General features: G+C 40.1%; 7 protein-coding genes and 3 non-coding genes across 22 annotated transcripts; 5 read left to right on the top strand and 5 right to left on the bottom strand.

Annotated features, from left to right (window-relative positions):
- Positions 1-1,342: 1,342 nt before the first annotated feature.
- Positions 1,343-68,258, top strand: Cdk7 (cyclin dependent kinase 7). 6 transcript variants are annotated; one of them, XM_020162669.2, is made up of 13 exons: positions 1,451-1,533; positions 1,853-1,912; positions 5,917-6,002; positions 8,469-8,502; positions 9,374-9,441; positions 10,641-10,709; positions 13,211-13,321; positions 15,044-15,162; positions 16,528-16,627; positions 30,466-30,552; positions 33,722-33,871; positions 36,036-36,183; positions 36,536-36,898. In XM_020162669.2, the coding sequence occupies exons 3-13, from the start codon at positions 5,928-5,930 to the stop codon at positions 36,562-36,564; spliced, it is 990 nt and encodes a 329-aa protein (XP_020018258.2). In that variant the 5' UTR covers positions 1,451-1,533; positions 1,853-1,912; positions 5,917-5,927; the 3' UTR covers positions 36,565-36,898. The 6 variants fall into 6 exon arrangements, with proteins under 6 accessions (XP_073933454.1, XP_073933455.1, XP_073933453.1 ...); XM_074077353.1 differs by lacking the exons at positions 5,917-6,002; positions 36,536-36,898 and adding an exon at positions 62,804-68,258 and having other exon boundaries at positions 1,343-1,533; XM_074077354.1 differs by lacking the exons at positions 5,917-6,002; positions 36,536-36,898 and adding an exon at positions 50,185-50,244 and having other exon boundaries at positions 1,343-1,533.
- Positions 9,750-9,895, top strand: LOC141424379 (U4 spliceosomal RNA). The gene has a single exon (XR_012449317.1). It is a non-coding gene; the product is annotated as a U4 spliceosomal RNA (small nuclear RNA).
- On the bottom strand, positions 40,427-61,583 carry Ccdc125 (coiled-coil domain containing 125). Of its 2 annotated transcripts, none has more exons than XM_074077349.1 (11): positions 61,274-61,583; positions 58,075-58,133; positions 57,098-57,184; positions 55,716-55,793; positions 54,582-54,667; positions 50,926-51,008; positions 49,173-49,288; positions 47,215-47,421; positions 45,804-45,978; positions 42,874-43,004; positions 40,427-42,239 (listed from the first exon to the last, which is right to left on the bottom strand). In XM_074077349.1, the coding sequence occupies exons 1-11, from the start codon at positions 61,581-61,583 to the stop codon at positions 41,931-41,933; spliced, it is 1,641 nt and encodes a 546-aa protein (XP_073933450.1). In that variant the 3' UTR covers positions 40,427-41,930. The 2 variants fall into 2 exon arrangements, with proteins under 2 accessions (XP_073933450.1, XP_073933451.1); XM_074077350.1 differs by having other exon boundaries at positions 47,215-47,322.
- On the bottom strand, positions 50,628-50,734 carry LOC141424392 (U6 spliceosomal RNA). The gene has a single exon (XR_012449329.1). It is a non-coding gene; the product is annotated as a U6 spliceosomal RNA (small nuclear RNA).
- Positions 68,259-73,540: 5,282 nt separating the features above from the next.
- On the bottom strand, positions 73,541-87,845 carry Ak6 (adenylate kinase 6). Its single transcript, XM_020162661.2, has 5 exons — positions 87,719-87,845; positions 85,603-85,695; positions 75,767-75,825; positions 75,521-75,666; positions 73,541-74,840 (listed from the first exon to the last, which is right to left on the bottom strand). Exons 1-5 carry the CDS (start codon positions 87,744-87,746, stop codon positions 74,648-74,650), a joined length of 519 nt encoding a protein of 172 aa, XP_020018250.1. The 5' UTR covers positions 87,747-87,845; the 3' UTR covers positions 73,541-74,647.
- On the bottom strand, positions 83,874-85,695 carry Taf9 (TATA-box binding protein associated factor 9). The gene is made up of 2 exons (XM_074077348.1): positions 85,603-85,695; positions 83,874-84,900 (listed from the first exon to the last, which is right to left on the bottom strand). The coding sequence occupies exon 2, from the start codon at positions 84,881-84,883 to the stop codon at positions 84,095-84,097; it is 789 nt and encodes a 262-aa protein (XP_073933449.1). The 5' UTR covers positions 84,884-84,900; positions 85,603-85,695; the 3' UTR covers positions 83,874-84,094.
- Positions 87,846-88,070: 225 nt separating the features above from the next.
- On the top strand, positions 88,071-124,005 carry Rad17 (RAD17 checkpoint clamp loader component). Its single transcript, XM_020162649.2, has 17 exons — positions 88,071-88,207; positions 89,457-89,560; positions 93,197-93,451; positions 94,044-94,127; positions 97,009-97,165; positions 98,135-98,271; positions 98,763-98,815; positions 99,111-99,236; positions 99,319-99,388; positions 102,400-102,511; positions 105,084-105,266; positions 108,277-108,362; positions 108,461-108,607; positions 110,745-110,894; positions 112,095-112,215; positions 120,753-120,810; positions 123,256-124,005. The coding sequence occupies exons 1-17, from the start codon at positions 88,192-88,194 to the stop codon at positions 123,500-123,502; spliced, it is 2,106 nt and encodes a 701-aa protein (XP_020018238.1). The 5' UTR covers positions 88,071-88,191; the 3' UTR covers positions 123,503-124,005.
- Positions 124,006-124,177: 172 nt separating this feature from the next.
- On the top strand, positions 124,178-146,125 carry Marveld2 (MARVEL domain containing 2). Of its 3 annotated transcripts, XR_012449155.1 has the most exons (8): positions 124,178-124,304; positions 127,743-128,882; positions 131,753-131,788; positions 139,488-139,633; positions 139,860-140,031; positions 141,500-141,635; positions 142,686-142,736; positions 143,786-143,870. XR_012449155.1 is itself a non-coding variant. In XM_074077346.1 (7 exons), the coding sequence occupies exons 2-7, from the start codon at positions 127,758-127,760 to the stop codon at positions 143,906-143,908; spliced, it is 1,653 nt and encodes a 550-aa protein (XP_073933447.1). In that variant the 5' UTR covers positions 124,178-124,304; positions 127,743-127,757; the 3' UTR covers positions 143,909-146,125. The 3 variants fall into 3 exon arrangements, 2 of the variants coding, with proteins under 2 accessions (XP_073933447.1, XP_073933448.1); XM_074077346.1 differs by lacking the exon at positions 141,500-141,635 and having other exon boundaries at positions 143,786-146,125; XM_074077347.1 differs by lacking the exons at positions 124,178-124,304; positions 141,500-141,635 and adding an exon at positions 124,562-124,945 and having other exon boundaries at positions 143,786-146,125.
- Positions 146,126-174,024: 27,899 nt separating this feature from the next.
- On the top strand, positions 174,025-224,983 carry Ocln (occludin). Of its 5 annotated transcripts, none has more exons than XM_074077342.1 (9): positions 174,025-174,218; positions 182,698-182,811; positions 187,489-188,161; positions 191,849-192,010; positions 209,642-209,802; positions 214,095-214,310; positions 216,622-216,793; positions 219,938-219,979; positions 222,222-224,983. In XM_074077342.1, the coding sequence occupies exons 2-9, from the start codon at positions 182,762-182,764 to the stop codon at positions 222,321-222,323; spliced, it is 1,578 nt and encodes a 525-aa protein (XP_073933443.1). In that variant the 5' UTR covers positions 174,025-174,218; positions 182,698-182,761; the 3' UTR covers positions 222,324-224,983. The 5 variants fall into 5 exon arrangements, with proteins under 5 accessions (XP_073933443.1, XP_073933444.1, XP_073933440.1 ...); XM_074077343.1 differs by lacking the exon at positions 174,025-174,218 and adding an exon at positions 174,520-174,540; XM_074077339.1 differs by lacking the exon at positions 174,025-174,218 and adding an exon at positions 174,547-174,683.
- LOC141424452 (U6 spliceosomal RNA) lies at positions 205,878-205,979 on the bottom strand. Its single transcript, XR_012449377.1, has one exon. It is a non-coding gene; the product is annotated as a U6 spliceosomal RNA (small nuclear RNA).
- Positions 224,984-229,772: the final 4,789 nt, after the last annotated feature.

Raw genomic sequence — 229,772 nt, 5'->3', positions numbered from 1 at the left:
AGCTGGCCTGGAACTTACTATGTCTTTATGCTTGCCATGAGCAAGTGGTTATCCTGCCTCAGCCTCCTGAGTGCTGAGTTATATTTGTGTGTCACTGTGCAGGATGAACTGCAGGATTTTAAGAATGGAGTAAGAACACAGAACAACAGAAAAAATTCAGCTCCATTAATTCAGGCTTAAAGCAAAGGGGAGTTCCTTATCATGCCTGCTAAACTTACCTGTTTTGGGGATTTGACTATTGCCTTTCTCTCTCCTGATTTCTTGGAAGGCCAGATAAACAACTTCGTTTCTTGTTGTGGAACTTCTGTATGAAATGACTTCATTTTGATTAGGTCTATTGGGCCTAGGTAGATAGCCACACCCCCAGTGAAGTCCGTTGGGCCTACTACAGGAGCTCAGTCCAAACCAATATTCTCCTCTACAATTTTTTTTTTTTGGTAATAAAACTTCCAGTTCCAGCCTGAGAAGTAAGTAATTTGGGCGTCACATTTCTTCATACGAAAAAAGCTGAACCATCTGAAAAATCAACAGTTCTTAAATCCATCAGGGAATTGCAGTCTTAGGGCAACTCCATGACCCCCCCCCTCTAAACTGGAGAGAAATGTGAATGCAGAGAATCAAGACTTAAGCAGGCGCCATTGCATCCAGCCACTGGCAGAAACCTTTAAAGCATAATTACTAACGACACAGCGAACGCTTAATGGAGTACATTATGTAAACGTTCTGCATGCTTCATTTAATCCTCACAACCACCTACCATACAGTCTTTTTGTTTCCATTTTTTACAGAACAGAGAACCAGAAAGAAGCCTATTTTACAGCACTTATTTCAGTAGGGTTGAATTCTGTCAACCTGGCCCCGTTTTTTTCTTTTTTTCCGGTGGTACTGAGGTTTGAACTCAGAGCCTCACCCTTGCTAGGCAGGCGCTCTGCCAGCCCTGTTTCTTCTTAAAGGCACTGGCTTTGATCTTGAGCAGTCCATAAGAACTTGGCTGAGACTGCGGGGTTTGCGTGCATAGGACCCGCTGCGACAGGACCGCAGAGCAAGGATTAGAAAGCGAGATCAGATAGAAGGCTAAGACTTCCACCGTCTTACACCACTACCAAATGGCGAACTCAGAACATCATGTCAGAACGCTAAACCGTCCTTGTTAGTGGAAAAAAAATATCCAAGATAAAAAGGTACCAGAGTGACACCGCGGCACCGGGAACGCTCCGCTTCCGGAACCAGCTCGTCTCACGTGACAGAGCAAGTAAGCAAGCGGCCACAGTCTCGCTCAGCTTCTGTACAGTCGACTCCGCCCGGACCCTTTTAGTGGCAACCCCGCCCACACCGGAAGTGAGGGCGGAGCTATTAAGCTCTCGGCGTCTAATGAACGGAAGTAGCTGCTGGAGGCTCTCTGGTAGCTTTAAATTCCTCCTGTCTCCGCACTTGCTTTTTCTGCTGGAGTTGGGCTTCGTGCTCCGCATGGCTTTGGACGTGAAGTCTCGAGCAAAGCGCTATGAGAAGCTGGACTTCCTCGGGGAGGGACAGGTGAGGCTGGGGACTGCACCGAGAGGGCCCTGAGCGGTGAGCACCGCGCTACTCATCTTTGCAGGTTTTCTCGTGGCGGCCTTCGCACTGGCCTGGCCGCTCTTTTTCCTCGGGGGAGGACGCCCAGATGCACCCCCTGCCCTCTTCCCATTCCAGAAGTGACTCCCCCCCCACCAGAGCGCCCTCCTGAAGAACTAGCCGGCGCGGGCCGCCCACTACGTTCCACGTCGCCAGCCCTGGGTTCTCTTCTTCCCCAAATGTTTATAAAAAGCAAAAAGGCAGACGTCCACAAACGTGTTATTCCTGTTTTTCTTTCTAGTTTGCCACGGTGTATAAGGCCAGAGATAAGAACACCAACCAAATCGTCGCCATTAAGAAAGTGAGTTACCTTTTACGTTGAAGATGTCCGTGTTAGAGGCCGATTTTCTACTGTTTTTTGTACTCTTGGACTCACGCCGATCATGGGAATTACTCATATCAATTCCAGAGACGATATCATTAATTAGTGCCTTGGGTTCCAAGATGGACCTCTGGGGTTGAACCAGTTTTGTTCCATTAATGTGAGTTAGGACGAAGAGGAAGCTGTGTGTCGTTTTTGCTGCATAAACTCGGGTGTTGGCCAAGGGGACAATGACTGCCCACCTGTTCAATCTGCGGAACTATTTGATGTCGTCGTCTTCCCTGGTCTTAGGTTCTGTCCACCTACGTGCACTCTGTCTTATCTGTATTTTCAGCGTACAGATAGACCATGAAAAGCTTTCACCAGCATTAACACTAATGCGCCTTATTTATTTATTGTTTTGTTTTCTTTCTCTTTTCTTTTTCTTTTGGCAGTATTGGGGTTTGATCACAGGGCTTCGCATTTGCTAGGCAGGAGCTCTACATCCCCAGTCCTCTTTGCTTTCGTTATTTTAAGGATAGGGTCTCTCTCTCTCTTTTTTTCTTCTGCCTGGACAGCCCGAAATCCTCCATGTATGCCTCCCTCCCTCCTGCATGGTTTAGATCACAGGCTTGTGCCGCCCCCACCCTCCTTGCATTTTGCTGAAGCAGTGCTGACTTCTAACTTTGATCCTCCTGATCTCACCTCCCAAGTAGCTGGGATTACAGATGTGAGCCACCCCCTTCTTCCACCCTCCAGCACCCCTGGCTTGTTTTTTTGTTTGGTTTGGTTTGGTTTGGTTTGGTTTTTTTTTTGAGACAGAGTCTCATTGTCTCTAGACAGTGAGGGACAATAGATCCTTCTGCCTCTCCCTTTCTGAGTGTTGAGTTCTCAGGTGTGCACCCCTTTGTGGGGCTTCTGCTGTGCATTTTCTAAAATGGCTTAGGTTGCCTTTAAGCTTATATTCTTTGAACATTTAGGTCATAATTGGTTAATTTTCTGTGTGCCAGGCACTTTGACCTACATATTTTCACTTAACCTTCCAAACAGCCTGAGAAGTAGATATCAGTATCCCTATTTTACACATCTCGTACCTGAGGCTGACAATAGTAGTTAGATGACTTGTCAAGACCACACAGCTAGTAATTGTTGAAGCTAGGATTTGAATACAGATATCCTGATGCCAGCCAGCTAGCCAGATTCATTGCTGTTTCCCATACTAATGAAATTTAAAACCATCTCAAGGAGAGGCAGTTTTTCTTACTTAGGGCCTGTTGGTGGAATAGGTGACCTCCATGTTTTTGTGTGCCTGTGTCTACTCTGAATCTGTTTCTCTTCCACAAATCCTAACAGCTTTGAAGTGCCATTGTTAGACTTTGCATCTTCCAGCCTGCCAGGTACTTCCTCTCATTCACTTAATACCTGGCTTGCTGTCTTTCTCTCAGTTATTCTTGCCATAAGTATCTTTGTTTTATTTTACTTCTCTCATATCTTTGTTTTTCAGCTTATGGTTTATGATCCAACACTAAACCCACTCTTAATTCTCTTGACCCCTTCATCATCTTTCAGTATATCCTAGCCACTGACCTTCCTCCTTGGACACCTTAAGGTCATTCCAGTCCCAGGATCAGTGCATTTGCTCTGCTCTTTGGTTGGTATTTTTTCTCTCTAGAACTTGGCATTACTGATTCCTTATTATTCAGGTTTCTCTCAGATGTCTCCTCAACATAGAGGTGCCTTCTCTGTCTTCTCCAGCTAAAACAGGTATGCCTTCCTTATTCTTTGCTTGTCATATTCATGGCACTTATCAAAATCTGAAATCCTCTTATTTGAGTTTATTGTCTGTGTAATTCCATTCACATTATATGTAAGACTATGGGTGAGCACACTTGTACAGATTCTTTTGAAATGAGTTGACTTAGCACAGTGGTACATGCACTCAGGAGGCTGAGCCAGGCCTCCAGCCCGTTTTGCTCTGGTTACTTTTGGAGATAGGGTCTCCTATTTTTTTTCCCCCTTAGGCTGGCCTAGATCTCTTTCCTCCTATTTTAGGCCTCACTGGGATTACAGGAGTGTACCACCATGCTCAGCTTTTTTCCATTAAGAATGGGATCGCCTGGAACTGCGATACTCCCGAGTAGTGTGGAATAGCAGATACTATGCCCAGTTTTTGGTTGAGATGGAGGCTTGTGAACTTTTTGCCTACACTGGGCTTAAACCATGATCCTCTGAATCTTAGCCTTCCAGTAGCTAGGATTACAGATGTGAGCCACCAGCACCTGGCCAAATGTATGTTCTTGTTGCCTGCCCTTTTTTTTTTTTTTTTTAACCTACTCTTTAACGTTAGTTAGGACTTAGAATTCATCCTGTTTCTTTGTAATAGACTTTTTTTTATTAAAAAAAAATCCGTGATATGTTTTTATGGATTTCAAAGTCATTTATTAGGTAAAGGTATATATTAAATTGTACACAATAAAAAGTTTCATCGTGACATTTCCATACATGCATATAATGTACTTTTCATCACATTCACCCATTCTATTACTTTTTTTGGGGATGGTATTGGGGTTTGAATTTATGACCTGACAGTACTGGTGAGTACTGTACCACTTTGAGCCATACCTCCTGACCTTTTTGCTTTAGGTTATTTTTCAGTTAGGGTTGCACTTTTTGCCTGGTCGGCCTTCTCCCACAGTCTTACCTACAACTCCCAAGTAGCTTGGATTAAAGGCATGAACCACCAAGTCCAGTGTATGTGTTGAGATGGGCTCTCATGCTCTTTACCTCCTGAGTAGCTGGGATTACAGGAGTGAACCTGGCCTGCATATACCGTTTTTAGAGTAGTTCATGAGTTTTTTTCTCCTGCCTCTCCCATTTTAGGCATACTCTGTACTGTCTACTGTGAACATTGCAGATTTGGTGTTTCCACCTCAACACTCAAATTTCTGTTCCCACTCATTTGCTAACATGCGTGTTTAACTTTATAAAAAGGGAGCCATTAAATAAGTTGCTCTCTGATCTTTCACCTGTTGTGTTTTAGGCTTTTTGAATATCATTGATCTACCTCATTCTTTTAAAAAAGATCATATTGAATTTATGCCTCTCAAGTTACTTAGCCAATCCCCTATTGATGGTCTTTTGGGTAATTTCCCATTTTTCAGTATTTGTCTCAAATCTTAAAACTATATAGCATTGTATACTTTTTTTTTTTTGGTGACACTGGGATTTGAACTCAGGGCCTCACACCTGCTAGGCAGGTGCTGTACCACTTGAGCCACCTTGCCAGCTCTTTTGTGTGTGTGTGTGTGTATATGTATGTATGTATGTTGGGTACTCTCAAGTTAGGGTCTCTCGAATTATTTGCCTGGACTGGCTTTGAATTGTGATCTAATCTCTGTCTCCTAAATAGCTAGGATTATAGGCATGAGCCACTGGTGCTCAACTAGTATTGTATACTTTTAAGCTGTGTATATATAAATATATACACACACACATATACAGAGTCTGCAATTTTTTTTTTTTGTGGGACTGGGATTTGAACTCGGCTTCATGCTTACAAAGCAGGCACTATACCACTTGAGCCATTCTGCCAGCCCTGACTTAATTGACTTAGATTTTTGTCCTGTTTTTTCTATATGTTGCTTAGGTTTTTTTTACAGTGCTGGGGATGTAAACCAGGGCCTGCATGGTAGGCAAATGTTCTGCCACTGAGCCAGTTGCTTACATTTTTTTCTTTCTGTTCACTAGTTGTAATTCTTTGTATATTCTGAATACTGATCCTTTGTCAGAAATACACATTGCAAATATCTTACTTTGCCCAGTCTTTAGCTGGGCTTTTTGTTTACTTATGGCATCTTTTGAGGCACTAAAAGATAAATTTTAATATGGTTAAGTTAGCCATTTTGTGGGACTAGTGTTTGAACTCAGAGCTTCAGGCTTGCAAAGCAGGCACTCTACTACGTGAGCCATATACCTTCAGACCATTTTGCTCTGGTTCTTTTCAGATCGGGATCTCATGAACTATTTGCCTGGGCTGGTCCTGAACAGGATCTTTCTGATCTCAGCATTCCAAGAAGCTAGGATATTAAATGTGAGCTGCCAGCACCTGACTAATTTTTTCTCTTGATAAGTTCACAATTGTGTGCTTTCATATTTCCAGATTATAAGGAATTTTCCTTAGAAGTATTAATTTTAATATTTAGGCCTTATTCCATGTACAGTTCTTTTTCTGTACTGTTATGGGGCTCTAATATTTTTTCCCCAACTGTCTCTTTTCTTCTTTTGTTTTTTTCACAGTACTGGGGTTTAAACTCAGGGCTTATACCTTGAACCACTCCACCAACTCTGTTTTTTTGTGTTGGGTTTTTTGGAAATAGGATCTTGCAAACTATTTTCCAGGCTTGCTTTGAACCACAGTCCTCCTGATCTCTGCCTTCTGAGTAACTGGGATTACTGGTGTGAGCCACAATCTTGGCTCTTCTTTTTTTTTTTTAAATAGGAATTCAACATGCAAGACGATATCCTGTTCTTTCCTCCATATTTTTGTAAGGCTAATTTCCAGTATATGCTTGGGATTATTTCTTGGCATGTTATTTTGTACTAGTGAGTGATTTTTTTTCAATCCTTTGAAAAGATACTATTGCTTATAATGAATTGTGAAATCTGTTAAATCCTACATATATGTTTCTCTTCTTTAAATTTTCTTTGCTAAGCTGGGCGTAGGTAGTGGTGCATGTCTATAATTCCATCAAGAGTTCAGGCCAGTTCAGGCAAAATTAGTGTCTGACTCTAAAACATAATAAAACTAAAAGGGTTGGTAGGGTAGCGCAAGTGGTAGAAACCCTAGGTTTAATCCCCAGTACCCCCCCACCCCCCAAAAAAAAGTGCCTTTGGCTACTCTATGAGCCAAATGGGAAAGTATCAGGAAAAATAAAATAGGAAGTTATTAAGTGCATCATTGTTAATTATGTTGAATTTGAAAATGGCCTCATGGTTATATAAGAATGTCCATGTTTTAGAGGTATACACTTAAGCGTATAGGAAAGAAATGACATGAAGTCTGAAATTTACTTTAAAATATTTTAGCTAACAAAAGGGAAAAGATGAATAAAGTAGCAAAATATTGGTCACTGTTGAATCTGGCTGATGAAGTAAGGGGTTTCATGAGATTATCCTGTTTTTAAAATATTTGGGAAATACAGTGATTTAAAAACTGTCTATTTATAACTCTTTACTTTTCCATGTAAATTTCCTTATTTGTCAGTGTCCTAAGTGTGACCTAATTTTAAATAGGAAGTTATGTTTTTAGTACTTAGGTGGGAGAATTTTTTTTTTTTTCCTGCACTACTGGGGTTTGAACTCAGGGCCTTATGCTTGCTAAGCTCTGCCACTTGAGCCATTCCACCAGCAGTTTTTTTGTGTTGAGTATTTTCCAGATAGGGTCTTGAACTATTTGCTGGGACTGGCTTTGATCTGAAATCCTCCTGATCTCTGCTTCCTAAGTAGCTAGGATTATAGACATGAGCCACTGGTACCTAGCAGGTAGGAGATTTTTCAAAGGTGGAATAGCTGTGGTTTCCAGAGGTAATCTTCCTCATAATAACAGTCCTTGTTTAAAATAACAAGTAAAAGAACAAAATAAAGTACTAAATAAGAAAATGCTTTTTAGCTGGGCGCCAGTGGCTCATTCCTGTTTATTTTGTATTTATCACATTTTGTAATTTTGCTTTGTGAAAAATGGGAGCTTATTGGCATATTACCAACTATATAACTTGGTATTTTCTATTTACATCACATATTTTCTCCCAAGTAAATTAACTTGAAGTAATTTATTTTTAATTTACCCATATGTCCTTAGTTATCTGACCCACATTTAACTTGAAAAGATAAAGGACACAGTCATTTTTTAAATTTGAATTTGTAATTCAATATTTAAGACCAGTAGCTCAGGCCTGTAATCCTAACTACTCAGCTGTGGTTCAAAGCCAGCTCAAGTAAATAGTTTTTGATAGCCTATCTCGAAAATACACAACAAAAAAGGGCCAGCAGAGTGGCTCATGGTATGCCTAGCAAGCATAAGGTCCTGGGTTCAAACCCCAGTACTGAAAAGAAAAAAAAAAAAAAAAAAGACTAAAAACTGAAGGGACAAAAGTAGATACTTGATTCTTCCTTCCTTCTTCCCCACTCCCCCGAAGTGCTAAAGATGGAAATCAGAGCCTTCACCTGCTAAGCACACATTGTACCACTGAGCAATACCTCCAACACCTTGCCTTTCTACTACATGATTCCCACTACCTTTTTGCCATGAATACTAGCCACATCTGAGTTGCTGCATATATTTGTATAACCAAGTTTTTTGTTTTGATTTTTGAGACAGGACCTCACTATGTAGCCCAAGCTGTCCTCAAATCATGATCCTCCTGCCTCAACTGCCCCAACCCCCAGTACTGGGATAAATAGCATGCACCACTACTAAGTTTTTGAAGCATGTAGATTATGCAGAATCTAACAAATTTTTAATGTGTGTGTGTGTGTTTTGTTTTTCCTTCTCTACCAGATCAAACTTGGACACAGATCAGAAGCTAAAGATGGTAAGTGTGTCAAGTAATCTGATAGAACAGGAAATTTTTTTTTCTGACTGAGGAAATGAGCAAAGTATTAATGAGAGGTAGCAAGGGTTCTGATAGTTATTGCAGCATCCAGAAGAGTAAAGATAAACCCAGGGTAGAGAGAGGACATTGGATGATTTTCACTATTTGAGTGTTCAGAGGAACATTCAGATCACCTAAGTAAATGGAAGGCAGTAAGGCTGTAGGAGCATTTCTTACTGTCCCCATCACTGTTTAAGGTATTAGAAGCCTATTTAATTTCTGAGTTTCTAATTACTTTGAAAATTCACAATGCTCCTTCATGAGAAGTTCGCTATGGAGTAGACATATGGAGAAAAGATGTATTTCTTATTCTGAAACCTCATTAGAGTGTCAAGTCCTGTTTAGTCATCAAAATATAATTCATTTAAAAAAGAACCATCATCTGTGTAAGTGCCAGCCCCAGTTCTTACTTTGGATTCTGTCTTTTGTTTTGGAAAAATACTGCCTTACCACTAATTCACTTTTAGCACAAATAATCTACCGCTAGCAGTTGTGGAGCAAGGGAAGAGTGCTTATTACTGCCTGCCTTTATAGATCTGTGTTCTTAGTGTAACGGTCTCCATGTCGAATGTGCTACAGACGATGTAAGTTTTTCATCTCACCATTTATCAAAGCCTGGATTAGACCATTTTAAACATAAAGCAACCTAATCTAAAAGAATAACAAACTTGTTGTAAAAATTGTCAAAATTGACCTAATTTTTCCGTGGAATATTGTTTATTATTTCCTAAGATTTCCTAAAAAATGTATTTGGAAGAGGGTTTGAGATTTCAGAATTATTACTCACTTCTCACTTTGCCTTTTTACATAGGTATAAATAGGACAGCCTTAAGAGAGATAAAATTATTACAAGAGCTAAGTCATCCAAATATAATTGGTGTGAGTATGATCTAAATTGTATATTTGGGACCATGCCTTTTCTGAATATCGTGGATATTGGTTGAAGGCTCAGCAAGATGACTTACTTTAAGTGAGCCTTGCAGAGGAAGCTTGAAAATTTATCAGCCTGTAATGTACTTTCTATCCTAATTCTTGCTGTACACAGTGTCTTTAAAACTTACATTTAAATGATCAAATGAATCAAATGTTAACATTCAGGCTAGTTTTGTCATTTTGAATTCTAGAAACCTGGTTCATAGTGTCAGCCTGCTTTCAAAACCCTTTTTGCCAGTGTAAGACCTTGAGCAATCTTTGCACAGTGTCAGTATCATAACCAATGCAATGAGGTTTATCCAAGATATGATTATTGCTAATAGAAAACTTTTCCCAATATCCTGTTGTGACGACTTGGAATATAGTCAGCATTAGCAATTTTTGACAGTCTCTAAGGAAACTGATTAAGAAGAAAAAAATGAAGATAAGTGTGGAGAAAAAAAAGAAAAAGACCTTGAGCAAGTTCTTTCTCAACTATGTACACAGTCCTTACCTTCTAAGGTTGTTATGAGACTAGTTAATCGAACACATGTGAAGTATCTGGAATAGTGCCTGCTATGGAGAATTTACTTATCCAGTGGATGGTAGCTGTTGCTACTTAGATTTTCTTTTTGTTTTGGTATGTTGCCCATGTTAACCTTGAGCCTGTGGGTTCCAGTGATCCCTTAGCATCCCAAGTAGCTTGATTATGTACCACTACCCCTGACAAGGGTACTTATGTACTTTGCTTAGGAAGTTTTTTGAATTGGAGCCTAGGCTGAAGTTTTCATTAACTCATTTCTTTTCTTTGTTTGTTTGTGTTGGGTTTTGGCAGTACTGGGGCTTCAACTCAAAGCCTCACACTTGCTAAGCAGGTGGTCTACCCTTTGAGCCACTCCCCTAGCCCTCATCAATTCATTTAATTATAACTCAAAGTTTTGGCAAGGAGTGTAATTATTTGGTGGCTTTAAAAAATAATTTAGTACTTTCATGTTCCTAAGTCCTTTAGTGCTAATTCCTTTAGTGCTGTCCAAAAAAAAAGGACAAATACCAAATTTGAGGAAGTTGTTTCAGTTACCAGCAGTCCAAATGCTTGTTTAAATTTTTAAAAATTGCCTTGGTATGATACCAATAGTATTAACTTTTCAAAAATTTTTGCTTTGCAGCTCCTTGATGCTTTTGGACATAAATCTAATATTAGCCTTGTTTTTGATTTTATGGAAACTGATCTAGAGGTAAGATTAAGATTCCTAGAGAATTTTTTTCCCTCTAATTTATCAAAGGAAAACCTAAATGTTTATTTTCTACCTAAGAAAATACTAGTATTCAAAAAAAAAAACCAGGAGTTAACTTTGTTGAAGTCTGGATGGACTCTAAAGTTAAAGGGATCGCTGACTTTTTATTTATTTATTTATTTTGGTGGGACTGGGGTTTGAACTCAGGGCTTCAAACTTGCAAAGCAGTCACTCTGCTGTCACACCTCCAGTCCGTTTTGCTCTTCAAGATGGGGTCTTGCCAACTATTTGCCCAGGCTGGCCTCGAACCACATTCCTCCCAATCTCAGCTTCCCAAGTAGCTAGGATTATAGGTGTGAGCCATCAATCTCTGACTTCTTTACTTACAGTCACTTAGCTATATTTCTAGAGATTTAGATTTTGTTACCATTTTTGTCTACCAAGTTTGCTTTAACTTACATTTTTAGAGAAATAAGCATTTTAATATTATCACAAATTAATGACAGACCCCATTTCCCTTTTTCTTGGCAGCACAAGAGTTTGATCTCAGGACCCTGCACTTGCTAATTAGGCAGTCTTCTACTTGAGCCACATCTCCATCCTCTCAAGTTTTTTTTTTTTTAAATAGAAGTATCATGGTTTTCATTAATTGGATCTCAGAAAACTGACAGTCTAAGGATTTAAAGCAACTAGATTTCTCACATGTTGCTGGTGAAAATGCAAATGGTAGCAATTTGCCAGTTAAAACTTTTTTTAAATTTTTTTTTTTTTTTTTTGGTGTAGGGTTTTATTGTGTACCCCATGTTAGTCTCTAACTCAAGATCCTCCTGGTGTCCACCTTCCAAGTGCTGAGATTATAGGCCTGCATTACCAGGCCTAACCCTGTTATTATAATCAATACACATTTACCAACCAAATTAAAGGTAAAAGGGATTTCAAAAACATAGTATCGGATATTAAATGGAATGCGCTAAACATACAAAGTGGTGGCAATTAAGTCTATAGCTTTTTTTTTTTTTTTTTGTGGTACTGGAGTTTGAACTCAGGGCCTACACCTTGAGCCACTCCACCTGCCCTTTTTCATGATGGATTTTTTTTTTTTTTTAAACTTTTGGATTGTTTGAGATTTTCCATTTGATATATATTTTTTTTATCTCTTTGTATGTCTTCACTTTATTTATTTTTTAATTTTTATTTTATTCATATGTGCATACAATGTTTGAGTCACTTCTCCCCCCTTTCCTCCCCCCTTACTCCCCCTTACCCCTCGCTACTGGAAACAGCTGAAATGTCCTTCATCTAGTGAATTATCAACAAACTGTGGTAACCCATATAGTGGAATGCTACTTAGGAAGAAAAAGGAACTGATAAGTCTTAAGAATAAGCTGGCTTATGGCACAGGTCACAAATACTACCATCAGAACTGAGTCTTAACTCAGTCCTGTTTTCTGTTGCCTTTACTTGTGAGCAACACTTTCTCAATATGATGGCCTAGGCAATTCTAGGCTTATATCCTTAGAGTCTAGTTGCCTGGGGGAAAAAAAAAAGTGCTTTGTTACCTTCTAGCATTAGTACTTGGCTTGATTGATTTATTAATCTGGGGTGATTTGTCCACTCCTGAGGCAATCAGTCTCCTGGCCAGGAGACTACATTGTGGTAATGGCCATGCCTGGATCAGGTGCCCAACTCTGGAGGCCTCAGATGTGTGGTTGAGGTAGTCTTTTTTTTTTTTTTTTCTAATACTGGGATTTGAACTCAGTGCCTCACACTTGCTAGGCAGGTACACTACTACTTGAGCCACTCCACCAGCCCTGTTTTTTGTGTTAGGTTTTTTCAAGATAGGGTCTTGTGAACTGTTTACCTGGTGCTGGCTTTGAACCTCGATCCTCCTGATCTCTGCCTCCCTACTAGCTAGAATTACAGGCGTGAGCCACCAGCACCCAGCAACTGTAGTTTTTCTTCCCATTAGTACTGGGGTTTGAACTCAGGGTGTCACACTTGCTAGGGAGGCACTCTTACTGCTTGAGCTACTGTGCCAGCCCACAGTCTTAATCATGTGAACCATGCTGGGATACGGTGGTTTCCCAAAGAAGTACTGAATGTAAATGTCAGAAGGGACAAACAGAAATATCTGCTATTTTTATGCCAAAGTTGTAGGATACAAAACATAGCTTTCTTCCTTCCTTCCTCCTTTCCTCCCTTCCTCCCTCATTCCTTGTTTTTTTTTGTGGTACTTGGGATTGAGTTTATGGTCTGTACCACTTGAGCCATGCTCTCGGTCCCAAAGCATTGCTTGCTTCCCAAATTAGAGATTTTCTTTTACCACTTAACTGTGGAAATTCTAAGAATTGGGTAATGTCTCTGGGAGATTTTTCTGTATGGATGCACTCATTTTAAGTGTATTTTTTGGATATGGTAGGCTTCATTTGGAATAATGAAGTATTCTTTTTTTTTTTTTCATTTAATGAAGTATTCTTGTAAGTTGTTTGTTTGCTTTACAGGTTATAATAAAGGATAATAGTCTTGTGCTGACACCATCCCACATTAAAGCCTACATGTTGATGACTCTGCAAGGGTTAGAATATTTACATCAGCATTGGATTCTACATAGGGTAACGTTTTCAATATTTCTTCTTTCAATATTTCTTCTTCTTTGAGACAAGGAACTTGATATGTAGGCTTAGCTCGCCTTGAACTGGAGAACCTCTTACCTGAGCTTCCTGAGTGCTGAGAGCTTTCGACCTGTGTAATCATGGCTGGTTTAATAGTCTTTCTTTTTTTATTTTATTCTTTATTAGCATATACTAATTATACAAAGGGGTTTCATTGTGGTATTTCCAATCATGCATATAATGTACTTCGATCAAATTCACCTCCTCCATTACTTTTTCTTACTTTCCCTCCTTTTTTATACAGTTTTTAATGGTTTTCATTATTATACCTTTAATTTAGTCAAGCTTTATGTGGCAGTATAGTATATAATGCTCTGAATATGTAAGTCTGGACCATTTTATCCCAGTTTCCTCCTCTGTGCCTTCCTTCAATTGCAGCAGATGGTGCTGTGACGATTCCAAATTACTGGGCAAAACTTATAACCAGAAGAGATCCAGTTCTCCATTTTTTTCATAGATGAAGAGCTAAGTTGCCATGTGTCTTGACTAAGGTTATATACCTTTTTTCAGGGTGAGCAGTTGTTAAAACTGACAGGCTGATGAACCTAGGTCTTATGTCTTTTAAATCCAGAATTCTTTGTGTTATCCTCTTGTTACAGGAAAAAAAATACAGTGAGATCCAGGATTAATGTATAGTGCTAAAATACCTTTAAAATTATATTTCTAGTAGCTCTAAAATTCTGTAAAGTTAGGAAATAAAATTTATAAAATAGTTGGATCATTTTCAGGAACATTTAGCTATTGGAACAAAGCTGATAATTTAACTAAGATAGATATCCTCATATACTTTCATTTGTTGCGGGGGAGAGAGGGGAGGTGAGTTGTAAGTATATGTGTCACCATGCCTGGCTCCTGAGAATTTTTAGTTCATAGTTCTCATATGTTAGATTTGGTACCCCTTTTAGGTTATTGCTAATAACTCTTTAGCATAGTTCTTTTTTTTTCTTTTTTTCAGGAGATGTGTTGGATCAAGCATAGTTATTTTTGTTTTGTTGTTGTTGTACTGGGTTTTGAACTTGGGACCTCACGCTTGCTAGGCAGGTGCTCTATTACTGGAGCCATTCCACCAGCCCAAGCTTAGATTTTTGAAAAATGTTCTTTATCCATTCTAAATGCATACTTCTTTTATTTACTAAAGTTTACATTTATTATCACTGTTAAATTAATAATGACAGTAGTTTATTGGGTGCTTACTATGAGTTAGTCATTATATTAGGCTCTTTTAGAAAATATCAAATTTAATCTTCACATCAATTGCAATGAGGTAGGGAAATTGGAGCTCAGTGAAGCAAAGTAGCTTCTCCAAAGTCTCATTGTATAGTATAAACAATTTTATTTTGCTTTGGTAGGATTTTATGTCTGTGGAAAAAAATATTGACTGTTGTTTAAATTTTGAGTGTTTGTGCTGTTTTCTATTGTTTGTGGTTTTTGGTTTGTTTGTTTTTTTGTTTTTGTTGTTGGTTTGAGACAGGGTCTCATATAGCCTAGGGTGACATCAAACTCGTGATCCTCCTGCCTCAGCCTCCCAAGTAGTGGGTGGGATTATAGTTATGTACCTACATGTCTTGTTACTAAATTTAAAGTTGAGCCAACTAAATGTATCTCTATGATAGTCTCCTCTAGCTTTGCTAATTTGTTTTCTTTGAAATCACCATGATACAGGATCTCAAACCAAACAACTTGTTGCTAGATGAAAACGGAGTTCTAAAACTGGCAGATTTTGGCCTGGCCAAATCATTTGGGAGCCCCAATAGAGCTTATACACATCAGGTTGTGACCAGGTAAGAATCCCTTAAGTAACTTAAAAGTTTATTATATGCAGGTTTTTGTTCCAAGTGAGCATTAACTATGAAATACCTTGGTAGAGTTCAGGAATCATTGGTATATATTACAATTATAACCCTTTTTATATTATGCATGTTTTATCACAATGAAAAACCCATATAACTCTTTCTAGTGGAATGTGAATTAACAAAATCCTCTTTTTTTTTTTTTTTTTAACCTAGTAGCTTTTTTATTGTTATTGTGCTATGTATTGACTGCGCTACATACCTAGCCCCTTGAAACTTTTCAGAATAATTTGCACATCTTTTACATTTTAATTGGATGAGCTGGAACTTCTGTCTAATCACCTAATCTTTTAGCTCCATATTTATTATATTGGTCAGTCCTCATTATATAACTTTCCGTGTGAATGAAAATTCTCTACACAAAGCATTGATACTTTATTTTTATATTATTAATAATCATGGTTTGTTTATACTTTCAATGAATAAGATCAGAAAATTCATTAGAGAGGGACAATGTCATCTTGTGAAGATGACATTTGTTAATTTTTAAGACTGTTTTAGAGTCTGAGAAGATTTTTCTGGTTCTCTGTTCTTTCACTTATTTTGTCATCTTCTTCCAAATAAATCTTACTGAGGATCAGTTACTTGACCCTGAGTAAGAAGTAGGAGTGGGAGTGGTTGATGTGAGTGCTTCGAAGAATAACACCATTATTTAGGAACTCATAGGAACAGGGCCCACATACATGCACATATATGCTGATGCTTTCTCATTTACCAGTTTCTTGTATTTTGTCTTCCTGAAAAATCAATGCTGCTAATGTCATTAAGATGAAGACTGAGAATTCAATATTGGATTTAGCAGAGTGGAATCATCTATGACTTTAACATAAGCAGATTTGATGGAATGGTAGGAATGAAACCTGATTAAAAGAGTTTAAAAGAGGATGAGACAAAAGGAATTGGACATAGTGAGAACTGAGAGCTTTTTTTGGAAAAAAAACCAAACTATTACCGTATATAAAGTGGTCTCATTGTGATGTTTCCATAAGTGCATATAATATACTATGATCATTTTCATCCCTTCTTAGGAACAGACTAGAGAATGAAGAGGTAGCTATTAGGGGAAGTTGAGTCCAGAGAAGCTGGAGAAATGATGGCATATTTGCACATTGATTGGAAAGATCTAGTGGGAAACAAAAAATGACATAGAAAAAGGAGTTGAGAATTGCAAGAGCAATATTCTTGAATATTCTAGCTCATAGCAAGGGATTGGCTTTATAAATATACAAGGATAGTGTATCTTAAAAAATACTTTATTAATTCTATTATCAAATGACATTTCTTTTTGTTCTTCAGATGGTATCGGGCCCCTGAGTTGCTATTTGGAGCTAGAATGTATGGTGTGGGTGTGGACATGTGGGCTGTTGGCTGTATATTAGCAGAGTTGCTTCTACGGGTAAGTCCTAAGTTAATGTACACATGTACACCCTTGAGGCATGACTCAAGGCCCTAGGTTCAATCATCACTATCTCCCTCCCCACAAAAAAGAATAGATTTGACTAAATGCACATTCTTCAATATTGTTATCGTTACTTGGTTTCTTACTTTGTATAGGAATTATCCTCCATCATTATCCTTGCAACAGAAATTTACAAACAGTTCAGTTTGTAAAAACAGCAGCAACAACAACAAAAAAATCTCAGCCAGACTCAGTGGCATGTACCTGTTTTACTAGCTACTCTAGAAGACCTAAGGCAGGAGTATTGGGAGTTTGAGACCAACCTGGGCAGCATAGCAAGATCCTGTCATTAAAAAAAAAAAAAAGTCCTAAATAGCTGAAGAATTATACTTTCTGTTGTACTTTTTGTCCTGCAAAACAAAAAAAAAATTTTTTTTTTTTTTTTTTTACCTTTTTAAACTGTCCCTGTACACAGTTAAAATGTTGCAAACAAAGCTGGTATGCTAGGGCACACCTGTAATCCATAAGGCTGAAGTGGAGAATCATGAGTTCAGTGGCATCCTAGGTTACATAATGAAACCTTGTCTCAACAAAACAATGGGCTGGGGGTGTGGCTCAAGGGGTAGAGCATCTGTCTAGCAAATGCCAGGCACTGAGTTCAAACCCCAGTACCAACAAAAATAAACAAGTAAACAAAACAAATCAAAAAGGTGATAAGTGGAAATGTCCATATGAATGGTTACCAGGGATCATCAGATATGGATCAAGATCTGTGGAAGCTGAAAGCTTCCAACAGGAAAAATAGACTGAAACAAACTATAAAGGAACTTGGAAAAAAACAGATAAAACCAATAGCAGAAGTTCACACACATACACATGCTACAGATTTCAGAGAGATTCGTGAGCTTTCTTGAGCTCTGTTCCTACAGACCTAACTGGGGGTAACTGAGATGCAGAAAGGACAAAGGATAGAAGACAAACATGCACAAAGCTGGGATCAGGTGTTCTGTGTGCTCTGCTGGAGATGCACAACAGCCTTGTTACTTTTCTCTATTAACTGTTCTTTTACTTTGCTTCTTTTCTCTGTTCTTTAAAGACTTTAAAGAATAAGTCTTTTTACTTAGACTCGCACCATCCCATGTTTTCTTTAATCTCTCTCAAAGTCTTGGCCCTCAGACTTGCACTGTCCCATGTTCTCTCTTAAAATCTTGGTCCTCAGACTCCCAGACACACAAACAGCCAGCAGCAGCAGCAGCAGCAACAGCAGCATTTGCAAGCTGTCCCAGCAGTAGCTTCCAACCCTTGCAAGCAAGCAAGCAACCAACCAACCAATCAAAAATCTTCAACCAATCTCCTGTGTCCTCCTTAAGTCTTTTACATACAGTGGTAAAGAAGAAGGTGGAGCCACAGTTCTCAGGGAGGGGCAGGACATTGTAACAAAAGAAACTTGTGATCCTGCTTCTTTGAACATAAACATCTTAGGAAAAGCATCTGTGCTGTATTTTGCCTTCACCCCCTTCTGTGGCTGGGGCCATGTCAAACTCAGCCTGCCAATTTGACACAGCAGTGCTTATGTCAGGTTCTCATAATCCGCTCCCCACAAGAAACCTAGGAGATTATACTGCATCTATACATCAAGTACACAGGACTCTTTTTTTTTTTTTTGGTACTGTGGATCAAACCCAGAGCCTCAGGCATGCTAGGGAAGTACTCTACCACTGAGCAACATTCCAGACCCACAGTGCTCTTTTTAAAAGACCAAAGAATAAGAGATACTTGAAATTCAGCTGGGTGCTGGTGGCTCATGACTGTAATCCTAGCTACTCGGGAGCTGAGATTGGGAGGGTTTTGATGCAAGGCAAGCCCAGGGAAATAGTTGGAAGACCCCATTGCTAAAATAACCAGAGCAAAATGGACCAAAGGTGTGGCTCAGATGGTAGAATGCTTGCTCTCTAAGCATGAAACCCTGAGTTCAAACCCCAGTCCCACCCACCTCCCCCTACTCCCAAAAAAGATGCTTGAAATTTAAAAATCAGGATGGCTAAAAAGAAACCAGAACAGTGGGAGGATTGCAAGAATAAGCTGGAGAACTCTTATATTAGGTAATGTTGAGCCATGTGCCCAGCCCAAACTCTTGTATTAAGTAGGACCAAAAAATAAAGAGATGAACTGTGGGAAAGATAAGAAAATCACCAGATTAATCCAGGATTGATCCTAGAATGTATCAAGAGAGAACAAAAGCAACAAAAAAATGGGGTAGGAAATCTCGGGAAAATAGCCCAGAAATGATGGGTGTGAACCTTCAGGTTCAAAATGCCATAAAGACCCTACAAAAATGAGTGAAAAAACACACATGCTAGTGGACATTGTTGTGAAATTTCAGAGTACCAACCCAGATGGCAAAGATTTGACAGATGTTTATTAAATCACAGCGAATTTTTGTGTTGGAAAACACTGTAAATTGAGAATATTGTAAATCAAAACATTTAATTACACCTAGCATAGGAAACGTGATAGCAACATAGTACACTGTAGCGTATCAGTTGTTTACCCTTATGATTGACTGGCAGACTAGCAACTGCTGCTTGTGGCCACCAGTCTTAGTCTGTCTTCTGGTGCTACACTTAACACCACAAACTGAGTGATTTGCAAGGAATAGAGGAACTCCCAAGATCCTGGGAGGGGTGAAGGCCTTGCTGTGTCTTGACATGGCAGGAGATACCACATGTCAAGACAGAGCAAGCATATGTCAGCTTATGTCTCTCTGTCTTACAAAGACACCCCTCCTCTCATGGGGTACTGCCTTTATAATCTGCTTATTTCCCAAAGACCTTAATTCCAAGTAGCCATCAAAATATTGTTGCAGAAAACATTACAGACAGGATGACTGACCAGCGAGAATAAGACTCAAACCCAGGCGGTTGGAGGAAAGGAAGGTTTGTTAGGCTAGCGGCCCAGCACCTGCATATCTCCAAAATGGCACAGGCTCCGAGCTCAGAGTGGTTGAGGTTTTTATCCTGAGAAAAGCAGCAGCAGGCAAGCAGGGAGTACAGAAGCAGACATGGCAGTTAGCTGTTCAAAGATACAATGTATCATGTCAGCACAGCTGTGGATGAAGGGCATCCACAGTTTCTAAGAGATAGCTGGGTGCAGGGGCCCCGGCTAAGGGAAAGGGCTTTACCTGTCTTTTGATTCTTTTCCCAGCTTTGATCTTTCTCCCGGTTTCCTTATCAATATGACTTGGGATTGATTAACTTTCAATATGAGTTTTAGAGAGGACATTGAAGGCACGGCACTGCCGCTGCCCAGGATCTCAAGAGCATATCATACCACTAGTCTGGGAAAAGATCAAAATTCAAAGCACAGTTTCTGCTGAATGCACACTGGTCTTGCACCACTGTAAATTAAAAAAATTCACTGAGTTGGATTACTGTAAGTCAAGGACTTAAAACATCTTCAAAGAAAAGAAAATAAAGGATTAGAGAAAAGAATGTGATCAACCTTTTCAACAGCAGCATTAGAATCTAGAAGGTTAACTTTACATTGTGGGGGAAAATGATTTTTATCCTAGAATTCTCTCATTTAACTTCAGGTTGTTGGGAGTGGATTATGAGAAGCCTAGGCAAGATGCAACATAGCTGTTTTTCCTAAATTGTTTACATTCAGAGAAGTAGGAAACGCAGGATTCTCTTGTTACAAATGTCACTCCCCTCCTCAAGAACTGCCCCTCCCCTAGAACTGTTGTTCTACCTACCTCTTTGTTTACTGCTGGATATAAAAGACTCTTTGAAGGAGGACACAAGGCTTCTTTGATGGGGGATTGTGATTGGCTGATGCAGACACTGGCTGTTGCATGTTTCCACTGGAGCAGAACTTTATACATAGGCTTTAGAAAAGCTAAGCTAAAGAAAAGCTAAAGAGAACAAGGGACAGTGCACGTCTGAGCACTGAGGCTTTAAGAAAGCTAAAGAGAGAACATGGGACAGTGCAAGTCTAAGGACCAAGACTTTTAAGAGTTATGCATATGCAGTTTTTAGACCAGCTGTTGTTGTTTACAAGTATGAACACCGAAACTTTAAGAAAGCTAAAGAGAAAACATGGGACAGAGCCAGTCTAAGGAAAGAGACTTTAAAGAATACAAAAGAATTAACAACCTATACGCACCCAATGTCAACGCACCCAGTTTCATCAAACATACCCTGAAGGACCAAAAAGCATATATTAACTCAAACGCAGTGGTGGTGGGAGACTTTAACACCCCATTATCATCAATAGATAGGTCATCCAAACAAAGAATCAATAAAGAAATCCTAGATCTAAAATATACAATAGATCAAATGGACCTACTTGATGTCTACAGAACATTTCATCCAACTTCTCCACAATATACATTCTTCTCAGCAACCCATGGAACCTTCTCCAAAATAGATCGTATCTAGGGCACAAAGCAAGTGTCAGCAAATATAAGAAAATAGAAATTATACCATGCATTCTATCTGATCACAATGCAATAAAATTAGAACTCAACAACAAAAGTAAAGACAAAAAACATGCGAACAGCTGGAAACTGAATAACTCATTGCTTAATGAAGAATGGGTCATTGATGAAATAAAAGAGGAAATTAAAAAGTTCCTGGAAGTCAATGAAAATGAAAACACAACCTACCGGAACCTATGGGACACAGCAAAGGCAGTCCTGAGAGGAAAGTTTATAGCCATGAGTGCATATATTAAAAAGACTGAAAGATCCCAAATCAATGACCTAATGATACATCTCAAGCTCCTAGAAAAACAAGAACAAGCAAATCCCAAAACAAATAGAAGGAGAAAAATAATAAAAATAAGAGCTGAAATCAATGAAATAGAAACCAAAAAAACCATACAAAGAATTAATGAAACAAAAAGTTGGTTCTTTGAAAAAATAAGATCAACAGACCCCTGGCACACCTGACTAAAATGAGGTGAGAAAAAACCCGAATTAGTAGAATCAGGAATGCAAAAGGGGAGATAACAACAAACACCATGGAAGTCCAGGAAATCATCAGAGACTACTTCGAGAACCTATATTCAAATAAATTGGAAAATCTTAAAGAAATGGACAGATTTCTAGATACATATGATCATCCAAAACCAAACCAAGAGGATATTAATCACCTGAACAGATCTATAGCACAAAATGAAATTGAAGCAGCAATCAAGAGTCTCCCCAAAAAGAAAAGTCCAGGACCTGATGGATTCTCTGCTGAATTCTGTCAGACCTTTAAAGAAGAACTGATACCAACCCTCTTAAACTGTTCCACGAAATAGAAAGGGAAGGAAAACTGCCTAACACATTTTACGAAGCCAGTATTACACTTACCCCAAAACCAGGTAAAGACACCTCCTAAAAGGAGAACTATAGACCAATCTCCTTAATGAAGATTGATGCAAACATCCTCGATAAAATAATGGCAAACTGAATTCGTGATCATGGTATCTCCCCTGCCAGGTAAGTATGGCAAACTGAATTCAACAACACATCAAAAAGATCATTCATCATGACAAGTAGGCTTCATCGCAGGAGTGCAGGGGTGGTACAACATTCGAAAATCAATAAACATAATAAACCACATTAACAGAAGCAAAGACAAAAACCACTCGATCATCTCAATAGAAGCAGAAAAAGCCTTTGATAAGATCCAACACCATTTCATGATAAAAGCTCTAAGAAAACTAGGAATAGAAGGAAAGTACCTCAACATTATAAAAGCTATAAATGACAAACCTACAGCCATACTTAACGGAGAAAAACTGAAACCATTCCCTCTAAAATCAGGAACTAGACAAATATGCCCACTATCTCCACTCCTATTCAACATAGTACTGGAATTCCTAGCGAGAGCAATTAGGCAAGAAGAATGAATAAAAGGAATACAAATAGGTAAAGAAATTGTCAAAATATCCCTATTTGCAGACAATATGATCCTATACCTAAAAGACCCAAGAAACTCTACTCAAAAGCTCCTAGACACCATCAATACCTATAGCAAGGTAGCAGGATATAAAATCAACATAGAAAAGTCATTAGCATTTCTATACACTAATAATGAACAAACTGAGAAAGAATGTATGAAAACAATTCCATTTACAATAGCCTCAAAAAAAATCAAATACCTAGGTGTAAAGCTAACAAAGTATGTGAACGACCTCTATAAGAAAAACTATACACTTCTGAAGAAAGAGATTGAGGAAGACTATAGAAAGTGGAGAGATCTCCCATGCTCATGGAATTGGTAGAATCAACATAGTAAAAATGTCTATACTCCCTAAAGTAATCTACATGTTTAATGCAATTCCCATCAAAATTCCAATGACATTCATTAAAGACATTGCAAAATCTATCCTTAAATTTGTATGGAAACACAAGAGGCCACGAATAGCCAAGGCAATACTCAACAACGCTGGAGGTATCACAATACCTGACTTCAAACTATATTACAAAGCAATAACAATAAAAACAGCATGGTACTGGCACAAAAACAGACATGAAGACCAGTGGAACAGAATAGAGGATCCAGATATGAAGCCACACAACTATAAGCAACTTATCTTTGACAAAGGAGCTAAAAATATACGATGGAGAAATAGCAGCCTCTTCAACAAAAACTGCTGGGAAAACTGGTGAGCAGTCTGCAAAAAACTGAAACTAGATCCATGTATATCACCCTATACCAAGATTAACTCAAAATGGATCAAGGATCTTAATATCAGACCCCAAACTCTTAAGTTGATACAAGAAAGAGTAGGAAATACTCTGGAGTTAGTAGGTATAGGTAAGAACTTTCTCAGTGAAACCCCAGCAGCACAGCAACTAAGAGATAGCATAGATAAATGGGACCTCATAAAACTACAAAGCTTCTGTTCATCAAAAGAAATGGTCTCTAAACTGAAGAGAACACCCACAGAGTGGGAGAAAATATTTGCCAACTATACATCAGACAAAGGACTGATAACCAGAATATACAGGGAACTTAAAAAACTAAATTCTCCCAAAACTAATGAGCCAATAAAGAAATGGGCAAGTGAACTAAACAGAACTTTCTCAAAAGAAGAAATTCAAATGGCCAGAAAACACATGAAAAAATGCTCACCATCTCTAGCAATAAAGGAAATGCAAATTAAAACTACGCTAAGATTCCACCTCACCCCTGTTAGAATAGCCATCAGCAACAAGACCAACAACAGGTGTTGGCGAGGATGCGGGGAAAAAGGAACCCTCTTACACTGTTGGTGGGAATGTAGACTAGTACAACCACTCTGGAAAAAAATTTGGAGGCTACTTAAAAAGCTGGACATCGATCTACCATTTGATCCAGCAATACCACTCTTGGGGATATACCCAAAAGACTGTTACTCCAGAGGCACCTGCACATCCATGTTTATTGCGGCACTATTCACAATAGCCAAGTTATGGAAACAGCCAAGATGCCCCACCACTGCAAATGGATCAAGAAAATGTGGTATTTATATACAATGGAATTTTATGCAGCCATGAAGAAGAACAAAGTGTTACCATTGGTTGGTAAATGGATGGAATTGGAGAACATCATTCTGAGTGAGGTTAGCCTGGCCCAAAAGACCAAAAATCGTATGTTCTCCCTCATATGTGGACATTAGATCAAGGGCAAGCACAACAAGGGGATTGGACTATGAGCACATGATAAAAGCGAGAGCACACAAGGGAGGGGTGAGGATAGGTAAGACACCTAAAAAACTAGCTAGCATTTGTTGCCCTTAACGCAAAGAAACTAAAGCAGATACCTTAAAGCAACTGAGGCCAATAGGAAAAGGGGAACAGGTACTAGAGAAAAGGTTAGATCAAAAAGAATTAACCTAGAAGGTAACACATACGCACAGGAAATTAATGTGAGTCAATGCCCTGTATAGCTATCCTTATCTCAACCAGCAAAAACCCTTGTTCCTTCCTATTATTGCTTATACTCTCTCTACAACAAAATTAGAAATAAGGGCAAAATAGTTTCTGCTGGGTATTGGGGGGGTGAGAGGGAGGGGGCGGAGTGGGTGGTAAGGGAGGGGGTGGGGGCAGGGGGGAGAAATGACCCAAGCCTTGTATGCACATATGAATAATAAAAGAAAAATGAAAAAAAAAAAAAAACACTGGAGGTATCACAATACCTGACTTCAAACTATATTACAAAGCAATAACGATAAAAACAGCATGGTACTGGCACAAAAACAGACATGTAGACCAGTGGAACAGAATAGAGGACCCAGATATGAAGCCACACAACTATAACCAACTTGTCTTTGACAAAGGCTCTAAAAATATACAATGGAGAAAAGACAGCCTCTTCAACAAAAACTGCTGGGAAAACTGGTTAGCAGTCTGCAAAAAACTGAAACTAGATCCATGTATATCACCCTGTACCAATAGTAACTCAAAATGGATTAAGGATCTTAATATCAGACCCCAAACTCTAAAGTTGGTACAGGAAAGAGTAGGAAATACTCTGGAATTAATAGGTATAGGCAAGAACTTTCTCAGTGGAACCCCAGCAGCACAGCAACTAGGAGATAGCATAGATAAATGGGACATCATAAAACTAAAAAGCTTCTGCTCAACAAAAGAAATGGTCTCTAAACTGAAGAGAACACCCACAGAGTGAGAGAAGATATTTGCCAGGTACACATCAAAGGACTGATTACCAGAATATATAGGGAACTTAGAAAACTAAATTCTCCCAAAATTAATGAGCCAATAAAGAAATGGGCAAGTGAACTAAACAGAACTTTCTCAAAAGAAGAAATTCAAATGGCCAAAAAACACATGAAAAAATGCTCACCATCTCTAGCAATAAAGGAAATGCAAATTAAAACCACACTAAGATTCTACCTCACCCCTGTTAGAATAACCATCATTAGCAACACCACTAACAACAGGTGTTGGTGAGGATGCAGAGAAAAAGGAACCCTCTTACACTGTTGGTGGGAATGTAAACTAGTACAACCACCCTGGAAAAATTTGGAGGCTACTTAAAAAGCTAAACATTGATCTACCATTTGATCCAGCAATACCACTCTTGGGGATATACCCAAAAGACTGTGACACAGGTTACTCCAGAGGCACCTGTACACCCATGTTTATTGCAGCACTATTCACAATAGCCAAGTTATGGAAACAGCCAAGATGCCCCACCACTGCAAATGGATCAAGAAAATGTGGTATTTATATACAATGGAATTTTATGCAGCCATGAAGAAGAACAAAGTGTTACCATTGGTTGGTAAATGGATGGAATTGGAGAACATCATTCTGAGTGAGGTTAGCCTGGCCCAGAAGACCAAAAATCGTATGTTCTCCCTCATATGCAGACATTAGATCAAGGGCAAACACAACAAGGGGATTTGACTTTGATCACATGATAAAGCTAGAGCACAGAAGGGAGGTCTGAGGATAGGTAAGACACCTAAAAAACTAGATAGCATTTGTTGCCCTTAATGCCAAGAAACTAAAGCAGATACTTTAAAGCAACTGAGGCCAATAGGAGAAGGGGACCAGGAACTGGAGAAAAGGTTAATTCAAGAACAATTAACTTAGAAGTTAACACACATGCACAGGAAATTAATGTGAGTCAACTCCCTGTATAGCTGTCCTTATCTCAACTAGCCAAAACCCTTGGTCCTTCCTATTATTGCTTACACTCTCTCTTCAACAAAATTAGAGATAAGGGCAAAATAGTTTCTGCTGGGTAGCAAGGGGGTAGCGGGGGAGAGGGAGGGGAAGGTGGTTGTAAAGGAGGGGATGGGGGAAGGGGGGGGAGAAATGACCCAAACATTGTATGCACATATGAATAAATAAAAATTAAAAAAAGATTTGAATCTGAAAAAAAAAATTGTAAAGGAGGAAGGCCTTAAACGAAAAGATAGAGAAAAGAAGCAGAGCAAAGAGAATTAAAAATGTAACGAGGCTGTTGTGCATCTCCCTCTGAGCGCCCAGCACACCTGATCCCCCAGCTTTCTGCATGTCTGTCTGTCTATTCTTTGTCCTTTCTGCATCTCCCATTGCCCCCATTTAGGTCAGCAGTAATAGGAGCAAGAGAAAACTCGCTCCACAGGTAACATGAGAATAAAGAGAGTGTATAAGTATTTACATCAGGGCTGGAGGCATGGCTCAAGTGGTAAGGCCCCTGAGTTCAGACCCCACTACCACCAAAAAACAAAGCAACAAGAACAAGAACTATCATTTCCTTTCTTAGAAAGATATTGGAAGATGTGTTTTACTATGAGAACAAACCCAGTGAAAGACATGTGGTCCATGGAGCATGAGATTTAATGCAGAAAAGAAGTGAGTAGAATTCCATGTTTAGTAGTGAAGAGAAGTTTTGAGAAAAAAGGTGTGGATCAGGCCTAGCAAGCAAATTGTCTTAGACCAGAGCAAGTGAGGTGAGTGCTTTAGCAGAGTTGTTGTCCAAAAAGAAAGAATTTCAAAACAGCACAAGCCTGTAATCCAGGCTGAGGCAGGCGGATCAAAGGTTCAATGCTCACCTGGGCTATATAATAAAACCCTGTCTCAAAGAAAACTGAAAACAGAACTGATGGATTATGATAGGCTTGATCATATAAAAAAGATATTGAATAATTAGAATCTTAAACCTTAGTACAAAGAAAAAGTTGTCAAATTGTGAGGTCAGCAGGAGTTGGAGGCGGAAGGCTAGAAATTCATTGGCTCTTTGAAAAGCAAATTGTACAAGAAGGAAGATAATCTTACTATTGGCTCTACAGCAAACACAAATTTCATGGCTAAGTGATAGAGCACTGCCTAGCAAGAGGGAAGCCCTGAATTCAATCCCAAGTACTGCCAAAAATAAAAAAACTAGAAATAAAAAACTGAAATAAGAGGGAGAGGAGAGATGGGTCAAAGGAATGATTTTGTTAAGTCTATAGTATTAATCACTATTTTATTGCACCTCATGTAGTAATTTAATATAAATAAAATACAAAACTTAAATTCTGATTCCAAAACATCTTTTCCTTTGGGAAGAAAAGTTGCTAGTATGGATCTATTCAAACATGCAAAAGTAGAGAGTAGTAAAATGAGGATACATATACCCAGCAACCAGCTTTACTAGTTCTTAATTGCGACCAGTTTTATTTCACTTTATTTATACTCTGCCACACTATATTTTTGACCGTAAATCTGAGATACCAAATAATTATATTCATATATTACTTTATTAATTATCTCTCAAAGATGATAATTTATTATAGCCACAATATTATAATCTGAAGGAATTCCTTAAATAATAATTGAATACCCAGTTTAGTATGTCAGATTTTCCCCAGTTTTTCTTACAAATGTCTTTTATAGTTGTCTTGATCAAATTGGGACCCAGAATCCTACATTAGGTGGCTTATTTTAATATAATTTTTGACCTACAAATTCACATCCTTAAAATCTGAGTAAGTTGTCCACTTGTCCAGTTTACATTGGTGGTTTGCAAAGTGAGGGTGGGTACACTGCACCATGTAAGGGAAAAGTTAATCCTTAAGGATATAAAAAGAAAATATGAAAATGTCTGAAAATAATTACTTTGATCATTTAATATTCCTAATTTTGTGTAATTTTAATATGAGTACAGTTTTTTAATTTATAAATATGGATGTTAAGTTAAACTTTTGAAATAGTTTACAAAAATAAAGATGTAGCTGAAAGGTGAAGGACCAATCCCGGGACACATTCCCTAAGCGTGACCAGAGAGCAGTTGGGAAAAATGTCCACTGGATTTAAGGGGTAGGGTGTTTTACAATAACATTTTGAAGAGAAGAACCACAGCCTACACTGGCTGTAGATAAGAGGAAGAAGGACAGTGTGAAGCCAGCAAAATCCTGAAATAGGAGGTTAATTCACAAAGAGAAATCTGTGCTGTTTCTTGGCTGGTTAGTTCCAAAAGCAGAATGCAGCATGGCCTTGATGAGTCATTGGTAGCAGATAGGAAAGGAATATGGAACAGTTTTTGTTGTTGATTTAGTTTGAAGCTGTAAGTTAAAATGGCCTTCTCTTACCTCTTTTCTCCCTCCATTCTCAGGCCCATAACTTAATTTAGGACACCTTGGGATTCTCTTATCAGAGATTATTTAAGTCCAGGTCCAATTAGAAATAGAAACCACACTAATTTGTTCAGGGAAGTTTTATATAAAGACTTAAGTATAACAGAACATTGGAATAATGAGGGATTGTCTATTAAGTAAAGTGAACAAATGACTGTAGGAGTAGCAGAAGCACCATTGCACTTCGATCACCCAAGGACAAGGACTTCTGGGCTGAGATCTAGACATTGTTGAAGTGGGCAGATGAAGCTCACTACATGGCAGAAAAGTTTCTGTGGATTTGTACTGTAGAACTTGTCAGAAAGTTGCTTTCTGGAATGTGCTAGAAATCAAGCACAGGATGCTGAGGAAAGCTGTTCAAGAAGAAAAGTGTCTGGAAGCAGTCTGCTAGAGAACTGACTGGGGGAAGGAAGTGAGGGAAGTGGCTGCTGTCTGCCCACACTGCTGGAGCAGAGCCCTGAAGAATTAACTGCCCATGCCACATGCTGCAGAAGCTTGGTGGTAGAGAACCACAGTGTGCCACAGGAGTCAGCTAAGCAAGCATACCACAAAGCAAAGCCTTTCTTTCCTATAGTCATTCAGCATCCTTCAGTGCACACTGGTGAAAGAGAAGTATTTAAAGAGCCCAGGTCTGTTTTCTATAGAGAAGGAAAGGTGAATTTGGAACTGAAAAGCAATAAATTGATGACTGGAACCAGAGGTGATTTTGTGTTTGTTTTTGCTGGTGAAAATGTTAGAAGGGACTAGAATTGTAGCTCAGTTGTAGAACACTTGCTCAGTATGTGCAAGGCCCTGGATTTGATCCCTAGTATTGAAAATTAATTAACTTAATTACATTAAAATGTTTGAGACCTTGTTCTTAATCTCAGGTTTTCCCAGGGAGTCTATAAATGTTTTGAAAGCCCTAAAAAAGTGCTGAAGGCCATTGTTGTTCACAGAGTAGAGAGAAATGCCTTTTATCTTCCACACATTTACATAGCATCTGAGAAAAACGAATTGGAAAATGATATTTGTAACAGAGATTTTGATCATTTCTTACCAGTTCACTAATTTTTAATTGTTTAATCCTCTTTTATAGTTTGCCAGTCTGCTTCTTCAAAGAGAGTTTGCTAAGAAATATTACCAGTGTATTCTCTTCCCTCCCAGCCTTGTGCCTTTCTTAAAACAGTTTTCTTCCTTCCACTCTTCCTCTGGCTCACTGCTGCTCATACCTCATATTTTACTGCCACTTCCTTTAGGAAGTATTCCCCGACCCATCCAGAGTGAGCTGTGTTAATCCTCTGTGGTCTAGGATCCTGTTAAGCACACCGTATATTAAATGTCTGTTTGCCTCTATCACCACCTCCACAAAAAGTTTTATTAAAGATTTTATGGAGTGATCCTGTTGAGTTTACTGACTTAAAAAAATTAAGGAGCAAAAGGGTGGAGGGGTAAGGGGGTATAGCTCAGTGATAGACCACTTGCATAGCATGCATAAGGCCCTGGGTTTGATTCTCCAAGCCACACATATGTGTGTGTGTGTACACATACATGGAGTGAATAAAATGGGTTGTTATGATATTGCTTACTTTGATAGCTGTGGCAGGAGCTAATACCACATCCATTATACCTCAGACTGAATTTTTAATATTTGTTACAGACTTTTAGTTTTTCTTATTAAATTTATGGTATTATTTATATAACTATCACAGACCACCTTGAAATATCTGTCTCTTGCTTTCTTTCAGGTTCCTTTTTTGCCGGGAGATTCAGACCTTGATCAACTAACAAGAATATTTGAAACTTTGGGCACACCAACTGAGGAACAGTGGCCTGTAAGCTTTCATATATTTTCTTTGAATTGTATTTAGGATTCTGTAAAGTTACTTGTCATACGCTTTCTACAGTGCCTTCATGACTATTAAAGAAATTTCTTTATTGCTTTTTTTTTTTTTTTTTTTTTTTGTGGTGCTAAGGATTGAGCCCAGGGCCTTGCACATGCTAGGCAAGTGCTCTACCACTGAGCTACATCCCAACCTTTATTGTCTTAAATTACTAGTAATGTATCCTTATTACAAAAGTTCAAATTATAAAATACAAAAACGAAAACATTAAAATTGTGACATTCTATTCAACATCTTATGTTCTTATAGTCTTTCTCCCCACTTTTCCAAGTTACTCATTGCTCACAGTTTAGTGTAAAGCTGTGCTATGAGTGTATGCTTACAAACATACACAGTAGGATTGCAGTTACTTTTATTCAGTCTTTAATAAAAATAAGGGCTGGGGCCAGGCTAGGATCTGTAATCCTAGCTACTTGAGAAGCAGAGATCAGGATGCTTGAGGATCCAGGCCAGCCCAGCTAAATAGTTTGTGAGACCCTATTGAAAATACCCACCACAAATAAGGGCTGATGAGTAGCTCAAGTGGTAGAGAGCCTGCTTAGCAAATGTGAAGCCCTGAGTTCAAACCCAAGTACTGCCAAAAAAAAAAATTTTTAAATGGGGGCTGGGGATATAGTTCAGTGCTAGAGCATGTTTATCATTAACATGCTCAAGGCCCTGGTTTAACTCTCAGCTCCAAAAGAAAAAAAAGTTGGGCAAGGCAGCTCATGCTGTTCAGGAGGTGGAGATCAGGAGGATTGAGGTTCAAAGTTAAAAAGTTACCAAACCCTATCTCAACAAATGAGCTGAGTGTGGTATTATGTACTGTAATCCCAGCTCTATGAGAGACATAGGTAGGTTGATCTCATCCAGGCCAACCCTGGCAGACTTCAAACCCCAGTACTGCCCTTTCCCCACCCCCATCCCCCAAAAAGAAAAGAGAAAAAAAGGAAGAGATCACACTTTAGTTTTGTTTTGCTAAGAACATGGCTCTTTTTGCTTAACATAAATTGCTGATCTTTTTCTTTAAATGGCTATGCAATATATTCTCTCTCTTGTTTTTTTGAGACAGGGTCTTGTCATATAAACCCAGGCCACCCTTGAACTCATGATCCTCCTACTCAGCCTCTCATGTGCTGAGATTACACCCATCTTGAGAATATTCTCTTACGGCTATTTCATGTTAGTTAACCAATGCCTTCTTGATAGATTTATGTATATTTATAGTATCATTAACATAATGAAGATGTTACAGTTTTATGATTATTTTATTTCATTATATTATCTTAAAGAAAGATATAAAGCCAGGTACAGTGGTATACTGATACAGTGTCAGCACTGAGAAGGCTGAGGCAAAAAGATTGAGCCCAGAAGTTCTAGACCAGCATGCACTACAAAGCAAGATCCTGTCTCAAAAAAAAAGAAAGAAAAGACACTAAATTTGTTGTAAAATTTGTAGCAATTTAACTTGCTAAATTTTACATTACAGTTCAGTAATATATTCTCATTTACTCATTCTTCAAATAAAATTGTAGAACTTTAGGTTTTCCTTTACATTGTAGCCCAGGTTCTGAGAAATAAATGTTAGAAAAGAGAAAATTTGGTCTGGAGGTGTGGCTAAAGTGCTTGCCTAACAAGCATGAGGCTCTACTGCTTGAGCCATGCCTCCCACCCCATTTTGGTGTTTTGAGACAGGCTCTTGTCCTATAGCCCAGGCTGGCCTTGAACTTGTGATCCTCTTGCTTCCTAATGCTGGGTTTATAGACTTGTACCACTGCACCCAGCTTCTAGATTTTAGTTCTGACCAAGTTTATTTTACCAGTTTTTCCATTAATGGATCATGCATTTGGTGTCGAGTTGAAGAAGATTTTTTGCCTAGATCAAAGATTTTTCTGACAAGTTTTTGGAGGCTTTTTCCCTAAAAGTTTTGTTTTGTTTTGTTTTTGGTGGTACTGCGTGTTTGAACTCAGGGCCTCACAGTTGCAGGCAGGCGTTTTACCACTTGAGTCACGCCCCCAGCCCTTTCCTTGTGAAGGTTTTTTTGAGATAAGATCTCTGGAACTGAACTGTTTGCTCAGAGCTGGCTTTAAACCTCAATTCTCCTGATGTCTGCCTTCTGAATAGCTAGCATTACAGGCATGAGCCCCCAGTGCCTGGCTAGGCTTCTTTTTTTTTTGCCTTTGTATGTCTAAGTGCTCCAGCACCATCTGCTGAAAAGATTTATTTTTGTTGACTTGCTTTTGTACCTTCTTTGGGCAAATACTTCTGGATTTCTGGGTCTTCTGTAGTGTCCCCTTGATCCGTGTGTCTATCAATACCACAGCCTTAGCCAGGTATGGTGGCACATGCCTAAAATCCAGCTGTTTGAGAGGCGGAGGCAGGATGGCAAGTTTGAGGCCACCCCAGGTAAAAGTTATCTAGACCCTCTCCCCAAAACAAACTACAAAAACAGGGCTGGGAGAAAGCCTGCTAGCCTATTACACAGAAAGTCTTGCGTTCATTCCCTAGCACTGCAAGGAGAAAAAACCCTACAGTCTCAAAGCAATTATATATTAAGTCTTGAAATCAGGTAGAATAATAATTCTCACTTTTTTCTTTTCTAAATTGTTTCAGCTACTCTAGTCTTTTGCCTTTCTGTGTAAATTTTAGAATATCCAGTCTATATGTATATTAATTTTGTCAACAGTTTAATAAGGGTTACATTAAACTTGTATCAGAGAATTAATTTCCTTGCTGTGTTGACTCTTCTCACCATTTTACGTGGATCTCTATGTCATAAGCATTGAGTAAATAGCTTTTGGTAAATGAGTCTATACATGTTTTGTTAGGTTTTTTTGTTTTTTTAACCTATCCTTTATTTCTTTCTAGTATGATTGTAACATGTTGTTAATCTTGGTGTTCACATATTCATGGTTATATATAAAACTACAATCTTTTAAAAAAATATTTATCTTATGTCATGTAGCCTTACTTTACTCTGTAGTCTAGAGTTTTATTTCTTTTTTTTAGGATTTTCTACTTAGATTATCATGTCATCTGCAAATATGAGTTTTGTTTCTTTATTCCATCTATATGCCTTTAATCCTTTACTTAAACTTGAACTATCAAAATATTTTTGCAGGACATGTGTAGTCTTCCAGATTATGTGACGTTTAAGAGTTTCCCTGGAATCCCATTGCAACACATCTTCATTGCAGCAGGAGATGACTTGCTAGATCTCATACAAGGCTTATTCTTATTTAACCCATGTACTCGAATTACAGCCTCACAGGTATTTTAGCATGTTTTCTCTATATTAGAAAATATTGGGGAAGTCTTCACAGTAGCATTGATACAATAAGAGTTGACTTTCATAAATAATAAAAAACTTTGTGTCTTTATCCCAAACTACAAACTCTGTTCAGACTGGTATTAAATTATTTTATGTAGAAATAATTAAAGGAGAGTTTATACTTGCTTGGAAACATACATGTATAGATATCCGTATTTTATTATTTTTTTTTTGGCAGTACTAGGTTTGAACCACTCATTAATTGGCTTCCGTAGCTTACCTATAGATGAAAAAAATCAAGGCTTTTGTATTTGTTAAGAAATTAGTGTGTGTCAATTGCACTCTTAATATGTTAATTTAAATCTTGTGGCAAGCCTAATACTGCATTAAATGCAGGTCAGAAATGCATACTGGTCATTGTTAGTCAGAAAGTATAATGGAGAAAAAAAGGTATAGTCAGATACAATTGCATGCTTACTAGAAATTGAAAGATTCTAGCAATAAAACATAAACTGAAACTGACAGTTATTTAAAAGAAAGAAGATTCAAGCTGAAGAAAAATTTGGAAGACCAAGAATATCTGCTCTTAAAAGAAGGGAGAGCTGGGAATGTAGCTCATTGGTAGAGTACTTGACTACCATACATAGTCTTTGGTTCAATCCCTAGCACCACCAAATTAAATAAAGAAGGGAGAGAAAAAAATAGTGAAAATAAACTGAAAAATGGAGGCAGTTTAACAAACAAAAATTTAAGCCTTGCAGACTAGGTTTAAAAAATTTTCTTTGTTATAAAAACAAAGCCACCTAAAAAGGGTACTATCACAAACACTCAGTTGGAGCATAGCAATGCAGAAATGTAATACAGTACAATGATTTGATCTTGCAAAGGCAGAAACTAATTAAAATTAAATTTCACAGGTTTTCATACCTAACATAACCTATCAGTACACACAATGTGTCAAGTATATGAAGTGATTTTTTTTCTCCCTTAGGTTTGGTATAGACTAAATCATTTGGTATAGACAAAATGCATTTACTTTTCTAAGTCTTCTCACTATAGCAGTACATGGTATATTAGTATATAAACATACTTGATATTTTACCAGTTAAAATTAACATTCTGACTTAAAACTTACTGAAAAATACTTGTAATAACCTATGTGGGTAGAATTTTGTTAGATTGGGTTATATTTTGATAGAATTTTATAAAATGGATTTTAGGGTGGTAGAGTGGTTCAAGCTGTTAAGAGCACCTGCCTAGCCAGGGTAAGGCCCTGAGTTCAAACGCCAATGCTGCTGCTACTGCAAAAAAAAAAAAAGGGTTTTGTCTCACGAATATCTGCATTAAAGTTGAAATAAGATACCTTTCCTTTCTTAGATCTCTGTATATTCCAGAATCAGTTTAATTTACTTATAATACTGTTATAGCTTATAAGTAATACTTTAGAGGGCTGGTGGAGTGGCTTACGTGGTAGAGCACCTGCCTAGCAAGCACAAGCCCTGAGTTCAAACCCCAGTGCTGCCCCACCCCACCAAAAAAAAGGATGAAACTATTTTTCTTGGAACTGTGAACCCAAGTAAAGAAAATACATTATACGACATTGGACTGGTGGTTAATATAAATAACCTTTGACCAGTCCTTCCAAGGAAAATTTCTTCCCATTTACAATGGATTGTCGTATTGTAATTCATTGGTTCCAACCTATTGCATCTTAGAAAGCCTTTAAAGAATTTGTTTTCGTTATTTGGAATTTGAATGCATATGGATGTTGTGACAAACTTGTAAGTTCTTTTTAAGCAAGTTTCTATTTTGAACTATACAGCTCATAATGTTTAGAGAACCAAAATGTACAGTATTGCATTAGTACTGTCATTGACAGTACTAGTCAGTTTAGTGCACAATTAACATAGGCTATTCAACTGTGAAAACATTAGAAGGGAATCTCTTTCTTATGGTAATTGAATTATCAGCCAGTCTGAAGGTGCTAGATGGTTTTTTGTAGTAATCTGCGTGTCCAAATACTTAACACTAATATTTCTTTGTTTTGGGAGTAGGGTTGTTCACATGGTATTTTTAATGTTCTCAACAATTCTGGAGTTTGTTTTAATATATACAATACAGTTACTCACATAAAATCTTACTTTGGTTTCTTTTCTTTGAAAAGGCATTGAAAACTAAGTACTTTAGTAACCGGCCAGGACCAACACCTGGCTCTCAACTGCCAAGACCAAACTGTCCAGTGGAAGCCTTAAAGGAGCAGTCAAATCCAGCCATGGCGACAAAACGGAAAAGAACAGAGGCCTTGGAACAAGGTAAAAATCCACATGCTTATAAGAAACCAAATGACATCAGAAAGCATAGTAACTGAAATGGCAGCTAAGAAAGGTAGCTTGTGAGCTACCTTTACTTTTTTGTATTTACTTTTATAAGTTGTATAAAATAGAATGCTATTAAATGTTTGCTCCCATTGAGGGTACTTCAGGCACTTTTGACTACTCCTCACGTTGTGAGAACTATTGAGGTGTATCTTCTTTCCATAAATTCCTATATGCTTAATGTTTAACAAGTGCCAGTAAGTAAAGTAATGGAGTTGGAAAATACAGGGACTGCTTAAAATACTAGAAGACTAAATGCAAACCACCTTTTTGTTTTGTTTTGCTTTAGGAGGATTGCCCAAGAAGCTAATTTTTTAGTTACAGAGACCATGGACAGTATTTTACTACTGAAGGAAATAGTCCAAAAGGCAAATAATGGAACAATAGTAAACATTAAATAAATGCTGTAGAAATGAATTTGTAAATATTCTATACATGTAAAATATGTAAAACTGGGTGCTATTTTATTAAATGTATTTTAAAATAAAAATGGGAAGTTTAGGTCTCTGAAATGTAGATTTAAGAATGCATTAGGGAAACCCTAATAAAAATAATTACCAAAAAAAAAAAAAAGAAAAAAACAAAGCAAGGAAAAGGATTATCAGTTATTTTGAAGCTCTGGCCAATAAAATAATAAAGTATCATAAATTTATAGGAGCCAGGGGTTTTGTGTATTTTTAAATAAATATTTGCATTGTGGCAAATATTTACTACCCAGACTTAGCAAATATTAACACCCTAGATATACTAAAATAAGCAAATTGCAGTATAAATTTAAGCAAATGGTACAGATAAAATTGATAGAGTATTAATACTTTATCCCATTCGGTATTTTTTTGTTGTTTTTACTCTTCTCATGGGAAATGGCTCTCAGGAAATCAGTACATATCTTCCCATGGTCTCATTCTGCTATGTAGTAATGATAATGTATGCAGCAGTGTTTTGGGTTTCAAAATTGAATATGAATGACACTATATTTCATACTGTGATTTTTTTTCAACTTTTTTTTCTTCCACATTAATGTACATAAATCTAATTAACTTGGTTTTTTTGTTGTTATTGTTGTTTGGCGGTATGGGGTTTGAATTCAGGGCCACCTGAGCCATTCCACCAGCCCTAACTAACTTGCTTTAACTGCCTTACAATATAATAATATAATAGATCTCATATATATAACACTATCCATGCTTTATTTATGGGCTGTGTTATTTTTCCATTGCTATGTAAAAATTACCATAAAATGTAGCAGCTTAAAGTAACACAAATTTGGGACTCTGGATGTAGCTCAGTGTAGTACTTACCTAGCATTTATGAGGCCCTGGCTTCATTCCCAGCACTGCTAAATACAGAAGTAAAGTAACACAGATTTATTTCTTCACAGTTCTCAGGTGAAGTTTGTTCAGTTGTGGGGTTTTTTGTTTTGATTTTTTATTTTATAAATTATACTGGAGTTTGAATTCAGGGTTTTACACTTTCTAGGCAAGCACTCTACTGCTTAGGCAATATCCCCAGCCTTCTGTGTTTTTTATTTAGGGTTTCACAAGGTCAAAATTAAGGTGTTGGTTAGATGAGATCTTATATGAAGACTGTAGGGGCCTCAAAACCCCACCTCCCCACCTGTTCTCCCAGCTGGGTTAAATGGTGACATTGACATAGACTAATAGTAGCTAGGATTACAGGTGTGAGTCACCAGCACTCATCCCAGAGTGGTGTATTTTTACCTCTTTCAAGGCTCTAGGGGTAATCTGCTCCTGCAGGGTTTTTTTTGGCAGGGGGAGAGCTGAGGTTTTGAACTCAGGGCTTTGCCCTTATAAAGCAGGCTTTCTCCTGCTTGAGCAAAACCTCCACTCCATTTTACTCTGCTTATTTTGGAGATGGGATTTCAAGAACTGTTTGCCCGGGCTGGCCTCAAACCTCTTATCTTCCTGATCTCACCCTCCCAAGTAGCTAGGAGTATAGGCATAAACTACTGCACCGAGCAAGGAGTTCTATTTTCTAGGGCCTCATGTATGTTAAGTGAGTGCTGTACCACTCAGCTACATCCCCAGTGCCAGTTTTTACAGTTTTGAAGCCCCAAGCATTGTGGCTGTTAGCCAGGGGCTTCTCTCGGCTTTTTTTTGAGACAGGTATTTTGTTGCCCAAGCTGGCCTTGAACCTGTGACCCTCCTGCCTCAGTCTCCTGACTAGCAGGGATTACAGGCTTGTTCTACCATACTCGGCTCTCTAAGTTTGTTAAGGCACCTCACATGTCTTGTCATGTAGCACTCACCATCTTCAAGCTAGCAACAAAGCATTGAGTCCTTGTGCCCCAAATCCTCATGTGCTACCACAAGCAAAAACTACTTTAAAAAAAAAAGCTCCCTGATTTGGCTATCCATATATTAAGGTGAGTTCACCTAAGATTTTAATTTCATCTTAAAAATACCTTCATCCCAACATAGCAATGGATCGCATCAGAAAAGGAATATTGGAAGGGCCATTTTTAGAATTCTGCCACATGGACATTTAAGTTGTTTTCAGTTTTTTGTAATTATTAGAAATGCAATGTTTATGCATATGCATGAGTTTCTCCAATATATGTACTTCTTGATTGCATCATCTAGTCCTTTTGCAGGCATTCAGGATCCTGTGATGCATATTTCATCCAAGACTGGAAATAGCAAACCAGGAAATGGGGACAATAGCTCAAGTGGTAGAGTGCTTGCCTAGCTTGCATGAGGTACTTGGTTTAATTCTCCAATATCACCCAAAAAAAAAAAAAAAAAGGGCAGAACAGTCAAACTCAGAGTTAAGATCTGGCTGGCTTCAAAGCTACATTAAGCTGAGTTAGTTGGCAACTGCAACAAAGTTGTAAGCATCCCCTTGGAAGAGTGGTCCAGGAGATGAGTGCCAAAGGAAATCTGAGGACACTCCGTGTGTCTAACAAATGCATTTTGCTTTATTTACTTGTTGTATCTTAGGGTTATACTATATAAATACATATCACACGTACAGCTGTACCATTATGTAGGTAGTTTTTATACTAGTGAACCTTTATATAATTTAGAAACAAATGCTTATTTTTGTAAGCATAACATAAAATAGCCATTTAAGATATCTGTTCTAGCCTTAATACATTTATAAAAGAAATTTCTAACTGTATACAGGATCCTAGCTGGATCATGAACTTTGTAGATTCTAACTTTTATTGTAAAGTATAATATATGTGTGCCCTTTTTCTTTCCTTTATGATTGTTTTTCTTTAATGTATGCTCATAAATTTTTCCAACAGAGAAATACAGAGATAGTAATATTTTCCTTCCATTCCTTTTCATGTCCTTCTCCCTTCCTTTTATACTTCATATCAGAAAAGTTTAGTAGGTATTCTTACTTTCCTCTGTATGTGTACATCTTTGTGCATGATGTATGCATCAGCATACCTGATTTTTCTCTAAATGAAAATGTGGCCATGTTTCACTTGTGGCACTCTTCCATGAAGGTATGTAGAGATGCACTTCTAGTACAGATGTGCATTACTGGCCTTGTTTCCCTATGCGCTAACATTTAGGTTCTCCCATATTTTTTACAATAATGCTATAATGAAAATCCTTGTAGAATGACTGCTGTGACTTGTAGGTTTTCATTTCCCTTAGTTCTACTTAATAACTCAAATAGAAATATAGAAATGAGTACGATTTCAGAGCAGAATTTTCGTTTTTCTGTCCAACACCTTCCTATACTTGCCCCTTAGTGGGGTTTGACTTTAGGCCTCATGCTTGCCAGGTAGGTAGGTGCTCTACCACTGAGCCATGCCACCAACCTTTTGTTGTTGTTGTTCTTGCACAGTCCTGGGAGCAAACCCAGGGCCTTAAAACAAAGTGTGCTAGGCAAGCACTGAGGTACATCCCCAGGCCAGAGCAATATTTTCTAATACTAGTTGGGGAAGATAGTAGTAATTGCTCCTGGGGGGTGGGGTACCATAATCCAAAAGCTTGGAAAATGCTATGTAGTTTTCCAAACAGTCACTATGTTCTTTATGAAGTAGACCAGTAGATGTTAAGAAGTCTGATTACAAAATGCAAAAAACGGAAACATGGAAATACCAACTACTCATTTTCAATTTAGGGGAAATCTATGAAGACACCTGTTTTTTTGCTCCCTAAATGTTCCTTATCTATAACTTCATATTATTTCTTTGAGGTAAATTACATAAATGCATTCACACAATTCTTTTTTTTTTTTTTCTTCCAGTTCTGGGGATTGAACCCAAGGCCTTTTAAGTATTATCTCTTTAATTCTCAGTGCTTCATAGCAAGTACAGTCATACATAACTTGACAAGGCCACATTCTGAGAAATGCACTTAGACAATCTTATCATGAAAACAGTGTATTTACACAAACTGTGACTCTGACATGTGGCATATGACTTAATACCTCATGATTAGAAAATTGCAGTGGTTTTTTCATTTTCCAGTGACCCCAATACATTCTGATCTGACATCCAGATCTTAATTTATATAAAATTACATGGCAGGCAAAAGTCTACGCCTAGATAGAATTCATTTTCGCTCAGGCCCTGACTAGATGTAGCCTTAGGCAGCTTCTTCAGACCTTCTGCCCTGAACTGTCATATCCACTCCACAGGACATAATGAGAGGGAGCACTATTAAACATCTAGTAGATTTGTCTAGAAATCTGCAGATTTGTTTATAAAATGTTACCACTCTGACCAAAAATTGCTATAAAAGTTGCTGGTAATTTCTCTGAATATACTTTGTAACTTTATTGAAGTGGAGTGTAAGTATTACATTGTTAATAAGTTGAGAAGAAATATTGTTAGTAAGTATAATTTTTGTTTTGGTTTGCTTTTTTGGCAATACTGGGAGTTTTACTCTTGCTAGGTAAGTGCTCTACTACTTCAGCCACACCTCTAGCTTTTTTTTGGTATAGTTATTTTTTGAATAGGATCCCATATTTATACCAGGGATATTTTCCAGGCCAGGTTGAACAATGATCTCCTATTTAAACTTCCTGTATAGCTGGGATGACAGGCACACACCACCGCACCCAGCTTTTTTATTAGTTGAAATGGGGTTTCACTAACTTTGCCCAAACCCGTCCTGAATGGCAATCTTCTCTATCTCTTCTTCCTGATCTCTGCCTCCCAAGTAGCTAGGATTACAGGTGTGAACTACTGTGCCCAGCCTTGTTTTGTTTGAGAGGTTCCCATTCTATAGCCCAGGTGGGCCTTAAACTCTCAATTCTATTGCCTCAGCCTCCTGAGTGCAGGATTACAGGTATTTCACCATACCTGGCAGTATAATTGTATAAATTTATATATATATATACACACATATGTAATTTGTTTGTTTTTCCCAGAATGATTTTTTTGTTTATAAGATGCTGACCAACATTGAAAATATCATAAAATATAGTAATTTATAAATGAAATGTCAATACAGAATACCAACAAATTTCTTATAGAAAACGTAGGAAAAGTTTGATTATAATTAAACTAACATGGAAAACATACAACTTTTCAAGATGTAGCAATATTTGTGCCTTTTCAAAGGATCTTTCATGTGCTGGGGATGGAATGAAGAGCCTTGCCCATGCTAGGCAAGTACTCCATCACTGAGCTACACTTCCAGCCCAAAATCTCTTGACGTTAACTGCTCTCAGTTCTAATTTCATCTGGTTTGTTTTCAGAATATGATACTCAGTGGTAAAGAACGGGACCGTTTAAGAGTTTTTGAGTAGTTTAGATCTGTTTGAAGGTGCTGAACTGAACGAATGCAACCCACGGAATCAAAGATTTGGGAACCTGAATGTACAGGATCATGCAAAACAGAGAATTCTGAAGTTTTATGCCAGGAGTTCTTGAATGGGGCGTTCTCTTTCATAGGACATTTTTCTTTCTTCTCGTTTGAGCCAGTGTCTTTGTCTTCCAATGCCCGAGCAAGCATGTAACTGACTTTTCTTTGATGAGCCAGTGCTTCCTCTTTATCATTCAACTGTATGCACAGAAATTTAAAATGTACCAACTGGTCACTAAGTCATAGAATCTATTCAGAGAAAGGAATACTGCATTTTATCAAAGTATTCAACCCTACATTTGCAAATAAAGTCAGTGTATATAAATAAATAAGTCATCACCTGGTTCCCAAGGTTATGCTACATTTGAGAATTGTTCTTTAAAAACTTTAGATAGAAGCAACTTCAGTATTCTTTTAGAAATAAGCCCGTTGATATTACATAAATTAGACTTAAGTATGTTTATTTAAAAAACCTGAGCCATTGTCTTAGCTGAGTCACCTGTGGAAGGGTGTAATGGGACTGTTTTCCAGGTTGTGGTTATGATAAAGGATGTAGTGGCTCAGGAAGTGACTTGTACACTTAAATGCCGGAGTAAATAGCCCGTCCCAAGCTGTATATAAAATGCAGGCAACAGAGTTGGCTTGAGGGAGTTAAAAGCCCCTCTTTTCAGAGGTGAACTTTTAAACATGCACAGAAGGAATATGGGAGAAGTGAATTTGGAGAATGGTACCCCAACTGGAAAGAGGGCAAGTACAGCTTTGAATCAAGAAGAGGCAGGTAGACTAGATTAACTATACCTCCAACAAAGAAAGAGTGAAAGAAAGTACTAACCAAATCTATTAGCATCTTCAAGACTTCCTGAGGGTTGTCCAGGTCTTCAGCCATCTTAGAGTCATTCTCTGAAGGGAGCATACTCAATAGTTTCTGCCCTAAGGTCTTCTTACTCCTTAGAGATGAATATCCTAAAATTAAACATGAAAATGCAGCTGAAGCTGGGTGCAGGGGGCTCACAACTGTAATCCTAGTTATTGGGAGGCTTAGATCGGGAGGATTGAGGTTCAAGACCAGCCCCTACAAATAGTGTGAGACACCCCATCTCCAAAATAACCAGAGCAAAATGGGCTAGATGTGGCTCAAACAATAGAGCACCTGCTTTGCAAGAGCAAAGCCCTGAGTCCAAACCCCAGTCTCACCAGAAAAAAAATTATATACACACAGGCACACACATTTATTGATGTACTTTAGTAAAAGGTATTTGTAAACTTAGGCTTATTAATTCCTAAATCAGTCCAAAGGTTGCTATCTCTGAGACCACTAGCATGATGTAGTAGGAAGAACATGGATTTGTGGGAGGGGGGCACACTTGGGCACATCACACCCACAGCTGCTCCTCAGCACCAGCTGGTGGCTGCATGAGAGTGCAGTCTGTCACTACGTCATCGCAGACTTAAAGAGCAGCAGAAGCTCAGACCTATAATCCTAGCTACTCAGGAGGCAGAGATCAGGAGGATCGAGGTTCGAAGCCAGTTCAGCAAATAGTTGGTGAGCCCCTATCTTGAGAAAACCTTCACAAAAAAGAGCTGGCAGAGTGGCTCAAGGTGTAGGCCCTGAGTTCAAACTCTTAATACTGCAAAAATAAAATAAAGAGCAGCAGAAATCTTCCAGTTTTAAATGTCAGGTGCTATTCCACATTCTTTACAAACACTGCAGATCCAACAACAAAAAATGTCTTCAGGACACAGAAGCCTCTGAGCCCATGAAGAATATGCTTAAGAGCCCAAAAGTCCTGCACCAAGTCCTTGTCTAGCCACTTTAAGATGAGTTTTTCTAACCTTCATTTTTTTTTTAACCGCTGCAATGAGAATGTGGAGAAGCGAATAGGGAGTTACTACTGTTCAATGGAACAGGATTTCTGTTTGGAAGATGAAAAGTTCTGGAGCTGGATGGTGGTGATGACTGCACAGCTATGTCAATGTACTTAATGCTACTTAAAGACAGGTAAAATGGGAAACTATGGATATTATATCACGAAAAAAGACACCCTTGTGGGGGTAATGGAAATATTCTTTATCTCAATGGTGTGACTGTTTACTTACGATATACATCTGTCAAGGACTATTGTTTTGTTTTTTGGGGTTTTTTTTGGTGGGGCTGGGGTTTGAACTCATGATCAGGTAGGTACTCTGCCACTTGAGCCACTCCACCAGTGCTGGTGGGACTACTGTTGACTCTAAACTTGTGCAGTTTATTAACGTGAATTAAACCTCAACAAAATTGAAACCTATGTCAATGAATTTGAAAATCTTAAAAAAAAAACAAAACAAAAAAAACGCATAGTTAAAAAAAACCAAACATCTAGCCCTTGTATTGGAATGATAAGATTCAGCATCTTGAAGTATGTACACTGATTTTTATCTGTAGAATGAATGTAATTTGTAGAGGATGAAACAATGTTGATGTACTTCAGAAATCTCAGCACTCGGGAGGCAAAGGCAGGAGGATTAAGAGTTTGAGGCCAGCCTGGGGTACATCATGAGACCCTGTCTCAAAAAATAAGAAAGTACAGATTTTGAAATTACACAGAGGAAAATTTGAGAATGTTTTTGGGATGGTCTACAAATGGTCTTCATAGAAAACTAAGAGCAGATGAGGAACAATCCCCTTCCCACCCATTGAAGGTTCAGATTGCTCTGTCTTTTTCTTGAAAGGAGCTTATGGCAAAGAGGAAAAAGCAGACAAGTTGATGTACTAATCAGCTTTGATAACTGGATGAGTCTTTGGGGGATTTTTTTAATCTTTCCTGTTTTTTTTTTTTTTTCTGGCAGTACTGAAATTTGAACACATGGCCTCATGTTTGTAGGCAGGTGCTCTTGAACCAGTCTGCGGCCCTTTCTTGTGTTGGGTATTTTCGAGATAGGATCTTGAGAACTATTTGCAGGGCTGGCTTCTGACTTCAAACTGCAACACTCCTGATCTCTGCCTCCTAAGTAGTAGCTAGGATTACAGGTATAAACCACTCGTGTCCGGTTTTTTTGTTTGTTTTTGGTTTTTTTGAGATGGGGTCTTGCTATATAGGCCAGGTTGGCCTTGAACTTGAGGGTCTCCTGCCCTAGCATCACCTCACTGGCTTTATGTCTCTATTTTCAATCTAAAAAAAGAAAATGCCTATAACCTGAGAAGTTGTCTAAGCTGCCACAGCAAAAGCAAAGTTGGTACTTATAAATGTTACTAAGCATAAGAATATAACCTATACCAACCATCCTACACCTCTTCAGCTTATTGAATATACTACTAAAGTGAATCAAAGTCTTGTCACTTATAAACTCTGCTAAAATTAGTTTAGATTTGTAAAAGCTTTAAAAGATAAACTGATTATTTTGTGGTGCTGGGAATGAATCCCGGTAGTTATACATGCCAACTAGTTGTGCTAATGATAAGCTACACTCCCAGCCTGAATTTTTCAGTTTTATGAGGTAGGGTTTTACTATGTATCCTGTGCTGTCCTGGCACTTGCTATGTAGCCCAGGCTGGCCTCAAACTTAATCTTCCTGTCTCTGCTTCCTGAGTGTTGAGATTATAGGCATACACCACCACACCTGGTACTTTATAATTGCTAAGTGTTTAAATAAATCAGAGCTACATGTGAAGTTTCAGCTATATAGCCCCATATACATTGAATTAGCCATGATTCATTAATTTTTTATTATAACTCAAACCAACTAAAAATACATGTGAGTACTACCATTATGATTTATAGTTACCATCCTCTTTAGGGTGCCTCCAACTTATCCATTTTGTTGCTTTTTTACATATTTTACCCATTTGCGTCAATCTTAATGCCTGGTCATTTTTCCTCATTAATTGTTGCTCAAATGCAATTCTGAATGCATCTGCCATTACGTAAGCTTCTTCTTTACTCTTCTGCAAAAGTGCCAGCTGGTTTTAAAAGAAAGTTTGGAGGTGTTAGAGGCAAAACTAGAACAATCCCTTGCCTGAATGCTCAAATTAGCATATACTGTCTTCCTGCCTTGCAACAATCTGTTGCCTGTTTTGAACGTAACTTGTCTGCTTAAACTACAACTTGCCCATTCTAGCAGCCCACTCTGATCCAGATCACCAGTAGGCTCCCTGTGGACTCCCTAATTGAACTCTTGGAACTCACTACCCCAGCTAAACCCTGAATGTGCTCTTCCCAAATTCTGGAGGAAGAGTTCAGCTAAAAGAAGGGAGGATGCCAAAGCCTGCATTTCAATCCAGCCTTAGGTCATTGCAGACAGTACCACTGGACACCTTCCCAACACCACAGCTGTCTGTGACTCTGGTCCATGTAATGCTGTACTTTCTGTTCTTCTTTTTTCTTTTTCTCTCTTTTTTTTTTTTTTTTTTGAGACAGGGCATTATTGTACAGCCCAGGCAAGCCCCAAATTTGTTACCCTCATGTCTTAGCTTCCTGAGTGCTAGGATTATAGGCATATGCCACCACTGCCTGGCCTTATGCTTTTCTTAATGGACTGATTGTAAAGTTTAGCTGTTAGTTTTCCAGTGTAGTCTAAAGGCTCTAAATTTCATACCTACAAATAAGGCAGAACATTTTCACAACTTTACCAAATTAAAAATTTGGTTTACAAATATGCCATATTGGTAATTAAAGTCCAATTATAATGACAGCTATCAACTGATTAAACCCTGGGTATGTTCATGGCACTGTGTCAAACACTGTATGTCTGTTTCCTCTATTCTCACAACAACCCTCTAAGGCAGTTATTACCCTTTGTCTAAATGATGGAGCTAAGATGCACACCTAGGCCTGGCTTCCTTCTGCTGTACTTTGGTGCTTTTCAAATAAGCTCCATGCTCACCTCCCCATTAATCAGAAATAACATTAGTGATTTTAAGCTTTCCCTCTTTTATATAGGAATTTTAGGGCTATATACCATAAAAAATACTAGCTACAAACTTAGACAAACAACTTTACATGGCTTCAAATATCATGCCAAGTACTATTTGTGTCTCAGAACCAGGTAAACAAAAATCTTTTAAGTTAATTCTATCACATAGAAGTAAACCAGTGACTACTAGGTGGAATTAATTATTCTACACATCTCCATTTAGTCTACTATTAATAGAGAAACAGAGCCAAAGCTTCTGCTATCGTGATAATGTCGTAGATACCTCGTGTTTGAGCTGAAGAACCAGTTTCCGGGTGGATGCCGCCATTTTAGCACAAGAACAGGGGCTCCCTCCAGGGCCGTGACACAGGCAGGCTCCGAGGACTGCCAGCTTGAACCCAAAAGCATTACCCCCATTAGGAACTGACACATAACACAAGCATCCCACACATACCATGCAATCACAATTCAAGCAACTGATCCACAGACACTGAAAAGGAAAAAAAAATAGAACAAAAGCTGAGACCAGGATTTCAGGATCCAAGTGGAAATTAACTACAAATGTAAATGAATGTCATTCTTGCAACAAAAAGTTCAAGGTATTGTGCCTGCCTTCTTTTTACTCTGAAAACCTTTATCTAGGCATCAGTCTCATAGTTTTGAGTTTCTGGCAAGAAGTTTGCCTAACAATTGTAGTTAAAATTCACATCTACAACATGACTTCCTGACACTGGCTTCGAAGTTCCCAACAAGTACACGGGATTTTAAATTGCCAAAGAAGAAAATAATCATCCTTACTCAATCACTCCTTAAAAAGAAAAATACTCTGGCCAGGCAAGGTGGCTCATGTCTGTAATCACACCTACTCAGGAGGCAGAGATTAGGAAGATCATAATTTGAAGCCAGCCCAGGCAGAAAGTTTACTTTGTTCTATTTTTCCTTTTTTGCTGCTACAGGTTGAGTAATACTTACCTGAAATGCCTGGCACTAGAAGTGTTTTGCATTTGGGAATTTTTAGGTTTCAAATATTTTAATATACACAGTGAAATATCTTGGGGATGAGATCCAAGTCTAAGCACAAAATTCATTTGTTTCATATATACCTTAGACACACAGCCTGGAGATAATTTGATTTGATATTTTTAGCGTACCTGTGTTTTGACTTCCATTTCTCTCTAAGGAGAATGGTGCTTACAAGTGTCACGTGAGGTCAGGTGTGGGATTTCCACTTGTGGCACGTGTTGGTGCTCAAAAGGCTCTGATTTTGGAGCATGTCAGATTTTACCTCAGCAGTAGAATGAGGTGATCATAAGCAGACTCTAAACCCAGTCTTCCTAAGGACAAATTAGTAGCTGTGTGACTTTGGGCAAATCCCTTACTCCCTCAGTGCCTCTGTTACTCCATTTGTAAAGTATGATTAACTTAGCACCCACTCTGTGCGGTAGATGTAAGGACTAAATACATCAATCTATATGAGCCACTTAGACAACACTTGGCACTTGCTGAGCACCATGCTAGTGTTTACTAGTATTGAAAACAACTGTTGTTGCTTTTCTTAATAATCTACAATGAGTAAGAGGCTGCAGTTACTTCTTATGAATCCCAGGACCCTTTGTACCTTATTAGTCAGAACCCTACATCGGAAGCCATTAACAACACAGCAAATCTTTGTTCTGAATTTGGCTTAACCAAGCCTGCCTTGTCACCTTGGGAAAATAACTGGACTGGACTGGAGGTGTGGCTCAAGTTGTAGAGTGCTTGCCTAGCATGCCTGAGGCTCTGGGTTCATCCCCAGCATCCTCCCTACCCCCCAAAAAAGTAACTGAACTTATCCAAGTCTTAGCTGGAAAACAGCAACTTTGCAGCTGTCAGGAGACCACTGTGAGGATTAGATAAAGTAACATGGGACAATTCCCTTAAACTGTACACTCCAACCCAAGAGTGAGGCACTACTCACACAGCTTCTGCTGCAGGACAGAAGCAGCCGGTACATTCCCTGATGTCAAGAATGGCAGGCCTGAGGGCCTGGTAGCCAGGTGGGAAGAACTGACCTGGGCAAACCCACGGGCCTTACTCACCCTATCTCAGATGGCTAAGTGTGGTGGTGTCCTAGGACAGGTATCAGGCCAGGAAAGGACAGCAGAAAAGGTCCCTCCTGGAGCTCCAGTGGCACAATTGGTAAGCGTGCGGTACTTATATGAAGAGGTTCCACCTGTTCTCCTTTCATATGTGCACACCTACCTCAAGACTTGATACCTCTGTAAAGCCACTTTTATCCTGGCATATGTTTTCCTGAGCAATTTTCTGCTGTTCAATATCAAGCATGGCGAGGGCTTCCAAATACTGTTGATTCAAAACTGGGAAGGGCCACACATGAAAATGTTAGTTCTGAGGCCTGACTCTACCTCCTCTAATCCAGTTACCCTGACATCATATACTCATTTCTTCTAAGCAGCACATACTCAACAGATAGTACCTGTAAGATCAGGCTCCATCCAGAAAACGTATTTGACAGAATGATGAGTGTCACGGGAAATAACAGATATATAATGCTAGATTTTGTTAATTATTGTTGTTTGTTGATTGGTTTTGGAGAAAAGGTGTCACTGTGCAGCCTGACTGGTCCTGAACTTGCGATCCTCCTATCTCAGCCTCCTGAGTGCTGGTATTAAAGGCATTGGTGCATCACCATGCCCAGCTTTACATGTTATTTTTAATGGGGAATCACCTTAACTTTGCAATCCAAGTCTGCTCTGTTTGCTCTTGGAAAAATTTGTAGGATTTTCAGAAAGGGAATGTGTAAAGGAAATTATTCAGAGACTCTGCAGATAGTGAAAGGGCTACATGGTGAGATCTCGTGTATTGTTTTCATGTCAAATGTACCAGCTATCCAAATTCTGTCCAGTTTTTCTGTTAATGAAGAGTTTTCACAAGAGGCTCTCATCACACATTAGAATGTGAGGAGGGCTGGGGAGTGCAGCTCAGTAGTAGAGTGCTTACCTGGCAGGCAAGAAATCTTGGGTTCCCCAGCACAAGACAGAGTGGCAGGGAAGAAAGGAAGGGGCTGTGATTGTGGCAACTTCTGTCTAAGCCAATCTAACACAGGCAGCAACTCTGTGGGCTCAGTAACTTTGTGCTCATACACCTGTGTGTGCAGATCTCATCTGGAGCCACTCACAGCCTCAGTGATACATGATGTACGAGGCCTCTCTCAGCTATAGGCCTGATTTGGAACTTGTTTTGTCTCCTTCAGGTCCCACTTAGTTTATGCCAAGAAGGAGGAATAGCATCTTCTCTTAAAAATTTGTAAAAAGTAAGTAGCAAACACCTTACTATCCTTGCACCACCTTTCATCATAAAGGTGCTTCATTATGAAGGGATATATAACATATAAATTTATGTATGCAGGTCCACACAATTTCTACTCAGTTTCCTCAAGCATCTCACTGTACCACTTTGCTGTGCACTGAAACTAAGTCAAAAGGGGTTGGAGATTGGGAGAAACTGCTTAATGAGTATAGGCTTTACTGAGGACTGCTAGAAATGGTTTGGAAATTCAGGTGGTGGCTGCGCACTGTTGTCCATGCCCCTTGAATTGCTCACTTTGTGTTTTTGGCATGAACCGGAGGCCTTGCGCTTCCTTGGTGAGTTCTCTACTCCCGGTCCAAATTACTTACTTTTGAATGGTTAGCTTTTTTTAATATGAAACGCTTCACCAATTTGCGTGTCATCCTTGCTCAGGGGTCATGCTAATCTTCTCTGTATCATTCCAATTTTAGTATATGTGCTGCTGAAACAAGCACTAAGTGGTTAATTTTATGTTCTGTGGATTTCATTTTGGTACATATTATTTTAAAAACCTCAATCATTTTCCTTTTAATATCCTTTAAATACTCTATTGCTAAGTGTGTTCTTTCTACAGGACACTATATATAAACCTCATCCTTCAACATAATATTTTAAAAGAACCATCAAAATACCATTCTTTACTTACCTGCATTTTCAGACTTCAGTGTTTTAATTTCTGCTGTTTTCACTTTCAAATCCTCTTTGAGGATGGCATTGTCACAGTTTAGTCTGAGAAAATAGCATGCTTCAAATAACTAAAACATTACTTCCTCTATAGCTTTAAATAAAAATACTTGAGATATTTTTATGGCATGCTAACAATTGACCTCAGATCCTTAAAAAAAAAAAATGGCCATGATATTAAAGCTTCTCTATTAAAAGAAAAATGTAAATCTATAAACTTTTCCTTTTCTAGTGATTACTTAACTAATAAAATGTGAAATAGGTTTCCTGAGTCTTTAGGCTTTTGGTTTTCATAGGGAATTGTTTTGGATTTACGGAGTTAAGGTTCAATTCCAGGGCCCTCTGTATACTAGGTAGGTGCCTAAGTGTGGCCACTGAGCTACATCCTTAGCCCCAACACAGTTTTTGACTGGTGGATGGATGGATAGATGAATTAACAGACATGCATGTGAGTCATGCGTCTGCATATGTGTGTGCGTTTTCCAGCTGTCCTCTGGGAAGACCTCTAGCACTGACTCTCCAATAGCAGTGAGCATACCTAGGTTCTGGTTATTAAACACTATTCTCACTAAATGAAACCATGGCTCCTTGAAGAAATGCCTACTATTGTAGACATATTGGCCCAGAATATCTTGCTGTACCAGAAAGCAAGAAAGTGCTCAAAGGACAATAGGGAGATGTCTGAACATCCCAGGAGCTGACTCTAGGGGTTCCCACTGACCATAAGTGAGAAATTTTAGGCATCAAAAAAAAAAAAAAAAAGATGACTAATAGCTTTTAAACCATTGACTAAACTAAGAATCCATGATTCTCTATTGGTATAAACAAGAAGGAAAAGCTGTTTCTTACAGTAAAATGCCTACTGTTAGGGTTTGGAAATGAAGTGTCCTCCAGAAAGGCTCATGTGCTAAAGGTGTAGTCCCCAGCTGATGGTGCTACCTTCATCAATGGATTAATCCATTGATAAATTTTTTTTCCATTTTTTTTTTATTATTCATATGTGCATATAAGGCTTGGTTCATTTCTCCCCCCTGCCCCCACCCCCTCCCTTACCATTGATAAATTAATAGCTGAGTGGGGCCATTAGGAGGAAGGGCCTGATTGGAGGAAGTAGGTCACTGGGGTTGTGACTTTGAAGGGTGTATCTTATCCCTGGCTTGGACCTCTCTCTGTTTCCTGGATCCACATGCCCTTCTGACATGTCCTTCTGACATGCCCTTCTGACATGTTTCTGCCTTGTAACAGGCCTAAAAGCAATGGAGCCAGCCAGCCATATGTGAAACCTCTGAAAACATGAGCCAACACAAACTTTTCCTCTTTTGAAGTTGCCTTTTCTTATTTTGTCACAATGTCACAAAGCTAATACACCCCTCCCCCAAAATGTAGAATTATGAAGTTAGAAAATGATCATTTGGTAATTATCACAGTAATACTTGCTAAAGTTTGAATAAGTGAATATAAAATTAGTGAGTGAAAGTTACATGAATAACAGTATGTTTTTATAGTCTCAAATCACTACAAAAACAATTACAAGCGTAAAACGGTGCCATGGCATACACCTCACCTTAAAGCAATCAAGATTGCTGGTGGAGTGTCTCAAATGGTAGACTGCCTGCCTAGCAAGCTTGAGACCCTGAGTTCAAACTCCAGTATCGCCAAAAGAAAAAAAAGAAAAAATACACTCAAAATATGAACAGACTTTTTTTTTGGTGGGACTAGGGTTTGAATTCAGGGCTTCCACTTGCAAAGCAGGCGCTCTACCACTTAAGCTACACTTGCTTACACTCAAAATATGTAAAGCAATCAAGATTAACACTGTAGGGACTAGGTGTGGCGGTACATGCCTGTACTCTCAACTACTGATCACAAGTATGAGGCCAGCCAAAAGTAGTGAGATCCAGTCTCAAAGGGCTGGGAGTTTAGCTTAAGTGGTAGAGCACTTGCCTCGCGTGCATAAGACTCTGGGCTCAATCCCTAGTACCTCAAAAAAAAAAAATTAACACGTTTATGACATAATCAACAAGACACCACCATGTGTCTCCTAATGTGATGCACTGAGGATATACATGGCCTCATGCTAACCCTGCCCCAACCTCAAACCCTGAGATCCATCCACAAGCACCAAACATACAACACTGGCCTCCACACCTCCAAGCATGTCAATGTAATCACAGTCACACATGAAGGAACTGCTCTAAATTAAAGGACAGTAAAATTTACATGTGACAACCAAAGGCATCTGCTTCTGAACTGGATCGTGGAGTAGGAAAATGTTTTTCTCTTTTGCTGGAAGGACAAATTATATGCTATTAGAACAACTGGAAAAATCTGAATATGGAACTGGGCAGTGGTGGCTCACACCTGTCATCCTAGCTACTCAGGAGGTAGAAATCAAGAGGGTGGCAGTTCAAGGCCAGCCTGGGCCAACACAAAAAAGGGCTGGCAGAGTGGCTCAAGTGATAGAGTGCCTGCCTAGCAAGTGTGAGGCCCTGAGTTCAAATCCCAGTACCACAAAAAAATCTGAATATAGTCTATAGGTTAAATAACAGTATTATGTCAACATTAATGTCTTCATTTTGGTAATTATACTATGCTTGTGAAAGGGAATTTCCTTTTTAAAAATACAAGTTGAAGAATTAGAGTAAGGAAGCCTCAGATGTGCAATTTCATTTTAAATGGTTCTAGATCTATAGGCAAGCCATATGTATCGAAATCTACAGTTAGAACAAGAAAGAGAAGAAGGGAGAATTAATGATAATGCAAATGTGGTTAAAAAGTTAAATAAATTAATTGCATAACCTCAGTGAAAGATACATAAAAATTCTACTGTTCTTGCAACTTTTCTGTAAGTCTTCAACTATTTCAAAGTAGATTAAAAAATAACAAATTTAAAACTTAAGTACTGAAGATATTTATAATTTCAGATATGAGATCAATTTCTAGGTAACTGACTTTATAGTAAGTATATAATTTAAAGTTATTAAATAAACTCACACTAATAAAAGAGTTCCTCAAAATATGTTTTTTTAAAAACAAACAGTTCCTACCAGGTACAATGGCTCAAGCCAGTAATACCAGCTACTCCAGAGGTAGCAATCAGGAAGATCATGGTTTGAGGCCAGCCCAGGCCAAAAAAAAAAAAAGTTAGTGATACCCCTGTCTTAACAAATAAGCTGGACATGGTGATAGGTGCTTATAATCCCAGCTATGCCATAAGCATAAGTAGGACTGCAGTCCAAGGCCAGCCCCAGAGAAAACTTCGAGAACTTATCTGAAAAATAACTAAAGCCAAAAAAAAGTTCCAATGCTAAAATAATGTGGGAAGTATGGCTTTTATACTGTATTTAAAAGAATAGTCATACTATGTTTTTTTAAAAAAAGAAAAAATAGCACTAACGAAAGAATAGAACTGGCAAGTAAATGAACAGTTAGCTCAAGGAAGAAGAAAGCCTAAGTTCCATTTGAATGACATACATTTTGAAGCTTTTCATGAGAACCTTCTGGAATAATGTACACACCTGGGCCAGCAATGGAGCTTGCTTAGCATGCATAAGGCCCAGGGTTTGACTCCCAGCACCACAAAAAAATTAAGTAAAAAATTAAAAATAATATACCAACCTGTCATATTTTTGCATCCAAGATTCTTCTATGTTTTTAAATCTATTCTGATCAAATTCTATCTCCCACTGCAAGGCATTTATTTCCTATGGAAAGAAAATAGAACTTTCATGGAAAATTGCAACAAACCATTTCAGGACACTGTGTGCAGGTAAAATAAATCATTAAACCATTTCATTAAAGTGGTTTAAAGAGAAAAAAAAATCACCAAAAAGAGTGTATGACATTTGTGTTGGGGTACTTGGGAGGCAGAGATTGGGAGGATCAAGGTTCACACCATCCCTGGCAAAAAATTCACAAAACCCTATCTCAACCAATGCCTGGGTGTAGTGGTGCACACTTGTGGTGCATGTAGTCCATTCCAGTCTGGGCATAAAGTGAGACCCTCCCTTCAAAATAACCAGAGCAAAAAGGGCTGGGAGCATGGCGCAAGTGGTAGAGGACCTGCCCAGTGTGAAACCCTGAATTCACACCCCAGTACTGCAAAAAAAAGAAAAAAAAAAAAATCTAACCTGATTCCTTAGCACTCAGAAAAACTTTACCAAAGCTCACTTAATACGGAAAAAATTTTGAATTGTTTGGATTCGAAATTTGCTGGACTAAGCCCAGATTTCTCAGTGCCCACCCCTGACCATGTAAACACCACAAACAAAACAAAATCTGTCGTAGTCCAAATGGCCCATCAAGGGAGGGATGTAACTAACTTTACAGTGCAGATGGATACCCTACCAGGGAAGAAGAGGAGTTTTAAAAAGAAAAGTAAGAAGCACCAATTTGGCAGGCCTCCTAGTACCATAAATGGGGGAATAAAAGAAACCTCAATTCTTTGCCCATGTAGTAATCTGTCTGAAATTGCAAGCTCCCAAAAGGAAGACCATCAGAGACTGAGCACACCTAGCAGAGGGTATACTGAAGTGACATAGCCACCAGTATGGGGAGGTTAAGGAAACTCTATTTAAATCTTACGGGATTGAGGCTGGAGGTGTGGCCCAAGTGACAGAACGCCTGCCTAGCAAACATGAGGCACTGAGTTCAAAATCCAGTCCCACCAAAAATAAGTAAATAAATAAACCCACCAGCTTTAAATAAATATATTACTGAATTAAACAAGTTGATGCTAAAAGTGCTAAATACCTTCTCCAAGGATTTCTTTTGTTCCATGGTTTTTTGAAGCACTGCCTGGGTGTGACTTGTGGCTTTGCCAAGTACTGCCTAAGAAAAATTAAAATAGCATCAGTATAAATTAAATACCAAATCACATTTTCATTTTAAGATAACAGGCAAGGCATGGTAGGGCATGTCTGTAATCCTAGCACTGGGGAGGCTAAGGCACAAGGATCCAGAGGTCAAGATACATAGCGAGACTCTATCTCAAAAAAAAAAAAAAATTAATTTGAGGTTAAAATTTCTTTTTTGTTGTTTTATTTTTTGAGACAGGGTCTCACTATGTAGCCAGGCTGTCCTTGAACTCTCAATTCTCTTGTCTCTGCCTCCTGAGTGCTGGATTACAGGCAAGCACTACCATGCCCAGCTTAGACAAACCTTTATTATGGAAAGTAGATCAGCCAGGTGCCCATAATCCTAGCTACTACTCAGCAGGCAAAGATAGGGAGGATCATGTTTTGAAGCCAGCCTGGGCAAATAGTTTTCAATATACTATCTCAAAACTATCCAACATAAAACAGGGCTGGCAGATTGGCTCAACTGGTAGAGTGCCTGCCTAGTTAATGTGAAGCCCCGAGTTCAAACCCCAGTACCACAAAAAAAAAGTACATCAGAGGCCATCATTTGGGGCTAGGAATAGGATTGCAAAATGACTATAATGGCTCTAAGGGCCCTTTTTTGGGGTGGTGAAAATGTTCTTAAGTATATTTAGTGAGGGTTGCACAACTCAAAGTTTAGTAAAAATAAATTGTATTGCATACAGTAAGCCCACCTTATTTGTGGATTTATTGAGCACAGTTTTGACTAAGCATGGTCAAAATAAATATTGAAAGAAATTTCAAAAACAAAATTTTAAATTCCCACACAGCTCAGTCAGTTCCGTGTTATCATCAGTTGTGTTAAATCCTTGTGATCTGCTATTTCCATGTCCTTAGTTTTGTGAAAATCTGCCTCCCCCAAAGCAAATGGTACCTAAGAATCAAGGTAAAAATGAATGTGCTTCATTGAAATGATTAAGTAAGATTTTGAAGTTTGTTAGAAGGCAACCTATCTTTAATGGAAGTTGAGGCCATTATGGGAAAAATGAACCAAGCATCTGCATTCCAGCATTGAGCTCTATGCATTCTGAGCAGGGGTGGTCTCCTTGCAACCACAGACCAGCAGATTCCATGGGGCTACAGTACTTAAAACAAGTGAAATTTGCAGTATGTAAATTACAACACACTTAAAACTCCATACTAAAAAACAATAGTAAGCACTGCTGCTCTTGTTTTAAGAGCTAAAAATATTATTGGGGTGTGTAAAAATTATTATTGGGGTGTGTAAATGCTAAAAGCTTAACCAGTTCTTACCATGCTCTGAAGAATTTTCAATGCTTCCTCTTTACCTTCAAGTTGTCTTTGAGATGCTTCAAGTTCAGTTTTTAAAATTTCTACTTCCTAAGGACAGAAATAAGATTAGTCTTCCTATCTGCGAGACGTGCAACCCTAAAGTTAACACTGTGGTTTGTCCACATGTGCTCTGGGCGCAGAGCACCCACAAATGAGGTTGGTGGGTGAACCAGTTAGGCTAAAATTGAGAACCTCACTATCAAGCACCAGCCCAAAATCTTTTGCTTTTTCCCATTCAAGCCTCATAATAATGTGGGGAAAAAAAAATCTTTAGGTCACCAAAAAAAGCACATGACTATCTCTGCATCTACAGTAGCTGCTACAGTTTGAATTATTTCCCCAAAAAAGATGTGGAGGGCTGGTGGAGTGGCTCAAGTGGTAAAGCACCTGCCTAGCAACTGTGAGGCCCTGAGTTCAAACCCCAGTACTGCCAAGAAAAATATATGTTCAAGTCCTTACCCAAGGTAGGATAAATATGACCTAATTTGGAAAGGAGGGTCTTAGGGGTTTTTTTTTAAAGGTTTGAGACAAATCAAATTTATCAGACTTTAATTGAGCAAAGCAATTGCAATTCAGGCAGCTCTTGGCACCAGAAGAGGCTAACAAAGCCCCACTCTCTGGGCAGGCAGCATTTATAGGTAGAAAAATAGAAGTGAGGTACAGAAATAGCATATTGGTGAGAACAGCTCAGCCTTTGCCTTATTTTGGACCAGGCAAATAGTTCTCAAGACCCCATCTCCAAAGCCAGAGCAAAACAGACTGGAGGAGTGACTCAAATGGTAGAGCACCTGCTTTGCAACCTCAAAGCCCCGAGTTCAAATCCCAGCCACAAAAACACAACTTTCTGCAAAGCCAGCACCTTCCATACAATGTTAGTACTGTTTAAACAAATTATCAGCAGACGTTTTTATTCCAGGAGAATTAGCCAGAGGACCTACCTCTAAAGTTTCATGAAGACACTGTCTTAATTCTTCATTTGACAATTCTGAATTAGAATCTATTAGGGGAAAAATAAAACTTATCTATTTTCTGTAAATACATACAGGACATTAGCAAGTGGCTTAAAACATTTCACAAATGCAAACACATAGTTTTAAATAAGACTTTTAAAAAGGACTGTAATACAAACCTTATGTTAAAAAAAGTGGCTAATTACTACATCCAAACTCAGTGTGCAGAAAAACACAAATGCTGGTGAGTAAAATGAGTAGATTTTGAGTTTGGCTTGAGCTTGATCAAAATAGTAATATACACATCTAGGAAATAAACCTGAATTTGATATCTTTCCAAGGAGAATGGCCAATTAGATGTCTCCTGTAACTGCAGTTATCCTTTCCTTTATGTGATCAATCAAGAAATTAAACTGGCAATCTGCTCCTTTGCTTACCTATGCCTCATTCTCTCCCCTTTTAATGGCATCCTAACAAATCTTTGCTTTCTCCTACAAAAAAAAAAAAAAAATTGAAAGCCAGGCTGAGTGGTACACTTCTGTAATCCCAGCTACTTGAGAGATAGTAGGTAGGAAGATTGTGGTCTGAGGCTGGCCCCTGTCCAAAAACCATAGATCCCAACTGAAAATATAACTAAAGCAAAAAAAGGGGTGGGAGTGTGGCTAAGAGGTAGAGCACCTGCCTAGCAAGTGCAAGGCCCTGAGTTGAAACCCGAGTTCAAACCCCAGTACCACTGCTCAAAAAGAAATAAACAGAGCTTCCTAGGAGATACATTTCATTTCTATCTCACTGACAATGAAAAATATTAAGGTGGTAAATTACAAAAGTGTAAGAAATTGTAAGAGGGGCTAAGCGGAGTGGTTTAAGTGGTAGAGCGCCTGCCTAGAATGTGAGGCCCTGAGTTCAAATCCCAGTGCTGCCAGAAAAAGAAATACTAAGAGGAAGGAAAAAAACATTTTAGAATATTGTGAGATACATTGAATATCTCTCAAAACAATGTTTTCCTTACTATTCTGAACTCAGTATGATGTATCCAGGGCAAAATCTGAATTATTTTTTTCTGTGATGATACATACAGAGCTGCAAGGAGGGACGCAGTGACATTGGGGTGGCAGTGATAAGTTCTGTTCTAGTAATGTTTGTGGACGGCAGAGTAACGGCCCCAAAGATATCCATGTCCTGATCCCCAGAGCCTGTGCGTCATAGCAGAGAGGCTTTGCAGTAAGAATCGCGAGTGTAGATTATTGCAGATTGTCCAGTAGGTCCAGTGAGCTAATCAAAGTCCTTACAAATGAAAGAGCCAAGCGAGTCAGTGCCAGAGTGATACCATGTGACAAAGCCTCAAGCAGCCATTGGTGGCTCTGAAGGTGGAGGAAGGGGACACAAGCCAAGGAACACAGGTGGCCTCTGGAAGCTGGGAAAGAGTAAGGGAATGGCTTCTTCCCAGTGCTTCCAGAAGGAGCACAGGCTTGCTGATATTCTGATGTTGCCCAGTGAAATTAGTTTTGCACTTCAGACCTACAGAACTGTAAAGATAATAAATTTGTGTTGTGTTATGTCACTAAGTTTGTGGTATTTTAGAAATTGTAACCTGTTAGCAATAAGAAAGTAACACAGCAGCTGAGGTGTAGTTCAGTGCTAGAGCATATGCTTAGCATGCTTAGCATGCACAAGGCTCTGGGTTCAAATCCCCAGCACAAGGAAGAAAGAAACTAGCACAAGGCCCTTTTGAACATGTAACTCTGAAACCCCCTCCTAAGTTGTCACGTTCCTTAGCATTCAAGGGGGACTGGTTCAGGATACCAAAATCTGCAGATGCTCAACTGTTAAATAATATAGAACGGCATGTTTGTTTTTTAACATAATCTCCCCCACATAAGGTTTTGTTTTGTTTTGTTTGCAGTACTGGGGTCTGACTAGGCCCTTGCACATGCAAATCTCCAGCCCATCTCTACCACACAGCTCTTAAATCATCTTTAGATCATTTACAATACCTAATACAATATAAGCACTATAAAAATAGTTGTCATGTTGTATTAGTGTTTTTATTTGTATTATTTTTCCTGTTGTATTTTGTTGTTTGTTTTGTTTTGTTGAGACAGAATCTTGTGTAGTCTAAGCTGGCTTTGAACTTACAATCCTCATACTTCAGCCTCTGGAGTGCAGGGATTACAGGTGTGAACCACCACACATGGTTTATATTGCTTTTTTGTTTTGGGCGGTATTAGGGTTTGAACTCAGGGCCTCATGCTTGCTAGGCAGGCACTTTACCACTTTTGAGTCACTTCGCCAGCCCTGTTATTTTTTCTAATGGTGCTTATTTTGATATTAGTTGGTTGAACCTGAGGATGTGGAACACATTCACTAGGAGGACCTACTTTGATTTTGTGCTGTCCTAATGTGTTTATTCAAATGGGTGGTGGTAGGGAGTTTCAGAAGAGGAAGTTTTACAGAGTATATTCAGCCAGACAAGAGCTGGTACACAGTTCAGACATGGATTCATCACAATATGATTGTAAATTTTAGCCTTTTCTAATGTAAGGTATAATTTCTTCTTGGTTATGATAAATTAAGGTCAATTTTGTTTTGACAAATTTTTAAATCTCCAGAAGCAAGTGTGTTTTGCCTGGAGTACTCTCTTGACAATAACCTGGCTCACTCCCAACTTTATTCAGGTGCCCAAATCTCATCTCCTTAGAGAGGCCTTCTGTAACCCTGGTCTAAGATAGCAGCACCCCATACCCCACAATCATCACTTGGTTTGTTTTTTTTAACTTGTTAAGCATTATTGATTTGTGAGTTTATTTTGTATTTCCTCTACTGGAATCTGAAATTTGTGACATTAGCGCCTTTGCCTATTTTGTTCACTGACATTATTCCCAGAACCGACCTGTGCCTAGCATTTAGTGGTACCCAATAAATAATAATAAAAGTGCATCAAAAAAGAAGGTAGGAAATCCCCTGCTGGAATCACTACATACGTTATTAATGCAGAATAACTACGTACTTCATGATTTGCACACACTTGGAATTATTAAATCAGGTATTTTTGTACTGTCAGCATTATCTCTAGAGAAGAGTGAAGAAGAACTTCTAAACCTACTATGGTTATCTTCGTGTGTTTGAACAGTGACAGCACTGATCATTTTCACAGAGAAAGGAAGGAGGGGAAATTCAGCATTCTTACCAGTGCTGCTTTGTCGTCTGTAATTGGCAATTGTGGACCCTTGAGGATGTCTATCTTGCAAACTCTTGTGCTTGGAGTACTGAAAAATGGCTCCACTTCTTTCTTCCCCCTTGCTTGGAAGTGGAGGAGGGCTAAAGTTTTTCCCATCTGATCTTTTTCTAGATGTAAGTAGGTGTGAAATGTCCACTTCATAAATCCCACCGGGTCTTCTTCCAAGGCCATACCCTAGATCACCTTCCGTCATGTCATCCTCTTCTGTTCCCCAGAGCTGCACCTCTGACTCACTCAATGACCTCACCTCCTTGCTCATTGGTCAATGGGTTGTCTGTAGTTAGGAAAATCAGTTGTTGACAAAACAGTCAGTAGATCCAGCAATCCCAGTATTTCATATACCCAGAATTTCATATACCCAGTATTTGAAATCGTTATGTTAAAGAGATATCTGCACTTCCATGTTTATTGCAGCACTGTTCACAATAGCCAAATTATGAATAAAGAAAACAGGAACAGGACACACACACACACACACACACACACACACACACACACACACAAATGGAATATTATTTAAACTTAAAAAAAAAAGTTATTTTCCCACAACATGAATGGACTTGAATAACATTATGCCACACAAAATAAGTCAGGCACAGAAAGACAAATACTACAGGATCTTACTTATATGAGGAATGTAAAAATAGAACTGAAAGAAACAGAGAGTAGAGTGTTGGTTACTGAGGTTGAGGGAAGGTGGAAATGCTGAGATAATGGCCAAAGGGTACAAAGCCTCAGTTAAACAGGAAAAAGATCAGGTTTTTTTTTTCCTTTGTGACATACTGCACAGCATGGAAAATGTGGTAATGTATTGTACATTTCAAAATCACTAAGTAGGGTTGGCGGAGTGGCTCAAGCAGTAGAGCACATGCTTAGCAAGGTCCTGAGTTTAAATCCCAGCACTGGAAAAAAAAAAAAAAAGAAATTCACTAAGTAAATTTCAAATGCTCTCATCACAAAAAACAAGCCTTTGATGTGAGGGATATGCTAATTGGCTTGCCTAAGTGTTCCACATTGCATTCATAAATCATAACATCATTTTGTATCCCATAAATGTATACAATTATAATTTGTCAATTTACAAATAAAATTAAAAACAAAAACCATTAAATTATGTTTGGCCTAAAGGTTTCTCTGTACTTAGTGAACTGCAACCTAACTTGATGTGTAAACACACAACAACCTATCCTTGTAACAGGTGGCTGAGTCTCAGCCAATCATAGCAGCTGAGCTTCAGTCAAATACAGGAAGCCAACTTTTCAAAACACCAAGCTTCAACCACTACAGCTATTTCTATACCTCAGTTCTGCTTTCTGTATGTCCCTTCCGGTTTTTTCTGGCTATCCAGAACCTGCATATTTGCTGCTGCACAGCATTCTAAACCATTTTTTGGTCTAGACTGCTGCCAGAGTCTAGAACCACCAAAGCCAATTGAAACCTTTAACACTGTATTCATTTTAACTTTTTCTTTTATTACAGAAAAACAACTGTCAGTATAACAAAGTCGGGTTTTCCAAGGGAAAATGGATCTTTCTATACCATGGAGGCATGAATAGCCCAGTAATTGGCTAACACACAAACTGCCCTCACACGGGGGAGAAATGAACCAAGCCTTGTATGCACATATGAATAATAAAAGAAAAATGAAAAAAAAAAAAAAACAAATCGCCCTCACAATCCACCTAGAAGTCCAAGCGTGCAGTGACCTTCAGGGAAGCAGCAGAGGCACTGGTGTAAACTCAGCACCCTACTGCTGAGAGCAGAGCACATCAGCCTTCGCTCTTACAATGCATAAGCTCCTGCAAAATGGTCCTGTCTGTGCAAGCCCAAAGCACCATGTGATTCAGGAAAGCCAGAAAAATGAGGCTTCCAGTGACCTATCTGCCAGGGGCTTGGCTCATTGGTAGAGCACCTGCCTAGCAAGTGTGAGGTAGAGTTTAAACCCCAGCACCACCAAAAAAAAAAAAAATGTCCAATGACCTGACTTGACTATCCAGCTTAGACGAAGTGTCCCACCCCGCCCTGGTCCCTTCTCAGGAGCTTTGGGTCTCTGCTTTCACCCCACTTGGCTCATTGTCTGTTTTGGTACAGACACAATTAGCAGAGGTTTCTAATTTGGGACAGTGAATAGGTGGGAGTGAAGGTGTTCTGTCCCCTTACTATACTGCACTCCAGGCTATCCAGCTGCCCTACTGTCTTTCCTTTCTAGAATCATGTCATGCCAGTGTTCAAAAATTCCAGTATTTTGCACCTAATCAGAGTAAAAGCCAAAGTCTTTTCTCAGCCAAAGGCCATCATGCTCCCTTTCTCCTCATTGCTAGCCTAGGCGGGCCCCTGACCTCCCCACTGCTCGTGGAAGGGCCAGGCCATCTGCACTCAGAGCCTTGTGCTGCTCTGTCTCACTGCTCCTCCCCTAGACATTTGCACAGCTGCTCCCTTACTCTCTTTGGGTCTTTACTTCAGTGTCACCATCTCAGAGGGGCCTTTCTTGGCAGACCATCTAGAATTGCAGGCTCGCCGGCACTCGGGAGAATGGTGAGTTCCAGACCAGCCTGGGCTACATGGTGAGACCATCTCAAAAAACCAAAAAATAAAATAAAACTCGCTCTGTAAAGTGTTTAATACATGAGTAAAAGAAGGAAGGAAAGAACAAGCTACAAGTACTTGCCTTAGGACAGGAAAACAGAAGTCACCTCAGCAGGTGGGCACTGCAGGACTACCACTGACTACCCTTTCCAGAAGAAATCAACACCACTGAGCCCTTGACCTGTCTGTCAGACACTACAGTCACCTACCTGGTGACAGTGGGGCAGCTGGATAGCATGGAGTGCAGCAAAGACACACTTACACCACCAGGCATTTCAAAATAGGGCTTGTGCGGCTGTTTAGAAATATTTCATCCTTTCCTCAAGGATGTTAAAAAAAACTGAGTTGAGCTTCAAGTCAGTAAGGAGGGAGGGAGGCACAGAAAGGAGAGAGAGAAGAAATAAATTTGGTAGAGATGGGAGCGGAAATAAACATATCTAACATTGCTCTCTAAATACCCTGCCGTTTTAGTAGTTTTCCAGGACTTTTAAAGAAAGTGGCCAGTCTTGCATTTTTTGCTGAGATCTCTATCTTATTCTTCCACTATCAAAACCACATGTAGAGCCGGATGCTATGGTTCACACCTGTAATCCCAGCTACCTGAGAGGCTTAGGTAGGAGGATTGTGGTCCAAGGCCCATGGACAAAAGTGAGACCCCATCTGAAAAATAACTAAAGCAAAAGCACTGGGGGCATGGCTTACAGGTAGAGCACGTGCCTAGCAAGTTCAAGGCCCTATGTTCAAAATCCCAGCACTGCCAAAAACCAAAAAACAAACAAAACCCTCACATGTATCTCATAGTGTACATGTGAAAGGTTTCTGCTCCTAGAGCCAAAGCACTACAGATTTTCAATGCTGGAAACATGGGCCCTTAAAAGATTTGAACAGGTAAGTCATAAAAGAAGGCGCATGGATGGAAAGAGACACTCAACATCGGGCAGTTGTAAATTTAAACCCCTTGACATTCCAGGTGCAGCTGAGGGTGTAGAGTAACACAAACTCTCAGACACTGTCGGTGGGAGGATGAAACCATACCCACTGTGGAAAAGAGGGTGACAGAGTCACACATACACATGTGCCCCAGCAACCGCGTTCTTCAGTATTTACCCGACAAAGGGAATCATATGTCCACAGAAAGAAGTGTTTGTGAATGTTCATGCATTACTCAAATAGTCAAAAACTGCAAACAACCTGTAATTGTGGTACGTCCATACAAGCGAAAATACTCAGCAACAAGTAATAATGCATTTATTGCATCTGATATACAAAACACCGATGAATTTCAGACTTTATGCTAACCAAGAAGCACACTGATAAAACAAATGCATAATAACAGTTAACAGATCAATGGTTGCCTAAAGTGACAGGCTTGGCCTCAAAAACATGAGGGAAATTTTGGGGGGTGATGGGACAGTCCTATATCTTGACCAGAGTGGCAGTTTGTCAAAATTCAGTGAGCCACATACCCACAATGGATACATTTTATTATATGTAAATTATACCTAAATAATATTTTTTTGGTGGTACTGGGTTTGAACTCAGAGCCTTGCACCTTTGAGGCAGTCTCTGCACTACTGAAGCCACACCCCCAGTCCCTTTTTATCTGTTTTTTCAGATAGGATTTTGTGTTTTGCTAGAACTGCCCTCAGCTAGTGATCTACCTACCTATGCCTCCCGAGAAGCTGAGATGACAGTTGTGAGCCCCTGGCCCTAAATAACATCTTTTCTTTTTTTTTCTCTTTTTGCAGTACTGGGGATTGAACTCAGGGCCTGCACCTTGAGCCATTCCATCAGACCTTTTTTGTGATAGGTTTTTTCGAGATCAGGTCTCATGAACTATTTGCCTAGGCTGGCTCGAACCAGTCTTCCTGATGTCTGCCTCCTGAGTAACTAGGACTACAGGTGTGAGCCACTGTGCCTAGCGAATAATATCTTAAAAGATTTTAAAAACAATAAATACAACTGAACTAAGTGACAAGAAAAATATATGTCAATTAGTTGTGCTGTCCTAGAAAAGAAACTGATTAAATCGGAACGCTACATTGCCCAGGCTGAAGTTGAGCTCAGCACCCTCCTGAGTGCTAGATTATAAGTGTGCACCACCATGCCCAGCCCCTGTTGTAAATAGCCAGCCCCTATTGTTTGTTTTTTTTCTGTGTTAGATACTAAGTGTTTTACTTAGGTTGTTTTTCACAAACACTATTCAAGACAAAGGATTATTTTTTAGGTATAGACAATTAACTGAAGCACAGAGTTTGAGCAACACAGCTAACAAGAGGTGGAGACAGAGTTTTGAGTCTAGACTCTGGTATCCAAACTAACATTCATGGCCATAATTTTATATCATCTGGAGAACTTCAATGCGATTACAGAATATTCCAAATTTCTATTATTTATGACATGAAATAGAACGAAAAATAAAAATCTAAATAGCTAATTAGAGCAACATTCAATACAGCCTACTGGATTCATTCCTAGGGTTTGAACTCAGGGCTTCACACTCACAAAGCAGGCACTCTATCACTTGAACCACGCCTCCAGTCCATTTTGCTCTGGTTATTTTGGAGATGGGGTGTTGAGAACTATTTGCCAGACTGGCCTTGAACTGTGATCCTCCTGATCCCAGCCTCCCAGGTAGCTAAGATTATAGCTATGAGCCACTGGTACCCAGCTCATTTTGGTTCTTTTACATGGTTAGTTCCTTAAAAATTAGATCAGGATTACAGTGCTGGTAGCTCACGCCTGTAACCCTAGCTATGTAGGAGGCAGAGATTAGGAGGATTGAGATTCAAAGCCAGCCCAGGCAAATAGTTTGAGAGACCCTATCTCGAAAATACCCATCACAAAAGGCTGGTGGAGTGGCTCAAGGTGTAGGCCCTGAGTTCAAGCTCCAGTACTGCAATTAATAAATAAATAAAACAACAAAAAATACTCAGGAGGCTGAGGCAGGAAAATCATGAGTTTGAGACCAGCCTGGGCTACACACCAAGACCCTATCTCAAAAAACAACAAGAAAGTAGATCTATTTTATCTTGTCAAGGCAGAAAGGCAGATAGGGAATTATTTTTTGAACCAAAGAACAATCTTTTCAGAGGCAACATCTTACTCCCACGCAGCAGATTCCTTTTATGAAGTGCTGTGGTCAGGATTAGGAGAGCAGCAGCAAAGAAGATAGAATTGGCCAACACAACACCAGGGGGAACAACTGTAACAGGAAGTGTAAGCAATCATGGTTGGCTAAGATTTTTTTTTCTTTTTGAGACAGGGTCTTGTTACATAGTTTAGGCTGGCCTCAAACTTTTGATCTACTTTAGCCTTCAGAGTTCTGGGATTACAGGTACACACTACCATGCCTGGCTTAAGAATATTTTTTAATGCTACATATTCATATGCTGAATTTACTACATAAATTCAGGTGTCATGGTCTGCCTTCCTGCTGTTCAGAACAGAATATAATGAGTTTTCCCATACTTTAGTGCTCTACTGCCTTTGTGTTTTTTTTAGTGCTGGAACCTAAGGCCTTGCACATGGTAGACAAGCACTCTATCATTGACCTACATCCTCACCCCACTAGTGTTTTTAAAAATGTAACTTTGAGGGCTGTTAGCTGTGCAGTATTACAAAATTCACTTTGGGACACATTATTTCTGAGAAAATGAAAATATTTAGAATTCCTAACCTAGTGCATTTAATATGTTCAGTGTTTTCTTTTGTTTAGTGGTACTGGTAGTAGGGTTTGAACTCAAGGCCTCACACTTGCTAGGCAAGCCCTCTACCACTTGAGCCACACCTCCAGCCTTACTTTTAAACACATCTCTCTCTTTCTCTCCCTCCCCTGCCCCACCCCCTCTCTTTTTCTCTGTTTTGACGGTACTGGGGGTTGAACTCAAGGCTTCAAACTTGTGAGGCAGGAGCCTCCAGCCCCTTTCAATGTTGATGACTAGGGAAGCAGGAAGATGTGGAACAGAGAAGGCAGCGCCTCAAGAGGTCTGGGTTCAAATCTCGCTCATCATTTGTCACTCTTTGACTCTGGACAAGTCACTGAGTTACATCTCAGGGCCTGTTTTATCTCTAAAATGAGCTTGAGTATAACTACTGTAGATGCTCACTGGGGCACATGCGGGCAGAAGGATCACTTAAGCCCACGTTCAAGACCAACCTGGGAAACATAGTGAGTCCCCTCTCACTACAAGCATTGTTTACTTATCAAATGAGGGATTAAATACAAGCTTTTGGTTCTTTAGAGCTCTAAACTTGTTTCTGTATAAGCATTTTTCAAAGTGTACTCCATGGAATTAGTGTTAACCTGTTAGGTCTTGCTAGGAATAAAATGGTCTTTTTGGTTCTACTTAGAGATGTGGTTTCCTATTCCATCCAGGTGTGCATGACTTGCCCCAAATCACTCAGGGGGGTGAAGTATAGCCAGCACTAGAAACATACCTGGCTCCTTGCCAAGTCCTCTGGTCACTGGGAAAGGACACAGAATGAATAGATTTCAGTAGTCTTCCTACTTTTCCATGCAAACGGCTCTTTGAAAAATGACAGATGACTAACATTTGAACCACCATCTAGCCTTTTAAACTTTTAAATCTCTCCCTCCCTCTCTCTGTGCTGAGGTTTGAACTCAATCTGAGATCTGCCACATTCCTCAGCTTCCTTCACATCTGCAGAAGCTGTGACACCTTTAACTCCCCACACCAGGCCCCTGGACACCAGCTCCTCAACACCAGGAGAAATCAGATCCTCCTCCTTTGTCCCTAACTGCCTCCTCTCTGCCCCGCAGACTCCTTTTCCTCTTCCTGTCCCTTCTGTGAATGTTTGGCAGTGGAAACTCTTAACACTCTGAATATCCTGCCAGCGATGCAAACACACCTTGTTCAAACAAAACCATTATCCTCTCTGCTCCCCAACCCTGACTCCTCTATTTTTGCAGTACACCAACCATGCTACAAGACATTCAGGTGCACAACTTTCCAATTGTTTTTTTCTCTCTGGTCCTCACATGCACTCAGTTGTCAAATCCTCTAGATCCAAAAATATTTCCAAAAACCTTACTATTTTGTGCACATTAACTTCACTGCCCTGGTTGAACTTCTTGTTATTTCTCCCAGTCTAAATCAGTAGTTCTTTAATTGATTTACCCAAAGGCATCCTGAAGCAGGATAGACCGGAGAAAAAGAGGCAAAGAAAACAGCAACTAGGAATACAAAGATAAAAACTGTATTATGAATAGCTTTATTAAAAGCACAAACACTATTTGCTTTGCTTTAAGCCTTACACTCCTTCAAGAAGCTTCAATATTTAGGAAAAGGCAAAAAGAGCAGTTCTCTCTCTCTGACTTTGCCCACCTGCCCAAATAATTAGTGGGCTCTAGAAAAAACATTTGGTGTTATGTGTCCTCTTTGCACAAAAAAGAGTTTGCAAAGAAAAATATTTGTCTGGAGGATGGACACCTCTCTAGAAGGGAACACCTGGCAGGACCCATCCTTTGTTTGACAGAATGCTCTGACATCTATATCATAGTGACCCAAATTTAATGAGCAGGCCAATCTTGAAATCTCGGGGCCCGGGAATGATTAAATACAGGTGTTGAGAAAAAGGGGTGTACTCATCCTAAGGCAAATTTGAACCAAACCCCCAACCCACTTCACCATAAACACCCCAGATGTTAAAACACCCATTGCACCTGCCATCAGATGTGCCCGCACCCGTGACTGGGCTGTGCACTGCTTTCTATTTTTCCTTTGCTTTGCTTTATTAATAAACTTTCTTGGACTCTTAAAATTCGTTTTTTTGCGACACCATGAACCTGGTACCCAAGGGGCAGGGACTTCCTCCCTTTTGAAGACCTCCTCCCTGGAGCTTCACCGGTTCTAGTACGATCCTTCACACTGCCACCAAGTCACTAATCTCCAAACACACATCTAATAATTCCATGGCATATATAATTAAAGTATATGCCACCCTGTTTTCTACGTGGCTCCAGATCTCACGTCTTGTTCCACCCGTCAGGACTCCCTGGGTCCCCTCCGCGCCTCTGAGGATGCCATCCTCCGTCCCGGAATGCCTTCTCCTCTCAGGCCCGCACTCCAGCCGGGAGCCCTCCTGACGCCCACCGGCCTGACGTGATTTCCGCTCTCCCTAGGCCGGCCCCGCTCTGTAGGGCCCTTTTAAATAGCCCTTCCTACCTTCCTGCCCTCGGGTCCGACTGCCTGTGCGGGACCGAGCTCCTGCTAGTCCCACACACAGGCGTCCCCCAGGGATGTGATGGGGAGGCCCGAAAGACTTCCCGCCAAGTTCCCGCGGGAGACGTGTGCTACAGGCGTCTGCACCACAGCCCGCCCACCCTGCCCAAACAAACAGGTTGGCCAAACACGCGCACTTCCTACTGAGCTTGGCCAAGACAACTGGAACCCGTCAGTGAACAATGGCTGTTTCAGAGTAACTGGGGTTGAGTAAGTGGCAAAGGTAGTATTTAAAGCTCCTCTGTATCCTCTACTCAAACTCCTCGAGAGTCGGCGTTACTGAGGACCTGACACCGGGGCACGCCATCAACTAAAGCGGACTGACGAGGACGGAGCCCGGATGCTACCTGGCCTGCGGTGCGCTGCGCTTCCCAGGGTCCACGTCCATAGGTAAAAACAGCACAGGCGGGAGGAACAGAGCCAGGGCCTCACAAATGTACGGTTACGTTTTCCACGTCGGGCGAGGCCCCTAGCCCGGCGTCAGGGAAGCGAACCAGCCTGCCGGTGCGGCCACACCAGCACCTGCAGGGCACCCGGGAGTCCGCGCCGCGGCTCCGACACCGCTCGCGCTCCCGCGGCCCGCGCCAGGCCCCGCCCACCCGGCGAGCCCCCCCGCCCCCCCGCGCGCAGAGCCCTGCGTGGCGCGCCGCGCGTTCTTGGGCCACGTGACCGGAAGGGCCGCAGCTATCCCAGCCACCACTCGGGCCCCCGGGCGGCTGAATTAAGTCGTCCGCCTCCGCTTTCTCCGGAGGCCGCGGGGACCGCAGCGGCCGGGTGATGGCGTGAGACCCAAGCAGGGCAGGACGAGATGAGCGTCGCTTGTGCGGCTGGGCGGGCCCGCCGCCGTCTCCAGGCACCTGCGAGACAGGTGCGCGTGACCGAGGACCAGACCTGGTCCGGGACCGCATGGCCGCGCAGGGACCCGGGTGCTGCTCCTCCACCCGCACTTTGCCGTAGCCACCCCGAATTCCAGTGCTCAGAAACTCGCCTGGGTCTGGCTTACAAATAAAGACTAAACACGTTTTTTTGTTTGTTTGGTGGTGCTGGGGCTTGAACTCAGGTAAGGGTGCCACTTGAACCACCCCCCCAGCCTTTTTTCGTTGAGTCATTTTCCGATAGGGTGTCATGGTTTTGCTCCGGACCAGCCTCCCGAGTGTAATCCTCCTACCTTTGTGGCTCCTGAATAGCTGGAACCACAACTGCCTCCTGCACCGCGCCCAGTTTTTGATTGAGAGCCTCCGAAGTAGCTGGGATTGCAGGCATGAACCACACCACCTAAACGCTTCTCTTAGCAGTAATAAACTTCTACTCCAGATCCATTCAGCCTACAGTTTCCCCTAAGTGTCCACTCCCCCAAAGTAAACATACTTAAGTACATGGAAAACCAGACTTAAGGGTCAGAGGTGTGGCTCAAGTGTTAGGGCAGCAGTCTAGCAAGGGCAACGCCCTGGTTGCAAAGCCCAGGACTGCCGGAAAAAAAAAAGAAAAATATTAAGAAAACCAGACTTAGAATTGAACATACCTTGGGAGGCCTTGCCTCCACAGTGATGATGTACGTGGACTCTTGCACATACAAAAACAACAATCACCTAACTTCTGTGTAACCTACCTCGAAGGGTGTTTGTCTGGATTCGGATTCCTGCCCCCCCCCACCCCGGTTCTGGGGCTTGAACTCGGGGCCTACACCTTGAGCCACTCCACAAGCTTTTTTTTTGAGTTGGGTTTTTTTGAGATAGGGGCTCTCAAACTATCTGCCTGGGCTTGCTTCAAATCGCGATCCTCCTGATCTCTGCCTCCTGAGTTAGGATTAAATGTTACTCATCATTCTTGCATCGTTTGTAATAGTAAAAATCTGAAAGCAATCTAAATGTCCATTAGGAAACTGATTAAGTCAATCATGGCACATCCTCTACAAACATTTAAAAAATTGGGAATCCTACAGGTACCCATCAACAGGTGAATGGATAAAGAAAATGTGATATATATTTATATATATATATATATATAGATAGATAGAAAGATAGATCTATATACACACACACTATGGGATATAATTCAGTGGTAAAGAACGAAATTAGGTCATTTATAGGAAAGTGGATGGAACCAAAGGTAATCATGTTAAGTGAAACAAACTATACTCAAAGACAAATACTGCCTGTTTTCTCTCAGATGCAGAAGGGAAAGCTAAAGAGAAAGACAAGTTTAAATGGAGGACTACAAGAGGGGGAGAGAACCAGCAGGAAGTAGGAAGGGGAAAGACATCAAGAAGTAAAGATGGTGGAAGTATATGGTTGGCAGGTATGGAAAAGTCATGATGAAATCCATTTGAATTATTACAAGAAAGGGCCACCGTCAGAGGCTCACACCTGCAATCATAGCTACTTTGGAGGCAGAGATCAGGAGGAATGCAGTTCAAAGGCAGCCTGGGCAAACAGTTGGATACCCGATCTTGAAAAAACCCATCACAAAAAAAAGAGCTGGCTGAGTGGCTCAAGCCATAAGAACAACTCCCTAGCAAGCGTGAGGCCCTGAGTTGAAAGCCCAGTGCTGCCAACAAAAAATAGTAAGAAAGAGACTGAATATGATCAAAGTATATTCTGTAAATGTACAGAAATATAACAATGAACCCCCATACACATTGTACAATTAATATGCACCCAAAAACATGAAAAGATAATATGAATCTTAAAACTTAAGACTCCAAAGGAAGCTAAGTTCAACACCAGTTAGGTGTGGTGGGAGGCAGAAGAGGGGATAAGGAATGTGAAGCAGTCTGGGCTAAGGCTAAGTTTCAAAATTTAAAAAAAGGAAAAAAAAAATTTCAACATCACTGGTCATTAGAGAAATGTAATGAAATCAAGTGAGAAATTATGGCTATAAAAAGAAAGTGTTGATGAGGATGTGGAGAAATTGGGTCTGTAATGTATCGATGGTAGGAACATAAGATGGGGCAACCACTTTGGGAAAGTTTGGCATTTTGGGGGTATAGTTCAGTATTAGAGCACTTACCTAGCATGCACAGGTTCCCCTCAAAATGTGTTACAAAATGTTCCAAAACTAGTGGTGACAGTGCATGACCTTGTGAATATGTTAAACATAGTTGCTCTATAACCCAGAAATTTCCCTCCTGGGTATATATCCAAAAAACTGAAAACATAAATCTGCATAAAAACACGTACATGAATGTTCACAGTATGCTACTATGAAGTATGCTACCTTGTAAGACAAAGAGTGGCTACAAGTAAAGTGATGGGATGAACAGACAAAATGTGGTCCATATAATGGAATATTATTTGGCCATAAAAAAGAGCAAGGTGGTAATTCATGCTACAACATGGATGAACCTTGAAAACATACTACATGAAAGAAACTAGACACAAAAGGCCACATTTTTGACTCCATTTATGTGAAATGTTCAGAATAGGCAAGTTCAGAGACAGAATATAGATTAGCGACTGCAAGAGGCTAAAAACGTGTGATTAGTGGTGGTATGCTAAAACCAGTGACTCGTACATGGTGTGATGATCAAACTCAGGTCTTCATACATGTTAAACATGCACTCTACCACTGAGTCATACCCCCACCCATTTTACACTTTAAGACAGTGATTTTATTGTATGAATTACCTAAAAAAAAAAAAAAAAAAGATAATATGGGAGTCTATACTTTCTGAGATAAAATAATCTCCAAATATATTAAATGAAAAAAGGTAGAGTGTTCATGGAGCCCGTGCCAATAGCTCATGCCTGTAATCCTAGCTATTCCGGAGGCAGAGATCAGGAGGATTACAGTTCAAAGACAGCTTGGATAAATAGTTCACAAGACCCTATCTTGAATATACCCAATTGGAAAAAAATGCTGGTGGAGCAGCTCAAGTGGTAGAATGCTTGCCTAGCAAGCATGAGGCCCTGAGTTCAAAGCCTAGTACCACCAAAAAAAAAGGGTGCAAGGTGTGCTACTATATTCTTTTTAAAAAATATATACACACATGCCATATTAGCATTTAAACTCTTAAAAAGATATACAGAAACCAGTAACATTATTTCTTAAAGTGACCTAGCGTGCATGGAGACCGGTGTGGCCTAGAAGGGAAACCAACCCTTCAGTATACCATTTTGTACCTTCTGAATTTTACATACAAATACTGCCTCTTCTAATTTTTGTAAGGAAAAGTGATACTCTGATGTTTTAGCTTACTTTTTAAGAGATCATCTGCATTTTCTTCTGTAATGAACTTAAAAACTACCCATTCAGAGTATTTCACAAATGAAGCATTAAATGACAGTTTTTACTCTCAAACCTTAATATTATATTCATTATGTTTAGCTTTCTCATGGAGAAAAAGAAACCCAGGCAAAACCTTTACATTATCTACCTGCCAGGCCTACAATATAGTTTTAATCTTTTTTTTTAAACTGATATTTGGGCAATTTCTATGAAATGGACAGAAAACTATCAACAAGAGTGACTGTAATATGGCCAGTCTTATAGGTCAAGAGTTATGATCTTTGATCCATTGCTCAATCCATTTCAAGATCTTATCAATGTTATCCTCTAGATCTTCGGGTTTATTGCTGGGCAGCTGATGCACAATTTCTTCTTTGTAGGATGCTGTGGCTTCTTCATAAAGAACTTGAAAAATCTCACACTGAATATTGTCTTGTAGTTTCTTCTCACTGTAACCCCTAGAAGGCAAAGAGAGGTTAAGCAAACAAAAAGCAAACTGATGCATTAACTATAGTTTTAGGAACATACCAGAAACTGCACACTTTTGGTGCAGTTGGGGTTTGAACTCAAGGCTTCAGACTTCCAAAGCAGGTGCTTTATGGCTTGAGTCACACCTCGAGTTCATTTTGTTCTGTTATTTTGGAGATAGGATCTCCTGAATGATTTGCCTGGGCTGGTCTTGAACCTCGATCCTCAGCCAGAGCCACTAGCACCCGGCTAACTCAAATGTATTTTAAATATTATGGAATGCTGATTTATCTTGTTAGTTTTTCATAAGCTTTTTCATTCCTGATGTGGGGATAATCTGAGTGGGTAATGTTCAAGCAAAGAATGTTACTGGTTGGCTCTTTCCCTAGGAAGGTTTTATTTATCAAGGAGAAATCATGACTAAATGGGTTTCTGTATAGTATATTTAACTGGGTCAAACTGTGAGTTGAGATCTTCATTTACTCAGAAGTATTTGTGTCTTACAAATGTACTCATGTACATTAGGTTCAGTAGGATGGTACTACAGAGATTTAGTTTATTACAGATCAAATAAAGTCACATTTTCAAAGAGAAACCCTGGTCACTGTCCAATTTCAGGAATCTGAAAAAAACTTTATGGTTTAAGAATTAAATGTTTTGACTTTCTTACCTTGTTTCAAGTCTTTTGTACAATACACTGTTATCTGTTCTCAACACAAAAACTATATGAAACCAGCGTTCAGGGAAGAAATCACAGCCATGGTAATCAACAATAACACCACCTTCTCGTATCTGGTTCTCTAACTCATCAACTACCTGTATAAAAAAATAAAAAGATGAATGCTCCCTAGGGAAACCAAAGTGACTTTTTCTATTAAGTTTGGTAAATATACACTTGATGCAAAGTCATACTTACTCTATCTTCATCTAAAATGGGACAATCATACTCTTCATCATAGCCATCATATAGCTCCCCTAGAAGAATTTACATTAGCGTGTTAAGACAGTATTGTCAAATTAACTTAATTAATTTTCAGTTAGTTTTAGATTTTAGGAAACATCACCAACCAGTCTTTTGGATGAAAAGGAGGGCCACTAATACAAAAGATGTTACACGGATGTCAAATATAAAGCGCAACAACTGATAAATTAACATTTTATAAAGAACGAAACTTTAATAGCAATATATCTGAAACTTTTTGCTTATTTATTTGGTTCAGTTTTGTTTTTTAAGACAGGATCTTGCTATGTAGCTCAGGCTGGCCTCAAACTCACGATCCTCAGGCCTCAGCCTCCCTAGTATAGGGTTATAGCCACCATGCCTGGTGTATCTGAAACTTTTTTAAATTTCAGAGTTGAAACCAACCTAAAAAAGTGAATAACCAACAACACAGTGTGTGGGGTTATTAGAAAAGGGAACATTTTGTTGTTGAGCTACACATTGTTGTGAAGAGGAACACGTGAACAGATAGATAAAAACACTCTAACACACAGTAACAGCAGATTAAATCTGGTCAAGTTACGAGGTAAAGGATATGGAATTTATCAATAGCACCAACTTCTTTTTCTTTTTCCCTGCTTGGTGAAAGCCCTCTACCACTTGAGCCACTCTATCAGTCCTGTGTGTGCATTGGGTATTTTTGAGATAGCTTGGGCTGGCCTTGAACTGCAGTCCCCTGATCTCTGCCTCCCGAGTAGCTAGGATTACAGACAACTTCAGGTTGTTGATTGCTGTCAATTAGCTCGCATTTTCATGGAGGAGGGGAAAGAGGACTCTGTACTAAGATACCTGTGAACAGTAGCTTTTCTTCTAAATCCCCAGCATCCCCCAGCTATTCCCCTCAGTTAAATAGTCTTATTTAAGAAGGTGAAACAAGAATGATAGGCAAAGTTAAAAGTCAAAGTTAAAAGTCAAATTTAGGACTGGGGGTGTGGCTCAATGGTAGAGCATTTGCCTAGCACGGACTAGGATTTGGGTTCTGATTCCCAGCCCAGAAAAGAAAAGAAAGGAGGACAAAGTTAAATTTAACATGAGAACTTTCAATAAATCACAGGTGGCTTTAAAAGGAAGTCTTATTTCAGGAGCTAGAACATATCAATTCCACCCTCATTCCTAGAAGGTAGATAATCAAAGGCAAACTTAGATCATACTTAAGTAATACTTAAAGCCAGCTGTAAAACATCTCTCCCTACCCCTTTTCTTTTTGTAGTAGTGCGGATTAAACCCAAGGCATTGCTCGCATTAGGCAAGTCCTCTACCACTGAACCCAGTATTTTGTTTTTTGAGATAGTGTCTCACTAACTTTTGCCCTGGCTGGTCTCAAACTTGAGAGCTTAATGCCTCTACCTCCCAAATCTTGTATTACAAGCATGTGACACCATACCCAACCACACTTAACATTTTGTTACTGCTTTAAATTAGGAAATGAGCATGAATTCTGAAGTAACAAAGGGGTACTCTGAATAAGAAACAGTTTTTTAACTGTCTTGCCTGAAGGGCCTTGTGGGCCGATTTCTGGGCACACCTGCCACCTCTCCAGCACATTAGTGCTTCTGCAGCCTGTTGTTCAGAAACTCTTATCAGCTGAAAACTAGTTAATAATTTACAAAACAATATAATCTTCACTTTATGCTACAAACTAATGATTCATTTTAATTTGACAAATAAAAAAGATTGATTTAATTACATAAAATGTAAACTGTTCAATGAAAACTGATAAAACTTAAAAACCCTACATACTGGAAGAAATATCTATAATATGACAAAAGAATGAAATGTAGATATGTAAAGACCTTAAAACTCAAAATAAAAAGCTGGAGGAGAGGCCCAAGTAATAGAACACCAACCTAGCAAGCAAGGAGAAGCCCTCTGAGGTCAAAAGCCAGTACCACTTAAAAAAAAAGAAATACTATTAAAAAATTCTCACAGGATAGGGCCAGGTACCGGTGGCTCATGCCTGTAAACCTAGCTACTTAGGAGGTAGAGATCAGGAGGATGGCAGTTTGAAGTCAGCCCGGTTCTCAAAAGGCTAGTGGAGTGGCTCAAGGTGTAAGCCCTGAGTTCCAATCTCAGTACCTAAAAAAAAAAAACCTCACAGGATAAAAAAGTAGCAAAGACAGCTGGTAAACACAAGAAAAAATGTCAAGACTTTTCTAGCGATTAAAGAGATGCAAACTAAAATGAACCTGCTAGTATGTCATATTAATTTAAAATAAAAAAAGTTCAACAGTAAGTGTTTAAATCTTGGCTTAACCAAAATTTTGTATTTTACATTTAAAGTGAAGTAAATAAGACTATGTAGTACAGACTAGGTAGCAATATGGTAAGTGTACACAGTGTTCAATTGTCTGCAACAGGCACAAAAGAAAAAGGAAAGGTGAAAATAACAGTGTGGTTTTGGGTATTTTTTCATGTATTACATTAGTCACACCTTGATATCCATAGGGGTTTGTTCCAGAATACTCCCATGCTCAAATCTGCATATAAACTACTCACAACCTAGGTTCCTACAATAATACAACACAAATGGTTATTTTACTATATAGTTTAGGAAATAATGATAATAATGTATGTTCAGTACAGATGAAATTGCTTTTGAATTTGAGATGGTGTTTCACTTTGTTGTCCAGGCTGGTGTGGAAACTCCTGTGCAAGTGATCAATCTGCCTCAGCTTCCTGACTAGCTGTGAGTATAGGTGTAAGAGGAACAATGACAGAGGTGACTCCATTTTGGACGAGAAAGAGGCACTTTATAAGCAGACATGTAAAAAGGCATGAGAAACAACAGGCTTCTCTCTCACCAAAGTAACAGAATGCAGCTGCACAGTGTGGGTAGTGGGTTCCACAGCAGGATGAATTGAGCAGACGTTCAAGGCCGAGACAAGTTGACCAGACCTCCTTGGAACGCTCAATTTAATAAGGAAAAGGACGGACAGGTGGCTGAGTTCAGTGAGAAGCTGACTCAGCACCAACCAATCAAAAAATTTGAAGGGAGAATAGGTGGCCCTAAGCTAGTTAGTGCCCTATATCACTCCTAGACTTCAGCTCTACTACGGCTTTAACTTTTCAAAGCCCCTGCCATCCATGCAGGACCTGTTATCCTGTCAGTAAACTCTGCGCTTTCTTTACTCTTAACTCCTGGTCTGGCGCCTTTAATCATCAATGTGCCCATACACAAACTCAGGATCAACAATCCAGTATCACAGGTACATGCCTCTGTGCTTTTTTTTTTTTTTTTTTTTTTACAAAACATTTCAGATCCAGCTGACTGAGTGCTTGGGTATAAAACCCTCAAATAAAAGGACCAAAATACCAATTGTATTTTCCTACAATACCACAAAATCTAAGAATACCTATGGCTGATCCTTTTCTTTGAAGTAATAGTAATAAATGCTGAGGTTCCTTCATATTTTAATTCCTTCACTCTAACACTACCAAAATCTTTAAGAAAATATGCTAAAATAGACATCTACAGCAACATTTTTAGTAGTCTTTAAACTAAAACTATGAAATACAGAATATTTTTCTTGGTGATACCAGAGTTTGAACTCAGGACCTCACGCTTGCAAGGCAGGCTCTCTACACTTGTGTCGCTCCCCTAACCCTTTATTGTGTTAGGCAGTTTCGAGATAAGATCTTGAGAACTATTTGCCTGGCTGGCTTGGAACGGCAATCATAATCTCTGCATCTTGAGTAGCTAGGGATTATAGGTTTGAGCCATCGGTGCCTGGCTGAAATGCCAAATTTCTTCAATCAATAAATGAATTCAAACTTTTAAACATTCATTTCAAAAAACTTTTCTTAAATACCATATACTAGTGACTGAAGGGACGGATGATGAAGAAATAAAATGGGAGAGGAGAGGCAAGGCGCTTGGAAATGCTACTATCTTTAACATCACGGCTCATGGTGCTGTGGGGGCCGCAGCACGGGCAGTTAACGGGAGCGTAGGATGGTGAGGGAGTGCAGGAGGGGCAGGGACAGCAGGTCTTTTCAAATAAGGAAGACTCTCAGAACTAGAGGGTTAATAGGTACAAGTTGTCAAGTAAACCAAGGCCAGATTAAAAAGGGATTTCAAAACTGGAGGTGTGGCTCAAGTGGTAGAGTGCCTGCTTTGCAAACATTAAGTCTTGGGTTCAAACCCCAATCACACAAAACGAAACAGAAAAAGGGTTTTCAAGTCTGCATTAAGGAGTTTAGACTTTATCCTAAGGCAAAGGACGATCAGTAAAACGTTTGACGCATGAAACAATATCAAACTTCAAGCTTTTCTTGGTAGGCCTGGAGTTTGAAGTCAGGGTTTAACACTTGCAAAGCAGGTACTCTACCACTTGAGCCACACTTTTTAGTTCTCAACTTCAAATTTTTTAAAAATCATATTAGTTTCTGGGTAGAGAATGAGTTGGAAAGAAACAATTCCAGAATCAGCAGGGACACCTTTAACAACACTACCTCAGAGTTTGGATGAATGATTACAACCTGTACCACAGTAGTGACTGGAGGATGGAAATGGATTTTAAATTTCACTTCAGATTTCAAAGGAGGAAAAACTTGCTACTCTCCTAGAAAGTATAAACTAGAAGTCAAATTTACAGTTGTTTATACGTAAGATCTTACAAAGATTGTAAAAAGATCTTACAAAGATTAAAAGGCTTGATTTGATTAAATGATGGAAAGATTAGAACATTAAGTCAGTTTCCCTAAACAAAGTTTTATGGTTTATTTAAGGAAAATGCAAATAAAACATATAGTTCCTGTAGGAAAAAAATCAATTGTGGAACCAGAGTTAGGAGGATAATTCTTACTTAAAACATCTCCCTAGCTGTTGTTAGTCAAACTATAAACGCATGCTATTTTACCTGCCATCCTACTGAACATGAAAAAGGAAGCTACCACAATCATATTGGCATACGAGGTATTTATTTTGATGCTGCTTCCAATACCTAAAACATTTTCAGATTTTCTTTCCTTGGAAACACAACATTTACAACCCAACAAAAACCTTTTAACTGCTATATAATCCCTACAAGTTAGTGATTAGTTTAGAGGGAGTGAGTGCTTTGAAAATACCTGGTATTTTATGTAGGGAGAAAAGAACAATTCTGCTTAGAGCAGCTACACTAAAGAGAGGACATCTGAGTTGGGCCCTCAAGTTGTTGTTTGTTAAGGCAGATGATGGCATTTACTGGTAAACAGCATGTGTAAAGATATCTATGCACAAGTTCCCAGCATATTTGTGAATAGTAACATACTGTAAGTACAATGAAGGAAAATAAGAGAAAGTGCAGGTACAGTTTATGGGTCAAGTAAGTAAAAGGTTTAAATCATGTGATTCCCTTTCCCTTCTTCAAACCAAGTAATAAAAAGGAGGAAAGAGATACTAAAGAAATTGAAAAGACTCTAGGCACAGTACAAGTTATCACAGAGATGGAACAGAGCTAAGAATGTTTTGTAGATACTACCAGGATTTAGGAGCTAGGTGGATCTGTGTACACAGAATGAACATATATGCTTGGAAATCTGGAATCAGGAATCGGCAGAGTCAAGGATGACTTCAGGGCATATACTTTAAACATATTAAGTTGGAGATGTGTGTCTAGGAACTGTCCAGATGTTTGTGTCTAGTAGGTATCTAGAAATTGGGCTATTTTAATTATAAATTCAAGTCATTGGCACAAGGGAGTGACTAGTGAATAGGATCATTAGTGGGAGGGGCAGAATGGTTGCTTGAATTCACAGAGCAATCAGTATTTGAGGCTTTGCAACTCCATCCATGGCTCATGGGTCATACAAATACAGCAGAAGCTTCCCAACTCCGGGGTTAGAGGGACATCAAGGTAGTAAGTGTTGGAGGTGAGGTTATAACTCAGTGGTAGAGCATACGTTTAGTACGTATGCAAGGACCAAGCTATTTTACAACTTCTATTTGAAATGATCTAATGCCACTATATTTACTTTATGTAAAGCTGTATGTACCCTAGGGTTAGCCTTTATCAGGCTAATTTTCCTGGTGGCAGGAAAATTAAGGATTAATTAGTTAAGGCTAAAAGGATTGCATAAAGGAAAGGATATCAAGTCAGGAGGAATTCTGAGACTGAGAGAACAGAATAATAGAAGTGTCCTCAGTTATCCCTGCTTCTCTGGAGAGGCTGAGGCCGGAGTATGGCTTAAGCTTAGGAGTTTAAGGCCAACCTGAGCAACAAAGTGAGACTATTTCTCAAAAAAAGAAAAAGCATTTTTATGGTTAACACATTCAGGACTTCCAATAGTTTTCCTAAGCTTAACTCCCCACCATATTTTCTTAGTGGAGTAAGAGTGATCTCTTACAAGTTACGTAGCAATTCAAGTTGACTAGAATGTCAATGAACTCCCTTGAGAAACGTGGGGCTGGGACTATCCTATGAATTGTAGAATGTTTGGCATAATCCCTGGCTTCTAGCCACTCAATTAAGAAGCAAACTCAATCTGCTCATTACACAATTGTGATAACCAAAATACCACTTTATAAAAAACAAAAACTTTGTCCCCCTCCAAAAAAAAAAAAAGGGGGGGAAAAAAACTTGCCTAATGTGCTGAGTTTGAGCCCCAGTATAAAAATAAATAAAAACAAATAAAAATGAGGCCAATTGCCTCATAACACTTTCTTGTTAAGATTTTCAAACATATTCATTCAACACCAAGGGGAAAAAAATCTGGTACATCCTAAGAAAAAGTACCTCACCTAACATCATGTCAAGTCAGACCAGAAATCCTTTATCTGACCTTACAGCAGAAAGAAAAAAAATAACTTTTTCTTTAAGACTCAGATCTCATTTCAAGTAACCTCACTAATAAATAAAAGAGGATGGTTGGGCTAAACACAACTGGCTAAAACAGTATAAGTATGGGTGAGAGAGGAACTGGTGAAGAGGAAGGCAAGACTCATATGGGACTGTCTGGTGTTACCATTCCTCTTGATTCTTTCCATCATCTATTATCTATCTACCTACCTATTTATTATGGTAGCCAGTTTGAAATCAGGGCCTCACGCTTGCTAGGCAGGTACTCTACCATTTGAACCACTCTGCCAACCCTTTTCTTTGCTGATTTTTTTTTTTTTACCCCGGACATAGGGTCTCACAAACTATTTGCCCGGGCTGGCTTTGAACTGTGATCCTCCTGAGTAGCTAGGATTATAGGCGTGAGCCACCAGCACCTCGCTCTCTCAATACTATTCATATCATATAGCAACTTCACTAACTTTAAGAGTATTAAAAGAACAAAACTAGAATACGTGAATAAAAGTTCCTTTGTGAAGAACAAAATCAGACTTCACATAGGTGTAAAATGGAGAATGAGCAGCTGTAGCTCAGTGGCAGACCTTGTTTTTAGCATCCACAAGGCCCTGGCTAGGTTCAATCACCAGCACCAAAATAAACTAACATAGAGAATGGCTACCAATGTTTTGATCCAAATTTCAGATAATATAACCTAGATGCCAGACCTAGATTAAAAATGTGTAAGTTACCAGCTTACAGTATCAGAAATGACAAAAATGCTGAAGTTGCAAAAAGGGATACTGGGAAAAAAAAAATCTTCTTTTAGAAAGTAGAGAGGAAACTGGAAGGTACCACCAGTCCTTAAACAATCACGGAGGCTCAAGCAAGCGTTAAGCCCTGAGATCAAACCCCAGTACTGACAAATACTTATATACATGTAAAACCAAGGACATGGATTATACATATACACATACACACACATATGTCCAAAAGGACCTAGGAAGTTGGCTCACTGAAGATAAATCCAAGCAGATGAGGATTCGTATGAATAAAAATCCTGACCAAGTAGTCTCTCCAAATAGGAATCATAGGTAAATACTTCAGCAATCTGAGAAAACATACCATATGACTAAACATCTGAAGACATAAGGGTGACAGTAGTTTTAACAGTGATACCTGTAACAACTTCACATCATTGCAACCTTTATTCATTCTGGTGATGAGGGAGAAATCGCTTTTAAAAACATAACTGCCAACAATCAAACTGATAAATAACAACTTTATTTTTTACATATAAAGGCTGATGAAAAATCATTACTAATCAGTCCTATGAAAGAAAATTGAACACTTCAACTGAAAAGTATAGTAACTGTAGTCATTAAATACTATTTAAGCTTTCTAAAATACAACTTGAAAACATCCAGCATGCTTGTTTCAGTACATTGGATTCAAGACCAAGTATACACGTTACATGCATCAATGCTAATTACAAATTATCATAGTCATCGTCATCATCATCATCATCATCATCTTCACGTTTTCTTTTCAATGCATTTGATGATTCATTGGTTGTATTTTGTGATACCATATTAGTGGTAATAAGGATATTTTTGGACCCAATTAATGACGGATTAATCAGAACATTTTGAACTGCTGATGTTGCAGGAATTGATGCTTTTACAGCAGGGGACTGAGAAGCAGGCATCTGAACTGTAAACCTTTGCCCTGTGAGGGACATTGGAGTCCCTACTTTAGTTGAAACAGACATGGTTTGTGGGGTTGGTGTGCCCAATGTGGGAGTACTTGGTCTGCTAGTAACTGAACCAACACTTAACCGTGGAACAGTTATTCTTCCTGCAGTAGTAGATGCTTTTTTTTGTAAAGACTTAAGCCTATAGTTTGGAGCTGTTAAGCAGTATCTATCAGGTGGCAATCTAGGACCTGAATATGGCTTAATCAATGGCAAAGGGGTCTGATTTCTTTGCCTTGCAATATCTAACAAAAAATCTCTTGGGGGCGGAGAGGTGAAAGACTGGTCAGCGCGACACTGGATTGCCAATCGCACATCATCTGCATCAACAGTGGCTTTTTTAGCATGGCTCGAATAAATTTTAGCATCATCTAGAATTGTGGTCACATATCGGAATGCAAACTCCAACATCTGATTTATAACTCTTGGCTCATATTCTGTAATCCCCATATCCTTCAGGATTTGTGCCATCATCTGTGCATCTTTCGGCATGCTCTTGGGAGAAGCCATCTTGCCAGACTCCATGATATCCGGTGATCAGACTTTAGGTCATTTAAAAAAAATACGTACATTAGATCAAACCGAAATAGTTACTTTAGCAGCAACTGTTAGGAATTTAAATTATTTTTTAATGTTAAAAAATTAAAAATGTATCTAAAATTTAAAACATGTTACAGCTTTTTAATTTTAATGAGACATACTTAAAAGTTCCCTTTGCTTAAATGTATTGAGTTCCTACTCTATAAATTGTAGAATTTAGGAAGGTGAAGACACAAATGAGCAATAAAAAATTAGGGGAAAACAGGGTAAAATAAAAACATGAATCACTTAATGTATGCAGTTGCACATGGGCATGCAACTATCAAGCTGATCTAAATACTACATCATAGGACAATCATATCCTATTACCTGAGTTTAAAATAATCTGCCCTTCCAATAAAATTAATACACTCACTGTCTCATACATATACTCAGTACCACCCGAACTTTTGTGTCTGTCCAACTCAAAATGTTCTCTTCCTCATATTCAGATTTGATCTACCCAATCTCTTCATGAGTTTTTCCCAGTTATTTCTGTTCACAAGAAATTCTAGCTCTTTTGGGGCAGGGAAAGAAAAATGGTTAACATAACCAGAGAATAAAGTCCTTACACCAATTTCTTCTGCTATGTGTACTCCATGACAATATCCACTAGCACTAATACTTCAACTATCCACTTAAAAAATTTTTTTTAAATCCCTTACCTTCTCGAGCTAAATCACCAACATTAATGTACTTCAGTCCTGATCTTGAGGCAAGTTCTTTGCCCAGTGTGGTTTTTCCAACCCCTGGTGTACCTGTAAGATAAGCCACAGAAAAACACAGTTCATGAAATACTACTTACTAGTTCATGAAATACTAGACTTTCTGCCCTTAAGATTCTTAACAGTTGATAGGAAAATTTTCCTAGTTAGCAATGATACATGAATATACCCTATGACCTAATCAAAATTTCCCAGAGATGACTAGGTGTCAGAACCTCATTCTGTATGTGATTCTCCAGGGATGGAGGCTCAGGTAATTTTGATGTCAGTTCTGCCTGCCACCAACATGGAACTGCCCAAAATAGAATTAGCCATCTCAAATCAACTACCATCATTTATTTCATTAATTAAAAGATAATTGTTCATGGCAAAAAAAAGTAATAATAAAAATCATAAAGCAGCCTGAAGGCTGGGGATGTAGCTCAGTGGTAGAGAGCTTGTCTGGCATCACCAAAGGGAAAAGAAATTTAAGCAATCTGAAATATTATCCCATTACCACTACTGCCCCCATTCCACACCCTCCCTATATCCTTCCATAAGGGGAACCACTCTAAACCAGTTTCCTACATGTCTTTCCAAAAGTCTTATGCACGTGTTTGTGTATACACAATGATAAATGTATAAAGTACAGTACTGTTATCACTATACTGTGCATATACACACATATCGTTTATATGCACACATGTAACACATATTCCCTTTTGGATAAATGGCAATACTATGTGTTGTTCTTTACCTTCCCCCTTTTTCACACAATACAATTACATTTCAAAATAACCAAATGTGTAATTTTCAGCTTTTCAGGTTTAATTCCACTGAAATTATTAATTCTCCATATGCAAATCAACATGTACCTGAAATCCACTATAACACACTAAGTCTAAACCCTGGACTTAAAATGTTTCCAATAAAATGCTCTCTAGATTTTTTTTGGTGGGGATGGGAGTGGCACTGGTCCTTCACTTGGCCCCACCACTTGAGCCTTTACTCCAGATTCTTTTACAAATGGTTCAATGTTTAAAAAAAGCTCAAATGGCAAAGCGCCTGCCTACGAGGCCCAGAATTCAAACCCAAGACCCAAGTAACACCAAAAAACAAAAGAAAAAAAACCCAAAAGGCACTATGTCTGACCCAGGCAAATCAGATACAGAATCTTCCCCTTAAGGAATCTTAACAGTTATTTGTTGAGTGATGTATCTGAGGCACCTAGAAACAGAAAAGATTCCCGGTCAGCCCACAAGCTTATGTTTTGTTAATTGATAAAACTATCGCTTTTGTTTCCGTAGAGTATTTTCCCGTATGTTGGCAAAGCGTCTACAACCCATTAGAGTTTTGCTCGAATGGTAAATACCTTCCGAGTGAAAACATTAGCAATACTGTAATTTCGAGTCATCGTGCAGCACTTTAGTTCTCTTTAGTGATAACACGCAAACTGAGAATGGCTCCAAAAAACCTGAAGCCTCCGCATCAGCCCAGGATCTGCAAAGCGTCCCACGCTAGAAAACAGGAGAAACGCTAAAATGTCTTCTTGGCACTAAAAAGCTTTAAAAGCCCGATGCTAACTTAACGAACGTACACTGTAAGTCAGTCACGCCTCGCCGCAAACATCTCATTTACCAAAATCTGAAGTGTTTCCCAGACGCAAAGGAAAAATGTACAAGACGACCGAGGAAGGCTAAGAAGAGAGGAATCCACCATTGATAGGACTACGAGAGCCAGGTACTTCCTTACAGCACCACTGTTTAAAAAAACAAGCCCATTTCCACGCAAAAACCATACTCACACAGATTAAGCAGCTTGCTAGACACCGGAGCTGGACGTGGCTACCTTGGCCCTTCACCCAGGAGCACAGCCAACGAAACTAACGCTCCGCGTCCCCTCCCCCCGCCGCTCCCCCAACGGTCGCGAGGACCGGGTCCTGAGGCCCCGACAACGCCACGCGGCCTCGGCTACCCCGAAACAGAACACTGAGTGGCCCCCACCAGGGCGCCCAAATCCCCAGAGCACTAGGCGTCCCCGCCGCCCAGCCCTCGCCACCCCCGCCGCGCGACCTAACCCGTGAGCAGGATGTTGGGGCGCTGCATACTCCTCACACAGCCACGGCTCCCGGCGCTCAGCTCACGCGCCTAAAGCACTCCAGGGAGGAGCCGGAAGCGGCGGGCCGCTGCAAGCGCCAGCCGCCCGCCCAGGTCCTCGAGACCGTCGCCGCGCTGCCGACCCACCTCCGATGCCCAGTCACTATCTGTTGTTTACTTGGCCTTCTATTACACGCTTCCATCGCATAGTGGAAACTAGGGGCACAGTTCTTATCCGTACTTGGGGTCAGGCAGTAGGATGGACGCCTAAGTCGGACACTCCTCTGGCGTCCCCTCCCTTCGGCTGCGTCGCGGAAGCGCCGGCAGATCTGGAAGGACCCCAAGGAGGCTGGACCTCCCGGAGGCTAGGAGCTGAGCCGGGAAAGGGCAAGGTGGCTCTTCTTCCACCAGGAGTAGAGCCTGGGCTCCACCGCTCCACTCCGCCCACGAGGGGATGCAGCTCCTGGAAAGTAAGGCCGACGCGGCAGCGGCTGTATTTGTATTACATGTCTTACGGACGCGAGGGCACCTCAACCTTATGCCTTCCCGGGCCCTCGTCCCTCCTCCTCCTGACCCGCCCATCACATCTAGAGATGAGAAGGACGGGGGTGCAGAGCCTCGTTCTGAGTCAGACTTGAGAACTTAACCAGGCTCCCGGCAGATGGCAGGGCTACCTTGAACGAATGTCTGAGCTTAGTGTCCCCTGCGCAAGGTGGGGTGGTGGCGGGTCTGCTATAAATAGTCTTGAAGGTGTCTTCTATCTCTGACATCTTAGTTCAGGAGCCTGATATTATCAGAGACAGTTATCTCGTTTTTAAAGGAGGTGGTTGTCAGTCTTGTTTTCAGTGAGTGACTGGAGTCTTGACCTTAGCAAGAGTGAGCGTCTTTTACTGCGACCTGCCAACTATATTTACTCAAGTAGATAGGTTTTGTTTTTTTTTTTTTCTTTCTCTGTACCTGTTTGAAATCTCAAAATCTCTTATCGTGAACTATTTTGTAGGTGAGAGGTGAAGGATTTGTTTTCAGTTGTGTGGGAGTGTTTGCTCTATAGACTTGTGTGTGTACCTACAAACTCTGAAATAGTGGTTGCCGCTTCCAATATATGGGTTTGTAGGCTTAAAAAACTTGTGGCTAATTTAACGTTATTGAATTCACCAGTTTGCAGAAACATTTAAGAATATTGAAAGTTGAAGAACATAGTGTTGCCATGAAGTTGTCTAATTAGATGTTCAAATTAGGAAGGCAATTATAGGAAAGATTTATTGAGGTAGAATTTAAATTCTTTGTTCAAAGTTACTGATAAGTCTGATTTCATTGTAATTTTTTTTTTAATTTGGAATTGAAAAGCTAATTTGCGACTGTAATTTGAAAAAAGATACTTTAATTATAAGCATGAAAACTGCTGAAATTATATTTTTCCCTATTTTTCTTTATGACAGAAGGTAAGTACACAAATATATGGCTTTGTTTTCTCTTAATACGTTGAGTTCATGTGAAAAGTTTTCCATTTATGCCACCACAGATACGTTATTTGATAAGGTTGTAATCAATAAAAGTAAAAAATGTCTTATTTTGATTTGTTCTCCTATGTTTACTATGTTTTCTGTCAGTAATGTTGAGCCTTTATTATGTTGTTGATTATGTCAGTATATACCAATAACTGTAATTCTGAACTTACAGTTTTTAATTGGAGGTGTTTTTCTTCCCCCTCCTCCCCAGGTGAATTATACTTTAATGTACTGCAGGTTGTGTACTACGGATGGAAACTATTAAAGTCTATAATGTCAAAAACTTTTCTTAGACCAAAGGTATCTTCCACAAAGGTATGATGCACTGAAATGCCCAAATAATAATTGCCTAAAAAGAATTGTAAATTTTTGTGTGTGTTTTTAGTGGCTTATCATTGCTATCAAAGCAATAGTGTCCGGTATCTATTGTAATTAGTGACCTAAAGTTTGCAAAGCTGGTACAAAATAACCACAACCACAGCCTTAATTTTGAAATAATGTTTATAACCCCACTCAAAGAAAAGGCTGAACATTTTTGAATGAAAAAAAAAATAGAAAAAAGAGAAAGATGTCAGTTGTAGCTTAATCACAGGTCCTACCTCTTAGAAGGCCTGTTGTTCAGTGTGTCAGTTCTCAGGATGGGATTGGAATGTGATGGGGTCAGAGAGTATCATTCTCATGCAAAGTAGCTATTGCCTACTGGTGACTCTACTTTTTCTCAGATCTCAAGTAAATTATTTAATTTTGTTTTTCTTTCAGGAGCTGTGAGTCTACATTTATGTAATTTACATGTAAAATGTATGAATAACATACAAATGAGAATTGCTATCAAAAGGTTTACTATAACAAAAAAATCTTCATGTACTATTAAATATAGAAAAAAGGCAAAAATCATAGTAACGTTGACAAAGATGAAATGAATCAGGTGGCTCTGAAAAAACAGTTTTCCAATGACTTATTTTTTTTTGTTGGTGGTGGTACTGTGGTTTGAACTAAGGCCCTCAGTCTTTCTATGCAGATGCTCTGCCACTTGAGCCACTCCACCAGCTCCAATGACTTCTTTCTTTACCCTTTTAGCCCTGTCTTAAAAGTGAAGTGTGACTTACCATTGATAGAATACTTATCAGCCCAGATTGCTTCCCCTGACTACTCTCACCTCCAGCTTTTAATTCTTTTTCTTCCAGACAGGAGCATTATCTAACAAATACCTCATAACTGTAGTTGAATTCTCATCCCTCCCCCTCTCACCCCGCTCCTTGCATTCCTGGGAATTGAACTCAGGGCTTAGACAAGTGCTCTACCACTGAGCTATACCTGTAGCCCAAGTTAAGCATTCTTGGTTTGTCCTTGTTAGCCAAGGAGGAAATTCAAACGCCAGGTGCAAAGCTAGAATTTTCTAGATTTATGCTAGAGTGTTAAGAAAATGTATTTTTTCAATTTCTAATTAAGAAAAACCTTTTTAATGCTAAGTATAGTTTAGGTTAAAATTGCTCAATTCAGGATTGTTATATGCATTTACAAAGGATTTAAAGAGAGGAAACGATAAGAGGGAACTATGGATTAATCAGTGTTTGCTTTTTTCTTTTGAGGTGCTGGGGCTTGAACTTGGGCCCTGCACCTTGAACCACTACACCAGCCTGTTTTTGTGTTGAGTTTTTCGAGATTCTCGAACTATTTGCCCCGGTTGGCTCGAACTAGGATCCATCCTGATCTCTGCCTTTTAAGTAGCTAGGATTATAGGCATGAGTCACCGGTACCTGACTGGGCAGTGTTTTCTACAGAGCAAAAGAAGTGAAATAGAGCTCATTGACTTTCCTGTTTTGTTGTCCAGTCTTCTTTTCCTAGACATTTCTCCATCACAAGTCTCATTTCACTTATAAAAATATTAATTCCATCACTTCTTGGCATTTTGGTTAAGATCAAGTATAAAAATACTAGTTGTTTCATGCACTGAAGAAAATAATAGTGCAGTCATAATTACTGGTTACAGCATTAAGATTTTTCACCTTTACTTTAGCAGGTCTTAAAGCCGATATGAATTATTTGTGAATATATATGAAATTGTTCTTAGTTTCTTATTTTATTAACTTGGCCACCACAGAAGTGTTGCTCTTCTTACTGCTACATGTGGTTAAAATAACATTTATTTTGTTCTAACTTTTTTTCCCCTTCTTTTTAGTGGTGAGGCTTGAACTCAGAACTTTGCACATGTTTTTTTTTTTTGGTGGCGCTGGGGTTTGAATTTAGGGCCTCACCTTTGCTAAGCAGGTGCTCTACAACTTGTGCACGCCAATCTACCAGCCCTTGCTTGTGTTGGGTATTTGTAGCTAGGGTCTTGCTTTTTGACTGGGCTGGCCTCAAACCTCAATCCTCCTGATTTCTGCTTCTCAAGTAACTAGGATTTCACGCCTGAGCCCTGGCACCGAGAATCACACAATGTTTTCTTAAGTAGGTAATTTTAATATTTATGTTTCAGATGTACTAAGAGTTAAAAAGAAAAATACTATTCCTTGCCCTGGGAAGATTATAGTTAATAGAAAGAATTGAGTTTTTGTTCTTACTCTTTTATATGGCATTCATCATTACCATGGGCCAGTAGACAAGTATGCAAATTGTGCACTTACTGTAAAGTAGAAAAATAATTAGTAACATATAGAACCAGTTCTGTTTATTTATTTATTATTATTTTATTATTCATATGTGCATACAAGGCTTGGGTCATTTCTCCCCCCTGCCCCCACCCCCTCCCTTACCACCCACTCTGCCCCCTCCCTCTCCCCCCCACCCCCTCAGTACCCAGCAGAAACTATTTTGCCCTTATTTCTAATTTTGTTGTAGAGAGAATATAAGCAATAATAGGAAGGAACAAGGGTTTTTGCTGGTTGAGATAAGGATAGCTATACAGGAAGTTGACTCACATTAATTTCCTGTGCGTGTGTGTTACCTCCTAGGTTAATTCTTTTTTTTTTTTTTTTTTTTTTTTTTGCAGTGCTGGGGTTTGAACCCAGGGCCTTGGGCATACTAGGCAAGCACTCTACCACTGAGCCACTTCCTCAGCCCCCCTAGGTTAATTCTTTTTGATCTAACCTTTTCTCTGGTTCCTGGTCCCCTTTTCCTATTGGCCTCAGTTGCTTTTAAGGTATCTGCTTTAGTTTCTCTGCGTTGAGGGCAACAAATGCTAGCTAATTTTTTAGGTGTCTTACCTATCCTCACCCCTCCCTTGTGTGCTCTCGCTTTTATCATGTGCTCAAAGTCCAATCCCATTGTTGTGTTTGCCCTTGATCTAATGTCCACATATGAGGGAGAACATACGATTTTTGGTCTTTTGGGCCAGGCTAACCTCACTCAGAATGATGTTCTCCAATTCCATCCATTTACCGGCAAATGATAACATTTCGTTCTTTTTCATGGCTGCATAAAATTCCATTGTGTATAGATACTACATTTTCTTAATCCATTCGTCAGTGGTGGGGCATCTTGGCTGTTTCCATAACTTGGCTATTGTGAATAGTGCCGCAATAAACATGGATGTGCAGGTGCCTCTGGAGTAACCTGTGTCACAGTCTTTTGGATATATCCTCAAGAGTGGAGAACCAGTTCTATTTAAAGAACTAATTTGGTCCCAGCACTCAGGAGGCCAATACAGGAGGATCTCAACTTTGAGGTCAGCCTAGGTTACATAGCAAGACCTTGTCTTTAAAAAAATAAATAAAATAAAAAGGTGGTGGGTGTGGTGATGTCAACCCGTAATCCCAGCACTGAGGCAGGATGATTGTGAGCTTGAGGCCAGCCTGGGCTACGTAGTGAAACCTTGTCAAAAAACCTAAAAAAGTAAACAAAGATTAATTTGTGAGTTTTTTTATTTTTAAGTTATATGAACATTTTCTTCTAGAGTAGTTCAGCTACTCTGATGTAAAAAAAAATAATATTTACGTAGTTTCTTTCTTTCAGATAACAGACTGGGTAGACCCATCATTTGATGATTTTCCAGAGAATACAGCCGTCTCTACTATTACTGAAGAATCTTTAGGTGTTAATAATTCAAGTCATAGAAGAAAAAATGTGCCTTCAGCATTAGAAAGCAGATTTCCAGCTACAAAAAAAGGAAAGCTATCCTCTTTAGAACAGATTTCTGGACTAGAAAATTCAAAAGACTGTCTGTCTGAAAATGAACCATGGGTGGATAAATATAAACCAGAAACTCAGGTACTAACTATCATATAAGCATGTCTACATAATTTAACTTGGAAGTAGATGAGGATGGATGGGAAAGAGAGGGATGTCCATTTTGTGAAGTAGGGAAAAAAGCCAATAGTTTATATATTTTTTATGTAGTAAGGTTGCTTTTATTAAGATATTCAGAAATTGTACCATTTGTTCTTTATCTTAGATTTATTTAACCCCATCCTGGAATTAATTTCATTATTTAATTTTACTAAATTGTAATAACCCTTTTTATTCCTTTAAAAACATTTCTGAATTTTAAGAAGTTTTATAACTACAGTCTTACCCAACATTACCATACAGTAATAACAACATAACAATAGAGTTTTCCTTGTAACAATATAAAAATGCAAGTATAATCAAAAGAATGTTTTGGGGTTTTTTTCTTTTTTTTGGCAGTACTGGGGTTTAAACTCAGGGCTTTGTGGTTGCTAGGAAGGTGTTCTACCACTTGAGCCACTCCTCCAGCCTGGCATTTTTTTTTCCACTGAAAATATTTAGCTTAATAGGGCTGATGAACCCTATGAAGTTCAAGTTGAAATGTTTCATTTTAAACCTCAAATTTTTATCTTAGCATGAGCTTGCTGTACATAAGAAGAAAATTGAAGAAGTTGAAACCTGGTTAAAAGCTGAAGTTTTGGAAAGGCAGCCAAAACAGGTAATTAAGTAAGAAATGTGTTTTAACATGTTTAATATCAAATGTTTCTATGACTTACAATAAATTGTGATAAGTTAACCTTTTTGTTATTTATTTTATCTTTTTTGGCAGTACTGGGGTTTGAATGCAGGGCCTCATGCTTACTTGGCAGGCACTCTACTACTTCAGCCACTCTTCCAGTCCTTTTTTGTGTTGAGTATTTTCAAGATAGGATAGTGAAAACTTATTTGCCTGGGCTGGCTTCGCACCCTGATCCCCCTGATCTCTGCCTCTGGATTGCTAGGCTTTTAGGCATGAACTACCAAAACCCAGCTAGAAAAGTTACTCTTTTATGATAACTTTGTTCAGATAAGTCTAGATCACCTCCACTAGAAAGGTCCCTGACCTTACTGTATCCAATCACAAAAAGACCCAGAGACTTGGAGTTTGTCCCTTTCTTTCCTTTTTATAACCATAATGTGCACAGTAAACCAACTAGTATTTTTAGCACATCAGATTATCTCACACTGAAGCAAGTTAGGCAAATTACATACTAGTTTTTATATTAAATATAGCCTAAAACAGTTCATTTTAAGCTAGTGGTTTTTGTTTCACTTCCTAATCCCACAGTTATCCTCAGCTCGCTCCCCAAAAGATAGAATATTCTCTCCTATTGATCCTCGTCTTAGACTTTATTTTGAGATTCTTCAAACATAAAGGAAAATAAAATTATGGAAACTCTCATATGTCCATAATATGCGCATCATTTTCCCCCTGAAGTATTTTGTAATAAATTATAAACATCATGACATTTCAGTCAGACTGAGATACTTCAGTATGCTTCTTTTGAAAATTTCTTTTCCTTATTAACTATATATACCATTATTCTGCTAACAAAATTAACTATAATGCGGTAATGTTATCTAATGACCAGTTCACATGCACATTTTTCTTGTCCCCAAAAACGTCTTTTGCAGCTAGCTTGTTTCAGCTAAAATCTAAAAAAGAATTGCACTTTCTTTCTTTCTTTTTTGCTTGTTTTTAATCTAATAACATTCTCTTCTAACCTCTCTCTCTTTTTTTTTTTTTTCCCCCAAGACATTGACTTAATTAAAAAGGCCAGGCCAGTTTTGGATTTGTCACGTTGTTTCTTCCTACTGAGGGTAAACCTTTATCACATATTGGAATTTTCTATAATCTGACTTTTATTTTCCCTTTCTTTTGAGACATGGTCTCACTATATTGCCCAGACTGTACTCAAATTCTTGTGCTCAAGTGGTCTTCTTGCCCCAGCCATCTGAGTGCTGGGATTATAGACATGCACCACTATACTCAGCATTTCTCCTGCTGTCTTTGATACTAAGTTTGGTCATTACATTAAGGAGGTGATAGTCAGACATCTTCATTATAAGTTACCTCCTCTTTGCTGCTGGCATAGCATCTATGGGGAGATCTTTTGGCAGCATGTGAGTACCCAGTTCCCATTTACATGTTTTAACATGCATTTTCAATCCTTGCCTCAATCACTTATTTAATTAGGGTTGTGAAATGACAATTTTCTAATAATTCTGTTATTTCTACAATTAGCAGGGATCTTGCTGTAAAAGAAAAGTTTGTCATTGCTAGATGGGACTATTAAGTTATTTTGAAATACAGTTCCAGGTGGAAATGTAGGATAAGCTTTAAATCAATCTTGTCTTTTATTTATTTATTTTTATTTTTGGTGGTATTGGAGTTTGAACTCAGGGACTCACATTTGCTAGGAAAGCACTCTATCACTTGAGCCATGCTGCTAGGCCTTGTAATTTTTTTTTTTTGTAGTAGACTTTACTTTTTAGAGCAATTTTAGGTTCCTGGCAAAACAGAGCAGAAGATACAGAGATTTCCCATCGGCCCTGTGCACCTGAATGTACATAGCCTCCCTCATTATCAATATCCAATACCATAGTGGTATACTTATTCATCTTGATGGGCCTACTTTGACATGTCACTAACAACCACTTCCATTGTTTGCATTTAATTTTCAACTTTGAAATGAAAGAGTTGGTGTTTTAATTGCTTCAAAGGGAGCACACCCTTCTTTCTTGAGTCTGATTCCTTCCTATCAGTCTGTAGATCTCTCCCTACTGTTTAGGGTTAACATAATGTATTCAAGGTAGATTTTCAGTGTCAGCCTGCCTCAATATTCCTTTGATGTCGCATACAAATCTCTCTCATCTGTATTCTCTGACTATTGATTTGGGGACAGTTTCTTTCTTGTACCTCTTATATGGAAGGATGGAAGGTTTTCTCATTAATTTGTCTTTGATCACCTCCTCTCCTCAGCTAATAGTTTATATTTTTCCATGCCCACTATGTTTTCTCACAGCAATACTGTCTTAGAGTACTCTCCATGTACTTCCTCTCAAGTCTTAGACCTGCATAACTATTACTGTTGTTCTACCAGTTTAATAAACTTAGATATATGTATAAATATTAGGTATTAGGGGGTAGTATTTTCTTTCTTTCTTTTTTTTTTTTTTTTTTTTTTTCTCTTTTTTATGGTCCTGGGAATTGAACCCAAGGCCTCATTCATGCTAGGCAAACAAACGCTTTAACAGTAAGCTACTTCCTCAGCCCAGGAGTATTTTCTTTAGAACTTTAGAAGCTTGGACTTTAACCAATCATATTATCATTATTTTATAAAAGTTGCAATGATGTTAGTAAGTGTAAGACATTTTTCTTTGAATGAAATTTTTAAAATAATATAGCATTAGAATGATTTTGGTGATGGTAGTGGTATTGTTTTTGGAGGCACTGGGGTTTGAACTCAGGTCCTCATGCTTGCTATGTAGGCACTCGTACCACTTGAAGCACTCCACCAGCCTGATTTTGGTTTTTAATTGTTTGTATTTTGTTTTAGGGTGGATCTATTTTATTAATAACAGGTCCTCCTGGATGTGGAAAAACAACAACTATAAAAATACTGTCAAAGGAACATGGTATTGAAGTACAAGAATGGATTAATCCAGTCTTACAAGACTTCCAAAAAGATGATTTCAAGGAAATACTTAGTTTTGGTAAGACTTGCTACAAAACTTATGTTTGATGGAGCTTTCAGATGAAGCTGTATGAGTAAGCGTGTTTTTCTCCCATAATTCCCAGTTTCAGAAGGAGGGGAATGGTGTCTTGAGTAGAGGAAAATGAGATTATTTGAGAATTAATTATTAGCAATTTTTGTAAGTTCTTACGTTTTCAGTATTTGTGGAGGGTATATGGTATAAGATCTTTTTATCTGTTTCAGCATAAATAAAGCCTTAAAAACTTGCCTTCCAAAATAAGTTAGCCTACATCAGTAAATACCTATAGAATCAAATCACTTCAAAATATATATGAAACATAACAGCAATTTTGTTATAATGTGGAATGTTCCTCAAAGTCTTTTCTCTGGGATTGTCTTTAATATGGTCTGTGTGTACTGTGTCTTTGGCATACACAATGCTGCTATTTTCCCATGTTCTTCAAATTTTTCCTGCTTTCTAGATAGTAATTTTTACAGTCTGATAATTCTCTTTATTTAAAGTCTTCTATGTGAAATGTCTTCAGAGAACTTTTTCTTATTCCTAAGTTCACTAATCATTCTGTTATGTCGTTAAATCTTTATTATGAAGATAATTCATTTGTAGCCTCAAACTCATTCAAAGAGTCTTTATTTTATAATCCAAACTCTATAGATATTTTTACCAATTACATGAGCGTTATATATTGACAGATCTTTTCTGAAGTCAGTTAACTCCAGGCTAAAGTCAGTTAACTCCATGCTGCATTCATTGGTATAGAAAAATTGCTATTGACAACATATTGTCCTTTGAAATAAATATTCTATTTTAAATTTTATGTTTTCACAATTATAAAATATTCTTCAGTATTGTGAGCTTTATCATATATATTCAAATGAATTTATATGTGATATGTTTGCATATATATGTATATTATCAATGTATATATAATTTGTTGAAAGTAAAAGTGGTAAATGTGATTCCTTTCAGAATCAAGATTCCATATATTTCCCTATCAGTCTCAGATAGCAACTTTCAAAGAGTTTCTACTAAGAGCAACAAAGTATAATAAACTGCAGATGCTTGGAGATGATCTGAGAACTGATAAGAAGATAATTCTGGTTGAAGTAAGTACACATTTTAAAATCCTGCTATACCTAGTGGATGAGCAGTTGTGAAATGTGTTATCATTAACTTTCTCCAAAGTACTAATAGTGGCTTTATGATAGCAGAGCACAAAGGCTTTGTTATATTAGAAGCCCAAAGTCTTTTTCAATAAGCTTAAATAGGATAGCTGTAGGTTAACAATATAGTAGCTATACAGACTTTAAAAATATAATGACTTAAGAATAGAAAGGCAAAGGAAATCTGTGGAAAATATTCAATGAGAATACTATAACTGGTAAAATGACCCTATAAAATTTGTGTGAAAATTAGGGTTTATGTTGATGTGTATTACTGTGTAGACTCTCAGCTGTTTCATATTTCTCTTAATTTCTCTGAAAATTGTTCTTAAAATACATTGGATAGATAAAATTTTTCCTTGATAAATATAAATTGTAAAATAAATGTTCCATGGAATACTTCTTAACTAATATTTAATCCTGTATCTTAATAGGATTTACCTAACCAGTTTTATCGAGATTCTTATACTTTACATGAAGTTCTAAGGTAAGTATCAGTGAAATATATTATTTTATCTCCTTTTGGGGTGGGGAAAGTCCTGGGGTTTGAACTCAAGGCCTCATTCTTGCTGGGTAGGGATCTAGCACTTGAGCCACACCACTAGCCCTAGAGTATAGTATTTTAAAAGTGTACATTAGAGGTTAGGGTAGAGCACTTAACTAGTATGTACAAGGTCATAAGTTTGATCCCTAGCACCAAAAATCTTGATGAAAATAAGTAAAACTCCACATTAAATGGCAAATGACTTAAACTTTAACATTATTATGTTTTATTATTTTAGGAGGTATGTTCAGATTGGCCGATGTCCTCTTGTATTTATAATCTCTGACAGTGTCAATGGAGATAATAGCCATAGGTTACTATTTCCCAAAGAAATTCAAGAAGAGTGTTCTATCTCAAACATTAGGTAAGAAAGAAACATCTGCTTATAATGTTGGAGTAGATACATGTTGTATTTTAAAATTAACCATTTAACTAAACTTTTACAGTTTCAACCCTGTGGCACCAACAATTATGATGAAATTTCTTAATCGAATAGTGACTATAGAAGCTAATAAGGTAAGTCTGATTAATTTGAATCTTACATTGTAGCCATAGAAAGCCCAAATTATCTAAATGGAAGAATTGGAGATATGTCATTTTTATTTTATTTTTTATATTTTGGGTGGTACTGGGGTTTGAACTCAGGGCCTTGCCTCATGCTTGCTAGGCATGTGCTCTACTACTTGAGCCAGTCCGCCAGCCCTGTTTTGTGTTGGATATTTTCGTGGTAGGGTTTTAGGAACTATTTTTCTAGGCTGTCTTCAAACTGAGTTCCTCCTGATCTCTGATCTTGAGTAGCTAGGATTATAGGCAAGAGCCACCAACACCAGGCTCATTTTTAGTCCTTAAGATTTAAAAATTGTATTACACTCATGAGGTATTTTAGCATATGTAGGAAATTTGGGGGAGGGTTGGGGGAGAGTAACTGGGGTTTGAACTGAGGGCCTATACCTTGAGCCACTCCAGCTCTTTTTGTGATGTCTTTTTTTGACATAGGGTCTGGAAAACTATTTGCCCAGGCTGGCTTCGAACCATGATCCTCCTGATCTCTGCCTCCTGAGTAACTAGGATTACAGGTGTGAGCCGGCAGTGTAGGAAATATTGATTAAAAAAATCTTTAACCTTTTTCTACTATTAAAGTTAACTTTCACATTGAGGTAAATTTTCCCTTTGCTTGATTTACTGTTCTAAATTATTATTAAGAAAATGTTCAGGTCTATTATTGTCTTGTTACTTTAAAAACACGAGAACTGGACTGGGGATGTTACTCAGTGGTAGAGCACTTGCCTAGCATGCCTGTGGGCCTAGATTCTGTCCTCAGCACTGTAAAAGAAAACCCATAAAACTTATCTTAACCATTTTAAAGTATATATTTCAGTTGTGTTAATTATATTTATGCTATTGTGAAGCAGCTATCTTACCTTTTTCTTTTTTTTCTTCTTCTTTTTCCATCGGTACTTGGGTTTGAACTCACAACTCTGCAAGACAGGCACTCTACTGCTTGAGCAACACCTCCACCCACTATTGTTAATGTTTGCTGCATCATATTTCCTATTTTTCAGATCTAAGTGATGTTAAAATAAGCTGTTGGAACTTCTTTTAGCAGCATGATTCTAGGATGTCTTCCTGCTACAAATCAACTCAAATCTTGTATGAGACAGAATTTTTGTTGTAATGGCAGGATCACATGAAGTGAGAGAAATCTCCAAAGGAGAAGATTTTTTGAAGATTAGACATAATTTATGTGGAGCACTTAGCTGAATAAATGACAGCTATTGGGACTGGGGTTTAGCTCAGTGGCAGAGCACTTGCCTAGTATGTGTTGAGCCCTAGTCCCACAAAAAAAAAATAAAAAATAAAAACAGCGATTAATAGTAAACAATTAGAAACAGAGTCTAATAATAAACTGAGTAGTTTCTATGACAAACTATTATGCCATTAATTAGTTTTGAGAATATTTAATGAAACGGGAAAATGCTCACAGTTTATTGTCAAATTAAAAATAAGAGGCAGACCAGGTATAGTGGTGCACACCTGTTATTCCAGCTACTGAGGGGACAGAGAAACAGGAGGATCATGAGTTTGAGGACAGCCCAGGCAAAGTTAGGAGACCCTATCCCAGAAACAAAATATAAAACAAAAGGGCTGCAGACATGGCTCAAGAGATAGAAAGCTTGTCTAGCGCATGTAGGGTTCCGGGTTCAATCACCAGTACCATCAAAAACGAAAAAAAAAAAATCAAGCAGTTATATAATAATGTTAGCATGAGAAATGATGTCATCACCCCTTGATGTATGTCAGGTAGTATTTTTTACATACATGATCTTATTAAATTCTTACTACATGCATACCAACAGGTACATAATTATCCCCCTTTAGAGGTAAGCAAGCTGAGCTTTGGATAGGAATAACATCTTTCTAGGCTGGCATGGTAGTACACACCTGTAATCTCAGCACTATAGAGGTTGAGGTAGGAGGATCGTGAGTTCAAGGCTAGTCTGGGCTATAGAGTGAGTTTGAGGCCAGTCTAGGATATATAGTGAGGATATATAGTGAGACCTTAACTTAAAGTCTTTCTACATTCTTAGCTATGAGAATGATAACTGTAAATCATAGTTTTAGATATTTATTAAACATTAAGTAGTAATCAAGAAAAATAATTTTAAAAAGGAAAACAGTTGACATACTATTTTACCACATTAAACCCAGAACTCCTATTTTAAGACTAAGTCATGAGCCAGGCATAGTAGGACACTTCTGTAATCCCTGTACTTGGGAGACTGAAGCAGAAAGATCTCAAGGTTGAGGAAAGCCTGGGCTACGTGAAGCTCTGTCTCAAACAATCAAATGTTTAAAAAGTCTTAGGTTATTAATTGCAAATAGCATTTACTTTAAAATCTTGTATTATTATGAGGCTGGGGGTGTCGCTGAGTGGTAGAATACTTGACTCCTACAGTCATAAACAGATTGGTGTTTAACATAGAGGCTTTTTTTTTTCTCGTTGTGACAGTCTTTCTATGTAATCCATGTAATCCAGTCTGGCCATTCTCATTCTCCTGAGTGCTTGATTTATAGACATGTGCCACCATAACTGGCTATGGGAGCTTTTTGGCACTCACATTTGAACAAATCTAATTTATTTTCATTAAGTTAAAAAAAATGGGTTTGCCTGAGATTCAGAGGATCAAAGTTCAAGGCCAGCCTGGGCAAATAGTTCTCAAGATCCCATCTCCAAATTAAGTAGAGCAAAATGGGCTGTAGGTGTGGTTCAAGTGGTAGAGTGCCTGCTTTGCAAGAGTGAAGCCTTGAGTTCAAACCCTAGTCCCACCAAAAAAAAAAGAGAGAAAATGGGTTTTGGTGGAGGTGCGTTTTTGTTTTAAAAAAAAAAAAAAATCCTTTGGGCTGATAGAGTGGCTCAAGTGGTAAAGTGCCCTCCTAGCAAGAGTGAAGCACTGAGTCCAGGCCTCGGTACTGCCAATAAAATAAACAAAAGAAACCCATCTTTTTAATTTAATTTTCTATTTTAGAATGGAGGAAGAATTACTGTCCCCGATAGAACTACTCTAGAGTTGCTCTGTCAAGGCTGTTCTGGTGATATCAGAAGTGCAATAAACAGCCTCCAGTTTTCTTCTTCAAAAGGTAACTAGAGAAGACACAGTCATACCGCATTATATGTGTGACTGACTTTCTCTTAATTATTCATGAAATGAAATCAAACGAAACTTTTTTTTAATGTTGTGCCAGGGATCAAACCCAGGGCCTTGTTCTGTCACTGAACATTCTTTAACTTTTGTTAAATTATATCTCCCTTGTCTGTGGTCTGTGTTGCTCATGGTCAGTGGAGTCTATAAATGTTAAAGGGAAAAGTCCACAAATAAACAATTTAAAAATAAAACAATAAGTTTTAAGTTTCGTACTATGTAATGTGATGAGCTCTTTTACTGTCCTTCCTAGAACATCCCTTTGTCCAACATATCCATACTGTATTTACTGCAGGATTGTATGTAATGTCTGTGCAGTAGCTAGCCAGTAGTCATCTTGGTTGGCAGATCAGCTGTCATGGTGTTGCAGTGCCTGTGTTCAAGTACCTGTTATTTTACTTAATAATGTGCTAGAGTGTTGATGATGGCTTCTTGACTCTGGCATCAAAGAGAAGCCATAAAGGCTTCCTTTAAGTCAAACAGTGAAAGCTCTTGACTTAATAAGGAAAAAAAAAAATGTGTGCTGAAGTTACTGAGATCTTTGAGAAACAAATTTTCTATCCATAAAATTGTGGAGAAGGAAAAAGAAATCCATCTAGTTTTGCTGTTACACCTCAATCTACAAAAGAAAATGTTCAGACTAACAAAACTAAAACCACTGTTACCTATGGCCATAGTGTGTGATAAATTCTTAGTTAAGATGGAAAAGTGTTAAATTTATTTATGCATATATAGGGAAAATACACAGTATGTATAGGATTTGGTGCTATCTGTGGTTTCACCCATCACTAAAGAAGATCCTCAGCAATTATCATGTCCCATAGTGGATAAAGGGGGACTACTGTGTACCTTCCTACACCTTTCTTTTCTTATACTTTTTGAAAATTATATATGTGCACATACATATACACCCCTCTATGAATCATATATCCTGGTAAATGTTTGAGACAGGAGAATTCATTTAAATGGTTTGCTGCTTTACCTTTCTATGTTATTTAGAATGACAATCTGGGGAGAACCTAACTTGATGCTTGGCATTGAGGAATTGAGAAAGAAATAAAAGTTCTTTGTGATCATAATGGTGCACATCTGTAATCCTAGCACTGGGGAGGTGGAGGGAGGAAGATTGCAAGTTTCAGACCAGCATAGGCTACATGAAAAACAAATATAAACAAACAAAAAAACATAAAAAAGCCATTTGTAGAGCTCTTAAAATCCATCTGAAATACTAATGTTTCTGCTCACAAGTATAACTATTCATTTAGTTTGTATCTTTGTTTTCCAGAATATCCATAGAGAAATAGGTAGCCTACCACAACTAAAACCAGAATCCTGTTTATTCCTGTGGAAGTATAAATATACTACAGTTTAGAACTGGAATTATGAACCTGGAAAACTTGAAATGGGCCAGTTAAGATCCTAACAGTTAATATATTTCTCTATGCTCACAAATCTAAAGGAAAGAAAATAATTTTTGAGGAAGCCAGATATTATATTAGCAATTACATTTTTTTCATTTAATTCTGATCAGCTTAATGAAATAAATAACACTATCATTCAAATCCAGATCTTAGGTTCTTTCTGGTATTTGAGACTGCTTTAAGTCATGCATTCTAAGTTTGAAACAGAAGACTTACAAATGAAATTTGAACACAGGCACATTCATAAATTGGGAATAGCCAAAATTAGAAGAGAGTTATTATAGCAGAGTTGTTCCGCATAGATTGCAGCACCAGACTGCCTGGATTTAAATTACTCGTTGATGAACTTGGGCCAGTTACTTAAACTCTTTATATCTTAGTTCTTTTATTAATCAATTAATTAATTTATTGTGCTAGGCATTGAAGCCAGGGCTTTGCATAAACTAGACAAGGGCTCTATCACTGAATTATATCCCTAGCTCTTGGTTTTGTGAGACAGGGTCTTGCTGCGTAGTTCAGGCTGACTTCAAACTGTATTCTCCTACCCTCTGCCTTTGGAGTGCTAAAACTGTAGCTGTATGTCATAGGCTATCTCTCAGTGTAATATACTCCCCCTTCATAGAATTGTTACGAGGGTTAAATTAGTTAAATATGTATTTTACAGCAAGAACATTACTTTACACATAACGCCATGAGAAACTAAGGTGGTGTGATTGTATTAGTGTGTAATAAATGATATATATGACAATTTACAGTAGGCATCATGAGATATTATTTTTGTTGCTGGGGGTGATGAGGTTTTTTTTTTTTTTGGGGGGTGGGGGTTGGTGATGCTGTGCTTTGAACTCAGGACTTCATGCTTGTAAGGCAGGTACTCTACTTCTTGAGCCATGTCTCTAGCCCAAGATAATTTTATCCCATTTTAATAGTTAGCAACCCATAGAAGACTCTCAGTTCACATATTTTGTAATTATTGTTTATTAAAAGAATATTTAAATTAGAATTTTAGTATAACTATCTAAAATACTCTTAATTTTAATTTCCATATTTTTTATTTTAAATATTATCACTTGGATATATATTATTTAGGAAAGAATGATTTATGGCCAAGGAAAAAAGGACTGTCATTAAAATCAGATGCTGCACCATCAAAATCAAAGCGAAGAAAAAAACCTGATAATGTTTCTGAAAATCAAGAGGTCCAAGCTATTGGTGGCAAAGATGTTTCTCTCTTTCTCTTCAGAGCTTTGGGGAAGATTCTATATTGTAAAAGTAAGAAACTTTATGGTTTTTTTTTTTCTTTGTTGGATATTAGTCTTACAACAGAAGTAATATACCACATTTCTTAAATGTTTGGTATTTTGTTTTAAGAAGGAGTTAGGGCCAATCAGATACTGTTTTAGAACATAACAGGGAAATTTTTTTAGCTATTTGGCCCATTTTATGACTATGAGCAGTATTAAACATAAAAACAAACTACTGTATCCATGTCTGTAAGTTATAGAAGTTATAGTTGACTAAAGATCAAACATCGATTCATCTAGACTTTTAGTGGCAAAAGTTGTAGCCCAAAACTATCTTAGCACTAGGGTCCAGCTCTAGGCAAGTTGGCAGACAGCTTATGGCTTCTTTTACTCCTCATACATTTCTCAGTACTTCTCACTAACCTGCTGTCCTCCAAACCAGAAATGTTCATTGCTCCCTTCTATCGTCTTTATCTGTTCTCTCTCAGCCTCTGTATACATATTACCCATCTCCCTCCACCCACATTTCCCTCCTTTCAAATAAAACCCCAAACCCCTGTTCTTTATGAAACAAATACTAGCTTGTAGTATTTGTCTATGATAGTCTTATGATACTGAAAAAAGAAATTGGAGCCAAGTGCCAGAGTCTCACATCTGTAACTTAGCTCTTGGGGACACAGAGATCAGGAGGATTGCAGTTCAAAGCCTGGGTAAATAGTTTCCAAGACCCTATCTCGAAAATACCCAACACAAAACAGGAGTGGCTCAAGTGGTAGAGTGCCTGCCTAGCAAGCATGAGGTCCTGAGTTCAAGCCCCAATACCACCAAAAACAAAAAAGAAATTGGGATTTCTAAATGGAAGCCTTCATGCCATATAAGGAAACAGGCATCACTTAGCAGTGAAAATACTCATATGTCACTGCATCCTCTCACCTGTGAACATTAATGGCCATTCTCACCTCATTCTTTCCTCCCACCCTTTCTTTTCCTCCCCAGTGTTCATTCTAAATCACATTCTAAATAGCATTCCTGCTTTCTCATACAGAGAACAGCATCTTCTATACAATAGATAAAACAATAGATACCTTTTTCATTTTTGGTGGTACTCAGTAATATGCATTTATATATTGAACTGGATCAAAGGAAGAAGCAACCCAGAGCTATAAAGACAAAGTGAGAAGTGTTTTGAGAAATTGAATTTTTTTATTTCATACTGGGGATTGAACTCAGAGCCTCATGCTTGCTAAGCAAGCACTCTTCCTTTTGAGCTCTACTCCTGACCTTAGAAATGCAGTATTTTGCTGGGAAAACTGGTTAGCAGTCTGCAAAAAACTGAAACTAGATCCATGTGTATCACCCTATACCAATATTAACTCAAAATAGATCAAGGATCTTAATATCAGACCACAAACTCTAAAGTTGATACAGGAAAGAGTAGGAAATACTCTGGAGTTAGTAGGTATAGGTAAGAACTTTCTCAACGAAACCCCAGCAGCACAGCAACTAAGAGCTAGCATGGATCAATGGGACTTCATATAACTAAAAAGCTACTGCTCATCAAAAGAAATGGTCTCTAAACTGAAGAGAATACCCACAGAGTGGGAGAAAATATTTGCCAGCTACACATCAAAGGATTGATAACCAGAATATATAGGGAACTTAAAAAACTAAATTCTCCCAAAATTAATGAACCAATAAAGAAATGGGCAAGTGAACTAAACAGAACTTTCTCAAAAGAAAAATCCAAATGGCCAAAAAACACACGAAAAAATGCTCACCATCTCTAGCCATAAAGGAAATGCAAATTAAAACCACACTAAGATTCCACCTCACCCCTGTTAGAATAGCCATCATTAGCAACACCACCACCAACAGGTGTTGGCGAGGATGCAGGGGGGAAAAAGGAACCCTCTTACACTGTTGGTGGGAATGTAAACTAGTACAACCACTCTGGAAAAAAATTTGGAGGCTACTTAAAAAGCTAGACATCGATCTACCATGTGATCCAGCAATACCATTCTTGGGGATATACCCAAAAGACTGTGACACAGGTTACTCCAGAGGCACCTGCACGCCCATGTTTATTGCAGCACTGTTCACAATAGCCAAGTTATGGAAACAGCCAAGATGCCCCACTACTGTCAAATGGATCAAGAAAATGTGGTATCTATACACAATGGAATTTTATGCAGCCATGAAGAAGAACGAAATGTTATCATTTGCTGATAAATGGATGGAATTGGAGAACATCATTCTGAGTGAGGTTAGCCTGGCCCAAAAGACCAAAAATCGTATGTTCTCCCTCATATGTGGACATTAGATCAAAGGTAAACACAACAAGGGGATTGAGCTTTGATCACAAGATAAAAGCGAATGCACACAAGGGACATATGAGGATAGGTAAGACACCTAAAAAACTAGCTAGCATTTGTTGCCCTTAACGCAGAGAAACTAAAGCAGATACCTTAAAAGCAACTGAGGCCAATAGGAGAAGGGGACCAGGAACTAGAGAAAAGGTTAGATCAAAAAGAATTAACCTAGAAGGTAACACACATGCACAAGAAATCAATGTGAGTCAACTCCCTGTATAGCTATCCTTATCTGAACTAGCAAAAACCCTTGTTCCTTCCTATTATTGCATATACTCTCTCTTCAACAAAATTAGAGATAAGGGCAAAATAGTTTCTGCTGGACATCGATGGGGTGGGGGGGAGGGGGCGGAGTGGGTGTTAAGGGAGGGGTGGGGGCAGGGGGGAGAAATGACCCAAGCATTCTATGCACATATGAATAATAAAAAAATAAATTTTTTTTTAAAAAGTAGAAATATTTCAAGTCTAGAAAAGTCATAATACAAGCATCAGAATTCTAAATTTAGTTCTTGCTAGTAGTTATAAAGTTGGCAAACTCATTTATTTTGTTTTTAACAGCTTGTTTAGTGTTTTGCCATTATGTATCTAAAGTGTTGAAAATCTTCAAATGGAAGGTGCTATATAATTGGAGATAGTATTATCTTTACTAATTCCAGGAATTTTTTATAGGAGCACCTTTAACAGAATTAGACTCACCCCGGTTGCCTTCTCACTTATCAGAGCATGAACGGGATACATTACTTGTTCAGCCTGAGGTAAGGTTGTTAATAACAGTACTGTACCATCTGTATATTATATATGTGCATATATATCTGACCACAGTTTGACCAAAGTTATGCCTCTTTTTTTATAGGAAGTAGTAGAAATGTCACACATGCCGGGAGAGTTGTTTAATTTGTATCTTCACCAAAACTACATAGATTTCTTCATGGAAATAGATGATCTTGTGAGAGCCAGTGAATTTCTGAGTTTTGCAGATATCCTCAGTGGTGATTGGAATGTAAGACTATTTTTCTTAAATGATTTTGTTTATATTTCTTCAGAACTGATAAAAGAAAGTTTACTTTTACCTTAACAACCTGACATATTTTGTGACTCTTTCATCTAATCCAGTGTTTGTAATGAAACTTCAGCAGGTTATCTTTATTTTTCTGGTAATATATAAACACTATTTTTTTACTTAAGTTATTTTAAAATTAGTACATACTCAAAAATTTTAACAACCATTAAAAATTAAATATATAAAAATGGATAAGAACTGTACATCTTGCTATACTTCCTGATATTAAAATTTGTTATATACATGCAGAATTGCTCACTATAAAATTTATATTAGCTGGGAGTGTAATTCAGTGGTAGGACATGTGCTTAGCATGCATGAGACCCTGGTTTCAATCCCCAGCATTAAAAAAAAAAATTATTTATGTTTCAAGATGGGATCTCATTATGTTGCCCAGATTGGTCTCAAATTCCTGGGCTCTAGTAATCCTCTGACCTTACCCTCTCAGGTAGCTGAGCTACCATGCCCAGGCTTCTATATTTTTTCTTAACATCTTAACTTTACCCTGATCAGGGCAATAGCCATTAACCACATGTGACTATTAAGATTAATTTACATTTAAAATTCTGTTCCTTAGTCATACAAGCCACACATTTCCAGTATTGATCACTGCATGTGCTAGTAGCTACTGTATTGAAGAGTCCAAGTATAAAACATTTTCATTATTGTAGGAAGTTCTGTTGGACAACAGTTTTGATGTCAATATTCCTCTTACAAATATTAAAGTAGCATTAATAAAATTAGGAAAGATATAGAAACTCTAATGGTTTTCGTTACTCATTAGTTTCATTTAATTTATTTTTTAAAAAGGATTACTTTTTAAAACATTGTGACAGGTGGCTCAAGTGGTAAGAGCACCTGCCTAGTGTGAGGCCCAGAGTTCAAACTACAGTGCTGTCAAAAAAAGCAAAAAGAAAGAAAACATTGCAACAGAATATTTGTACATCTTTATGAAATATAATGTGATGTTTTCATTCATGTATACATTGGGTAATCAACTTGGTAATCAGCATAAGCATCACCTCAAATTCTATCACTTCTTTTATCATGTTTTCATGTAATTACTTCCTTTTTATTTTGAAATATGTCAGTAGAAAGAATAGCACATTGAAAACCTGTATACCCATAACTGCTGTTGGCTAATTTGTTTTGCTTTGTTGTTTTTTTTTTTTTGGTGGAACTGGAGTTTGAACTCAGGGCTTCATGTGTGAAAAGCAGTCACTCTACCATATGAGCCCCACCTCCAGCTCATTTTGTTCTGTTTATTTTAGAGGTGGGGTCTAACAAACTATTTGCCTGGTCTGGCCTTGAACAGTGATCCTCTAGATCTCAGTCTTCCTGTAGGCATATAGAAAGGGCACCCACTGGTGCCCTGGCTTGTTGACTAATTTTTTACATTTTTGCTACATTTACTTAATTTCTTTCTTTTTTTTTTTTTTTCTTTTTTTGGTCAGGGAGTGGTACTAGGGTTTGAACTCAGGTCCTATACCATGAACCACTCCACCAGCCCTTTTTTGTAAAGGAATTTTTTGAGATAGGGTCTCTCGAACTATTTGCCCAGGGCTGTCTTCGAACCCAAATCCTACTGATCTTTGCCTCCTGAGTAGCTAGGATTACAGGCGTGAGCTACCAGAGCCCGGCTACTTAATTTCTTTATGTATTTAGATACTTGGTTTTGACTGAGTAATTGGAAAGGAATTGTAAACATCATACATGAATAAAGATTTTGTTAAATTACAACCATAGTAACATCACATCTAAGAAAGTTGACATTGATTTAATTAACATTGATTTAGTAATATATTGTCCATATTTATTTCTCCATTTGCCTCAAAAATGTAAAGTTTTTTTCCCCTACTGCCATCCAAGACCTACTTAGTTTACCCATTGTGTTTACTTGCTGTCTCATTTGAATTTGTTTTAAATAATTTTGTAGCAGTATTATTAAGCTTTAGTGATGCTGAAAAATGTGAATACAGAGTAACTAAATGTGTTCAGTCTTTTTTTGTGTGTCTGTAGTACCAATATACTGTTTTACAAATCTCTTACTTATTTCACATCTTGTCTCATTTGTTAGATACGTTCATTACTCAGGGAATATAGTACTTCTGTAGCTACAAGAGGTTTGATACATTCCAACAAAGCCCGAGGATTTGCTCATTGCCAAGGAGGAGGATCAAGTTTTCGACCCCTGCACAAACCTCAGTGGCTTCTAATACATAAAAAGGTAAGAAAAAGAATTATGAATTTTGAGTTTGAGTCAGGTGCACTTTAAATCGTATACTTGGAACTTTATTGCATATGAATTATATCTCAATAAAGCTGGCTTTTTTTTTTTAAGTTAAAAAAAGAAAATGTTTCATTCTTAGTAAAATAGTTGCTAAGCCCCACAGTTTCTTAGAATTAAGGTACAGCATAGAGACTGGGCATAAAGGTGCCAGCCTATAGACCTAGCACTTGGAAGGCTAAGGCAGGAGTTTTAAGAACCTGGGATATACAGGGAGCCTGATCTCAAACAAGCATAAAATAAATCCTAGGGTACAGATTTCACTCAGGAAAGATAAGTTAAAGATTTGTTGTACTATATGGTGGCTATACTGATTAATGACCATATAGTTAACCATTTCTTTTTTTTGGTCGTGCATTTATTTATTTAGTTGTTTTTGTGGGGAGTAGCACTGGGATTTGAACTCAGGACCTCACACTTGCTGGGCAGGTGCTCTGCCTCTAGAGCCATGCACCAGCCCATAGCCATGCATTTTGTTTTTTTTTTTTTTTTCTTTTATTATATATGTGCATACAAGGCTTGGGTCATTTCTCCCCCCTGCCCCCACCCCCTCCCTTACCACCCACTCTGCCCCCTCCCTCTCCCCCCCACCCCCTCAGTACCCAGCAGAAACTATTTTGCCCTTATTTCTAATTTTGTTGTAGAGGGAGTATAAGCTATAATAGGAAGGAACAAGGGTAGCCATGCATTTTGTAAGGATGGAGACACATTGAGAAGTTTGTCAATAGAAACCTGTTCTGAGAACTGCATTGTTAGGCAGTTTCACCATGGTGTAAACAGCTTTGTGTGTTCTTACACAAGCCTCAGTTGTATGGGTCAGTCATTTAATGTGACCTCTTTATAACAATCATGAGATGTGGTAAACATAAGTTGTGTGAGGCTGCTGCTAATTCACATGATATTGTTAGATAATGCTGGGAAAATTACAAACGACTAACATAAACTCTTAAAAGTATATTTGTGCCCTTGAGGAAGTGGAGGGCAGCTGGGCTGCATAGCCAGACCTTGTCTCAAAAAGAAAAAGAGTGTATTTATGGTATATAAGCCCACACACTTTGTGGTATAAAAAACTGTGTCTTGGAATACATAACCACCTTTTAAATTTTATTTTCTTGTCACTTTTTTATCTTTGCTATACAGTATCGGGAAAATTGCCTGGCAGCAAAAGCACTTTTTTCTGATTTCTGCCTACCAGCTTTATGTCTCCAAACTCAGCTATTACCTTACCTTGCTCTGCTGACCATTCCTATGCGAAGTCAAGGTAATCATGGCTTTTCCTTTAGTGTTTCATTTCAATTTTTTTTTTTTTTTGGGACTGGGGTTTGAACTCAGGGCCTTCACCTTGAGCCACTCCACCAGTCCTGTTGTTGTGAAGGGTTTTTCAAGTCAGGGTCTTGCAGAATTATTTGCCCAGGCTGGCTTCAAACCACAATCCTCCTGATCTCTTCCTCCTGAATAGCCAGGATTATAGGCGTGAGCCGGCGCGTAGCTCATTTCAGTCTTTTTGTAAGTCATCTTATTGTTATGTATTCCTGAGTTAAGTTTTTTTCCCTTTATTTTTTGATCCAGAATTAATATGTTTTTTGTTTAAATAAACAAACAAATCGAAGGTATCTCCTCCTTCACCCACAGGTAGGTGATCAGCATTTTCCCCAACTTTCTTTTGTGATATAGAAATAGATGGAATGAGACAAGCTTTAATTTTCTTCTGTCACTTATGTGGGTAGTCTTTCATATTTTATAAGTTAATATCAAAGCAGTAATGCTGAAGTATATTTAAATCTAACTCCTTCTTTTCTGTAGTGATGAATATTTTGGCTGATTTCAGTATTACAAATGGTACCCATTATAGCATATTCACATTGAATTTCCAAGTCATGAGATTAAAATAATGCCACAATAGCTCATTGCCGGCTCACAGTTGTAATCCTAGCTACTTGGGAAGCTAAAATTGGTGGAGATAATGGTTTGAGGCTAGCCTGGGCAAATTGTTCACCAAACTTCATCTCAAAATAACCACAGCAAAATCAATGGGAGGTGTGGCTCAAGTGGTAGATTGCCTGCTTTGCAAGTATGGAAGCCATGAGTTCTAATCCTAGTCCCACCAAAATAAATAAATGATGCCACAAACAACATGAGTATACCTGTGGCAGTGCGCACTTGGACAAGTTATATTTCTTCTGAGATTTGACTTTATGGACTTTCCCAGTTTTTCCGTACTTGTCTCTTTTTTGATGTATAAAAGACACATTTTGTTAGTGATCACATCTGTGGTGCTAATCTTCAAAGTAGGACAGAATTTGTGTTGTATTAAAAATATTGGGCTGATGGAGTGGTTCAAGTGGTAAGAGTGCCTGCCTAGCAAGTGTTAGGCCATGAGTTCAACCCTCAGTACCACCAAAAAAGAAATAAAAAATAAAAATATTAATAATCTGCCACATAATTCACCAAACTTCTCAGAAATTTTTAGATTGTGTTTACCTTCTATGTGATGAGAAGACTTAACACAATAAGCATCTTGTAGCTTTTGAGATTATTGCATTTTTTTACTGGAGTTTGAACTTTGGGCTTTGTGCTTGCTAGATAAGCACTTTACCACTTGAGCCCTCTCTCCACCACTTTTGCTTTAGTTATTTTTCAAATAGAGTCTTGAACTTTTTGCCCAGAACAGGTTTGAACATACATAATCCTCCTACTTATTCCTCCTATGTAGCTGAGATTATGGGAATGTACCACCACTCATGGCTTGTTTGTTGATGTGGGGTCTTGCTTTTTCCCCAGCTTGGCTTCAAAACAAAATTCTCCCAGTCTCTGCTTCCTGAGTAGCTGGAATTATAATCATGACCACCACATCTGACTGATACTTAATATTTTTAAATTATCTGTATTCGTAGGCAAAAGTGGGATAACTTTTTGGATAGTAGACATTTAATCTGTATGTCAGAGCCAGACATTTCCTTATCCTTCCCAATTTCTTTTAAGATTACACTAATTTGTTAACTTTTTTTTGAAGTAATTTCAAACTTAAAGATTCAAGAACAGTACAAAAGACTTCTTGTAGCCAGGCCAGTGGCTCACTATAATCCTAGCTACTTGGGAGGCAGAGATCAGGAGGATTGAGGTTCAAAAACAGCCTAGGCAAATAGTTTGAGAGACCCTATCTTGAAAATATCCAACACAAAAAAGGGCTAGTGGTAGAACACCTGCCTAGCAAGTGTGAGGCCTTGAGTTCAAACCCCAGTACTGCAAAAAAAAAAAAAAAACTTGCGTACTGGTCAGGATTTCTCTGTTAATTTTTTTTTTTTTTTGGGTGATACTGTGGTTTTGAACTCAGGGCTTTGTGCTTGCAAAGCAGATGTTTTACCACTTGAGCCACACCTCCAATCCATTTTGCTTTGGTTAGTTTGGAGACAGAGTCTCACAAACTGTTTGCCTGGGCTGTTCTCAAACCTCGATACTCCCAATCTCATCCTCCTCTAATTAGCTAGTGTTATAGGTGTGAGTCATTGGTGCCTAGCTCTCTTAAATTTTTATAATATTTGCCTTATGTACACTCTGTCTCTTCCTCTAAATGCATAAGCCCACACATATACATATTTTTTCCAAGATTGTGTTTGAGTAGATTGCATTTATGTCCCATTATTCTCATGTACTTCCTAGAGACAAGAACATTCTCCTATATACCACAGTATGCAAATTTAAATCATCTAGTTGTCTATCAATCCCTTCCAAATTCTGCCAGTTTAGTCCTGACAATTCCTTTTGTAAAATAACAACTTGTTTTTGTTTTTGGGGTTTTTTTTGGTGGTATTGGGGTTTGAACTCAGGACCTACACCTTGAGCCATTGCACCAGCCCTTTTTTATGATGGATTTTTTTCGAGACAGGATCTCATAAACTGTTTTCCGTGGCTTACTGCAAACCTCGATCCTCCGCCCGATCTCTGCCTCCTGAGTAACTAGGATTACAGGCGTGAGCCACCAGCGTCCATTATTTATTTTTATCCCCTTTCTTGTCCAGTAATCCAGTACAAGATTACATGATGTTCGGGGCATTGTGACACTTACCTATAATTCTACCACTCAGGTAATTCCTTACTGCTGAGGCAGAAGGATTACGAGTTCTGAGCCAGCCTATGCCTACATAGTGAGATTCTGTCTCAAAAAAAATGAAGATCACACAGTGTACGTTTAGTTGCCATAGCTCTTAATCTCTAGATCTGGAACAGTTTATTTATTTATTAATGACATTTTAGAAGCATATCAATTTGATGACTTCTCTTGATTGGATTTAGGATATGTGTTTTTGTCAGGAGTACTGTAAAAGTTATGCTGTCTTGTTATCCTATCATATAAGGAATATGATGTCTGTTTATACTATTACTAGTAAAGCTAACTTTTACACTTGGTAAGATTATGTTATCTTTGGGGTTTTCCAGTGACATGTAAATAAGTGTTTTGTGGGGAGATAACCTTGAGATTATGTAAAGATCCTATTTCTAATTAAAATTTCACCCAGTATGGGCTGATTTACTCTGTAATCCGAGCTATTTGGAGGCTGAGATTGAGAGGATCGCAGTTTGAGGCCAGTCTGGGTGGGGAAAAAGTACCTAACACAAAAGAAGATCTAGTGGATTAAATCAAGTGGTGGGGCACCTGACTAGCAAGTAGGAGACCCTGAGTTCAAACCCTGGTGCATGAAATGAAATAACAAAATAAAAATTCCACCCATCGGTTGTAGCATCCACTGACAATTTTCTGAGTCTGCTATGACTGGCAAATGGTTGTTTTTTTTCTGTTTTCTCATTTTTGTAACCCAGGCTGCCCTTTAACTTGTCATTCTCCTGCCTCAGTATCCAACTGCTGGGATTATGGCCACACACCATCTCACCTGTTTTGATTTTTTTTTTTAATAAGCCATCATCTCCTCTACGTTTTTGTTGGTGAGTTGTAGTACAAGTTTTGACTTCTCTCCCACTTATTTGTTTATTTGGTTAGTATTTATTAATATATCTTTAGATTTTTATTTCTTTTAATTTTAATTCCTTGCTATCATTATTTATTTTGATATCAAGTTGTCCATATTTGACTTGGGGGGTACCTCTTTAAGCTAGCTGTGTTTATTTTGATATGTCCCCATTAATCTTTGGACACTTTCTTAACCTTCTGAAAGGATGTATTCGAGGACCATTTTGTATTTTCCTTGTTCCAGTCAGGAATTTTGGGACAGTCTAGAGCCTTTCAGCAGGACTGGTGTTTAGAAAAACAGGACCTGGGCCCTATATATACCACATTTCTATTAGAGTGGCACTATTCTAGGCTTTTTCCGTGGAAAAAAAGCTAGGAAATCTGTGTGTTTATAAAATGGGAGTTCTATCAAGAACAGTCAGTTGCAGGCTAACACCTCAGAGTTCATGCTAACCTTTTTCTTTCCATGGGCATACCTCACCTTTTGAAGAATGAAAATCCGTATTTCCCATTTTTACATACCCATAGCCCATTTCCTTTAGTCCTTGCCAGAATACATCAATTTGATGTGGCCACAGGAGCTGCCTTGCACATGCCTACTTCTTCGAGAGTCAATTGATTAGCACACTTGGCCCAGGAACATCAGCATCACCTGAGCCTTGTGAGGAATTCAGAGTCAGATCCCACCTACTAACTCAGTCACAAAACATGATCACAGAATTCTCACATGTGAGAAGTTTAAGGTGTTTGAGCAGTAGTGGTTTATGTTACTTATATCAGATTCATCTGGAGAGTCATGTTATCCACTAGGTAAAAAAGTGGAACTCTAAAATCACAGCTCTAAGCTTTCCATATCAAAGAGCTGTTTCTTAAAAACCCCAATTGTATAGTAGATTTTGAAAAATGTATCCTTAAAGCCATCATACTGTTAGATTTGTAAATATTGTGAGAGTTTATAAAATTTAGTCAAAAGTGAGATGTTTGGAGCCAAGTGAAATGGCACACAGCTATAATCCCAGTACATGGGAGGTGGAGGCAGTTGAATCAAGAGCTGGAAGTTACCCTTGGACTTCTCTTTTCCTCACTTCTTTCACATTTATTTACTATGCCATTTTTAGCCATTGTTTCTTTTTATTCTTTTTTGGTCTTTTTTTTTGGTGTTGGGGAAAGCCAGAGTTTCTTTTTATATTTTTTTTCCTCTCTGTCCTTTCCTACTCCTTCATTAGGGTATATTGTTATACTTAAAGATGTCCCACTTTTCCCAAGAATTTATTCATTTTTCTTCATTCTGTTTTCTGTTTTTTGATTGCTTAATCTCCAGGAATCCATGTCAAAGTTGCTGGTTCATTCTTTTTTTTATTAGTATTCACATATATTAATTGTACACAGTTTATTTGTGACATTTACATATGTGCTTACAATGTATCTTAATTAGATTCACCCCCTCCATCTTTCTCCCTCATCATCCTCCCTGTCGGTTCTTTCTTTTGCTAGGTCAGATCTACTGTTGAGCCTCCCTAGTGGGTGTTTCACTTTGGTTATTGTATGTTTCAAGACCAGTATTTCCATTTGGTTCTTTTTATATGTCACTTAATTGATAATCTCTTTTTGATGAGCCATTGTCATTATAAACTTTTACTTCTTTAAGCATGGCTTCCTTTTTTTCTTTGAACTTATGGAGTCTTTTTCTTTTTCTTGGTGGTTCTAGGGTTTGAACTCAGGGCCTCGAGCTTGCTTGGCAGGTGCTCTTGCACTTAAACCACTCTCCCAGCCCTTTTTTTTTTTTTTTTTTTTTTTTTCAGGTAGGGTCTTGCTTTTGTCCAGCTCAGCATTGGACCACAGTCCTCTTATTTATGTTTCCCTCATAATTGGGATTATATGCTTGCCCTAAACCTCAATCCTCCCCATTTGGCCTTCCGACTAGCTAGGATTTGAAGGTTTTTTTCTATTTAATTTTTGTCTGGGACTTCTCTGAGCCAATTTCTTTTGCCTTCCTTTTCCTTCATTTTCCTGTTTCTTTGCATGTCTCACAATTTTTTTGTTGAAAATTGGACATCTTAGGGAATATTTTGTAACTACTGATTTTCCTTCTCATTTCTGGAGCTTGTCTTTTTTGTTTGCTTTTTAGTAATGGGAATTGAGCCCACAGCCTTGGCATGCTACCCCAGAGCTAAATCCCCAGTCCCTGGGGCTTGTTTTTGCTGTCATGTACTTATTCAGTGATGTGACTAAGCTGTTTTATTGAACCCTGTCTGCCCCTGCATTGTGAAGCCTTTGCTACTACATAGAGAGCTCTGTTTGGGTATGCCCACAGTCACCTTTGGTTGGCAGTGGGTTTAGCAGAACATTTTTGACTGTCTTTCTTCCATCTTTCTGAATAGTTATGCATCTCATTTGGCAACACATCCACCTGTTTGGCTTCACTAATTACTGGCTGATTGCTCTATTGTTTTCAACAGTGTGGGGGGCATAAAAATTTGTCCACTGTCTGATCCAGTCATGATTGGGCACATTTTAGGCCTTAAGGCTAGTCTCAAAGGTTTATTCTGATTCCAGGAGTCTTCTCAGTTGTCTCTTTCCCTGGTTCTTTCCAAAGAATTAGGTAGCTGTGCTTAGCATGGTGGTACATATTTGTAAGCCCAGCACTCAGGAGGCAGAAGCAGGAAGGTGGAGAGTTCGAGGCTAGCCCGAGGTACATATCGAGATCCTGTCTCAAAACAAGAGGCTTGAACTTCACACAGTGTTTCAAATAAAATCACTGGGAAGGAGCTCTGTGCACTTGGCTGCACCCACCTGAAAAGAAGTTTTCATCAACCTTCATCTTTGAAACGGAAGGGAGAAGATAGTAGTTCAAATGTCATACTCTTCTTGTTAGATTTTCTTAAATAAATATTTCCTTATTTGCTGTTTGTTCTTAGGATAATTTCCAGAGACTTCAAATTGTTTTTGTTTTGTTTTAAAATGTTCACCGTTGATGGCTGGTGGAGTAGCTCAGGTGGTAAGAGCACCTGCCTAGCAAGCGTGAGACCCTGAATTCAAACCTCAGTGCTGCAAATAAATAAATAAATAAATACAGAAAAGTTTTCACCCTTGTTGCTTATCTCACTGGGGAACACAAGAACTCATTCAGTCATTCTGGAAGTCTACTATGCCATTCTTTATCAGTCATAACAAAGTACACATAACATGAAATCCATCATCGTAGCAGTTTTTAAATATACAGTTTAGTAGTATTAAGTTTGTTTACCTTGTTCTGCAACCAATCTCCAGCACATTTTTATCTTGGAAACTTAAAGCCATTAAACTTCACCCCATTTTCCTTTACCCCTAGTTTCTGGCAGCCATCATTCTACTTTATAACCCCATGAATTTGACTACTCTTGATACTTCACATAAGTGGAATCATACACTACTTGGCCTTTTGTGACTGGCTTATTTCACTTAGTATGACATCAAGGCTCATCCATGTTGTATCATGTATCAAACTTCCCTTCTTTCTTAAGACTGAATACTATTCCATTGTATGTATATGATCACATTTTGGTTACTCGTTCATCTGTGATGGACACTAGGGTTGCTTGTACTTTTTGACTGTAGTTGGAATATCCCAAATCTGAGAATCTGAAATAATCCAAAACTGAAATTTACAGAGCACCAACATGACTCAACAAGTGGACAGTTCCACACCTGACCTCATGTGATAACAGTATAAAATGCACTAAATATATCATATAAAAGGAACTTCATGCTATATGTATAAGGTACATATGAAACAAGTTAATTTTTCATATACGCTTGGATTCTATCCCCAAAATGATTCAATATGTGCATGGAAACATTTCAAAATCCAAAGTGTGGGACACTTTTGATCCCAAGCATTTTGAATAAGAAATATTCATACTGTATCCTGAATAATGCTGAACATGGTATACAAATGAACATGAGATAACATACCTGTTTTAAGACCTTCCTTTTGATTCTTTTATACCCATAGTGAAATTGACAAATCCTAATGATTCCAATTTTAATTTTCAAAGACCTACTATAGCATTTTGGTAGCCATCCTGTGAAGTGGTATCATGTGCTTATTCATATGTTTCTTTTGGAGAATTGTCTATTTAAAACTTTTTTTGGTTCAACGTGAACTTGGGGGACATTATGTTAAATAATCCTTGGTGCAGAAAAACAAGTAATGCATGATCTCACTTATATGAGGAATATAAAAGAGTCACATTTAGAAACAGTAAAATTTTGGTTACTAGAAGCTGAGGTGTGAGAACTGGGAATATGTTAGTCAAAAGACATAGAATTTTAGAAGGAATAAGTTCAAGAAATCTGTTGTATATCATGGTGACTGCAGTGAATAATATATTGTATATTTGATAATGCTAAGAGTAGAGTCTAAGTTTTCTATCAAAAAAGTATGTGAGATAATACATATGTTAAATAGCTCGATTTAGTTGGGCACCAGTAGCTTACACCTGTAATCCTAGCTACTTGGGAGACAGATCAGGAGGATCACAGTTCAAGGCCAGCCAGGGTAAATAGTTCATGAAAAGCCCATTTCCAAAATAACCAGGGCAAAATGTACTGGAGGTATGGCTCAAGCAGTAGAGTGCCTGCTTTGTAAGCACAAAACTCTAAGTTCAAACCTCAGTCCACAAAAAAAAAAAAACCTTGATTTAGCCATTCCACAATGTCTGTGCGTGTGTGTGTGTGTGTGTGTGTGTAAATGTCCTGTTGTACACCATAAATATATACAGTTGTTATTTTTCAGTTGAAAAAATAAAAGACTGTCATTAAAAAGAAAACTTTTTAAAATATGCTTTCAGCTCAGATTTCTTTTATCCAAGATATTGGAAGACTTCCTCTGAAACACCACTTTGGAAGGTAAGCTGATCATCTTAACTTCTAAAGAGCTTTAAGAATGTCCACTGAATGCACTCAGCCTACAGTCAGAAAATGTGACCTGTAAAATGCAAAATGCATATACTGTACCCAGTGATTAAAAACTATATAAAACATTGTAGATCCTTCATCTTATTAAATAAAACAGCATATATTCACCCTCTGCCAGTGGAATATATCAGACCAAACTGAATCATGAATCAAAAAGGCAAAAGAATCTTTAAAAGCCTCTCTAACTCAACAAATCTTGTGACTCAGAAACCTTTTCAGCTTTGTTGCCTATAGATATTCTCAGCCTGTGCTTGAAGACCTGCCATGGCCAGGAACTGCCTCCAAAGTAGCCGTTTCCTCTACATTTCCTTATCGTAGAAAATTCAGACAAGCAAAACAATAGAGATACCAGTGTATTGTTCCTTTTATTAGAAAATAGCTCCTGGGGTACTATCAATGACTTATACAAAGCCTATGTATATATGTCTGACTTTGCTTATTTATAGGATCAAATTAAGTACTCAGCCATCTTAAAAAGTTCTGAAAGGGGTTTGCTTACTGGTCACAAGGACAAAAGTAAGTGGTAGAAGTGGCACCTATTATTCCTGCTAGCTTTTCTCCTAGAAATTCTTGCTGTCCATACTTTTTTCCTCCTCTACCCTCATAGATTTTGTAAGGCTTTTGTAGCTTCTTTTGAATAAGGTCTTAGCTATGTGGAGCCATTTGCCTATTACAAAGAGACAATGGTAGATCCTAAAGATCATCCCACTGGGATGTGAGTAGACCTTTTATAAATTGCCCTTCCCCTTACATCCCTCTAAATCAAAGAGGGACCGCCTCTCTTTGCCCAAGATTATGTCATTAAAATAAAAGGAGGATAAGAGCTCGGTATGTGGTGCTTACCTGTAATTCCATCACTCCTGTAGCTGCAGCATTCAGGAGACTAAAGCAGGAGGATTGAGAGCTCAAGGCCAACCTTTGAGATCCTGTCTCAAAAAAAAAAAACCTCCCCTGGAGGTGGCTAGGGATGTAGCTCAGTGGAAGACCACTTGCTTAGCATGCTCAAGGCTCTGGGTTCCAAGCCCAGCACCACAAGAAAAAAATAAGACAAACACGCATGTATACATACTATACATAAATTGAAGCTAAATATCATCTGTTGTCTGAATGGGAATCTTTATGCAATTACTGGTTCACCTACTTGATCTGATTTGGAAGGTAGGATTTGTTAGTGTTTTGTATTATAATAACTAGTACTGTTACATTAATTTATGTTAACCATATTTAACATTAGCTACGATTCATATTGATGATAGTGTTAAATATCAGTATTTAACTTAATATTTAATAGCTGCAGTTCAAACCCCAGACCCACCATTTAAAAAAAGTCATAATTTCAATATACTTTAATAGCTGCATAATTTCCTGTAATTGAATTTATACCTAATTTTTTGTGCATTTCGCGTCTTCTCAACTTCTATCATTATAGCCTGGCAAATAAACCATCCTGCACATCAAATATTACTTAGGATGAACTAGAAACAGTGCAGGGGACAGATAAAGGAGAAAGATGGAAGGGGTGAATCTAATTAAGATGTACTGGAGGAGGGGGGAGAAGAGGGGTGGGAGAAGGGGGAAGTGACCCAAACAATGTAGACACATGTAAGTAAATGTAAAAATGATAAATAACAATAAAAATACTTTTTTCCTTTTTTTTAATTGTTTGTACATTTATTCAAATGTTTATACATTATTTGGGCCATCTCTCCCCCAAAATACTTTTTTTCTAATGCAAAAAAAAAAAAAAAAAAGAGGTAAGCTCTTATGTAAATGTCACAACATATATTCCCTGTGCAACTATAAAATGCTAATAATTAAAAAGGACAAAAAGATGAAAGTGCTGCATCAATAAGTATATTCCTTTTTGAGGGCTTTTCTTCGTATTGCCAGATTGCTTGCAAGAATACTTTGCCAATTTTATACCCACTTACACTGTATCAGTATGTTTTTTCTTCTAACCCTTGCCACCAACTGGATTTTTATCACTTAAAAGTTCACCAGTTTAGAAGATAACAATAGGAGTTTATTTTACTTCCTATTTTCAAAGTTACAAATTTGATTGAACAATTTGTTCAGGAACATTTGTATTTCTTTTGTAAGTTCTCTGTTTTTGTGCCCATTTTTCTGTTACATTTTTTTTTCTTTCTCCTAAGAACTTTTTACTGAAGACATTAATTAACCCTTTTTTGTATTGCAGAGTTGTAAGAATTTACTCACAGTTGGTCCTCACCTTGTTTATTTACATATAGTTTAAAAGGACTAGCTCAGTGAAGGCAAATGAAGACTAGAGGAGGTAGCTTCATAATCACCACATTCATGGTACAATTTAAAGGAATACCACCTTTTTTATTAATGTCTGCCCTGTGGATCCCACAGATTGAAAATGGAAGCGCTGACTGACAGGGAGCATGGAGTGATGGACCCTGACAGCGGAGATGAAGCCAGGCCTGCAGAGGAGACTCACAGGGAAGCGGCTCCTGCTGAGCCTGAAGCCTGGTCTCTTCCTTTGAGTCAGAATAGTGGGAGTGACCTGCCTGCCAGCCAGCCTCAGCCCCTGTCCTCAAAAGTGGACATGGAAGAAGAAGACATGATAATAGAGGACTATGACAGTGATGGCACATAGAAACCCACCTGCCAACCAGATTGCTATTGGACAGATTGATTTTAGTGTTACTTAGGGGTACTTGAACAGAGCTAATATACTTTTCTGGTGAGTGACAGTTTAGTTCTTTATTCTTGTAGTATTTCATCACAAGCAACTATGTCATCTTGAAGTAAATGGAAAATCAAGCCTTCAAGTACTCTGAACATTTTTCTGTAGTATTTATTTAGATTTGCGAATGGTTTAGGGAGAAGAGGAGGTCAGTGTGTATGAAGTATGAATATTATGCCAAATATCAGAAAATGTGAACGAATAATCCAGAATACAAGAATTTTGTGGAATGTTGTAAATATTTATAAAATAGTATAGGATGCAATTATGAGTGTAAATAAAACTTTGTGCCTTATTTTCAGTTTATCGCCAGCTTCTCAGATACCGTTTTATATGTTGTACAGCAGAATATTTTAGATACTTTTTGTAAAGTATTTACATAATTTATGTCAAAATTAAAGTGTTGGCTTTCATCTTGCTTCTCCTATTTTTCGACACTGCCTAACCTGCACTGCGTGCCATGTGTTAGGCCCGGTGCCTCGTCCCTTCCTCAGGGCAAACGTCTCCAAAGGTGGGGACGGAAGGGGACGGTGCCACCGTGCCGGAACTGCCTTCCTGGCCAAGCTTGGCCGGGTGGGAGCTGCTGACGGAGCCGGGCGGGGCGAAGCCCGCACAGCCCGCCCTCCGGCCCCGCCCGCCCGCGCGCCCGAGCGGGTTTCGGTACCCCGGCGGCGGCGAGCGCGTCCTCCTCCCGGCGGCGGCGGCGGCGCAGGTGAGCGCGGCGGCTGCGGGGCGGGGGCAGGTGCGGGGCTCGGCGGGGCGGTGGACGGGCTCGGTGAGCGGTCGCAGGTGTCCCCGCCGCCGCCTTCCGGCGCGCACCGCGCCGCCCCTCCCTGCGGCCGTCCTGCCGTGCGGACCCGGGACGGGGCGGGACGCCGGCCGACTGAGTTCTGGCCGCTTTGGGGAGGGACGCGCGGGGACCGGGCCGGGGCACTCGCGCCGGGATGCTCGGTACCTGTCCGGGGGAGGAAGAGGGGGTCCCCTGCTGCACAGGCCCCTGGGTTCCAGGAAAACTACTCGCCACACAGGTGACCTCGCGTGCGCACAGGTAGCCGGGTAGCTTCCTGCGACACTTCGCCCAAGAAACCATTTCTCCCGCCACCGCCGCGGCCCCTGAGATCCTTCCAGGAATGGAGCCGGGTCCCGGCTTCCAGCCAGACAAAGGCGCGCTCAGCCTCGGCCGGCCGGGCCGCGCGAACGCCCGAAAAATGTCGGAGTGTCCAGACGTGATAAAATACTCCTGGCTTCTCTTTAAGATCGCATTTTTTGCTCTTCCACAATCTAAACACTTACATCTTGTGTTTTTTATGTGAACGATAAAGTGGTCTGATTCAAAAAAGCCGCTTTACACAGGTGAATCCATTGCTGTGAATCAAAGTTTTACAAGGGAGTTGAATTAAGCAATGGCGTATCCTGTGATTGCATATATATCATAAGTATATTGCGTAAGACTTGCTAAAGTTATTGTGCTTTTGAGTGCACATTTCTTAGGAATGTATTTCAAAAAATATATCAGTTCCATACATTTCTTGTATGTAGACCTTTTCAGGCAAAGGGACAAAAATAACTGCTGTCATTTAGAGAGCTGTGCTTTCCTTGGCACCAGCACCATGCTGGGGCTATCACCGTTAATCCTCCCCGACTGGAGGATTAGGAGACCCTGAAACTCCTTCCTGGACTTCTTCCCCGTCCACCTCACCCTTCAGAGGACTGCATGGGTTGGTGGCTGTACATACCTCTGTAGGTGTGCTGCCTCTGTGACATCTCCTAACAGGCATCTGAAACTGTTCAACCTGCTCTTCCCCAAGGATGGAGAAGTGAAAAATTGACAGTTAAATGATCAGATGTCTGGGGTGCACTTCAAAGTAACCTACTGGCAGAGGGACTAGGATGGGCGCATATAGAGAAGTAAGATTGGCCATGGACGATTAATTGTTGAAGCTGCTGGATGGGTGCTCAGAGGTTCTCCTCTTTTTATTGTGTTTGAACTTTTCAATTTCCTCTCTCTAGAATTTAACTCCTCACTGTCTCCCTGGCACCACCATGAGCCAATGGATTATTTCACTGGCTCATGTTTCCATGTTTTAGCGCTGTCTTCTGGAGCATGTTCTCAACACTGCATCCAAAGTGATCTTGTTAAAACAGGACAGATCATTGTCACTTGTCTCTCACTCGCTGGAAGTAAAAGCCATAGTCCCTTTCAGTGGATTTCAGATAGCCGTGGTTCTTCCACATGCCTCATTCCACTGCCACACTGGCTGCCATGCATTGGTGTTTCTTCAACATGCTAGGCACTCCTGTCACAGAGCTTTGGCGACTTTGCAGTGGCTGTGTCACTTTGCCTGGAGCACTGGCTCCTCCCTGACACCTGCCTGGGTTTCTCCTCTTCTTTGGTTCTGTGCCACCTTCTCTGTGAAGACCTCTGTGGCCACTCCACTTAAGATTAGAATTAGAATTAGAATTAGAATTAGACTGAGCCTGCAATGCACTCCTCAACCACCTTTTTAAACTTTGTCCCTTCACGTAATACATATGTCACTTTACTATCACTTGTCACCACCCCAGTAGAATTTAAACTCCATGAAGACAGGCAGCTTTGTTCATAGATGCAACTTCAGCATGCCTTTGTGTGTGTCTGTGTGTTACTGGGGGTTGAACTCGAACCTTGTGCTTGCTGGCAGGTGCTCTACCACTTGAGCCACACCCTCAGCCCTTTTTGCTTTAGTTCTTTTTCCAATAGGGGTCTTGCTTTTATGCCTGGGCTGGTGTGGACCACAAACCTTCTATTCACACTTCCCACATTAGTTGGATGATAGGTATGTGCCACTACTCCCAGATATTTTATTGGTTGAGATGAGGTCTTGATCTTTACTTCCCTAGTAGCTAGGATTATCTGTTTGAGTCACTGCAACCAGCTTGTATTTTGCTTTTAAGTTAAAGTTTGCTAATTTTGTGGCGGCTGGTCTCACTCTCAGTCCTCCTGCCTCTGCCTCCCAAGTAGCTGGGATTACAGGTGTGTGAACCACCACGTCCAGCTATAGGTCTCCATTTTATAAAGTAAAATTTAACAAAGCTTTAGGAGTTTCCAGATTGTTCAATACCTTAAAGATAGAACTACCCATTTGAATTTTGTTACAGTGTCAAGTACAATACCATGTGTCTAGTAAGTCTTCAATAAATGTTATAGGCAATTGGAGGGAGAAATTCAATGTTTCTTTTTTTTTTTTCTTTTATTATTCATATGTGCATACAAGGCTTGGTTCATTTCTCCCCCCTGCCCCCACCCCCTCCCTTCAATGTTTCTTAAATGTAGTAGCACGTTAGGAAATTATTTCCTTATTATGTATGTGTGCAGGTCACTGATTTCATGGACGAAATCCACAGGCTTAGTAACAGTACCTTTTCCACACTGTATTTTTTGAGGTGGATTGGAGTCCTTCTAAGATACTTAGTTTGTCCATGGTGGTACCAAATGGCTTTTAGATAATTGCTCTGGAAAGAATAGCATTCATGATCATTGCTGCTGCTGTTTTGTCCTCTGGGGCGCCTCAGTCTGCTGATTCTTACCTCTGAGAATTCAGTTTTTAGCATGTACTGTCAAGTGTTAAATGTTTTAGAGGGAAGTTCTCTAAACTGACTTCCTTGATTTGGGAAGGGAAGCTCTCACTTTCTGTGTTTGGAGAAACTGCTTCTCCTGACCCATCCTAGAGCACATGTGAGTTAATGAGAATGTAGAGTATTTGCTGACCCAGTCAGTTTTGGTGTGCTCAGACGCTTAAATATTTACACTTAGATGTTTGAGGAAAGGACTCTCGCATATGTTAGCCTTCTGTGTTGCTCAATTTTTGGTTTTTACATTTTCTTGTTATAGGTTTCATAAATTAGTCTTCTAAATGTTTCATTATGGGAAATTCAAAACAGATTTAAAATTGTATTACACTTAAAATGGCATAGAATACTAACTATATACTTGGGTAATCTAATTGTTACATGTGTTTAAAATGTATGCATTTTCTCAATTTTGTATATGGTAATAATTAGACATGATCAGGTCGGTCTCCTGGATACTCTTTGTAACTAAGTGAATAAAATCAGCACCACTGAAGGATCCATAACTAAACAGGAGTGATGACTTTAATCTTGGCCACAGGTGTGAAAATCACAAATGTCATCAAATGGTGAAAGATCCAGGACTCGGGACGGGGGCTACAGTGAGGTCCCGAGGGACTCGCCCTATCAAGATGGCACCCTAAGAACCCTCCAGACTCTTCACGACAGTGAGCTGGCTGTGAGCGCAGATCCCTTGCCACCTCCCCCTCTCCCATTACAGCCTCCCTTCGGCCCAGACTTCTCCTCAGGTGACACAGAGGAACCAGCCATCGCACCGGATCTCAAACCTGTCAGGCGCTTTGTCCCCGACTCCTGGAAGAACTTCTTCCGAGGGAAGAAAAAGGACCCCGAGTGGGATAAGTCGGACATCAGATACATCTCGGATGGCGTGGAGTGTTCCCCTCCCGCCTCCCCAGGAAGAACGAGGCGCCATTCGCCCCGCGCGGGCACAGAGCCCTCGGGAGAGTGGGAAGACACGTTGAGCGGGATGTCGCCCCCGGGCCACGATCTCGAGCGCGACCCGTCGTGGTCCCCCACGGCGCGCACCTACAGTGAGAAGGTGGAGGAGTACCAGCTGCGCTACGCCTACATGAAGTCCTGGGCCGGCCTGCTGCGCATCCTGGGCGTGGCGCAGCTGCTGCTGGGCGCGGGGGTCTTCGCCTGTGTCACCGCCTACATCCACAAGGACAGCGAGTGGTACAACCTGTTCGGCTACTCCCAGCCCTACGGCGTGGCGGGCGTGGGCAGCCTGGGCAGCACCTACGGGGGCTACTACTACAGCGGCCCCAAGACCCCCTTTGTGCTCGTGGTGGCGGGGTTAGCGTGGGTGGTCACCATCATCCTTCTGGTCCTTGGCATGTCCATGTACTACCGGACCATTCTTCTGGACTCGAATTGGTGGCCCCTTACTGAGTTTGGAATTAACGTCGCCTTGTTCATCTTGTACATGGCCGCAGCCATAGTCTATGTGAACGACACCAACCGAGGTGGGCTGTGCTACTATCCTCTATTTAACACGCCCATGAATGCAGTGTTCTGCCGGGTAGAAGGAGGACAGATAGCGGCCATGATCTTCCTGTTCGTCACCATGATCCTCTATCTCATCAGCGCCCTGGTGTGCCTCAAGCTGTGGAGACACGAGGCAGCTCGCAGGCACAGGGAATATATGGAGCAGCAGGAGGTGAGTGACTTCACTCCGGGGTGGGTTGTGCTGGGGTTTGAATTCAGGGCCTCCCTCTTGCTAGGCAGGTGCTCTACCACCTGAGCTACCCCTCCGCCAAGCCCTCGTATTTTCTTGTTACTTGCAAACTTGTGAAAAATATATAGTCCTCAGAACAGAAAGCTATTATGGAAGTCTTGCCATATATACTTAAATGAGCTAATGTTCCAAAGTCCTCCTTGCTGTGACGGAGATAACCCAGTCTGGTGTTCCCTTTGCTGTTGCAAGTAGACACCAGATGTGTATAGATAGCTGCTGACTGCATTTTTATGGCTCTGTGATGCTAACGAGAAAAACGCAGCCACTGAATTTCAGTAAAACAGAGTAACATACTCAGGAAAATCAACATCTCCGTTAATGTCAACTTGAGCACAATTTGATTCTTTACTGTGGTAAAACTTAATAAAGACACAAGGGGAAAGTATCCATTTGTGTATTATAATTTACTTTCTTCTAGTGGATTAAATGATGCCAATAAAAATATGGTAATCTGGTGTGTTAGTATGCTTCTCTAATCCCAACGTTTGAGAAGCTGAGGGAGGATTGAGTTCAAGGCCAGCCTGAGCCACACTGTAAGACCCTGCCTCAAAGAAACAAAACAAACAACAAAAGGATGTGGCAGGGATGAGTATGATGGTGCACAGAGTAATCCCAGCTCCTCCAGAGTGTAGGGAGGAAGATTGAGATCTGAGGCCATGCCTGGGCAAAAAGCACAAGACCCTATCTGAAACAGAGCTAAAGCAAAAAAGGGCTGGGGCGTGGCTCAAGTCCGAGAGCACCTGCCTAGCAAGGGAGAGGCCCTGAGTTCCAATGCCATGAGCCCTTCCCTCCAAAAAGAATATGGTGAACCACGTTTAACTTTCTTTTTTAACATTAAGAGGTTGAGTTATAATGAACATATTCTGAAAACTTGCCTGTTGCTCTTGATAGCTCATTCTTATTTTGGGGAGGTGTATGTTTTTATTTCTTGCATTTAACTAACTAAATAGGATGGTAATGAGAATAATAAGGATATAAAATAATAATGCCTGGAGGTTAAAATTATGGGAAATTCTTATTTAAAACTATTTTAGTTGAACAGTAACAAAAATGTTAGGGTGTGTTCTCCCAGGTTCAGAATACCCTGAAATAAGATATTTTGTACGTGTGTGTGTGTGTGTGTGTGTGTGTGTGTGTGTGTGACAGACTTGGTACCGTCCTGCCTCAGCTTCCCAAGTACTGGGATAACAGGTGTGTGCCACCCACCCAGCGTGGTTTTAATTTGCATTTCCTTTATTGCTAGAGATGGTGAGCATTTTTTCATGTGTTTTCTGGCCATTTGAATTTCTTCTTTTGAGAAAGTTCTGTTTAGTTCACTTGCCCATTTCTTTATTGGTTCATTAGTTTTGGGAGCGGCAACTAAGAGATAGCATAGATAAATGGGACCTCATAAAACTAAAAAGCTTCTGTTCATCAAAAGAAATGGTCTCTAAACTGAAGAGAACACCCACAGAGTGGGAGAAAATATTTGCCAACTATACATCAGACAAAGGACTGATGTTTTGCTTTCTTCTAAAGCAGCAGAATCTCCTGTGCAACTGAAAATTTCAGTATTTGCCTTAAATTTTTTCTTAATTTTAAAGTAACTGTGGCATGAATTTTTCCTTTCCTACTTTTCCCAAGACCTCCTAGAGATATGATTGCACGTAGTTAAAAACATTAAATCCTGTCCTAATTATTTTTCATGAAACTGTTGCATAACATTGGCAAATTGTTTTATAACAAGTACCCCGCATGTTACATGGAAAACCTCAACATGTTTCAATGTGACTCACTCTATTGATAAAATATATTTTATCAGAAGGAAGTTAACAAGGTGAATATGGTTGATGTACTCTCTATACAAGAATGGATATAGAATTTTTAAACCTGTTGAAATCACCATAAGAAGGGGACTAAGGTAGAAAGAAGAAAAATAGAGGAGATGGACCAATCCAGGTTAAAATACATATATACATGAAAATGTTACAAGGAAACTCCCTAATAGCTATCTTAAACAAACAAAAATGTCTTTTTTCAAAAACGAAGAACATGAAGATAAACCAGGTCTTGTCTGGGGTTTGGCACCAGTGGGAGGGGGAAGGAGATAAGGGAAGGGTGTAGGAGGGTGAATGTTGTGGAAATATTCTGTACTCATGTATGAAAATGGAAAAATAAGACCTGTTGAAACTATTTCAGGAATGGAGGTAAGGGAAGATAAAGGAGAATGATGGTGGGGGTGAATTCAACTATGAAATATTGTAAGAATTATTTATTTCTTTATTTACTTGTGGTACTGGAGCTTGAATTCAGGACCTACACCTTCAGCCACTATACCAGCCCAATTTCTTTGTAATAGGATTTTTTAAAGATAGGGTCTGTCAAATTATTTGCTGGGCTGGCTTCAAACAGGATTCTTTTGATCTCTGACTCCTGAGTAGCTAGGATTACAGGCGTGAGCCACTGGTGCCCAGCTGTGAGAACTTTTTAAATATCACAATGTCCCCCAGTACAACAGTAATTTGTAAAAAGTACACACACACACACTTACTTTCTAGAATTCTATATAGATTCAAGTTATTCCTTAAAATTTATCTAAGTACTTTTAAGCATATTTCTTAAATTTGCATCTCTATGTAAAAATGAAGAATTTTACATTCTAAAGTATAAAATCCAGATAGTGACACCCACCCTTCCTCCATCCTCCATCCCCCTTTGCTCTCCACAGTCTGCTATAAATTCAGATGGATGAAAAGACTTGGAAAGTAGTTTCACATCTTTGAAGAATCATTTGAACTCTTTTTTTCTTCCAGATAAATGAATCATCATTGCCATCCAAAAGGAAAATGGTAAGAATAAAGCTGACTTCACGTTCCACTTTTCTCTAGATCCACTCAGATACTTTTCTCTCATGTCTATTTATCTACAGAGAAGCACCCATTTATGAACGTGTAGCTGTTATGCTCAGTTATATGAGGACCTTCAGGTTTTTTCAATATTAAAAGGACCCAATTATACCTTCCTGGAGCTCCACTTAATTTTGTTACATGAAGGTTGATGTCAGTGAGCATAGTTGGTTTTCCTTAAATGTTTAAAATTTAATTTTTTTAGATGAAAGTGACTCTCCCCCATTTTCTTAATTTTACGCTAAAATTCGTTCTGTTCCTTCCTGTCCTTCTCACGTGCATTCAGGTAGCACCTGCTGTGGCATGGGAGTTTTTTTTGCCAGCTCTGGCATGTTAGGCCAGTTCTTTAACCTTTCCAAGCTTCTGTTGCTTCATTTGTCCAATAGGAATGGTAATTCTACCTCACGAGTCTGCTGGGAGAATTCAGTGAGATGCACTTATCATAATTATTTACATGGATGTAATTATTTATACATTTTAATAATTACAAATTTGCCATTGAAAAATATTGGGCTTTTTTTCCCCACCTCTGGTTATGTTCGGGACTGTGTCTTGCTTTTTACCCAGACCAGCTTGGACTGCAGTTCTATTTTATGCTTCCGACCATTGCTGGGATGACAGGTATATGCTACCATACACAGATTTTTTACATTGAGATGGGGTCTCAACCTTTTTTTTTTGCCAGGGCTTGCTTTGAACCATGATCCTCCCAATTTCAGCCTTCCAAGTAACCGGAATGACAGGTACCTGCCACTGTACTCAGCTATTGGGTGAAATGGGGTGTCTTGCTAAGTTTTTATCTTGGCTGACCAGGAACCCCCATCCTCCCAATCTCAGCCTCCCAGGTAACTAGTATTACAGGCATGAACCACCAGCATCCAGTTCTGGGCATTTCTTTTTCAAAATATTGGGCATTATTTCTGAGCAAGAATTTGAGAATCCAACCTTTGGATACCTTTGTTTTTAAAAAACAATTTTAGGTTTTTCATAGTTTTGGGGCACTGATATTAATTGTAAACATAATTTCAGATCTGGAAGGGACGCAAGGTTGACCTTTATCAGTTGTCCTCAAATTTTTTGGTCTCAGAAGCTCTGTGCACATGGAAAAATGAGAACCCAAATAGTTTTTTTTTTGTTTGTTTGTTTGTTTGTTTGTTTTTGGTGGAACTGGGGTTTGAACTAAGAGCCTCATGCTTGCAAAGCAGGTACCCTACCACTTGTGCCACACCTCCAGTCCATTTTGTGTTGGTTATTTTGAAGACTGGGTCTTGCAAACTATTTGCCAGCTGGCCTCAAACTTCGATCCTACAGTCTCACCATCCCAAGATGCTAGGATTACGACTTAGGCCACCAGCACCCAACTTGATTGTGCTTTTTTTAAGGGATCAATTACATTAAATTATTTCTGACATGTTGAGTTACCTGAACTATAAGTGAAATGCCTTAACACCTTTGCTGAGATTTTTCTGGATACTCATAAATCTTTAGAAATCAAGGGATATTTGACCAGTCTAGACTGAGAAGGGTTGGACAGGTGAGGCTGGCATGAGCTGGTTTGCAGAATGTTGAAGCACTAGTCTCTCTGAGGCAGCATGGACCTAGTGCTGCAAACCCACACTTTAGCTGTCGGGCATAGAATACAGTGATCCTGTCTTGTGAGTGCGAGTTTTGGTTGGTGTTTGTCATAATTCATTTGAACTTCTGACTCCTAATGTGTTTTAGGTAGTTTCATACTCAGTTATGTATTCAGTAATTACTGCTCTCAGTGTGTACATTTCAATTTATACTTGTTCTTATTCAATGACAGTAGTACTAATCAGTGTAAATTAAATAAGGAAAAGACTTTTAAGCTGTCAAATATATGTATTAGATACCCTGAAACTGGTAACAGTGGTTGATAATAGTGCCCTTACAGGAGGACAAGTGGCTAACTGTGGGGACAGGGAGACTTAACTTTTGGACAGTTTTGTTTTGGCCACAGCAGGGTTTGAACTTAGAGCCTAGCACTTGATAGGCAGGCACTCTACTGCTTGAGCCACTCCCCTGCCTTGTTTTTGTTTTATTATTCAGGGTCTCACTGTGTAAGCTAGGCTGATCTTGAACTCTTGATATTCCTGCTTCAGCCTCCTTAGTGCTAGAATTATAGGTGTGTGCCACCACACCCAGCTTGGGCCTTTTGAAGTAATATGGCATGTGTATTGTTTAAAAATTAAAGTTAAAGATAACCAATATAAGGGTATTGCTTAAATAATTAAAAGATTTAAATGTACCTTCTCTCATTGATCCTACTGTCTGCCTTTCATTGTTAGGACAGAGGCATAGTGAGTTTGACCAAATGGCAGATCAGTTTTCCCAACTGGGAGCCTCCTGAGAGTGGCTTGAATCATTTCCAGCATTCTCACTCAAGACTGTCAGTAGCCCCAAGCATTGTGGGACATCCCTAAAATCACAGCATTCAGGAGGCTGAGGCAGGAAGATCACAAGTTAAAGGACAGCTTGGGGTACATAGTACAACTTTGTCTCAAAAAAAAAAAAAAAAAAAAGTGACCCATTGGTAAATCCCACACCTTCTGAGGGACTGGTGAGGAAACACAAATTCTACCTTGGCCAAGAACCGTTGTTGTTGCTACATCCCAGACCAGTGAGAGTCCTAAAATGGTGCTCTCTGCCTGGAAGATAACAAATTTAAAAGGATTTTGCTTTAGAAGGCAAATCAGATTACAGAGACTATCTATTATGGATAAAGGGAACAAAATTACAGAAATACAGATGAGGAAGCATATCACAGTGGTAGAGCTTATACAGTGTCCCCAACACCATCAAATAAATAAATAGATGAGTAAATAAATAAATGCCTGTGACTATGGCTTAGTGGCAGAGAGCATGCCTAACATGCATAAGGACCTGGGCTTGATCCCCAGCATCACACACACACACACACACACACACACACACACACACACACACATTCCCACATGAAATTCATTTCATAAAAGCTGACACCCTTGTTAACAGATGATGTCAAAATCAAGTATCAGAGTTAGTCACAGAATGCTAACACTAGGAAGTGTGTTCACAACATCTTCAGGCAGTGGGAATATAGCTTAGTGGTAGAAGTGCTTGCCTAGCATGTGCAAAGTCCTGGGTTCAGTCCACGGCATTAAAATAAAAATCAATCAATCAAACTTTCCTTGGGGTCAGAAGAGCAGAGTTGATTTGCTTTGGGGGGTGGGTAAAAGGTGTACATTGCTGTGCACCAGTCTGGACGGATGTGGCAGTAGTAGTCATTCTTGCCCAGGATAGAATTTATGGGCTTCCTGGCCAGTCCCTCTAAGGCAGTGGGATGTTCCAGTGGGATTCAGTGCAAAATTGAATGACTGCAAAATGCCAGGACAAGTTGGAGGAAGTTGTCCCAGATAATCAAAGGTCACTGGTCATTGTTTGGTGAGAAAGTTGTAGGTGGGACAAGAAGGACAATCTGCTGGAGTCCTAGGTGCCCCTTTCAGGCTGCCTTGGGAGGTTGGTGCCAGCATGCCTGGCGGAGTGTGGCAGCCTTCCTGATCCTGAGAGGTCCTGGAATAGTCGGGAATAACCTCAGTGGGTATCTGAGTGCCCATTCTTATGACGTCTCGGAAAGTCCTATCAGTCCAGCAAGTTTTCCCAACTCTTTGAGGACTCAAGTCTGTGTTGAACCCAGGGCCCCCAGGTGTGCTAAGCATGTACTCTACCACATAAGCTCTGCCCCAAAGACCATCTTCTTTTGTTTTGTTTTGTTTTGTTGGCAGTACTAGGTTTTGAACTCAGGGCCTCGTGCTTGCTAGGCAGGCGCTCTACCACTTGAGCCACTCCACCAGCTCAAGAGCATCTTACAGGACTGTTGTTGCAGCTGGACCTGATGGGTCAACACATTTAGGTGTATTCCAGAGGCCGGCTTTGGTAGGGGGAATCCCGTAACTTACTGATGAATCTCTGTTGGACTTCCTAGTGAAAGCCTGATGGAGGTCGGACACCCAGCTTTTCCTGGGTATGATTTTCACCTGCTTCCTTCCTAGCTCATAGCAGATAAGAACTAGCTGGGAAAGCCAATGCCGTGTGAAGGGGAAATGAAATTTGCAATCACACAGATGTGAATGGGAATACTCACCAGCTCTGTAATCCTACAGGAAGTACTTATCTTCTCTCAACTTCTATTTCCTGTCCTTTGGACAGTGTACTAGGCTGAACCTTCTTATTTTGTATTGCAATGAATACATTTTGTATGTGTTTGTGGTGCTGGGAATCGAATCCAGGGCCTTACGTATGTTAGGCAAGCACTCTGTGTTCTATTTTGGTGTGGTTTTTGTTTTTACAGTGCTGGGGATGAACTCAGGGACTCCCACATGCTAGGCAAGATGAATTCAGTTGTTTTGGGATTTGAGTGCAGGACCTTATGCTTATTAGGCAAGCACTCTGTCATTTGGGGAAGGGGACAACCTCACATTGGCTACCCCCCAAGTAGCTAGAGTAAGCCACCCGATGAATTCAGTTTTTAAAGAGCAAATAAAATCATTTTAAAATGAAATAATATACAGGCATAAAATAAGATTAAATAGAGATAGCAACAGTTTCTTATTACAAATTGTGCTGAATCGGTGGATTTTTTTCTCAAGCTAGAGAAGCCAAAATCTAATCTGGGCCTTGAGGGTGCTGGCGTGGGTTTGGGGTCAGGCCTGAGCATCACAGTGTACACTCAAAGGGAGAGAGAATCCGAATTGGACAAAAGTACACCAAAGTACACATAGAGCCCTCCCTATTTCTAATATCTTGACGGGATATTCACTCAGCTCATTTTTAATTTAAAAAGCGTAATAGTCATATCCATAGCATTACTTGTTGCTTAATTGTTTTCTCTGGCATCACAGTGAAGCCTTTCTGATGCTTGTTAACAAACTAAATTTGGTTAGAAGCAAAGAAGGGTCAGAGTAAAACCTGGAGCCCTAGCCCTTTCCCCCTGCTCCCTTGGGTGTGTTTTAATCTGGCACACAGTTTAACCATGGTCCCTCTCAGGGCTATAGCCTAATGCATCCTTCCATGAAAGCATGAAGAGGTTTTAATTCTTGGTCTTGTGTCTGGCTTTTTATTTCTTCCCACTTGAGTTTTCCAAATTTAGGATCAATGAGGTTCATCCAAAAGAGAACAGAAGAAAATGTTAAGACCATCAACTTTTTGAGAAATTAAAGTAGATGAGATAGTTGTATAGAGATACTCTTATTTCTTAAAACCCTTCATATTAACAAATAAATCTGAGTTAGGGATGGAGAAGTAAAATGAATAGTTCCTGCTTTAAAATGTTTTACCTAGCTGGACATGGTGGTTACATGCCTATAATTCCAGCACTTAGGAGACAGGCAAGAGGATCCGAGTTCTAAATAGCAAGACTGTGTCTCAAAAAATTTTTATTTTATTTATTTGTTTGTTTGAGACAGTCTGTAGATGTAATCCAGGCAGATGTCAAACTCTCAATCCTCCTGCCTCTGCCTCCCGAGTGCTGGGATCACAGGTGTGCCCCACCATGCCCAGTAAAAACATTTACCTAGGAAAAATTTAATTGTGGATTGTCCTGCCCAATGAGGCTGCCTGGGCAGAATTTATGCTCTGGACCAGGAAATCTGAAGTTGGTGCCTAGGGCTAGAAAATCAAGATAGTGAGTAGAGGCTTCCTCAGCCGGGAAGCATGAGAACCTACCTGATTGTCAAGAGAGATACCATGAAATGGAAATCTATTTAGTTAAGCCATGAGAGTCCCCTCACTTTCAAGATTAAACATGCAGCAGTTCAGTAGAGTGAAGAGATAGCCTCCTCACCAGCAGAATGCCTCTGAATGCATGTGAACCTCAAAGGGTGTTCCCTACAAAACCCTTGCTTAGTCCTTCCTCACTCCGCCTGCTCTCTCTGCTTTCTGGACATAACCGAGGTCCTCCAGCTTCCTCCCACCTGCTCCAGGTGTGGAGCTTCTCCTTTCCCTAACTCCCATGTCTAATTCAGTCCCTGGGGCCGTGCAGAGCCTGTGGTAAGTACAGAGGTAGTGGTTTTGAGAATGATGTAATGTTAAACCAAACCTCAAAGCTTGTCTCGGAGTAGGGAAGTCAGGAAAACAGGCCTTAAAGAGATCGTGCCTTGGTGAGATTGTGAGCGAGCAAGGTTTCAAAATCCTGCTTCGTGTGTTTGCTGGCTCTTGAAGGCTCAAGGCACGAGTAGAGGGCAGACAGGTCACTGGCCCAAAGAAGAACCAATTCCAGGCATGCCCTTCCTTTCCTCTAGCCATGTGCACTGCCACCCTTTTCATCACACACTCACTTCCAGTGTGCTCTCGAACTCCAGGGACCTTTTGGATATGGATGGTATGCACTTAAGTAAACAGACTTCCTCATGTTCATTTAAAGTATCCATGAACCCCCGCTGGGGGTAGCTCAGAGGTAGAGCGCTTGCCTACCACGTGCAAGGCCCTGTGTCCATCCCCAGCATGGCAAAAACAAACAAATGTATCAGTGAACCAACTAGTTCTGGGTCTTAATTAATCATGGTTTTTCCACTTAACGTTGACCTTAGAGAAATTACCTAGCCTCTCCAGACCTCATCTCTGTATATATAAAGTGGAAAAGCCTCCCCTGGTATCTCCCAGCCTCCCATTTTGGTTGGTATTCTGGTCACTGTCCAGTAGGGCCTCTGAGCAGCCTTTCCCAGCCCCAGAGCTCACTGTGCCTGTGGCCTGCCCATTCTAGAGAGAATTCCACTATGTCTTTCAGTCCTCCATCCCTGCTGGCCATGGTAGAAACCTGTTCCTGAGGCTTCTCTGAGCTGTTTCACCCTGTGCTCTCTTTCTCTTTTTTAAATGCATTTTTTCCCTAAAGGGTGACTTTAATCTACCATCCCCTATATGCAGGACTCCCAAAACCCCTTTTGGGAATCACAGGCTAAGAGCACTCAGGCAAGGTAAAGATACCACTCCCTGTCTTCTGTGGTGGAAATCTGCCTTTGTTTAAAAAGGCTGAGGATCAGAAAGGGTTTCTCTGTGAATCAGATTTGCTTTTCCTTTTGATAATGAGAACAATGGAACTCAGTGTAACTCACTTCCCTTCCTTCTTCACAGGGTTGCTTAGGATTGATTCACCTTTCATCTCAAGTTCCCACTGTCAGCATTTTTTTCTCTTTCCATTTGTCCTTGTCTCATTTTTCCCAGAAAATTTCTTATTTTGAACTACATATTTTATTCTTCTAGCTAAGTAAATAAGTATTTAAGATCTCTCATTTGGCATTTTATTATTCCCCCACCCCCCCGCCTCCTGTGCTGAGGATATGACCTGGGCCTTGTACATGCTAGGCAAGCCCTCCACCCCTGAGCTACATCCCCACCCTTGTCATCCACTTTTGACATACACACAGTTGGCCATAGGCTGTTTTTTACCTATTATGTACTCCCATATCCAAATGTGGTTTCCTGTAGCTATCAAAAACATTCAGAACACGCCTGTGGCTGTCTAGGTCCACTTTTCTTCTTCCTTCCCCTGCCCCATTTTCTCAAAACTATGAATAACTTATTTTTGTTTTGTTTTGTTTTTTCCTGTTCCTATTTACACATCAGTTCTTTTTCTCCCTACCTGCAGTGCGAAGTGGCCACCAGTGACAGACAGAGAGACCCAGAAGTTAATTTCCAAGAATTGAGAACAACAAAAATGAAAACCGAACTGCTGAGTGGCCACATCCCCGCTGGTCACATCCCCAAACCCATCGTGATGCCCGACTACGTGGCGTGAGTATCTGTCTGGTTGCTTCAGGTAGAAGGTAAGGCCTGTTTGTCTCCAAGGTAACACTTGGCTTCCTTGCCTGTAGCATCTATGTGAACAGCTGTTTATTGTCCAAGGGTAAAACGTTGACTTGAAGGTCTGACATGGCCAGTCAGGAATAAGCTGAGCTGATTTTCCCATTCCTCTGATTTCGGGAAAAAAGTTCTACCTGTGGCCCCTGTGTTGCCTCAGAAAATACCCCGTGATCCAGACAAATGACGAGAGGGAACGCTACAAAGCTGTGTTCCAGGACCAGTTCTCCGAATACAAGGAGCTGTCTGCCGAGGTGCAGGCCGTGCTGCGCAAGCTGGGCGAGCTGGACGCCGTGATGAGCAGGTTGCCACAGCACTCGGAGAGCCGCCAGGTGGGTGATGCCGCTGCTTGCACCTACTGTGTGGGTCCAGGAAGGCATGTGAGCTCTAGGGCCAAGTTGCCACTGAGACTGGAGTGTGCTGGGTAGAATGCTGACCTACCACACAACAAAGGCCCTGGGCTTGCTCCCAGCACTGCAAAAAAGAGAAGTCAAAAAGACTAAATTATATAATCTGAATGGTAATCTTTTTGTCTTTTTTTTTTCCCTCTGCTTTGGGGATCAATCCGAGGGCCTCAAGTATGCTAAGCAAGCATTCTGCCACTGGGCTACATTCCCAGCCCTTTGCTTTCAATTATTAAACAGCATTTTATTGACTTATTTAAGTAAAATGTAAATTTACATAAGATAGATATTGAGTTGGCCAGAGTACCAGTGGAGACAGATGACACACTCAAAATAGAATAATTTGAGGAGGGTCTATTGGGAAAGCCCATTAACCTGCCAAGCCAGCTCCCACGGATTCCGCCCGAGGCCCAGAGGGCAGAGGGGATGGGGGAGAGAGAGCAGTCTCAAGACATGGGTGTGAGCTGCTGGCAGGACTGCCGGAGTGATCACTGGGATTAAGGTAGTGAGGAAAGTTAGTAGCATTTGGAAAATAGGCAGTTTCTACGGATACAAGAAGGGTGACCAAGTTTAGAGGCCACAGAGGAGTGCAGGAAGAGCCAAGTGTGGTAGCACGTGCCTGTAGTCCTAGCTACTCGGGAAGCTGAGGCAGGAGGATCACCTGAGCCCAGGAGTTCAAGGTCAGCCTGCGAAACATAGTAATACCCTATCTAAAAATCAGAGTATAGGAAAGAACAAGCAGACCGCAGGAATCTGAGTCAGCAAAATTTGGGAAAAATAGGCTGTTTGAAGAAAATCATACTGAGAACCCTGCCTGTGACAGGCCGTCTTTGAGCCCAGGCCCAGTGGTCTCCAGCTTGTGTGCTTTGTATGAATGGCAAAGGCCCCAGTTTGAGTCTACAGTTGGCAGATAGAGGGTCCTGGTTACAGCAGAGCTCAGAGACTTTCTTCCCACACAGTCTCCGCGCAGCACCTCTACCCTGCACCTTGATTTTGAATGTGGCAAAGCAAGCAAATAGTCAAAATGATGTCCCACGGATACTGTTAAGTGTCTCCACCAGCTCTCGTCTAAAGTAGAAATACTAATTGTATCAGCAAAGTTAACTTCTCATTGGCACAGGCTGGGCTTTGCCCTGGGCAGTGGTTGGCAGAGCTCATTCCTTCTCCCACCAGGTCCTCAGGAAGCTTGGGAGGCAGTTCAGAGCCCCATAGGCACAGTTCTCTCACACATGAGCTTGTGCACCCCCGAAAGATAAAACAATCGTGAGACTTTTCTGAGCTGGTCAAGCAGGAATATTGCCCCGGCCATCCCTCTGGGCCTCACCAGCTCTTAAATTCAGGGTCAGTGACAGACCAGGGTAGGTTTCACAGCTCTCATCTCTGCCTGCATCTGCAGCCAGCATCACTAGCCCAGATTCCTGGCCCAGGACCTGGTTCATTCCCCTGCTGGTATACGACTAAACACAAATAATGCTCGTGACTTCAAATAGAGTGGGAGAGAAGAAATAAAATATATTGGGAAAAGGACATGGGTAAGTGATAGAAAGTGTTCCCACAGGAACTCTTTAGAACTAACTATAAATTGGGGGTGTTTTCCTCTTTTTTTTTCCCCCCTTTGGGCCTAGGGTTTGAACTCAGTGCTTCATGCTTCCTAAGCAGACACTGTACTGCTTGAGCCACACCTCCAGTCCATGTAAATCGTTTGGTGGTTTTTTTTCTGGTTTTTGGGATTTTTTTTTTTTTAGATTTTATTTATGTTTTTGGTGGCACTAGGGTTTGAATTTTGGGCCTCACACTTACTAGGCAGGCGCTCTACCACTTGAGCCACTCCACCAGCCCTTTTTTTGTGATGGGTTTTTTCGAGATAGATCTCCCAAACTGTTTTGCCCGGGCTGAATTCAAACCACAATCCTCCTGATCTCTACCTCCTGAGTACCTAGGATTATAGGTGTGAGCCATTGCACCTTGCTGGAACTGTAAATTATTACACTTCATTTTTTATTTATCAGAATTGCATTATCTGGAAGTCTCTGCCATAGGATTGCATGGATAAATGAGGTCATTGCTCTAGTAATCTGTTCCTTTTAGAAAGATTTGACCCCTTGAACAAATTTTTATTTACTATGAGAGTTAGAAGCCTCGTATTATCCATTTTCAGAAGTTGAATATCAGCCTCTTAATCTCAATACCTAATTATGTGAAAAGGAGCTTTCCAAAGAGGTTGAAGTGAACCCCCCCCCAACCACCATTTAAGTGTGGGGACAGTTATTTCTCCATCTTACCAATCAGGAAACTGAGGATAAATAGCTTTCCCAGGGTCACACTACTGGCGAGTGATGACACTGCAACTCAAGTCTGGTTTTATGCAGACAAGGACCTTTCTCTCTTGTTCTCTCCTGGGCCCCAAGGCCTTGCAGATAGTACTCTCTCAAACATATGTCCAAGGAGTTATATTTTTGTCTGAATATTTTCATTACAGTTTTAGGTAAAAATGTTTTCTGTTCTAATTTTCAATGTGCCTCAAGACATGATTTGAGTAAATGCAACTGTTTTAACAGAAATATACAATATATTGTTTCCAGGAACATGAGAGAATCTCAAGAATCCATGAAGAGTTTAACAAAAAGAAAAATGTAAGTAAAACAATTTTCTACTTTAAAATGTGTTCTCAAACAGATATACTGGTAATGATTGACAGATAATAGATTCTTTTAGCTAAAGTATAGTAGTCCTCCCTTATCCATGGGTTTGCTGTCCAAGGTTTCAGTTACCTGTGGTCAATCATAGTTCAAAAATAGAAAATTCTAGAAATAAACAGTTTTAAGTTGTGCACCATTCTAAACCATGTGGTAAAATCCTGCCTAGTCTCGCTCCATCTTGTTAGGAATGTGAGTCACCCCTCTGTCCAGCGCCCTGTCTGTGCTGCCTATAGTCACTTCATAGTCCTCTCAGTTATCAGATCGACTGTCAAGATCGCACAGGCTTCTGATTATGGTTAAGTAATGCTTATTTTATTTAATCATGGCCCCAAGCACAAGAGTAGTGCTGCTAGCAATTTTACTACAGTATATTGTTATAATCATTCTGTTTTATTAATAGTTATTGCTGTGAGTCTCTACTGTGCCTAATTTGCAAATTACACTGTATCATAGGTGTGTTTGTAGGGTAAACCATAGTTTAGGTTGGGTTCCATACTCTGCAGTTTCAGCCATCCACTGGGGGGATCTTAGAACTTAGCGTCCTCCAGCAAGGGAAGTCTGCTGTATTTCTTTTCACATTTCTTAAGATGTAGTCTTGTTAGGGTGCTGGATGCCTTTTCTCGTCATCTGTATCCTGAGCACAATTTGCTCTGTCAGTTCCACGGCCAAGGGAAATGAGTGTTGACACGTGGCTCTTTCTCCACATCTCCTTCCAAAAGACTAACTTATTTTACATCTTATTTTCCCCTTCGTCAGTAGAGACTGGAAAGACCTTCATTGTTACTTTCTATACTCACTTACTTTTTAATGTACTTCAGACTGTTAAGGTCTCTGCTCGTCATACTTCCCATTGAAACCATTATTCTGACTAGGCAGATTTTAAAATCTGCGCCCAGTAATTTGGCCGTGTGGAGCATTCTGATGTGTGTTTGCATTCATTGATGAGGAGCCTACTCTGAAATAATAACGGTGCTTCTTTTCAGGACCCTTCATTTCTGGAGAAGAAAGAACGCTGCGATTACCTCAAGAACAAGCTTTCCCACATAAAGCAAAGAATTCAGGAATATGATAAGATAATGAACTGGGACGTGCAAGGTTATTCGTAGCCTCATCTGAAACTACTTTTTTTTTTTAATAATCAATTGACTATTTATTTACTGCCTTTTTTTACTGGTCTCTGCAGTAGAGAAGCGAGTGCTTCCTGAGTCAGCTTCTGCTTGTTTGCCTGGTATGCAACGTTAAGCAGTAGGCTTTCACTCCAGCATTTCAAAACAATGTGAAATCCACTAAGGCCCTTTACTGAGAACAGGACAAATCCTGTATTCCCCTGTGCATTGTTTCATCTTTGTCTTGTTAAAATGTGTTGTCACTTTTTTTTCTTTGTGGTACTGGGAATCAAACCCAGGACCTCGTGCATGCCAGGTAAACACTAACCCACCAAGCTCCATCCCCAGCCTGAACTGTGTTGTAGTTTAGAGCTCATACGCTCAGGGTATGACAAGCAAGTGGACTATTCCTTCTGGTGCTGCTTTGTCCTTTACTCAGGCGGGGTCCTAGGATTTTTCCAGGACAGATTTCTCTTAGAAGGTTCTTCCTAAGGGATTTCTTCCATTGAAAGGGGCTTGAATCCCAGCTCGACATTATCAAGCTTTATGATCTGGAGCAGTTAGCTTAACCACCCTGTGCCTGTTTCTTCTGTAAAATAAGACTGCAAGTAGTTCCTACCTCATTGGGCAGTCAGAGGACGAAATGCATTCCATTCGCCAAGCATTTCCAACACAGCCTGGCATGGTGGAAGCACCGTATTAGTGTCTGTGACCTCTGTAGATGTGTTTGGGAAATGGATGAACTCCACAGAACAAGTCTCAAGAAAAGGTCCTCAAGGAGCAGGCCCAGCTAGCCAACCAGAAGGCCACACATCTCCTAACTTTTTTGTGCTGTTCACTCTTTCCACACATAGCCTTAGGCAGGTGCCCCTACAGTTCTAGGGCCCACTGGGGTCCCCCAAGGCCTCCCATCTTCAGTGAGAGTCACTGTGTACATATCCCATGTCCTCACAGCCCAGCCAGTCCTGCACACAGGCGAGTGTTGCCTCTGTCCGCTGTGACATCCTTCCTAAGGCCTCAGATACTCAATTTTCTTGGAATCTTCCTCTGATTTACTGGGATGCTTCATCTTTCTAAGAAACATCTTGGTTTTGAGTTTTTATTCATGAATAATGTTTTATTTTTATTAGTATGGGAAAAAATGTTTAAGAGTTTTGTTTTGTTTTGTTTTGTTTAAGAAAATCAGTGGGCTGGGGATGCAGCTCAGTGGTAGAGAACTTGCCTAGCATGTGCAAGGCCCTGGGTTTGATCCCCAGCACTGCAAAAAAAAAACAAAATGGAATGTTGGGGTGCACACTTATAGTTCCAGCTACTTGGGAAGTTGAGGCAGGAGGATGACTTGAATCCTAATTTCAAGACCAGCCTGGGCAATGTAGCAAGACCCCATCTCAAAAAGCAGTTTTTTTTTAAATTAAAAAACAGTTGGGGCTGGGAATTTAGCTCAGTAGTAGAGCACTTACATGGGTGAGTAAGTGTGTGAGGCCCTGGGTTCCATCCCCAGCATCACCAAAGAAACAACAAAAACTCATCATTTTTTGCTCCTACTCAGCAGTGACCTATCTGGGAATGTCCCAGATGTAGAATTACAGTTTCTGCCTAATGTAGCAGCCATTTAAACAATTAATGTTCAAAGTATTTTCTAAATAAAGTGATGAAACAAAAGAAAAGCATCAGAAAGCAGAGGCTGAGAAAGCACTGGTCACTGAGGGTTGGGCGTGGTGGCTCATGCCTGTAATCCCAGCTACTCTAGAGGTGGAGATAGAAGTATCACAGCTTGAAGCCAGCCTGGAAAAGTTAGCAAGACCCTATCTCAAAAACAAACTGGGTGTGATGATTCACGCCTATAATCCCAGAAGGGGTAGAGGGACTGGGAGTATGGCTCAAGTAGTATATAGACCTTGCCTAGCAAGCTTGGGTCCTTGAGTTCAATCCCCAGCATTAGAGAAAAAAAAAGTTCTTGTTTTTATTTGCCATTGAAACCTGTGCTACTCTTTGTAGATATATGGGACATATGCTAGCATTTCACTTTAAGAAGGGAACCAATGTTTAAAAAACAATAAAATACTAACTTTTTGTAGACTATAAAGGGTAGCATTAAAATTAAGTGTTAGTGAAATTTAATTCTGTGAAGCTTTATCTGACTACAACTGTAAATGTTAATCTTTGAAAAACTTTCTGTCAGTACCGAAGTATATTAAAGTATCAATTGCCTATTGCTCTGTGTGTGCTCTTGCTTGCTTGTTTTTCCAGCATCCTGTGTTCACTGAACATGTTTTTGAAAACATTTTCTCTTGTCCAAAAATAAGCTGGAAAGACTGGAGAAGTGGCTCAAGAAGTTGAGCAGCTGCCCAGCAAGCATGAAGATTTCAGTTCAAAGAAACAAGACCTTCCAGGAATGGGGGGAGGAGGGAGAAAGGAGAGTGATGGAGGGGGTGAATTCAATTATGATATATTATAAGAACTTTTGTAAATGTTACAATGTACCCCCGGTACAACAATAATAAGATAGAAATAAATAAAATTCAAAGAAAGAAAATAAAAAACAGACCTTCCAGGAATGGGGGAAGGGGGGACAAAGGAGAATAATTTAGAGGGTGAATTCAACTATGATCTATTGTAAGATATTTTTTTTTATTTCAGTATTGGGGTTTGAACTCAGGGCCTACACTTTGAGCCACTCCACCAGCCCTTTTTTGTGAAGGGTTTTTCGAGATAGGGTCTTGCAAACTATTTGCCCAGGCTGTCTGTGAACTGCGATCCTCCTGATCTCTGCTGCCTGAATAGCTAGGACTACAGTTATAAGAACTTTTGTGAATGTCACAAGTACCCCCAGTGCAACAATAATTTTAATTTTTTAAAAAAAAATAAGATGTTAAAAGAACCAACGAGTTCAAACCCCAGTACCCCCCCCCAAAGTAAAAAAGAAGGAAGAAAGAAAAAGGAAGGGAGGGAGGGGAAGAAAGAAAGAGAAAAAAAGAAAAAGGAAGGGAGGGAGGAAAGAAAAAAGGAGTAAGAAAAGAAAGGGAGGAAAGGAAGGAGGAAAGCCATTGGACAGCTGAAGACCACCGTGTACATGTGACTCAGTAGTTCCCCCTCTCCTGTTATTTGCAGTAATTCAAAGTCAAAGCCATTTTATTAGTTTCCTAAGGCTGCTTAAAAGACTACCACAAACCAAGTGGTTTAAAACACTAGGGATTTATGTCTCAGGGTTCTGCAGGCTGGGCAGCAGTGAAGGTGTTGGTGAGGCTGTGCTCCCTGAAAGACCTGTGACAGGACCCTACCACTTCTGGAGCGGTCCACATGTTTCTTGTAGGTATCTTTCTCCAGTCCTCCAGCCCCCCACAGCCTCCCTGTGTCTCTTGGTCATTTTATAAAGACACCTGTTATATTGGATTAATAATCTGCCCTCAAGATTACAAAGTAAGATACTAGATTCTAGGATTTCAACATATCTTTGGTTTTGTGTTTGTTACTGGGATGACACAGAGCCTGAGCCACTCCACAAGACTGTGTGTTGGGGGGGGCGGTATTTTCTTTCTTTATTGTGTTACTGGGGCTTGAATTCAGGGCCTACTTCTTGAGCCACTCCAGTCCTTTTTTTTTGTGATGAGCTTTTTTCGAGATAGGGTCTCATGAACCATTTGCCCAGGCTGGCTTTGAACCTCGATCCTCCTGATCTCTGCCTCCTGAATAGCTAGGATTACAGGTGTGAGCCACTGGGGCCCTGCTCATATACACATTTATATAAACATATGAAGAGTCTTAGTACTTATAAAAGTGAGGTTGTATAGTGCATTGTATTTTAATCAATAAAACTAAACATGGAACTGGGGGCATGGCTCAAGTGGTAGAGCTCTTGCCTCACAAGCTGGAAGTCCTGAGTTCAATCCCCAGTACCCCAGCTGAGCTTTCAGCTCAACTAAAGCTACATCATGTAATTTTTCTAAAATTAGAATTTTTATGTTTTCTATTTCTTCATTTTAATGTAATCTATTGTATTATCATTGTTTTAAAGTTCATATTGTATGATGAAAGCACAAGGAATCAGAATTAGGTCTAAACTATGTGGCCCCAGGCAAGTCACTTAACTCCTCTGAGCAATGAGAACAGATAAGATTTTAAAAAAGAAAAAAAGCCAACCCTACAATCATATTGTAATCTGCTGGCCTTTGGGAGCTGAAACAAGAGGATCACAGGTTAGAGGCCAGCCTGGGCTATATAGTGAGACCTTGTCTCAGAGGACAAATATGAAGGAATTTGGTTGCTGAGAGCCAAAAAAGAATAACAAATATCCCCTACAGAATACTACTTGTCTTGTGGGTGTAGTCACAAGTTACTCCTTGACAAGTGAGCCAGGTTTATAAATGACAATGATGACCACAACGGCTTCAGGGCTGACAGAGAGGGCAGGAAGAGTCCTCACTGATGTCACAGATACAAGAGATGAGTTTCAGCCTCCACATTTGAAATTCAGAAACCATTACTACCTAGAAAGCATTGTGATGCAACAATTTCCCAGACCCCCCCAATTAAGCCAACTCTTCCTGTCACGTCCCCTTGTACACCTGTACTTACCACCTTGAGTACAAATGTCTACCAAAAGACATGCAAGAATGCCGACAGTAAGCCTTACTCATAATAACCAAAAATCGTAATGACCCAGGTATCCATCGCTAGTAGAATAGTAGAAAGCAGAAGTAAGCATGGTAAAGCCGTGCAATGCAACAGTACAGAGCAATGAAGGGATGGGGATGTAGCTCAGTGGTGGAGTGTCTGCCTAGCATGTGCAAGGCCCTGGGGAGGGAAGAAGGAAGGAGGAAGGGACAAAGGAAGGAAGAGAGGGAGAGAAGGAAAGGAAAGGAAGGAGAAAGGAACAGAAGGAGGGAGGGAAGATGGAGGGGAGGAAGGAAGGAAAAAGAACTAATGGTTACATGCAAAATATGATACACGCATTACAAAAAAGGGCTTGGTGGAATGGCTCAAGTGTAGACCCTGACTTCAAACCTCAGTACCACAAAATAAATAAATAAATAGATAAATAAAATAGAATTTGATACAAAATCCAGATCAGAGCATTCTGCTCAATTCATGCAAAACTGCGCAATAGTGACTTCAGTCATGTTGAGAGAATAAGCATTACCTGGGAAGTACAAAGATGTCTTCTTGGGGTTGAAAATGTTCTTCGTTCTGCTCTGGATGGTAGTTACATCCATGTCTTAGCCTGTCTTGTGTTACTATAACTAAATACCCATGGCTGGGTACTTTATGAGGAAAGAAGTTTATTTGGCTCTAGATTATGATGCTGAAAGGTCCAAAAAGCACATGGCCAGGATTCCTGTGAGCCCCGGCTACCTCACAACATGGCAGTGACATGGAAAGGGGAGGGGCCAAGTGCAGAAGGGACCATGTGCATAGCATGAACACAACCTGTTCTAACAAGAACTAAGTCATTCTTGGAGACTGGTATTAATTTTTTTTGTGTATGTGGGACTGGGGTTTGAACTCAGGCCTCCATACTTGTATAGCAGGTGCTCTACTGTTTGAGCCACACCACCAGCCCATTTGACTGGTTATTTTGGAAATGGGATCTTATGAATTATTTGCCCAGGCTAGCCTCGAACCGAAATCCTCCTCATCTCAGCCTCCCAAGTAGCTAGGATTACAGGCGTGAGTCACTGACAGCACTAACCTGTCTGAAGGCAGCATCTTCATGACATTGCACTAGGCCCCACCTCTTAAAGGTCCCACACCTCAACACCACCACACTGGGGACCAAGCTTCCAGCATAAGCCTTTGCAGACAAACTATAACCAAACCACAGCAGTGAGTACACTCATACCTAAACATTTATTAATCCCTACCCTTGAGATCAGCGCATGTCTGCCCTTGACATATGTCTACAGCACCAAGAAGTGATTTGTAAAAATGGAAACTATGGTGTCAAATTCAGGGGCTCCCTCTGAAGTGGTTATTGGCTGGGAAGGGGCAGAAGGGAAACTTCTGAGCTCTATGGGTTTGGTCGGTTGGTTACAGTATATATATATATATATATATATATACACACACACACGTATATATAAATATATCTCCATATTTAAAAATTCATAAGGCTAAACATAAAATTAGTGCATTACTATACACACATTATAGCTCAATTTTAAAGATTGTATATGTTGAAGAAAAGCATGTTACCAGTGTTTAAAAATCAAGGTAAATATAGAAGCATAATCCTTTCTTAAATTGGAAACTGCATATAGGGTTCTCGTGATCCTTAGAGAACATTTACAGTTACTTTCATGAGTCATATTTGAAACTCAAACCTGTGTGTGTATGTGTGTGACTTCAAACCAAGCCCACACTGGATAGCAGAGTATAACAATTTTCCTCTCCTGTTCCCATAGCCGTCCTGAAACAGCTGGCAAATGACATCACCTATGCCTGTTTAAATGCTTTCATGCTACCATTGCATTCATGCCTGTGCATTGTCCCTGTGTACAGGGCAGGAGGCTGAGAGACGGATGCCAGGAGAGGGAAAAGCTGTTTGTTAGCCTGGGAGAAACTCAGCCCTTCCTATTTAAAACTTGCTTGTGACCGGTCAGTCCACAGTGTGGTCCACGCTCACGGGTACACAGAGGAATGTTGTTGCTGAAGGGCAAACCCAGGTTAACCCAGGTGAGACAGCCATGCAGAATGCCACCCCAAGGATGTGGACCGTGGCAGCCGTGTGACTGCTGCAGCAGGGTGGTGGAGCAGTCTGTTACTGTTCGCAGCATTGTTACTGGCACCAGGATTTTCTTAGAAACCCTGCGGATTAAGGGTTTGAAGTGAGAAAACGTGGAGAGGTTGCCTACTGCAAGAATGCTACTGCAACACCAGTGACTTATGAGTCACTTTTCCAGGGTCTCTCTCCTTACAGGTCATTTCTTGATTTTTGCCTAGGTACTAAAGGACTGCATTACAGAAATTCCAATTCCTGGGCTGGAGGTGTCGCTCAGTGGTAGAGCACTTGCCTAGCATGTGCAGGACCCTGTGTTCTATCACCAGCACTACAAAAAAAAAGAAAGAAAGAAATTGCTGTTTGTGCCATTTCCTTCAACAGTGCACAAGGGTTCCAGTTTCTCCACGTCTTTGCAGTTATTTTTTCTCTCTCTCCTTCCTTTTTCTTCTATTTTTTTGGGGGGCAGAAATGGGACTGGGGTTTGAGCTCAGTGCTTTGCACTTGCAAAGCAGGTGCTCTACAACTTGAGCCACTCCTTCAGTTCACTTTGCTCTGGTTATTTTGTAGAAGGGGGTCTCATGAACTCTTTGCCCAGGCTGGACTCAAACCTCAGTCCTCCCAATTTCAGCCTCCCAAGTAGCTAGAAATTATAGACACAAGCCACCAGCACCCAGCTCTTTTTCTTTTAATACAGCCATTTTACTAGGTGTGAAATGGTGCATCATTGGGGTTTTGATTTGCATTTGCCTAGTCAGTGAGGTTGAGCATCTTTATTTTTTTGGTGGTACTGGAATTTTAACTCAGAGCCTTATGCTTGCTAGGTAAGTGCTGAGTCACTTTAAGCCATGCTTCCAGCTCTTTTTACCTTTAGATTACTTTTTAGATAGGGTCTCACTTTTTGCCTGGGACCACCCTGAGACCATGATCCTCCTACTAATTCCTCTTGGATAGCTGAGATACATATGTGCACCACCATGCTAAATTTGTTGAAATGGAGTTTCACTAACTTTTTGCTCAGGCTGACCTCGAACCACAGTCCTCCTGCTCTTTGCCTTATAAGTAGTTGGGATTTCAAGCATGTACCACCATACCTGATCTTTGATTTAGTCTTGAACTTAGCTAAATCCATCTGTTTGTTCATCAGAAAACTTGTAAAAATAGCCTCCAGAAAATAATCTCAGCTAGATTATGTTCAGAAACAAAATAATATCATCTGTCGTAGGTTTAATGATGGTGGAGTTTACTCAGCAGAGGTTACTGCTAGACTTCTGGTTGAGTTGTCCAGATTAGTTAACAAGGTCATAAAGATAATTTCAAAAGTGAAGGTGTCTAATTCATACAACAAAAGGCAAGACTCCTTTTAGACCTGCAGTCGTGGTTCCCAAGCCTGCTGCTGGCCTCTCCACACCAAGCCTGGTGTCCATAGCTGGTGGAAAGAGAAAAGACAAGTTCCACCACTGCCTTTGGCCTGCCGTGGGGGAGAAGAGCTCCGTAGACTGACTCGGAGATCCTCCAGCTCAGAAGAGTGGGAAGAAAATGGAATCTGTAGTTGATGAAAATATGGGGCACCATGGGGCTGAAATCAGGTGCATTAGGGGACAGAGGTTCAAAGGCATCGGGATAATGGGAGTTGAGAAGTAAGTACTGGGAAGAGAAAACCAAAGTAGTTGTCAGAAGTAAATTTCCTGGGCTAGGGAATTAAAATGAAAACAAGGCTCCAATTACGCTTTTCGGGTTTCAGGAACTCTATTTTATGGGAATATTGCACCCGGCTGGTTGTTTCACTAGACAATCCAAATATTTACTCTCACGCTGTGACCTTTGGCTTGTTTGCTTATGGTCTGCTTTAACTGAGCTTTAAACTCAAGACCAAACACAAGCTTTGGATTTTGAGATAGTTACAGAGATATACAAATAACTGAAGGTCTATGCTAACAAAAATTGGCCTTTTCACCACAGCAGCACAAAGATGGGTTATATCTAATTTTTTAGAAAATGATTATCAGGGATTGGGGGTGTAGCTCAGTGGAAGAGTGTGCAGTTAGCACGTGTGAGGCCCTGGGTTCAATACACACACACACACACACACACACACACAGAGGAATTTTTTTAATTTAAATTTGTTATACTTATTTACAATGTATCCCAAACAAGAAGAAGAAAGTTATTTAAAATTCTACCCATACTGGGTGTAAGCCCTTTAAACAATATGGTTCAAGTGGTGGAGCCTCTGCCTAGCAAGTGCAAGACATTAAGTTCAAACCCCAGCACCACAAAACAATACGAATAAATAACCCTTAAATTTTTAGGTTTTATTAATCTATTAAATAGCTTCTTAGAAAAAGACTGAAATCATATCAGTATTTTTAAAAATCACATATATGTAGTATGCATATGACTTACTTAATTCGAGATAAGTGGGTTATTTTGGGGGGCTTTTCTTCTCCAAACACGGGAGAGATGGTACATACCTGTAATCCCAGCTACTTGAGTCCACAAGTTGAAATGGCAACAAAGCCAGATCTAGTCTTAGAAAAGAAGAGAAGAGAAAAAAAGAAAAGAAAAATGAGAGAGGACAGAGAGTAAATATTTTCTTATCAAATCTTTGCCTATAGAGGTTGAAAAGTGTGGGGGGGGAGAAGATTTATAAATATACATTTTTGTATCCATGTAATAACCCAAGGCTTGGGGCATTGCTCAAGTGGTAGAGCACCTGCCTAGCAAGGCAAGCGTGCAGGCCAGAGATCAAACTCTTGTAGCACTATATATACATATATATATATATATATATATATATATATTTTTTTTTTTTTTTTTTTGGCAACCTTGAAAGTCAGCCTCTTCTTTTCCTGAGGGTCTGGGATCCTCAAATTAAGGGTACAGTGACTAGTTCAAAAGACATGCAGGGTGTTATTTCCTTTTCTTTACATGTTTGTAAAATCGTGGATGGCTAAGACCAGTCCTCAAGAACAAGGGGAGGGTGTGGCGTCACTACTCTTTGTAACTTTGAGGCAGGACCAGGTGGTGGGGCAATGCAACTGGAAGTGCTTCATTATTTTTAATCCTGGAAGGGACAGAGGGAAGACTCTGGCTGTGGTGCATGACTCTAGATTCTAAGGACAACCTGACACCCAGGCAAGTTGCCTGCCTTTTCTCATGAGATCTTGGTTTTACTGTCTGCTGGCTGTGGAAGCTGACACCACACTGTCTTTCTGGTGCCTTTCCAGGAGTGACATTCTCAGTCCCCTTCAATACTAAACGAAGAGGGTGCAGAGGTCTCAGAGAAGCTCTTTTTCCCCTTAAGTTATAAAAACTGGGGTGGAAGCTGGGGACAGTGGCATATGCCCCTGTAGAGAGGAGGACTGCCTGAGCCTACGAGCTCTAGGCCAGCCTGGGCAATACAGTGACACCTCCTTTCTTTTTTTTTTTTTTTTTTCATTTTTATTATTCATATGTGCATACAAGGCTTGGGTCATTTCTCCCCCCTGCCCCCACCCCCTCCCTTACCACCCACTCCCCCCCTCCCTCTCCCCCCCCTCAATACCCAGCAGAAACTATTTTGCCCTTATTTCTAATTTTGTTGTAGAGAGAGTATAAGCAATAATAGGAAGGAACAAGGGTTTTTGCTGGTTGAGATAAGGATAGCTATACAGGGAGTTGACTCACATTAATTTCCTGTGCGTGTGTGTTACCTTCCAGGTTAATTCTTTTTGATCTAACCTTTTCTCTAGTTCCTGGTCCCCTTTTCCTATTGGCCTTAGTTGCTTTTAAGGTATCTGCTTTAGTTTCTCTGCGTGAAGGGCAACAAATGCTAGCTAGTTTTTTAGGTGTCTTACCTATCCTCACCCCTTCCTTGTGTGCTCTCGCTTTTATCATGTGCTCATAGTCCAAACCCCTTGTTGTGTTTGCCCTTGATCTAATGTCCACATATGAGGGAGAACATACGATTTTTGGTCTTTTGGGCCAGGCTAACCTCACTCAGAATGATGTTCTCCAATTCCATCCATTTATCAGCGAAAGATAACATTTCATTCTTCTTCATGGCTGCATAAAATTCCATTGTGTATAGATACCACATTTTCTTAATTCATTCGTCAGTGGTGGGGCATCTTGGCTGTTTCCATAACTTGGCTATTGTGAATAGTGCCGCAATAAACATGGATGTGCAGGTGCCTCTGGAGTAACAGTCTTTTGGGTATATCCCCAAGAGTGGTATTGCTGGATCAAATGGTAGATCGATGTTCAGCTTTTTAAGTAGCCTCCAAATTTTTTTCCAGAGTGGACACCTCCTTTCTTAAAACAAAATGGGGGTGGGTTGGAGCTGCTGTTCTCCTGAGGTTCCTTTCTAGACTTTGGAACTGCTGTCCAGTGAAAAGGTTTTCAGGGATGAAGGCCAGGGGCACCCCACCCAACCCAATAAAACATTCATGAGGCCTTCCATTTTCTTCTGTCACAAACCTGGCACATCCTGCACTCATGAGAGCCAGTCACCCCCAGGGTTTACCACCTAAGCACTCTCAAGATCCTTGTCCAGGAGCCTTCCCTTCATTTAGTCAACAAGTTTACTGAGCACCTACTGTTATGGGTTGGATCTTAGATATGGATCTTAGATTACCCAAAGGCTCCTGTGGTAAAGTCTGTGGTGCTATGGGAGGTGGTAGAACCTTTAGGAGGTGAGCCTAGTGGATGGTAGTTAGGCCACTGGGGATGAGAGGAGGATATTGGGACCCCAATGTCTGTCTCCCTTCTCCTTCTTCTCCTCCTCCTCCTCCTCCTCCACCTCCTCTCTCTCTCTCTCTCTCTCTCTCTCTCTTTCTCTATCATTTGTGGAAGCTAGAAGTACAAGATCAAGGTGTCATCAGGGCCATGTTCCCTCTGAGTTCAAACCCCATACTGCAAAAAGAAGAAGATGAAGGAGAAGAAGAGGATGAAGAAGGAGGAGGAAGAGGAGGAGGAGGAGGAGGGGGAAGAGGGGGAAGAAGAAGCGGACAAGGGAAGGAGGGGGAAGAACAAGAGAAAGAGGAAGAAGGAGGCAGAGGAGGAGGAAGGGGAAGAAATCATGAAATCATGAAGATTTTCCCTATATTTTATTCTAAGAACTTTACAGTTTTAGGTCTTATGTCTATTTTGAGTTAGTTTTGAGTATATGTTAGGGTTCTCCAGAGAAACAGAACCAGTAGGATGGTTTTATACCAACTTGTACCTGTTCTTGTAGTAACAAACTGGGGGAGAGAGAGAGAGAGAGACAGACAGACAGAGACAGAGAGAGAGAGAGAGAAAGAGAGACTAGACAGATAGACAGATATAAGGATCTATTATAGGAATTGGCTCATGCAGTTATGGAGGTCCACAGCCCTACAATATCACATCTGCAAGCTGGAGAACCAGGGACACCAGTGGTACAATTTAGTCTGAGTCTGTAGGCCCAAGAACCTGGAGCTTCAATGTCTGAGAGACAAGATGAGTGTCCCAGTTCCAGAAGGGAAAGCAAGTTTGCCTTTTCTCTCCCTTTTTGTTTTATTCAGACCTTTATTCAGTGTGGAGGCCACCTATCACATTGCTGAGGGTGGAAATTCTTTTTTCTATTGGTATATTATAGTTGTACCAGGAACACGTTGTGACATTTATAAAAGTGCTTAAAATATTTGATCACAAGATAAAAGCGAGAGCACACAAGGGAGGTATGAGGATAGGTAAGACACATAAAAAATTAGCTAGCATTTGTTGCCCTCAACGCAGAGAAACTAAAGCAGATACCTTAAAGCAACTGAGGCCAATAGGAGAAGGGGACCAGGTACTAGAGAAAAGGTTAGATCAAAAAGAATTAACCTAGAAGGTAACATACACGCACAGGAAATCAATGTGAGTCAACTCCCTGTATAGCTATCCTTATCTCAACCAGCAAAAACCCTTGTTCCTTCCTATTATTACTTATACTCTCTCTTCAACAAAATTAGAAATAAGGGCAAAACAGTTTCTGCCAGGTGTTGAGGTGGGGGGGAGAAGGCGGGGACAGGGTGGGTGGTAAGGGAGGGGGTGGGGGCAAGGGGGAGAAATGACCCAAGCATTGTATGCACATATAAATAAAAAAAAAAGTGCTTACAATATATTTTAGTTAGATTCAACCCTCCATCTTTTGAGGGTGGAAATTCTTTAGTCAGCTAACTAATTAAAATGCTGATCTCTTATGGAAACACCCTCGCAGATGCCCCCAGAAATGAAATCCTACCAGCTATCTGGGTATCCCTTAGCCTAGTCAAGTTGATGCATAAAATCAACCATCAGATGGTGTGATGTAAGCATCTGACTTCATTTTCCTGCATGTGTATACTGTTTTCTCAACAGTATTTGTTGAAAAGATTGTCCTTTCTAAATTGAATAGTCTTGGAACCCTTATCAAAAATAGCAATATATTTTAGCAAAACAATAAATTTTAATAAAACAATAAATGTCAATATATAATGATACAATGCCACAATGTAGGCTAATAAATAGAGGTAGACATGTTACTAGATACATAATATATAATCACTTGATATTTACTTGGTAAGAAAATATGGGCTTATCCACGTGACTCTATATTATTAGAAAAAAAAAAGCCTTAAAAATTAAATATTAGAGCCTGGCCCCAGTGGCTGATGCCTGCAATCCTAGTTACTTGGGAGGCTGAGATTGGGAGGATAGCAGTTCAAGGCCAGCCCAGGCAAATAGTTTGCAAGACCCCCCCACCTCTAAAATAAATAGAATAAAATGGACTGGGGGGTGTGGCTCAAGTGGTAGAGCACCTGATTTGCAAGTGTAAAGTTTTGAATTCAAACCCCAGTTCCACCAAGAAAATAAACAAATAAATAAAATTAATGTATTCTCTTTATTATACTTACCTGGATTCCATATTGAAGTTATATAAATAGTAGAAATTCATGAGAAGAACATAACCTATAAAGTATGATACCACAAACATATTTTTAGGCAACTATACAAACATCAAATTGAGCAACAGAAGTATAGAAGAGTCCTTTTAGAATATGAAACCAATGAGCAGAGGGTAGAACTCAGTAGTAGAGAACTTGCCTACCATGTGTGAAGCCCTAAATTCAGTCTCCAGCACTGGGGGAAAAAAAAAAAATCAAATCAGATACATCTAAAAGTCTAGTTCTTGAAAAGTATGGACCAAAAATCCTACTAATACAGATAAACATCATGAAAACTATATGGTTGGCTAAAGGAAACACCAACTTGATAATCATGAAGATAAGGTAATAATAATTGACATTTTAAAAGAAAGACTAAACTAACCTAATACCTAAACACCAACCTGGGTCAACATCGACAACACTTCGGTAACAAAACTTTGTGGCTAGAAAACTGAGGAATTCCAGCTATCTGGGTGTTTACATCATGGGAGCTTTGCAAAGCTCCTAGCAACTCAACCCTTCAAATATAAGACTGAATCAATTCTTGTATAAGCATGAGTGTTTATACAAAATGCTCTAGTTAGTGAATAGCAAAGGCAGGTTACCCTCAGTAACTCCTGTAGAAAGTTACTAGTAGTTCTTATATTATACAGAAACTTACTCCTTAAATAAACAAATAAATAAATAAGAGGATTGGGGACATTGTTCAGCACCCCAGCACTTGCCTAGAATTCAAGAATCCCTGGGTTTGATCCTCAGCACCACCAAAAAACTAAACTAAAATTTAAAACGAAAATACCTATGTGTTTGTCCATAGGAACCAAGGGCAGGACATCCATGGGTGACACACTGGAGAGCATAAAGCTAATCCTGAGAAGGAAGGGGAAGGGGTCCTGCCTTCCTCTGAGATTTTGAGACCTGCATATCCAATGTGGGTAGGGGGTAGGAATAGAGGATGGAAGGGGAAGTTGACTCCAGAGATCCTTCAAGAAAGATGAAAGTGGCCTGTGTTTTCAGATTAAAAATTCAACCAGGAATTCTAGGCCAGTGGCCCAACTTCAGGGGTTCCATATGTCAGGTCTGGCTACTCACCCCAACTAAAGAGAGGAGTAGTGGTGAAGGGCAGAGAAAGGAGGTTTATTCTGTTCCATGGGACACTTGGCAGGAAGAAGCAAGTAAGCACATGAGCCTGTCCCCAGGGTGCAGACACGAGCTGTAGGTTTAAACAGAGGAAGATGTGGGGCAAAGGAGAAGAAATGCATAATTAAGCAGCCCCAAGCAGAGTGTGGCCTGCTGGGTCATATTTCACTTCTGGTTCAAGGAAGGTTCCAGAGAAGTTGTTATTGTTGTCATCACTTCAGGGGAGCAATCTTGTTCCCATGAGATAATTGCCCCAGCCTCTTCATTATAGATAATGGTCCTCATTTGTGGGTGGTCTGTCTTGCAAGGCACTGCTGATCCTTTCTGTCATAGAGGTCCCTGGTCATAAAGATGTTACCAATCAGTCCTGTCCTTCCTGGAAGCCAAGGTGATTGCAGGAGAGAGACTCAGAAGAAAGGAGACAGGTGCAAAATGGGACCAGGGATGTAAGGAGTCAGTGCTTTTTAACAAAAACAGTTTTAAATACCTGTATTAAAAACAGAGCTGTCTTCAGCCAAGCAAAAGAATGTGAGGCCTAGGGCAGCTTAGGAATTATGAAATAAATGCTCCTTAGAATGCAAAAAGCTTGAGAAGCATTTTTGGCCCTTCGGGGATTTTCCACTGAGTTGGAGGCCAGGGGCTGCCTATGTTTAAAGAACAATTCAAGAGATACCATACTTCTAGGAACGGGGAGGGGCGGGGGGGATAAGGGAGAATGGTGGAGGGGGTGAATTCAACTATGAAAAAAAGAGAGTTGCCATACTTCTACATGTGTACAGCCATCCTTTCTTAGGTGCTCTCTACATGGTTCATCCAGGATTGACTTGACAGACAGCAACAGTGCCATGAGCTCTGGGGAGGGACAGGTCTAAGAGGCTATGCGAGGCTGCAGTGGCCAGAACAATTTTTGGCAAAATCAATAGGACTGGATTCAGCTCTGAGCTGGATTTATTAAACAGAGTATGTCACTTGTACTTTTAAGGTGAGATTGATTTAAGTGAAGTCACGAAAAACACCACAAAACCAGATCAAGAAGACACCAGTTTACTCAAAACCTCTGAGGGTTCTGGAGGTCAGGAAAGTGCCTGCTTTGGGAAGGATGTACACCATAGCAATCACAGTAATCAGCCTCCAATCCATCCGCTCATATTCAACAGGAGTCTTTTTGACTAGAGAGCTGTGGGCCTAGTTGAGTGGCTCAGGTGATAGAGTGTATACCTAGTAAGTATAAGGTCATGAGTTCAAGTCCCAGTTCTGACAGTTTTGTTTGAGCAACTTTCCTATTAAGGCAGTTTCCTTTGTTTTGAAAGCGCCCTCTCTGTGCCTACAGCAGGAAATCTGATACTCCATGTATTCAGGACTCTCTGTTGCCCACCTTTCTCCTTATCTCAGTGAGGCAAGGGTGGGGAGTATGACAAGCTGTCCATTTCAAGGGCAGGCAGTTAGGGGTTGCATTGTCTGCTAAGAACTTGAATACATAAATAAAACTATTTAAGGCCTGGCTGCTTTTTATTATCACCACACACAAGCAATTCCAAACAAGGTCAGTGATAAGGTGCCCCTCCTTCCAAAAAACTGTTTTGTTGTGGAATATAGTTGTGGAATTTTAATAATATACCTAAGTTTCAAAGGGATGTATTTTAATTACTTATCCTTAGTAAGCATTGAATTTTAATGGGTGTTAATTCAGAGAATTTAATTATAGAGTTAACCCTAGTCTGACATGTGGACTCAACTATTTATGTTTGGAGAATAAACTTGTAAAGGAAGTTGAACTTCCTACGCTGTACATATTTCTGAATTTGAATATTTAAGTAGTAGTGAGGCAGTGCACGTCAGGCAAAATCAGGCATGGGAAACAGCAGCCAGGAATCAGAGAGAGACCCTGTATTAATGAACGGCTTGATTAAAAGCACATAGCCACTATTTTCTTTGCTTAAAGCCGTAAACTCCCTCAGTAAGCTGCAACATTTACTTCAAGAAAAAAAAAAGGGGTTGGGAGAAGAGAGCAGTTCTCTCCCTCTGACCTTGCCCACTTGCCAAAATACTTAGTATTTTTCTCTGGGAACTGAGCAAGGATATGTTTAAAAAAAATACTTATTCTGGGGGGGGGGGTGAAAAACTTGGGCAAATGATTCCTCTGGTCACAAAAAAATGTCTCCAAAGGAAAATACTTATCACAAAGATAGACACCTATGTTGAAGGGAAGAACCCGGCAGGACCCATCCTTTGTTTGACAGAATGCTCAGACATCTATGTCATAATGACCCAAATTTAATGAGCAGGCCAATCTTGAAATTTTGGTGTCCAATTGATAAAATAATGTATAAGCAAGAATGAACAAATATACCAGATGTCAGAACAAAGGGGAGCACTTTTGCTAAGGTGATTTGAGCCAAACCTCAACCTACTTTTCACCATAAATACCCCTGACATTAGAGCGCTTATTGCACATGCCATCAGATGTGCCTGCACCCATATTTTTCCTTTGCTTTGCTTACTAATAGACTTTCCTGGTCTTTACCTTGATGTGTCCTAAAATTCTTTTTTTGTGACATCATGAACTCAGTACTTAAGGCCCAGGCAGAGGCCTTGTCCTTTTTGGAGACCTCCTCCCTCAAACATTGCTTAGTAGAACCCAAATAATCAAGGGTAGTGTTGTCATTATAATGACAAAAACAGAGCTGGAGTTTTTGTTACATCAGCATAACCTAGCTCATCTTAACCAAAGCACCATTATCGGCTTGGCCATTTGCCACATGGATGTGTTGATCTAAGTCAATGAAAGCTTATGGAAATATCTGTGTAATAAACAGGGTAGAAGAAATTAATCTTGCCAAGTGATTAGTCTATTTTCTGCTGCTATAACAGAATACTTGAGACTGGGTAATTTGTGAAGTACAAAGATTTATTCCTTACATACCTGGAGGATGGAAAGTCCAGTATCAGGTTGCCAGCACCTTGAGAGGGCCTTCCCGATGTATCTTGACATGACGGGAGGTGTCACATGGCAAGACAGCAAGCATGCAAGCTTAGGTCTCTCTTCTTCTTTAGTTATTTTTTAAAAAGATTAAAACAAAATTGGCAGTATGGGCCCTGCACTTGCTAAGCAGGCATTCTACCACTTGACTCACACTTTCGGCTCCTTTTACGTTAGTCATTTTTTGACTAGGGTCTTCCTTTTATAACCTGGTCAGTCTGGTCTGCAATCCTATTTATGCTTCCCTCATAGCTGGGATGTTACACTTGTGTCACCATGTCCAACTTCTGTTGGGTGAAGCAGGTCTCTCAAAGTTTTTGACCAGGCTGACCTCAAACCATCATCCTCCTGATCTTTGTCTTCTGAGTAGCTAAAATGACAGGCATGAGCCACCATATCTGGCCTGTTTTTGTTTTTTGAGACAGGATCTTATCTGGCCCAGGCTAGCCTCAAAGTCAATGTATAGTCCAGGATGACCTTAAACTCACAATTCTCCTGCCTCCGCCTTCTAAGTGCCAGGATTGCAGTCATATGGCACCACACTCAGCTCTTTCTTTTTTTCTAAAGCCAGCGTTTCTGCCATGAGGGTTCCATCCTTGTTACATTATGTAACCCTAAGCAAATCACTTACGTTTCTGAGGCTTCATTTCCTGATTATAAAATGGGAGTGATGGCAGGGCACTGCTGGCTCACACCTGTAATCTCCTAGCTACTCAGAAGTTCAAGATCGGGAGGATCATGGATCAAAGCCAGCCCAGGCAAATAGTTCATAGGGCCCTATCTCAAAAAAACCCTTCACAAAAACGGCTGGTGGAGGGACCCAAGTGGTAAGAGCACCTGCCTAACAAGCATGAGGCCCAGTGCAGTGGGTGATGATAATTCCCATCTTGCAAGGGTTGTGTGTACACTGTATTGGCATTCCTGTCACAAAAGAAATACTATCCAATGGACATTAACTAAGGGCAATATTTTCTATACTAGGATGATTTCAGCTCAAAGCAACAAAGAACCGAGTTTAAAGTAGTATATATAATAAGACAATGTTTTGTCTCACATAGTGAAGTGCAAGTGGACTCTTTCTTCTGTTCTTTTGACTTTGCCTCCCCTAGGAGGATTTGGTCCCTACAATTCTTCCACTGTGGTTGTAAGAGGGCTGCCAGCAGCCCTGGAGCAGAATGCCCAGCCATGTGCTGATTTGCTTAGGTGTGAGTTCCTGAACCAGTCACTATCTAGGGCACTAAGAATTTTTTAACCAATAAGCCTCAGTTCTGGAAACTAGATCCATGTATATCACCCTATACCAATATTAACTCAAAATGAATCAAGGATCTTAATATCAGACCACAAACTCTAAAGTTGATACAGGAAAGAGTAGGAAATACTCTGGAGTTAGTAGGTATAGGTAAGAACTTTCTCAATGGAACCCCAGCAGCACAGTAACTAAGAGATAGCATAGATAAATGGGACCTCATAAAACTAAAAAGCTTCTGCTCAACAAAAGAAATGGTCTCTAACTGAAGAGAACACCCACAGCAGAGTGGGAGAAAATATTTGCCAGCTACACATCAGACAAAGGACTGATTACCAGAATATATAGGGAACTTAAAAAACTAAATTCTCCCAAAATTAATGAACCAATAAAGAAATGGGCAAGTGAACTAAACAGAACTTTCTCAAAAGAAGAAATTCAAATGGCCAAAAAACACATGAAAAAATGCTCACCATCTCTAGCAATAAAGGAAATGCAAATTAAAACCACACTAAGATTCCACCTCACCCCTGTTAGAATAGCCATCATCAGCAACACCACCAACAACAGGTGTTGGCGAGGATGCGGGGGGGGGGGAAAAAGAAACCCCCTGTTGGTGGGTACTTAAAAATCTAAACATTGAGCTACCATTTGATCCAGCAATACCACTCTTGGGGATATACCCAAAAGACTGTGACACAGGTTACTCCAGAGGCACCTGCACACCCATGTTTATTGCAGCACTATTCACAATAGCCAAGTTATGGAAACAGCCAAGATGCCCCGCCACTGACGAATGAATTAAGAAAATGTGGTATCTATACACAATGGAATTTTATGCAGCCATGAAGAAGAACGAAATGTTATCATTTGCTGATAAATGGATGGAATTGGAGAACATCATTCTGAGTGAGGTTAGCCTGGCTCAAAAGACCAAAAATCGTATGTTCTCCCTCATATGTGGACATTAGATCAAGGGCAAACACAACAAGGGGATTGGACTTTGAGCACATGATAAAAGCGAGAGCACACAAGGGAGGTATGAGGATAGGTAAGACACCTCAAAAACTAGATAGCATTTGTTGCCCTTCACGCAGAGAAACTAAAGCAGATACCTTAAAAGCAACTGAGGCCAATAGGAGAAGGGGACCAGGAACTAGAGAAAAGGTTAGATCAAAAAGAATTAACCTAGAAGGTAACACACACGCACAGGAAATCAATGTGAGTCAATGCCCTGTATAGCTATCCTTATCTCAACCAGCAAAAACCCTTGTTCCTTCCTATTATGGCTTATACTCTCTCTTCAACAAAATTAGAGATTAAGGGCAAAATAGTTTCTGCTGGGTATTGAGGGGGTGGGGGGAAGAGGGAGGGGGCGGAGTGGGTGGTAAGGGAGGGGGTGGGGTCAGGGGGAAGAAATGTCCCAAGCCTTGTATGCACATATGAATAATAAAATAAAAAAACAATAAGCCTCAGTTCTGGAATTGGAGGTTGGACCAGCTTCTGAAACATCTAGTTGCTTGGGGAGAATGAACACAAGCATAAAATTAGGATTTGGTGAGGTAGGAAGAAATATCGTGGAAACTGGGAGCGATTCGGTTCTACTCAATATTCATGAACCAAGCATTGGGGAAGGTGATGTGGCGGAAGAACCTCTCAATTTGGAGTGGGAGATGGTATCTACATAAGCACGGTGTTCTGACAGGGGTTTGTGGGACAGAGAAACATGGAATTTTGAAATTCAGCTTTATCCCTTAAGTTGGTGGGTGATATGGGGTAAGTTTTCAACATCTATGTGACTCAGTTTCTTTGTCCACAAACAAGATAATTTTTAACTTTTTTTTTTTTGGCTGTACTGAAACTTGAACTCAGGGCCTGCACCTTGAGCCACTCCACCAACCGGTTTTTTTTGTTGTTGTTTGTTTTGTTTTTTTTGTGATGGGTTTTTTCAAGATAGGGTCTTGTGGACTATTTGCCTGGGCTGGCTTTGAACCAACATCCTCCTGATCTCTGCCTCTTGAGTAGCCAGGATTACAGGTGTGAGCCACTGACACCTTGCATTTTTTAACTATCTGAAGTTGCAGTGACAACTATGTAAAGCTTCAGTGTGACACACTCAATAAATGATGTAGTTATTTTTTCTCAGTGTCCAAAGTCTATGGGCACACAGTAAGGAAGCAACTTATCTGCCTGCGATAGCAAACCAGGTCCTGGATCACAAGGGTCATATAAGCTTCCAGATGATGCTACTGTGGGTATTTGCAATAATACCTACTTATTTTGGTTAAAAGACTGAGTTTTAACTTACACTTTTTCATAAAAACAGCCAAATGGCTCTTCTGGAAATTCTTAAAGCTCAAAGCAATTTTGATTCTTTCAAGTACTACCATGATGACCTAAGATTGTACCTAACTTCTTATGTACAGAAAGGAACAAATATTTGATATCCATCTTCATTGTTTTCTGTGAGTTGGTTTCCTGTTATTTTTTTCCCTCTGTCTAGGGGAAGGGAGTAAAGGAAACTTCCTTGTTAACCTCCTGTAAGGAACATGTTTGAAAAAATAAACACAGAAAGCAGGAGCAGAGTTTCTCATCGATATTATTCCCAGCAGAATTCAACTCCAGTATACCTGGTGATACTATTAAAGCACTGAGTGCAATTTATTTACTCAATTAAAGTCACAGAAGTGCAAAGTATCGGAAGGAGGGCGATGGATCTGATAGACAAAGTATACAGTCTAGGAAGAGGGACTACCACACGCTTAGGTAATCCAAGTTAGAAAGTGACTCAAGTAATCCAAGGATTAAATTGTTTTTAGAGTACATGAAGAATTGAGAGAGGTCACTCCTTAGAGAAGAAGAAAAATAAACAAGTTTTTAAAAATAGAAGAGGTGGTATTTCAGCTCAGTCTTGAAACACTGGTAATATTTTAGGATATTGACCTCCAGACACAAAGGAGGACGTTCCAGGTAGAGGAATTAGTGGGAGCAAAGGGCAGATTGCATTGACAGGAGTGGGAGGGGTATCTAGGCAGCCAGGTGAGCAATTCCACTGAGAAGGAAACATAACCTTATCTCTACCATTTGCCCATCTGTCCTTTTATTATTTTTTTTATTTTTGAATGTATGCCTCATCTCCTAGACTACGTGAGGGAAATTTATCCTTTGATTTTTTCCCCCTATATCACCAACCCTCCTTAGTAAATAAATAAGCAGCACATATATTACGCAGGTGAGGAGATCTTTAACTCACTAAAGGCAAAACAGGAAGCAAATGTATCATTAGAAAGAACTTTGGTCATGACAAGTTAACTTTTTTTTTTTTTTGGCAGCATTGGGTTTGAATTTAGAGCCTTACACTTGCTAGGGAGGTGCTCTACCAGTTGAGCCACTCTGCCAGCCCTTTGTTTGTGTGTGTTAGGTGTTTTTGAGATAGGGTCTCATGTTTTGCCAAGATCCTCCTGATCTCTGCCTCCTGAGTAGCTAGGATTACAGATGTGAGCCACTGGAACCCAGCTATTATTTTAATGAGTTAGGATGAGTTTCACTTTCTTTTTCCTTATATTTAAAATTATAAAAAGACTTTTCCACTGGACACTGGTGGCTCACACTTGTAATCTTAGCTACTTGGGAGGCTGATAATGGGAAGATAAAGGTTTTAGGCCAGCCTGTAGAAATAGTACAAGAGATTCCATCTTCAAAATAACGAGCAAAATGGACTTGGAGGTGTGGTTCAAATGACAACTACCTGAGTTCAAACCCAAGTCCTACAGGGGAAAAAAAAAAAGTTACTCCTTGATAATATTAAATAGCATTGTTAGAAGAAAGGTTTTTTGGTTTTTGGGTTTTTTTGACAGCTCAACTACAGCACAAGTTTTATTCTGAAAAGCCCTGCAAGGGAAGTTTCCAGTCAAAGCCAGAATTCCCTATTTGAGAGTATTAGAAAAAACAACCATTATCTAACAACCAGCACAGTAAAGGAACTGGGAAAGGATTAGCAATGTTTACTAAAAGCTTTCACTGGATAAATAAAGTAGTCACACAGAAGGAAAGTATCACACATGGGATACTTATTAATTACAAATGGAAGAGAGATCTGGGGACACCACTTGAGCCAAGCGTTCAAACTTATCACTCATTGGAACAACTTGGTCATTGTCCTTCTGATGTGATGTCATAAGTCCACAACATTACCTATATTACCTATGTAGGTTTTTTTTTTGTGTGTGTGTCACTGGAGTCTGAATTTAGGACTATGTGCTAGCTAGGCAGGTAGTCCCACTACTTGAGCCACACCTGCAGCCCTTTTTGCTCTGGTTATTTTGAAGATAGGGTCTCATTTTTTGCCCAGGCTGACCTGGACCAGGGTTCTCCTATTGTATACCTCCTACCCTAGCTGGGATGACAGATGCAGGCCACCACACCCATTTATTGGTTGAGATGGGGTTACATGATCTTTTTTGCACAGATTGGCCTTGTGCTATGATCCTCCTGATCCCAGTCTCCCACGTAGCTAGGATTACAGGTGTGGGATACAGACTAGCTAGGTTTCTTGTTTTTTGTTTTTTTCTGTAAAAACTGTTTTCTGTAAATCTAATAATAAGGGAGAAAATAAAAGTCTAGACTGCAAGACATGCGATGAGACAAGTGGACTAGATAAAGTGGCAAAGCCATGAAAGTCAAAAACAGCAATGGGACTGGACACTAAAGAGCCATGACGATGAAATTCGAGGTGTGTTTCCTGATTGGCTCCTGGATTTTGGGATAATCCAACCAATGGGAACATGTCTTGCATAGTAGACAAGATTTCATCACCTGTAATTCCAGCACTCTGGAGGCTGAGGCAGGAGGATCTCAAGTTCAAGGTCAGTCTAGGCTACATAGTGAGAGTCTGTCTAAAAAAAAAAAAAAGATTTTATATTACTGTTCACTTTGAGGGGTATGTTAGTGGTATGGTGGCTATGCGGAAGAGTATCTTGGTTCTTAGGTGATAACTGTACATTCTGAAATATTTAGGGTAAAGGATCATCCTATTAAAAAATCATTTATTTATTTATTTATTTATTTATTTATTTATTTTGGTGGTGCTGGGGCTTGACCTCAAGGCCTATGCCATGAGCCACTCCACCAGCCCTTTTTTGTGATGGGCTTTTTTGAGATAGGATCTCTTGAACTATTTCCCCGGGCTGGCTTCGAACAGAGATCATACTGATCTCTGCCTCCTGAGTAGCTAGGATTATAGGCATGAGCCACAGGCGCCCAGCTAAAAATCACTTTTTTGAGGCTGGGGATGTAGCTCAGTGTAAAGCTCCTGCTCTACACTAAAGATTGAATTTAGGAACTCAAACATTCTAGGTAAGTGTTCCACAGCTGAGCTATACCCCCATCCCTCTTATAGGTTTGAAATTTTCTCTTTTTTTTTTTTTGTGGTGCTGGAGTTTGAACTCAGGGACTACACCTTCAGCCATTCCACCAGACTTTTTTTGTGATGGGTTTTTTCAAGATAGGGTCTTGAAATCCATTTGCCCAGATTGGCTCTGAATGTCAATCCTGATCTTTGTCTCCTGAGTAGCTAGGATTACAGGCGTGAGCCACCATACCTGGCTTGAAATTTTCAGCATGATAAATTAGGGAAAAAAAGAAAACCACACTTTTTTTTTTTCCTTGTTGTCATAAATAGCATAAGCCTATGAGTAAGGTAGAGCTTCTCCCTTTCTAGTTCCTCCTGTGTCTTGTCCCTGGGCTTCTGGGCCCAGAGGCCACCTTCTTAGTTAATATTCATGTAAGAAGATGAATAGGAGTCATTTACATTTCTCTTGATGGTATCAGCTGGTTTCAAATTGTTACCACACTCAAAGTTCAGAACCTAAATTCATCACTTCAAAATGCCTAAGTCCCTTCAAAGCCATCCTGATAGGCGTAGAAGAAAACACCTTGGTGGCACCCAATCAGGATCCCACCTCTGCCTTCCTGGGGCTTCATCTCAGGATCCCCTTCCTTTGGGCCCCCATGGAGTCCTTTGAATTTCCAAAGTCATCCTGGATTCAGCCTCAGGATTTTCTTGGCCCTGATCTTTGCGGCTGGCTCCTTCTCACCATTAAAGTCTCAGATCAAATGTCACCAATTTGGAGCAGCCACCTGTGACCACTGTACCCTTGGCACTGTTCCCCACCTGGCTCTCCCAGCCTCTCTGTTCCTTTAGCTGCTTGTTTCTTCATGTCGCTCATCACTGTCTGAAGTTATCTTGTTTTCAGTTTAGTCATCTTTTTTTTCTTTTATTCATATATGCATACAATGTTTGGGTCATATCTCCCCCCTTCCCCCCGCCCCCTCTCTCTCCCCCCCACCCCCTCAATACCCAGCAGAAACTATTTTGCCCTTATCTCTAATTTTGTTGAAGAGAGAGTATAAGCAATAATAGGAATATCTTCCTCCAGCTAAAGTATAAACTTCTGTGTGGGATCTTGTCTATTTTTTTTTATGGTAATGGGATTTGAACTCAAGTCTTGCTAGGCAGGCAGTCTACCACTTAAGCCACTCTCCCAGCCCAGACCTCCTTATCTAGCTTGAGCCCACTCACTGTATCTCTAGGGCTTAGGATACACAGTAAGATACTGAATATTTATCATATATATATGTATATTTTGTTCTCTTCTTGGATTGAGCTCAGGGCTCTATCTCAAAGCTACATCCGCAACCCCTGGAGTAAATATTTTAGATATGAATAAGTACTTTTATACACAATTTCCATATAAGCATTTAGACCATACCCTCTACCAGTCAGCATCAACAGTTCCCTTCCAGGCTCCTAAAGTTCCTCCTTAAAAACCCTCCAAGGATAAACCAGAAATGCCACTGTGCAGAAGCCTTTGTAATGAATAAAAGGAGAACTGTATCTCATGATCAAAGAATGACAAGAGACATTTGTCATCTGTTTCATACCCACCTTATTCAAGCGATTTTTCTAGTGCTAATATTCATTACGTTAAGTTACAAGATTATTATTAGTATCACTTTTTAATGTTTAAGCATACTAGAGGTAAAGAGCCTAGGAAGTTAAAATTAGACATGAGAACACAGTATTTAGTTAATGTTTACTTTTTCCTCTTTCCTTTTTGGAGCTTAAAAGATTCAGGAAGTTCAGGTCCTGATAAAACCCAGAAGGCCAGTTTTCCACAGCTGTGGACAACTAATACAAATAAGAGGCTGGTGGCTCACACCTGTAATCCTAGCTACTTGGGAGGCTGAGATCCAGAGGATCGAGGTTTGAAGCCAGCCCCAGGCAAATAGTTTGCAAGACCCTATCTCAAAAATAAGCAGAGAATAAAATGAACTGCAGTTGTGGTTCAAGCAGTAGAGTACCTGTTTGCAAGCATGAAGCCCTGTGTTCAAACCCCAATCCTCTCAAAAAAGAAAGAAAAGAAAAGAAATTAGCTGAAAACCTCTCTGTATGTAATTGTGTCAATATTCTGTCTCATACCAAAACCCTTTACTCCCTCTTCAGATGATATGACCTCTACTTACTCTGATCCTATGAAATTCTTTTCTGTGGGTATTTGAGGAATGTAATTCACAAAACAACACACCTGCACCAAGGTCCCCCAGCCATCTTCTAACAATGTCTCTAAAAGCTTCTTACTATAAAATTGAAAATTCTTACAAAAGAGCATATGAAACATATATGTACATAAGCATATGAAACATATATGTAATAAAGGCTACAGCCATGTAGCCTATTTGAATATTACTTAACTGTACACAATAATTACTCCTAAAATACAATACAGTTAAGAACATTAGTTCAGGAATCAGATAACCTGTGTTTAAATCCTGGCCATACAATCCTGACTCAAACAGATAACTTGAGTAAATGATCAAATCTTTTTGAGTTTTAGTTTTCAAATGCATAAAATGGAGACAATAGTACATCACAAGTTCACTGTAAAGACAAAAATAACTAAAAAGCCTACAAAAACATAGCACAGTGCTTGGTACGCGTTTATCCCTGAGCAAATGACGGTGTTATTATTGCTATTCTTATTCCACCTACTGAAGTTCATGTTCAGGTGCTGATGCTCTATTTAATCCTGATCCTCCTGGGAAGAGCTTGCTCAATACAGAAGAATTGAGGAGTTTACTCCCTGAGTGTAATCATCCTCAGAAACTGCCTTTCTCATAAATTCTTCCATAAATGTATCCAAGGAAACTGTCCTGTGTGATCTGGGAGCCTCCCTCCTTGTGATTGGCTAGGGATAATAGAGGCCTTTCAGCCCAGGCTCTTGGTGACTCCAAACTGAGTTGTTCTTAAACAAATACCAGACATTGAATTCATTCACCAAGCTGGTGTGGTAGAATGGAAATATTTTAATCTCCCTTCCTTTCTCCTCTAAACCCTGCAACTAGCAACATAAGCCTGGAAGTGCTGTTAAGGAATGTGCCCATTTCACAATGGCAGGAGGCTAGGTGAGAGATGGACAAGACTCCAGATGGCACAATGGATGTGGGAATCAGAGTGATACTGACCAATAGTTACAGCATGCCCGCGTGACAGGGACTGTTTTAGGCAGAAGGGTCACAGCAATGACTTGTTACATTTATTAAGACTTGTTTCATGGCCCAGCATTTAGTCTGTCTTGGGGAATGTTCCACCTTATAAAGAGGGTACTACTTATTACTATCCCAAATTTAGAAGAGAAAAATTAGGCTTGTATTGTTTATTTTCCCTTAATCTTATCCAGCTACTAAGTGGCAACACTGAAATTTAAACACAGGTTTCTGACACCATAATCTAAGCTTTAGAAGTCTCCTTTACACATAAAAAGGAATAAATAAATTTTTGACAGTACTGGAGTTTGAACTCAGGGCCCCATGCTTAACTAGGCAAGTGCTCTATCACTTGAATCATACCCTCAGCCCAGAAGAAACAAATTAATCATATTCATTTGGTTCAGGTAAAAACAATAAATATCTAATCATGGGGCCTTTAGGAATAATATTTACTTGTGTCTGAGAAGTGTGGATTTTGATCAAATAATGTTCAGATCTGGATAATATCCTACTGTGAGTTGCCAAAAAAAAGAGTATTTGGTAAAAATAATTATTTTTGCAATAATTTATGATTATGTAACATAATTAAATTAAATGAGGCATCATTTATCAGTCAAACAATCTTCTTTTGCTGCTGAGGAATGACATGTTTAAGTTTCAAAGCTGGATTTTCTTTCAAATGCTATTTAATATGCAGATATTAGGCAGTCGTGAAAAGAACAGTTTTTAGATCTTTCAATGCAAGATGGAAAAAAGTTGCAAGCATTTTTGGGGAAAATAATCTCTTTGCAATATGAGGTTTGAAGTACTGGTACATACTACACAAGGACGAACCTTGAAAGCAGTATGCTAAGTGAAAGAAGCCTGACACAAAGGTCACACATTGTATTATCTGTTCATTTAAAATGTCCAGAATAGGCAAATCCATGGAGACAGAAAGTACTCTAGTGGTTGCCAGGGGCTGGGGACAGGGATAAGGAAATAAGGAAAGACTCCTAGTGGGTATTGGCTTTCTTTTTGGAGTGATGAAAATATTCTGGAACTAGAACACAGTGGTGATGGTTGTACAACCTTGTGAAAACTAACACCATTGAATTGTATATACACTTTAAAAGGGAGGATTTTTGGTATGTGAATTATATTTCTTGTCACACTTCTGTGGTCCTGGGAATGGAATCCAGGGCTTAGAGCACACTAGGCAGGTACTCTACCATTGAAATACATCCCAAACCCTACCATATTTATTTTTTTAAGTGGAAATAAAACCCTGGGGGGAGAGAAGATAAAGAGGAATGATGGAGTGGTGAATTCAACTATGATATATTGTAAGAACTTTTGTAAATGTCACAATGACTCCAAGTACAAAATAAAAAAAGAAAAAAAAAACCCCTAAGATTTCCTCTTCAGAACATGTCAAAATACATTATAAAATAATAGGCATGTGTTTACAAATCTGGGAGTATTAGGAAATGTTCCCTTGTTTAATTATAAACCAGGTTGGAATGTTTGGAGATTTCAGTAATCTGACAGGGAACATTAAAAGGATTAACCTGACTTCTCTAGTGTTAATATCAATTTAAGCTGCATCATTCAAAAGCTACATAGTTACATTGAAGTAATTGTAGCAACGACTTCATGAAAAATTACCAGTTAGATTAATGAGCTATTAAGGCTGTCATCGTTTAAAATACCTTGTATTTATATAATGCTTTACTTCCTGAAGTATTGAATTGTGTCTTAAGATGTAATGTATGGGAGAGTCACATCTCTAACCACTTAATTAAAGGCAGACAAGAGGGTGGGATTAAACAGAAATTTATTAGAAATGCTGACCTTCCAAGTTGGAACACAAAACGAAGCAGGATTTAAGAAATCTAAATTCTTACCCCCGCGCTGGTGGCTCAAGCCTGTAGTCCTTGCTACTCAGGAGACAGCGATCAGGAGGATCAAGGTTTGAAGGCAGCCTGGGCAAATATTTGGAAAGACTCTATCTCGAACATACCCAATACAAAAAAAGTGCTGGAGGAGTGGCTCAAGTAGTAGAGTAGCTGCCTAGAGAGCGTGAGATCCTGAGTTCAAACCCAGTACCACCAAAAAGTAAATAAATAAATAAATAAATAAATAAATAAAAGAAACCTAAATTTTTATCTTAAATGCATACAGTTAAATTACAAGAACTAAATTAGTACATCCTGGGGCACAATTTAAAAACACAACATACATATATAAAGTCTGTATAATAAAGTGTAGATTATGAATATAAAATAGAACCCAGTAGTCAGAATTAAGGTTTAAGTTTTTTAAAACCAAAAGAGAAAAATAGTTAAAATCCCGTTAAGAGTGGCGCATGCCTGTAATCCTAGCTACTCAGGAGACAGATTATCAGGAGGATCACGGTTTCAAGACCATTCTGGGCAAATAGTTCTCGAGACCCTATTTTGAAATACTCAACACAGGAAAAAGGGCTGGCGGCGTGGGTCAAGCGGCAGAGCGCCTGCCTAGCAAGGGTGAGGCCCTGAGTTCAACCCCCAGTGTCGAGGAAAAAAAAAAAAAAGTAGCTCAATAATACCGCAGTTACATTCGGTAAAAGGATGGGGGAAAAGGATCTTGACTGACGCCAATAGTACCCCTGCATGTTAACCACTCTGAGCAATGGTCTTTTTCTGAATCGTTAGTAAATTAGCGCATGCCTTCTGAAAACTTTCCAGTCTTTCCTTGGAGCAGCACATCTGGATACTGTTTTCCAACAGCGTTTAATGAAGGTTGGTGAGCAGTTTGTTTTTTCTCTTTCAGTGGGAAAACAGCTCCCTGCACACCTCACTCGGTCTGTCTAGACAAACACTGCACAATTGTACCATCTGAAGCACATGGCGCCCAGAGCGCGCCCCAGGGTGGCCCAGGATCCCCTCCAGCCCCAGGAACCGGAGCCGCTCCCTCCCCCCAACGCCCGCCCACCCCTCTCTCGCTGGTCAACCGGGCGCTGTTCCTTTAACTCGGTGCGCAGCGCTGCCTGGGCGTGCGGGGCAGGGCCGGGTCCTGTCGCCTCCGCCGCCGCTCCCTTTCCTCCTCCCGTGCGAGTTTCAGGTGAATGGGTCACCGAGGGAGGAGGCCGGCCACACCACACCTCGCTAGCGCCCACCTCCTGCTCGCTCTTTTCTGGAGTGGAGGCAGCAGGAGTCTCTGGAGAGCGGACTGGAGCGCGGTGTCGCGGGAGCGGGGCGCAGCAGGTGGGACTTGAGGCCGCGGGGCCCGGGTTGCGGGCACACGGGCCTGGCGTTGGTGCGCATGCCCAGGGGACTGGGGTTGGGGGGTTGTAGGACGAGGACGGAGTTCCCCCGCTCGGTCTCCAGCTGCCCGCTGGCGGCCCGCCCGGCGTCAGGTGCACCCGCCAGGTGAGCGCTCCTCGGCTCCTGCGGGCCCCGGGGGGTCGGGCCTGGCAGCGGGGAGGGGGCGAGAGTGGGGTGCGCGGCAGCCCGGGGTCCCGCGGGGGAATCTGGGCGTCCCGGTTGGTAGGGGACGCGCGAGGGGTGGGGTGAGGGACGTTCGACGCTGGTTTCGGTGGCAGTTTCGCCCAGGACTGGGGATCGCGGGAACCCGAGAAGCGCGGGTCCGGGAGAGCAGTGCCCGGGAACTTGGGAAGCTCTTCCCGGGGCCCGGGGAGGCTTAGAACCGTCGGTTCGCTTTATTTCCCCAAAACATCTGAAACTCCCGGTGCCCGGGCGGCGCGGGCACCTTTCCGCGTTTACGCGGGCAAGAGCTTGGGGAAAGAATCCCGCGCCAGGCCCCGGCCGCTGCAGTTCTGTGGAATCCTAGCGCAGGGGGGCGCGGCTCAATCCCGGGGTTCCCCATCACTTCCCCTTCCCCACCCCATCTCTGGGGATCCCGGGGACCGGGGATGGCCGGGTTTACTCGGAAACATTCCCGGAGTCCCGGCGTGGGTCGCCTGGCTTTTTTGGATCCACTTAGTGGGAGTCTTGTGAGCCCGTGCTGATTTAAGCTGGGGCGTGGCGACTTCGAGGGAGGCTGCTCACGCCGCGAATTCTTCTCCATGACCGAGAGGCTGGCAGTCCGGGTGGCGGACCTGCCTCGGGGCGGTGCCTGCTCGGCCGGCGCGCGCTGGCCCGGCTGCTCGGAACGCCGTGGGGCGCAAGGTTGCCGGGCCCCGCAGCCCGCGCGTGTTGCCTGCGTGTGTGTGGGTGGGGGTGTGGATGGGGGTCGGGGGAGTGTGCAGGGAGAATGGGCGGGGGTTCAAAATGGCCTCTGCACCTTGGCGCTGGGCGTAACTCCCAGTCCCTTGCGTCCCAAGTGAAGCCACTGAGCCGGAGGAACCGCGGGCATCCTCGGGCCAGCGCCGGGCACGCTGCCCGCAAGTGGCGTTACCTGGGGCAGGGAGGAGGCAGGTTTCCAGGCAGGTGCTTTTCACGCACAACAGGTGTATTATGGGATCCCTGGAAAAGAGAACTGCTTCCCCATCGGGCGCTTCTGGAGATTCTTACTGTGATTGAAAACTAGCTCTTTCTAAACGGAGGTACGGTATTCAAACAACGCGTCCCCAAGTCTAACACTGGTGCCTTTCCTCCATACATGTCAGTCTTTATTTTCTCCTGCTGGCGCGTTTGCTTGTGTTAATAGATATTTTAAATGGTGGAGCCACAGGAACAGGTATTTGCTCTGGAAAGCAACAGGTTTTTTTCTTTTTCTTTTCTTTTTTAGCTTTGCATTTATTTAGTTACTAGGTGCTTCCTTTGTTAGGCGATGGCGAGGTTCGCGTGATATGTAAAACAGGTTCCCTACCTTCCGGCCCCTTCCTGGCTATTTCTGGAAGTAAGGGGCAGCGCCTCCAGTTTGTGAGGCTTTGTACTCAAGCACATCCTAGTAAAACTCCATTTTGGGGGTGTGGTTCGGTGGTAGAGCGTTTGCTGCAAGCGCTAGGCCCAGTGTTCCCCAGGACCACGCAAAAGAAGAGAAACAGGAGAGATTTACCATTATAGAACAAGATGTGGAAAACTTAGATCAGCCTAATAAGGACTAGTCAACGCCAGAGAAATAACGTTCCCTAATTAGCAGAGGCAGTTTTCAATCCAGCCCATCTTAACCCTCCTATTTCAAGCCCTTACCCACTTTTACAATGGAGTGTGTGTGTGTTTTGCTTGGGATGGAACCGATAACTTCGTGCAAGGTACACAATCGTCTTACCGTTAAACTGCCCCTCCATCCCCAAACAAGCTTCAGTTACACTTTTGTCTCAGCCATTAGGCTTGCAGCTATAATCTGCTTCCACTCCTGACTGTTGTGCTATTGACTCTTGTAGTTTGGGATGGAGCTGGGGCGGGGGGGGGGGGGGGGGGTGGATTCTGCCTTTCCAGCAAGCTCCCAGGTGATGTCCGCATACTGTTGTGTGCCCGTATAGCATATACTGTTGTGTGCCCGGCTCTCTCCCTTTCCTTCAGAAGTAAGCACTTAACTACTTTAGCTGACCTTAACTTGAGTAAATGTATTCACTGTGTGTTAGTTGTTTAATGTTCAAGGCATTCACTGCTGGACTGAAATCCCAACGCTAACATGTTCTGTTGGTTCTATTAATCAAATATTGATTGACCACCCCTTTGTGCTAGGAACAAGGTGGTAAGTGATGGCCAAGATAGATATCTGAGTGCTTGTGAAGCTTGCTCCAGATAGGGTGGAGATGGTGGTAGTAAAAAACAGAGCGAGAGATAGCTTTTGGCTAGCAAACATTTTCAAGAGGAAACATTTCTTAATTTTAACATTAGCTAGATATGCTGGTTTTCTGTTTATCATGCTCAGCAAGGACCTGCTGTCTGACTTCTGTCCCTGTCACACCCTTTGACACATTGGTGAAGTGAGCAGTGGGCCCTTAGGACAAATCCAGTGGCCTTTTCACTTACTACATACCTAGTGCTATGCGTATCTTGAAGAATAGTCACAGACTTTGAGTTGAAAAAGACCTTGACATCCCTCAGTCTAGTCTCCAAAAAATACCAAATAACTTTTGTTTTTTATATGTGGAATGAACTCTAGTGGTTATTTGTTATTCTTGGGAGTGGGTGGGTGGGGTCAGGGCTAGGGAGAGACTTCCTAACATTGAGATGAAATCTAACCCTGTGATTTTGGGTTGTTTTTAACCATTTCTAGGACTACAAAGACAGCTCTTAAGATATTTCGGGCTAATAGAACGGTCCTTTTAATGTCAAGTTCATCAGGCCAAGCATTTCCTGTTTTTTTTTTTTCAATTATTTGTCTTAAGACATGGTTGTTTTAGATCCTTAACAAGCTTAGTCAACGTCCTAGAGAGTCACCTAGTTTAGAACATGATGTACAGATTTCTGGTGGGTTTTTTTGTGTGTGTGTGTGTTTGTCTGTGTTGGAGGTTGAACTCGGAGCCTCACACGTGCTAGGCAAGTGCTCGACCACTGAACTACATCCCTAGTCCCTTGTTTGTTTCTTTTTAAAAAACTGTAGCATTCCTAGATGTGAATACTATTTCTGTGAATGCTTCCTAAAATCTGGATAGCTTGTTAGCTTTTGTTGAAATTCTTACCAAAGAAATGCATTTTTTGGGGGGAGGGGGAGTGCACTTTTAAAATGAACATCTACTGAGCTAGGTCCTTTCTAATCAGTATCAATCTGTGATACTGATTTCTATGAATGGAGTTTCCTTATTTTTTTTTTTTTTTTTGATGCTGGGGATTGAACTCAGGGCCTTACAACTTGCTCTACCACTGAGCTATACCCTCAACCCTAAGTTTACTTTTTTTGTGGCTACTGGGATTTGAACTCAGGGTGTCACACTTACAAAGCAGGTGCTCTACTGCTTAAGCCACACCTCCAGTCCATTTTGCTCTGGTTATTTTGGAGATGGGGGCTCTTGAACTGACCTTGAACTGTGATCTTCCCAAGCAGCCTCCCTAGTAGCTAGGATGTACATGGGTGATCCATCAGTTCATGCCTCTAATTTTACATTTTTAAGTGACTTATTCATGCCTCCACATTCTTTTTTTTTTTAATTTTTTTTTTTTATTATTCATATGTGCATACAAGGCTTGGGTCATTTCTCCCCCCTGCCCCCACCCCCTCCCTTACCTCCCACTCTGTCCCTTCCCACTCTCCCCACCCCCTCATTACCCAGCAGAAACTATTTTGCCCTTATTTCTAATTTTGTTGTAGAGAGAGTATAAGCAATAATAGGAAGGAACAAGGGTTTTTGCTGGTTGAGATAAGGATAGCTATACAGGGAGTTGACTCGCATTAATTTCCCACATTCTTGTATGCCTAAGCACTTAAACGTCTTACCTTCAGAATAATCACCTTGCTGTGAATGCATTTGCTCATTTTCTTTATTACCTTATTTGACAGGCTCACACATCTATAATTCTAGCTACTTGGGAGGCTGAGATTGGGGAGCCTAGGCAAAAAAGTTTGCAAGACCCTGTCTCAAACAATCACTGGGTATGGTGGGTTGCACCTGTCACCCAGAAATGGCTGAAGGGTAAAATAGGAGGATGGTGAAAACAAACAAAAAACAAGACCCAATCTCCAAAATAACCAGAGCAAAAAGAGCTGGGGATATGGCTCAAGCAGCAGAGCACCTGTCTAGCAAGTGCAAAGTCCTTAGTTCAAACCCCAGTACGGAATGAATGAATAAAAAAAAAAAATGCTTGGTTTGTTTGAACTCATTTTGATCTTACAGAGATCATGCTCAATGTTGATGGGTTTCTAGCCAGTGAGTTAGTTATCCTTTGCAGCATTTGGTCAGCTCAAAAATCTGATAAGCTTGTCTGTGGTCACTATTAGCAACCTCCCTCCAGGTGAATTCAAGTGGTCCATTCTTCTGTGCTAATTTGTTACTATTATTTAGCCCCTGGGAATCTACCCAATTGCACTTATTTGTGTTCAAGATTCCCGGGATTGTTCCTGTCTGTATTCACCCCACCTCCACATACCAGGGTAGTAACTTCTGCCAAGGAAACCAAGTTGTTGCATGAATTTTCTTAATGAGCATTCTAAAATAATTTGTTTCACAGTTTAAAAATCTCTGCTATTAGAGGAGACAGGACAACTAAACTTAGTACAGGAAAGAGCAGTGTGGAAAGGGATTTTGTTGAATTTCTGACAACTTCATCCTGAATCTGTGTTAATTTAGAGTTTTCAAAATCTTCCTGGAATTTTAGGGATAGTCTTGAATGTGACTGAGTCGTAGGTATGGAAGGGATAATGTTCCTCTGTGGTCAGTATTTGTCACTATTTGTCACTCCCACATTTAGTAGTATTTACATTCAGTTTTTCTTAACATTCTTTTTGTGAACATCAATTAGGAAGCTACTTAATATGGGCTTTTGCCTTCCATAGCACCATAACATTTTGGCCTAAACTGCTTGTTTACTTAAGTATTTCACTGTTAGAATAAGAAGATACTGTCTTGGATGCTAGTTACAAAGCAGTGTATGCTTAATGATTTGTCTTTTCTGTATGTTGTACTTAACTAAAGTAGTTTTAAAAAAATAAAAGAATATATGATTGGGGGCATAACTTAAGTAACAGACCACTGGTGTGACAAGTTCAAGGCCCTGGGTTCAGTCACCACTACTGCAAAAAAAAAAAAAAAAAGTAGAGACATTGCTGTATAGTTGGGTAGAGTTTTATTCTGACAGATTTGGAATTGACTGTGCTTAAGGATGTGGAAGAGAGTTGCTATGAATTTTGCGGAACAAAGTTTAAAGAGTGAATTGATGTACTCTTCTGACATAGTAATGTACAATGCACAAACTTTATCTGAAAAGGAAGAAACTTACTTTTATATACTCAGATTGTAGATGGTCGTCAGGCTCACTTGAGGCTAATGCTTCATAAAATTAAACTGGTATTTTTCCATTCCCTTCAATCTGAAAAGCTTAAGAGTTCTTACAGGCAAAAGTATTCGGTGTTCAGTCTGATTCATGTAAATGTTGAACAAATATTTGTACATCTACCATGTGCCAGGCATTGTTTTAATCAGTAAACAAAACAGGCTCAAATTCCTACTCACACGGAATTTACCTTTAGAGTGTCTCAAAGTTCTCTTCTTTACTAATTGATTACTGGTGTCACTCGGAAATACCTAAAAGGAGGGGCACAAAGTGCTGACACCAGTATAATGGAATACCTTAGTTTGAGTCCTTCATCACCTCATCAAGGTTTGCTACTGCTGGTCCCAGGTGTTCCCTTTTACTCTGTCCTCATTGTCCTAATTTATTCATACTGAGAATCATGAATTTTCTCCCTATGTCCTACCTGAATGAGATGAGAAACTCCCACCCGACTTCAGAGTCCTCACCCACCTCAGCCCTCTGTGTTCTCACCACAGTCCTGCTTTAAGCGATCAGCCATTCCACCATGTCTACACATGGCTTCCCTTTTGTCCCATATACCAGCCCACGTGGATCAGCACCTAACCTGCCTGGATGGCCTCCCTTCTTCCAGGACTCTTCAAGTTTTCCCTACTTATCCTATGTTGTGCTTTTCCGGTAGTTCAGCCCTACAATGCCTGAAGGAGGTGCTGTTTTGTGTGTGACCTTCTGGACAGTGCTGCCTCATATTTCACAGGCTCCTCTGTGCAGTTAGGCATTTAATAAGTTACTTGTTGATTGAGTGAAATTACCTCTCAGATGTTCAGGGATTTTAGAACAAAATCATTCTTTTTCTCTCTTAGAAAATGACTATTATATGTTTTTCTCCTTTTGTAAAAATTATGTTCAATTTTAAAGACCTGGAAATTAAGACAAGAGAAAAATGTTCACAACTCTGCCATTTATACATATATTTTGTGATTTTTTTTTTTTTTTTGTGGTACTGGGGTTTGAACTCAGGGCCTACACCTTGAGCCACTCCACCAGCCCTTTCTTTTTTTTTTTTTTTTTTCCGAGATAGGGTCTTGAGAACTATTTGCCCTGGGCTGGCTTCAAACTTCGATCCTCCTGATCTCTGCCTCCTGAGCAGGTAGGATTACCGGTAGTACCCAGCCTTTTTCTTTTTTATTTTGAGACAGGATCTTGCTTTGTAGCCCAGGCTAGCCTTGAACTCACTTTAAAGTCCTAGCTAGCCTGGAACTCATGGTTCTCCTGCCTCATCTCCTCAGTGCTGGGATTACAAGTGTGTACCACCGTGCCGGCATGTACTCATTTGTAATAATAAAGGCATACTTTTAAATCATTTAGATTATGCTTTAGTTAACAACAAAGGGCTAAGTATGTTTTAGACACTGCTCATGTGTGTACTTTCATATGCATTCTCATTTTATATGAACTTTCAAAGTAATAAGAAATTAATTTTTTTATTTTCACTGTGGTGCTGGGGATTGAACCCTGAGCACCACACATGGTAGACAGATGCTCTACCACTGAGCTACACTCCCAGCTTCGTTTTGTGGTTTTTGAGGCCGGGTCTCACTGTGTTGACTAGGTTGGCCACAAACTTGAGATCTTCTTGCCCTGGTCTTCCAAGTAGCTGGGATTTCAGGTGTGTGCCACTGTGCCTGGTGTTGTGTTGAAAAAAAAAAAAATTTATTATGGAGAAATTTTCTCTCTCTCTTTTTGAGTAAAGCAGGAGAGTTTATTAGGCAGAGAGGAAAAGAGAAGGAAACCTGTATGGGAGAGGTCTCAGAAAGGCTGAGCCTTCTCTTTTTCTTTATACATCTTTGTTCTTTGAAGTGACTACTTTAAAAATATTTTTGTCTATAAAATTATATATATATGTGCCCATATACATATGTGTAATTTTTGGGGGGCTAGGGATTGAACCCAGGGCTTCGTGTGAGGCAAGCATACTACCACTAAGCTACATTCCAGCCCCTAAAATGATAATTTATGAAGTTGTTATTATCATAACTTAGAATTTCAAGTTTAAAGATACTTGTGGGGCTTGTGGAGTGGCTCAATTGGTAGAATGCCTACCTAACAAGAGTGAGGCCCTGAGTTCAAAACCCCAATACTGCCAAAAAAAAAGATACTGTGTATTGTGGATGTACAGAGCATGATGCTAGGTCCTATGAGAAATACTAAGCTGAATAATTCCTGTACTCAGAGATTTCTTGTGCTTAAGGAAATAACAGTCCACCCTTAAAAGCAGCCGTGGAAAGGAGGAGAGAAGTAACTGTGGAGTGAGTGGATGTTAGAGTCTAGTTTTCTTTGTGATTCAGGAAAACTCCGGCCTCAGTAGTAATTCTCTTGCCCTCCTTTTGTTGCTTAGGTTTGCTTATCTCCGCTGTGGGGTATTGCTCATCCTAAAGATCAGGTGACCAGTGACATCAGCCATGTCAACAAGGCCTTTTGAAAGTCCACCTCCTTATAGACCAGATGAATTGTAAGTAAATAGTTCTTTGGTTTTTTTTTTTTTTCTTTCTTTTTAAATAAGGCATATTCTATGTAAAAATTTTGTGTATGGTTGAAACATTCTTTTTAAAAATAAAATATGTACACTTATAAATTTAACTTGCATCAAAGAATAAAAAATGAAAAGTGAATTTCTTTCTTACTCTTAACTTCCACGTTGATAAATTTTCTCTGTAGAGGCAACTACTGGCATCCATTTCAGATGTTTATCTTGGAAGATGGTAGGTTTATTTTGTTTGTGTATATTTACTTATTTTTGTTTTTCACACGTGGTATGAAACTTCAGTATTAATGCCCTTTTTAGATGGCCATTGGCGACATATTATCAGTTTATTTTTTAAACAGTTTTATTGAGATAGAACTCACATGTCATATTTTAAAATATATTCACAGACTTAGATTACTTTTTTTTTTTTTAATTTTTTGTGGCACTGGGGTTTGAACTCAGGGGTTTGAACTCAGGGCTTTGTACTTGCTAGGCAGGTGCTGTATGACTTGAGCCATCCTGCCAGCGTATTCACAGACTTATACAACAGTCACCACAATTAGTTTTAAAACATTTTCATCACCCTCCAAAGAAACCTACCTATTAGCAGGCACTTCCCAAGTCCCCTGTGAGGCAGCCACCAGCCTACTTTTTGTCAATGTATTGTCTAGTCATATAAGTGGAATCATATAATTTGTGGCCTTTTATAACTGTCTTCTTCACTTACACTAATGTTTTCTTTGTTGCTAACTCCCAGCCCCCCACCCCTACCCTTCTGTAGTGCTGCAACTCAAACTCAGGGCTTAAGCAAGCTAGGCATCCACTCTACCTTTGAGCTACACCCCCAGCCCTCCATATTGTCAAATTTCAAAGTGATTCTTGCTGCTACATGAACTAAAGCAAAGTTGAGGGTTCTTGGGATTCTTGGAAATTTGGGGATTTATCAATGAATTCTTAATTTTAAATTTGCTCTCAAACATTAATACAGATTTCTTCCTTTAAGTAGCTTGTGGCTTTGACTACAATAATTCCAGTGGGGATAATACAGGAAAAAGCAAATTTAGTGTCGCCTGTTATATTGTCTCAACATTATCAATAGTGAATGCTTCTGTGATCTCTAGTCACTAAAATGTGTGGGATTCTCCTTGCAGGCAGCCTAGCAATCAGTTCTATAGTAGGCATTAAGCTGGGTATCCTCCAATTTGATTTTGACTCCGACTGTCTTGAGAAAGAATAGATCATAGTTTGTGAGCTCACTCCCATGAGACTGCCTGCCCCCGACTGGCTATAAATCGGGTTCCCATAACCCCCTCCTCTGATTTGATTAATTTGCTAGAGCTGCTGACAGAACTCAGGGAAACACTTCTTTATGTTGTACCAGTGAATACCATACAAAGAGATGCATAGGGTGAGGTGTGGGAGAAGAGGTATAGATCTTCCACACCCTCTCCAGGGACATCACTCTCTAGGATCCACCTTCACATGTCCAGCTCTCTGAATCCTGTGCTTTTGGGTTTTTATGGAAGCTTCAAGGCATAGCTGATGAAATCATTGACTGTTGGTGATCAACTTAATCTTGAGCCTCTTTTTTTCTTCCCAGTGTTAAGAGTGTGGGGCTAAAAAGTTCCAACCCTCTTACACTGCTTTGGAAGCTAGCTAGGGGGAGGTCAGTCACCAGTCATCTCCTTACATGCAAAAGACATTTATCACTTTGAAGATTCCAAAGATTTTAGGTTGTATGCTAGGAAATAGGGACTAAGACCAGATATATGCACAGTATCACACATAACATAGGTTATGTTCCAGTTATGCAACCTCCTTACTGGTACCTGAACATGGTAGGGACACAACATTGTCCTTCAGATATGCCAGAGAATATTGTAATCGAGTAGTGCTCTATTAATCTGATACTTATTTCTTATGTTTATTTATTTATTTGGCAGCAACAGGGTTTGAACTGAGGACCTCACACTTGTTAGACAGGCACTCTACCACTTGAGCCACTCTGCCAGCCCTTTTTTGTGATGGGTTTCTCAGGAACTATTTGCCTGGGGCTGGCTTTGAACTACAATCATTCTGATCTTTGTCTTCTGAGTAGCTAGGATTACAGGTCTGAGCTACCAGCAACCGGCAAATTCATCACTTTTTGCCTCACAGTAGCACTATAGAAATATAATGAGAGGGCTTAGTGGCAGGGTGTGTGCTTGGCATACGTATGGTCCTGAGTTTAATTACCAGTACCACAAAAAAAGAAAACAAAAGACAACAACAAAAGAAATCTAATGCTAGCCATACATGTACTTTTACATTTTCTTCCAACCACATTAAAATGAAAGGAAAATTTAGTTTTAATTTCAGCATAGCTAGAATGTTTCAATAAGCAATTGATATTAAAAAATGATTTATGAAATATACGTTCTTTGTCATATGGTGTCTTGGAAATCTGTGTATTTTACATGTTTAACAACACATGTCAGTTTGGACTAGCACCATTTCAAGTGTTACGTAGAACCCATGTGGCTAGCAGCTGTCCTGTTAGAGAGCACAGCTCTGTAGTATTCCCTTATCCCAAACAATGATCACAGAAACACTCAGGAGTCACTCAGCAAGGCAAAAAGAAAAGTTGTACTTCTGCAGAAGGGTGCAGCCATAGACCATAGTCTGATAGGCAGAACACAGCAAACGGGGAGTCAGCTCAGTTTTTATCTCTTTGTCCCTTGCCCTGATGGACTGGTTTGGGTTCACAGTCTTCATGATTGGTTACTTAGGAAAGGGGGCACGTTAGGTAAGGGGAACCTTAAACCAGAGAAGAACAAGAAAATTCTTTTGGGCAATATTCATCTTTAAGCAAGCAGTTTGAGATTAGGACATCTGGCAATAAACAGCTGTTTTTGTTTGACCACAAGAACCTTGTAAGGTCAAGCAACATTTCACAAAGCGTGTAGGCAGCAAATTGGGAAGGTTAGCTGGCGTCTACACAGTGATAGTTTTACATTAACTCCTCTGACAGAAACCTGAATATAGTTGATTCTCGCACCTTCTGTGTATATGTCACAGTTACCCATTCACTACATTGGACATTTGGACTGTTTCTAGTTTGGAGTTATCATAAGCAATGCTGCTGTGAACTTTTTAAAAATTATTTTTAACTTTTAATTTCCCATTTATTTTTGGCTCTTGGGTCAATGTCATCTTTTCAATATGAAAAAAAGCAGCAAGTTCCACACAAAAAAGGAAATCTGAAGTATAGGATAGTACAAAACCATGCGGTGAACTGTTTTACACCATTGTTAGGGGTACAATTAATATAGTCATTTTGGAAGACAGCTTGACAATGTATAATACAGCTAATGAGATACAAGTCTGTGATCCAGAAATTCCACTTCTGGGTATATGCTTTGGAAAAATAAGTGCTTTTGTGTGCCAGAATTCAATGATATTCAGAGCTATACTGTTCACAATGCCCCCCACACAGAGACAACCCAAGTGTTCATCTTGACATTTTCAAAGCCCAGCTCATCAGTAGTTTCTAGTTTTTCCACTTCCTTCTTATTGTCGTTCTCACATACTTAGATAATTTCTTTGAATTCTCATGGTGAGCAGCAGCCAGCAGTAAGATGTCTCATTTGGGGAAGAGGAAGGTGGTCTATGGAAATGAAGGCAAACCAATAGGGGCTCAGGTCTGTTTAGAATTGAATTTTGCCTCCCCAGGGCCGGTAGTTTTTAGACTCAGTGTGGCCACACTTTAGTGTGTCTGTCACAAGCAGCCTATTATAATTAAGTTACTGGAAGGTACAAAGTAGTTTTTATGAGGGCAGTTCAAGGTCTAATTAGGTATTGCCCCGATGTGTTCTCATTGCATAGTTGGGTTACTTAGCAGCTCTTGCCATAATTAACTGTAGCTCATGTAATGATTTGCTCCATAGCCTGTTCCCTTTACAGACTAAACTTGGGAGTGAGATTATCTCTCCTCACTTCTGTGTCTCCGTTGCCCAGCACTGGTCAGTCTAGCAACTCCAGTAAACAGCAGTCAGATGCATAAATAAATGCCTGCACTTTCTTAAGTAGAAGAGTGAGGCTGTCAGGAATCGCACAGGACCCTGGAGAGACCAGTGTGGGTGTTATGTTTGAATGTACCCATTTTGTGCCACACAGGCAAAGAGGTTGAGACCATTGTTCTAAAACTGTCTGCATTCTATCCATAGGGATTATAATTTAATAGACATGGTGTGAGCTATCTGAGATTTTTCTTTTAGGTGCTGGGAACCAAACCCAGTTGCTAGGCAAACACTCTTCCACTGAGCTCATCCCTAGGCCCACCATACTTTCCCAAGGGATCCTAATAAGGAGCAAATTTTAAGAACCTTTGCCCCATAATATACTAGAGCCGTCATTCTCAAGGTATGTTTCCAAGACCAGCAGCATCTGACTCAGCTGGAAACTTCTACAACCTCAGATTTGCAGAGTCAGCAACTCTGGCACTGGGGACCAATAATCTTTTAATAGACCGTCCAGGTGATTCTGGGGCCCAGATACCTTCATGTTCACTGGTACAGCAATAGTAGTTACATTTACGAAGGGTTAGTTTAAGTTATTCCAAATAGTTTATTTGGCTTACTGCCAAAACATGCTAACTTAAAGTTCTTTCCTTGTGCATTTCAGCAAACCAAATCATTATGCACCGGGCAATGACATGTACGATGGGGAAATGCACGTTCGACCAATGCTCTCGCAGCCAGCATATTCCTTTTACCCGGAAGATGAAATTCTTCACTTCTACAAGTGGACGTCCCCTCCTGGAGTGATTCGGATTCTGACCATGCTCATCATTGTCATGTGCATTGCCATATTTGCCTGTGTTGCCTCCACACTTGCCTGGGACCGAGGCTATGGAACCGGCATCTTTAGTAGTGGAGGCTACCCTTACGGAAGTGGCTTTGGTAGCTATGGAAGTAGCTATGGCTATGGCTATGGCTACGGTTATGGGTATGGAGCAGGGTATACGGATCCAAGAGCAGCAAAGGGCTTCCTGTTGGCCATGGCTGCTTTTTGTTTCATTGCCTCATTGGCGATATTTGTTACCAGTGTTATAAGATCTGGAATGTCCAGAACAAGAAGATATTACTTGACTGTGATCATAGTGAGTGCTGTTCTGGGCATCATGGTGTTTATTGCCACAATTGTCTACATCATGGGAGTCAACCCAACTGCCCAGACTTCTGGATCCCTGTACGGTTCACAGATATATGCCCTGTGCAATCAGTTTTACACTGGAGCTACTGGACTCTATGTGGATCAATATTTGTATCACTACTGTGTGGTGGATCCCCAGGAGGTATGAGTAGTGGATTTTTTGTTTTGTGTTTTCCGCCTCTCCTTAAAGTCAGAGGTTTCAACCTGGGCCGTGTCGTAGAGTCAGGTAGAACATTTTAAAACTAAAATGCCAAGACCCGACTCTTTTATTCATCTCAGAATTTGGGGATGGATGTGGGAATGTCCTTATTAACTACAGTTATATATATATATATAACCATAGTGAGTCCCACCTGTTTAAAGAATAGTTCAGTGGTTTGTAGTGTATTTACAGAATTGTACAAACATCACAATTTTAGGACCTTTTTACTATCTCCCAAAGAAACCTCTGTACCAATTAGCAGTTACTGGCAATATCTAACCCTCTCTAGGCAACAACTAGTCCTGCCTCTATAGATTTACCTACTCTCTGGATTTTTGTGATTGGCTTCTTTCACTTAGCATAATGTTTTTTAAGGTTTATCCATGTTTTAGCATGCATAAGTCCTTCATTGCTTTTTCTTGGTGACCATACTCCAGTGTATGTATAGACGACATTTTATTTACCCATTAGTTGATGAACTGTAGGGCTGTTTCCACATTGACTGTTACAAATAATATTGTGATCATTGGTGTACAGGTTTTTGTGAACATTGATGTATAAGTTTTTGAGTGAGCTGTGTTTTAATAGCTCTTGATATTATGTATGTATGTAGGGGTAGAATTGGTGAGTCTTATGGTCACTCCAAAGTTTTTGAGGAACTGCCAGAGTGTTCCAAAGAGTTTGCATCAGTTTACATTTCCACCACAAATGTATGAGGGTTTCAGTTTTTCTACTTCCTCACCAAGGATTGTCATTGTCAGTGTGTCTGCTTCTAGCTCTGCTAGAACTTTCTTGTGGTTTTGATTTGTTTCCTTGACAGCTGACGCTACTGAGCATTTTTTTGCTTTGTTTTGTTTGTGTTCTTTTTTGATGATGGGATTGAGTCCAGAGTTGAGCATGTTTTTGGTGGCACTGGGATTTGAACTCAGGGCCTCATGCTTGCTAAACAGGCATTCTACTACTTGAGCCACTCCAACAGCCCTGTACTCACTTTGAAGTGAATAAAGCTTAAATTGAAGTGTTCTTAATTCTTTACAGTTTGAACCCAAATAAGTACCTTATCAGATGTATGATTTGTAAATATTTCTCATTTTTTCAATCTTTTTTTGCATTTTTCATGTCCTTTTGCACAAAAGTTTTTATTTTTGATGAAGTCTAATTTATCTAATTTCTGATGTTATTGCTATTGTTTTTCTTTTCTCTGAGCCATGGTTTCCTCATGTAGCCCAGGCTGACCTGGAACTCGTGATCCTCCTGCCTCAGCCTCCCGAGTGCTGGGATATCAGTGTGCACCACCACACTTGGCTTTCATTAAATTTTCTGGACCCATTGTTGAAAATGAATTAACCATATGGGCTGGAGATGTAGCTTAGTATTAGAGCACTTAGACACGGTCCTGGCTTTGAACCTCAACACTGCCAAAAACAAAGCCAAAACAAAACAAAAAATATTTGGCCATAAAGTGGGCTTTGTTTCTGGACGCTCAGTTGATTCCATTGATCACAGTACTACCCTGCCTCAATTACTTGGCTTTGTAGTAAGTTATGAAATTGCAAAGTGGGAGTTCTCCAACTTTGTTCTTTTGGTTAGATTTGAGGTTCCTTGCGTTTCCATATTAGTATCAGTTTATCAATTTCTGCAAAAAAAAAAAAAAAACCCAGTGCTAGGATTTTTTTTTTTCTTTTTTTTTTTGTGGAAAATGGGTTTGAACTCAGGGCCTCCTGCTTGCCAGCTTGGTGCTCTACCACCTGTGCCATCCCACCTTTTTTTGTGTTGGGTATTTTTGAGGTAGAGTCTTGCCTTCATTTTGCCCAGGCTGGCCTTGAACTGAGATCCTCCTGCTCTCTGCTTCCTGAGTAGCTAGGATTAAAGGCATGAGCCTCCTACGCCCGGCCTGTGCTAGGGTTTTGGAGTTGTGTTGAGTCTATAGATCAATTTGAGGAATGTCGTTGATTTACAATTAAGTCTTCCAATCCACACACACAGGATTGTCTCTATATAGGTCCTCTTCAGTTTCTTTCAAAAATGTTTTATAATCAGTGTCAGAATTTTTAAAAGCTACCTAGGTGATTCCGATGTGCTGTTGGGGTTGGGCACACTGCCTTCAGTAACCATGAGTCATCCTAATTATATTAACATCAGAACATTTCTGAGTGACTAATCTTTTTCTCCTCTGTTTTTTGTTTTGTTTTGTTTTTCTTTTTTCTCCTTACACTGATTCAGGAATTCCCACTCCTTGACCTGAATAAGTCACTCTGGGGGTTTGACTTTCTCTAGTAACTGTGTTTGTTTTGAAGAGTGCATGTTTTCCCTGCATGTATAGGTTTTCAGACATGTCTGTGGTATATAGGGACTGAGAATTGCTACTCTTTTCTTCCCATATCCTCATTCCTCTTAATCCTCTGACTACTTGAAGCCTATATTCTTTGAACAAGGATGTCACTGCAAGATAGACGGCTGGAAGGACAGCCTCCTGTTGTCCATTAGCAGATATCCAGGGCAGAGGTTTGGTTACTGCCTCTAACTACAAGTGCCTCCCAGTCCAGATGCCTGCCACTTAATACTTATCAGACACTGGAAGAACCTGTAAGTGAAAGAAGTTTCCTTGTCATAAGACTCTTTCTAGCACGTATACAAGACACTACAAATAGAGAAACCTGCTAGACTCGAGGAATCATTAGTCCATTTGTTGTAATTTGTAGCTTGGCTAGATCCATGTCTTCATCATCTATAGTAAGACAGATTGTCTATGGGCTGAAACTTACTTCCATTGTAACAAGATTGGCCAAGCATGTGTTATGAACAAGATTATAGCATGCTTGGGTGTTTAAAGCTGCTTCTGAACTTGACATTTGTTAAGCCCTTTCGAAGTATAGCATTCTGGCTGCCAGTGGCTCACATCTGTAATCCTAGCTACTCAGAAGGCAGAGATCAGGAGGCTCGAGGTTTGAAGCCAGTCCCTTCTAAAATAGTTCGAGACCCTATCTCAAAAAAACCCATCACAAAAAAAGGGCTGGTGGAATGGCTCAAGTGGTAAGAGTGCTTGCCTAGCAAGCACAAGGCCCTGAGTTCAAACCCCAGTGCTGCAAGAAAAAAAGTATAGCATTTAAGCCAGGCATGCATGGTGGTGCACGCCTTAATCCCAGCATTTGGGAGGCTGAGGCAGGAAGATCATGAGTTCCAGGCCAGCCAGCCTCAAAAAAAAAAAAAAGTGTGTGTGTGCATGTGTGCACATTGAGTTAGTTTACTGGCCTTTTTCACCTGTTTATAAAAATATGACAGATACCTGGATAAGCTTCAGAACAGTACAGTTTCCTACAGCTGTAAAATTAAGTGATAGTAGTTCCAAACCCCAAGGATGCAGTCAAGGAGTGTGTGTATTTGTGTGTGTGTCTGTATGTGTGTGTGTGTGCTGCACACATGCACTTTGCTAGCCATAGTTCACCCAGTCAGTGTGGGTTAGATTTTCTGATGTGACTAAAATGTAATAATATGCTTTAGTTCCATATCAGACAGCATGTTTTTAGTTGGTCCTTGAGCTGCACAGGGTTTTAACTTGCACAGGATAGATTGCAATTAAGTATGCAATTAAAATTAACTCTGTCAATACCTGTAATTCCTTTTTAGGCTATTGCCATCGTACTGGGCTTCATGATTATCGTGGCTTTTGCTTTAATGATTTTTTTTGCTGTGAAAACAAGAAGTAAGATAGACCGGTATGGCAAGTCCAATATTTTGTGGGACAAGGAACACATTTATAATGAGCAGCCCCCTAATGTGGAAGAGTGGGTAAGTATAAAAAAACACTTTCAATCTTTTATTAAATCCCCAGGTTTCTGTCTCTAAATTTTTGGTGCTTTGTTCAGCTTTGTTCTTAGAATTATTGTCTGTGTATGTTACACAAGTTGTTGCTTTGGTTTTTTACTCAGAATTTTAAAAGGGTGGGATAAGTGGAAATTGTTTTACTAAAAGGTAAAAATCATTTCTGTTTGCAAGAAGCAGGTCTTAAGCGCTGAAAAGAAATGGCTTCTAATGAAACCAGGCAGAAAGAGCTTGGCCTTTCAACATCAGAACAGCTCTTCCTTCCCAGCCCCTTTAATTTTTTGCTTGCCATTTTGTAGAGAACATTTTTGCCCAGGAAGGGTGCTGTCTTGGGTTGGGATTGGCAAGGGTGCTTTGGGAATGTAATAGTTGCAGCCTTGTTTTTGGCGGTACTAGGGTTTGAACTCGGGGCTTCACACTTTACTAGGCAGGCGTTCTACCACTTGAGCCACTCCACCAGCCCTTGCCTGAGTTGCAGCCTTTTAAACATTTTATTTACATGGATGACAGAATGGCAAACCACAGTGACTAATTCTGTATAACAATTACCTCTGAAATACTGTAGAGTGGCCAAGAGAAAGATTAGAGATGATTTTACTTGGGGAGTCCTACCAAGCTTTCTATATGATAGGATTTGCTAAAAGCCCATGAAGTCCCTCTCCAAAAGCACCTCAGCAGTGAGTGTTACCACGTGGTCTTTAGAGATGTTTGGAGAGACTCTGCTTCTGCTAGATGCTGTTAGAGCCAACCTCTAGAACTGCCATCCTGGGTTTCTTCAGTCAGATTGATTTGTTGCCATGAAGGCCAGTTGAGAATACTGGACCCTGGATTCAGGGTGGGTTTGTTTTGGCTGGTAAGTGGGCTATGAGGGAAGGTGTGGGTCACTGATACCCTGAAAGCTGGCTTTAGCTCCAGCATCCATACGTCTGAATTTTTAGAGTATCTAGAAACACAGGTGAAGTTATTTCTAGTTAGTTAAGGAGCAAAACCTAAACTGTCTTAGTTGAGCCAGAAAGGGTGTGGCAGGTGTTTGCTGCTGAGATGAAGGTTGCTGTGTCTGCCATCTATCGGAAGCCCCCTCCTTTGTTGCCCCTGTGAAGTGAAGGGTGGGGAGTGTTTTCTTTCAACCTTTAGCTGCAGGCCAGTCCACCTGTACATGGAATAGAACAGTCTATTGTGAACGATGAAGTAAAGGTTTCACTGAGAGTTTCTGGGTGTGTCATTTTCACTGGCTGTTGGATTTGTTTACTTAAGGTTTCGAGAGGCTTAAAACAAAATAAATAACTGGCCGGTGTCAGTAATATTAGAGTCTCAGTGAACTTCAGCCTCTCACCTGATATCACTGTCAGGAAGGTTTAATCAGTTCTAGAAACTTTTGATAATTTTGTAAAAGATAGTTGTAATTCATGGAAGTGATGATGAAGCTGAAAAGGTGATCTTAAAAAGGCATTGTTTTTGGCTGGGCATTTTACTTTAGCTATAGATTGCCCAGCATGCACAAATCCCTGGGTTCAATCCCCAGCACTGCAAAAAAAATTTTTTTTGGAGGAGATTTATTTTATATATGGCATCCCATAAACACATATGATTTTTATGCTTTAATGTATCAGTTAAAAATATGTTTAGCTGGGCACCTGTGGCTTACGCTTGTAATCCAAGCTACATGAGAGGCTGAGATTGAGAGGATCTTGGTTTGAGGTCACCCCAGCCAAATAATTCATGAGGCCCCATCTCCAAAATAACCTGAGCAAAATTGACTGGCAGTATGGCTCAAGTGGTAGAGCGCCTGCTTTGGGAACGTGAAGCCCTGAGTTCAAACTTCAGAACCACCAAAAAGACAAAGGGTCCTCAAATATTGATGCTGTTAAAATGGTTTTGAAGTATGATATATATCTATCTGTAGATTCTCACAAAATTTATCAAATATACTGATTTAATTGTAAGCTTGGTGAATTTTTACACATATATACCCTTGTTACAATCCCGGATCAATATACCAAACATTAGTCTTTTTTTTTTTTTAATTCTCATTTTCTTTTTGCTTTTCTTCTTACTGAATTTTTTCTTGTTTTAGAACATCTTTCTTGGCGTTGGAGAGTTCCTTGTGTCTGAGGGTTCCTTGTGCCTCAGTCACTATCCCAATGGGTGCTGACTCTTATTTCTGTTACATCACTTAGTTTTGCCTGTTGTTGTTTTTTTTTTTTTTTTTAGTTTCTTATGATCCCTTTTGATTGATTGTCTCTGTGTAGCCCAGGACGGCCTCAAACTCATGATCCTCCTGCTTCAGCCTCCTGAGTGCCAGGATTACAGAGATAAGGCCCCATATCTGGCTAGATGTTTTAAATAATGGCTTTTATTTGTAATGGTTTGCAAGAAGTTCTTAGTATAAAAATAATACAAATTTATTATAACAAAATCCAAATACTACAGAAAAATATGGGGACTGTGGGTGTAGTTCAAAGGTAGAATGCTTGCCTGCATGTACAAGGCCCTGGGTTCACTTTATCACCGCAAAAACCAAAACAACCAACCAAACAACCAGACAACAACAACAACAAACAGGCCGGGAGCATAGCTCAACACCTGCCTAGCAAGCACAAGGCCCTGAGTTCAAACCCCAGTACCACCAAAGCGAAAAAAAAGAACTTGTCTTCTCTCCTCAATTTCCCACTTGGCCTCTTTTACCAGGTAGGTTTCTACCCTTCTAGGTTGCTCCTATCCTTACTGACTTATTATTATTGACCTAATGCCTTCTAAGACACAAGACACTCCCTTGTCGACCGACCCAGTTCAGTCTTTCTGAAAATAGCTGATTATTGATGTAGCGTCAATGGTTCCTCTACCTCCTTCAACTATGTCCATGTGTACAGTCAAATGTTCCGCAGGGTGGGTCTGAACCACAGCTGAACAGGCTGGCCAGTTACTTCTGTGAGACCTGGCGAGGCCTTCCATGTGACTGGTGAGCTTCCTCATCTCTACTTACATCATAGGGCGGGTGCAGTGGGTTACTATTGTAAAATACTTAGAATCACGCCTCACACGTGGTAAATAGTGTGGTCCCAAAAGTGGGACCATAATATACATTGTGTCTTGCAGTTTTGCAAGCGCCTTTTCAAGTCTGTCAGTAAGTATTTATCTAATTGCTTTTAGCAGCGGTATGCTATTACATGTTATGACTGTACCGTGATTCCTTCTTATAATTATGGACATTTTAATTGCTCCCAGTGTTTTGCTATTACAGATAATAAAGCAGTGGACCTTCTCACACATGTCTTTATGCACTTTTGCTAGTATTTGTGTATGACATAATTCTAGACTTGGTTAGCAGGCTTGCACATTTTAAATTTTATTAGGTGTTGCCAAGTTGCCTGGTTTTTTTTTTTTTTTTTTTTTTTTTTTTTGTGGTACCAGGGTTTGATCTCAGGGGCTACACTTGAGCCACTCCACCAGCCTCTTTATTTTTGTGAAGGGTTTTTTCGAGATAGGGTCTCGTGGAAACTCTTTGCCTGGACTGGCTTCAAACCGTGATACTCCTGAGTAGCTAGGATTATTGGTGTGAGCCATCAGCACCCGGCAATTTTTTTTTTTTTTTTTTTTGGTGGTCCTGAGGTTAGTTTTTTAATTTTTTTTTTTTTTTTGGCAGTACAGAGGTTTGAACTCAGGGCCTCGTGCTTACTAGGCAGGTGCTCCACCACTGAGAGTCACTCCACCAGCCCAAATTTTTAACTGATGCATAAAAATTCTCTCTCTATATAGGGTGCCATGTAATGTTTTAATACATGTGCACATTGTGTAATGTTCAAATCAGGGCAAACCTGCCTACACATACATAGATCTGTTCTGTTTTGTTTTTTTTGTGGTACTGGAGATTGAACTCAGGGCCTCCCACTGGGTCGGCAAACACTCGCTTTACCACTTGAGCCACACACCCAGTCCTTCTGTTTTTAGTTTGTTTTTTAGATAGAATCTTGTGCTAACTTTGCCCTTTGCCCAGGCTGGCCTCAGGATCAGCTCCCAGCTCCACCTCTGAGTAACTGGGATTCCAGGAGTGAACTGCCACACCCAGGAAAAACCCAGCTTTTTTTTTTTTTCCCCCCCCCAGTACTGGAGATTGAACTCAGGGCCTTGAGCTTGCCAGGCAGATGTTCTATCACTCGAGCCACATGCGCAGTCTTATCACTTCTTTATGGTGAAAATAGTCAAAGTCCTTTCATCCATCCTTTTTTCTAATGTGTGTTACCTATAGTGCGAAAGAAAACCTGAATCTTTCTCCTATCTAACTATAACTTAGTACCTGTTAGTTAACTTTTCCCCATCTGCTCCTTCTCTCTCCCTCCAGTCTCTGTAGCCTTACAGAAACTTAGTTTCTGTGAGATCTTTTTTTTTTTTAATGGGAGATTGAATTCATAGCCTCAGGTGTTGTACTGCTTGAGATACATCCTCAGTCCTTTTGGCTTTTAGTACTATTTTTTTCCAGATAAGCTGGAGCTTTTATCCAGGCTGGCCTCAGACCTCAATACCCCTACCTTTGCCTTCGAAGTAGCTGGAATTACAGATGTGCACTACCATGCCTGGCCCTAAATCAGCTTTTTTATATTCCACATATGAGTGAGTGTGTGTAGTACTTGTGTTTCTGTGCCTGACTTATTTCACTTAACATAATGACCTCCAGTTCTATTAATGTTGTTGCAAATGGTAGGATCTCGTTCTTTTTGTGGCTGGATAATATTCCATTGTGGATCTGTACCATTTTCTTTTCCATTCCTCAGTTGATGGACACTTAGGTTGTGTCCATGTCTTGGCTACTGTGAAGAGTCTGGAGACACGGTTGTGTAGATGTCTCTTGGACAGACTGAATTCGTTTCCTTTGAGGTTGCTGGGTCACGTGGTAGTTCTGGTTTTAGTTTTTCAAGGGAATTCCATAGTGTTTTCCATATGGCTGTGCAGTTACATCCCTACTAACTAACTGTGCACAGGGTGCCCTTTTCCCCATATCCTTGCCAGCACTTGTTATCTTTTGTCACAGCAGTGAAGGCTGCACTAATTGATGGCTTGTTGAAAATGCTTATTTTCCAACATTTTTTCCTGATCTGGCCATTATCAGTCTTTAATTTTTGTCAATCTAGTAAGGATAAATTGAGTTTCATTTAAAAACATTTTGTGATCAAACATGTTTATTGCTTTGTACACTTGATCACCAGACTTCATAGTGTGGCTTAGCTTTCTTTTGGATTGTTCACTACTGGAGTTTTTCATGTTCTGAATATTAATATTTTGTCTGACATGTTGCTAATGTTTTTTTCCTGGACTACTGTTTTGGTGGCAGCACTGGGGTTTGAAGTTGGGTTCTTAGGCAAGGGATCCCACTTGAGCTCTGCCCTCAGCTCAGTTTGAGCTCTGCCCTCAGCTCAGTTTTTCTTTGTCAGCAGTGCTGTTCTTATCTTTTAAAGCCATTTTATCAAGGAATGATTGACTGAGTTCTCACTTACTATGTTCTCAGATTCCCCCATCTATTTTTTTTATGGCTTCTGTTTTCCTTTGTGGTGTCCCTCAGAAGTCTTTTACCTCCCTTTCAAGGTTTAAATGGCATTGTTCTATAGTTTCCTCAGAAATTTTTGTTTTATTTTCTTAGCCCCCTTGTGAACTAGATGGATGCAGCGGTTGAGGTAAACACATCTCTCAATTCAGAATGCATTTTAACATTTCATTGGTGTGAAGTTCCTCTCTTATATTTATATCTTTTATTTATTTTTTCAATCTAGACCTTTATAACAAAAGAATCTTAAAGAAAAAAAAAAACCTTTTTACTAGCATATGTATGTGTTCAAGGGGGTTTCATGTGACATTTCCATGTATGCTTACCTTGTAGACATACCTTGGTTAGATCCACCTCCATCATTTTCCTTCATCTCCCTTCCCCTTCTTTTTTGAACAATGAAACCTGCTGAAATTGTTTTATTATCATACAAGTATATAACATAGACCACATTCACCCTTCTTCTTTACCCTCTCCTTGTACCCTCCCCCCTCACTGGTTACCCCCCCCAAATAATCTGTTTTGTGTTTTCATCCTTCATTTTTTCAAGTGCACATTAATTGTATACCGGGGTTTCGCGGTGGTATTTCACACATGAATATATTGTACTTTAACCAGATTGACCTCCTTTGTCACTGACCTCCTCTGTCACTGCCTCTGCCCCCATTGCTCAGCAGCTTTCTGAGCGATTTTGTTGCGCTGTCTTCATCACAGATGCGGTGTGCTTGATAGCACTCACTCTTATTTTAAAGCAGCTTTATTGAGGTACAACTTCTACACCATAAGACTCACCCACTATAAATTTACAGTGAAATGATTTTTAGTCAACTTACAGTGTTATGCAGCTATCAACCCAATCTAATTTTTTAAAAAACAAACTTTCATTTTAGAATAGTTTGTTACCTTCAGACAGAGTCTCACTACATTATGTAGCCTGACCTGGAACTCTTGTCTTCCTGCCTCAGCCTCCTGAGTGCTGGGATTATAGGCGTGCACCACCATGCCTGGCTTTAGAATAGTTTCAGATTCAGAAAAAAGTTACAAATACAGTGCAAAGAGTTCCCACGTACCACCACACTCATTTTCCCTCACTGTTAAGATCTTACGTTGTTAAGATTGTTACACAAGTTTGTACACTGAGTTACAATTAATGGACCAAGAGTAATACTGCATTTCATTCAGGTTGAGAAGCTTATTTATTTATTGATTTAGTTTTTGCAGTCAAACCCAGGACTTCATGCCTGGCAGGCAAGTTCAGTACCTACTAAGTAACCCCCAGTCCGGGAAGCTTATCTTTTTACTATGGTATGAAATAATTTCTAACTTAATTTTGTCCCCAGATGGCTGAACATTGATAGTAAAATTCTGTCTCCTGAAATTCTATATTTTTTGGTAAAAGTTGAAATGTTTTATTATTCTTCCTTTATGAACACATTTTGACTAAAACAGTTATATAAAAAGTTATTAAATCATTTTCTTGCAGTAAGTCTATATTTTTAGAGAATGGGAAAATTAATGTTGAATATAATTTTTGTTAATAGAAAACATTTTCATTCACATACATAGTCAATGCAAAGCGTTCTTGTTCCATTTATTTGTTTCATAATGAACCATCCCAGCCAAGAATTACAACACCACACTGTGACATTATGCTATGTATTGTTTACTGTGTCATCCACTTGCTTGTACCTACTCCTAAGTGACCTATTTTGAATTTTGAGTTCATTATATTTTGTTTGTTAAAAAACATTTTTACTAGCTAGGTGCCACTGGCTCACACCTATAATCCTGGCTACTCAGGAGGCAGAGATCAGGAAATTCCAGTTTGAAGCCAGCCTGGGCAAATATTTCCATGAGACCCTATCTCAAAAAAACTCTTCACAAAAAAGGACTGGTGGAATGGCTCAAGTGGTAGAGCGCCTGCCGAGCAAGCGTGAAGCACTGAGTTCAAACCTAAGTCTCCCTACCCACAAAAAAAGTGTGGAAATGGAATCTCCAGTTACGCAGTTTGGGCCTTGTCATTTGTGGTCAGTTCAGAGTGACTTTTAGGGTCCTTGACTTTTGATGAAGATTTTACTTTGTCTCAAGGCAGTTTTATCTGTTCGTTTAAAAAATTACTTTTCTGGAAAGGATGGAATAAAAATTCCATCCACATGCTGGGAAAACAGATGATTTACATGCAGAAGACCGGAACTAGGTCCCTGTCTCTCACCCTGTACAAAAATCAACTTCAAATGGATCAAAGATCTACAAGGAAAAAAAAAAAATGGGGAAAAGTCTAGAAGATACAGGCATAGATAATTATTTCTGAATAGGTCTCTGATTGCCCAGGAAGCAAGAACAAGAATTGACAAGTAGGACTGCCTCAAATTAAAAAGTGTCTGTCCATCAAGTCAAATTTTTTTTTTTTTGGTGGTACTGAGGGGCTCACATTTGCTGTGCAGGTGCTATATTGCTTGAGCCATTCCACCAGCCCAAACTTCTGTACATCAAAAGAAATAGTTACCAGAATCAAGAGACAACCCACAGAATGAGAGAAAATCTTCACCAGCTATTCAACAGATAAGGAATTAATATCCAGTATATACAAAGAACTCAAAAAACTAAATGGTAAAAAGCAAATAATCCAATTAACAAAAGGGGAAAGGAATTGAACAGGTAGTTCTCAGAAAAAGAAATACAAATGGCTGATAAGTAGATGAAGAAACCTTCACCGTCCTTAGCCATAAGGAAATGCAAATCAGAAGTACACTGAGATTCCATCTCACCCCAGTCAGAATGGCAATCAGCAAGAAATTAACACCAAATACTGCTGAAGATGATGGTGGAAACTCGTGCAACCATATGAAAGTATACCACAAATACACATATGAAGACAGCATAATGAAATTCACCAAATATTGTTTGAAAAAGTGGGGAGGAGAAAGGAGGAAATGGAAATAGAATGGAGGGGGTGAACTTGTTCAACATATACCATGTGCATGTATGGAATTATCACAATGAAATCCCCTTGTATTATCAAAGTATTCCAATTAAGAAATAAAATTTAGGCTGGGCACCAGTGGCTCACTTCTGTAAGGATCATGATTCAAGGCCAGCCTGGACAAAGAAGTGAGACTCTTATCTCAAAAATGCCCAACACAAAGAAGGACTGGTGGAGTGGCTCAAGTAGTAGAGCACCTGCCTAGCAAGCATGAGACCCTGAGTTCAAGCCCCTGTACTGCCAAAAAAAAAAGAAAAGAAAAAATTCCATTCACAGATATGCCCATGGTCAGGGCCAGCACATAATGAATTCCTGCCCAATAAATTTTAGTTAGAATAATAATGTTCTCAGTGAAGAGCTTGATAAAGGGAGCTTGGGTGAGAGTATCCAAAACTAAGTAAATACATGTAACATTTGTTGCAGTGTAACTTGCTCATTCTGCTACAAGCTTACAGTAAGAACAAACATTTTCCTCCAGGGCATGGATGTGGCACATTGTCTCCCCCTGCATGCAGATGTGGGATGTGGGGGAACAAATAGGGACACATGCAAATGTGCCTGGGCCAGGCTGCTGGAGCAGAGCAATTTTGGTATCAGCCTTACACATCTGATGAAACTCGGTAACCTTTTTTTCTTTTCAACCAGAACAGACATTCTTTTCTTTTTGGTGGCACTGGAGTTTGAACTCTGGGACTCACACTTGGTAGGCAAGTGCTCTTATTGCTTGAGCCACTCCGCCAGCCCCAGTCCCCCACAAGCCCTTTTTTTTTGTGATTTTTTTTTTTTTGAAATAGGGTCTCCGGAACCATTTGCTGGGGACTGACCTCTGAAACATAATTCTCCTGATCTCTGCCTCCTGAGTAGCTAGGATTACAGGCATGAGCCACTGGCACCTGGACAGTACAGACATTCTTAAATGTCAAAGCAGACCTGTGGGCTATAGACTATTGGTATGCTAGGTTCTCACCCTATGGAAGATCACTTGGTTATCTGTGGCCTCCAATGGAACGGAGTGGGAGTATCCTGATGTTCAAATCCACACAGGTGAAATACAGTGAGCCCTGACTCTTCCACCACATCACTCTGAATGGAGACAGGTGGAGGACAGGCCAGAGTGTTCTGGGAGCCAGTTTAGAGAGTGCTGTCTGATAAGGTTGTGCTAGATAGAGCTGGTGAGTGTCTTTGTGGCTTCCTGAGAGCAGGAATTCCTAGATTTTCAGCACTAAGAGTTAATGTTTCTAAACTCAACAGATACAGTTGTTTGCAGCAGGCAGAATTGGGCCCTACATCAGTATCAGAATCCTCTGGAGGGCTAGTTAAAACAAACAGCTTGCTGGGCCCCATCCCAGGCCTCAGTGGGGTCTGGGCAGGTGATATCACTGATCTGTAGAGCATACTTTGAGAACCTCTGTTTGCTAGAGTGTAGCCACAGCTGTCACACTGTAAGCGCAGTTAGCATTTGAGTTAATGTGAACGGAAAGGCCTTTGTATATATATATATATCAAGTCATGCTTTGTTCACTGAACTGGAGTAGACTGAAGGGCGTTTAGAAGCGCTGCTGATACCTAGCTCAGGCCATTGCATGGGACACCTGTAGAGGAAGTGCAGCCCAAGGGCCACCTGTATTAAGGTACAGTCTTCTGTACCTTGACTAGAAGCCAAGATGATTGGTAAGGTTCACTCAGTGAACTGTTCACCTGCTCCCAAACCTCTCGTAGCCACTGGCTTTCAGAATTCATCTTTGTAGGTATATAGTACTGTTTCTGTGGGCAACATGCATCTGGGAAGGGGGCAGTGTGTTTGCAAAATCCGGAGCAACCTAAGTTAATCAGACTTCCTCAAACTTGGTCTATGACCTCTTCATTTGTGGGATTATTACCTATGGAACATTTGCTTTCAAATGAGAACTTTCCTCTGCTTTCCAGAAGCAATTTTGAGCTTTTGTTGGGACTCAGTGTCTGCATCTGCAGGTGTAAAAATACCAGAAAACAGGTAAAACAAGTTGTACCACTTGGTTGGGAACTTGTAATACAAGGATAGTGGCCAATGAAGGTGGGATGGGCAGGTTGTAAAACTGGAGATGGTACTTTGAGATTAGCCAGAATCCACTTTACTCACTAGGAAGGAAAAGCCCTTCTCAGGAGAGTAGTCCCATCTCTGACCTAAACAAGGGCATCTGGTGGCTGTTTTGTGTCAAAAGCTGCTCTTACAAAGTTAGACAAATAGGGCTGTCACGTCATAGGGAGGGGCTTATTGCAGTGAGAATATTCCTTTATTATGGAGAATAGTTGAAATTCTGAGACACCATGGATCCCTTAGGCCGTGTTTGAATTCTGATGTGACAGCTTGTTATGTCAGTAGTGGGGCTCACATTCCCCACCTCCCTCTTTTCCCCCTCTACATGACTTTGAACAAGTTAACATAACCTTAGTGGCTCAGCTTTCTCATCAGAAAACACTGATAATCCTGTCTCACCTGAGTTGTTCACAGCAGAGCTGTCCTCTTTGTTTTCCTGTTGGCCTCTCACAGGAATTTAGGATGTTTTCATTAACACTGAGGAGGAGGGTTAGATGTCTATTAAGATTTCGTTCACACATGACAGAATCAGAACCCTTCTAATTAATCTAATTAAATGTTGAATAAAACTCGTCGAATCCTAATTACCTCTTGTGTAGGTTGTTTGAAATTGTTTATTGCATATTTAGAAACAGTTTTTTGTTTAGAATATGAGTCTTAGTAAATCTTCCCTGTGTAGCCTCCTAACTTAAGAGAATTCCTCAAACATTGTGTGAGTGGTGGTTCTTTTTGAATTTAATCTCAAGAGTGAGTCTGAGGTGCTCTTTGTTTAGCTTGGTGTATCCCACCTCCTGTGGCCTCACTTCTCTGTCTTTCTGCTGCCTTTATAAAGTCTAAATGTGGAGTGGGGACACTGGGGCAAGAGCTCCTGGAGCAGATCCCAGCAAAGAGGAGGCAGCTAGACTCTGCTGTGTGGATTTCCATTTGCCTGTAGACCTTCCTGGCTTGAGTCTCTTCCACATTTAAGGCACTGGTACAGAGACATCAGTCTGAGGCTCCCCTCTGCTTCAGAGTGGCTAATCCAGCTTTGGCTTTGAGAAAGACTGACTCTCAGAGTAGCTCAAGTGGTATAGAGTGTCTGCTTAGCAAGAGTGAGGCCCTGAGTTCAAACCCCAGTATCACCAAAAAAAAAAAAAAAGGCTCTCAACCTTTTCTTTCTCCTCAGTGCTTATTTTGACAATTCTTAATTTATGTTTTCACTTTTTCTACTGCCTCTAATTTCTTAGAACTATTTTAGTTAATTAAGGGTAAACTGTTTACCATTTGCAGTTTAAAATAAAGCCTGGGGATATAACTCAGAGATAGGGTGCTTGCTTAGCACTGGGGCATTGGTGACATTCAAAGACCCTGGGTTTGATACCCAGTGAAATTTAGCTACACCATTGAGTTTTGTTGACTGACTGGTGATCCTGAAACTGGAATTTTGGATCCCAGGCACAAATTCTTGGGCTGCCACATGTCAATCTGGCCACTCCCAGTCTCTGTCTACAAGTAGACAGTAATGATGAAGGGCTGAGAAAGGAGATTTATTACACAGCCTGGGGCAGAGTAAGCACTCCACCATCTTTAGGGTACATGAGCTTTAAGTTTAAATAGATAAAGAATTAGAGCAGGGGACAAAGGGTATGCATAATTACAGGTGTGTTCCATTAGTTGTGGGGCCTGGCTGACCATTATCTTAGTCCTTGTTCTTCCAGGGAAGTTGTTATTGTCATCATCATTTGAGGGGAGCAGTGTGGTTCCCAAGACTCCTGCTCCAGGGTACAGCTTCATCATTATAGGTAATTGTCCTCATTTGGAGGGGTGGTCTGTCCTACAAGGCTGCACTCTTCCTTAGGGGAAGTTTTGGTCCTTTGTCATAATGACGTTTTCGGTCATTCCTGTCCTTTCTTGATACCAAGGTAGCTGTAGGAGAGAATGACTCAGAGCAAAGGACAATATGGAGTACAAAAGAAGACCAGTACTTTTCAGCAAAAGCAGTTTAAGCACCTCTTACAGTCCTATCTGTAACTGTGAAACTCAGAAATGCCTTATCTCCTAATAGGAAACACAAGTTGGGGACTGTTTGCATAAATTACTACTAGTACCTTGTCACCCAGTATTAGCTTTCTCTACTTCCTGTTACTGAAGTCCTGGTCCAGAGGCCTGTCTTTGGGTGGGGGGCGGCAAACAGACCAGATGCAGCCCAATTAGAGAGTCCAATTACAGAAGCAAGTTGAGGTGAAGCAAGAAAGGAATTTATGCATTCAGTGTGGCCATACTGGGAAGGAGCAGGTGGATCAGTATCCTCAGCCCTGCCTTAGGGTAGACACAAGAGTTTTAAGATTATACAGAGGAAGGACGAAAGGAGGGGGTGGGGTGTGGACAAGAAGTACGCATAATCAAGCAGTCTTGGTCAAATTGTGATCTGGTTGGTCATTATCTCAGGTCTGGCTCTTTGAGGTCCTGCTGGCTCTGGGGGAGTCTTGATTACTTGAGGCAGGCAGTTCCGTTGTGGAGGGGCAGCCTTGCTTCCTCTCGTAGGGTAGAGGCCTGCAGGGCTTGCTGTTTCTGGAATTTGAGATGAGCTGGGAAGAGAACTGGCTGGAGGATCAAAGTGGAGACGGTGTGGATAGTAATTGGGTCCCTTCAGGGGGAGCAAAGGATGACTTCAAAGGAGCCCCTCCCTGTTGCACTACGGTCCTTCAGAAGTAACAGTACTAGGTTTATGTTCACTTTGCTTTGGTATCATGAAGTAGGTTAGAAAAAAAGAAGTCATAGTTCAGCTTTTTGAGGTGGGGGAAAATGAAACATTAAAAAGAGGGAAAATTACTTCCTCCTTGTTTTACAAATACATTTTGCCCCTAGACTCTTAAGCTACTTTTGAGAACAAAGGCAATTTATTCATCTTTGAGTCTGGCATCATAGCTGGGTGGAACTTTTTTTTGGCATTATTAGAGTTTGAGCTCCAGTGCTTGCTAGTTAGTGAGCCACATATCTCCACCCCACCTTGCTTTAGGTGATTTTTCAGATAGGGTCTTAGGCTTTTTGCCTAGGCTGGCCTTGGACTGCCATCCCCCTACCTATGCTTCCCACATTGCTGGAATTGCAGGTATGAGCTGGCATGTCCAGCTTGTGTGTGGAACCACTAACTTTTTGCCCAGCTGGCCTTCGACCTACATTCTCCCAATCTCCACCTCCCTAGTCGCTGAGATTACAGGTGTTTGGCATTGCTCCTGGCCTTGGGTGGGGACTTTTAAAAAATATGAACCATTTCATGAGTTTGAATGTTATCTTTGTGCAACAGCCATGCTAATCTGTGTAGCATTTCAATTTTAGTATAGGTATGGCTGAAGCAATCACTGCCTTTGAGTTTTTAATGTATGTGTATTAAAAAGGTTAACGTATGAAAGATCTGTGCTAGAGCCAGGTGCAGTGAATTGCCCTATAATACCACTACTCAGAAGATTGAAGCAAGCCAGCCCTGGCAAATAGTTCTCGGATCCTATCTCGAAAATATCCAACACAGAACAGGGATGGTAGAGTGACTCAAGTGGTAGAGTGCCTGCCTAGCAAGTGTGAGGCCCTGAGTTCAAACCCTACTACCACATTAAAAAAGAAAAGAAAAAAGATTGAGACAGAATGATTGTAAATTAGAGACAATCCTGGGCTACATAGTGAGATTCTGTTTCAAAAACAAAAATCTGTGCTGGAGGATAAAGCTGGTGGTGAGTGACATAAAGGTCAGCTGTGAGCCTGGGTGGTAGCCTACACCTGTAATCTTGGCACTCAAGAGGTGGAGTTTGAAGCCAGCATGGCTTACATGGTATGAGGCCTTGTCTCAAAACAAAACAACAAAAAAGTTATTTGGTAAGATGCTTGGATAGACACAACATAGAAACAGAGCAGAATTCAATGAGTAGAATTTCTATAGCCAACACTGGGCTCCTGATTTGTGCCAGGCTCTGGGCTGGGTTTTAGAGGCTCAGAGAAAAGAGTAGGAGACTGCCTACTTTTCCATTTTTACTTGGCCTAGATCCTTGGGAAAGTTGTTATTGCCCAGAACCACAGCTTCCCCATTTCTGAGAAAGGAGTAATACCTTCCTGTCAGGTTGTACCTAGTAAATGATCTGTCACCTCAGTATTGTAAGCAGTCCATTGTATCCTAAAGCTGGGGAAAGTGACTGTGCCATCACTGTAAGAAGTTGCTTGGCAATGCAGAAGTGCTCTCTGGGAGATTTGTGGGTACAGGTGTGGGAAAGTAGGACAGGTTGGTGCCTCATTCTGCAGAGACTCTAGGAGGTAGAAGGTTTCCAGGAGGTAGCAAGTCCTTGAGGCAAGACTTGAAGCCAAGGGAAGGGTCAGGTGGCAAGGAAAGGGGGACGGGCATTCCAGACTTTCAGAAGTCTCTAAAAGGACGCCAGCGCTTTGCTAAAGCTGCAGAGGGAGGGGCAGAGAGACCTGCAGTTGAGTAAAATGGGCTTTGAAGAGAACGAAGTCTTTTTTCATTCAGATGAAGTCTCCAGAGTAAGAATAGGATTTTGGCTTGGCAGAGCATTTGCCTGTGGAGCTCAGTGTTGTGTTCTGTTGTACGGAATTCAGTGGATTCACCACCCCCTCCTACCCCATCCCCTTGTGGCGGGCTCTAAGTACACTCCCTGGAGTGTGGATCAATTAGTGATCAATTCCACTGACAGGGAAATGATCCCATTCCTTTCTGACTCTGAATATGAAACAATCAAGAATACCGCTGTGTACTCTGAGGGTGGGTAAATATCTTCCTACATCATGTTCAAGTGACTGGAGAGACTGGTCCTGTCCTAATGATAGGAAGAATGGAAAACCTAAGATGTAGGGTGTGTGTGTGGCAGAGAAATACATCATAGTGATGCTGATTCTACTAACTGCAAAGGTTTGTATAACAAATTAATTCAATTGTAAGTCTGCTGTAACCTGCAAATTCTTTTTTTTTTTTTAAGTCCTTGATTGGATGATTGGATCCAATGGCTTTAATTCAGCATTCAGGACTTTTTACTGTCTTCAAAAGGCATTGTGGTAAAAGAGATACCTCATTATGTCTCTGTCTGTTTCTCTGTCCCTCTCTCTCTCTCTCTCTCTCTCTCTCTCTTTTCTTTTAGGTAGGACTGGGGTGAACTTATGACTTTGGACTTGCAAAATAGGTGCTCTTCTACTTGAGCCACACCTCTTTTTTTCTTTCTTTTTAAGAGAGAAGTTCTCACTATGTAGTTTAGACTGGCCTTGGACTCAGTGTTGCCATAGTCTGCTGAGTGCTGGGATTGCAGGCCTGAGCTACAATATCCAGTTTATCATGTCCTTTAGTCATCAACTTTACAAGCCAGCAGAGTGGCAGGATAGAACACCTGCCTAGCAAGTGTGAGGCCCTGAGTTCGAAACCCCAATACCACACATACAAATAAAAAAAACCTGATCCCATAAAAAATAAAATATTTTGAAGTGGGTCGTTTCCCCCATTATATGCAGATGAGGAGATTGAAGCAATACAGAACTCATAGTTGGCAGATCTGGTGTGAACCCAAGCAACCTGATGTCATTGTAATCACCAAGCTAAAGTGGTCCCACTCCTGCTAATTTTGAAAAGTTGCTCTTCTTTTGGTGGTACTGGAGTTTGAATTCAGGGCCTCACACTTGCTAGGCAGGTGCTTTACCACTTGAGCCACTCTGCCAGCCCTTTTTTTTTGTGATGGGTTTTTTGAGATAGGGTCTCCCTGAAGTATTTGCCCAGGGCTGACTTCAAATCTCAATCCTCCTGAGCTAGGCTTGGAGGCAGAAATTATAGCATTATAGCAGAAATCAGTTTGAGTTCCTTAATTTCTTTGTGTTTTTTTGTGTTTTGTTTGTTTGGCAGGACTGGGGTTTGAACTCAGGGCTTCACGCTTGCAGAACAGGCACTCTACCACTTGAGCCACACCTCCAGTCCATTTTGCTTTGGTTATTTTGGACATAGGGTCTTGCAAACTATTTGCCTGGATTGGCTCAAACCATGATCCTCCCAAATAGCTAGGATTATAGGTGTGAGCCATTGGCACCTGACTTTTCTGTGAGTTTTAACATTCAATATTTAGGGATGAATGGATTAGGAAGAATCAAAATCCTTTGCCCGAAATTTACCCTAGATCAGTGATTGTCCAAGTGTTGCATCAGCATTACCTGAGAGCTTATTAGAAATAAACATTCTCACCCAGCCAAGATATGATGAGCCTGGTCTTCCTAATTTGAGGAGGGGGGGATCAAGTGGGACAATTACCACAGATCATTATGCCACATAATTACATCAGGGTGAGAATCAGGTAGGATTTTGTTTCCTACTTGGTAGGACATTCTGGTCTTATTAAACTAGCTGTCACATTGTTTATATGCTTATGAATGTATTGATTTGACTGTTACCACTAATAATAAAAAAAAGCAATCATTGTTGAGTGTGGTGGTATATGTCTGTAATCCCAGGTACTAGAGAGGTAAAGGTAGGAGGATCTCAGTCTGAGTCTAGCCTGGAAAAACTCACAAGATCCTATCTGAAACCGGATGCCAGTGGCTCACGACTATAATCCTGGCTACTCGGGAGGCAGAGATCAGGAGGATGGTGGTTTGAAGCCAGTCCCAAGCAAATAGTTTGTGAGACGGTATCTCGAAAATACCCAACACAAAAAGGGCTGGAGTGACTCAAGTGGTAGAGTGCCTGCCTAGTTAATATGAGGCCCTGAGTTCAAACCCCAGTACTGCCAAGAAAAAAAAATTTTTTTATCTGACAAACTAAAAAAGCAAAAGGACTTGGAGGTATGACTCAACTGGTAGAGTGCTGGCAAGCAGGATTGAGGCCCTCAGCTCAATCCCCACTACCAAAAAAAAAAAATCATTATAAGTTGATAGTATTTAATGATCCAAATAAATGAGATATTTTACATACTGTAATTTTTTCCATTTCGTCTCCCCTTTAAGTCACAGGGTAAATAATAATTGTGTCTCTTGGGCCTATTTTTCTAGGTTAAAAATGTGTCTGCAGGCACACAAGACATGCCTCCACCCCTGTCTGCCCCATCTGACTATGTGGACAGAGTTGACAGTTCAATGGCTTACTCCTCCAATGGCAAAGTGAATGGTCGCAAACAGTCGTATCCAGAATCTTCCTACAAATCAACACCACCGTACGTAGCTTAGCATCTCCCTTGGTTTGGCAGAATGAGTGTAAAAATGAGTATTTGCCTGTGTTTAAAATCAGTTGTGTCTGTGCTGGTCTCATATACACATACACACACACACACACTACTTTGCTTCCATTTTCTGCATGGGGAACAGGGAATGTTACTCTTTGTCCCCCTCCAATTTCTCCATACTTTTTATCTTGTTATACTAAGACAAAGACTTGGATTGGGGGGGGGTAGGGGGGTGGGTCCTCTTCCCCTTCTAAAATAACAATGTGTCATTTCACTTACCATTGAGTTGAAAGGCCAGATTCTTTTCACTCCAGGAATGTCATTCTGTGTGCTGCTCTGTCTTTCCGATTTTTAGTTTTGAAGTTTAGGTGAAGGTGAAAGGAAGTTACTGAGCAGAGGTAAGTGTGGTTCTCAGTCTCTCCTTTTGCCTGTAATTATTATATCTCACGAATAGGAGAAGACTGCATGTTGATTAACCCTATCCACATCCATCCCTGTTAAACTATAAAGCTTCATTTCAATTCCAGAATTCAGAATTTTGTTGCTGTAACAAGACACCCAGCCAGGCTAACTTCATAAAGAAAAGAGGTTTATTTAGCTCCCAGTTTTAGAAGCTCCAGGCCATCAGCTCCTGACATCAGCTGGGCCCTGGGATGACTTCATGATGGATGGCATCCAAGTGGCAAGGAGCTCAAGTGGAGGGAGAGATTACATCTCAGAACTGGGCGCCAACAAGCAGGGGTTGGGCTTACTTTTAAAAACTCTTCCTAAAGTACCTTAGTCCCCTTCAGTGGTCTAAAGGCCTCCTACTAGGTTTTGTTTCTTTTTTTTTTTTTTTTTTTTAGTGGTACTGAGTTTGGACTCGGGTTCACACTTGCTAGGCAGGCGCTCTACCACTTAAGCCATTCCATCAGCCCTAAGTCCTACCTCTTAAAACACCTCTACGACACCACCCATATCGCCACACTAAGGACCCAGCCCTCAACATATGTGTCCTTGGGGAATACACTCCAACCATATCCAAACCATAGCATCTGTGTCTCTTCTACAGCAATGTGGCTAGGTCCACATTGCTGGGGGATGGGAAATCTCCACCAGCACGTGCTATTTGTCCTTCACTTCCCACCTACCCCCATCCCAAAGTACTCACTATTTTGATGTTTATCACCATCTATTACTTTAGCCTGCCATTGGACTTGATATAAAATTGAATCATGTCAATTACTTTCATATCTGTTTCTTTTGTTTATCATAATGTCTTACACTTTACAATTTGAAGGCAGTTTTCTAATTAGAATTAATCCTGTATCAAGGATGCCAGAATTTAGCTGGCCACTCTATCCTTGCTAAGTGAATTGGGAAGAACCAGGTTAAGCACACTCCCTTATTGTCTTGTCCATACCTAGGGTGAATTAACCTTTGTAAATTAAGCAAGTTGAATGTTGCTGCCCTGCAGAGCACCTGCAAGGCCAAATGGGACTATTATTTGGTACCCGTAGGCTGGTATGATGATCTGTTAAGACCTGTAGGCAAGCTATAGGAATTACAGAAATCACTTTAAACTAGCTTAAGCAAAAAGAGGAATTCACTGGTTTGCATAAGGCCCAAAGGTGCAAGTAGCTTCAGGCATGGCATGATCCAGGGGACTGAGAAGACATCAGGGCTCTCAAATGCTACTACCTCTCATCTGTTAGTAAATTGATTTTATTATCTGGGTGGCAGTTCCCTGAGTTGCATCCATCTCCTAGCCCAAGGTTGAGAAAATCAAATTTCCCTTCCCCAAGCTTCTGTATCAAGAAGACTGTCATTGCGCCTCTGGGTCCTTGTCATCCCTGAGGCCAGGAAGAAGTTCTCTGATTGTCCAGGATTAGATATGCCCTCCAGTAATTGAGCAGTTCTAAAACACCATGTACCTAATGAACATCACCCTGACAGTTGTGCCACTGATGTTGGTCACATCGTTTATCTGCCTTCACTGATACTGTGTCATCAGAAAAAGAGGATCCTTGTGCATCTATTTTCAGTTCAGTAATCATCTTAACCATTTGTCATTTGTACAAGACTCTGGGCCAAGTGCTCCTGGGAACACCAAGTTCACGTTCTCAGAGTTTGCAAAGCAAAGGTAGGAGAACGTCCACAACAACTTCACTGAAAGTCCAGCCATGACAGAGCGACAAAGGCATGTGAGAGAATGAGGGTGAAATCAAAGGACAGGGTGACCTTCCAGGGGAGGCCAAGTGAGGCTGAGGATGCCTGTCTGTGAGTGAAAAGAGGTGTATTACCTCTTCTGGGTTGTACATATTTTGCCCTCATAGGACTTGTCTCTAAAAAGTAGGTTTGAAGGTTATTGAAGTCTCAATAATTCTTAATAATAGTTCTCACATAGTTCTTAATTTATAAAAGTTCTCTTGCTAAGCGTTTTGTTTTTAGCTTTCACACTAGATCAAGTATGTTACTGGGTAGTGTTTTAATGATTGCAGAGAGAGGTGGAGAACTTCCAAGGTAAACATTTGTAATGCTAATACCTAATATCATAAAATTATGGCAGGAGGCTGCCTTTGCTTCCCTCTACCCCATCTTCTAGTTTCGCTTGTCCTTTAACTCTCTCCCTTTTTAGTCCCTACCCCTCGAATAGTCCCACTGCATTAAGAAGGTTTTGTTTTGCTACTTCAAAGCAAGAAGCAGTCACTGGCAGTTTGTGTCTGAGACTTGTTAATCATTGACTCGTGGAGAAAGTCACACTTTTCCTCTATTAGAAGTAGCATTACCATAGTGCACAGAGTCACATTACCTGAATAAATTGGGAAAGCAGACATCAATACCACTGCCATCTGCAATTACACGCACATTCCCCAGAACCTTAGCAGTCCGCAAGGAAATAAGCGACTAGAAATGCAGGCGCCTGACCACAGTGAGAAACAAGTGGCTCTGGATCACCTAGAAAACAGTAATCCTGCTGGAAAAGCTCACGATTATGGCTCCTGGAAGTTAGGAGCAGAAGGAAGAAAAGAAAGCATCAGACATTTTTAATAGTTGATTTGAACAGCAAGACCAATACTTAGAAAGTCTGGCTCTTTTCTTTGGTCTTTTCATTCCTGCTCTTGCCCTTTTAGTACAAAGGAAAGTAAAACTGTGTTTCTGTTACTCAGAAGAATTTTGCACTTGTGCCAATTCGTGGTGCTTTATTCCCAAGCTAGCCTTTGTTTTCATGCTTATGGCAGGAACATTACACACAATTGAAAGTCTGATGCAACATGAAATAATTACATTAGAAAAAGTGTTATGATAACCCTCTATTCATTCTACATGGTTACAAGTTTAGCATAGTTAATTTTTAAAGACTGCTTACTGGGTGGGGTGCTGGTGGCTTACTCATATATATAATCCTAGCTACTCAGGAGGCAGAATTCCGGAGGATCTCAGTTTGAAGCCAGCCTGGGCAAATAGTTCCTAATATCCTATCTCGAAATACCCTTCACAAAAAAAGGCTGGTGGAGTGGCTCAAGGTATAGTCCCTGAGTTCAAGCCCCAGTACTGCCAAAAAAAAAAAAAAAGCTTAATGGTTTCTTTTTCTTTTTTTGGAGGGAGGAGGTTAAGACAGGGTCTCTCTATGAAGCCAGCTAGCCTTGACCTCGTGATCCTCCTGCCCAAGCCTCCTGAATGCTGGGATACATGTACCACCACACCTGGCACCATGCCTGGTTTTTAATGAAATCTTTAATTCAGTACAAAATAAAGCTTCTTAGTTTTTTAGTTTAGATGTTATTTTTAGTTTTTCAAAGTTTTATCTCTAAAAGAGAATCTATATCTGGTAGTATAAAACTATTATTACAGCATGCTTATCTCAGAGAGTTAGATAGGCTGTGTGTTCTTCCCCACGCAGCATTCCCTGGAACTGGAAGAACCTGTAGAAAAGAATCGTAATCATTATTTTCCTGACAGCCTTTTGTATAAGTCTGCACAGGGCAGATAAACACCTCTCATAGCTTAGCCTGAACTTCCTAAAAGGAAATCTGAGATCCATTTAGCTTAGAGGTTTAGAAATGGGCCCCTCAATCAGAGCTGTAAAGCTACTGGTGTGTATCGGAAGACTGAGCTGGTGCCAAACCAAATTCAGGAAACTGGGCCTCTGCTCAGTGTGGCGCATAGGAACTCCTCCAGTGACTGCCCCTGCGTGCTGATGTCACTTGGGGCTTGTAATCGCTGCTCTTTGTGGTTGCAGTGTGCTGTCAGAGGCCTGGTGTGCTCAGTGGTCACTCAACAATGACCTGTGTTTTTATTAGGGTGCCCGAAGTGGCCCACGAGCTTCCCCTGACTTCACCTGTGGACGACTTCAGGCAGTCTCATTACAGCATCAGTGGTAACTTAGAGATGCCTTCAAAAAGTGCTCCCATGAAGGGACGAGCAGGAATGTCAAAGAAAGCCGAGCAAGACCACTATGAGACGGACTACACGACGGGCGGCGAGTCCTGCGATGAGCTGGAAGAAGACTGGATCAGGTAGCACACTCTGGTTATCCATGTGGCCTGCCAGGTTTGCAGCTGTTGCCTCTGAAACTGGGCACATGGTGCCATTTCATTCTTCGCCAGCTAGGATAGGAGACAGCTTTTTGGATTGTGTCGTGTTTTTCTTTGGTCCCTTTTTAATGAAGACTTAAGTGGAAGTGAGCTGTTTGGCTCTCACTGTGTCATAACACATTTTCACATCCTCCACGCAGTGACTGTGAGCTCTGCCAGTCACCTAAGAAAAGCTTTTCAAATAAGTAAAATGCATGTATTGAGGAATTGGGTTAACTGATGATAAAATTCCCAGATCAGTGTGCGATGGCTTTTCTTTGGCAATTACCTTTAAGTTAAGCTTTCATGATAAGATCATTGTTTCTTTTAAAGTTCAAAGAATTCTGGGAAACAGTTTCATAAACAGTGGAGGTAACAGTTTAGTGTTCTGGCCAAGGCTGTGGCTAAGCTGCTCTGGGTCAACGGTGGCTTCTGGTTCATCATCACCAAATACACGTGGGTGTGATGGAAGCCTTTTCCTTGCCGAGTGTTGTGAGAATGACAACACACATCAGAGATACTAGTGGTATGAATGGTAGTTAATCAAAACATGGCTTCTCCAGGCTTCAGGAAGGGTGGTGAGACATGAGGAGTTTGAAGTCCCCTACTCACTCATGATTCTGATGCCTTATTTGCCTTCCCCATGTGAGGTTTTTGACCCTGGTTTAACCAAAAAACATTTGCCTAACTTGTAACATGGGAGATTTCACTAAAAATTTTGGTAAATCCAAATTTTTATTTCCCTTTTGATTAAATATTCCTTTCTATTAAATCTAAAGTTTGAAATTCCATATTACTATCAAGCTTCTTAGTCCTGTAAAACAATTCAGTGTTATCTCAGTGGGTGGTCTGTCAATAGCGCCATCTCCATATGCAGGCAATGGCTGGTATATTCAGACACAAGTGTTTCTTCCTCATACTTAAATCAGCTACAGGCTTATTTCTACAATGAGCATATGTTTTCATATGTGTACTATTTTTTGGGGGGCTGGACATTGAACCCAGGGTGTTGCACAGGTTAAGCATGCACGCTAGCACCAAGCTACACCTGTAACCACTGTGCGTACATTTTTAATGTCTACTTCCATAATGAGAGGAAAAAATAAGCCAAGTTTTTCCACCTAGCAAAAACAAGACCAAAAGTAAATAAGACCGTCTGAAGACTGTAGGTGGTAGGAAACAGCCACTCCCAGCCAGCTGCTCTGCACCACAGTGATCAAAACAGGCTTTGTGTTCCAGAATTCATTGTAATACTTTAAACCAAGCGTCCCATTATCATATGGGATTCTATATTGAGAATAAATGCATTCCCACCACTTGAACCTAAACTTCATAAATGATATTCAACATCATTTATAAAAATGATGAGAGATAGTTTTAAAAAAACCATGAGTAGTAATATAAAAAGATAAAAAGTGGTTTATCATTTTTTTTGTTTGTTTGTGGTTCTGGGCTCAAACCCAGCACCTTGTGCATGCTAGGCAAATGCTGTACCATTGAGCTATATTTCCATCCTTGGTTTTTTTGAGACAGAATCTCACTATGAAGCCCAGGTTGGCCTCAAACTCAAGATTTTCCTGCCTCAGCCTCCTGGGTGCTGGGATTACAGGCATGAACCATCACTCCTGCCACAGTGTAATTTTTTTTTTTTAACTTTTTGTGGTACTTGGAATTGAACCCACTGCCTCACTCATGTTAGGCAAGCACTCTACCAGTCCAGTCCTTTTGTTTGTATTTTATTTTGAGGTAGGGTCTCACTAACTTTCCCCAGTCTAGCCTTGAACTCGTGATCCTCCTGCCTCCATCCACCTTCTTGGTAGCTGGGATTCTAGGCATGTGTCACCATGCCCAGCTAATCATTCTTTTTTTTTTTTTTTTTCTTTTAACAAGGCTTTGCCCTTTCCAGGCAGGTATTCTGCCACTTGAGCCATTCCACCAGACTTTTTTTGTGTTGGGTATTTTTGAGGTAAGGTTTCACTTTTTTTTTTTTTTTTTGCCTGAGTTGGCCTCAAACCTCTATCCTCTTGATTTCTGTCTCTCTAGTATCTAGGATTATAGACATAAGCCATCGGTGCCTGGCCCAGCCAATAATTCTTAATAGAAAGTTTTTGTATCCCACTTTCCTCTCCACATACAAAACAGAAAACAAAAGTATGTGTTTCTGCATGTCCTACCAGCTTTACTATCTTTGAGGAAGAATTAATTTTATGACTGTAAGGATATATATGTAGTCACTTTCTCTCTCAATCTGTAGGGGATACCCACCTATCACCTCCGATCACCAAAGACAACTCTACAAGAGAAATTTTGACACTGGCCTCCAGGAATACAAGAGCTTACAAACAGAACTTGATGAGGTCAATAAAGAACTCTCTCGTCTAGATAAAGAACTGGATGACTACAGAGAAGAAAGTGAAGAGTACATGGTAAATTCAAACTGCTGTTCATACTTATCACATAGAATTTGACCTCTAATCTATGGAGGTACAGCATCCTTTGTACTAGAACTGCTAGAAATTTAGTTTAGTTTGTTTTTTGGCAGTATTAGGGTTTGAACTCAGGGCCTCATCTTGCTAGGCAGGCACTCTACCTCTTGAGCCAGTTCTTCAGTTTTGGATGAAAGTGTTTTTCAAATTATAGACTGTACTAATGTAGATAAGAATTACAAAGCAATGATCTGTCTCTATACATACTACTCTTCCTATTTAAAAGAAAATAGCTTTATTATTTTTTCTATTTAGAAGAACAACTCATTCTTTCTGTAAAAATCTCAATACAGTTTTGTTTTTTGTTTGTTTTTGGAGTACTGGGGTTTGAACTCAGGACTTACACCTTGAGCCACTCCACCACCCGTTTTTTTGTGATGGGTTTTTTTCCAGATATGGTCTCGAGAACTATTTGCCCGGGCTAGCCTCAAACCTTGATCCTCCTGAGTAGGATTACAGGCATGAGCCACTCACACTGGCTCTCAACAGAGATTTATATACAGAAAAAGTATGTCACTTTAAATTCTACTACCAAAAAATCCTCGTCACCTAAATACGAGTTAGAACATTCTCCCCATGCAAGAGTGCACATAGTTTCCTCAACAAGGAATTATCTTACTTTTTTCTTTTTTTTTTTTTTTAACATCCTTCCTCCTTTTTCACTCAACAATATTTTTTGGTTACCTGTTTTTCTTTGTGGTCACCGGGCTAGGGTAGTATTTGTCCATGTAAAGTTACTTTTGGAGGGGGTTCCTATGGGTTGCACTCAGGGCTTCACACTTGTGAGGCGGGCACTCTACCATTTAAGCCATGCCTCTAGTCCTTTTTAGCTCTGGTTATTTTTAAGATAGGGTCTTACTTTTTGCCCAGGCCAACCTGGACTATGATTCTATTTTATGACAACCAGACAACACCATGTCCAGTCTTTTTCCATTGAGATGGAGTCTTGCAAACTTTTTTTGCTCAGACTGGCCTGAAAATGTGATCCTCCTGATCTCAATCTTCCCTGTAGCTTGGGATGACAGGCACACACCACCATGCCCAGCTATTGGTTAAGATGGGTCTCACCAACTTTGTACAGGTCTGGCCTTGAACTGCAATCCTTATAAACTCAACCTCTGAAATAGCTAGGATTGCAGGCACAAGCCAATGGTCCTTGGTTATGTGACAACCATTCTGGGAAATATTTGTGTGGGTTTTTTTTGTTCGTTTGGTAATCCTGGGGTTTGCTCTACTGCTTTTAGCCATGCCTCTAACATTTTTAAAATCTACCCTTTTCATGCTTTGTTTTGTGTACATTCTAAAATTTTTACAGATATGTGACCCTTTAAAGAGAGCTTAGTATCTTTTTACCAAATGTTTATTTCTTGTTGACTTATTTAATCAATCATTGATGTAAGTATGAACCGACTTATGAGTGTCTATTATACTTTGAGTTATATTTCAATACTACTGAAATTGTTCTAGCTTTTTTTTTTTCCCTCTGATCTGTGCCTCCAGCCCTCACATTGTTCTAGCTTTGACTGTCTCCCATGTTCCTTTAAAATGCCTTCATCTCAGGACTGGAGGTTCAAGTGGTAGGGCACTTACCTATATACACAAATACCTACATGTATACACAAATAAATGTGTGTGTGTAAAAATAGATATACCATTTTCAATTTTACGGTTCTCCTCTAATTAAGAGTATAATCCTCTGTGAAGAGGCATTCAAGTATGTCTTCCCTACCCAGTCGTACCTGTAAGACACTGACAAGCTTTTAGGTTTTGTGCTTTTGTCTGCTCATCCAGCTAAAACATGCCAGAATGCAGACTTGTTAATCAGAGAGTAAAGTGCATTTGAGCTTTTGTCACAGACTGCCCTCCAGGATTATACTAACTGCATTCCCCCAGAAATGCACTAGAGGGTTCATTTTACCCACCTGTCACTAGTGCCTGAAAACTGTTTCAAATGTTAGTAGGGTAAACTTTTTCCACAACTGTGTATGTTTATTGGTACTGCATATTCATTTTATTAAATACTTTTTGCAGTTTTCCAAGAGGTGATCTGCTTTTTCAGTTTTGAAGTATTTGCTTGTTACAGTTCTTGAGTTAGCTATTGTTTTAGGTTCCTATATGGTGTTCTCATAAAGCTTTCTCAATTTAATTAACATTGTCGATCACGTATTGTTTCTTTGATAAAGTGGAAGTTCTGAAGTTAGAAAGATATACAATTTTGTGTCCCTCTCCCCAGCGAGCTTGTATTGTAAGAGAAACTGACGTGAACCTGAGAGCATGTGGCTGATGCTGATACTACGTGTGGAAGGCACTGGCTAACTTAAATGCTCAGAGAAGGAGCTTTCAGTTCTGCTGAGGCCTGGAGAGTTTAGGAGGCTCACGGAGTGGTGACTGCTTAGAATTCTCCAGCTAGGATGGAGTGGTGGGCAGGATTACGTCCATAAGGAAATCTTGTCGTAGTAACATGCCTGATTTTTTAAAGGAATTGCTATTGGTTATTGGTGGGCGCTCCCACAGGGAAGACAAGGTGAGTGGAGAAGTTGATGGGGAGCGCTGATCTGTTTTATAGTGGGGCATAGCCAGATCACATCTTACTTTACAAGAGACTGTTCTTTTCTTTTTTTTGGCATTACTGAAGTTTGAACTCAGGGCCTCATGCCTGCTCTGCAGGCACTCTTCCATTTGAGCCACTCTACCAGCCCTACAAAAGACTTTTCTTTTGTCATCATGGCACATCTGCTGGCCTGGGAAAGAGATGAGAAATTTGTGAAGGGTTTTTTTTCAGATAGGGTCTGGTGAACTATTTACCCAGGCTAGCTTCAAATCACAGTTCTCCTGAACTCTGCCTCCTGAAGCTAGGATTATAGGCGTGAGCCACCGCACCTGGCTCAGTGATGTCTCTTTACTGGATTCCTTGAGGTCTTTGGCTGACCATAGAGTTTTAAGAGCTTTTAAGTCTTGATCACGTTAATGCCCTGTATTTTTATCATAAGCTGTCTTTTTTAGCTTCAGATGGTAACACCAAGAATGTTATTTTTGAGAGAAAATGCCACGCTAAACCCATTCTCTTGTGTTTCTCTTTAATAGGCTGCTGCTGATGAATACAATAGACTGAAGCAAGTTAAGAGAGTAAGTATGCCGGATGGTAAGATTCTTCTGGGAAGGACTTTTCTATTGTGAGATTTTCATTTAACCTTTAGGTTGACTGGGAGTACCTTATTTGCACACATGCACAGGCCTGTAATTTCAATATGAACGCGATAGTAGAAATTAGAACTTTATTTTCAGCTACAGTCTACACTAATTTATAAAAAACGTGTTTTGCAGGGGGTATTGGGGCTTGAACTCTGGGCTGGGCAGGAACTCTATCACTTGAGCCATGCCTCCAGCCTTTTTTGCTTTGCATAAATAGGTCTCATATTTATGCCTGTGCTGGCCTGGAATCAGATCCTCCTATTCACACTTCTGACATGGATGTAGTTAGTATGACAGGCACATGCCACTGCACCCAGCTTTTATTGGTTGAGATGGGATCTCACTAACTTTTTGCCTGAGCTGGCCTCGAACCATGACCCTTCTGGTCTCTGCCTCCTGAGTAGCTTGGATTATAGGCATGAGCTACTGCACTCAGCCTGAAAACTTTTTCTTAAGTATACATACAGATAAGTGTACAACTTGATACATTTTCACCACGCACCTCTACATCTGGCACCCAGATCAAGAAATACATTTCCCAGTGCACTTGACAAATCCCCTTCCCTTCCAGTTCCTCACACTCCCCCTAACATCATAAATTAGTTTTGCCTATAATTAACCTTATATAAGTGGAATCATACTGTAAATATTTTGTGTGTGATTTCTTTTGCGCAGTATATTTTTGGCAGTGCTGGGGTTTAAACTCAGGGCCTTAGACCTGTTAGGCAGGTGCTCTACCACTTTAGTCACCCTGCCAGCCTTTTTTTTTTTTATATTGGGTGGTTTTTGAGACAGGGTTTTTTTTTTTTTTTTTTTTTTTCGTGGTGGTACTGGGGTTTGAACTTAGAACCTCACATGTGCTGGGCAGGCACTCTACCTCTTCAGCCATTCTCCCAGTCCTGAGACAGGGTTTTGAGAACTATTTGCCCAGGCTTGCTTTGAACGATGATCCTCCTGATCTCTGCCTCCCAAGTAGCTAGGATTACAGGTGTGAGTCACTAGCACCAGCCTCTTTTGCTCAGTATTATTTTTGTAAGATTCATGCATGTTTTGGCCAGTAGTTGTGGTTCATTTACTTTTATTACCGTGCAGTATTTTGTCTTTAACTAAGACATAACTTATTCACCTATGCTTATGGCTTTTTTTTGGCAGTACTGGGGTTTGAGTTCAGGGCCTTATGCAGGTGCTCTTACTGCTTGAGTCACTCCACCAGCCCTTTTTTATGTTGGGTATTTTCGAGATAGGGGCTTGAGAACTATTTGCCTTGGTTGGCTGTGAGCCACCCAGTTCATGGACATTTGGTTCCTCAATTTTTGGCTTTTCAAATAATGCAGCATCAAGTATTTTTGTAAATGTGCACACATTCGATAGGTGTGTGCTTAGGAAAGAAACTGCAGGACCATTGAGCATGTGTACATACAGCCTAGGTTGACCCCTTCAGATGGCTTTCCAGAGTGAGCAATGCAGACTCCTGTTGCTCTCTGTCCTTGGCATTATCAAGCATTATTGACTTAAAGCATTTGTTGTTTTAAAAACTTCATATTAAAATTTTTGTAAATTACAAAGCATCAAAGCAGTAGCTGGGCACAGTTGTTCATGACTGTAATTCCAGCTACTTGGGATGGAGAAGTAGAAGGATGACAGTCCAAGGCCAGCCTGGGCAAAAGCATGAGTCCCTACCTGAGAAACAAACTAAAAGAAAGTAAAAGGAGTGGAGGTGTGGCTCAAGTGGTTGAATTCCTTAGTGAACTCTAGGCCCATAGTTCAATCCCCAGAACCACCAAAAAAAAAAAAGGTAAATAGTAAAACATCCTGTCTGTCTTAATCCCCTGTTCACAGTTTCCCTGTCCCTAGCTGACTGATACAACAAGTTTCTTGTTTTACTGATTTTTTTTTTTAAGATGATGAGTTAACAAAAAACCCAGTAACTTTTCTTGGCAATTTAATAATTTTTAGAAATCAGTATGTCTTTAGTAAAATTCAAGCTAGAATATCTGATTGAGTCCAGAGAACCAGCTGCCTATGTGGTTAGTGATACTACCAAAAACCTTACGTGTATTTATTTAACACGAAGCAATTCTGTATGACTAATATTCCATTTGTTATTCACCTCTGCTTTCTCAGCAGACCTTCTTTTCATTTGTTGAATTTACGTGATTCATTTTCTCCCTTGTAGTCTGCAGATTATAAAAATAAGAAGAATTATTGCAAGCAGCTGAAGAGCAAATTGTCACACATCAAGAAGATGGTTGGAGACTATGACAGACGGAAAACATAGAAAGCTGATGGCACACTGCTGGACTATTTAGGGAGTACCTTTCTGAAGTCTCAGAAGGCACACTGACTTTGGACTCCCACCTGGGAAGCCAAACCTTTGTGATCATTACGAGGTTTTGGTAGCTTTAATATCATCAGTTTCATATCATCAGTATTTTGAAGCATTTTATAAGTAGCTTTTGATAATCAACTGGGTTGAACACTCCAATTACGGATTTTATTGTTTAGACACTGGTTCTTGTATTAACAATGAAATGCTGTTGTAAGTTTTTAAACAATATAGGAAGGTCTGGGTGTTGACCATGCTGTGAACTTTCAGACAGTGATGTTGGCTTTTTTTGTTGTTGTTGGTGGTTTTTTTGGAGGCACTGGGTTTGAACTCAAGGCTTCATGCTTGCTAGGCAGGTGCTCTACTACTTGAGCCACTCTGCCAGCCAGACAGTGATGTCAGGACACCGTTAGGTGGTCTCATTTAATCCTCTCCACAGGTAACTTTATAATCATTTCTTTTCAGATAAGGAAACTGGGTCCCTGCAGTGAAGTCTCCAAAGTGAAACTGCATGTTTCTCAGCTTGCAGTTTTGGTTAAGTCTGTTTTATTATTCCACTAACTATAAAGCCCTGCCTTTTATATTTAGCTATTGTGTAGTACCGTGTTCTACCAAACTACCAATGGATTTTTTTTTTCTGTTATGTAAATGGTTAAAGAGGGGTGTTTTCTTTTTTGCCTCATGTTTTCCTAATAATAAAGTTCATGTAAAATTAATAAATGTGTGAATTTTAAAGATTGTAAATATGCATTACTTTTTAAAAATCAACATTTAAACCTGTGGTTAGAATTTTGTGTATTTTTAAATACTTTTTATCTTTTATGGTTTACCTATATTTTTTATAACCAACTGGACCTTTTCACTATATCAGAGAAATTATGTTTATAATTATGGCTTGAATTATATCTCACAGGAATATTCAAGTTCCATACTTATTTCATAAGGTATTAAACCTGGAATTGTCTTTCTAGAATAGACCTGTTTGACATCATTTTTGCTGTTAATGCCAAGCTGTGGAAACTACACTCAGGCATTGTCTCTGGTGTTTGAAATTTAGGGTGCTGTGCTAGTTGGTAATTTCCCAGCCCTTTGGTGTCTGGAACTATTAGAACACCAAATTATTCAAGTAGAGTCCTTAATCTCTCATTGCTCTTTTTAAAAATAATTTAAATTCTTGGGCAGGAGTTGTAGCTCAAGTGGTAGAGCTGCTGCCTGGCAAGCATAAGGCCCTGAGTTCAAACCCCAGTACCTCCAAAAAAGAAGAAAATTCTTGTTAGTAAAGTAAAATTAGTTAATACTGTGCTAACCAAGGTGTTTATCTTTATCCATCTCAAATTTTTTTTCTGGAAATCTTTTGAAGAATAATCTGTAGTATGCAATTCAGACACTGAAGTACATAATTTTCTACATAAAATTTCAAATTATTTCCAAAGGTAAACTTTTAAATAATGTTTCCATGTAACATTGATTCATTTCTTCAAATTGAAGAAATTTTTAATTTTCTACATACTGCACATAATGCAAAAGGTATTTTCATGGCTTTTGGCCTCACCTCAAATGGGATCTCTTGAGCACTTCCACCAATTTTTATGTGTTAAATTTTTAAGTCTTTGTTCTTGAAAGTCTTCTACTTTTTTCTTTTAAGATAGGTTTTCAATATGTAGCCTGGTCTAAAACTTGTGATCCTCCAGCCTCAGGAGTGCTGGGATTAGAGATGTTCTCTACCACACCCAGCATATACTTAGTTATGAAGGCAGATCTACCAGTGTTCTCACAAATACTTCACTAAATGCAGAAAAAGAAATAAGAAGAGTTGTAAAATTATGAAATTTTGTAATATTGTAAAATTGTGGCATAATATTTGACTTTGAAATAAAAAAATAAATTTTCAAATGTGGTATTTACCACTTCAGGAAGCCACGATCTGGGTTTTCTTTTGGTGCCGGCGTTGACTAGTTCAAAGTTACTTTGAGGTGGCTATAACTCAGGCAGCTTCCTTGTCTGGAAAATGAGAGGTTTAGGTTAAATTTCAAAGGTCTCTTCCATTCTGACCTTCTGTGGTTCTTATGTCTGCCTTCTGCTTTCTGCTAATTAACTCTTGTTCTAAGAAATTGCTTGTGAAAACAGCCATCTTATAAGAGTTCTCTGTATAGAGTAATACCCTATATGTGTGCTTATTGTATTAAAAATAGGGAGAATCAATGTTTTCATTTCATTTTTGAAAAATTTAAAGAAATACAGATTATAAACTACATGGACTCACAACCCAAAAATAACAGGTGATAATTTTTTGTCTTATGTGTTTTATATTGTTTTGAAATAAAGCCTAGTATTTATAGTTAATACTATATATGCACACACATAAAATCTCAGTCTTCACAACAATCTTTTAACATATAACCAGTCTCATTTTATAGATAAGAAAACCAATAATTTGATGCCTTAACTGGCCCATTGTTACACACTAGCAAGTCATAAAATACAAATGGAATGTTGCTCAGTTGGATTGCTAAATTCTATGCTGTCATTCTGGATTGACTTTGTTAATTAATGGATTGGCTAATGTAGCATTTCTGTGTCTGATGTTAATAAAGCATCCTATTTTGAATGTACCTGAACTCCTTTTAACTAACATAAAATGGTTCATCTGATGGATCAGTGAAGACCTAAATGGGCATGCTCAGGTAGAGTGATCCAGGGACTCTGGCTTCAGTTGGGGTGTGGGAGTTCCTCCAACAAAGTCATGCTCCCTACCTTAGTGTCAGGGTGGAAATGTCTTGTCTGGATTTTTTCAAAGTCTCACCTGAAGGAACCAGAATTCATACTTGATCTGCTGCTCATGACTCTACTACCCTATCCCATGCTATCAGTTTTCTGAAAGGACAAACTACAAAGGGGACTACAATATCCCTCATGTGTTTTGTGTTTTTGAGACAGGGTCTTGCTATGAAGCTCAGGTTGGCTGCAAACTTGCAGTCCTCCTCCTGCCTCACACTCTTGAGTGCTGGGATTGCAGGTGTGTGCCACCACACCTGGCTATCCTCGTGTGTTTTATATTGTTAACATTTCTTCTAATGGGAGGAAACATGCATAAAAACCTAAATAATCTGGATATGTTTTAGATAATACTGTGTTAGTAAATTGTAATAATGCCCCTTTGGAATTAGAAAAAGAAGATGGATATAGATCCAGAATGTCTGTATATGACTACACCAAAATGTGGTAGGCCACCCCTCAAAAAAAAATTTCCAGTTGTTTCTACAGAATCATCTTGCTGTTGCCTGTATATGTTATATGATCCTTTTTTATTTTTATTTATTTTTTTGCAGTTCTGGGTCTCCTACTTGCTAAGCAGGCACTCCTCTACACTTGAGCCACTCCTTCAGCTGAGTTTGTATTGGGTATTTTCGAGATAGGGGCTCACAAACTATTTGCTTAGGCTGGCTTTGAACTGCATTCCTCCTGATCTCTTGCCTCCTGAGTACTTAGGATTATAGGTGTGAGCCACCAGCCACAGTACTTTTTTTTGGACAGTACTGGGGTTTGAACTTAGGTTTGAACTCTTAGTTTACTTGAACTATTTGCCCAGGCTGGCTTCAAACTGCAATCCTCCTGATCTCTGCCTCCTGAGCAGATTATAGCATAAGCCACCAGAGCCTAGTTTACAATCCTATTCTTGCTTTCCTCTCCAACAGTTACTTGAAACTTAGAAAATTACTTAACTTTTCTGTACCTTAGCTTTTTGTATCTGTAAAAGATATTTGTGTTCAATCCTATTTGCTTGGTCTGTGTTGGGTATAGTTTTAAATTCTTTAAATCTAGGCAGATAATGCATTAGACTTGACATTATGACTATTTGTAGATGTTGAATAAATGCTTTGGAGGCTAGAACAAATACAGTGTCCACATCAAGATCATTATTTCATACTGTCACAGTCAGCTTTGCGTGTGTGTGTGTGTGTTGCTGGCCTTAACATGTTTTGAATTGGGTCTTGGTTATGCCCAAGCTGACTTGGACCTCAATTCTTTTATTTATTTATACTTCCCACATAGCTGGAATGACTGGCATGCACCACCACACCCAGCTTTTATTGGCTGAGATGGGGTCTCGCTGTTTGCCAGGGCTGATCTCAAAACATGATCCTCCTAATCACCACCTCCCAAGTAGCTAGAACTATTGGTGTGAGACACTGTACCTGGCCTATTTTTGAGGCAGTGTCTCACTATGTAGCCCAGTCTAGCCTTGAACTTGAGATCCTCCTGCCTCAGCTTCCGTGTATCTGGGAATTATAAGTGACCACCATTGTACCTAGAAAATGGTGGGTTTTGTTGTTTTTTTCCCGTGCTGGGCAAAAAAAATCACCTATATCCCCAGACCTGGAAGTTTTTTAAGTGAGTGATTCCCTGGAATAGTTTTCATCTAAACAGTCCACCTCTCCCTGTCTTTCATGTTAAGTATTTTTTTGTGTTTCAGTTAGATTCCACTGTTTGGATTGTATGTGATTTCCCAACTCTGGATTATGTCCAGCCATCATGGGCACAGAACAGATTCTTCCATCCTGTATTGTTTAGTTTCTCCTGGCCGGTTCATCAAAAGCTGAAACCAAAGTTTTAGGTCCCAGGCCCAAACTCCTGGGATTTCACATGTCAGGTCCAGCCACTTACCTGTATATATCAAATACAGAGATTCATGAAGAGCAGAGAAAGGAGGTTTATTTCTTGGCACAGGAGCCATGAGAAGATAGCACTGTAGTCTATCTTCAGCCATCTTCGGGGTACAGACATTGGAGGGGGCGCTGTTTTCTCACTCCCTCCTTTGTTAGAGTGAGCTTTCTCTCCCTCCTGGTTATTACTGAACCTAACTGGGGGTGACTGGAGATTCAGAAAAGACACAGGATACAGGATAGACAGAAAGTGGGGTGAGGTGTGTTGGGCACTAGGCTGGAGGTGCACAACCCTCATTGCTTCTTTTCTCTATCTTGATTCTTTAAGGCTTTACTCCTTTGCAGTTCTTTAAAACCTTATTTCTAAAGCCTTCTTCAAAACCTTGCTTAAAACCTCTTTCCTTAGACTCACACTATCCCATGTTTTCTTTTAGCTGTTAATCTCAAAGTCTTTACCCCCAGTCTTGCACTGTCCTATCTCTATTTAGCTTTCCTAAAGCCTCGGTGCTCAGACTTGCAAACAACAGCAGCACCTACAAACTGCATATGCATAACTCTTAAAGTCTCAGTCCTTAGACTTGCACTGTGAAGTTCTTTCTTTGGCTTTTCTTTAGCTTAGCTTTAATAAGGCCTATGTTAAAGTTCTTGGAGCAGACTTTCTATCAACCTCTCCTTAGCCATTCTTTTCCCTTCAGCAATTTCCCTTTAGCAATTCTTTTCCCTTCCAAAAGCTTCCCACACCAAAAAGGCAAAAGCAAAAGGCAAAGGCAAAAAGCCCCTCTTCCTCCTTCAGGGGTCTTTTATAAACAGTGGTAAACAGGGTGGAGCAGAGGGTCTCGGGGAGGGGCATGACATAACAGGAGAAACCTGCATTCCTGCTTCTCTGAATGCAAACACTTTAGGAGAAACAGCTGGTCTGCTTCCCGGGCTGTGCCAATCTCAGAAAAGCAGGGGAGCCACATCTCGCCGTGCTTGTGTCCAGTTCTCATAGGCTTCCATAATCCACTCTCCACAAGACATGAGCTCTATCTTTATACCTAGGAAGAATTAGGGCAAGGGGAGAAGGGAATGCATAATTAAACAGTCCCAATTACAGGTGTGATCTGATTGTCAGTACCTTGGTTGCTATCACTGTCATCACTTGAGGAGAGCAATCTGGTTCCCATAAGATGATCATTCCTGCTCCAGGGTGCCAGTGATGATTCCAGCTCTCTGGTGATTGCCCTTATTTCATGTGATCTGCTCTGTGAAACTCAACTGTGGCTTGAAGGCAGATTCAGTCCCTTGTCATAAAGATGTTATCCATCAGTCCTATCCTTCCTGGATCCCAGGGTGACTGAAAAGTGAGTGGCTTAGTGCAAAGACAAATAAAAAATGGAGGCAGAGATGCTGGGCTTTTCTCCTACCCTCAGTTAATTTATGGGCCCAAATAAGGGAGATTCTCAGCAAAAGCAGCTTTTAAGCACCTGTGACAGTTTTAGAAATTGATAAACATTTGGCTAGTTTAATTTCTTTGTTCTGCTACTTTTTATACAATTAGAATATTAGTCATGATGCTAGAGATTACCATTGATTTACGTATATTTTGATTTGCTTTAGTACCCTTCCCAGTTTAGTCTTAAGATCTATGTCAAATTTACATAGAAGTCTGATGGACTGGCTCCAGTGGTAAGAGCACCTGCCTAGCAAGAGTGAAGCTCTAAGTTCAAACTCCAGTACTGCCAAAAAAATCTACATAGAACAAAAGCCACCATTGGAAAAAATACCTGAATGTTGGTTTCCTGAATGTATCAGCCTCCTCTTCAGAAACATGCTTTAATTTTTACTTATTGTGAGTATCCTTGTTCTTTTGCCAATTTTCCTTTAAAAAGTTTTCCCGGATTGATGGATAACAAACATGGGGTTTGGCGTTACTGGCATTTGTCCTATAGGAATGCACCCCATCTTAGAATAGGATAGGCAATTTCATTGGAAAGAAGGAAGGAAAAAGACAAAAAGAATGTGGAATGGAAAACAGGAAAGGAAAAAGTATAGTGTTTGTGTGTCCTGAAAAAGGGCTGAAGATGTGAAGAAGGCAAGGATAGAAGGCTCTTGGCACTGGGAAACAATCCACAATGTTAATTTCACCATCTCTCCCTTTAAAATTGTCTGATGCAAAGACAACACAAAAACTGAACAATAAGACCTTGTTTTATGGAGGAATTGAGGCTGGAGTTGCCATTGAGCCATGTACTGTAAGGGGAACCATACCTGTTTTATAAATCAGCTAACCAATGTGTCAGAGCCTGATTTGAAACCCAGATCTCTCCACTACCATGCAGGATTCCTTCTGTCTATATTTTTGAGGGAGGCAGAATGCAGATGAGGACAGATTTTGGTACCCATAAAACAATGTAGACAACAGGATTAATGTGCTGATGGGGGAGGAAAGAGGATCCGGTCTTTTCTGCTTTGTCATTCCTGGTCCCTCCGGGTTGCCTTGCCTATCCGTTTCCCAAGTGTGGGAAATGCTAATGACTTCATGTGTATTTGTGGGCATCTAAAAAACTTGTCCCAAACTGAACTGATCCGACCCATCCCCCAACCTTACCTATTGTTTACAGAATATTGTGCTAGTAAATTATAACAATGTCCCTTTGGAGTTGGAACCATTTTCTTGACAGCTTTATAACAGGAGGAAAAGTTCGAGGACAATGATTTTTGTCAGTATGCATTAATATTTCCTCAGTGCTTTGAA

This window comes from Castor canadensis, chromosome 6, assembly GCF_047511655.1.
Source record: "Castor canadensis chromosome 6, mCasCan1.hap1v2, whole genome shotgun sequence".
NCBI lineage: Eukaryota > Metazoa > Chordata > Mammalia > Rodentia > Castoridae > Castor > Castor canadensis.
The sequence above is the reverse complement of the archived record's forward strand: the minus strand, read 5'-3'. Positions and strand labels throughout refer to the sequence as shown.

What these genes read in the sequence shown, in the direction of transcription:
- Cdk7 (XM_074077351.1), top strand. Translation starts at nt 1,372, where the DNA reads ATGAACGGAAGTAGCTGCTGGAGGCTCTCTGGTAGCTTTAAATTCCTC. An exon ending in TTATGGAAACTGATCTAGAG is followed by an intron (nt 10,710 to 13,210) that starts GTAAGATTAAGA and finishes TTTGCTTTACAG; the next exon opens with GTTATAATAAAGGATAATAG. An exon ending in TAGCAGAGTTGCTTCTACGG is followed by an intron (nt 16,628 to 30,465) that starts GTAAGTCCTAAG and finishes GCTTTCTTTCAG; the next exon opens with GTTCCTTTTTTGCCGGGAGA.
- Ccdc125 (XM_074077349.1), bottom strand. Translation starts at nt 61,583, where the DNA reads ATGAGCAAGGAGGTGAGGTCATTGAGTGAGTCAGAGGTGCAGCTCTGG. An exon ending in CAGACGACAAAGCAGCACTG is followed by an intron (nt 58,134 to 61,273) that starts GTAAGAATGCTG and finishes TTCCCCTAATAG; the next exon opens with ATTCTAATTCAGAATTGTCA. An exon ending in AAAAGAAATCCTTGGAGAAG is followed by an intron (nt 54,668 to 55,715) that starts GTATTTAGCACT and finishes TTCTTTCCATAG; the next exon opens with GAAATAAATGCCTTGCAGTG.
- Taf9 (XM_074077348.1), bottom strand. Translation starts at nt 84,883, where the DNA reads ATGGAGTCTGGCAAGATGGCTTCTCCCAAGAGCATGCCGAAAGATGCA.
- Ak6 (XM_020162661.2), bottom strand. Translation starts at nt 87,746, where the DNA reads ATGCAGCGCCCCAACATCCTGCTCACGG. An exon ending in CCCCAACATCCTGCTCACGG is followed by an intron (nt 85,696 to 87,718) that starts GTTAGGTCGCGC and finishes CTTATCTTACAG; the next exon opens with GTACACCAGGGGTTGGAAAA. An exon ending in TGGTGATTTAGCTCGAGAAG is followed by an intron (nt 75,826 to 85,602) that starts GTAAGGGATTTA and finishes AAATTCTTCTAG; the next exon opens with GGGAGCTATATGATGGCTAT.
- Rad17 (XM_020162649.2), top strand. An exon ending in AATATAAACCAGAAACTCAG is followed by an intron (nt 93,452 to 94,043) that starts GTACTAACTATC and finishes TTTTTATCTTAG; the next exon opens with CATGAGCTTGCTGTACATAA. An exon ending in GAAGATTCTATATTGTAAAA is followed by an intron (nt 105,267 to 108,276) that starts GTAAGAAACTTT and finishes AATTTTTTATAG; the next exon opens with GAGCACCTTTAACAGAATTA.
- Marveld2 (XM_074077346.1), top strand. Translation starts at nt 127,758, where the DNA reads ATGTCATCAAATGGTGAAAGATCCAGGACTCGGGACGGGGGCTACAGT. An exon ending in TGCCATCCAAAAGGAAAATG is followed by an intron (nt 131,789 to 139,487) that starts GTAAGAATAAAG and finishes CCCTACCTGCAG; the next exon opens with TGCGAAGTGGCCACCAGTGA. An exon ending in GTGATGCCCGACTACGTGGC is followed by an intron (nt 139,634 to 139,859) that starts GTGAGTATCTGT and finishes GTGTTGCCTCAG; the next exon opens with AAAATACCCCGTGATCCAGA.
- Ocln (XM_074077342.1), top strand. Translation starts at nt 182,762, where the DNA reads ATGTCAACAAGGCCTTTTGAAAGTCCACCTCCTTATAGACCAGATGAA. An exon ending in GTGTGGTGGATCCCCAGGAG is followed by an intron (nt 188,162 to 191,848) that starts GTATGAGTAGTG and finishes ATTCCTTTTTAG; the next exon opens with GCTATTGCCATCGTACTGGG. An exon ending in GACTGAAGCAAGTTAAGAGA is followed by an intron (nt 219,980 to 222,221) that starts GTAAGTATGCCG and finishes TCTCCCTTGTAG; the next exon opens with TCTGCAGATTATAAAAATAA.